Below are 241568 nucleotides of genomic sequence, written 5' to 3' on the forward strand. Positions count from 1 at the left end.
TATAGTGAGATTAAACAACCCTACAGAAATTGTCTGATATATATGTACTGTTTCATGTTGAGCAGCAGACTACTCTGATGATGTAATTATATTAATACCATATTGTATAAAATTGCACTATACCCAAAGCTTTCATATTTTAATGCATACTCACTCATTTGATTCTCATGATAACCCAATGGGGGGTGACAGATGTTGTTATTATTATCTCCATTTTAAGTTCAAGAAACTGAGACTTACCCAAGGTCGCTCATTAGTAAGTGGTAACTGGGAAGCAGAATCCATGTCTTCTGATTTCAAATTCTTTTCTTTTTTTCACTCGCTCACCCACTGTCTGCTGATTTCAAATTTCTTGCTCTTTCTACTATACAACCCGTCCTGAGTTTAATTTAAACTTTCTTTAAAACATCTATTCCTGTTGCCTTCAGAGTTTATAGTGCACATCTTTAGATAACACAGTACATGTCTTCTCAGACACTTACATTTTCTCTCATGTGTAATACTTGTCATATATCATGTACTAAGCTATGTACGCTATTTAAGAGCTTGTTACCCAGTTCTGGAATTCCCCACAATTGCCATCCAGCACAGTACCTTGCATACAGCAGGTAACACTGCAGTGGCTAAAAGCCTGCTTTTGGGTGTCTAACAGATTAGAGTTCAAATTTCGGTGTTACAGGGACAAGTTACCCATGCTCTCAAGTCTGATCTATTTACTGGGAGTAAGTATAATACCAGTGGGCTGCCGTGATGTAATATAATGCATAGAAAGCACCTGGTGCTTAGTTCTTTTTCTTTTTTTTTTTTTCCCCTTTTGTTAGAGACAGGGTCTCACTCTGTTGCCCAGGCTACAGTGCAGTGATGAAATCATAGCTCACTGCAACTTCGAATTCCCAAGCTCAAACGATTTTCCTGCCTCAGCCTCCAGAGTAGCTGGGACTACAGGCATATACCACCATGCCTGGTTAAGCTGGTGCATGGTCTATGCATAAATGCCATCATTATTATTAAGTAAATATTCCCAATAGAGGCAAATCTTTATCCTTTCAGGGTGGGCTTGACTTTGAAAAGTTCAAGATTTTAAGAGTCAAATCTGATTCATTTGTTTAGTGATTATTCTGATGGTGACTCTAATGACTTCTTTCAATAGTTCCAAAACTGGTCCTGAAAGAGATAAGAAGAACCTGGGTCCTGGGTGTCTCACCTCCCAAAACTACCCCCTTGGAGGATAAATCTCATTGAGATGAAACAACTACCCAAGCCCTATTTTGCTTTCATATTCTAAAACAAGGACAATTATTTTCAGACTGAGAAGAGTTGGGCCTATATAGTTAAAAGAGAACTGAAATCTGAAAATAGATTTAAAAAAAAAAACAGAATCAGTTTTCTTTAATAAATTCTAATCTCTTGGCCCAACTTTGGGGGGAAAAATCACAAAACTTCACCCATCAAATTCAGGAGCTGTACCAAATATCTTCAAGGCCTCTGACCTCAAACCATTACCTGGTTCTGTGGCATCCTAGGGACATTTTAGAAGTTATGTATAATAGAGAATGCCAAAAGGCAGTGAAAGTCTGGAGAATTGTTCAGTTTTTCACTTAACAAATATTTACTGATCTGCTACTATATTGGTTAGAAGACCAGGCCGGGGTGAAGATCACAAACCATGATCTTCATAGGTCAGTAATCACTTCTTTTTTGTTTTGTTTTTTTTTGCTTGTTTGTTTGTTTGTTTGTTTGAGACAGAGTCTCACTCTGTTGCCCAGGCTAGAGTGCTGTGGCATCAACCTAGCTCACAGCAACCTCCAACTCCTGGGCTCAAGCAATCCTCCTGCCTCAGCCTCCCGAGTAGCTGAGACTACAGGCATGCACCACTATGCCTGGCTAATTTTTTCTATATATATTTTTAGTTGTCCAGCTAATTTCTTTCTATTTTTAGTACAGATGGGGGTATCGCTCTTGCTTAGGTTGGTTTCGAACTCCTGACCTTGAACGATCCTCCTGCCTCAGCCTCCCAAGTAGCTGGGACTATAGGAATGCACCACCATGCCCAGATAATTGTTCCTATATATTTTTAGTTGGCCAATTAATTTCTTTCTATGTTTAGTAGAGATGGGGTCTCACTCTTGCTCAGGCTGGTTTCAAACTCCTGACCTTGAGCAATCTTGAGCTCAAACTCCTGAACTCAAACCATCCACCTGCCTCGGCCTCCCAGAGTGCTAGGATTACAGGTGTGAGCCACCACACCTGGCCGATCAGTAATAACCTCTGATGAGTTTAATATTTGCCATCAGAAACATTCTGAAATAGATTGTTTTACTTTTTATAATAAAATATTTTTATATTTTAAATTATGGGTACATGGTTGTTGTGTATCTTTGTAGGGTACATGTGATGTTTTGATATAGGCACACTATGTAAAGTAATCAAATCAAGGTAATTGGGGTATCCATCTCATTTCTTTTTTTTTGAGACAGAGTCACGCTTTGTTGCCCAGGCTACAGTGAGTGCCATGGCGTCAGCCTAGCTCACAGCAACCTCAAACTCCTAGGCTCAAGCAATCCTGCTGCCTCAGCCTCCCAAGTAGCTGGGACTACTTGGGAGGGCATGTGCCACCATGCCTGGCTAATTTTTTCTATATATATTAGTTGGCCAATTAATTTCTTTCTATTTATAGTAGAGACGGGGGTCTCACTCTTGCTCAGGCTGGTTTCGAACTCCTGACCTGGAGTAATCCGCCCGCCTCGGCCTCCCAGAGTGCTAGGATTACAGGCGTGAGCCACCACACCTGGCCCATCTCATTTCTTTATGTTTGGAACATTCCAATTTCATTCTTTTAGTTATTTAAAAATATACCCTAACTTATTGTTGGTTATAGCCACTTTGTTGTGTTATCAAATAGTGTTCACTGTAACTATGTTTTTATACCCATTAATCACCCCCACTTTATCCCACCGTCCCTGCTGCCTTTCCCAGCCTCTCGTAACCATCATTCTGTCTGACCACTGTCTCCATGAGGTCAATTGTTTTTAATATTTAGCTCCCACATAGAAATGAGAACATGCAATATTTGTCTTTCTGTGCTTGGCTTATTCACTCAACATACTGTTCTGTAGTTCCATCCATGTTGTTGCATATGGCAAGATTTCATTCTTTTGTGGCTACATAATATTCCATTATATATATGTGCCATAATTTCTTTATCCATTCATCCCTTGATTCCAAATCTTGGCTCTTGTGAATAGCACTGCAATAAACATGGGAGTGCAGATATCTTTTTGATATACTGACTTTCCCTCCTGTGGGTATCTATCCAGCAGTGGGATTGCTGGGTCATATGGTAGTTCTCTTTTTAGTTTTTTGAGGAATCTCCATACGGTTCTCTATAGTGGTTGCAATAATTTACATTCCCACTAACAGTGTAGAAGGGTTCCCCTTTCTCCACATCCTCACCAGCATTCATTATTGCCTGTCTGTTTGATAAAAGCCATTTTATCTGGGGTGAGATGATATCTCATTGTAGTTTGGATTTGCATTTCTTTGATGACTAATGATGTTGAGTACTTTTTTTATATACTTGTTAGCCACTTGTATATCTTCTTTTGAGAAATGTTTATTCAGATCCTTTGACCATTTTAATTGGATTATTTGGTTTTTTTTTTCTATTGAGTAGTTGGAGCTACTTATATAGTCTAGTTGTTATTAATTCCTTGCCAGGGTTGTCTCTTCACTTTGTTGTTGTTTCCTTTGCTGTGCAGAAACTTTTTAGCTTGATGTAATCCCATTTGTCCAATTTTGCTTGGGTTGCCTGTGCTTTGGGGGTATTACTTGAGAAATCATTGCCCAGACCAATGTCCTAAAGTATTTCCCCAATGTTTTCTTTTAGTAGTTTCCTGGGTTCAGGCCTTAGATTTTAAGTCTTTAATCCATTTTGATTTGAATTTTGTATATGGTAAGAGATAAGGTTCTAGTTCATTCTTCTTCATGTGAGTATGCAGTTTTCCCAGCACCATTTATTGAAGAGACTGTCCTTTCCCCAATGTATATTCTTGGCACTTTTGTCAAAGTTCACTGTAGATATGTGGATTTATCTGGGTTTTTTATTATGTTCTATTGGTCTATGTGCCTGTTTTTATGACAATACCATGCTGTTTTGGTATAGCTCTGTAGTATAATTTGAAGTCAAGTAATGTGATTACTCTAGTTTTGTTCTTTTTGCCTAGAATGGCTTTGGCTATTCTGGGTCTTTGTGGTTCCATATAAACTTTAGGGTTATTTTTTCTATTTCTGTGAAGAATGTCATTGGTATTTTGATGGGATTGCATTGAATCTGTAGATTGCTTTGGGTAGCATGGACATTTTAACAATATTCATTCTTCCAATCCATGAGCGTGAACTATCTTCCCATTTTTTTGTGTGTGTTTTCTTCAATTTCTTTCATCAGCGTTTTATAGTTTTCATCACAGAGATCTTTCACTTCTTCAGTTAAGTTTATTCCTAGGCATTTTATTTTATTTGTAGCTATTGTAAATGAGATAACTTTCTTGGTTTCTTTTTCAGATTTTTGACTATTGGCAAATAGAAATGCTGCTGATTTTTGTATGTTGATTTTGTATCCTGCAACTTTACTAAATTTATTTATCAGTTCTAATAGTTTTTTTTGTGGAAGTCTTTAGGTTTCTCTAGATATAAGATCATATCAGCTTCAAACAAGGATATTTGACTTCTTCCTTTCCAATTTGGATGCCCTTCATTTCTTTCTCTTGTCTGATTGCTCTAGCTAGAACTTCCAGTACTATGTTGAATAATAGTGGTGAAAGTGGACATCCTTGTCTTGTTCCAGGCTTTCAGTTTTCCCCATTCAGTATGTTACTTGCTGGCTTTTATAGTGTTGAAGTAAGTTCTTTCTATACCCGGTTTTTTGAGAGTTTTTTATCATGAAGGGATGTTGAGTTTTATTGAATGTTTTTTCAGCATTAATCAAAATGATCATATGGCTTTTGTCAATGTTTTGTTGATATGATGTATCACATTGATTAATTTGCATGTGTTGAACATTGTCATTGTGGAAACATCATAGAGTGCACTTACACAAACCTAGAGGGCATGCCTACTACACAGCTAGACTATATGGTATAGCCTATTGTTCCTAGGCTATGAACCTATACAGCATGTTACTGTACGGAATACTGTAGGCAATTATAACACAATGGTAAGTATTTGTGTATCTAAACATATCTAAACATAGAAAAGGTACAATAAAATTACATGATTATAATCTTATGGGACCACCATTGTGTATGTAGTATGTCTGTCCTTGACCAAAATATCATTATGCAGTGCATGATTGTATACTCAAAAGAATTGAAAACACAATCTTAAAGAGATATTTGCATGCCCATTTTCATTGCAACATTATTCATAATAGTCAAGATGTGAAGGTAACCTAAATCCATCAAGAGATCATTGGAAATTATGGAATATTATTTAGCCTTAAAGAATCATATGGAATAGTAAAATATAAAAATATTTTATAATGGAATGCTATTCAGTCTTTAAAAAGAAGGAAATCTTGCCATATGCTACAACACGGATGAACCTGAAGAACATTATGCTAAGTGAAATAAGCTAATCACCAAAAGACAAATACTGTATGATTCTGCTTATATGTAGTATCTAAAGTAAGCAAACTGATAGAAACAGAAAGTAGAATGATGGTTACCAGGGCTTAGGGGAATTGGGAAATAGGAAGTTATTAAATGGATATGGAGTTTTGTCATGCAAGATGAAAAAAGATCTAGAGATCTGTTGTACTGTTGCAGCAGTGTGTACAGCTCTTATTTGTTTGACCAGGGAAAAAACCGAGCAGCACACAAAGAGTCGGAGAACAGCCTTTATTCTTCTATAGCAGGCTCAGCACACCTAGTGTTACAGCTCTCTTCCCGTCTGACCCTTCGGCTCCTTCTGCTCCCCCTTACTTGTTCTCCTCCTGCTTTTATACCCTTGGTAGGGCTCGGAAAGCATCCAATCAACTACAAGCTTTAACATCCAATCAACATCAAGCTTTAACGTCCAATCAACAACAAGCTTTAACATCCAATGAAAAACAGTGGGATTCAAAAATTACCCAATCAGGATCACACAAGCAGCATGGTGGGAAACAGGCAAAATTCCTTATCGTTACAACAGTGTGCATATGGTTGACAATGTTGTACACTTTGAAATTATTAAGAAAGGCCAGGCACAGTGGTAGACACCTGTAGTCAAGCTATCCAGGAGGCTGAGGTGGGAAGATTGCTTGAACATAGGATTTGGAGGCCAGCGTGGGCAACATAGCATGACCTCATCTCTAAGAATAAATAAATAAAATAACATTATTGAGAGTAAGTTTATATTATGTGTTTTTTACCACAATAAAAAAATAATTGCATGTCAAGCCCAGCCTGGGCAACATAATGAGGACCTTGCCTCTAAAACTAAATAAATAAAATATTATTGAGGATAAATTTATGTTATGTGTTTTTTTTTTACCACAATAAAAAAAATTACTTGTAAATGCATAGGAAAGGCAGTGGTGATGATGAGACAGAAGCCCATGTTTGCTAGCATGTGGGTCAGCGTAGGTCAAGAAAGATGGAAAAGCAAAACACATGTTGATTTCAACAAGACTTTTGACCACCCAGATCTCATGATATTCTTAAGGACTAGATGAAGAAATGTTGATTGGATGTTAAAGGAATTATACAAGATAACATTTGACTGAAGCTTCCATTCACTCCCACTCAAGAGCTTCCTGTTTCTCTCTGAAACCTTTTTAAAATCTATTCTCCACTCAGTTTCTCCTGCCACTGCTCACGTTCAATGCCTCTCACCTGAGCCATTGCATTAAAATGGACTCTCAACAGACTACCAAAAAACCTTCCATTTTTTCATATTCCAACCCATTTTTATACTACCAGGTGACTTTTCCTGTGATCAGGTTTTTTTCTGATCATAAAACTTTCACTGCCTTCTCACTGCTTATAAGAATGTCCTCACTGCCTAGAAAATGCCAAAGCGTTCATTACAAACTCCTTAATTCTAATGGCCCTCTGATCTGGCCCATCATACCATTATAAATTTACAGTCAGTGTTTTCCTGTATGTATTCAACTCTCAGGCCAGAGTGAACGATCTGATGTTTGCCCAACAGCACTTGAATTGCCCTGACTCTGAGCCTTTGCAGGGGTTTTTCCCTAAGCTTAAATATTCTCCTTATCCTTCACACCCACGCTGTAACTGAGACCTTTCCGAATCTTAACTATATAATCAAGGACAGTGAGGTGTGATTTTTGTCTGAAATCCTACAGTGCTTTTGTGGCACGTAACCCGCACGTATTTTTTCATTAGCCAGTAAGCATCTTGTGAGTACAAATCATATCTGGTTCACCTTTGTGATCCTCACAGTGTAAAACGCTGCCTTGCAATTAAGAGGAACCAAGTAGATATTTGTTGACTGAAGGAATAATGAATTACTATACCAAAATAATGATTAAATAGATGGAGAGCAACAGGGAGAAAGGGAGACAGGGTCTTCCTGTGTCTACCCAGGGTGGGTGCAGTGACATGATCACAGCTCACCACAGCCTCCAACTCCTGGGCTCAAGTGATCCTCTGCCTCAGCCTCCCAAGTAGCTGGGACTACAGGCATGCACCACCACACCCGGCTAATTTTTTAAAAATTTCTTGTAGAGATAGGGCTCTCACTATGCTGCCCAGGCTGGTCTCAACTCCTGGCCTCAGGTGATCCTCCTGCCTCAGCCTCCTAAAGTGCTAGGATTACAGGTGTGAGCCACTGCACCCAGCCCCCTATTTTTTTTTTTTTTTCATAGTGCTCATAGGTCTATAGCAGACAAGATTTAATATCAACTTGAACTTTTCTTTCAGAGGTTCAACTGCGATGCATTTGAGAAATTGCAAGCAAAATACACACATGCATGAAACTACAGCAATGGCATGCCTGAGTACAACTTCTCAGTCTGAAAGTTAATCATTCCTTCCTCTTCAGCAGTGGTGTTCGCTTCCTGTTAAGAGCTCTATTTGCAGCTCTGTTTGATATAACTTAAGTGGAGGAAAGAAAAAAATTAGGAAATGGAAAATCTGAGGAGGCCAAAGAGAAGTGTAATTATCTCAGCAAGGTAACTGTGGGGCTTAGAAAGTCTCCTTCTGCCCACCCATCCTGCTACGGAGCTCCTGGCTACGGAAGAGGTGCACGTTCCTACCTGTGCTCTGTTTGGCGGATGGGGAAAGAAAGGAATGGTGGAGCAAGGAGGGAATGCCAGTGTGCTAAGGTATTGGCCCCAACACCTTCATGCTTCATTAGAGGCACTCCGGGGGTCTAAAGGGACTTCAGCACGCCATTTCTAGACACACCCATGCTAAGCTTTTATTTAGTACTTTCATAAATCTTTTATGACTGCCCTCAAATTGTACGCCATGCCTCAACACCTTTACGTAGCACCTAGCAAAGTGCTTTGCACACGGGGGGCAGGGGGTGTCCCCAGAATTTTGAGGGAAGGAATAAAGGCTTGTCATTTTGTCTTCTGACGAGTGGAGTGGTGCTGACAGTCTATGGTTGGGGGGTGGGGGTAGAGGTGATGTATCAGATAGCTCCCAACAGAAGCCTCTGGACAGTGTCCTCCCTGAACCCAACTCACCAGCATTGGTGCCAGCATTTCAAGCACCAATCTTCAAGGAACACCACGCTGTGTCTCCACTCCCTGCCGTGGGAAATGTTGATGACACACATGGAGAGAGATGTCTTGGCAACTTCTAGCCCATAACTTACTGAGGTTTCGTGAACCAATTATTTTCCTGATCAAGTCCTCGAAGAGTTCTACAAATTATTAAGCATTTACTGTCTCATTGAAAATGCATCTTACATCAATGGGAAATTTCAATCTTGTCACTGTATATTGGTTTGTTATTACTCCTGCACCTATCTGCCATGAAGATGGCACTAGTGGTATTTCGTAGTTGTTGTTTACTGCCTGCTGGGTGGCTGTATCTACACTCTTCTCCGTTTAGGAGCTCGTAAACCTGTAGATTCCTGACACTAAATACATATGCTTCCATCTAACAAACATGTACGTATATTTCTCTAGCTTGTAAATAGATGGCTTTCATTGGCCTTCATGTGAAGCAGATCTGGGGAGAATAGTTTTAATCATTAAATTAGAGACAGAATTTTTTAAAGCTTGTATAAGATTTCCAAAAATTTTTATATCACTGTAAAATGTTTTCTAGATCTCTTGGCTATACGAGTTAGAGACGTATATATGTAGCGACATATATAACTGCGCAAATAGATTATAATCCCATGGCTCTGGCTAGCATTTTTCAGAAAACTGATCCTAAATTTACATTTTTCATTAAAATAAAGACTGATGATTTAAATGGTTAACAATTGCCCTGTATTTATTAAACATACTGTCTACCAATAGGTACTCATTTTTAAAAATATTTATTTTATAACATAGAGCAACTTTCCTATGTAGCATTTTAGGTGATAACAGAAGGACTGTGAGCAAAGACTGAGTAGTTTGACATGTTTTCGTTCTCCAAGGTGAAAATATATGACTATATATTTTGGGGGTGGTAGGTACGACTTATTTATCACAGGTGCTGACAAAAATTAGACCTCCTTGATTATGTATGTTTTAAGAATTAGAGGATATTTTAATTTAAAAGCTCAGTTCTTAAAGTTTTCCTTTGGGTTTGATGTCAACTAAGTAATCATATTCCCACTTGTACCAATAAAATCCCAGTTATCACCAAATGGCCACTAACACAAAATGGTACTCTGGGTCCTTGCTTTCAGTTCAGGGCCCTTGTACCGGTGAAGAAGTGTTAATTTCTTCAAAGTCTTCACAGCAGCCCCTTCTCAACCTTTGAGAGTGGAGGAAATCTGAGTCTCATAGAGTTTTGTTTTATCACCTTAAATGTAGGAAAGGAGGGAGGAGCTGCCCTCTCTTCTTTCTCTTCTTCCACCTCTACTTGATGAATCTTACTTAGCTCAGGGGTGTCCTGACTAAAACCTCACTGTGTGTTTTCTAAGGATGCCCTGTTTTCTTTCTTTCTTTCTTTCTTTCTTTCTTTCTTTCTTTCTTTCTTTCTTTCTTTCTTTCTTTCTTTCTTTCTTTCTTTCTTTCTTTCTTTCTCCTTCCTTCCTTCCTTCCTTCCTTCCTTCCTTCCTTCCTTCCTTCCTTCCTTCCTTCCTTCCTTCCTTCCTTCCTTCTCTCTCTCTCTTTCCTTTCTTTCTTTCTTCTTTCTTTCTTTCTTTCTTTCTTTCTTTCTTTCTTTCTTTCTTTCTTTCTTTCTTTCTTTCTTTCTTTCTTTCTTTCTTTTCTTTCTTTCTTTTCTTTGACAGAATCTCCCTCTGTTGCCCAGGGGCTAGAGTGCCATGGTGTCAGCCTAGCTCACAGCAACCTCCAACTCCTGGGCTCAAGGGATTCTGCTGCCTCACCCTCCCGAGTAGCTGGGACTTACAGGCACGCGCCACCATGCCCGGCTAATTTTTATCTATATATTTTTAGTTGTCCAGCTAATTGATTTCTATTTTTAGTAGAGTCAGGGTCTCATTCTTGCTCAGGCTGGTCTTGAACTACTGATCTCAAACAATTTATCTTCTTGGCCTCCTGGAGTGCTAGGATTATAGGCGAGAGCCACCGTGCTGCCTGGAATGCCCTGTTTTCTAATAGGGTGGAGGGGAGTAGAGGAAGAACAGGGATGAGGAAAGGTGAGTGAGACCTTCCCTGGCCACTGCTAGATAGCATTCCATTCCCCTTCACGCTCATGACTGATGTTCCATCTTCCTTCCCTAGCACAGCATTAGTGCATGTATTTGTTTGTGATCTACTTATTTCCTATCTCTCCCACTAGTGGACTTTATCTGGTTTGTAGAAAACACAAGATTTTCTGGTCCAGAGTAGAAGTTCAATATCTGTTAAATGAATGAATGAATGAATGCATTTTGTAGAAATAATCATTTCATTTGTTGCTAGCTTAATATTAATGTCGAAAAAATATTCCTGAAATGTTAGTTGTTTGAAATAGGATTTTTTTTTCTGATTTAAAATTCTAATTATGTAAATATAAAGCACTCTTTTTGAGGGATTTCTTTCAGGTGGCCGTCTTAATCAGTATTTGGTTTAATTTGGCAAACACACACTGTCCATGAAAGCACTCTGCTGGCTGCTGAGAAAATCTAGATGAAATGACATGGCCCTGACCTTCCTAAAGCTCACATCATAACTGTGGAGACAGACATATAAACACATGCTGATAAGGCTCTGTGATACGTGCTGTAACCGTGGTGTGCACAGTGCCAGGGGGACTTGGTTGGGTAGGAATGTGTTTAGGTGGAGGAGAAGATAAGTTAACACAGGATACAATTTTAAATATCAATGTAAATGTTATTGAGGTAACACATGTATATACAGTAAAAAGTTATGATGCAAACAAGAAGTTCTGCACACCCCTCCCCTCCTTGGCCAGAGGCCTCCATCTCCCTACTCTAGTCTGGGCTGGTTACTCTATTAACCTATGCCTGGTGTTCTGGGACTTTCCTTTCCAGGTCTCTGGATTTGAAGCCATGTTTCCTGGATTCCACATCTTCTTCTTGCTTTCTGATTTCTTTATTTCACTAAAGTATATCCTGGATTAGATTTCTAAGAAAAGGTGCCTGAGATGTATTATTTGAATATCTGAAAATGATTTTGTTCCACTCTCATGCTTGATGGATAATATAGCAAGAAATAGAATTCTCAATTGAAAATCATCACCCTTCAAAATTGTAAAGGCATCCACTGGCTTCTGGCATCAATTTGCATTAAGGAGTCAAATATACCGTTCTGACTGCTAATTCTTTAGGCATGTGTGGCTTATTTTTTCTCTCTGGATGTTTTTAGGATTATCAGTGTTCTAGAATTTCACCATCATGTGCCTTGGCATGAGTTATTTTTCATTCATTTTTCTAAAAAGCAGTAGGCCCTTTCTGAGTTATAAATTTTTTGAGAGTAACAGTTTTATTGACTTATCAGTACCTCCCATAATTCCTTACAAGATTGTGTGCTCGTTACCTTAGAAAAACTGGAGAGACAATTTTTAGTATTTTGAATAGTTATTTTCAGTTGTTTGCCTAACTTATTCCAACTTTAAATCTTTATAATATGAAAGAAATGTCAAAAACAATGTTCTTTTCTATAAAATAAAACAAATACCATATATTAATACCTTCCACTTATATAATATTTATAGCTTGTTAAGTTTTTCCACAAACTTGATCTTACATAATATCTTATCAGCCATTTTGTCTTTTTTTTCCCCCAGGGGTAGGGTCTCACTATGTTGTCCAGGCTGGAATGAAGTGGTATGATCGCAGCTCATTATAGCTTCAAAATTCTGGACTCAAGCGATCCTCCTGCCTCCTGCTGGGACTACAGGTATACACCTCCATGCCCAGCTAATTTTTAAATTTATTGTGGGGACAAGGTTTTGCTATGTTGCCCAGGCTGGTCTGGATCTCCTGGCGTCAAGTAATCATCCCATCTGGGCCTCCCAAAGTGCTAGGATAACAGGAATGAGTCACTGTGCCCAGCAATCTCATAATATTTTTAAAAATATAAATCATAAAAACTCATAAGCCAATAAAAATTCACTTGACTTTTTTTTCTATTTCTGAAAAAAAATGGTAGGTTGTATATGTGATTTTGTTATATCAGGGATTAGTTTAGCATTTTCTTTGCTCTAGATCAGGGGTTCTCAAACTTTTTAAACAGGGGGCCAGTTCACTGTCCCTCAGACCATTGGAGGGCCGGACTATAGTGTAAAAAAAACTATGAACAAATCCCTATGCACACTGCACATATCTTATTTTGAAGTAAAAAAACAAACGGGCAAAAACACTCGCATGTAGCCCGAGAGCCGTAGTTTGAGGACGCCTGCTCTAGATAAATGAAAAGAACAAGGGAACAAAAAAAGGGATGTTTGGAGAAGAATGTAAAAGGTGACATGGGTAATTTGGAGGTGAAAATGGAAAATCTAAAGAGAGAAAGAAAAAAAAAACCCAAAACACAAATAACTAGTAATCTATGAGAGGAAGCAGGCCAATGTCTTAGAAGACACAGAAATTAAAACAAAATGTTGTGCTTTATGCATCGAAGCAAAAATGAAGTCTAACTTCATGGATCTGTAAGGGTCCAACTTGTCTGAGAGAAGTCAGCAATGAATGCTCTGCTTTTTTTTTTTTTTTTTTTTTGAGACAGAGTCTTACTCCGTTACTCTGTTGCCCGGGCTAGAGTGCCTTGGCATCAGCCTAGTTCACAGCAACCTCAAATTCCTGGGCTCAAGTGACCCTACTGCCTCAGCCTCCCGAGTAGCTGGGACTACAGGCATGCACCACCATGCCCAGCTAATTTTTCTATATCTTTGTAGTTGGCCAATTAATTTCTTTCTATTTTTAGTAGAGACCGGGTCTCGCTCTTGCTTGGGCTTGTTTCGAACTCCTGACCTTGAGCAATCCACCTGCCTTGGCTTCCCAGAGAGCTAGGATTACAAGCATGAGCCACCACGCCCGGCCAAATGCTCTGCTTTTGATGCCTGAACATGGGGAGGGGTTCTGTGATAATTTTTTTCTTCCGTTTTTGGTTTCAACAACAAATAAATCTTTTGGGTTCCCATTCAGTCTGAGAATAGTAATATATCTCTTGCGTTGGTCTTAGGTTTAAGATTAGCTTCCACGGTTTCTAAGTTATGTGAATGCTCCCAAGAGTAAAACAAAAATTCAAATTTGTATTAAATCCATGTCTCATTCACTGTTGCTTTTGCTTCATTTTTTTTCAGTCCAACAAAAGTTCAAGTCTTAAGCTACACTGGCAAAAAAATGTGAAAGAATAGTGCTTATTTTAAGTACTAAGCTTGATTTGCAACTAAGTGTATATAGTACATAAAGACCTCTTTCCAAATTTCCATTTTTATAGTCACTGCAGTTATTATGAGCTAATCTCAAATCTGACCACTTGGGTTCAAACCTTATTTCCAAGTTTTATAATCTTGAGCAAGTCACTTAATCACCTGAATTTCTTTTTCCCACCTATAATATGTGGTCAATAAGAGTACCTATATCATAGAGTTGTTATAATAAATTAAATAACAGGTACAAACAGCTTGGCAGGGTACCTGGCACATAGTGAATACTCAACAAATGTGAAGCACATTACATCTGCCTACATAATGTGCAGTTGAGTTCCATGTTCAATTAAGCATTTAATATTCTGTAAAAGCTCAGATTTGGTTTTCAGTGAATATAATGGGGATTCTTGGCTTAAAAAAGGTCAGAAAAATATCTAATGCATCCTTTCCCCTGTGTGAACTATCAGAATCAATGCACAAGTATTCAATTCCATGTCTATAATAACCAAGCAACTTTAAATCAACCTGTACTACCAAATAGGATTATAAACCTACTCGTAAAGTATACTCATATATACCTTTTCCAGATAGTTATGCTGTATATAATGGTCACCTTAGATTACAATAATTTACTAATTTGACTCTAAAATAATTCTTTAGATATTTTTGAAGCCACTGTGCTTGATATAAGGTGCTAAGCAATTTATGAAGTGAATTTATCAAGTTTTGTTTCTGCATGCTGTTTTGTTAGGCCTATGTATTACTTATGATACATAATGATAATTTCTGTAAAATTCCATGGATTCATGCAATAGAAATTTATTTCATGCTTGTGCTGTGTCCAGTGTAAATATTTGTGATCGGTGAATGAAGATCCACGTGGTCATTCAGGGACCCAGAGACTAGAGGAGCGTGCAGGAGGTTTTCATGGGCCAGTTCTGGAAGTACAGTACTTCATTTCAGCCTACCTTCTATGGACCAGAACACAATCATATGACCAAATCTTTCTGCCTAGGAGCTGGGAAGTGTACTCTAAATGGGCTCTGCCATACCCAGCTCAGAAAGAAAGCCAACAAACATTTAGAAGCTGTCAGAGAGTGTGAAGTCAACAAACCTTTATAATCTGGTCAGAGAAAAAGTTTTTGTATCAATGGCAAAGTGACACAGAAAGAATGGTTTTCAGGAGTGGTATGCACCAGCTGAGTGACATAGCTAAGTTCCTTACCCTTTCTGAACCTGAGCTGTCCTGCTCAGTGAAATAGGGATTGTAATAGTATCTATCTCTTAGGGGTATAAGGATTAACATGCATGTAAAGTCCCTGGAACAAAATAAATACTTAGATGTTAGCCATCATGATTATTTTTATTACAGTAGTCCTCCATTACCTGAGGAGAATAGATCCAAAGTCCCTAGTGGATGCTTGGAATAATGGATAGCACTGAACCCCATATATACTATGTTTTAAAATATTTTTCAGGCCGGGGCATGGTGGCTCACGCCTGTAATCCTAGCACTCTGGGAGGCCGAGGCTGGAGGATCGCTCAAGGTCAGGAGTTCGAAACCAGCCTGAGCAAGAGGGAGACTCCATCTCTACTAAAAATAGGAAGAAATTAATCAGCCAACTAAAAATATATAGAAAAAAATGAGACAGGCATGGTGGCGCATGCCTGTAGTCCCAGTTTCTCGAGGGGCTGGGCAGGAGGATTGCTTGAACCCAGGAGTTTGAGGTTGCTGTGAGCTAGGCTGATGCCATGGCACTCCAGCCTGGGCAACAGAGTGAGACTTTGTCTCAAAAAAATTTTTTTTTTGTTTTCAGTTCAAACCTATTCCTGAATTGGTGTAATTATCCCTTACTTGCAGTACGTGGCTTGGTGTCACTCGTTTCAGAAGATCTCTTGCCAAAGTCCTCATGTAGGCTCACTGGTTTCTGGAGCAACACATTGCCATCAATCAGAACTTTCAGTTCGTGTTTGCCACCCACTAATGTAAAGCCTTTTCCATCTTTACTAAGCACTCACTGTGGCTGTGACTCTTGCAATTTGAGGTGTGACAGCAAAATGAGCATGAATTTCTTTCTCCTTCTTCACGATTTCACAGAAGATGTGTTCTTACCATAGATCTTAGCAACCTCAGCATACAATTTTTTTTTCTTTACTAAGTCAAGAACTTTTACCTTTTCAATTGTAAAGGAAGCACTTGACTGCTTCTCTTTGGCATATCCAAATTGCCTGCCATCTGGCACTTTACATTCATTATTAAGTAAAATAAGGGTTACTTGAACACAAGCACAATTAATCTGATAACTGAGTTGGCAACTAAGTGGCTAACAACAGGCAGGTAACATTTATAGCAGTGGATAAGCTGGACAAAGGGATGATTCACTTGGTGAGGAGGGGGGTAGGGGGGAGGTTGGATGGAGCAGAGTGGCCCAAGATTTCATTACAATACTCAGTCCAGTGCGTGATTTAAAACTTATAAATCATTTCTGGAATTTTCCATATGATATTTTCAGACTAAGGTTGACCCTGGGTTACTGAAACTGTATACAGTGAAACCATAGATAAGGGAGAGCTACTGTATTAAGATATTTTTAAGTCCTAGGAAAAAATTGCTAAAACACACTTTTCTTTTACAGCATTTGTTCCGTTTGTAACCATTTTCCTAGTGCCCATCCATGCTCTTTCCCTCCTGCTTAGCTGAATAACAATTGCCTCATGCTAATGGGTTTTATTTACTTTTTGATTTAGCAACAGGATGATCCAAGAGAACAAGGCAAAAGTGGCAATGTCTTTAATGACCTAGCTAAAGAAGTCATGCACCATTACTACTGCCATCTTCTATTTGTCATATAGATCAACCCTGATATGCTTAGTGGGTACTACACAAAGATGTGGACACAAGGAAGAAGGAATCATTGGGAGATCATCTCAGAAGCTGGCTAGGCATAGTCTGCCTCCTGGTCCCCAATGTTTCATGTCTGTCCCACAAGCAAAATATATTTACCCCATCCCAAGGCTTCCAAAGAAGACTTCTTTTTTAGCTGAAAGGTTCTCTGATGCACTACCTTGAATCTTTATGAAATCTTAAAGATTCTCCAGTGAGCTTCATCTTTGTGTACTGCATGTTCTCCTGTGAATGTCTTGGACTTTATCTTTTCCCAGAAGCTATTTCTTAATTTTAGCTTATCTGTCATCTGAAGAGGCTGGGAATTTTCAAACCCAATAATTCTTTTGTTTGACAGTCCTTTTTTTTTGCTTATCTCTGTCCTTCTCCTATAAGTAGCAAGGAGAAACTAGGTGACACCTTCACCACTACACCTGGAAATCTTCTTAGCCAGTTCATCATTTAGTTTAGTTCATTGTCCCGGCCCGCGGGACCTACTGTTACTCGCAGGGGTCAAGGGGGACCTTGCCTGAAAGAGATGGGCGAGAGAAAGGAACGAGACCAAGCAAATGGTTGTCAAGGTCTGCTTTACTTAGATTCTTAGTAGGTTTTATAAGCATACAGAAACAAGGAAGTAGAAACAAAAAAATAGAGTGGGGCGACGATGAGGCTTGGGTCTGGGTTAATCAGCCCCAATCAGCGTCTTATTGGTATCCTGTTTTTGACTGCTTACTCAACTCCAATCTGGCAGGTGGTCGGGAACAATTGCAGTCAGCACTCCCTGGAGCATTCCGTGGTCAGCACGTCATGGAATGCATTCTTCTCGGAGCTATAGCTGGAATTTTCCAGGGCGAAGTCTGTGCGTAGGACGAGTCATAGGGGAGTTGAGGGTCTTTGAGGGTCCTTGCCTCTAACAGTTCATTAGATACATTTATTTAGTTTTTAATTTTTAATTATTATGGGTACATAATAGTTGTATCTCTTCATCGGGTACATGTGATGTTTTGATACAGGCATACAATGTGTATTAATCAAATCAGGGTAATTGGAGTATCCATCATCTCAAACATTTTTCATTTCTTTGTGTTAGGAACATTCCAATTCCACTCTTTATTTTAAAGGATACCATAACCTATTGTTGACTATAGTCACTTTGCTGCACTATCAAATATTGTTCATTCTACATTAGATATATTTATTACTTTCCTGTTACCACAGGCAACAGTGTTGCTTTAAATTTCAGCCACTACATAACAAAGATCACTTTTCCTCCAATTTCCAATAAAATGTGCCTAATTTTCCTTTAAGATCTCACTGGCAGCTTCCTCAAAATCCACCAGGTTTCAACTGCCAGTCTCTTCAGATTCCTTCAGGCTTTTACTAATACTCTCCTTAAAGTTCTTCTGGTTTCTTCTTCCCGTCTGGTTCCAAATTTCTCTTAAATTTTAAGTTTTTATTTTGTCAGCAGCCCACTTCCAGGCATGACAACCTGTATTGGTTACCCACTGATGCAGGACAAACTGCCCCCTCATTCGTGTCTTAAAATAACAATAAATGTTTTTTATCCTTACAGTTTCTGTGGGTGTATTAGTTTTCTATTGCTGCTGTAACAAATTTACGTAAACATAGTGGCTTAAACAACACAGATTTATCATCTTACAGCTCAGTAGTTCAGAAGACTGACATGGGTCTCAGCAGGCTCAAATGAAGGTGTCAGCAGGGCTGCATTCCTTTCTGGAGGCTCTGGGGAGAATCTATTTTTCTGCATGTTCCAGCTTTGAGAGGCCACCCACATACTTTGTGTCATGCGCCCCTTCTCCATCTTCAAAGCCAGCAATGGCCAGTCGAGTTCCCACATCACTTTCCTCCGACTTTCTTCTGCTTCCCTTTTGTGATTAAATCGGGCCCACCTGGATGACCCAGGCTACTCTCCCTACTTGAAGGTCAGTTGATTAGCAACCTTAATTTCACCTATTACCTCGATTCCCCCTTGCCATGTAGCGTGACGCGTTCACAGGTCCTGTGGATTACACATGAACATCTCGGGGGAGGGGGTGCCATTCTACCTGTTACAGCGGGTTAGAAATCCAAGAGCACCTTTGACTCAGGGTTTCTCATGAGGCTGCAGTCTAGCTGTCAGGTGGGCCTCCAGTCATCTTGAAGGCCTGTCTGGGCCTGAAGGATGCACTTCCCAGGTGACTCATCCCAGGTGACTCATCAAGCCAATGCTGGTTGTTGGTGGCAGGCATCAGTTCCTCCCCATCTGGGGCTCTGTCTTTTGCTGCTTGCAAGACATGGTTATTGGCTTCCCCCAGCACAAGTGATCCAAGAAAGCAAAGCAGAAGCAGCAATAGCTTTTCTAAACTAACTTCCAAAATTACATACCAACACTTCTGCTGTAGTCTATAGGTCACAAAGACTAACTCTGATACAATGCAGGAGGGATCTGTACAGGGTGTGAATGCCAGGAGATGAGGCTAATTGGGGCCATGTTGGAGGCAGGCCACCACACTGCCACACTCTTCATATGAGATCTTTTCCAGCCACTTCCCTGCCCCCACCACTCCTGGGTGCTTCCTCTCCGCCCTCTACTGACTCACACTACCCTTCATTTCACTTATTTGTTTACAAGTCAGTTTCCCTTTCCCTCCTTCTGAGCTCATTGGGGTTAGGGGTTATGCTTTATTTAGTTCTGAATTCCTAACATCCAGCACAGTGTGGCTGAATTGAATTGAATTAAGTTCTGACAACCAGAACTTGGAAGCAAACCCCACTCTTATGCCTTGCTGAATGTGGATGGGACTTTATTTGAAGACTAACCAGAGAGAGTCTTGATCTGGTAAATCCCTTGAGAAATAAAATATCTTCACAGTAAATGTAAGGAACTTGAGGGCTAAGGACTACGTATGATACTTCTTTTTTTTTTGAAATAGAGTCTCACTTTGTTGCCCAGGCTAGAGTGAGTGCCATGGCGTCAGCTTCGCTCACAGCAACCTCAAACTCCTGGGCTCAAGCAATCCTACTGCCTCAGCCTCCCGAGTAGCTGGGACTACAAGCATGCGCCACCATGCCCAGCTATTTTTCTTATATATATTAGTTGGCCAATTAATTTCTTTCTATTTACAGTAGAGCCTCACTCTTGCTCAGGCTGGTTTCGAACTCCTGACCTCGAGCAATCTGCCCGCCTCGGCCTCCCAGAGTGCTAGGATTACAGGCGTGAGCCGGCACATCCAGCCCGTATGATACTTCTTTTGATTACATTCCTGCTTTGAATAGAATTGAAACTTGATAACCCTGCTGAGAGCCTGTACTCTTTTCAATTGTGTGTTTTCATGTAGAGACTCCTTACTCTAAAGAAATCGTTCTTTTTTTTTTTTTTTTTTGAGACAGAGTCTCACTTTGTTGCCCAGGCTAGAGTGAGTGCCGTGGCGTCAGCCTAGCTCACAGCAACCTCAAACTCCTGGGCTCGAGCGATCCTTCTGCCTCAGCCTCCCGAGTAGCTGGGACTACAGGCATGCGCCACCATGCCCGGCTAATTTTTTACATATATATCAGTTGGCCAATTAATTTGTTTCTATTTATAGTAGAGACGGGGTCTCGCTCTTGCTCAGGCTGGTTTCCAACTCCTGACCTTGAGCAATCCGCCCGCCTCGGCCTCCCAGAGAGCTAGGATTACAGGCGTGAGCCACAGCGCCCGGCCAAGAAATCGTTCTTGATCTTTCAACATTTGACCATGTGATGACCATTAATAAGTGAGGATGACTGTTGGCCTTATTTAGGCCCCCTACTCTTTCTAAGTACCTTTCCATACACTAGAGAGACTGTTGACAATTCCTCCAGAGATAGAATTTACATGGACCCCTGAAATCTAAGTCTCCAGCTATCCTGTGGTCTCTCCTTGGATAGCAGCAGGAAAGATTCCAGGATCGTTCAATAGGTATGCTCTGTGAGTGACCAAATGAAATGTACTCAGTTTCCCAAACTGAGCATTAACTTACACTCTCTAGAGAAGTTTGTGTACGTGAAAATTATTGTGGCATCTTGTGTTAGTGAAAATGGTTTCAAATTAGCTTGAATGTCTTAATAAAAAAGCAAAGAGACTGGGGTAATATGTGAATTGAAAGGAAAGAATCTGCCAATTTCTGGCCAAAAGGTGGCCCCTTTAAAAGACATATTTGTTAGTTGTGAGTGACAGAGGTTACAGAGCCAGCCAGGACCATTTCTAAAGTGTTAAGTTGACCTTAGGTAACAAGGTCATGAGGTCAGCAAGGGTCAGGATTGGTGGAGGAGAACTCTTTGCCTTTTGTGGAGAGCTTTAAAAGGGCTTCGACTTTCCGTCCCTCCCTCTCTTCTCTCTGGTTCCACCCTGCCTGGCTGTTTTCTAAAAGCCATCATGACTTGAAAACTGACTCATGGGCTGACCCCTCCACTCTCAGGGCACACAGACAACCAGATGCTGTGGTTTAAACCCATTTCCACTTAGCAGGGTGGCAGGAGCCAGTAAGCCTGGAGCTGGGAAATCTTCTTATCCCTCTTGCAATCTGTAAGAATTGTTCAATGAAGACATGGCCTTCATTTTTTTGTGGTTTTTTTTGTTTGTTTGTTTTGTTTTCTTAGGGACAAATCTCACTATGTTGCCCCAGCTGGAGTGCAGTGACCTGACCATAGTGCACTGCAGCCTCTGACTCCTGGGCTCAAGCGATCCTCCAACCTCAGCCTCCTGAGTAGCTGGGATTACAGATGTGCACCATTCATGCCTGGTTTTGCCTTCAATTCTTTTTTTTTTTTTTTTTTTTTTTGAGACAGAGTCTCGCTTTGTTGCCCAGGCTAGAGTGAGTGCCGTGGCATCAGCCTCGCTCACAGCAACCTCAAACTCCTGGGCTCAAGCGATCCTTCTGCCTCAGCCTCCCAAGTAGCTGGGACTACAGGCATGTGCCACCATGCCCGGCTCATTTTTTCTATATATATATTAGTTGGCCAATTAATTTCTTTCTATTTATAGTAGAGACAGGGTCTCGCTCTTGCTCAGGTTGGTTTCGAACTCCTGAGATCAAAGGATCCGCCCGCCTCAGCCTCTGCCTTCAATTCTTAATGTGATTTCCCTTTGGCTTCTCCGTGTTTATGAATGTTTGAATCAGTGTCTTTGATGACCTTGAGCAAGTCATTCAAACTTTCTGGAACTGATTTTTTTCTCACCATCAAAATGGGAAAGTCATGCTGTATTATAGATTCTTGCTTCTTGTTAGTTTGGATAGCTAAATGTCTATTATTTCTTTGTTCTTGATTAGTAAAAATTAAATATCTATCTCTAGGAATGAAAATGAAGATGCTAGATTACTCTTGTTCTTGCAAACTATTCTCTGTATATAGTTACTGGCATTGTAGAAGGTGAAATAAGACATTTGAGGCACTACCCAAAATACTAACCCTTTGCTTTGAGCCCCAAACTACTTATGAAATTTATTACAGTTACTACTTCTAAGCACGCGCACATGGGACCCGCTCAGCATATGGCTGTATTTGGTTTCTCTGCCATGTGACTTGTATATTACTTATGTAAGCTTCACCACTTTATAATAGTACTTTGGACAATGATTTTTTTTTTTTATTAAAAAGACTTAGTCTTTCCCCCTTCTGAACATTTAAAGCACATTTGGACTGACGTCTTTTAAACAATTTAGTGATTTGCTCACATATATCTTAATTGACTCAGGGACATTTCCTCCTCATTAACCTCTCCCCATCAGTTTGAAAAGGAAATCAGCAATACCTCACCATGAATCCTTTTTACATCTGTGTTTCCTCTCTTCCTCGCTTTGGGGAACGGCGCTGGAACCTGCATCTGACGTTGGAATATCTTCCCGGCTTCCAGACACAGTGATATCAGCTCCCCGAAACCACGGTTGCCCACAGCTTCAGGGCCCCCACAGGAGGCTGCTCTGATGGCTGGGAAGTCCGGGGCCTCCTCCCTGCCCATCCCCGGCCACTCTGTGGCATTTGCCTAGCGAGGACTCGGGCAGGCATGAGGGCAGTTCTGGCTGCCAGATGCTCATCTAGTTCCTTCCGCCTCCATTTTAGGAGAAAATAACCGGGGAAAGAAGAGGAAATGATTGTGTTAATGATCATGGCCCCACAAAAATCTAGCATATATGCTGGAAGAGCAGAGTGTGGGAAGGGATGACCCTGAGCCCCTGATTGAGAAATTTGGATTTCTTTCCATCAGATTCAATTCAACAGATGTTTGTATGAGTAAACTTCTGTCATGTGAGCAATGGAGATGCGTAGCACACACGAAAGGTATGAGATGCAGATCCACAATCTAGTTGGAGAGGAAGAAAAATACAGATAGAACTTAAACGCAACCATATAAAAGACATAGAAACAGTGCTCTGTGGGAATGGAGAAGAGGAAATGAGTTATTATGATGGGAAGACTCTTAGAAGGATTCGTGTAGGAGGCAGCATTTTAGCCCAGTCTTGAAGAATGGGCATGATTTAACCAACAGATTATGCAGGAGCTGGGGGCAGAGGTCAAATAGGATATTCCCAGGAAAGGGAAGAGAAAACAGCTTGAATAAAATCCTAGAGGAGGCCGGGCGCTGTGGCTCACGCCTGTAATCCTAGCTCTTGGGAGGCCGAGGCGGGCGGATTGCTCGAGGTCAGGAGTTCAAAACCAGCCTGAGCGAGACCCCGTCTCTACTATAAATAGAAAGAAATTAATTGGCCAACTGATATATATATATAAAAAAAAAAATTAGCCGGGCATGGTGGCGCATGCCTGTAGTCCCAGCTACCCGGGAGGCTGAGGCAGAAGGATCACTCGAGCCCAGGAGTTTGAGGTTGCTGTGAGCTAGGCTGACGCCACGGCACTCACTCTAGCCTGGGCAACAAAGTGAGACTCTGTCTCAAAAAAAAAAAAAAAAAAAAAAAAAAATCCTAGAGGAGGCAGCAAATGGTGAGAGACAGGTAGGAGTCAGTAAGTAGGCTCTTGAACAATTAAATTTTAGCTTAAAAACCACATTGAGGAAGAGAAATGTGAAATTACAATAGCTGCATGGAACACGGGGAAAAAACCAGGAAGACAAGATCACTTTGGAGGCTTAGTTTAAAATTATTTTTGTTAAGCAAACAGCAAAAAAAAAAAAAAGCACTTCGGATGATATAGAATATCTTGGATACACTGTTAGGATAGGGCAGAGGTTGAAAAATGGAATAATGATACTCCCATATGGGATGAAATTCTTATATTTAAGATTACTATAAGGATATGGAAGACAATTTAGGAAAAAACTTAATACCAGCTCCCTAAATGGTAGTTGCTATTATGATGATGATTAAATTGTTTTTGATGTTTTATTGCTACTGTCATAGGTCTGGAGAACGGAGGTGCCATTGCATAAAGAGTGAGACTGGGATCTGGGACACTTTAGTCCCCTGTGGACTCTTCCCTCCAGCCTTGTGTTCTGAGCCCGGCCAACTTCTTTGACAGCCAGAGAAACCACTTCTGTTTCCCTAGCAATTTCCTACTCATTTCTCCAAGCCCAGACCAAATGCCACCCGCTAAAGGCTTTTCCCTCCCATCAATCAGAATGCACGTGGGTTTCCTGTGTGCACGCAAAACATGTGCCTTTGCCTGGACTGTGCACATATTTTTGTGTCTCTGTCTCTCCCACTGGATTCTTTTGGGTGCCTTGCACTTAGTGGATGCGCAGGAAGCATTTAATGAGATAAATGTGGCAACTAGCGACTCGAAAGTTTACTGCACTTAAATTTTTTTTTGTAAGTATCAGGGCTAGCCACAAACCTTGGATGTGTAAAAAAAAAAAAAATTAAATTTACTTTTCTGTAAGTCCTATTTATCTCTTTCAGGGCGATGGAAAATTAAATTAATAGTAGTTAAGGGTATCTTCTGCTATCTCTTACGGCTGCATATAAGTTCCAAAGGGCTCCCATAGAGCCATCTTGTACTGTCTTCACTCTACACAGAGCAGGGCTGGCTTGTCCCTTGTTCCTTGAACCTTCTCTGTGCCTCTAAGGCTCAAGGGAACTCACTCTACTGCCTCAGTGCTGTGCGGACCCAGCTGCTCAGAAGCTCACCTAGACGTACCCACTTGGGGCTGTGTTGCTTCTGGGGTCTACAAGAGGACTGGGGCCCGAGTGCCCTCTGCCCTCAACTTCCCCAAACCCATCAACAGTTTCTGTTGTCATTCCCCCCCTCGCCCCCCATGCCCCCTACCCCACCCCCACCTTGCCCCCAGGCCAAGTCAAAAGAGGCAGACAGGGCACAGGCTGTCCCTTCCCAGGGAGCTACCTGCTGATGATTTTTATCATGGACTCCCTCCCCAGTCTGGACTTGCCTCCTCCTTCCAAAGCAGACAGCCTTCATCTTGGCCCAAGAGCGGGAAAACTTGCTCTGATGCTCACATCGAGTTTTTTTCCTGTGTCCCTGGGTCCCTCCAAGGTCTGGACATTTAAATGTCAAAAGCCCTTTTCCCACTTATTAAGGCATTGAATGTCCTCTAGTTGCCCAACTAAGGGAAGAGTGGAGGGATAGTGGGAAGGACTGAGGTGGGAGAATCTTTAATATTTCAATCACACACGCATCTGGTGATGCAGGGTTTGTGGTAGAGAAAAGAAAACTGGAAGCATAGAGATTTGGGAATCAAAAACATATAGTGGAGATAGCAAAAGCTGAAAGTGAATCCATTTTCTCCATGCACATCAATGGGGATAAAGAAATCAATCAAGTAATTTTTGGAATTAAGCACTGTGCTAATTACCCCTGGGGGACAGACAGGAAGCTTGCAATTTAGTTATAAGAACCTTGTGCAATCTGGCCTCAGGCTCCCTCAGCAGCCTCTTTTCTCACCCTGCCTTCCTGACCACAGTCTTCTCAGCTCTGCCTGGGCCAGGCTGCTCCCCCAGGCTGGAATGCCTATGAGGCTCTCTCCCTTCTCCCCTACCACGCCAGCCAGCAAACTCATCCTTAAAGAAGATCAAATGTCTTTTCCCCGAAAGGTTTCCTGATGCCTGCAGCGGTATTGTAGCTGTCTCTCTGCTGGCATTATACCAGCAACCACTGACCTGTGAAAAATCTGAGGGCAGGGACTGAATCTATCCCCAGCACCTAGTGTCAGCTTGGTGCATGGTAGATTCTCAGTAAATATTTGTTGACTGAGTGAGGGAATAATCTATACATTTGAAGCAATAAGTGACAAAACAACAATGATATCTGAGCAGTCAGCACTAGTAATAGTAATAATAAACATTTGTAGTATGTTCGAGATACTGTTGTCGTACTTTATCTTCATTGTCTTATTTAATCCTGGCCACAACTCTATGAAATAACCACAATTTTTATTTCAATTTACAGTTAAAGATGCTGAGGGCTAAAGAGGTCAAGTTACCTGCTTAGAGTTACTGGCCTATGTAACCATTAATTACTAACGTGTTACTTTATTTTTTTTTTCTTTTTTAAATTTCAAAATATTAAGGGGGTACAAAAGTTTTTGTTGCATGGATGCACTTTATAATGCTGAAGTCAGGGCTTTTGGTGTGCACACCACCAGGGCAGTGTTCATTGTATCCAACAGGTAAATTTTTATTGCTCCCACCTTCTCCTCTTCTTAGTTTTCAATGTCCTTTACGTCTTTTTTTGCCCATTTGCACCCATTGCTTAGTTCCCACTTATTAATGAGAACATATGGTGTTTGTTTTACCATTCCTTCACTTAGGATAATGCTCTCCAGTTTCATCCAAATTGCTGTGAATGACATTATTTCACTCCTTTTTATGGCTGAGTAGTACTCCATAGTGTGTGTGTGTGTGTGTGTGTGTGTGTGTGTGTGTGTGTGTGTGTATACACACACCACCTTTTCTTTATCTAATCATATATTGATGAGCACTTAGGTTACTTCCATATCTTTGCAATTGTGAATTGTGCTGCAATAAATATTCAAGAGCAGGTGTCTTTTTGATAAAATTATTTCTTTTCCTTTGAGTAGATACCCAGTATTGGGATTTCTGGATCAAATGGTAGGTCTACTTATAGCTCTTTGAGGACTCTCCATACTGTTTTCCATAGAGGTTGTACTAATATGTAGTCCCACCGACAATATAAAAGCACAACTTTTCTCTGTATCCACACCAGCATCTGTTGTTTTTTGACTTTTTAATTATAATGATACTGACAGGGGTAAGATGGTATCTCATTGTGGTTTTAATTTGCATTTTCCTGATAATTAGTGACATTGAACATTTTTCATACGTCTGTTGGTCATTTGTTTTCTTTTGAAAAAATTCTGTTCATGTCTTTAGCCCACTTTTTAATGGGATTGTTTGTTTTTTTTCTTGGTGTTTTGTTTGAGTCCTTTGCAGATTCTGGAAATTAGTCATTTGTTAGATGTATGATTTGCAAATATTTTATCCCATTCTGTAGGTTGCCTGTTTACTCTGTTAATTATTTCCTTTGCTGTACAGATGCTTTTTAATTTAATCAAGTCCCTTTTATTTATTTTTGTTGCTCTTTTATTTACCTTTGGAGTCTTAGTCAAAAATTCTTTGCCCAGACCTATGTCTTGAAGAGTCATTCTTACATTTTCTTCTAGAATTTTTATGATTTCATGCCTTACATTTAAGTCTTTAATCCATCTTGAGTTAATTTTTGTGTATGGCAAGAGATATGGGTCCTGTTTCATTCTTCTGCATGTGGTTATGCAGTTTTCCCAAAACCATTTATTGGATAGGGTGTCCTTTCCCCCGTTTTTGTCTACTTTGTTGAAGATCAGTTGGTTGTAGCTATGTGGTTTTACTTCTGGGTTCTCTATTCTCTTCCATTAATCTATGTCTCTATTTTTTTTTTTTTTTGAGACAGAGTCTCGCTTTGTTGCCCAGGCTAGAGTGAGTGCCGTGGCGTCAGCCTAGCTCACAGCAACCTCAAACTCCTGGGCTCAAGCAATCCTGCTGCCTCAGCCTCCCGAGTAGCTGGGACTACAGGCATGCGCCACCACGCCCGGCTAATTTTATATATATATATTAGTTGGCCAATTAATTTCTTTCTATTTATAGTAGAGACGGGGTCTTGCTCTTGCTCAGGCTGGTTTCGAACTCCTGACCTCGAGCAATCTGCCCGCCTCGGCCTCCCAGAGTGCTAGGATTACAGGCTTGAGCCACCGCGCCCGGCCTATGTCTCTATTTTTATACCAATAAAATGCTGTTTGGGTTTCTATAGCCTTGTAGTATAATTTGAAGTCAGGTAATGTGATGCCTCCAGATTTCTTCCTTTTGCTGAAGGTTGCTTTGGCTGTTTGGGCTCTTTTTTTCTTCCAAATGAAGCTTAGGATTATTTTTTCTAGATCTGTGAAATAAGATGTTAATATTTTGATGGGAATTGTATTGAATCTGTAAATTGCTTTGGGTATAATGGACATTTTAATGATGTTGATTCTATCAATCCATGAGCATGGGATGTTTTTCCATTTGTTTGTGTCATCTATTATTTCTTTCATCGATGTTTTATAGTGCTCCTTGTAGATATCTTTCACTTCCCTGGTTAAATATATTCCTAAGTGTTTTATTTTCTTTGTAGCCATTATGAATGGTATTGAGTCCTTGATTTGGCTCTCAGCTTGACTGTTATTAGTATATAGAAAAGCTACCAATTTTTGGAGATTGATTCTGTAACCTGAGACTTTGCTGAATTTGTTTATCAATTCTAGGAGCCTTTTGGTGGATTTTTTAGGGTTTTCTAGATACAGGATCATGTCATCATCAAACAGGGATAGTTTGATCTCCTCTTTCCTGATTTGAATGCCCTTTATTTCTTTCTCTTGCCTGACTGCCCTAGCTAAGACATCCAGCAATATGTTGACTAGAAGTGGTGACAGTGGGCCCCCTTGTCTTGTTCCAGTTCTTAGGGGGAATGCTTTCAACTTCTGCCCATCTAGTATGATATTGGCTATGGGTTTGTGGTATATGGCTTCTATAATTTTGAAGTATGTTCTTTCTATGCTTAGTTTGTTGAGAGTTTTCATCATGGAAGTGTGCTGGATTTTATCAAATGCTTTTTCTGCATCTATTGAGATAATCATATGGTCTTTGTTTTTGCTTCTGTCTATGTGGTAAATCGCCTTTATTGATTTGCCTTATGTTGACCCATTCTTGCATCTCTGGTATGAAACCCACTTGAGCATGGTGAATTATCCTTTTGATGTGCTGCTGAATTTGGCTTGCTAGTATCTTGTTGAGGATTTTTACATCAATGTCCATAAGGGATATTTGTCTGTAGTTTTCCTTTTTTATGTGGTGTTCTTTCCTGGCTTTGGTATCAAAATGCTACTAGCTTTGTAGAATGAGTTAGGGAGGATTCTCTCCTTCTCAATGTTAAGGAATAATTTCTGTAGGATAGATGCTAGGTTTTTTTTGTAGGTCTGGTAAAATTTGGCTGTGAATCTGAATTTTTTTGTTGTTGTTGGGAATTTTTTATTACTTCTCAATCTCACTCCTAATTATTGGTCTGTTCGGGATTTCTATTTTTTCCTGATTCAGGCTTGGGAGATTGTGCATTTCCAGGAATTGATCCATTTCTTCTAGGTTTTTAGTTTGTGTGCACAGAGATTTTTGTAGCACTCATGGATGATATTTTGTATTTCTGTGGTACTAGTTATAATGTCTCCTTTTTCATTTCTGATCAAGGTTATTTGAGTCCTTTCTCATGTATTTCTGTTAATCCTGCTTGTAGTCTATTGATTTTGTTTATCTTTTCAAAGAACCAACTTTTTTTTTTTATTTTGGCATATTATGGGGGTACAGATTTTAAGGTTTGAATAAATGCCCATTTCCCCCCCCAAAGAACCAACTTTTTGTTTCATTGATCCTTTGCATGATTTTTTGGTTTCCATTTCATTTAGTTCTGCTCTGATCTTTGTTATTTCTTTTCTTCTGCTGGCTTTGGGTTTGGTTTTTACTTCTTTTTCTAGTTTCTTAATATGTGACATCAGATTGATAATATATGATTTTTCTGTCTTTTTGATGTAAGCATTTAAGGCTATGAATTTACCCCTTAGTACTGCCTTTGCCGTATACCATAGATTTTGAAAGCTCGTCATCCTTGTCATTCAGTTGGAAGAATCTCTTGATTTCCATCTTAATTTCATAATTGACCCTTTTACTTTAATTTAGTAACAATCAAAGAATAATTGCTTAGCTTTGGACAGGTTTGTTAATTTCTCTAGACTCTAGTTTCCTTGTACTTGAAGTGAGTGGATTGGATCCTGTCATTTATAAGATCATTTTTACGCCGGGCGTGGTGGCTCACGCCTGTAATCCTAGCTCTCTGGGAGGCTGAGGCGGGCGGATTACTCGAGGTCAGGAGTTCAAAACCAGCCTGAGCAAGAGCAAGACCCCGTCTCTACTATAAATAGAAAGAAATTAATTGGCCAGCTGATATATATATAAAAAATTAGCCGAGCATGGTGGCACATGCCTGTAGTCCCAGCTACTCGGGAGGCTGAGGCAGTAGGATCGCTTGAGCCCAGGAGTTTGAGGTTGCTGTGAGCTAGGCTGACGCCACGGCACTCACTCTAGCCTGGGCAACAAAGTGAGACTCTGTCTCAAAAAAAAAATAAATAAATAAAAAGATCATTTTTAGTTCAGAAAATCTCTTACTCAATAGTCAGGGATGTGACTAAAATGTAATGTATGCAAAGAGTAGACAGCAGTGACCAGAGCAGAGCTTGAAGGGTGGAGAAAGATGTGTTCTGAAAGCAGGAGCTGAAGTAAAAGGCTCATATCCTTTCAGAGAATCAGCCTGTGCCCCTCCCTTCTACAGAGAGGGACTTCTCTCCTTTCCTCCTTCTACATGGCTTCTGCATGATTCCTTTGAATGGTACTACAGTGTTTCCCCGGAAATAAGATCTACCCATAAAATAAGTCCTAGCAGGATTTCTAAGCATTTGCGCAATAGAAGCCCCACCCGGAAAATAAGCCCTAGTGATGGGCGTGGCTACGCAGCGCATCTGCACAACCCATGCATTTCCTCTCCGAGCTGTAAAGAAGACGAGCAGCCCTTCTCATCTGCCCATCGTGACAGCTACTATCCCAGAGGTGGCCGCAAAGGTGCGGGCAGCCCCGCCAACAAGGTGGGCTCCCCCTGTCAGGTACTAGCCACACTATGCGTGCTACAAGCTGAGGCTCTGAGGGGAAAGTCTCCTCAGTGAGGTGAGGAGCAGGACGTTCCGCTTTAGGGATTGTGTGGCCCCAGGGGGAAGAAGGAAAGCTGTGGCTGCCATTTTACTCAGCACTGTGGGCCTCTCTCACCCCCCCCCCACAAACACCAGGGGACAGGGGAAAAGCTTCAGCAAGCAGTCTCCTACTGAGCCCAGAGAGATCATTTCTGCTCCTCTGTGCAGATTGGACCCAGTGCTCACTGGATCTCTGATAAATAAGCTAGCCCTGCTCATTTAATGAGAGCTCTATTGCTCAACACGAGAGATTGGGGCCAATGGTTCTAAAGGGAATAGAGTCACAAGAAATTCAGGATGGAATTCGGGGTTTGGAGAGTTATGATGATGTTCCAGAAGAAGACGACTTAACTATATTTGAATAAATGTAGATTGTTGTACCGTACTTAAAAAAATAACACATCCCCTGAAAATAAGCCCTAGGGTGTCTTTGTGAGGAAAAATAAATATAAGACCCTGTCTTATTTTTGGGGAAACACGGTATATAGTTTCTTTTTTTTAAGGCTGTGCTGCTTGATGCTCCCTGTGGAATGATCCGGAGAGGCATGTGGCACAGTAGGGCCTGCCCAGGGTGCATCCCCTGAGATGGCCTCGGGCTCACAACTTCCTGGGCACAGCCCAGGTCGACTGGTCACAGGGGCTCAGAGAAGCAGTGGGTATTAGGGTGGAGAGAGAACCCTCTGAGATGGCAAAGGGCAGCAGATCATCAGAGCTAAGCAGGATGTGGGGCAAAGAAGTGGATAATTGGAGGTGCTGACTCCATCTCTGTGTCCTTTTGTCCCCCTTGTGTCCATACATCCAGTCGATGAATACATATCATCCACTCTAACCCTCTGAGAACTTGTGCCTCTCTCCCCTCTTTTCTACCACCTCCATCTATTTGGGTTTTAAGCACTCCTTTGGTTTGCTGCAGTAACCTCCCCAACAGTCCCTCATCTTTCCAGTTCATCTTCCACCAAGCTGTCAGATTTATTTCAGTCACAGCTCTGATTCCACAACTCCAGGGCCACCAGCCTTCAATGGCTTCGCATTCTTTATCCTTCATGTTCTGGTCCCCAGCTCTTTGTATTCTCATTTCCTACAGGGAAAGCAAATGACCAGCTTCTCTTCCAGCATGCCCTTGCCCTCTTGCTCCACACCTGGGCTCATGCTCTTTCTCCTAGCTGCTCAAACGTCATGGCTTTTATGAGGTTTTCCCAACTATCTATAGACTTAATTTCTCTCAGCACTTCCTGGTGCATCTGTTATAGCAGAAGATCACAGTAAAACTTGTATTTAGAGTTATTTTTGTAAATACGCTTCCATCAGGTTGTGAGCCCCAGGAAAGTAGGAATCCTATGTTTTCATATTTCTCACAGAGGCCAGTATGCAACCTTTCATTTAATGGGCACTCGATAGTTTATTGGACATGTGAAAGGATATATAAATGAATAGGCCATATCATTAGGGAGGAGAAACATAAGCCAACACTGTCTAGATTGTACCAAGAAAGAGAATATACAAGGTCTATTTTGTTGAAAGCTGGACATCATATACTGGGGTAAAAGGAACACTCTACTGGTTCCTGGGGAGTATTCTGCTTCTGGGCTTGCACTCTGATAAGCATGTTTCTCTTGTCCATCTCTTCAATTTGAGGGGCAGTGGTTTGCCCTGTGGCCTCAGTTCTCCAACGGATCTAAGAAGAGTTATTGTTTTTCAGTTTGTTCAGCATTTTTCTTCTTGTGTGGATGGGAGTAATGTCTTCCAAGCCAGACCAGAAAGCAGAAATCTCTCAAGAGTCTATTTTGGAATGAGACCACCATCAAATGACTCACATTTAGGAAGGAAGGGGCCCAAGGCAGTTCTGGACTCTTGTGCAGTGGAAATCGATCGCTCTCTGGAGTCCTGTCATTGATGTGATTTAGCACGGACAAGGCCCAAGCTCCTCATCCCTCCCCTCTATACCTCACATTCTTGGCAGGGACCTGAGGGGGATTATCCACCCCTGGATTGATCATCTATAGCCAAGGTCACAGGACCACAAAGTGTGGATGGGCGTGGCCTCTGGGGCCCACCCCTATGGGTTGGAGTCACTCCAAGAAGGAGGAGTCTTTATAAGGTGTGCAGAATCACAAGAAGCATCTACCTCACTGTCAGAGGTTCCTGTTTGAAAAGTTTGTCAGCAGAAGAGAGAACAGAGCAGGGGAAAGAATAAAGTAACTTCTAGAAGAGGCAAATGTTGAGTAAGAAGGAGAGCTATTACTATCCAATCCCAAAATGATGGAGAATGAAAACAAGTCTGTTACAAAAAAAAAGTTACTGTTGTCCTGGAACAGTGTTTTGAAGACTGGTGAGGGGGTGGCTGGAGGGGGCAAAATCATATACAATGCAGAAATTAATCTTAACCTCACTGCTGATTTGGATCATATATTTGAAGAATTAGCTGCTAATGGAAAAAGAAAGTAGGGTGGCACTTGGAAGGAGGTCATAGATTCCATGGATTGGTTGTTCTCTGTTCATGTTGGTAGAAACTTGAGGGTGTGGTTGAAGTTGAGTTAGGAGGATGGAGGGTGGGGGGAGGGGGTCAAGTAAGCAGGGTGGGGGATGGGTGGAGGGCTGGGAGATAGAGGGGGTCATAGTGAAGGGACTGGGGACAAGTGGAGGGTCATGCCCTCGGGGGCTTCTGGCATAGCTCTGGCAGCCAAGGTAGCTTCTGAAAACAGACCCAGCCTCTAGAAGGATGTAAAGAAGAGATCCCAGCCAGAGCCTGGGTGGTGAGGTTATTATATGTTCAAGCATAGGAAGGACATCACTCTTCTTTGAGGCCGCAGGGAAGATAAAGAGTTTGGCTGCAAAGAAAGGCAAGAGATATGGAGCCCAAATGGTGGGGTGGGGCTTATCACATACTAGCAGCTGACACTGTAATTTGTTACTTTATTTCTTTCAAGATGGGTATTGTTCTTGCATTAGTTTGCTGTAACAAAGTGGCACAAATTAGGAGGCTTAAACAAGAGAAGTGTATTGTCTCACAGTTCTGGAGGCTAGAAGTTCAAATTAAGGTGCCTGCAGAGTTGGTTCTTACTGAGGGCTCCAGAGATTATCTGCTCATGCCTCTCTCCTTGCTTCTGTTTGCTGATAATCTTTGGCATTCTTTGGCTTGTAGATGTCATCTTCACCTGGTGTTCTTACTGTGTCTTTGCATGGCCTTCTGATAAGGACAATAGTCGTATTGGATCAGGGGCCCACTCTACTCTAGTATGAACTAATCTTAACTAATTACATCTGCAATTACCCTATTTCCAAATAAGGTCATGTTCTGAGTTAATAAGGTTAGGACTTCAATATATTTTGTTTTGGGTGGACACAATTCAACCAACAACAAAATGCTCTCATTTTACAGATAAGCAGATTGAGGCTTAGAGAGGTTAAATAAATTGCCCAAGGTCCTCCAGCTAATGAGGGTCAGGGCTAGGATGACCAATGTCTTTGAACCAATGTCTCTCTAACTCCAGGACTCTTATCATCTGCGTGAACTGAGGGTTAGTGAAGAGCAAGTGGAAGGTTTGAGAGAGAGAAGGTTAGCAGCAATGTGGGCATTGACCTTGAGAATTAGCAGGAAGGCTACCTGGCAACCCGGGTTCCACTGAGCTTGTGTAAGGTCTGCTTGATTGGATGCCAATTAATATATTTTAGTAATAACTCAATATTTTTGCACCTTAGGATGGAAATGGCAGTATTGGGATTTCAGGAGTCTTTCTCCAAATCTCGGGGGAAAGGTGATGAGTACTGTTTTTAGAACAGAAACTCAAAAAATAAAGATAACGGCGATAGCAATAACTGATCTTTCCACAGTACTTTATAGTTTCTATAGGATGTCCACTCTCATTATATTACTCGGGAGTTCCATCAACCCTGGGCAGTACCCACTGTCATCTTTAATTTGCAGACAGGAAAGTAAGGCTTAGAAAAGTAAGTGACTCACTCACCCAGGCCCATCCAGCTGGTGTGGAGAGGCCAGGGTTCTAATCCTGTTCTCTTTCTGCTGAATCTTGTTAGGTGTCTTCTTTGCAGAGGTGACAGCTGAAGCAGTCAGGACTGGGGGCCATCACCAAGACAAAGAGCACAGCATAGAGGAAGGAGAAAAGAGGGGCAAGCCTGGTCCTCAGAGGCTGTGGGTTGGGAAGTCGTGGTGCAGACAATGAAAGGAACAAGTGGATCCACCCAGGGCAGAATCACAGAAGCGAGGGAGAAAGAGCCAGGGCTAAACAGCAGCCGATGCTCGGGGAAGGGCCAGGAGAAGGAAGGGGCAGAAAATGGCACTGGGTTTGGGAAGGAGTAGCTCACTGGTGACCTCTCAAAGGTTTCAGGAGAACAGTGGGAGGAAACTGGAGTGCAGGGGGTGGGGTTGAGGAAATGGGTTGATGAGTGGCTCCATTTTTCATTCAGAAAGTTTGGCAGGGAAAAGGAAGAGAGAACAAGATCGTAGCTGGAGGGCACAGCAGGACCCAGCAAAGGTTTTTCCAAGGGGGAGGAGGGGAACCTGTGCATGTCTGGAATACATCTGATTTCAAGGCCAGCCTCTGCTTCCAGATGTGCGGTCACCAGTGAGGAGTACAATAACGTCTCCATCTGTCAGCCAAGCTATGGTCCTTCTCTCACATAGACTTCCGTGTTTACCAGCATATGTTATTAATTTTGTTTGCATTGTTGTAGACAGTATATGGCTCAACACTTGTCAAAGAATCCCTGTGCTAGACACAGATCTATATTACCACGCGGCAACATTTATTGCATAGTGACTAAGAGCTCAGTTTTTGCAGTCAGAAAGTCACTGCGGTGGCGTGAACACTGGCTCTAACGGCCAACCCAGACCTGGGCCAATTAGCATCCCTTAACCTCAGTTTCCTCATCTGGCAATCAGGGATCGTACCTATCAGAGTCTTGTCAGTGGGATTAAAATGAGCTCAACAATGTAGAGCATGTAACTCAAAGCCTGGAACGTACTAAACACTCGATACACGGCAACTATTAGTAGTTGTGGCTTCGGGTCAAGCAGTCAAAGCAATGCTACCACTGCCTTGTCCTTAAAATGAAGGTGGGGCGTTGTTTTTACTTTTCTTTCTTTTTTTTTTTTTTTGAGACAGAGTCTCACTTTGTTGTCCAGGCTAGAGTGAGTGCCGTGGCGTCAGCCTAGCTCACAGCAACCTCAAACTCCTGGGCTTGAGTGATCCTTCTGCCTCAGCCCCCCGAGTAGCTGGGACTACAGGCATGCGCCACCATGCCCGGCTAATTTTTTTATATATATATCAGTTGGCCAATTAATTTCTTTCTATTTATAGTAGAGACGGGGTCTCGCTCTTGCTCAGGCTGGTTTTGAACTCCTGACCTCGAGCAATCCGCCCGCCTCGGCCTCCCAAGAGCTAGGATTACAGGCATGAGCCACAGAGCCCGGCCTTGTTTTTACTTTTCGTACCGCCATACTGTACAGCAATCACTGTCTCCTTTTACCAGGATTTTCTTGAGATCAGAGACTAAGGGTGCTGAACTGGCGACACCTCACACCAGAGCAGACCCCTCCCCCACTCATTCCTCCACTATCAGGTCAGTCTGTGTGTGGGAAAAGGAGATCTAAGTTCTTTTCAAACAGATCTGGGATGGGGCGAGCGGAGGGGAGGAAGTACACCAAATGAAACTCTTTGATCTAAAAAAAAAAAAAAAGCCCCCCCCCAACACACACACACACACACACACACACACACACACACACACACATTTGGTTTCTCTCTATCCAGTCTGTATCTGTGAACCTTCCTTTCTCAGGCCTCAGAGACAAAGATAAGAACATTGCTGAGAGTTTCAACTTTTACAGGTATTAAAAATTACAAAATCAGACCGAACCCATCCCAGGTCCTTCTTAGCCTATAAAATCATTAATAAGGTAGGGACTTGGAAATGTTACTGAATTATAGGAAAATTTTAACAGTTAGAAAAGCTATCCCTTGGAGGGAATAGATAAGGAGGGTGGGAGTGGGGGGAAGGGCAGAGCTGCTGAGTAGCTGGAGGCCAGGCTGCCCCAGAAACCCAGGCAAATATCAACAAAAATCCATGCCCACTGTGATTTTCTTTCAAGTTTTCTCAGCTCTTCACAAATACCACTTCCCCTTTGATCAAAGTTTCTTCTGAAGACCTAGGGGGAAAGATGGAGCAGGCATCCTGCTGCTCTTGCCCCATTTTATCTCATTGCAGCCCACTGCTGATTAGGAGAAGGCCACTTGGCCGAGAAGCCCACACAGCTCTGCCCCTGGAATGTGCTCGCTACAGTACTCTCTGCTGTCACAGCAAGAGTGATTGCCTCTCTGGAGTGTGAAGATAAACAGATTTCTCTGTCTGCAAAGCTTGTTCCCAGCACCACCTACCCAGCCCTGCTCTGCAAAGACCCTTCTGGCCATCCTCTGCTTTAAAAACAACCCCCAAATATGACAGCTCTGCCTCAGACACCTCCTACGGTACCATGTCATTGTCATCCCAGGATCCCTGGGCAGGGCTGTGTTTAGCACGGCTCAGGCTTCTAGGAGGAGGCGATGCCAACACAAACTGCTTCAAAAATAGGAAATAGCAAAACAAGTAGCAAAAGAGGCAACAGAGGGGTATTAACACAGTGTTTCTTTGATGTTATAATTGCCACAGTTGTTCAGATTTCTTTCTGGGGACCTACATGGATTTTGTCCAAATCTCTCTGGGAACTCCTCTCTCGGTTGTCCTGTTACCCTGCGCTGGCCACCTAGGGTTTGTTTTTTTTTTTTTTTTTGCTGTTTTTTTGTTTGTTTGTTTTTGAGATAGTCTCGCTCTGTGGCCCGGGCTAGAGTGCAGAGTGGCATCATCATAGCTCACTGCAGCCTCAAACTCCTGGGCTCAAGCGATCCTCCTGCCTCAGCCTCCAGAGTAGCTGGGACTACAGGTGCATGCCATGGGGACCCAGTTCTTCATGGTGGCCACCTCTTCCTCCCCTCCACCAGGAGAGGAGCGTCTCTGAAGCACCAGAGAGCAGCTTCTTCGTTTATTTGCTGCCTGTGACCCAGTGGCAGGTGGGAGTGGGAATTGAAGTGGAGAGTGATTACCTGGAAGGGACTGAAATTGTCATGCAACTGTACTGTTATAGCAGTTCAGTGAAAATCCGACTTGTATTCCCATCCCTGAATGACTGTGGAAGGTGAGGATGGGGTGGGAGCAATTCGATTATGAAAAGCCACTGGCCTGCTCTCCAAATTCTTCCTTTTCATAGCAAAAGCAATCTGCTTTGTTGTTAGTGCAGTGACAGTTTCCTACGGGAATGATCTGCAAGCCTGGATTTAGCTCTTCAGAATGAAGAGCTAAATTGAAGGCAGAAGAAACTCTGTCCGCTAATGGATTCGTGCATGCAAATCTCACATCTGGTGGAAGAGCTGAAGCACAGAAGAGCACAGCCCCCGGGCCAGGTAGGAATTTTAAACCGATAACCTTTTCAGAATAGTCAATTGGGTCAATAATCCCCCAGCAGCAGGTAACAAAAGGCTGCTTGATGAGTTGGGGACAGGGCTCCCTGCCAGAGGCCCCTAATGGCCAGAAGTACATTCCCTGGTGTCTTCATGCTTTTGTCCTAGAAAAACCTCTCCAGGCTCTGTGGGTTCCCTTCTGGCGCCAGCTCCCCAGGGCAGGTGAGGGGAGGGAGGGAGGGAGTCAGAGAGAGGAAGGGCTTCCTCCTTCCAGGGCAGCAGGAAGACCCTTCTGCAGGGAGGAGGAGCAGGGGAAGGTGCTATGTCTGTCCCAAGTCAGACTTGGGAGCCGGGTCCCTCAGCAGTGGGCAAACTGATGACCCTAAAGAAGACAGAGAGGTTTTAGTACCCCCTCTTCAGCTCACTAGCACAGGCAGGATAGTGGGCTTTGGGGGCTTGAGAGCCCTTTTCCTTGGGCCCCCTAAGAAAAAGGCTGTTTTCTGTCTGATCTCAGGCAAGAGAGGAGTGGGAGGGCCCCCCAACCCTAGGCAAAGTTGGAGGTGTGAAAGTTCAGCTCTGGCACCCATTGTTGTGTCTCCTCCTCTTCCCACCAGCACTTTGACACCCAGCACCCCTGCCGGAATTCATATTCCTTCCTCTGGTCTAGGCTTGAATTTGCCTCCTTTTCTGAGGCACCTACATGAAGTCACTCCCCTCCCTCTCCCATTTTCTTTTCTGATCCCTTGACTCCATGGACTGCAGATTTGTGGTTTTTGTTTGTGTCTCCCTCCAGACTTTAGGGCCCTTGGGGTCAGGATGATGTCTATCTGGCTGGCTCCATTGGTACATAGCAGCATCTATCTCTCTCTCTCTCTGGGAATGCTGAATTATGGAGAACTGAATAAATGGATCACTCCCATGACATCTCTCCAAAGCATCCTCCATTGTTCCAAAATGCATTTATCCTCTTCAGTTTGCATGCGACAGTAGACACCTACAAAGTGTCTAGCATTCTCGTGGAGGACAAAGAGGATAAAGGCCAACACACATCATGCTCACATGTGTCAGGCACTATGCCAAGCACTTTATGTTTACATTTACTCATCTTGACCTCACAGCTCTGTGAAGTAGCATGATTTTTTTTTTTAATCCCCATTTCATAGATAAGGAAACTGGGTTTATGTGGCTTGCCTGAGATCACACAGCTAGTAAGAAGCGGCAAAACCCACACCCATACCACAGCCCGATTATCTGGCTAATCATTCTATAGCAGCAAATGGGGGTGTGCTCTATAAAGGACGTGTTCAGAGGCTGTAGAAGGATTCCAGTGGATGCACTGCAAGCCCATCCAGGAAATTTTAGGTAAAACTAAATATATCCGTTTGCTGGAAGGACTGGTTCCACTTTGGTAGGCTGTTGCCAGTCTGAATGGCAAATAGCTTGAGTGGCACCCTTCAAAAATCTCCTTTGCTCAAACTTTAATATTGCAAGACAACGTTTATGATAACTCACATTAGGGTGTAAATGGCAAATAGCTGAATTAACCCTTCCAACTTTTGGAAAGGAGCTTGTGGATGCTGAATGACCTCTGAAGAATGTCAGCAGGTTGTGGGATCTCTTGTTGGGATCACAGACAGATGCCTGGGGCTGCAGGGATGACATCTGGAGACTCAGTTATAAGGAGAACCAGACGGTAGGAGTGGCAGAGGGTTCCTCCTCCAGGATCCTCCGGTGATCTTGTAGTCTGTCGCAAAAAGGACCCAGCCCCCAAATCCCCCTTTCAAATGGGATTTCCTAACAAGGTCTGGCATTTTATACTTTCTGGAAAGTATTTACCTTTATTCTTCTGTGAGATCCTCACCAATGACCCTGTGACTGAAAAATATACGAAAGACAAGAGCATGTTTTCCTTTGAGAAAGTTGTACCAACAAATGGGTGGCCCCAGATGTAATCACGCACCACCCTTGGGATGCTGGTGGGAGTGGATGTCGCATGCTGGGCAGCAGAGGGAAGGAAGGCTAGATGGGTAGGTGGGCTATTTTATGGAGGGTCTTAACAGTTCGAGAAGTCTAAATCCTCTGTCGAACCTTAGGAAAACTTTGGAAGTTTTGAACTAAGGAATGTCCATTCATTCAGTTTATTCACTCAGTTTAACAAAAGGGTAGCTGCAGGTGTTCCCATGATGAATAATCCAGTTCCTGCCCGGTGTGATCGCTTACATTGGGAGAAGAGATAGGTGTACACGCAAATGACTACAACCCTGCTGGGTAAGTGTGATCACAGAGGAATGTCCAGAGAATTGCACAAGGACCAGGCGGAGGGCTCACTCTGGGCAGGGGGTGGGCTGGGCCCCCAGGAAGGCTTCCAGAGAAAGACACCTGACTTCGGTCTTGAGAGATGAGTAGCTGTTCACCGAGTGGAGATTGAATTACAAATGCAGGCATAGTTAAAGGCAGAAGGCTGGGAAGAGGCATTCCAGGCAGAAGGAAAAGCATTAGCCAAGGCCCAGCTGTGGGAAACAGCAAAGCACCATCAACAAATGTAAGTATGTTGAGGTTATGGTATGGGGTATTTTGGGGATAGAAGAGTGGAAGAAAGAGAAATGATGGTGATTTTAAGAACAAAAGCTAGAAAGGCTGTTGGGAGCCTGACAGTGGAGGGCCTTACCTGCCCGCAACAGGATTTGAACCTACTCCCAGCTTTGTTCTCATTGCTTTCCAAGGGCACACTAGCGGCCTGCAGGATGTAGTCCATGCCCCAGTTTGGAGGGGTCCTATGGCCTAAAAAACTTAACAATCCCTGTGTTAGACAAAGTTAGACAGGTTTTTCCCCCCACTTCTTGAATTTTTGAAGTCTTATAATTTTTTTTTTTTTTTTGGGTGACACTCTGTCACCCAGCTGGAGTGCAGTTATGCAATGATAGCTCACTACAGCCTCAAACTCCTGGACTCAGGCAGTCCTCCTGCCTCAGCCTCCTGAGTAGCCAGGATCACAGATGTGTACCACCATGTCCAGTTAATTACTTTTTATATTTTTTTGTAGATACAGAGTCTCTTTATGTTGCCCAGGCTGGTCTAGAACTCCTGGCCTCAAGCGATTCTTCTGCCCAGGCCTCTCAAAGTGCTGGGATTACAGGCATGACCCATGCACCTGGCTTCAGAGTCTAATACGTTCTGTTTTAGCATGGAACATGCTTTTTTATTTCATAGGGTAAGAGCATTTTTGTAAGATTCTACAAATCTGGAGTGGGGGTTCCCCAGAGAAACATAACAAACAGGAGTGTGTGTGTGTGTGTATGAGAGAGAGAGGGAGAAAAAGAGAGATTGAGATTTAAGGAGTTGATTTACATGATTATGGGGGCTGGCAAGTTTGACATTTGTAGGGCTGGCCAGCAGACTAGAAATTCTGGTAGGAGTTGATGTTGCTGTCTTGAGTCTGAAGACAGTCCAGGGCAGAATTCCTTCCTCTCTGAGGACTTCAGTCTTTTCTCTTATAGCCCCCAACTGATTGGATAAGGCCCACCCACATTATGGAGGGCAATCTTCTTTACTCCAAGTCTACCAGTCTAAATGTTAATCTCATCTAAAAAAAAAACCAAAAAAAACCTTCACAGCAACATCTAGCTTGGTGTTTGAGCAAGCAGCCATGTACCACAGCCTAGCCAACTTGACACACAGAATTGACCATGAGGGCTTGGGACACTGGTTGACAGAGCAGTGAACTAAATAGACAAGGTTCCTGCTCCTCTATGAAACTTATATTCTTATAGTTGAGTCCGTCATGTCCAGGATGAGTTGGGGGTGGGAGGGCAGGCAGAGGGGGAGCAGGGGAGTTGGGGTCTAGGATTCCAGAAAAGACGATCACATGAAAGGCACAAGGTAATAATAATTTTTCTAATAATCATTTTTTGTGATAATTTTTATCACAGGGGCTGATAAAAATTTTGGTTTGGAGGAGGACTCAATAATACTAAATATTTTAATTAAATAATAATTAAAATCATAGTGTTAGCAAGCAAATGGGCTTGCTGCCCCGTGTGTACAGAAGCCAGTACTACGTGGCACCCACTTTCGAGAAAAGAAAGGCTTTATTGCAAAACTGGCCGGCAAGGAAACAAGAGTGGGTTTAAATCTGTCTCCCCAGTGTGGGGTTTGCAGCAAGTTGTTGGGCTCAGAGAACAAGGGAAAGGATTAGGCTTGGCAGAGTCCGATTGGAGGGCTTCAAATTTGGCCATTTATAGTAAGGTATGTAGAGGGAGATTTCAGCCCTGGGTCTTCCAGGCAAACACATCCCACGCTTCGTTCAGGTTCCAGTCATGTCTTGGTCTTCTTGGTTCTGAGAAGAGAAATTGTTCTGGATTCTGGATGCTGTTAGGGGTCAAAGCCTTTTCTATCGCACATGCCCGGGCTTTGTGACTTGCAGTTTTGGGCTCTGTTATACCTACAAGTTAACTTGGACATTTTGTTATCAACAGACTGTCAACAGCCTGGTCTCGTGGTTACAGTAGGAGGGACGCCAGCTCTTCATTCGAGATCGAAGATAACTCAAGTCTTCAGAGGTGATATGACAAGTTCGAGATCTCATAACAGGTAGTGACATTCTTGATGGAAGGCATTTCTCCACTTGTTTGCATTGACATTCTGGGATGCCCTCCATCACAGGTCTGGGCCAAATTTTAACCAATGTTAATTTTTTAATATGTATCACCCAGGATGTTCTATTTCTAATCTGTTTGGGCTGCTATAATAAAATATCACAGACTAATTTATAAAAACCAGAAATTTATTTTCTCATAGTTCTGGAGGCTGGGAAGTCCAAGATCAAGGCCCCTGCAGGTTCAGTGTCTGGTGAGGGCCTGTTCCCTGCTTCCAAACAAAATCTTGTTGCTGTCACCTCACATGGCAGAAGAGATGAAAGTGAATGAATCCACTTCCTCAAGCCCTTTGATAAGGGCAATAATCCCATTCAGGGACTCATGCAGTGGCTCACGCCTGTAATCCTAGCACTCTGGGAGGCCGAGGCAGGAGGATCACTTGAGCTCAGGAGTTTGAGACCAGCCTGAGCAAGAGTGAAATCCCGTCTCTACTAAATAGAAAAATTAGCTGGGCATGGTGGCACCCACCTGTAGTTCCAGCTACTTGGGAGGCTGAGGCAGGAGGATCCCTTGAACCCAGGAGCTTGAGGTTGCAGTGAACTATGATGATGATGCCATTGCACTCTACCCAGGGTGACTCTGTCTCAAAAAACAAAACCGAAAACAAAAAAAAAATAAGAATTTCCCATTCAGGAAGGCTCTTCCCTCGTGACTTAATCACCTCCTAAAGCCCCTACCTCTTAATACTATCACTTTGGCCATTAAGTTCCAACACATGGATTTTGGAGGACACATTCAGACCAAAGCAGACCTAATTTGGCTGCAACAGAGCATAGCCTATTGTGAAAAACAGACCAAGATTTGGGCTGAATGGGTCAAGTGATGGAGTGTAGAACGAAGCACTGTTAACTGGCAAATGACAGGATAAAAGGCCAGATCACCGAGTTGTTGGAACCTGTGAGACTTTTGCCTCAGACAAACCTGGAGTGGACCGTACCACATCGGATTACAAAGGAGTATAGCCATCCCAGCTTGTTTCCCTGATCGCCCAGCCCCACTGCGGGAGGCAGAGGGAGTGGAGTCTGTGGGAAGAGCCGCCGGGAGCGCACCAGCCTGGTGAATCCCACCCTCCGTGGGCGGTGAGTGTTTCAAATCAGCCAAGAGCAGTCCAGGAAGGGCCAGGTGTGCTGGGCATCCTTGTCGCCTTCTGAGCCCAGCTGTGCAATCACGTTGCTAGGACAGACTTTAACTTCATAACTTCAATTAGCGTTTGTTTTAGAAATATTCTTGGTGGTCAAGCAGCACCATGACATACATTTATTTATTTAGAGACAGAGTCTCGCTGTGTTGCCCAGGCTAGAGTGAGTGCCGTGGTGTCAGCCTAGCTCACAGCAACCTCTAACTCCTGGGCTCAAGCGATCGCCTGCCTCAGCCTCCCGAGTAGCTGGGACTACAGGCACGCGCCACCATGCCCGGCTCATTTTTTCTATATATATATCAGTTGGCCAATTAATTTCTTTCTATTTCTAGTAGAGACGGGGTCTCGCTCTCGCTCGGGCTGGTTTCGAACTCCTGACCTCAAGCAATCCGCCCTCCTTGGCCTCCCAGAGTGCTAGGATTATAGGCGTGAGCCACCGCGCCCGGCCCTTTTAGACATTTGGAAACTACTAGAAAGTGGACTGACCTCATCTTACTCCGGGACGGCAGCTGCCAGATCAGAGACCACTTGTTCACGGGCCGCCGGCCAGCCAGACACTGCGGGGCGTCTCTCACCCTCCTCCCGAAGCCTGGCATGGGCCCCAGCTGCTACAGTGGCTGTTGGGTGCAAGTCCAGGCCAAGTCGAGCCTGGAGCTCCAGTTTATTTAGAAAGGAGTCCTGATGTCCCCTTCAGTCTGGAGCCAAAGGGGATCTGGTGGTCTTCCTGGTCACTGTCGCAGGCCATGCCCACCTTCCTGTGCTGGACCACCTTCCTCCTCCCCCTTCATAAGGGCTCCTCTTCCCCAGGCTCACACAGGCCTGATCAGGCCGGGAGGCAATAAAATCACACGACAGCTTGTGATTGGGCAGCCACGGCGGGCACAGAGAAAAGTTCCCTGACTATAAAGAAGGGTGCAGTGACCGCAAGAGGAGCAGAGAAGGCAAATAAACTGGGCCTGGTTAAGTGAGAACTCGGCCTCATCAGATGCTTGGAATGACCGCGATGACTGTCTCTGGGAGGATCACTGTGTGCCAAGCACCATACTTCGAGGTTGGCACATGTCTCATTCTTCATGTTCCACCCGGGCAATCACTGTGACTGTTTTGTTCACTGCTGTGTCCCTAACAAACAGAAGCAGTTTCTTTTGCACATGGTTGGTGCTTAATAAATAGTTGCATAATCCGTGAGAGGTAGGCATTATGATTTTCACAGTTCTAGAATTTCGATTTGGGGTGACCCGCCAAAGCCACAGAGAGAGAAAGAGAGAGAGAGAGAGAGAGAGAGAGAGAGAGAGAGAGAGAGAGAGAGAGAGAGAGAGAGAGAGAAGAGAAGAGAAGAGAAGAGAAGAGAAGAGAAGAGGAGAGTCAGGACTCAAGCCCTTGCTGACCTGGAACTCTCACTCTTAATCACTACCGTATTGGGATCCTCTGGGCTTTAAAGAGGGCAGTGCCCACTGCCTGCAGTTTATAGGCTGGAATTAATGCTAGGATGTACCTGCCTGGTACTCCGGCAAGTTAAATAGCATCATCAAGAGGTCAGCATAATGCCTATCCCTTTCTTGAAACCACCCTCATCCCTGCAACCTCAGGAATGTTCCTCTTAGCCCCTTTCAGTCTTATAACACACAGCTGCCACATATTTACTACCTAATAAATATTATTTGAATAAGTGCTTTTCCTTTATGTGTTGCTCATGGTATTTCTTGAAATCTTTTCTTGAATTTTTGAATTGCTGCTTTATTTCTTGTATTTTTGAGTTGCCATTTGACTTCTTTGCATGTGTATGTGGACGCTCCCATTAGACTATAAGTTAGGTCTCTGCTCTCAGGGTCACTGTCTATTTTATCTTCCTGGTGTTCTCAGGGCAGGGCTGGCACATGGCAGAGCTTTATTGTGTCTGACATGAGTGAAAAAGCCTGTTCTAAAACTCTCCATGGGCAGGGACTTCACTGCTACCCAAAGTCTTCTTTTCTTTTCCACTGTTAGTTCTTCCAATTGGTCTCTTTGTACAGCCCTGTGCCAGAGGCTGACCTAGCAGGGCAGGCTGGGGAAAAGCCTGCTTCCTGCCCTCAGAGGGTGTACACATGGGAGGTGATATGGACGTGATTATATTAATAAATAACCATCACTCAAAATAGGAAGAAACAGTTGCATTAGAGAAGCGCAGGCAAGGCCTGGCAGAGCACGTCCGTCCGAGGAAGGGGAGATTGTTTCCAGCTGTTGGGATCAGGGAAGGTGCCTCCTGGGATGTTCACTGTCTTATGCCACTCACCCCCATCAAAGAGGGGTGACCCCGAAAGACTTCAAAGGATACAGCTAACCAAGTAGATAACTAAGCAACTGGAGAACCGAGCCTTGTCTATGTTCCCAGGAGTACGTCTGCACTTACTTTATACTGCAAAGTGGAATCCTGTTTTAAAGAATTGCATCGACCACATAGAGTTCTCAGAGAAGAGGATGAAGACAAGCTCCAGCTTTGGTGATCAAGTCAGAGGTCATTTTGAAACAAGAAGTTTTGGAAGAGTGGTAAGAGCAGAAGCTGGACTACAAGGATTTAAGTTGGGGCAGAACAATGCGGAAATGGAGATACTCATTTATTCCTCAAATGGACATGTGAGTGCCAACTACATCTTGCCAGGCTAGACATTGGGGTGCAGAAATACACAGAACAGACGTGGTCCTCACTCTTTGGAACTGGCAGCCTGTGAGACCTCTTTCAAGAAGATGGGAGGTGCTGTGAGGAGAACAGGGAGGGGAGCTCCACAAATAGGTTGAGTGAGGGTTTTTTTTTTTAATTTCATTATTATTTTTTTATATACAAGAAAGACCAGAGCACGTTTTCTGGCTGAGGGAGGGAGTTAGAGATGGAGCATTTGGAAATGCCAGGGCAGCAGGAGATATGAGTAGAAGAAGGCTTAAATCATGCCAGCATTGATTGTACTTGGCACATTTTGCAAATGAGCCCGTTCTGTCCTTACAGTAACCCTATAAGGCAGTTGTTATTAGAGATGAGGAAACTGGGGTGCAAGGTCACATGGCGAGTAGGCGGAAGCAGAGACGTGAAGCCAGGTCCCACTGCAAACGACACGCTCTTGAGAAGTCCACTGCACCGGGGGACCGCGGCCAAGAAAATAATCAACTTGGGTGTAAAACTCACTCCAGCTGGTCTATGTCGCAGTGTTTTGCAGTCTTCTGGGCCAATGTTTACCTGAACTTTTCACAAAGTTTTGAGCAGCATAGCATGTGTGAGGGGACTTAGCTTCCCCCACTTCAGGCTGCTCTGAGTCTGTCTGTAATAAAGTTCTGGCGCAGATCCAACCCTGGTGCCATGCTGCCTGCCCCTTCCTCACCTCAGGCTCCACATCGAATCACCCTTGCGTGCTTTTCTTGCTTCCTTTGCAAATCCCCAGCACCTCTAGGTGGGGGCAGTCACTCTCTCCCACCTACCTCAGTTCAGGTCCCACACCCCCAACTTAAACAGTGCCTAGCACATAGCGATTGTTGTAGAAAAGATGGGTGACATTTTGCATTGCTAAAGCGCTCAACCCACATGGAATATAAAAAAAGCACAGGCTTTGGATCGGGCAGATCCAGATTTCAATTCTTTTTCCTGACTTAGAAGCAGTACGACTCAGGATAAGTTACTCGTTCCCTCCAAACCTGTGTCCTAGGCCGGGCATGGTGGCTCACGCCTGTAATCCTAGCACTCTGGAAGGCAGAGGTGGGCAGATCATTTGAACTCAGGAGTTCAAGACCAGCCTGAGCGAGACCCATCTCTACTAAAAATAGAAATTAGCTGGACAACTAAAAATATATAGAAAAAATTAGCCGGGCATGGTGGCGTGTGCCTGTAGTCCCAAGTTACCTGGGAGGCTGAGGCAGGAGGATCGCTTGAGCCCAGGAGTTTGAGGTTACTGTGAGCTGGGTTGACACCACAGCACTCTAACCTGGGCTACAGAGCGAGACTCTGTCTCAAAAAAAAAAAAAAAAAAAAAAAAAAAAAACACAAAAAGGAAAAAAACAAAACAAAACCTGTGTCCTCATCCAAGAAATGGGATAAGAAAACCTACTTCATACGCTGTAGTGAGGATTAAATGAGATAATTGATGTCACGTGTTAAATGTCACCTTCATAGTATGTTTCCAATAAATGTTGGTTTCTTCTCCCCCTCAAATGCATTTTAATAAAGCACTACCCTCCTCAAGAGCCTGCAGGATTGGTCTGCTAATCCTCACTGGACTCTGGGGAAAGTAACAAAGAAGAACATGAGACCTAAAGCATCTTCCAGTTTCTCAGAAATCCAGCTGGGTTTGTTTCTCAAAACAGAAAAACATCTACCTTTCACATGCTGTCACAAAAGGCATTTTGCACACCAGAAGGGTGATTTTAAAGCAAGCAAGAAGAAGGAACTGCCTTTTGCAAGGACTGTGCATGGTACTGATACAATTGTTTTAAAAGCCACTGCAGAATGCCCTAACAGAGCTCATTGGTGGTGGTGTCAGTAGATGCCTGGCTGACTTTGGAGCTGGACTTAGTCACTGGACCAGGAGAAAGCCAAAACCTCCACAGGGGTGTCCTCTTTTCCACAAACAACACCAGATGAAACCCTGATACTGCTCTTGCCCACACGCCATCTGCTCCCATTCTGCAGATGAGGTGGGGGCAAGCGTAGGAGGGAATGTTCCGGGAGGGAGCGAACCCTGCCTGCCCTCCCCAGTGAGAAGGCAGGCCCCCAGTGAGTCTGCACAAATGACACTGCAGAACCTTCCTTCCGACAAAGCCCTGGTTCTGCTCCACCTCTTGAACCTTGAAAGAGTGAAAAGACTTGGGGTTTTTTAAATGTCAATTTCAAAGCCTATGCACAAAGCACTTGGTTGGTTAATAATGAAGAAAAATGATTTTACTTAACAAGATCTACACCGCCCTCAATGAGACTTGGCGGTGTGTGACGTGATTTCTCCAGGAATATGAAATGATCGGTTAGTTTGAAAAGAAGGGACCAGAGAGGAAACTCCATTCTGCCTGTTCTGCTTCCTGCACCCTAAACAAGGAATCGTCATGGCTTTTTCCAACAATAAAAACATCTTGTGTGGGGTCTGAGAGTATTTTTTCCTCTTCCAAATGGAGACATCTTAAACATTCTGCTGAGGCTGGTACCAGAGAAGAAAGTTTTGACAACCTAACATTCCAAAGGTCAAAATCAGTCCACAGGATAATTTGATTTAGCCTCTTAGTTTTTCAGCCTGACAACTAATAAATGTTCAGTGCTTACATGTGCAAAGGAGATAGGGCAAGCTAGAAGCAAAGACCAAATAATACATTTATATTTTCTACTTAAATCTTAAAATTATTTACCTCGTATGAGAGGAAAGGCAGAAAAATCCATTTGAATCTTAACTATTAATATTTCCGGCAAGACCCTCTTTTTCTCTCCCTCTCTGCCTCCCCTCCCTTCCTTTCCTTTCTTCCCTCCCTTTCTTTCTTCCTCTTCTGTTTCTTTGAGAAAAGTCAAAGGGTGGGGTAGAGTTAGGGAATTTTCATTTTAAATTCACTTTCCATATCCAGGACTGGCCTTGGGGTAAAATGAAGAATTTGGCCCTCTTGGCCTTGAGTCCTTTTCCTGCCCTGCTCACAGTAACCCGAGAAGACTTAGAAAACCACATTTTCTGGGCCTCTCCACCCTCGCTGCTGCCAGAGATCTGAGGCTGCAAAATTGTATCTGCGATCCTCTATGTGGCAATGAGGCAACTGCCAGCCCAGTGGCCATTTGTGCCTCCCGAGTGGCCTGCAAATGGTCGGCGGTGGGCGCAGGCTGGCAGCGCATGCACGCTCTTTGGTTATCTGCAGTTTTGCTTCTGAGCAAAGGGAAAGGCCACGTGGGGGAGTTGCACCCCAATTTCCCTCCTTGCCCCTTCCCTCAATACTCAGGAAGATGGTTTTCCTGTGCTGAGCGAGCAGAGGAGTGGAAAACCCAGTCACACTCGGGGAACCCTCAACACCGGGATTCTGAAAGTCGGTTTAGAGGCGGCTGCTGAGCAGGTGAGTCTGCAGGCTCCTTTTGGAAGCGGAGGGGGGCTGACAAGCGGCCGGCCCGGCTCCCCGCGGGGAACGCGAGCGAGCGGCGCCACCTGCCGGCAGGAGCGAGCAGCGGGCGGAGGCTGCGGGAACGGGGCGGCCATTTTGTCTGGGGCAAGGAAGCTTCAGAGCTGGGAGAAATCACAGGGCTTCTTCCAAGGTCAGCCTCTGCGTTTTTACAGGAGAGGGAAGAAAGGCCTGGAAAAGTGACGTGACAAAATTAGTGGCAGAGCTGCAACTGAGGGACTGAACGAACCAACATCTAGTGCGTCTTTAGTAAGGTCTGAGCTCTGTGCAAAGTGCAGTTACAGCCTCTCAGCCACTCTATGGGGCAGATGTGTCTTCTCCCATTTTCCAGGTAAGAAAAGTGAGGGCCAGACGGGCTCAAGGGATGGCTAATAAGCAACAGAGCTCTGGTACCTCTCTGCTAGTTCCAGACACACGGATGCCACAAGTAACAGATAACCAAACCCAGGCTCCAGTGAGTCTGGAAAAAGGGCTGCCATGTTGCCCTGGTCACCAGTCCTGAGAACATGAATGGAAACAGGCCCCAGTCTGTGGAGTGGGGGCTCCCAGGGGGCCCTGGAATGGAATCCCAGGAAGGCAAGTGGTTCCCGGGAAGTCAGTCTGCCAGCTTTCTTCTGCTTGCAGCTGAACACTTTCCTAACTGGTGCAAGTACCTGCTTCTGTACCTGGCTCTGTGCTGGTGGCTTTTCTAAGACCATCTCCAGTCACGGGGAAAATGCACCAGCTGTCCCCACCTCAGGGCTCCTATCTGTAAGATGAGGGATCTGGGCCCAATTACCTCTGTGGTCCTTTCAGGTCTCTGATGTAAGCCCTACTGGCATCACCACAGTTGTCCCGAGCGCCTACACTGGACTCTGTAACAGCATTTTTCTTCAATGACCTACAGCCACAACTGTACTTAATTTGCATTTTAATATTATTTTCCGTCCTGAAAATAGTTTTCATAATTGCTACAGCTTCTTTTTTTTTTTTTTTTCTGGAGGAGAGAGAGGAATTTGTAGAATCTGTTCCAGCTGAGTTAGAGAATCCTCAGTGTTCTAGATCATCTCTCTTTTCCTCCTTCTCCTCCCACTTGTCAGCCATTGCTCAGGCCACTTAGTGAAGGAACAAGTGCCCCAGACACCGCCTCTGTGTCTTCCCCTTGTGGTGGAGTAAAGATGCCTGGGCTGCCCTGCCAGGCTGCTCTGAGGTTGGACACTGTGAAGGGGCCATACACATCAGGATCAATTTTAAAATTATGATAGTGGCCGGGCTTGGTGGCTCACACCTGTAATCCTAGCATTCTGGGAGGCCAAGGTGGGAGGATCACTTAAGCTCAGGAGTTTGAGACCAGCCTGAGCAACAGCAAGACTCCCTGTCTCCTAAAATTAGAAAAATTAGCCAGGTGTCATGGCGTGTGCCTGTCGTGCCAGCTACTTGGGAGGCTGAGGCAGGAGGATTGCTTGAACCCAGGAGTCTAAGGTTGCAGTGAGCTATGATGACACCATGGCACTCTATCCCAGGCAACAGAGTGAGACTTTGTCTCAAAAAAAAAAAAAAAAAAGATAGCTACTCTTTTCTTTTATTTCAGCATATTATGGGGAAGATAGCTACTCTTTTTATGTAATGATAATTTTTAGGACCAAGATTATCATTATTAATTACAATTCAGAGCTAGGAGATACGGAACATTGTCTTTGCCTATTAAAATACATATTTCCACGTGGTTAGAACATACATTTGTGCAATTATTGCATTTGTCATGATGGAGAATACACAGAATTTACAGCATATAATTACTCTAGGACAAGAAGCATTTACTATCTTCCTAAAGGGGGAAAAGTACCCGTTTAAGTAAATGACAGTTGCCTGGATATGGCTATTCAAGACACCATTATTTCAGACTTTTACTTCTAAATCTCTGAAAAACAAAGGAAGGATTAGGGCTGAAGCTCTCATGCTAGCCACGCTTCAGGGCTTGAGGCTGCCGCTGTGTGTTCTTGGGGTCCCCTGTGGGTAACTGGGAGGCAGCAACTGCTCCAGTGGCCGCCACCGCAGGGGAATCACCATCAAAAGAAAGGAGAGACAAAAATATTTTAATTGCCTTGTAACCTCTCCTTAGCTGTGAAACAAGGTGGCCTTTACAGCTGCCCCCCAGAGAGACTAAACACTGGGCTGGGACTGTTTTGAATGGAAAGCTATAAAGAGCAAGCATCTAAAAAGAGGGCTACTCTGTAATCTCTGCTGCTGCTTAAGGAGCTCACCCAGCTCCGCAGGCTCACGGCTGCACGGAGAACAGCTCTCAGCAACTGCCTTTACCAGGAGCTGGATGGCAGCCTGGGCTGCTCTGTTTGGGGTGGAGGTCCCAGGTGTCCCAGGAAGGGGACCGGGGCTTGAGTCCAGGCCAGAGCCTTCCACTGTGCCAGGCTATGCAGGGAGGAAGGTGAGCAGACCAGTGGATCCCACCATCTCTAACCCTCTCTCGTTAACAAAACTTGGAAGCCAGATCTATTCCCTTGGAAAAATAAGATACTTAAGAATGTTTTTAAATTAGAAGTTCTCGCCTGACAAAATCGAGCAGCTCTGGAATTGTCCAAATTCTAGTGTTTAGGGACTGTCCAGTGGAGAGCTGCTTTTTTGCTCAATCACCTGCTGGCTGACAGTCCTTTGCCTTCACGGTGCTTAATACCTCGTTCTTAAGCATTAACAGGAATCCAGGGAGCATCAGACAGTTGGTTAAAATGAACAAAAAAGTCAAACGAATAGAAAAATTGACTTCAGAGGAAACAAAGGTAATTCAGGGGATATAAGAGAACTTAAAACAAAAGCTGCAATCTAAATAGTTTCTTCAGAAGGTATCATGTCCATAAAACAAGAACAGGATGCTATAAAAAAAAAAAGAAAGAAGTATTGGAAATTAAAGTGTGATCATTGAAATAGAAATTCAACAGAGATGTTAGAAGATAGAGACAAGGAAATCTCCTAGAAAGTACAATAAGAAGACAAAGACATGACAAAGAAGAGATATAGAAGACCAATCAAGGAAGTCCAGATTCAGTCTCCTGAGTTTCAGAAAGAAAAACATGAACATAGAGGAGAGAAAATTATGAAAGCAAGAATATAAGAAAAATTTCTAAAGCTGAATAACATTGCAATGGCAATGAATAACATTGTAATTAAAATAATCCACTGAGTGCCTAGCACAATGAAGAAAATAGAGGCTGACGCAGTAGCCCATGCCTGTAATCCTAGTACTCTGCCAGGCTGAGGTGGTAGGAGTGCTTGAGGACAGGAGTCCAAAACCAGCCTAAGCAACACAGCAAAACCTCTGTCTCTACAAAAAAATTTGAAAAATTAGCTCAGTGTGGTAGAGCACAGCTGTAGTCCCAGCTACTTAGGAGGCTGAGGCAGGAGGATCATTTCAGCCCAGGAGTTCAAGGTTGCAGTGAGCTATGAAGATGCCACTACACTCTAGTCTGGGTGACAGAGTAAGACTCTGTCTCAAAAAAAAAAAAAAAAAAAAAAAAAAAACCAACGGTGATATAGCACATCTTATATTTTCCTGGAGAGCTGGAACCCATACTACTAAGTGAAGTATCCCAAGAATGGAAAAACAAGCACCACATATACTCACCAGCAAACTGGTATTAACTGAGCAGCACCTAAGTGGACACATAAGTACTACAGTAATAGGGTATTGGGCAGGTGGGAGGGGGGAGGGGGGCGGGTATATACATACATAATGAGTGAGATGTGCACCATCTGGGGGATGGTCATGCTGGAGACTCAGACTTGCGGGGGGAGGGGGAAATGGGCATTTATTGAAACCTTAAAATCTGTACCCTCATAATATGCCGAAATAAAAAAAAAAGTTTCATACCTACACATAGCATGAAAGTTCACAATACTGAAAATGAAGATTTTAAATGCTTCAAGGAAGAATATGACAGGACATCTAAAAAGACAAGAATCAGAATGACAACAGCAGTGGTAAATACTACAAGCTAGTGAGACAAAAACCTCAAAATTCTGAAGGAAAAAGATTATCAACTAGAAATCTATACCCACCAAAACTATCATAGAACATGAGGTTAAAACCAAGATATTTTTAGGATTCAAACTATTTCATGCAAACTCTTTCTTTGTAATTTACTTTAAGATATGCTCTAGATATCGCTTCTTGGCCTTTTGGCTAAGATGAAGTGCAGTATCAAGTGCTCTAGAAAAGTAAGAAAGCAATTGAGGCAACAATAGGATCTAAGAAATATTGGATCCAATGTAGGAAAGTAGTCAAGGAATCTCAGAAAAAGGGTCTCCACAGAAAATGGAGACTTAACGGAATATTTAAGTTATGAAGAGTTTGGAAATAATTCGAAATATGATAAAGGCGATTGGTGAAATAAACATAAAAGCAAGCTAATGAGAAATTCCAGGAAAAACAGACAGTAGAACATAAAGTAGAACTTCACTTCCAGTGCATACACTATTTGAATCAGTAGTGAACAATATTTACCTGATCAAGATAATATAATTGTTGTTTACTGATTTTCAGCCATTGGACTTAACCAATGAGCAATACAAGGAAGACTAAGTTATGTTTTCAGAACAAAATGTAATGTAATGTAAAATGAATCTTCAAAATGCAAAAATCAAAGTTAGATGAACAGGGTTGGGGAAAGCAATGAGAAAAGAACAGCTGGAGTTAAAAATAGAGGTGCTGATAGGAAACCAATAAATATTATGTATAGTAGTTGGAAGAAGAGATAAAAGTATTGTTTTTAAGGTAATAAAAGTGTTCAACAGAGAAATTGAAAATTGGAATATAACAATATTGGAAACTTATGATGGTAAGAGAATGAGTTAAATCATCGACTATAGTGGGAATTAAAAAAATGTATAAAATTGACAAATCAAGGAATAGAGGCAGAAACATTATTTATAGACATGGACAAGGAAAATGACTAAAACTTTGGGGGTATAACTGGGGATGCAATAGTTGCATTCATAATTTCAAACTACATTATTTTTGGTATGTATTCGGTATTTCAGATTTAAACAAAAGTTGCAAAAAATAGTACAATGATTTCCCATATACCTTTCTTCCACATTTCCTTAATGTTGCCATTTTATATAACCAATGATCAAAACCAGGAAATTAACATCAATATACTATTATTAATTAAATTATAACTGTTAACTAAACTATAGACCCTGTCCAAATTTCACCAGTTTTTCCACTGCCTTTTTTCTGTTCTAGGATCCAATCCAGGAACCCATAATTCAAATCCTTAGCCCCTTCCAACCTGACCCCATCGCTGAATCCTTTCTGAGCTTCCATGACTTTGACACTTTTGAAGAACACTGCTCAGTTATTTTTTTTTTTTTTTTGCATCTGTTCCAAACAGAATGCTCAGTTATTTTGTAAACTGTATTTTAATTTGGGTTTGTCTGATATTTTCTCATTATTAGATTGAGATTATGCATGTTTTAGCAAGAAGACCACAAGTGCTGCTGTGCCCTTCTCAGTACTCATATCAGGGGGTACATGACATCAAAATGACTTCTTACTGGTGAAGTTACCCTGTATCGCTTGGCTAAGGGGGTATTTGCAGGGTATAGTATTTCTCTACTATAAAGTTACTTCCCTACCCCTTGGTAAATAATACCTTAGGGGAGCTGCACTGAGGATATACTAACGTCCTGTTTTCTCACTTTAGCATCCATCAGTGAGTCTTGCCTGCAACAGTTATTACTGTGGTGTTTGCCTAAGCATGATTTTCAAGCCCTCATTCCTCTCAATCGGAATTCTTTTGTAAGGAAGAGCAGCCCCTCCCCCCACTCCCACCATATTTATTTATTCAAGTATTTGTTTATATCAGTATGGACTAGTGGATATTTATCTTGTTCTATGGGTCATAATTCAACACTGTCGTTATTTATTTTCTTGCTCAATTTGTTCCAGCTTTCACTATCATGGGAAGCTCCTTCAGGTCGGCAACTGTGTCCTTTGATGTCCCTCAATCAGTTTGTAAGCACTTCCTTACTTCAGTGAAGTTATATCACTTATTTGCAATTCAGTTAGGCTAATTTTTTTTACTGTTTTATGACACTTTGGGTTCCTCCTACATCCTGGTTTATTTTTAATATTTATTTTTTTTTGGGGGGGGAAGTAACGTGAAATATCACCACAGTTCTGAGTCAGAGCTTTACAATAAGGGTGTATTCCGAGCAGAGTGGCTCCCTCCTCATCCCTCCTCCCCAAGACCTTCCTCCATCCCCACTGCTCCCTGCAGTTGGAAACTGCCCTTCCTAGGGTTGCTGTAACAATGTACCGCTAATGGGGTGGTTTAAAAGGACAGAAATATATTGTTATCATAGTTCTGGAGGCCAGAAGTCCAAAATCAAGGCGCCAGTAGGGCTATCCACCCTCTGAATGCTTCCTTGTTATCCCTGGCTTCTTCGTGGCAGTCTCTGGCATTCCCTGGCTTGCAGCTGCCTAACTCGTCTGTACCCAGTGCCTGGGTTGGTCCATCATGTTCTCCCATGTCTCTGTTCACGCAGCTGTCTTCTTGTAAGGACACCAGTCATATTGGATTAGGGGCCCCACCCTACTCTGGTATCACCTCATCTTAACTGATGACATTGGCATTGACCCCTTTTCCAAAGAAGGTCACATTTTGAGGTGCTGGGAGTTAGGCCTTCAATGTGTCTGTTTTGGAAAAACACATTTCAACCCATAACAGTAACCTATGTCTTTAGTTTCCGGTTTATCTTTCCTGTAGGCAATAGAGTAAGTCCTCACTTAGCATCGTAGATAGGCTCTTGGGAACTTCGACTTGAAGTGAAACAACCTGTAATGAAACCAATGTTATCGTATGCTAATTGATATAAATAAGAGTTAGGTTCCTGTGGCATTTTTCTGGTCACAAAACATCACCGAATTTCTAAATAAAGACCCCAGCCACTTCTAATATTAAACATTGAAATAAATGTGGGCTATCCATACATTTAAGAAAGATTAATGAAAACAAGATAATTACCCAATGTTTGGAGAATCAGTGCATGACCGCGGTTGTAGTGGTTGTGGGTAACATCAAGGAATAAACGTTTGCAAAGTGAAAACTGTCAGGAGCACCTCCTCCCACCATGCGGTTCGAAATCAGCCAGTCACGAATATGCTGGGCTTGCTGGGCACTTTTGTACCACATCATTGAGTGTGGTGCATGTGTACGATTATCGCCTACTTTACAATTTTTTATTTTACCATAATTTGCATTAATTTTCTAACCTGTTTATTCCAGTTGAGGGGCACAGGTGGCCGGGGCCTACCCTGGCATTTCAGGACACACCCACACACCCACGCTCACTCATCCTGGGACAACTGAGACACGTTGGTTCACCTAATGTGCACATCTTTGGGATGCAGGGGGGAAGCGGAGTCCCAGGAGGAAACCCGTGCAGACCTGAGGAGGATGGGCAAACTCTGCACAGGCAGTGGCCCCAGCCTGGAATTGACTTTTTTTCTCATTAACCTTATAATGAAACAACATTTAAAGAAATGATGTTATTCAAGGAACTGCTTTACATATATATATATATATATATATATATATATGCATATATATATATATATATATATATTTATTTCAGCATATTATGGGGGCACAAATGTTAAGGTTACGTATATTGCCCCTCCCTCCTCCCCCCTGGAGTCAGAGCTTCAGCGTGACCATCCCCCAGGCAGTGCACATCTCACTCATTATGTATGTACATACCCATCTCCTCCTCCCCCCTCCCACCTGCCCAACACCCGATAAATGTTATTCCTATACATATATATATTTCTTTTTTTTTTTTTTTTTTTGAGACAGTCTCACTTTGTTGCCCAGGCTAGAGTGAGTGCCGTGGCATCAGCCTAGCTCACAGCAACCTCAAACTCCTGGGCTCAAGCGATCCTCCTGCCTCAGCCTCTCAAGTAGCTGGGACTACAGGCATGCACCACCATGCCCAGCTGATTTTTTCTATATATATATTAGTTGGCCAATTAATTTCTTTCTATTTATAGTAGAGACGGGCTCTCGCTCTTGCTCAGGCTGGTTTCGAACTCCTGACCTCGAGCAATCTGCCCGCCTCGGCCTCCCAAAGTGCTAAGATTACAGGCGTGAGCCACCGCGCCTGGCCTGTCCCCTTTTCTAAACATCTTTATTAATGTTATGATGTACCATAAAACTCACTCCTTTCAAGTGTACAATTTAAGGGTTCTAATATATTCATAGAATTCTGCAACCATCAAACACAATCTAAGGTTAGAATATTTTCATTAGCCCAAAAGGAAACCTTATACCCACTCCGTTCTTCCCCATCCCTCAGCTCCACGCATCACTAACCTACTTTCTGTCTCTATGGATTTGCCTATTCCAGACATTTCATATAAACGGAGTCATACAATATGTGGTTTTTTTGTGACTGGCTTCTTTCGCTTAGCACAATGTTTTCAAGGTTCATCCATTCTGTAGAATGTATCAGTATTTCATTTCTACTGCCGAATAATATTCCATTGTGTGAATATGCCACATTTTGTTTCTCCATTCATTAGGCAACAGGCATTGGGTGTTTCCACTCTTTGGCTATTGTCAATAGCACATTTTAAAAATGTCCATTTTTGCCTTATGATTTGAGATGGCCGCCTTTAAAATCTACTAAATTTTCCTTATGTACTCAGGTCTATTTCTGGGTTTTCTATCCTATTTTAGTGGTCTATTTGTCTATTTATGTGGTACTATCACACTTTCAATTATAGAGGATTTATAGTGCAGTTTATTTTAATGTCTGATAGGGCTACTCATCTCTCGTAGCTTTTTTCCCTTCCATGTTTCCCTGGCTATTCTTGCATATCTGTATTTCCAGATTAACTTTAATACCAACTTGTTTAAAAAAGCTTCTTAGTATCACAATAGATTTTTTTAACTTAAATTGGGAAAAATGGCATCTTTATAATGTTGAGTCATCCTATGCAAGAATAGGAGGTGTCCTTCCATTTGTTCAAGAATGCTTTTGTGTCTTTCAGAAATGTCAAATTACATTTTAAAATGTGCTTGTTTTTCAACTCCTTTAGGGACTGTATTGGATTTTTAGGAATGTGATACCATATAAAATGAAGACAATACATGTTACATTCTTTGCAGAACAAAGACCGTATCTTAAATGCTAATCTGACCCACATAGTAAGTGATGTTTTAAAAGCCTGTAGTGTGATTGACCAATGCCTTTGATGAAATTTTTAACAATGTCAGTTGTAGGAGGATGCTTTGGGCAGCCAGGAAATGCCAAATCCTGCCAGAGATATAGGATTATTTTCTTTTTTTTTTACCTTCCTCTCAGTTTTCTGCAAGAATCCAGATCTTTCCCACCTAAACCATAAAATTTCTTGAGAAAGCTAAGAACCTTTTCTCTTCTTGAAGAGAGGGAAAGGGAGGCCGAGGCTGATGGAACCAATGAGTCAATGATCTGAGACAAAAACTCTCAGAATAGAGTGGAAGAGTATATAAGGGTTTGAAGCCAGGATAGAATGTCCTTGTAATAGAATCATCAAGCATTGGCTATACTGCAAAGAATCTGCACATACACACCCACCCCCAGACACACACTGAAGACAGAGATGACAGGAAAAAATTGATCAAGACACAACTGAGGCCGGGTGCGGTGGCTCACGCCTGTAATCCTAACACTCTGGGAGGCTGAGGAGGGCAGATTGCTCAAGGTCAGGAGTTGGAAACCAGCCTGAGCAAGAGCGAGACCCCCATCTCTACTATAAATAGAAAGAAATTAATTGGCCAACTAATATATATAGAAAAAAAATTAGCCAGGCATGGTGGCAAATCCCTGTAGTCCCAGCCACTCGGGAGGCTGAGGCAGGAGGATTGCTTGAGCCCAGGAGTTTGAGGTTGCTGTGAGCTAGGCTGACGCCATATCACTCACTCTAGCCTGGGCAACAAAGTGAGACTCTGTCTAAAAAAAAAAAAAAATTAAAAAAAAAAAAAGACACAACTGAGAGGAACAGAACAAAGACCCTGATACAGCCACCCTAGCTGGAGAATCTACCAAGCCCCCTAAGTGTGGTGTTGTAAGCCAAAAGCACTGTGATACATTAGACTTCTAATTAGTTGATATGTTTAACTATTTAGAAAATTTTATCCATTGCTGGTATTTAAGTTATTTTGAGAATGTTGTTTACTACAAGTCCTAGTTTAAGAACCTAACAGGGTAATATGAAAAAATGCAAGTGTGGTTAGGTCCTATTGCCAACTAGTCCCTGACTCTGGGGTGGACAGCCTGCGTTTAGTTTATCTACACCCGTCCAATCTGGGAGAGAGAAAGGGGCACTGACTATAATGAATGATACTCCAAACAGAGATGTTGCCTCCAAACCTCACCGGCAGGTCAGGCTTAGTGAGATGTAGGTGAGCTCATTAGTTTTAGACACAAATTCCAAAGTTGTATAAAGCCTGAGTCAGGAGACCACCCAAAAAGGCTGACTTCACTTCTAGACCAAGGTCTGCTCCTCATTTACTATGTGACCAAAGGCAAACCTTTGTGGCGTCTTGTTTTATCTCTCTGCGCTGTCGAATGAGAATGATGACGTGTACCCTACCTGTCTTACTGGCATCTAATAAAATGAGACAATAAATACAAAAGTATATTCGAGAGAATTAAAAGTGCTACCTAAGAGTGATTCAGTGAATTCTGTCATCCAGCACTGCTCCATGTCCTAATTAGGAAGAAAACGAACAATTAGATAGCTTTCAGACATACTTGTTATGGGTTCAAAAACTATCCACTCAGTGGCTGACTCACTCTTCCAACCACAGTTGCACGTATGTCAGATCATTTTAAAAGGGCTGGGAAACCTGTGTTCCACCAGCTGAAAAGACTTCCAAGCCCCCGTAACTTGGCAGACGGGCTTCGGAATGAGGCCTTCCCCACATGGTTGGCAGGGAAGGCTGAGGTTGAGTCAAAGGAAAAAAGTTATTGTGATTCTGGAAAAGACTGTACACTCAGGGAAGCAGCGTCTATTATATTTAACTAGGATCCAGTATAATTAAGGAAAACCTCACATTTATAGCTGTCCCTCTTGGTGTAAGCATATTTGTTCTCTGAGTCCATGCCCATGAATAGTAAGCATCTTTGGGGTAATTCAATACTTGGAAGTATTTAGTGTCATAGAGGAGATTTGTGAAATACTTCTACACTAGGCCCCAAGTGAAATCTCATGCAGATAAAATAATTCAAACAGCGACCTAGGCTGCCACAAAACGACCACTGCTCACACCAGAAACTGCCCCGGCTGTTTCTCATGGTCTGAGGCTGGCTCCCGGTGAACGGAGCCCAAGATAAAATGGCCAGGCTGGGAATATTGGTCCAACAGGCCCTTGGTCTCCCATTTCAGGGCCCTTTTCCAACCTAGGGGAAGTGCCCCTTTTCCTAACCTCCATTGATACCGGAGCAAGTCTTACCTTTTAGTGTGAATACATTTGGGGTCAGGCATCTTTTCCTTTGCATTATAATTTCAGTCTTAAGTATGGAAGTCAAAGGCCTTATTTGCTATTAAGTTCGGTCATCAGTGAACAGGGAGGGGCACACCCAGTTGCTCTTGAATCTCACCAGTCCTGCTAGGGAGGCCAGCCCCAAGACGGAACCACGTTTAGTCATTCAGAGCAACGTAGGACCACTTACTGATTTGGAGGTGCAGCCCAGAGAGGAGGGGTTCCTGCCTCCCTCCAGGCTTTGCTGCCTCACCTGCTGTCCCTTCCTGGAGCTGCCAGAGTCTTGTTCCAGGCAGTTGCTTGAGACCACTCAGCCTCTGGTCCTGTCCCTGCCGAGCAGCCTGCACCCCTTTCTCCTTTGTGCCCTTTTAGGCCTCCCTCACTCATCTCCAATCTCTATCTCCTCTTCCCCGGGGGTCTCAGGGCCCATTCTCATTGTGCTCCTCCTGCCACCTGGCCGCTTTCGGTTTCCCTCCCACCCACCCCAACTTCCTTCCGGGGGTAACGGGGCTGTTTCCCGGCAGTGAAGTGACCCACAGGCGCAGGGGCTGGGGCTCGCAGAGCTCTCAGCCTTCAAACACCCGGATGCTAAAGTGAAGCGTGGTGAGAGGCCCCCTTGCAGCAGTGCCAGGCACGGGCGGGGACTCAGATGGGAGCGAGCCTGGCACAGGGGAAACTGGGAATGGGAGCCCAGGTCATCAACGGGCGTCAGGCTACCAGTGTGCACACGTGTGTGCAGGTGTGGGTGGCAGGTTAGTCGGCCTCGAGTGGGACAGGGCACCACTGTTGGTAATAATTGCAGATCTTGGTTTACCTAACAAAAAGGGAAGAAAAATCTGGTTTTGGCCACAAAAGCGCTATCAATTACATTCTTTCTAGTTCCCCCACCACCACTTACCACTTAGTCTATTAAATATAAAATGCAGTTAAATTTACTCAGAAGTGATGTTTGATAATTCGATCAGCTTTTGTACTTTGCTGCACTGTATGATGCGGTCCCCTCGTGGTGGGCTCACGATTACCTGCTAACCTGCAAATCTCTACCCACCTTTGGATCCACGGCTGCCTGCCCTCCGACGTCTCCTTGTGCAAACTCCACAGTCCTTTTCTGTTTCAGGGGTGGCACCAGCACTCCCCAGCCGCCCAGTCAGAGACTCAGGTGTCAGCCTGGGCTCCCACCTGTGCCCGCCCGCTCCAACAGCAAGGGCAGGTTCGGCCTCCCCGCCTCTCTCCCTGCCAACTTCTCAGCCCTGGCTTCAGACGCTATCCCCTGTCCCCCTGTGTCACTGGCATGCCTGCTCCCAGTCCTGCTGCCCCTCCATGGGCAGAACCAGCTTCCTACAGCGCGCATCGTATCACCCCATCCTTCGTCTTGTAACTTTCCAGTGGTTCCCCCCTTGTTGACGGGACACAGATCAGATTTCTTTCACCATCAAAACCCTACTATTGCTCCAACCCAGTGTAATCTCCGCTATTTCATTCATTGGGAAGAACGCATAACGATCTGTGATGAGTCCTTTGTTTTGTTTCATGCTAACTTTCTTTTTCACGGGCCACACGCACTGCTGAAAATTAGAGGGCTGGTTCCAGTTCAAAGTCTGCAGCCGGGCCGAGCTCCATCTGTAGTCTATTAGCCCTCCTGATCGCATTTTGTTATTTTCCTTGCACCAGAAAAAACAAACAGATGCCTCTCCCACAATCCCTGCCTTCCCCTCCGTGTCAGAGGTTGGCTCCCAGGTGACCCCCTGTGACCCGACGGCGCTCCTTCCTTGGCGGTGGCTTTACCCTACCAGTTGTCCTGTCTCATCACCACCCCCGGTTTCTGGCTGTTGCTTTTTCTTCTTCTTTTTTTTTTCTCCCCGAGACACTTGGGCTCAAGCTACGCTCCTGCCTCAGGCCTCCTGAGTAGCTGGGATGACAGGGACATGCCACTGTGCCCAGCTACTAGCTGCTGCTTTCTGATAAACCACCCCAGTCTCTGCCGGCCTCCCTCCTCCTGGTGATGCTCTAGGTCCTAGTCCTAGCACTTCTCACTGGATGCTTCCGGCTGTCCCCACTCGTTTGCTTCTGCCCACAGTTTGCACGACCTTCAGTATGGGACATGTTGGCACCATTGTCGGGGACCACCTCAGCACAAGGGAGTGGCTGTCAGCAAAACTCCCGCTCTATCTCCAGCAACTACAGTGGCACTCCGGGTGACTTGGGGGCTTGACCTACCTCCCCATAAGCTGCATCAGCCTCTCACCCCAGCCGCTCCCAGTAAACGCAACCTAGGTGAAAATAGTGCGCTCATGGTGCAAACCCAGGAAACACAACCCACGTGAGAACAACGTGCTCACGGTGCAAACATGGCGCCTCTTGCAACCACACCACCGTCCTTGGGCGTCCAGGCATACATTTTGGAATTGCCAAAAAGCGACTCTGTGGATTAGCAGGTTGCTTAGTTTTCAACATTTGGCTCCCTTGGAGGAACTTCTTCCCAGTCTCTAGCCTTGCTGGGGGGGGGGGGGGGGAGTAAAATCATTTGGCACATGGCCAGGTGAAGCGCTTCTAGCTGCTGCTCACTTCCCTTAACGTCGCGCTGAAGCTGGACCGCAGGCCCGTTGGTTCCTGGGCTGTCGGATATGGCAGTCCCAGTCACACGTGGCCATTTGAAATGTGGCCCGTATGCATTACGATGTGTTGTCAGCATAAGATACATACTGGATTTTGAACACTTAGTGCCCAAAGTGGTAAAGATCTCATTGATAATTTTCCAATGATTATATGTTGAAATAATATTGTGGATATATGGGGTTAAATAAAATAGATTATAATTATGTAATTTCTTGATTTCTTTTCATTTTTAAAAATGTGGCTACATTGAAAATTGAAAATGACATGTCTCCTGCTTCCTGCGTCTGTTGGACAGTGCTGGACCAGGCCTGACTCAGGCCGGGGCCTCGGACACACCTAAACGCACCTCCTGCAGGTTTGCATTCCGCACGCAGAGTATTTCTCCCTTCCCCTGCCCTGGCAACGTCTAAATTAGCAATTGGAGGTCTTGCCGATGAATGTCCCAAATTCCTTTTCACATTGTCCCCAGATGGAGATGGGGCGAGTAAGTGAAGCGAGCCCCTGGGCGAACCCACAGATACCCCAGAGTCCTCGTGGTGACAAAGTTAATACAGCTTTCTCTTTTTTCTCTTCTCACACTTCTTTTGAAGGACCAGACAGGGAAGAAAAACATTACTGAATTCCTCACAGCTGAAAACCACAGCCCATCAACGTCGATTCATAAGCACTGCACCATTATAACAAACAGCAATACTAAAAAAGCAAACCCAGCTGGCTGCTGTCTGTACCCTCAAGAGCTTTGCTGTCCCTTTGAAGGGCTAAACGTAAGATACTTCACTGTCATCAAGTCTGCAGGAATATTTATACTATGCTTGGACTAACGCCCAGTGACTGGGGATTAACAGAGTCATTAATCTGGATCATGTTTTCAAGTCTAGCATCAATGAAAATCCTGTTTGTTTAAACTGAGATTATCCTTAGTTCATTGTGCTCATTGCCTCTTATTAGTTCGAGAGAATATGCTTGAATCTCACACTTACAAAATGTACTTGTTAAAGAAAAACAACTCTTGGGAAGGCACGGGGTCAGCCTCGACGGTAATGGATTATTTTTCATAAGAGAACTTAAATCAGGTCCCAAATAATGAATTGAGTGTTGCTCATGAACCCGCAGCTATGGCTTTAATCTCGGGTTAACTTCATAAGGAGAAAAAGTCTGCTCCAGAGTCGTGTGACTACACAGGGACTTGCAGTCACTCCAGGGCATTTCGAACCCTCTGCCCTTCTTTCTGGAGACTTAGAGCAGCCTCAACACGCCTATGATCTGCAGCTGTGAACTGCTTTCTCCCTTCATAGCTCTGTTTTGGTTGCCCCCCCCCCCCATAATCCTGATTATGGTTTTTACTGGAAAGAAAACCAACCTTCCAAACAAATAAAAGCAGCAGCTATGGCTTTTTCTTTCTCCTTATGTAACAAGAAAGCTGACAAGCATGAGTTGAATCTAATTTCAGGCCAATTCAACCTTGATGCTATTGAGCAAAATGCAAACCAATGGCTCACCTGAGAGTAATGACTCGGGAATTTACGGCTGCTGACATTGGATTCTGCCAGCTGATGTTAGCATTACTTTATCTGGTTTCTCGTGAGCAAAGAATGGCAAAGCGAAGCGCACATCATAAAATCAGATATAGTTAAGTGTTTTTTCAGGCTGAATCTCCACCATCTTACGTTTCTGTCCTTCACCTTGCGTAGAGGCAGAATGTTCTAGGAAAGATCTCTCGTCCCCCAATCCTGCAATTTGTGAATGTGATAAAAATCTCACTCCCATGACTGCGTTATGCCTGTGGCACAATCGACCTTCAAAAAGGGAGAGTATCCAGGTGGGCCTCATCTGTTCAAGAAAGCCTTGACAAGCAGAGAATTTTCTCCACCTGGTGGCAGAAGGGGACATGAGAGAGAAGGTCTGGAGCATGAGAAGCCTTTTTGGCGGGACGATGGAGAGTGCCAAATGCTGAGGAATGGGGGTGATGTCTAGAAGGCGGGTGCCCCCAGTTGCCATTTGGCAAGAAGACAAGGACTTCAGACCCACACCTACTAGGAACTGGATTCCGCCAACAGCCTTTAGGATCTTGGGAGGCGCTAAGAGCACAGACATCTTGATTTAGGCCATGTGAGACCCCGAGCAGAGAACCCAGCTGAGCCCAAATGGACCCTGACCTACAGAAGCCTGAGGTCGTAAGTGGGTATTGTTTTTAGCTGCTAAGCTTGTGGCACTCTGTTGTGTAGCAAAAGAAAACTAACACACCTGGGTCATTTGCTTGTTGGATTCCATCGCTTTTCTTTTTCGTTGTGGTTCGTAAATCCGCTGAGTTTACAAGCTGTGTGGCCTCAGGTGTATTACTAGTCCTTGAGCCTATAAAACCTGCCTCGGTGAGTTTTTATGAAGATTAAATGGGATCCACATAAAGTGTTTACTGCAGAACCCAACACCCAGCAGGGTCTCAATCAAGCCCCTCTGCACAGGAATATTTATATGGTCCCCAAAGTCTGCTGAAATATAGAGCTTCCTGTGCATCACTGCATGGTTCCGGGCACGTTGTAGGTGCCCCGTACCTGTGCGCTGAATGGATTCGACACACAAACAGTATTTATCAGATCAAGGTCACATTCATTAAAGATTTGTGTTGGGAAATGAACGCATGAAGATGTATACAAAGTAGCCTTTGTCCTCAAACTGCCCAGAAATGTGTAGGATAGAATTATGTAAACAAAGAATTGCAATGCAATGTCACCCGTGCTCGTATATACTGAGGCCAATGCTGAGGCCACAGTGCCTTTCCACTGCGTCCAAAAAAAAAGGAGTGATTTATCAAGTAGAAATGAGGGGTGAAGCTGTGCAGGTAGAGCAGGTGCAGAGGAGTTTGTGGTGATTAGGGGCTGGAGGGGGCCTGAGTGAGATACGAAGGAAGGAGCAACTGAGACAGATTGCATTCCATGCTAATGGGTTTGGGCTTCATGCTCTGGGGAGCTCCCAGAGGTTTTTGGTTTTTTTTGCAGTAGAGACCTAGTCAAATCTGTATACTATTTTTTTTTTTTTTTTTTGAGCCTTTGTTGCCCAGGCTACAGTGAGTGCCATGGCATTAGCCTAGCTCACAGCAACCTCAAACTCCTGGGCTCAAGCGATACTACTGCCTCAGCCTCCCAATTAGCTGAGACTACAGGCACGTGCCACCATGCCCGGCTAATTTTTTTTTCTATATATATATTAGTTGGCCAATTAATTTCTTTCTATTTATAGTAGAGACAGGGTCTCGCTCTTGCTCAGGCTGGTTTCGAACTCCTGACTTTGAGCAATCTGCCCACCTCAGCCTCCCAGAGTGCTAGGATTACAGGCGTGAGCCACCGCGCCCGGTCTCTGTATACTATTAATAAAAAGGAAAAAGCAGTTGTGCTGAAGGGACTGCATAGGATGGATTGCAGGGGAAGAGGCTCGCAGAACAGAAGCAGGCGGCTAGTACAGGGATAGTCTTTAACTTTCTAGGAAAATGCACAGGAATCCACTGAGGTCCTTTCTTCACAGAGAGATCCTGAGAGTCTAACACCTTAGTTTAATATCACTTACAAATGTCTGCCCTGGTGAACAGCAAGGCAGGAACGTCCTGTACAGGTGAGGCACGGTGTGGGCTGGCTACTGCCAGAGCAGGTTAGGATGGGAAAGGTGGACGCTGAGGGCAGTGGCCTGAGCTCCAACGAGTAATAGCTATGGTCTACACTGTGGCAGAAACACCGGGCTGGAACAGCAGCTTCCTGGGCTGGCTTGAGAGGCACAGAGTGGATTCTCTTCTAACTGGGCAACTTCTCAGTGCCCAAGGAGGAGGAAAAGATAAAATACTTAGTTCTGAATTAATACTCAGAACTCCCCAGAAACAATTAACACTCAGATGGTTGGCACTGAATAGTGGTTGGCTACAAGGCTGGCCTCTTTCATGAGCAGAAGTGTGTCTGAAACCCTTTGTAACTTTGTTGTCTTCTGGATATTTCACTAACAACTAGACTTTTATAACATGAACTCTGTGTAAAGTGGAGATTGATTATCTGTGGTTAAGAGTTTATAAGACGTAAGTTCAAGATTGTCTTGAGAGCTGGGCGTGCTGGCTCATGCCGGTAATCCCAGCACTTTGGGAGGCTGAGGCTGAAGGACTGCTTGAGGCTAGGAGTTCAAGACCAGCCTGGGCAACACAGACCCTGTCTCTACTAAAAGCCAAAAGAAATAAAGATTGTCTTGAGAATTTCATGTGTTGCTGCAAAGGAATAGGTAAGAAGTTATCACCCGGCACACTGGTCTGGAAACATTTCTGTTTAAAAATGAACCACAGTTTTGCTTTTTAAATTAGAATAGAACTTTATTTGTGGAATTAAGGTTTTAAAAAAATCATTTTATACTTTATGCAATAAATTTCGATACATCAATCTTGATATATATTTACCATATCAGAAGATCTTAAAAAATAATGTCAAATAGTTTATAATCAGAAGAATTATGTTTAACTTGATATTTATAAGGAATAACTTCAACATTATAAATAGAAAACTAAAAAACAAATACCATTTAAATTTGACTTATGATGAAGTGCATCTGTAATACAATTGTCTGTTAAAATTTTTTAATTAGAAAAAATATAGGCTTAAATTATGTGCTTATAATTTCCAGAAAAGTATGATGTCCTTGCTTTATGAAAATGTGCCTGCTGATTCTCCAGCAGAATACATTTGGGATACTTTTCTATTTAGGATGAGGGGCTGTGTTTCTTGATACAGGTTTCTTCTGTTCTGGCAGCCCACACCTGGGAGACCAAGGGGATGAAGGTCTGTGGCTGGGGCTGGCGGGAGTGAGTCTGGTTTCACTGACACCATGGTTTATCTGAGTCACAGGATCATTCAACTGAGTATCAGTCAGATGAAATGAAAGCTTCATGTTTTCTCAAGCTCCCACGTCTGCCATGATATTTCACAGAAGTGATGTTTAAACAATCATGTGGTAAAACCTTGTTTTAACAAAAACAGTTTTCACATTCAATTCTACATAATGAGGACATTTCCAAAATGCAATGGCCCATATTAACATCACTTTGCTTATGTGGAGAAAATGAATTCTGATGGTAAGATCCATATATAGAAAAGCAGATGTGTGTGTGTGTGTATATATATATATATATATCTTTATTTAACATCAGGATAAATTCCTACTTCCTTGTCTATGAGAAGTCACTTTATTCTTAAATAGATTCTTCTTTGGGAGTAGAGTCAGTTTGTACACCTGATTTGACAAAATGTGATGGCTGGCACTAAGCCTCTTCTGATTGTATAATGCTTTTCCAAGCACTTTCCAATTTCTGATACGACAATGAGGGTGGGCAGGATTATTCTCATTTGACACATGAAGAAACATGAGTCCAAAGAGGCTAGGTGAGTTGCTTCAGTTCACACAGGTGGTAAGTGATAGAACCAGGACTACACCTGGTGCTCACGGCTGAATGCTGGTTGACACTGGTGAAGACAAAATGCAGCGTGCCTTGATCTGGGCATTGCTTTCCCTAAACTGAGCTGATGATGTGGTGTTTAAGAAAGTGGTTTTGCTACTCTCACATTTGAGATGTCTACCAGGTGCTGACAGGTACTCATTCATGTTATGCCCCAACAAACTCAAACCAAGAACCAGAGTACTTTTTACAATTCTCATAGAGTGTGTGTATGTATATGTATATATATATATACACACACATACATATATATATGTATGTATGTATTTAAGAAGATTCATAATATATATTTACAATTATTTCTAAATACCAAGATACCATATTGAGAAACAGGTTTACTTTTTTTTTTTTTTTTTCTGGGACAGAGTCTCGCTTTGTTGCCCAGGCTAGGGTGAGTGATATGGCGTCAGCCTAGCTCACAGCAACCTCAAACTCCTGGGCTCAAGCAATCCTTCTGCCTCAGCCTCCCGAGTAGCTGGGACTACAGGCATGCGCCACCATGCCCGGCTAATTTTTTTTTCTATATATATATTAGTTGGCCAATTAATTTCTTTCTATTTATAGTAGAGACGGGGTCTCGCTCTTGCTCAGGCTGGTTTCGAACTCCTGACCTTGAGCAATCCGCCTGCCTCGGCCTCCCAGAGTGCTAGGATTACAGGCGTGAGCCACCGCGCCCGGCCTGGTTTACTTTTTTGTAAGAGCATTTGCTATATAATCATTCCAACATAGGTATGAAACATATAGTCTTGGCAAACTTTATCTTTGCAGGTATACTGCACCGTAGAACGTTTTCGTTTTTGCCTTATTCTGCTTACCCCTACTTTTGATTGTTTACAAATTCATTTATACATTTGTAAGTTTCTTAAGGATAAGGACTGAGCTAGAGTTCTTTGAAGCTGACAACTCTTACGCCAGGGCCTAGCACAGTGCTATGCATTATAGCAGGCATTCAATAAATGTTTGTTGAATGCATGCAACCATGGTCTTTATACACTTCAATTTGGTTAAAGTAGGATTATACCTGTAGCATTTTGCCTAAAGAGTTTTGGATTTGTAATAAAACATTTTCATGGTAAACAGTATTTTTTAAAAGCATAAGAAATATGGCAATTCAATACAAACTATGCATTATAACTACTCTTTGGTTATTTTAAACAAATTATTTGGTTTTTCTTTTACTAAAGTAATACTAAAAATATAAAAATGCAACTACAGAAATTAGCTTAAACTGTAAACATAATAAACCCTGTAAACATATTTACTACATAATTGTACAAGTATAAAGAATGACTAGTAAAGGCAAGTACTATACATTTAACTCAGTTCTTCAAGGCATATTTAAAAATACTGCTTTGTGGAGCTTTCGTTGAATGTTTGAAGAGAAAGGCTATCATACTTTTCACCCATTGCAAATATGAATTTGCTTCACACGTCTTATGAACCACATGTTTGGTAAAACTGCATATTAGCAAAAGGCAAATACTTTTAAAGTGAAAAAGAAAACAATCTTTTTGCAAGTGAGTCAGTTAACTAAAAATATAGGTAACACACTTTCCAAGGTTCATCTAAAAATCTGGGCAGTAAGGTGCATTAGGCAGGTCTACAAAATAATAAATAGCTGCAAGTAGCACTAAATATATTGTAGGTTACTCAACATCGAAGTATCTTTTCCCCCAAATTTCAGTTTTCCTTCTCAAAAAGCATCAAACTTTTCACACATGACATTTATCACACACATTTCACAGTTATAACTTCAGTAGTTTAAGAAAGAACCACCTGGCAAATACTATACAAGAGGTAAATGTCAAGGATAAAACTCACTATTTCAGGCACACAGGACTTGCATCCTATAGCGTGAACTCCAAAGATATAACGAAACAACTGTGTAAATGCCACACTGGTGACGTGATTTTAAAAAAGTGATTGAGATCACGGTCAAATTGTCATACTATCTCTCTTCCAATGCTTTCATACGATGTCCTCCGATATCTGGGAAGAATCAGTGGCCAAGGTTTAGCAGTTCCGTGGAAAATTTTAAGCCAAGATTTTGCTTATGAAACTGCGGCAGTAGAAACACCATAGATTGTTACTTGCGGTTTAATCAACTCCATCAAAACCCTGAGTGTTTTCAATTGCCATCTGAAGCCTGTCCCATAATTCTTCAAATGACTCATAGGGTGGCAAGTCCAAGCGATTAAAGCTGAAGGAACAGAGAGGAACTGGTTATGAAAGACACTGACAAAGTATCGCTCCAGCGAACACAGCAGTGCTGCTACTCATACGTTCCAACTACACAGAAAGACGTGTTCTCACCAGGGGTGGAAGGAAGACATGGGATTAGCCTCTAGGCATGGACTCTCTCCCATGACTCCCTGGTGAAGTTCTCCTGCCCTCCCTTCCATCTCCAAATGTCTGGGTTGCTCTGCCACCTCAGCCTCCCAAATGGAAAGTTCTAGTCCCTCTTGGGATAGAAGTTCTCCTGCCCTCCCTTCCATCTCCAAATGTCTGGGTTGCTCTGCCACCTCAGCCTCCCAAATGGAAAGTTCTAGTCTCTCTTGAGATAGAGGCAACATATAGTCAACAGTTTAGATGGGCCTCTCTGATCTTCAGCTATCTGGACTTCAAGTCCAGACTGACTTGGTTAAAGAAACACCTGTCCCTGGGTTAGTGTCACTGACTCCTTCTCCACAGCTGCCACTGGCACAGCACAGCAGGGGCTCGACTTGCTATAGCTAGACTAACAGAGGAACTTTGCTTCCTGAGGACTGTTCAGTTAAGGTCTAAGCAACTGCTTACCAGGTATGAGCTCTTGGCAGCTTTTCAGGGGTACCCCACTGTTCAACCGTAAATGACTGTGGTCCGTTTGAGCCTATAAGGAAAAAGAGTTTCTTTGGTTTCATTTACTTTATACAGGAGTCTGTAGGCATTTCAAAACCCACTTTTTCTGGTGTAGAACTTACATATACAGGGAACTAATCTGTTTTTTTTTTTTTAACTTAATGAAGACTGTCCTATGATTGATGGCTTCATTGTTCAGCTGGGAAATGAGGATTCCTCGTCAGGTCATTTGTGACCACCGTATCACTCTGCCTTGCTGTTTCCTGGCCCTGTCTGTACACAGTTTCATTTGTATGTACAATTTCCTTCATGGGTATGCAGAAAAAATGAGCATTTTCTCTCTTTCTGCAAAACATGGAGCACTTCATGAATTTGCGTGTCATCCATGTGCAGTGGTCATGCTAATCTCTGTACCGTTCCAATTTTAGTATATGTGCTGCCAAAGTGAGCACTTTCTTTCCTTTTTGAGTACTACCGTAGATGGCTTTAATTTTTTCTGACTGTACAAATGATCTCACTGTAAAAACTTAATGCAATAGAGTAAAATACAATGAAGGATATATATAAAAAAAAATCACCTCAAACCCTACCATTAACCCTGGGTATATGTCCTGTCATGAATCTTTTTGTGCACGTGCATAAATACAGAGAGAATTTTGTGTGCATGTGATCATGTTACACAGTCAACAATTTTTCTTTTATTACAGACATTTTTAGAAATTGTCTCGTTCCTCAGAGTTTTTGCTTAGTTCTTCCTTCTCCAACCCTCAACATCCCCCACCACCAGGTAATCAGTTTTGACAACCCAATCTGTAACTTTCTATACTTTTCTTCACGTCTTATAATCATATGCAAGTGTGTGTGTGTATTTGCCAGAAATAAAGCCTAACTTTTCACATATCACCTGTCACAATTATTTTCAGTTAAAATTTTAGTTCTTTTGTCATTGTTTTCCATAACATGGAATCATATATATTTCTGTCTCTTGATTCTCTTGCCTAAATAATCCATTGTGAAAACTCAAATAACATAAGTTTAACATACTTTTTATTGGCTATACAATATTACATTGTAATATTAACATTTTGTGGCAACTTCTGTAAATACATAAGAATTTGAATGTACATTCTAACACAAACAACTTTGGCTCTGTGTGCAGGAAATTCCAAAATTCCAAATAGTGCTTGAAATCAGCAGATGGCTATAGACCTGAGTTGCATAAAAGAGGGAAGAGGAGCTAGAAATGGCATTTGCTTATCCTATCTAGTTTTTTTTTCTACTACTGGCTAAAGTAAAGAGAAGAGAAGAAAGGAGTCAGGTGAAACCACTAAAAGGACAAAGCCTAAGAAGTCCAATTAGGCAAGGAATGAGCAAGCTGGTTAGTAGTAAAGCTAACCACTGTGAGACGTGGCAGCTGTTTGACCGGTTCTGCAAACACACGCACACATGAAGCTGAACAAGGAGACCAGGTTTGTCAAAGAGAGAGGGGGTTGGCAATCCCATCACATGGTAACTGCTTCTAATTGCATGAAAAATTCGGCTTAGCGATTTCCTAGGCAGCAGCAATTCCTGACTTCCGGTTCCCAGAACAATTCTTATTTGTTGTTCTAACTAGGGCTCTAACTTCAGCTACACCTTTTCTAAAAGATGTATTCCTGCTATTTTTAAAAGTAAATATCATTCTAATAAATAGAATATGAATCAGTGAGAAAAGCTGCTATTATCTACATCAAAAACAGCACTTTTTAATAAAATATACCTGTAATGTGTCAATCAATGGAAAAATTTGATAGGGTGTACAGAATTTCACTTTATAGAAAACTGCATTAATATTAACTATTCTGAAAAAAAGATATATGCAGTCATATTCCTAGTCCTGAGAAATCAATGAGAAATAGCAGCATAATGAGTTTCTCTACCCTTTAACTCCCACCACAAAAGAAAAAAAAATATTTCATGATCAAAGAAGTTTTGAAAAAAAAGGTGTTTTTTTTTTTTAAATTTTACAGTAAAGGTTCTGAACAAGTCTTGAAGAAATCTATTTAACTTTGTTTGCTCCAGCATTTCCCCAAAGGTATTCTACTATGACAATCTTTGCTTTTTGTTGCATACTTACTAACCTTCTGTGGAACTTTAAATGCTTCCCTTGACTATCACACTAGAGGTAATGGTTTTTCTGTAATGGAACCATAGTGGGAATAGAATTTAAAGTTCAAAAACAGAAAATAACTAAGCCCTTTGATGTTTCCAGTTTTCTCTTTCATTATCTGATTAGAAGGTGTTAGTATATTTTGGCCTACACTTCAGTGTGTCTGATTGTATCATTTAAAAAGCTTAATTCTTTTTAAAATAAGCTAAATGTTCATATAAATGATAGAAGCTTAGGCTGGGTGCAGTGGCTCACACCTGTAATCCTAGTGCTCTGAGAGGCAGAAGTGGGAGGATCACTTGGGGTCAAGAGTTCGAGACCAGCCTGAGCAAGAGTGAGACCCCATCTCTACCAAAAATAGAAAAATTAGCCAGGTACAGTGGCGTGTGCCTAAGTCTGTGCCCAGGAGCCTGAGGTAGGAGGGTCACTTGAGCCCAGGAGTTTAAGGTTGCTGTGAGCTATGGTGATGCCACTGTACTCTAGCTGGGGCGACAGAGTGAGACTAGCTTACTCCATTTCTTTAATGATCTATGGAAAATCCTTACCATATAGTTCAGCAAATCCATTCATAGGTACACGGGATGTGCCCGTGACAAACTGAAGTAATCTTATTCTTTTTTCTGAATCCATCATTAAAACAGCCTGAATAAGATAAAAACATCATTTAGGGAATACCACTGGAGAAAAAGGTAAAACAATTACCCTGAAAAATATGTTACCAGAATTTAGTTAGAGCATTAATAAGTACTTATTAAATTTACATTTATTAAATGTTTCTTTTATTTAAATTTACATTTCTGGGTGGTTTATAAAGTTCCTGAACACTTTATTTATAAGGCTACATGACAATTCTTTAGAATGGGATTATAACCTAATGAAGTAACAAAATTTCTCATGTGCTGCATGGCTTTTTAAAAATTGTATTTATTGTTAGTATTGAATGAGACGCATATTTACCTATGAGAAAACTTCAAGGAGCCATGCAGGAGTCCCTAAGAGTACACTGCAGGTTACTGCAATTCTCTTAGAGTGCCTACACTTCAGTAGAAAACTAGGTGCCTATCTCAGCCTGTCATTACCATTTACTATAGAACACTTTGCTTACCTATTTATAAATATTATAGAGGTTGGGACCATACCCAGAAGGGGTGTATATATATGTATATTATAAAATCAAAGATAATTTTTGCTGGACTCTATTTTTCTGTATTATGTATATCTAATCCACGGGCACAGTTAATCGAGAACGGACTTAAATATGATCGAATCTACCAAAAAGTAAGTTATGAAAGTGTAAGTTCTAAGTCACCTTCCAAAACCACTGTATGACTTGATGATTGACACTGTAGCCGTTTTTATACTTTGTGTGTTCTCTCCAGTCGTTCACATCCACATCTCCCAATCCACACATAAGAAGCTGCAGCGTAAGAAACGTCAAACTGTGAGCAAGAAAAAATACCAGGTACAAAATTCCTCTTGTAACATGCAGACAATATTTCTTACCTCTAGTTCATTTTCATCAAAAATTTTGATGAGATCCTGTGGTATCAGCTCAAAAAATCCCTAGAAGAAAACAATGTATTTAAACACCTGGTTAGCAGGGTCAGCGGACGTTCCCGTACTTCAGCTCCTGAGTGCAGCCGGAGAATCCCCACAGCCACGTGAATTCCTACCACCCTACAATCATGGGCTGTTAACTGAGATCTCAATACGGGCAAGAAAATGTTTGTGTCCACAGTGTGTTCTCACTTATTTTCCTCAAAGTGGCTGCTTCAAAACTTCCTCATAGTTTTCAAGCCCTTCTTCAGGGTAGTTAAGTTCCATTTGAGAGATAAAATAGGCAATTATGTGGGATGGAACTCCCTCAAGCTCCCTCCTCCTCTTCCTGACCAGCCCTCCCGCAATGCTTCACCTGCTTCCTCAGGAGCGCCTCTCACTAGACTTCTCTCTCTCTACTGGCTCACTCTTTACGCATTTAAGTGTGTTCAAGCCATATCTACCTTAAAAATAAGACAAAAAAGCAAATGCCTCTCTTCCTTTTCTCTTCATAGACAGTGTTGTACACTCCCTGATCCACCTGCTCATCTCCTATCTTATCCCCCAGCCCACTGCTTCCCTGAAACTATTCTGGAAAAGGTCAAAGACAGCTTTGCAGCTATATCTAATAAACACAATCTCTTATTTTATTTGACTTCTTTGCAGTATGATATTGTTGAAAACATCTTTGTTCTTGAAACTGTCTACTCTTCATACCTGTATCTGCCTTTAATTTCCTGTGAAGTCTCCCTTTTACCATCCATTCAACTCTCCATTCATATAAAATCATCCATTCAAAACAAAATTTGAGATGCTGGTGGTCCCAAGTCTCCACGTGTGGGGCAATCCACTGCCACTGCTCTTTCCTGTTTTCCATCTTAAGTCTGCAGCTTCCCTCCATGTGGGCAGATGATGCCCAAATCCATAACTGCCACCCCAGATCTCTGTCCTTTAAGGCTCCCTCCCTGAACACCATTCAGATGCACACACAACTCTCTTCCCACCACCACCTCATTGGGATCCCATCATACATGTTGTTTTGTGACTTGCTTTCTTCCCTTATCAAATATTTATTGGAGATATTTACATGTCAAAATATATAGCTGTCCTCACCATTTCCCACTAGGATCACTGTGGCACTTTCCCAGCTCTGCTGGGCACTCTCTGCTGTTACTTTTGCCCTCCTCTAACCCACTCTACAAACCACTTCCAGAACGATCTAAAACATAAATTGAATCTTGCCATTTTATTGTTCCAGAGCCTTTTAAAATTTTTTACTTCTTTGAGAGATGGAGCTTTGCTCTTTTACCCAGGCTGGAGTGTAATTCCTGGGCTCAAGCGATCCTCCTGCCTCAGCCTCCTGAGCTGCTGGGACTACAGGCACGAGCCACCTTGCCCAGCTATGTTTAATGGCATTTAATGCCACCTGCCTTCCCTGCACTGGACTCATGAAAAAACTCCCAACTCCACTGCTTAACAAACAAGCCCTTTAAAATCTGGTCTGCTCAGCTCTTCAGGCTTATTTTTCCCCTCTTACGTCCTCTTATCCAGCACACTGAACCACTCGCCTCTTCTCTTATGTGTACATAGCCTATCTTATGGCCAGACTTCACACACGCTGTTCCCTCTGCTTAGAATTGCATTGCCCCTTGCTCTAGGGTTGGCTAATTCCTCCAGACCTTCCTCGTCCCTTCCCCTGCCTATTCCAAACCTCTCTTCTGTGCTCACCTATGTATTTCACTTTTAAAATCCTATGTTCCTGGACAGCAGGACCTATGTCTTTTTTGCCTAGCACAGCCACCAGACACACAGTGCTTGATATTGAATAAATAAAAGCATGTGATACATACTTAAGTTAGCTTAAGAAATGAAAGCTCTGATAATAGCCTGTATGTCCACCAATTGGGGAGGCTTAAATAACTTATGAATTTATATTATGAATAACATACAGCAACAAAGATAGCTATATATTTTGACATGTAAATATCTCCAATAAATATTTGATAAGGGAAGAAAGCAAGTCACAAAACAACATGTATGATGGGATCCCAATAAACAAGGTATTACACTATCCCTACAGCACTCTCGTGCCTTTGCTCTCCCTGAGATTACTTATGGTGAGGGAGTGGGATTGGTAAAAGTGTGGGGGATGGAGGGCTGAATGAATTTTAACAGTGAGCATCTAAAATATTCATCTTGTTAACATAAAATATAATTTAGAATGGTTTTATGTAGCAAGCCGTATACTCGTTTGTCTCAGATGTGATGAGGCCCTATATTTGCAACTTACGGATGGATGTACCCTGAAATTAGAGAAGAGCAAACAAGAGAAAATGAATACCTCTTTAAAAGCAGCCATTTGCTTCTGGATCCGGTTTACAAATCGCCATTGTATTACAAGACTAAAAAGAAACAAAACATTTCATTCTTTTTCACATGAACCGAGAAAAAATTTTAAGACATGTTTATTCCAGTTAGAAACAAAACATAATGACTAGCTAAACCCAAGGCAAAAGCTGAATGTGAGTGTGCTACACTGCATTGTTATGGAAAAGAACATTGAGATTCTGGCCAAGGGGAAAGAGAAAGAAGGTAGGAAGAGTCTTTGTGGAATAAAATACAACATTATTTCCAGTAAAATATTAACTAATAAGATACTTACTAAATATATTCCTTTTTGTTCTTGTTGGTGACAACTATTTCTGATCCACCATTTTTCAACTCATGTTGATGTGTCTAAAATTAAACACAATCCCTTGATATGTTATTTTAGTGGGAAAAATGTTAAAAGTATACATACGGTTATACCAAAAACCTGGTGTTTTAAATTAAATACAGTCAAAAGGTAAAAGCTAAGAAAACTTAAAATATTAGTTTTATTAAAATAAATATGGAATGAGTCAAATGTCAAAGAAAGTATACATTCTTGCTGAGAAATAGCTTTTGATGCTGGAAATTAAGGAGCACAGAAATGTGTTGAATATATGCATTAACATCTAATCTTAAGTTACAACATTTGTTTTACAACTTATATACCATTTAAATTGATCAAATTTCACAAACCTGTCCAAAAAGTTCTTCATCTATGACAAACCTGAGGTCCAATTCTGTTGGATCATTTTCAAGAATCCATCTTAGGGAATTGTAATATTCACTATCCTAGATAGAAAAATTGCATATTTAAAATTTGTATATACAAGAAAGACACCTGAACTTGCAAAAAAAAAGGTATTCTGAGGGTCTGAATAATTGGGTGAAAAATGAAAAGGTCAGCTGGACATCCTTTCTGGACACACATGCATGTATTACAAAAAGAGATGTGAGGTAAGTGCAAGAATAAAAATGCATCAATCAATACAGTGTTGCCTGCTTAAAGGTCCAGAAATCTATCCCTATGTGAGAGCAGAGGACGGATAGGTTTTATAACCCAGTTAGAGGGTTACATAAAGCAGTATTCAGATAAATCCTAACTTCCATGGATATCCAGGAACATTCTGGCACCTTTCTTATATGCCTATGAGACTGTGGGTGAAATGTTTAAGTAGCTCTGAGGAGGTAGTTGTTTATGCCTGGCCCAAGTTAAAGAAAAATTTCTGGTTAAATATAGCAACTCAATTAACTAACTAAAATAACTGCAATCTTATGATTTATTAAAACATCATACTGTTTGCACTTATAATGTACAACAAGAATAAAAAATGTACTTGGTACTAAGGAGAAGTCTTGGAATCCATGTGTACACATATTGTATGAGGCTACTCAGCAGCACTGGCAGCAAACAAAAAGGCTATAGTCAGGGATTTCATCCTTGGGCTTCTGTTTCTTTGTAGGGGCCTAACCACAAGCTCTTGCCTTTGGACTGCCGTTTAAAAATATACACCATCACATATGATCGTAATTCAAATACTGATGCAAAAGATACATTAACTGTCGTATGGCATTGTTGAAGTATTTAGCGGGAAGTTTACTGATATGTGCAACTTACTTTGAATGCAAGAAAAGACTAAGATGGATTGAGGGATAGGTGATAATGTGAATATAGAAAAAAAAGCCAATTATGGGTGGTGGATATGCAAACATCTACTATGAAATTCTTTCAACTTTATTATATATTAGAAAATTTTCATAATGTTGGGGGGAAAACTTCATTTGTATTTTGAAACATAATTTATTAATTTCTATATCATTAAAAGTTCATTCCTCAAAATGTTCAAGTTGCTCATTAAATTATATTTCCTTTATATTAAGTATAAGTGAAAAAGACATACCACTGATTCCATATCATGAAGTGTTATTGGCTTTTGTAGCATCATCTTGTAAAATGGGCGGATGAAAAAACCTTGCAAAAATTCAAATATATTTAAAATGATTACCAAGTGAAAGAAAACACATAATTACATTTAAAAAAAGTTTTATAGTTAATACGAACCATCCAACAGTTTGCCATGATAAACTGCCATTCCAGCTACCCGACCAATAAACTTGAAGTAAGAGAGGTGATCTTCATTACACAGTCCAGAGTTTGGATTTATCTGCAGGGTATAATTATCCCTGTGAAGACAACCACATTGAAATGTTCCTCTTGAAAAGTTTTAATATAGTAAATAATTATAAATTTTCTCCCTCTTTTTAGAGTTGTTTATCTCTCTGAAAACCACATTTAACCATTAGAGTTAATGATTTTAAAAATAGCAATTTCTATCAAAAGATGGAAGTTATCCAAATGGCCATCAATGGATGAATGAATAAACAAAATGTAATATATACAAATAATGTAATATTATTCAGCCTTAAAAAGGAAGGAGATTCTGACACATTCTACAGCATGGATGAACCCTGAAAACACCATGTGTCAAGGTAAAATCAGCTAGTCACAAAAGGACAAATATTGAATGATTCCACTTACATCAGGTACCTAGAGTAGTCAAATTCCTAGAGACAGACTGTGGAATGGTGTCGCCAGGGAGTGGGGAGTTAGTGTTTACTGGGCACAGAGTTTCATTTTGGGAGGATGACAAAGTCCTAGAGATGGATGATGGTGACGGTGGCACAAAGTGTGAATGTACTTAATGCCACTAAACTGAATACTGAAAATGGTTAAGATGGTTAATTTTATGTCATGTATAAAGTCATTTCTCAAACATCAGTTATAATCTCCTTTTTCTGGCATAACATACAATGCTTATTTTTAAAGCAGTGATTTTTCTTCCTTTTTCTGTATACAGTCATCGTAAAGGTACTTACGTAGCAGAATATTCGAACAACCCATAATAAGGGTTAAACATTTCCTTCGAGATCAGGAAGAACCATTCTCTGGCGACTCCTCCATAATCTAATCCCTTTTCACCATCGAACTCAATCCACAGTCGAGCCTTTAGGAAGTCGGCTTTCTTGACGCCCATGATTCTCCGGTAAGAGTCCTCGAGAACAGTGGCACGGCGAAGTTTCATTTCAAGTTTGTTTGGAATGTCATTCTGAAAACCCAGAGAAGAACTGGTTTGAATCAAATTCAACAGAATGACAAGTTTATGTCTCATAAAAGCTATATACCACTCACTGCACGCCTGCCTGTGGAGTCCCTTTTTCTTTAAGGAATATGCTCACACAACTAGGTATATTGTCTTAATTTTCCTCTATGATATGAAAGAGTTCATGCATTTTCTCTCATCACTTAATAATACACATTTCTGGTTTTCAGATCTGAAGAAGCTATTGATAGTGATGCTAATGCCCACATGGAGGCATGCCATTAAAAGCCCTTTCTGTATTAAGTTCCAATGAACACCATTCTGTGATCCAGTCTAGCCACTGCCTGCCACATGTTGTTTGCCTGACCGCTCAGGGTTCTCCCTACTTCCCCCATTCCTCCTTGGAGTCTGTCCTGCTTCACTCACTAAAGATGCTAACATTCACAGACTGTGCCAGGCACCGTTCCCCTGGAATGGTGAGTTAACTCATTTAACTCCATAACAACACTGTATGAAAGCTACTATTATTGTCTTTTTACAGACGAAGAAACGAAGAAGGCAGAAGTTAAGAAAGCCTTTGCTCCCGAGTCTCTGCTTTTAATTAGTGAGCTGCATTGCCCCACTAATCTTGTGTACGTTCTTCGTGTATGCGGCAGATATAGATAACTATGCCTTAGGCAGATCTTACTGTGAATTTTTACAAAAATATATCTCAGTATTTTATTCCTGAGTGTTTATGTGCAATTTTCAAGTGGAAACCAGTACGAGAAAACAACGCTGTATCACTTCAAAAAAAAAGAAAAGGAGGTTATTAGTTCTAAGAAAAAAACAAAATCAATTTCACTCTCAATATATTTAGGGAAAATGGAAAGCTCTATAGAAACATAATAATGTAAGCAGCTTATATAAGCAATGTAAGCAAAATATAAGCAGTTTCCTCTGCTGCTTATGCCATTAAAAAACGGTAAGCTTAGAGAAAAGCAGTTTTAGACTGGAGACGAGGCAGCCAGTGCAGGTAAGCATTTATCAGACACCGACTCTGGGCCAGGCCCCCTGCTGGGTAGGCATTACCCAGGGATGGGGGAAAGTAGGGAATTAAAACATGGAATAAGGTGTGGTTGCTTCCTCAAAGAATTTATAATCTGGTGTGTATGTGAGAAACTGAGACTTAAAAGAGCAGGATGATTGCTAATATCATGGTTTCCCCCAAAATAAGACAGGGTCTTATATTTATTTTTCCTCACGAAGACACCCTAGGGCTTATTTTCAGGGGATGTGTTATTTTTTTTTTAAGTACAGTACAACAATCTACATTTATTCAAATATAGTTAATTCATCTTCTTCTGGAACATCATCATAACTCTCCAAACCCCGAATTGCATCCTGAATTTCTTTCGACTGTGTTTCCTTTAGAACCATTGGCCCCAATCTCTCATGTCGAGCAATCAAGCTCTCCTGGGGCAGACGAGAAGGGCTGCTCGTCTTCTTTTTCACTCCATGACGAAATGCACGGGCTGTGCAGATAGCTGCGTAGCCACGCCCATCACTAGGGCTATTTTCCGGGTGGGGCTTCTATTGTGCAAATGCTTAGAAATTCTGCTAGGGCTTATTTTATGGGTAGGTCTTATTTTCGGGGAAACATGGTAATAGAGATACAAACAATGTTTTATTAGGGCATAAAAGATTGAGCTGGTAACTGTGAAGAGGCCATTGAGGAAACTTGGAGAGGAAGGGCGGGAAGGACTGAGGAACAGCCGGTTTGAGGGGCCTGGGAGATTTAACAGCTAGAGGGTATTAGAGGGAGGAGAAGAAGGGAAAGAAAAGCAGGGATTACAGTGAAAGAAGAAGGTGGGAAAGTAGTCTGGGGCCAGAGAAGGGACAAGTGGTGAATGGCTGACTGGGAAGAGAGTTTCTGAGCAGGGGAGCCACATGATCAGATTGGTGGGTTTTTAGAAGCTGATGGGATAGGGGGTAGAAGGTGGTTTTAAGGAGGAGGGACAAGAGGCACACTGGTCAGTGAAAGACCCCTGAAATAGGGGTAGAGAGGACATATGAGAGAAGACAAACGTAGCTGTGAAGGAGCAATGGTAATAGAAGAAGAGAAGGCTACGGGAGAAGGCTTAGAGTCTGAACTGAGTAGCAGACAAGAGCATGGATTCTGGAATCAGGCCTGTGTGCAAGTCCTAGACTCCACCTGTCACTAAGTGTGAGACTTTGGGCAAGTTACATGCGTTTGTTTTCTAAGGCTGAATTTCCTATCTATAAAACAGGGATAATAACATCTATCCTCATGGAGTAGTTTCAAGACTTAATGCGAGAATCCATTTTAAGTGCTTACACAGGGCCAGGCACGGTGGCTGACACCTGTAATCCTGGGAGGCTGAGGTGGGAGGATTGCTTGAGCTCAGGAGTTCAAGACCAGCCTGAAGAAGAGCAAGACCCCATCTCTACTAAAAATAGAAAAATTAGCTGGGTGTTGTAGCATGTGCCTGTAGGCCCAGCTACTCAGGAGGCTCAGGCAAGAGGATTATTTGAGCCCAGGAGTTTGAGGTTTCTGTGAGCTATGATGACGCCATGGCACTCTACCCAGGGTGACAGAGTGAGGCTCTGGGGGAAAAAAAGTGCTTACACAGTATTTGGCACCACTGCACTTTAGCCTGGGTGACAGAGTGAGACCCTGTCTCTAAAAGAAAAAAAAAAATAGCTCAAGGCCTTCAAGCTTTGATTTTTATCTCTGTCTTGGTGCCCTGCTTTTTTTTTGCTATCATGTGTCTAGATATAGATTTTATTTTTGCAATCCTGCTTGAGACTTTTTGTTAATCTGAGGATTCAGATTCTCAGCCTCCTCTTCATGATCTTGATTCTCTCCTGGAATGACTAAGTGTCTCTTAACCTTTCTTTTATATGTTTATCCCTTTTATACACCTTTGTTGCATTCTGGGTAACTTCTGTACAAAGTTTCTCTCTTAATCATCAATATGATACGTCATGTTTGTGAAGAGCATGGACTCTGGAACTAGACCACTTGGCTTTTCCACTGAATAACCATGGGACTCGATCATATTACCTACTCTATCTGTGCCTCAGTTTCCTCATCTGTAAACTGTGATAACAGTCCCTTCTGTACAAAGTTATTGCAGAGATTAAATGAATAACACATGCAAACTGATAAGAATAATGCCTGGTATATAGTGAGAAATCGATAAATATTATTGTTTTCATTACAGTTTTTGTGTTCTGTGGTCTGTTACCAAAAGCCTGTCTCCTATCTCCTGCTGCCTGGAAGACATTAACAATTAGATATTGTAATGTGTTTCAAGCACTCAGACTGGCAAATGGAGAAGCTAGTGCTTCTATTCCACCAACATATTTTCTTTAAGAATGAAAAACTCTACCAGAACAAGAAATAAACAAAAGATTTAAAATCCCAAAGCTAGAAGTAGAAAACAAATTCCGGGTAATCTTAAATTCTTTAAAATGAATTTAAAAGGCTGCTAGTATTTAAGGACTTTATTAGGACATAAAATATTTACACTGAACTATCATATTTCATTTTTGTTAAAAATTTTGGATGAAAAATCTGTGGTAGCAGACACACCATTTTGAATCTTTGGAAAAGCAAGCTTCTGGCTTACAGTGTAGGAAAGTGTAACCCAATATAGCCACCTTGTGGCAGTATCCCTAAACTGCAGGGAAAGGGGGAAAGGATGAGCAAATTAGAAAGGCATTAAAAATGGTTGATACCAACAGAAATGAAATGGACAGATGATGAGTTTAGTTTCAAACATTGAAATTGCAGTGATGGAAAAAAGCGTAGTGAACATAACTGATAAGCGTAAGGACACAAGTAACAAGACCACTGTTCTGCTCACAGTTGTATTTTTTAATTATGCAGAGATATATCTAAAGCTGTAAAGAATGACTATCACTGGAAGACAAGTCAAAGTATTAATATTATAGTAAAGGAATCCAGAGAGTCCTCCAATATAATCCAAGACTAGGCCAGAAGATAATCTCCCAAGCTACTCTTGCTCAATTTCTATGAAGACCAAGCCCCCAACACCCCACAAGAAAACGGCAGGTAAGAACTCGTTAAAGCAACCTTTTAATACTATTTTTCTATATTATGAAATATTTTGAAAAACAAAGACATAAAATAATGATGGTCTCTAATGAGATATAACAGCTCAAAAAAAATAAGTATCCTTTCTCTATGAGAAACTATTCATTCAAAGTAGTTACAAATATAGAATTTTCTATTACTTTTTCAAATGCATTTACCATTACTTTCAGCCTATATAATGATCATTCCTAAGTACGTATTATAAATATCACTAACCTGCTTCTTCAACTTTCTTCGGAAGAACTCATACTTTCTCTTGTAATCCCTGGAGTAGGGCACTGCCTTTAGTTGAAAATTTTGGAAAAATAAAGATGGTTTAGGTTGCCTTTTGCCTGGAACAATTTTAAAAGTTCCCCTTGGGGTATTTTATGAACATAAGTTAAGGGTATTAAAAGAGAATATTTGGACAGAGAAGTTTAATTACAAGAAAAACAAATACAAAACCTTAAAATGTTTAATTTCTTGGTTTAAGATAAAATTGTATTCAGCAATTTCTATGGCTGTAATTTTCATCATGCAGTGTTCTTAAAATGCAATATGCCAGAAATAGGAAATTTCTTCCAAGTAAAGAAATATTAGAAACAAAAATTTCCATTTCTAACAAGACTTTCAAAGTGATTTCTCCATTGAAGGAACAATTTGAACAGTGTACTTTTTCCTTGAACTCTGAGGAAAGTTGCCTTTTTTATCCATTATTTTAAAAGACTACACACATCAAGCTACTGAAGAGTAATCTAAAAGAAACCTCTACAATTTTCCTTATTTTTGTGAATTAGAAACAACTGAAATCTGAATAAAAATGGGAAAAGTAGCTATATATTATAAAAGAGGATAATAATTCGGTCATTAATCAGACTCAAGAGTAGTATAATCGTCATACATGGTAATGTTTATACTTAAATGCAGCGTGTCTTATATACTGGGCATTTATTAACACAACGATTTCTACCCAAAAGTTTAGGACATGACCCTGGATTTGAAAGGGCGCTGCTGCTTCCTCATCCTGATCCACCCTGGGCTCCTCTCTGACCTGCTGAGGACTGTCAACATTCTCTTTCAGACAATGGCAAGTACCAGCTGAGCTCAGCAGCTCACTTCCTTAGCACTTTGAGTGTCTGAATTCACTAGTTTTTCAATGCTATTATGTAGGGCAAGGATAATTAATGACTTTATAGAATCTTTTCAAATAACCGGACTGGAGTAGAGGTGGTGGGGAGAGGAGAGAACGGCAAATGTGCTCTCTCTCCTCTCAGTGCCTGAAGGGTTATGCCCTTGACCATTTGCTCCTGAAGGGACAGGTGAGAGGGGACCAGGTGAAGGGTCCCCTGAAGGGACAGGTGAGAGGACAATCCCATCCCAGCACACTGACACACAGAGACTTACTGGTCCAGTTATTGCCACATTCTGCAACCGAGGATCTTCCCACTGTGTTCTTTTTATATCTGAAGGGAAGAAGAAAAAAAAAATGTTCTTATGCACAAAATTCAGTATTGCAGAATTAAAAATTCAGTATTACAAAAAACGGTGTAATGAAAAATCACACTGCACATACTGTGATTTATGTAGAAGATTCTTCCATCTGTGTGAGTTCTCTCTTCCCATCCTGGCTATAATTAAGAATGTATATCAATTATTTTAGGACAGGATTTTTGATATATGGATAGAAAAACAGCATGGTTATAGGGCTAATTTGTGTATTTCATTTGTAGTAGAAGGCATCAACACTTTTTATAATAACATTAATTATAGTTGTTAAAGAACTATATCCCAAAATACAAAATGTTTGCGATAGCCCAGTTAGATTGGGAGTAGTTCTGTAAACTTACAGGTAAAGGCCCCAGATCAGTGGAAGAATCAAGTGATGTCTTTCCTCTCAGATGAGCTGGAATTTTCAATCTTGGATCTTCCTTTTTTGGTAGAATAAATAAAAAGACAAGGCACACACAATAAAGTTTAAAGTAATGAAAGTCAATCTGTTACCATGTTTTCTAATACCCATGGATATTTAAAATATTCTCTTGTAAAAGTCCATTTACGCTTTATTTCTTTAATCTGTGACATAATTTCTCCTTCTGAAATCTATCACTCTCAGGCTATAATATTAAAAGGAATAATAATCAGTTCTCAGAGAGGATTCACTACTAACTGATCATCCTTTTCACAGAAACCATTCAGGGTATTTTGCCCCACTCTTTAGGAATTGTGTTACTACATGGGGCTTTTCTCTACATATAAACTGGTGAAAGAATGGAACATTAAATTGGACTACAGGTTATTTCTAAGCCCCCGAACATGCTTTTTGGTACCTATATGTTCAAGTGTTGATTTTTTTTTTTTTATATTTTACTTTTTGGGAGGCAGGGTTTTGCTTTGTTGACCGGGCATGAAGGCAGTGACATGATGATCATAGCTCACAGCAACCTCAAACTCCTGGGCTCAAGCAATCCTTTTGCCTCAGCCTCCCAAGTAGCTGGGACTACAGGCACACACCATCACGCCTTGCTAATTTTTCTATTTTTTGTAGAGTTGGGGTCTTGCTGTGTTGCTCAGGGTGGTGTCAAACTCCTGGCCTCAAGCCACCCTCCCACCTTGGCCTCCCAAAGTGCTAGTATTACAGTTATGAACCTTGCCAAGTGTTGATTTATTAACACTTTTGAAAGATAGGAAGGTACGCCCCCAAAGCTTATTAAACGCAATTCAGATAGTTAAAAAAGAGAACAAAACTCAATTTATTTGGTTTCATTTATATATATTATTATTTTAATATTTCATTAAATAATTTATTAAATAATTTTAGTTTCATTTATACTATATTAGTCTTTTTAATAGTTAATTAAAATCTATCTGCTGCTAATTTTGACTAATTTTTCTATTAGTGGTAAACCAACCATTAAACAACTTTATGCCTTATCTTAAAATAAAAATACTTGTTCTTCCTAGTCTTATAAGAGTTTTTTGATATTAAATGAGATATGGATTCAAAAGCACTTTGGAACTATGAAGCCTCATACAAAGGTAAAGGATTATTACTCCATAACTTCCTGTGCATTTATGGCTGGTGAGCTAAAAGCTGGAAGTAGGAAGTAAACATGAGTATCTCCAGAACAATCCAAAGCTATACATACATATATTTTTTGAGGCAGAGTCTTGCTCTACTGCCCTGGCTGGAGTGCAGTGGTGTCATCATAGCTCACTGCAACCTCAAACTCCTGGGCTCAAGCAATCTTCCTGCCTTAGCCTCCTGAGTAGCTGGGACTATAGGTGTACAGCACCATACCTAGATAATTTTTATTTATTTATTTTTTTTAGAGATGAAGTGTTTCTATTGCCCAGGCTGGTCTCAAGCCCCTGGGTTCAAGCAATCCTTCCACTTTGGCCTCCCAGAGTGCTAGGATTACAGGTATGAGCTACCATACCTGGTCCCTAAACAATATTAAAAAGAGACATAAGCATATTCTGAGTTTAAATAATATTAAGAATTCAACATATCTTTTAATGAATACCAGGAAACATAGGTTATACTAAAGATTACAAAGAACTACACAGAAGAGATTATTATTGTTGTTATAATTTAAACTGAAGAGTTACCCAGGTAGTGGTTTTGCTGTTGTGGTCAATAAAGAAAGGCCTCCCATTTGGTGCATGCCGGACTTCCCAGCCTTTAGGAAGGAATCCTTGCTCAATTTCAGATGGCTGGGTCACCTGCTGTGCAGAATCACTCGTGGGGACCTGTGGTTGAGGGCCTGCAGAAGAACTCTTGCTTGATGGCAGCTGACCGGTCTCCACTGTGGCCTAGCACATTAATTAAATCGTGTTGTACTATTATATAGAGAACACACAAATAGCTGCAGTTAAAAAGGTAACTTAACCTGCAAGTAGAATACACTCTTATAAATAGGCCCTAAACATATGAGGCTCATTTTCAAATGTAGTTATGACATTCATTTTTCCCTAACATTTTAAATAACTTTTTCCCAATTGAGTGTTTTGTCAAACTTTATTTCTACAATAATTTATAATTTCTCAGCTAGTTCTCAAGCGGTCAGATGGTGGCTAACGTTCTGTTGTGGATGCATCTGAACGAGGATGCTGGATCCACAGGCTTGAGCTCTTACTGCAAGGGGGGCCACAGTGCCTGCAGGAGGAGGTTGTCTTTGCTCCCCTAAAACTCATAAAGTGGGGAATTCCTCATACACAGAAGTAGATTCAAATGCTGGGTAGACAAAATGAATGGCAAATATCTGCTATAGAAATGGATAATTGAAATGCAATATATTCACATGATGGAATATTAGTAGTTCAAAGAAACACGCTACATCTATACCAACATGGGTAGGGCTTTAAAACAATGTTGAGCAAAAAACAAATTTGGATTTACAGGGCATAACATCTACGCAAAATTTGAAACACATGGCCACAAACAATATTTTACACTGTTTAGCTCTATATAAAATAGGCTAGAAAATACATAGCAAACTCAAGCCAGGGATTCCCTCTGGGGAATGGGACCAAGAGCTTGGCTAAAAGGAATTTAGCTTAATCTGTGAGACTCTTTATTTTTAAAAATAAAATGAATATGGTAACTTGTCAACAGTGGTAAATTCTGGGGGTGAAGAATGCATATATTTGCTATATTATTCTCTGTACTTTTCAGTGTTAAAAAATTTCTCAACAAGAGAAATGGCGATAAGATAAATATTTTGCCAGACACAAGGAAGTATTATGAAAGATACTCACTGTTGCCAAAGATGAAGTGTCATCATCATACATTTACAGATCATCATACATCATACAGATATCAATCACCAAGATTATTTTTTAGTAAAATAATGATCTTAACCATTCAAATTATAAAACCACACAAAGACTAGATCATTTACTTTGTCCTTTTATTCCCACTTGGACTTATTTTACATAATAACAAGTGGTAATTCGTATATACCAGAGATCCACAGAAAATAGGGGACACTCAGCATCAATGTCAGAAAATAATTAGAAGATGCTATAAGTATCCAGTGTATACTACACAGTGATGTAACAGTTCACATAGGAATGTGACCATTTAAATCCCGTAAGAAAATAAGTTAATAGAGAAGATTGCAGGGTACCTGCACAGTGGGTTTTGTCCAAGTAGTAGTTCTGGAATTGTGATCCACATAATATGATCTTCCTCTTTCATCTTGTTTTTCTTCCCAACCTGGTGGTAATCCAGATGAAGTAGGCAAAAGCTAAAGTGAAAAATAACGGGAGATTTAATTATTAATTAGAAAAAAATCCTTTAAAAGGAATCTCACACCTCTTCTTCACAACTAGCTCTCTTTAAAATGAACCACATTTTGTTTTATTTTATTTTGAACATTTTAAATACTATTTTAAAGTATACAAAATAAAGTACATAGTATTTCACTTGGGAAAAAACAGCAAAACAGACAATAATGATAAGAGAGATAACATCACTAATAAAACATGTTAACAATAACAACTGCACACACTGAGTGCTCTAATATAGATCATGTCATTTAACCCCCAAATTTTAATGAGATAATTGCTAATACTGGCCCATTTTATAGAAGAATAAAATGCAGCTTGAAAAGTTGAAGTAATTTATTATGATACATTGTCTGTAAGAAACAGAGCTGAGATTTGAACCCAGGTAATTTAACTATAGAAATCACAGTCATGTGCCGAGTTAAAAGTTACCCCTACTGTATATCTCTAAGGGCTAGGAGATGCTGTTTATCATTGTCTATTAAAAATGAACAAAGAGAGGTCTGGTTATTTTCAGGCTTACTTAAAATAGTCCTAAGTCTGGTCCTCCTTTTGTCATTTTGAATTTTGAACTTGTGAGTATCTATGAATCATAGTGGATATATCTATATTACGGAATACCATGAACTAGTGAGACAGGCAACAACATGGATATATCCAAAAAACATCATGCTGGCCAGGCGCGGTGGCTCATGCCTGTAATCCTAGTACTCTGGGAGGCCAAGGCAGGCGGATTGCTCGAGGTCAGGTGTTTGAAACCAGCCTGAGCAAGAGTGAGACCCCGTCTCTATTATAAATAGAAAGAAATTAATTGGCCAACTAATACATATAGAAAAAATTAGCCGGGCATGGTGGCGCATGCCTGTAGTCCCAGCTACTCGGGAGGCTGAGGCAGTAGGATTGCTTGAGTCCAGGAGTTTGAGGTTGCTGTGAGGTAGGCTGACACAGCACTCACTCTAGCCTGGGCAACAAAGCGAGACTCTGTCTCAAAAAAAAAACAACAAAAAACACCATGCTAAGTAAAAAAGGCCAGACACATAAGATGTCATACTTGTGATTCCCTTTGTATGAAGTTTTTAGAAAAGCTAAAACTGTAGCAACAGGGAGCAGAAGAGTGTTCATTTGGGGCTGAGAGCAGGCATAGGGATTGAGGGAAATTTTTGGTGTGGCAGAGTATTCTTAAACTTGATTGTGGTGATGTTTGCACAATGTTTACATTTACAAAAACTCTTTAATTGTACATTCAAAAATGGCTGGGTTTTATGGTAAATTATACTTCTGTAAATTATACTTCAAGAAAGCTCAGAAAAAGCCCTAATCAATATACTGAGAAAAAGATGCACAGAAACAAGTTTTTCTGGTACATAGAACAAATTCAACATTTTCACTGGATGGAGGACATTCTAAGGTGCAGTAGGAAAAATGCCAAGGAACTCTGCCTGAGCAGGTTCTGGTCTAATGGAAGAGGTCAGAGAGGTGACCACAAGGGAGAGCAAGGCTGGTGAAGGCCACCTCTCAATGGCATTTACCCTCTTGTTGATGGTCAGTACTGACCAAGCCAATGGAGCGCACATGTGGGTGTCCCTCTTTCCTCAGCACATGACCTGTGTCCCTCTCTGAGTCTGTGCCATCTTTTTAAACAAATGAACTACTTTTGGGCTGAGGATCTTGGCACCTCTGCACTCCTATGCTGGAACTTCTATAAAAGCAAAAACACACTCTACTTTTCAAAACTGCTATACAGACTGTCATTCAAAATTACAAATGGTTGGTGGAAAGAGTGAGGAGGCCATTCCAAGTAGGGAAATAGAATGTGCACAGGCTCAGAAGCAGGAGAGAATTAGGACATGGGGTCAGCCTCCTAGGAAGAAAAAGCACAGACGGGGATGAAGACAGCAGGAGGCTTCTGTGGGTGGATAAGGAGAAAGGTAAGCTGAAGAAGCTGGGAGCCCAGGAATTTTAATTTGGTTTAAGAAACAAGTGGGGGCTATGTAAAGGAGAGGCAAACTCAGAGTAGTGAAACTTGAGTTAGGAAGAGGCTGGAGGCTGGGAAACCACAAGGGAGTCAACGGTGTAGGCATGAAGTTCTTAAAGTCCAACCTGCAGCTCGGAAACCACTGAGCAGGAAGCACAAGGCCCCAGCAGAATGGTGAACATGAGAGTGGAGGAAAGGGGGGGGGGAATGACACACTCTAACCTGGCCGCCAGGCCTGCCAACCCCAGTGCACACCTCCCTGAGTGACCAAACCCTGACTGATGCTTCACGTGTACAGGGCAGACTGGGCTGTTAGACGCCATGGATGTACAAAGGCTGGATGCCACACGCCATGTGCAGAACAGAGACAGCTGGACACGACAATTCCAAATTGCATGGGGCACACAGCAGACGACCTGCAGCCAGCACGGGGCTTCAACCAACAAGCCCAGATACCACCCACAGCCACCAGCACTCAGAGGCTTTGCTTTCTTAATATGAGAGTGACAGTTCCTTGAGGTTTGTCTTTAAAGATCTGTCTCAGGGTTCCCTCCCCAACCGCACTGCCAGGAGCCTAGATTCTGTGCTGTGTTGGTTTCCTGCAACTGGTTCCCAGTCAAAAATTCACATTCAGTCTTCTAAGAAAACAAAAAAGGTGCTGAGTTTTATAGTTTTATCAAAGACTGAGGGGAGAGGATGAAACTCACCACAGGAAGTGTAGGCTGTTCCTCAAAAGAATAGGCTTGCAAGCTGCCTCTTCTGCTGGAATGGTTCTTGTAATAAAACACAACAGAAGGATGATACCTTTAGATCTTTGACTCATCTCTGAGCGGTAGACAGGTAGTGAGGGTGACTGGGCGGGAGAGGAGGGGGCCAGCTAGGACATCACTGTGGGGACTGCAAGTGACAGCCCTCGCCACTCTCAGTGCCACGTGCAGATGCCTTCCCACTGCTCCCCCAGAGCTGGACTGCCTCCTGGACCCTTTGTCTTGAATGCGTAACAGATACCCCCTCAACGTGTCCAGATCTGGATTTGGTTTTTCCCCACCCACACCCGCTCAATCCCGTTCCCGCTCTGGTCTTCCTCCTGTCAGTGGGCAGCACCCATCCTATTCAGTCTATTTCTTTACTAATTTTCAACTATATCCCCTCTCTACTGTAGTTCAAGTTTGTTTTTTCCCCTTTAATTTCAAGCTTTTATTATTTGCCACCTTGATTATTACGGCAGCAACATCGTTACAGGTTTTCCTGCTTCGAGTCTCATTTCCTTAAGCCCATTCTTCTAGCCTGTGCGCCACAGCCAGAGAGCATCCTACACGCAGATCTGGTCCCGCCTGTTTCGAGCCGAAGCCCATCACAGCACAGAACATGATGCTTCTTGAGCTCCACTACCTTCCCCTCTCCCTGACCTCTTCATCTGCTTCCCAGCTCACAACCTACCTGCTGGGCATTCCAGATTACTTGTTTCCTGAAAATCCCAGATCCTTTCTTCCCTGTACCTTTATATACATGCTGGTGTTGCTATCTGAACTATCTTAGTTTTGTTATTTAATGATGTCAAGTTCATAATGCACGTATACATTAACCCAGAATATCCACTGTAGTGCAGTTTATAGTAACAAAGAGCTGTAAACAATCTAAGTCTATCAACAGGAGACTGGTGAAATACCTTAAGGGTTACTTGTACCATGAAATATGCCAGAGTTTGATGATTGCTCTTGTCAGTTTTAAAGAGTACATCCACAATATTTTACTAAGATGATCCAATGTCCAACATAGGGCAAGTGAAAAATGCAAATTATCATCTGTTTAAGATGATCTCAGGTTAAAAAATTATATACAAATACATGTGTATGCATACATGTTTATGAATACATAAAAAATGTTTAAGACAATATATCTATTAATAGTGACTGATGGAGCATATGTTAGAGGTAAGATGGAAGATTTATCTTATGCACCGCAATACTATCTCAATGTTTCACCATAACCATACAATGCTTTGAAAATAATCAATTATTTGTTTTGAATAGGTAATACTCACACATGGTATAAAACTCAAAAAGATATATGCCCTGTTCACCTTGTTCCTCTCCTGAGAGGGAAGCAATGTTGCCAATTTTCTGTTTAGTTTTCAAGATATATCATACATATATTTATTCTGTTGTTTAAATAATTTAGATAAATGGTAGCACAGCGAAGACATTGTTCTGTACCTGGATGGTTTTTTTTTTGTACTAATATCTCTTAGGGGTTGTTCCATACAGCATAAACACTCAAAGCCACCTCATTCTTTTCACTGGCTGCATAGTATTACATTGTATGGGTGCCATGTACTACTTTTACAATTATAAAAAAATATCAGGAGGAAAGGGAATGAAATCCTATGTGATTTATCACCAGCAAATCAAAATAGCTTATCCTTTCAGTCTTTGACTGACCTTTTCCACTGTCATGAGAAACAATGGAATGAATGGAAGACAGGACAGAAGAAAGAAAGGAGGCCAGACAGGTGGATCTGTTCCTCCATATTCATACAGCTATTCACATACAGCTATCTATGGTGAAGCTTCTTGGAGAAGGTGCTAGAACAGAAGTTAGCAATCTTTTCCTACTGAGGTCTAGACAGTAAATACCTGTGATGGGCCATATGGTGGCTGTTATTAATATAACTAACTTGGGTGATATGGTATGAAAGCAGCCAGAGGCAATACTTAAATAGGTGTGGCTGTATTCCAGTGATACTTTATTTACTGTAATACGCAGCTGCCGATGTGGCCCACAGGTAATAGGACCCCTGCACTAGTATATAAATGCCAAGGAGGTAAGGGATTTTTGTCTTTTTTATTTACTGATATATCCCCAGTAACTAGCATATAGTGCCTTGCCTATGATCAGCTCTCAATATTTACTAACTGAATGAAAAGCAGGGGAACCCCGACTGGAAATGATCAATAGCATCCTCAGACAACCATCCTTGTCTTCTACTGGATCTCCCTCGATGATACAGATTAGACAGGTAGCCATGAATGTCTCGCTGTGGCAGCGTATGCTGGAATACTTGCTTCTGAGCCCTACAGACAAGAATTTTTATAGTAGTTGCTGAAGTGAGAATGTCATTTATCTCCTTGTTAATCAAAGCACAGCAGCTCTTATTCACAAGTGTGTGTTGCCGACATCTGTGATATAATATTAAAACTTAATTATAGCTGAGAAAGAGAAAAGCAGCCCCTGACACCCAGGAAGTGGCCTGGCACTCCTAGATAGGATCAAGACCATTCTATAACCGTGTCTGAATAAAGACAAAATGTAAACGTTGCCAAAGCTACAAAATACCAAGTATTTCCCCAACTGGCAAATGTTGAGTGACCGCTCTTCTTTGACAGTCATAGCTTTAGCCTCACTATAGATAAGATTTGAGATACACAATCACAAAGTTACCCCTGCTTCCTGGCGGCATCTAACACAAACCCTTACTAAAACCTTACTCAAAATCACCTAACATGAGCCCAACCCTTTAAGTCTTTTCTAACACCCTGCTACTGAGACACCTGTGGTGTGTGTTCCTTGCTGAACCAAGTAATAAACCCAACTTGTTCAACTGCAGTGTTCTTGGTGGTTTCTGGCTGGAGGGTGCTGACATAAATGGACATTTGGACTCCTGACTCTGGTCCATACCATTAGTCAAGATATTGAAAAATGACCATGCTGTAAAGTCTCAAGGTCCCCAGCATATTGTTACATGCCATTTAAGACAAAATTTTATGCAAAAGTTAGCTGTTGAATGGCATAATATGTACAACATAAAATCCTGAAGCCGTAACAAAATCTAAGGGCATCTTACTAAGCTGGATACTGGCTGGCTGGTGGCTGAGTTTCCACCCACGGTGAGCCTGGCGTACAATTCTTCTGCAAGGTGAGGCTGAGGATCCAAGGTACTTGACGGTGGAGGCAATGGGAAGGCCTGATTGCTGCACATGGTGGCTTCGTCTTCTCTTATGATTTCCCAGTTCTAAAATGAACAGAATAAGCCATACATACTATAATTTATTGCCATAACATGTGTCTGTCAATGAGAACTAGGAAACTATCCATACCTCGGGAGACTCCCGGTTGTCAACACTGTCTGTTTCCTCGGATATTTGCCGCCTAGTGGTAAATGCGCGTTGTGCTTGCAGTTGAATGTTACCATTCTCGGCATCTGTTAAGTTGTCCCTGTATTGGAAGTATAAAAAGCCATCACCCTTGTCTTAAGATAGTGAAAATGATAGTCAAAGACTCTGTTATCATTTTAAAAACTACCTATATTAGATAAGAATTTATTGTTTTTGGCCAAAGGCTATTGCAATATATATAGATTAAGTGGTGGGCACATTGGTACCTTCAGAGTCCCTCATGGATTTAAAAAGTTTTTCGGGAAAATGTGTAATGAGTCTGACTTTGATATTTTAGTTCATCGTTGTGTCTAGGATACTGTCTGACACATACGGTCACTGAAAAATATTTGTTGAATGAATGAATATCAGAGAGGTTCATAAATCATTTCATTATATTATTATTTTACCACATTACAAGAGTAAAATCTAAAGTAGCTCTAGAGTTACAAACACATCTTTGTGAATCAGACAATACATATTCTAGAAATGTTTTTAAGCCAGGAATAGAGCTCCCTATGCATGAATGCAGAGGGCAGAATGAGAGAGAGTGTAAGGATTCTATAATTAAAAGCTCAATAGATTAGGGATTAAATATTATTTGTTTTTGATCATATCCAGTCATGGGCCTGGTCTGAAAAAGGATAACAGAAAAGGACTGAGTTTAGAAAAGCTACAATAAATCAGATTGAACACCCTTACCCCAGTCATTTATAAGTTATATTACTATAGTTATTTGCAGTTAATATAACCAGACTATCAAATCACGAATATTATTTAGATATACAAAATTATTGTTAATTTATTTAATGTCATATGAGCCCAAAATAGTCAGAAGACCAAAGCTTACTGTACTGTAGCTGAAAAAAACATAATTTTGACAGATGGTTCTAAGAGAATGCCTCAGTTTTTTTCTCCCTGAATATTTGATTTTGGCTACCTGAAAATGACATTAGCCATAGGGAAAGTAATGTGATTCTGCTGAAGTCAGGCTTGCCATAATACTGAGGTATGCAATGGGGCAATTTTGCAGAATTTTATAGTGCCTTCAATTCTGGAATCTGTATGTCATTCTACAAAGACTGATGCTTCTGTGCCATGAAGAAACTGGATTGCTGAGTTTTTGGAAGGATTCAAGAACAGAAAATATCTATCAAAGTGCTTGGCATATATCAGACACAAAATATCAAAGCCAAAAATTAGGAGGCTAATGGACAGATAAAAAAATTTTAAGTATGTATTAAACGACAGAAGACTAAAGAAAGATTTCATAAGACTATACGGAAGGAAAAATGGAGGGCAATTTAGTAATAAATATGAATAATGGGAGAATTTACAAATGCATATACTATCTTATGTTGGTAAAAGAAAAAACATCACTGAGGAGACATAAGTTAGAATATGTCAAAGGTCATTCTGTCCTTGATCTGTGCATGTTGGAAGTTATACCTACATTGACCAGATTGTCAAATCGGTGTTTAACATGAGACCTTTACTGTTGATTCTTTTATAGTTTACAAATAATTTGTATTTAAAAAATAAGGTGCTATAGAAATTAACATTTTATTATATTTTAACAACAAACTACAAAAAGTCTCCGAGATTTTCTAAATCAGTCTAAAGAGAAAAATGTACCATTTGTGGCTACATAATAATTAAAAATTTATTAAAATTAAGAGACAATTAAAAGAGTAGCATCTGTGATTCAAATAATTTTGAGTATTATTAAATCATTAAAAAAAAAAAGAAACAGCTGAGGTAGTATTTTTTAAGCCCCAGGCCATAAAGTCTGGGTATTCTTCCAGTTTATGGACCCCTATACTGTTATGAATCCATTTGAGACATGACTTCAAAATGGAAATTAGTAGTCAAAAACATATCTAGATTACAAATGTGAAAGCCATCATCACATACTGAGGGGTTGGTCTTTTCCACTGTGTTCTTCTAGATTCATGGTTTACATAGTAGGTCCTTCCAAGGATATCCTGCCTCTCTTCCCATCCTGGAGGTAGAGGAGAAGGTTCTTGTTGCTGCTGCAAATGGCAAGCAGCATCTGGTTGGTCCAAAACAACCCAGCCAGGCTGAAAAACAGGATGTTAACAAGTTTGTTCTTGATTTTTTTTTTAACCTTATCAATTATATGCTAAAACAAATTTTAAAGGAGATTTATTATATCCAGGTCCAGAAATTATGCATTGATAGGATTAGCACATCGTCAACTTTTCAGAAAATATGAATATTTTATGACAAAGAAGATTGTTTTGCAAAATATCTATTTAAATTTTGTTTGAAATTGTCTTTACATTTTCAAAAAAGTTTTAAAATAAATCTATTTTAAATTTTGACACACAAAAAGCAAGTATGTGAGGCGATGGATTTAATTAGGTTGATTGAATCATTTCGCATTGTAAACATGTATCAAAACATCACTCTGTACCCTATAAACATATACAATTAATATTTGTCAATTAAAAATAAAATATAAAAAACATATAGAAAAAAAGACAAAAAATCTTTTACATAAACAACAATGCAAAGTTGGAAAGCACTGAGAAATTGGGAAGCCTAGTTTAAAGTGCTAGTGTAATCTTAGGCTATTCTCTAAATTATTAGCAACTGAATGAAGAACAAGGATGGTCTCATTGGCCATTGTCTTTTTCACAGAGAAAGCACCTTGCTTATGGTGGAAATCAGTAACTATCCGAGACATGAAAAAAAAAAATATCACTAGATAAAGGTCACATACCTAGAGGCATGACATGGAAGGGCAAATGATTTAGAAATAATTGCTATAGTGAACTCTCTAGTGATTGAAAATTCATTATAATTCTCTTGTTTGATTTTTCTCTTTCTGTTCTGGATCAAGGCAATGCATTTTGCTAAAGTCATAAAATAGCCAAAGAAAGATTTTAAAAAAATGCATTGGAAGTTTGGTTTCTCTGAGACTAGAAAGGGGCAAAGTAAACACAAAGCCTTAGCTAGATTAATTAAAGTAAGGAATTAACTGAAAAGGGTAGCAAGAGTTAATGCTATTATACAAGAAACCTCTTCACAGAAAAGTAGTAGGTGAAAGATTCTTCTAAATACTGATATGGTTAGGAAAGTATCAGAAACTGAAATAAACTAGTGAAGGAACTGTACAATGCTTGTAAAGGGACATAAAAGAAGACCTAAATGAATGAAAAAACATAATATTATCTTGGCTAGGAAGACTTAATCTCACAAAGGTGTCAGTTCTTCCCTAATTAGTCTATAAATTTGCCAAGATTCCAATCAAACTACTTTATGAATTTTTAAAAATAAGGATACAAGCCCATTCTCTACTTCAAATAGAAACACAAACATGGAAGAATAACCAACCCAATTCTAAAAAAGAACAAAGAATGAGGATTAGCCCTACCAGGTAAAACATTATAAACTATAATAATTACTGTGTGGCACTGGTGCACACATAGGGAGACAGCTCAATAGATCATAAAGCCCAGAAAGAGACTCAATTTATAGGAATTGAGTATATGATAAAGACGTTTCAAATCTGTGGGAAAATAGGCAGATTACTTATAAAATGGGTATCTATTTTGGAAAAATTTATATTCCTACCTCATACCTTATACCAGGATAAGTTACAGATGGAGTAATATTTACTTTTTTTTTTTTTGAGACAGAGTCTCACTCTGTTGCCCAAGCTAGAGTGTCGTGACATTAGCCTAGCTCACAGCAACCTCAAACTCCTGGGCTCAAGCGATCCTCCTGCCTCAGCCTCCCAAGTAGCTGGGCCTACAGGCATGCACCACCTTGCCTGGCTAATTTTTTGTATATATTTTTAGTTGACCAATTAATTTCTTTCTATTTTTAGTAAAGACAGGGTCTTGCTCTTGCTCAGGCTGGTTTCCAACTCCTGACCTTGAGTGATCCACCCACCTCAGCCTCCCAGAGTGCTAGGATTACAGGTGTGAGCCACCGCGCCCTGGCCCAGGTGGAGTAATATTTAAATGTTAAGAAGTAAAACCAGCAAGTATGAGAACAAACATCGGGAACTTTTAAAAACGTATTTTAAGGGTGGGATTCTGTTAATTACAATGCCATACCCAGAAGGCACAGAAGAGAAGATCCATCAATTTGACTACAAAACCCCCCAAGTTGTACATGGCCAAAACTCCTAAATAAAATAAAATAGACAAATGACGGATTGGGAAACATTTTTGGTACTGTGATAATAGACAAAATATAATTTCTTTAATGTACACAGAGTTCCTGTTCTAAGGCCTTGGAGATCAGCAGTGACTGACCACTGTGTGCCAGGCAGGTGACGGCCTAGAAGATGGAAAGTATTTCTCTATGCTGGAAGGCTGGGCCTGAAAATGAGGGGTCAGGGGAAAGAGCTGGGAAGGAAAGGAATGTTTTTCGGTATCGGGGAGAAAAACGATAGGGGTTTCTGCAGCAAGGTTGGTCTGTTCTGACTAGCTCTGGTGGGAGAGCTGTAGGCTGAGGCAGAACAGAAGATGAAAGGCTGGGGAAGAAGACAGAAAGAATTATTTTGGGAAGAGAGATGTGGATGGGAAGTAAAATTGACTCATTTTCTTTCTTCTTGTTTCTTTTTACCTAACCTATGACATCTCTTTAAATTTTGTTTTTTCTTTTTATTGGCCAAATTCCATTCATTCTCTCCTTTCTCTCTATCCTTCTTGCTTTGTTTCTCCATCTATGTTTATCTTCCTTCTCTCTTTCCTTTCCCTTAAATGATCATTATATAGGATCCAGCTATCTAAAATTAGTCTTGCACATATTGAGTCAGATTTTATTTCTCTGTTCTCAATTTCAAAAGCATGTGAATTGAATTTCTTTTGATAAAAGAATAAAATATTAACTTGAGATTTTTTTGGTTGAATATGATCGATCACTGATTACTTTCCTATGAGAGCAATAAAATTTATTAATACAAAAGTGTTCTCACTACTGCTGTAAAGAATTATAAAAATATCCAGAACTAGGAAAATGGTACCAAAGGAGTATTTCTTTAAAAGTTTGTTGAAGATTTCTCTCTTAAAGATCTGCTTCTTGTATTTATGTTACCCAAGTAAATTCAAGGAAAGAAAGAAAAATTACTTTAATTAAGGGCCTTTTTTTCTAGAAAACCTGTTTCAAGTTTGTAAGGATAAAGTTGTACAATCAAACACTGTTTAGAAAGACTGAGTTTTTATTTTTTGGATAGAATGCCTCCCTATTAAACACAGATGAGCTACTTTTCTTTACAAAATAATTTTCTAAGTATCAATGAACCTCACTTAATTACTAACCTCAAAGCTAATGTGCAATTGTCCACAATTATGCCTGAAAGAGGGTTAGAAAGAAAGCATTCAAAGATAAAACAAACATTTTATATGTTAATTTTGTAAAATACATACAACTAACCCTAAAGTTACAAAAGGTACAAAAATCAAATGTTACGTAATTATCTACTATAGCCATACTTGATTTAGGAATAAAAACTGCCTAAGAGTGAGCTTATTTTCAAAATTACAATTGTTTTCCTTAAATAGTAGGATTTTATACATTCAGTCATAAACTAGATGTTAAAGGCAAGACTTCTCTGGTCATTAGCTACACAGAAGATAAATAAGCAGACATTCATGTGTTTAAATTCCTAGGGCCTTTCATAAATAAACTCCTACACGTTTACATCGTCTGAAATTATAAGGTGCATTTTGAGGGAGTTCAAACATTGAGATGTGAGACCACAAAATGAAGTGAAGCAGTTCTCACCACACAAACCAAACTGTGAATGAGATCCTATGATATGTGCATGTAGGAAAAACTTGGAGTAGGTTGCTAAATAATTAAATGCTGTTAAATTTTTTTAAGCTACTAAATAATTCTCTTTCTTTCCAGCAAACATCCTTCATTTCAAACAGAATTCCATTATGCAAGATATCCTAGAGCACCAAAAAGCCAGGTAGAGAAACTTCTAACAAATAAATATCTTTGATACTTTAAAAATGATTATTATATGAAAAGTCAGAGAAAAACAAATGAGAAAAAAGTTAATCAAATAAGTGAATATAGAATTAAGAGAGGATAACAAGTTCTTTGATCGCCTAAGACAACTTATACTTGTGATTTGAAGGGAAAAAGTTCTATTACTATAGATTCCCCTACAAAGGAAAATCTCATTAGTGCATTTAAAAATTTTCCAGATTCATCCAAGGTCTGTTCCTTAAAAAAAAAAAAAAAAATTACAGAAAGCTTTGTTGCAAATTCACTGCTTGTTCAGGAGCTTTCTTTCTCAAAGCATGTGAGCATGTGAAGGAGATACTAGCCCTTGGGAAGGTCCCTCAGCTCCACTGTTCTTATGCAGACCTAAGCAGGTCCTCAAAGAGTCGAATGTGTTAAGGAAGGCACACACAAGCACAAAACAAAGAACCTTCCAAAGCAATTTGGTACCATACGTAATTGTTACTGACTAAATGATAAAACTTTTTGATGATGTACCTTCAAAGAAGCAGGTATTTCTTGCCTCTTTTTCAAATTATAATTTTTCCTGCTGAAAAAAACCCCAGGAGCATCTGCTGCAATTATGTCACTCTGGAAATGAAGAACCTGAGGTTCAGAAAAGTTCAGCAACTCATACAGGGTCTGACTGGTAGCAGAGCTTGCAGCTAGAATTCCAGTCCCCAAAAACATATCATGCTCATGGATCAGTAGAATCAACATTGTTAAAATGTCATGTCCATACAACCAAAGGGATTTACAGATTCAATGTAATCCCCATCAAAACACTAACATCATATTTCATAGATCTAGGAAAAATAATTCTACACTTTGTTTAGAATCAGAAAAGAGCCTGAATAGCCAAAGCAAGCTTAAGCAAAAAGAAAAAATCTAGAGGCATCACATTATCAGACTTCAAACTATACTACAAGGCTCTGGAAACCAAAACAGCATAGTACTGGCACAAAAATAGAGGGATAGACCAAGGGAACAGAACAGAGAACCCATATACAAAGTTGTCCAAATACAGCCAACTGATCTTTGACAAAGCAGACAACAATATACACTGGGGAAAAGAAGCCTTATTTAATAAATGGTGCTGGGAAAGTTGGATAGCCATATGTAGAAGATTGAAACAGAATCTGTATCTCTTACCACTCACAAAAATTAATTCAAAATGGATAAAAGACTTAAATGTAAGGTATGAAACCATAAGAATTCTAGAAGAAAATGTAGGAAAAACTCTGCTAGATATTGACCTAGGCAAAGAAATTACAAAAAAGACGCCAATGGCAATCGCAGCAACAACAAAAATAAATAAATGGGACTTGATTAAATCAAAAAGCTTCTATACAGCTAAGGAAATAATCAACAGAGCAAATAGACTACCTACAGAATGGGAGCAAATATTCTCAAGGTATACATCCAATAAAGGGCTCATAACAAGAATTTACAAAGAACTCAAGCAAATCAACAAGGAAAAAAACAACCCCATTAAAAAGCATGCAAAAGACATGAACAGAAGCTTTTCAAAAGAAGATAGACAAATGGCCAATAAACATGAAAGAATGCTCAATGTTACTAATCATCAGGGAAATGTAAATTAAAACCACAATGAGATATCATCTTACTCCAGTAGAATGGCTTTTATTAATACTAAAAAGTCCAAAAACAATAGATGCTGATGTGGATGCAGAGAGAAAGGAACACGTATACATTGTTGGTGGGACTGCAAATTAGTACCACTTCTATGGAAAATAGCATGGAGATGTCTCAAAGAACTATTAATAAAAGGAGACCTACCATTCAATCCAGCAATACTACTTCTAGGTATTTACCCAAAGGAAAAGAAGTCAGTTTATCAAAAAGACACCTATACTGGAATGTTTATTGCAGCACAATTCACAATTGCAAAGATGTGGAATCAACCCAAGTGCCCACCAATTCATGAGTGGATGGATTTAAAAAATGTGGCATACACACATATACACACTGTGGAGTACTACTCAGCCATGAAGAAGGATAACTTAATGTTTTGTGCAACAATCTGGATGGAACTGGAGACCATTATCCTAAGTGAAGTATCTAAAGAATGGAAAAACAAGCACCACATGTACTTGCTATTAAATTGGAACTAACCGATGAGCACACAAGTGCATAGAGGAAAGTAAAACTCAGTGAAAATCAAGTGGGGGAGGGAGTGGGAGGAAGAGGGGATGGGCAAAAAACTACATAATGGGTACAATGAACACTATCTTGGTGATGGGCACACTTATAGCCCTGACTCAAGCATTACAAAAGTGATCCATGTAACCAAAAATATTTGTACCCCTGTAGTATTTTGAAATAAAACAAAATAAAAACTAAAAAAAAATCCCACAAATCCCTATGCAATTCAATTCCAAATACATACTCTCTACCTCCTCTTCACTCATCCCAGACACTATGTAGCTCTACTCGAACACTTGACCTGGACTATTCTGTCAGCCATAAAAATTGTTAAATTCTACTCACCCCAAATAAATATGGCTTTTTATTAGATCACTTGAATTCTCCCCCTTTCTTTTTCTCATTCCCCTCCTTTTCTATGACCCCCCCACAATAATAGGAAAAGTAACAGGAATTCCATTTTATGCAAGAGTTCCTAATTAGTGAAGTCTTCTCAAAATGTCCATACATTTAACTTCCAAATACTAAATTGAGTTCTTACTTTAATGGAGAATATGACATAGTTTAGAAAACTTTGAAAAACTAGAAACAGTTAATGGCCTAGTTACAATAAGTGTTTTCATTTATAAACATTGTATTCTCTACTCCCTAACCTTTAAGAAGGCCATCAATAATGGCCATCCATTCTACAGAACTATCCTTAAAGAAATTGTTAATGAATGCTTAGGTGCAATAAATGTCGAGGTAAATAATTTTTATTGCACACATTAACTTCACTGAATAAAGTTATCTTTCTTCAGAGTATAGTAAAATAAGACATTAGATTTTTTTTTTGAGTGTAACCAAGTATTTATAACATCTCTCACCTCTAATTCCTCAGCCTGTTCTGCATTCTCTTCTTCTGAGCCACTGGTTTTAGGTAAATAAGTCATTTTTAATCTCAGATAACCTTTAACTCTTGACTTGTGACTGTAGAAAAGAAAAAAATTATTCATAAAACTTTAACACTAGAAAGAAAACATTCATTTAATAAGAGTTATTGAACACTCACTGGCTATAAGGGGATCTATTAGGGAAGATTCAAAGACAAGCTCCATCTAGTAAGGAAGAAACATAGGAAAAGGTATAGGTGGTGGAGAAAAAGACACAAATAACTGTTATGCTATACACAAGATGCTAAGAAAATTTAAGTGAATGATCAGAGAGAACTTTAAGAAGTTGGCATTTGAGCTGCGGCTAGAAGATTGGGGAGCATTTTGATCTGTGGCAGTGGAGGGAAAGGCATGAGTGGAGAAAGGAGCAAAAACAAGGAAACAGATGGTAAATCTGGGGTGTCATTAAGGAAACAGCAGTAGCTGAGTTTGGCTGGATTATAGGATACATAAAGGGGAGTGTAGGAAGCAGCAATTGTCTAGATGATGAGTTCATGCAAAATAAGAGAATTTTAGACTTTGTTTTGCACATGTTGGGAAGCCACTGAGAGTTTTTGGGATAGGAAAGGCTTCCTCACAGATGTGCTTTAGGGATACCAATCTGACCACACTGTATCAGGTGACGGAAAAGTAGACAGCAAGGCCTGGTAACTGTCTGAAACTGCTACCTTCCTTTGACAGCTGTTTGAATCTGTCACACATTAATTTATCTAATCTATTTTCATATTGTATCTCCTCATTAAATAATGAGCTGTCTAAGCTAAAGGTTGCTGCTCACTGTAGCAATATCTTAAATCTTCTTAAAAACCTGTCCTTCGAAAGCTTCTAATTTAAGGCTTAATTCTATCTATTGCCTCCACCAATTCTAGCATCCTAAAATTTACTTCAAAAATCCTTGCTTGTCCTAGCTATCTATATAGATTTTGGGGGTTTTTTGGGTGATATTTACAGATATCAGATATGTAACAATTACCCTTTGTCCTTCTAGACAAGGGTCCTAATCCTTTTATCCTGTCTTCTAGAGATGACCTGCTCTCCACCCACATGCCTCCCTTAATTTTTTTAGATGTTCTCTATTTAGTTCTTCATGAATTTGGAAAATTCTGTGTACCCTTTCCTGAGTGGTCAGTAAAATCCCCAATACTTATTTCCAGAGCTACTAATGTGGCTTCTGTCTTCATATTTATAAGCGGGTGTGAACACTGACTTGTTGCTATAAAAGATGGATGTAGAAAATATGCTCAGATAATATCTTGTTGAAAAGTTTCTCTACAATTATATGTTTCATGTCTTTCCAACTAGAAAGTAAGTCTGAGGGTTTTGACTTAATGGAGCTCAAACAAATCTAGGAATGTAGTACATTTTCTATCTGCATGAAGTTTTTTCTGTACTTGCAATAACATACAATGCAGACAGAAGAAATAAATTGTATTTTTTAAAGATAAAGACACTAGAAAGCATTTGACAAACTGAAAAGCAGGCTACTAGAGCAACCAAATAAGAAAAAAATATTTATTTAGTGATTCTTAGTAGGGAATGTCACCATCAGTTTAAAATTAAAGAAGAAAAGAGATTTGTGTTTCAGATTGCTATAGAAATTAAATATGTGACTTCTTTTATAAAGAATAAACATTAAGTTTTAAAAAGTGACCACTTTTTAGTTTTACTATTTATAGTACAAAGAGTAATATTTTTTAAAGAGTAATGATTTTTTAAAATCATTTTTAGATAAAAAATTTTACTAAGTTCCAATAGTACATTTTTCAAATGCATTTTGTAGTTTAAGAAACAAGACAAATACTGTTTTCACAGATGTCCTTTCTCTGCTTTACTTTGACCTTTTTGACAGTATATCCACACACGTTTTGACTGGATTTTATTTGATGATGTGGTATAGAAGATCAAAAGGAGTTTTATTTACAGCTTACGTTTTAAAATTCTGATAAAAATCAAGTAATTTAGTTTAGGAAAATGAAATTTTAAGTATGCTATTTGGGTTTTAAATTCCAGTCTTCTCTCATGTTATTTTCTCTAAATATGTGAGTCTTCTGAAATACTTTTTCCTATTAGAGTATGTAAAATGTACATAAATTTTCTGAAATTGAATTTGTGCATGTCTAATTCAGGTATTAGCTTTAGATAAATTGATGCTTTTGATTTTTTAAAGTACAGTATGACAAAATTATATAAGCTTCAAGATATAAAATAAAGACAAATTTAAGCCTGTAGTCTGATAAATATTAGGAGCACAAATCTATTCAAAAGGGGTGTGATCACTTTTCTGTATTTTCAGAATTTTTCACAATGTGCACATAGCACTTCTTAATCAGAAATAACAATAAAGCTCTTAAAAATATATAATATTTAGAAGTAGCTTATTTACAAAGGTTTAAACTTGAATTTCCAAAGAGGCAACTGTAAGGTATAGTAAAGACATAAAAAACTTAATATGCTATTATTTTCTATGTACTGACCTTCTTGGGTGAAGAACAAAATCCTTAAATGTATATGGTCTCTCCATTCTTGGATTTTCTGTCTAGAATAAAACAAGTGGGTTTTCAAGATATAACACCAAAAACATGCATTTTTCAAGAATATTCATGAACTATACTAAGGCATAATGGAGGTTAGAAATAAGAAAAAAGTAGCTCTAGTTTATTAAAGGTTACAATTAGTAACTTGACACTGCTTTCACTTTGTGGCACTACAGGAATTACAGCCAGCATCCCAACTCAGTCTAAAACTAGCTGAGCAGGTAGGTTGTGGAGCCAAAAGGAGGGTAGAAGAGAAGAAGCAGAAACACAGTATAGTTAGTATGTTGGCACCCCAAAAGAACATGGAATATGTACATGCCAGCAGGTTGGTCTGGTTAGAGCATAGAGACAATTCTAGGAGAACAAACAATTGCTTGCCTGTCTTTTCCTTCTCCCCTGATCCACCCACGCTGCCTGGGGTTCTCAGCTGGCCCTCTGCTCTCCTCTCTCTTATCTGGACAGCCCATCATGGTCAGAGATTCTGCTGTTACCCAGACAGTGATAACCCTCAATCATTCTAGTCCCTTTTTCCTACATAATTCATTTTTATGTCTCTGTCACCTGTCCACTTTAAGCCTTCATTTTTCTTATTTTCTACTGAAATTCAGTATGTTCAAAAATAAATTTCTTGTATTTCAAAACAAAATGTTTTTCCTCCTCACTTTCCCACATGAGATGCCACCTTTATCTTCTAAGTTCAACTTGTATTATCTTTACTTTTTGTTTACTTTTTTCAACCTCCATGTCAGACACTTGATCCAATAATGTTTTATTCTGAAGTGTTTCCTGAATCTGTTTTTCTCCATTGCTATACACATAGTCCAGATTCTCAGTGTTTTACATTTATATTGTTGTAAATAAACTATCTACGTTTCCTTCTGTGACCTTAGGCTCTCTCCACCCTGGTTATTCAGCAGAAGATTTCCCAACTGATCTTCCTTGCACAATGCGTTCATAATGCCAACAATTTCAGTGGCTTTCTATTGCTCACTGAGGTTCATGTAAGGAAATTTTAAAGAGCAAATTGAAATGGAAAACTGAGAAGAGTTTTTAGAAAATGATATGCTTGAGAAATGAAACCGGTATATATTTACTAAATTGAATATTTATATTAACTATATTATGTATATATAAGTATTTCTTAAATTAAAAAGAATAAACACAAAAAGCAAAATCATGGACACCTATACCAACCGGTAATGGATAAAGTGGGACATCCACTTGACCGAGGAAATCATCTCTTGTCTATAAAAGAAAAAAGAAAATTAGTAATATGCTCAATTTCTTTAGAAGATTTTGATGAGAAAGTGCCATCATTCACAAAAAATATAAGTTTTTTTGTTTAAACCTATGCAGCATCAGTAGAAAAATCAATGGAAAATAGAAAAGTAATGTGGTACAATTTCTGGTAATGGCAGATTAGTATATATCAGATTAATCCTTCAGATAATAATTATATACTCAGACAAAATATAAAAACAACTATTTTGAAAGAACAATTGAGTGACCAAAAACAAGCAGAAACTGGATGGAAGTCAATCCTTGAAAATAGAAATTGCTCTAAGTAGGATTCAGTATATATCTTTTCCCCTGGCACTAATCCATAGTCCATCTGGTGTGGAACACTTAGAACTTAAACAGAAATCTACAATATCACTAGCTTGAGGATTCAGAAGACCTGGTTTGGGGATCATAGCCTTTCTGGCCAGTGAGGAGAAAAATCCCAGAAAGGAAGAAGCCATAAGGGTCCCTCCAAATCTATACAGAAATTCTACCCATATCCCTAATTTAACAGTCAATTGCACAAGTGAAAGGCAACCGCTGGAAGGCTGAAAGGATTAAGCACGGCATTCAGTTGGTGTTCACCAAGGGGAGATAGAATTTGGAGTTCAGCTAAGTTAACTTATTAGAAAAAAAATCAATACTCTTCAGGGAAAGATAACAAAATTTATTGTTTCTGATATGTACTATGTACATTATCCAATATACAATGGAAAATTATTAGACATGCAAATAAATAGGAAAATATGACCCAGTATCAAGAGAAAAAGTAATTAATAGAAACCAACTATGAGATGACCCAGATCTTGAAATAAGCAGAGAAATTAAAACAGCTATTATAAAGATATTCAAGGACTTAAAAATTAGGTCATCATGAATGAACAGATGGAGAATCTCAGCAGTGAAATGGAAACTATAAAAATGAATCAAATGTATGTTTTAGAACTAAAGAATGCAATATATGAAATAAAAATTGGTGGATGGGTTTAATGTGTGGCTTGAAGATGACTGGAGAAAAGTTTCATTAACTTGAAATACATCAACAAAATTTGTCATATATGAAAAATAAAGAAGACTTGTTGGAAAAATTTTGAGCAGTCTCATATCTGTATAAATGGAGTCCCAGAAAGAGGGGGGTGATGGGGTAGAAAAATAAAAACAGCCAACATTTTTCCACATTTGGAAAAACACAAGCTTAGACTAAGTCAGTGAATTGAAGCAGGATAAATATAAAGAAAATATGGGTAGGCACATTATTATTAAATGCTGAAAACAAAAGATAAAAGGAAAATCAGGAAAGCAGCAGATAAAACACATTACACACAAAGAAACAGATTATGGGTGACTTCTCATCAAAAACAATAGACGCCAGAAGACAACTGAATAATATCTATTAAGTGCTGAAAGAAAAAAATTACCTAAAATTCTGTATCTAGCAAAAATATCCATCAAAAAGGAAAGGAAAATAAAGAGAATTTTGGATAAGTGAAGTTAAGATAATTTGTTATCAGCAGACAAATTGCTGGCATTACAAGATATGCTAGAGGAAGTTATTCAATAGGCTGATGATAAGTGGTACCAGATGGAAATTCAGAGAAATGAAGAGCACCAAAAATAGCAAATAGGTGGGTAATTTTTTTTTTTTTTTTACAAAGTACCATCTCAATCACTTAAATAACAAATTGTTATTTACAGAAAAAATTATATCCCTACATTACGGTTTAAAAACATATGTAGATGTAATACAAATGGCGACATCACACTAAAGACAAGTGGAGTAAATGAATCCATATTGTTGTAAGACTCTTACATTTTACATGAAGTGGTGTGACTGACATATGTTAATCATTACAATATTAGAGCTAAAAAGCCCAGGGAAGAATTAAAATGAAGTATCACAAAATATTCAACTAATCCAAAATAAGGCAGAAAAAGAGAAACAGAGACACAAAAAACATAGGACAAACAGAAATAAACAGCACATTTTAAGAACCCAACCAGATAAATTATGACAAACTAAATATTTCAGTTAAAGATGGAGATTGTCAAACTGAATAAAAATGCAAGACCTAACTATACGTTGCCTACAAAAGACACCTATCATTATTATTTTAAAATGTTTATTAAATCTTTTTTCATTTTCTCACTTTTCACTTAAAATGATTTCATATTTATAAAAAATTACAAAAATCATGAATTCTCATATACTTCTCACCCTGGTACTCCAAATGTTAATATGTCACATGTCCATAGTATAATGATCAAAACCAGAAATACTATTAAGTAGTATACAGACCTTACTCACATTTTACCAACTGTCCCACTAATTTTAGTCCAGGGTCCAATTCAGAATCACACCTTGCATTTAATTGTCCTGTCTCTTTAGTTTCTTTTAATCTAGAAAGTACCTTAGTCTTTCTTTGTTTTTCATAATCTTTACATTTCTGAAGAGTACTGGCTAGTTATTGAACATCCCTCAATTTGGGTGTGTCTAATATTTGTTCATGGTTGAATTTAGAATATGCATTTTTTTTTTTGCAAGAATATCACAAAAATGATGGTGGGACTGGGCAAGATGGCACATTCCTATAGTTCCAGCTGCTCAGGAGGCTGAGGCAGGAGTATTGTTTGAGCCCAGGAGAATGAGCTGCAGTGAGCTGTGATCATGCCTTTGTACTCCGGCCTGAGTGAAAGAGTGAGACCCCATCTCTAAAAAGAAAAAAAAAGTGATGCTTGTGCCCTCAGTGCATCAAAGCAGGAGGTACATGATGCCAATTTGTCCCATTACTGATATTAACTATGACCATCTGCTTAAGGTGCTGTTTACCAGGTTTCTCTTCTTAATATCTTCCTCCTTGTAATTAATAGTATTTGGTGGGAAAATACTTCAAGGCTGTGTAAATACCCCATTTCTTATCATACTTTTGCCCATAAACTTTAGCATTCATTGATTCTTGCCTGCAACAATTATTACTGTGGTGCTTGCCAAATGGTGACTTTCTATTTCTGCCATTTCCATCATTCCTTTTATATTAATTAATTGCAGTTCTGCTGAAATAAAGAACTTTCCCCTTCCCCCCATTTACATAGTCAAATACTTATTTATATTAGCACAGATACATTGAAATTTATTTTATCTTACGAGATATAATCCATTCCTGTCATTTACTTTGTTATTTAAATTGTCCCAGGTCTAGTCATTGGGAGTCACTTCTAGTTATTCCTCGTATATTTTTGATATGTCTTATTTTTTGAGCCCTTCTTTACTTTCTGGTACCACAAGATGTTCCAAGTTCAGCTTATATTTTCCTTATCCCTGCCCTACAATCAGTCATTTCTCCAAAGAACCCCGATAAATTTTACTGGAGAATGGTATTTAGATACCAAGATCTGACTTCAAGGTGCTCATTGCCTCTGGGCTCAAGAGATGAACTTTAAATACAAATACACAGATAAATTGAAATTAAACATATGAAAGACGATACATCAAGTATATGGCAAGTATAAGAAACCAGGAGTGGCTATAATAATATCAGACAAATTAGACTCCATGATAAGGAGTACAGCCCCAAATAAAAAGGGACATTTCATTATAATAAAGGGGTCATTTCATAAAGAATTCCTATAAATCAATAATATGAATCAATAACAAAGAGAAAAACTATGCAATTAAAATGGGTATGAAGCTTGAACAGATATTTCAAACAAGAAGATAAATGAATGGTCAATAGTACATGAAAAGATTCTAACCACTATTAATCATCAGGGAAATGCAAATTAAAACCATAATGCAATACCACTTCAAACCCTCAAGAATAGCTAAAATCAAAAAGTCTGACAATAACTAATATTGGTCAGAATGTGGAGCAATCAGACTTTTCTTACTCTATTACCAATAAATTGTATTCCTTGCTATTTTCCCAAGAAAAATAAAAAATAAATATCCACTAAAATATTCGTTCAAGAATGTTTATCGAATTTCATTCACAATAGCCCAAACTGGAAACAACTCAAATGTCATTTAGCAGTATATACATTTAATAGAATTACTCAGCAATGAAAAGAAATGGACTGATACACAAAACAACAGAGATGAATCTCAAAGAAAAGTTTAATGAATAAAAGAAGACACAAAAGGGTACATGCTATCTGATTTCATTGAAATGAATTAGAGAAGAAATGAAACAGAGACTGGAAGAGCAGATGACAGCAGAGAGAGAAATGAGGAAGTAAGTGAAAGTCCTAATACTAAACAGTAAGTACTCTCCTCATTCCAATGCCTTTTTCACTTGGCTCCTAGAATCCTGGCAGACAAATATACTCTTCCTGGGAAAGAAGATTCCTGCATGGAACAACGAAGCAACCCAATGGAAAAAATCCTAGAGATATTGAAACCTGGAAGTCTTCCAATAAAATGACTAATTCTCTCTGCTCACCCCAAGTGAAGTCCACTAGTTAATAGCTGCCCATGAACAAAAATCTTCCAATCAATATTGGAATATTATACATTATGGACAGTCAAGGACTACTTCTTGGCCGGGGGCAGTGGCTCACGCCTGTAATCCTAGCACTCTGGGAGGCCGAGGCAGGCGGATCGCTCAAGGTCAGCAGTTGGAAACCAGCCTGAGCAAGAGTGAGACCCCGTCTCTACTGTAAATAGAAAGAAATTAATTGGCCAACTGATATATATACAAAAAATTAGCTGGGCATGGTGGCGCATGCCTGTAGTCCCAGCTACTCGGGAGGCTGAGGCAGTAGTATCGCTTGAGCCCAGGAGTTTGAGGTTGCTGTGAGCTAGGCTGATGCCATGGCACTCACTCTAGCCTGGGCAACAAAGCGAGACTCTGTCTCAAAAAACAAAGGCCTACTTCTTAAAATCTCTTAACTTATAAATCTTTTCTATAGCGTCAGTCTTCACTGGAGAGGCAGTGCTGGTTACTGAAGGAAAGAACATATCCTATCCCATCTCTCTAAGAAATCATCTGTTTTTATTGCTCCATGTTCATTGTTCATTGGTTGTCTTTGTGAACAAAAGTATAGAATGAAAATCCCACATAGTGAGAATTTCCTTGTCTCAAGTACCTGTGGCATATAAAAACACAATTCAAATATTTCTTGCAACACGTTGTCTTCCTTCTTTAAAGCAAATGATCTCAAAGGAGTTTCTTCTATATAAAATGAAATGATCCCAAATAACTATATTTTCAATATTTGAAGAATGAACAAAGTTTCCAAACTAAAAATCAATATGCATGGTCTGAGAAGGAGACAGAGAATATGAAACCGGGAACTATTCTGGCAAGCCTGGGACATATGGTTGCTACAAATATAGGACAATTAGAGGTTCTTTTTCCATTTACAAAGGAAAAGGAATAGTTTTCAACTCATTCCTATGAAAGCGAGTCAGTCTGTGATGTTCATTAATATTTCCCTAGCCAACCAATATTGTTCCAAATTCTGAATATCAAGCATTTCTTTGCAAGAGTTATTTCCTATATTTGAAGTGCAATGTGGCCTACTTCATAATAAAACAAATTTGCATTTGGTAAAATATAAGTAATTTAAGAATGCCTGAAAATCTGAAAAAGAATTTAGAACACCAGGTGATTTTAAACAGGACCATCTGTACTGGGCACAGTTTTAGTCGGTAAATAATACTTTTTAAAATATTTTAATGACATTAATTTCAGTTTCTTAAAACAATTTTTAGAACATGAAAAAAGTCAAATTGCTGCTTTTGTAATAATTTCAATTAGAATGACAGATTAATTTTAGGAGGACAAACTCTTATTAACTTTGATAAGGATGAATAGTGGCTGAATGTTTTGCTTTAAGAGAATCCAATGCAACAAAAAATCAGAATTTAAAAAACAGTTAAAGTGTCACAGCTTTGCAGAATACTCTGCTTTTCAAAAGAGTTTACATTAAGTCTGAGTTGCAAATAATTTCCCAAGGTAAATCTATTGTATAAAAAAATTATTAAAGGAAGAATCACTTCTTCACGACCAGAACTCAACAATATAGCCAAATTACATTTTCTGATGTAATACCAAACTTTTTGTTTTAATCATACTTTTTAATCTGTAAAAATGAATTTTATACATGAACATTAAACATAATATAGTTAGTTTATGGTTTTTCAGTTTTCTGACTTAGCTATCATCACCTTCTAACCAAGATGATTTCTTAAAAGTAATTCTAAAACATTAGTAACACACGCACGGGGTACAAAATTAAAAAGGAAACCAAAGGGTTCCTAGCCTCCAGTGATCTAATTCTACCCTCTGTCCTTGCAAAAGGCAATAGCTGTTATTCTTTTTGTGTCTAAGTATCCCTTCAATGTTTTGACATTTTGTTATGCATCGATATTGTCTCTAATACTTTGTCCAAATATCAAGTACATACAGAGATGCTTTACCTTTTTAATGGTTGTTTGGCATATGCCATTATATGGAATAACAAAATTTATGTAGCTAGTTTCCTATTGACAGATATTTAGATTGTTTCTAATCTTTTGCCATTACAATCCCTCAATCAATAAACTGGTATTTATCATTTTGCATATATAGCCAAGATAATTTTTATTTTGTGTAATAATAAAGACTAAAGTAAACTAATCTGAAATAGAAACATATCTCAATGATGGATTAGCTGCTACAGAAGGAAATATTTTTCTGAGTGAGCCAAAAAGCATATATAAGTTTAAGCTACCTTTTTTCAAAGATAAGAGCAAAGATTCAAGATCAAGAGACTTGCATTTGTATTAACATTTCAATTATTGCTAATAACTATTGCCTTCACAGAGCTGTATTCAAATCCTTTATGTGCAAATGTCATGATTTCTCTGTATATATCATCTAATTCTCAAAAAAATTGGAACAGACAGTAAGAAATTTAATAAACATATAGCCATTATTAATCATATTACTTAAATTAAGCTAAGTGATCAAGAGATATTTCAGAGATCCTAAAAGACCAGAGTTAAAAATTCTGAAGCTGAAACACTAAAACTGAAATTATCTAAGAACCTCTTTGTTTAAGGTTTTAAACTTTCATTCTTTAAGAGGTTAAATGGTTTCTTGATTTGGACACATAAAAAGTAGATATTTTTTGAGGGCCAGGTGCAGTGGCTCATGCCTATAATCCTAGCACTCTGGAGGCTGAGGCAAGAGGATTGCTTGAGGCCAGGAGTTTGAAACCACCCTGAACAAGAGCGAACTGCCCCCTCCAATATCTACTAAAAATAAAAAAATTAGCTAAGTGCTGTGGCACATGCCTGTAGACCCAGTTACTCAGGAAGTTGAGGCAAGAGGATTGCTTGAGCCCAGAAGTTTGATGACACCACTGCACTCTATCTGGGGTGACAGAGTGAGACAGAGTCTGTTGCCTGGGCTAGAGTGCCATGGAATCAGCCTAGCTCATAGCAACCTCAAACTCCTGAGCTCAAGGGATCCTCCTACCTCAGCCTCCCAGGTAGCTGGGACTAAAGGCACGTGACACCATGCTTTTTTTCTATACACCATAATTTTTTCTATATTTAGTTGTTTGGCTAATTTTCTTTCTATTTATAGTAGAGACGGGGTCTCGCTCTTGCTCAGGCTGGTCTCAAACTCCTGAGCTCAAGCAATCCACCTGCCTCCGTCTCCCAGAGTTCTAGGATTATAGGCGTGAGCCCCCACGCCCAACCAAAAGTAGATATTTTGACAGAATAGTCACACATGTAAATCTCTAAGAAAAACAAGCAGAACTCATATAAATGGATCATTTATAGTATTTTTAAATAAAGTAACCATATATTTTCTGTTTGCAGATTTTATAAAAACCATTATTTTAAATGAACAGCCTGGCCAAGTATCCCAGCACTTTGGGAGACTTCCCAAGGTGGGAAGATTGCTTGAGCCCAGGAGTTCGAGACCAGCCTGGGCAACATAGTGAGATTATTGTCTTTAAAAACAAAACAAAAAACCAGTTGGCTAGCCATGATGGCATGCATACCTAGCTACTCAGGAGGCTGAGGTGGGAGGATTGCTTGAGCCTAGGAGTTGGAGGTTGCAGTGAGCTATGAACATACCATTGTACTCCACTCCAGTCTGGACAACAGAGCAAAACTCTGTCTTTAAATGAATTAATGTACATCCTTCCTCTCAAAATCCAATCCATACTACATAGAGTCATACTACATACTAGATATAGATAGAAAAAAAGGATTATATTAAAGCCGTTATAAATTTAACTTAACTGTTTTCTAAGGGAAGCCAATCTTATTAAATCAAATTGCATTTGTATAGCTTCTGCTTTCCTACTTATTGACTTGCTTATACTATGACCCGCTTATTTTAAACATTTTTCTAGAAGTTCAAGATTTATTGATTTATTGATTCAATCTTTTTAGTACGCCAAGGGTGAAATGGCATTAGATAAACAGTTTAATATGATGTGTGCTATAAAATCATAGTGCTGTATAAACTGGGTATCTTTGCATAAAGTGACATTCAATGTCCCAAGCTCGTGATTTGCTCGGCCCAGCCTATCTGGTAGAACTGACTGTAAGACACAAACTGTACAGTCAGCCCCCTGTATCCATGTGTTTTGCATCTGTGGATTCAACCAATCGGGGATTGAAAATATTTGGGAAAAAAAACAATGAAAAATAATACAAAAAATACAGTACAAAAACTATTTATGTAGTATATAGGTTATGTGCAAATATTATGCCATTTTATTTAAAGGACTTGAGCATTACCAATTTTGATAGCTGCAGGAGTTCTAGAACCAGTCCCCTGCTCCCCAGCAGTACCAAGAGGTGACTATATTTTGTTCTTTGACAATAGCTTCATACTACTTGAAAATTCTACAGCCCTTAGTAAACGTCACATCTTTAAAGAGATTTTTACTTAATAGACTGGGGTGGGGTGGGAGTCAGGAGAGACTACTCTCTAAATCAGTTTCAGTTTATCTTCCTCTGAATTTCAGTTTCTTTGGAGTTCTCCACTTTTTAATTATCACAGACTTGTGAAAACAGATGATATTTACCTTGACAAGTTTATCTTTACATGCTTTAAATTTTCATTTGTAATTTGCTGTGAGGATTAAAAATATATAAACTGTTTTTTAATGTGTTACAGAAAAGAAGGAATCTGAGTGGAGGAGGGATAACAGGGATGAGAGGTTGTGTTGTATCGAATATGAAAAGGACTTTGTAATTATTTTCAAAGTTAAAATTTAATATATCCAACACTTTCAGAAGCAATTTTATATTGTAAGTTCCTAAACTAGATGACTATAAAAAGTGAGAAAAAGGTTTTGCATTTATTTGAACTTTCCTTCCACCTCTAAAAAGGGGAGGGGCTCATCTCATTGTTTCAAATTGACATTTCTAAACAAAGGAAAATGACAGGAGGAGTAAATGTGTAAAGTTATAATTTAACAAGGAAATGCCCACAGCTAGGTAACTGATAAAATGGATAAAGCTTTTCCTTTCAGAAAGAAAAGTATTCAACTCTTGACTGAAAATAGTCACAGAGATTCACACTTCTGAGCTCTAATAAATTATATTAATGCTTTCTTTCTAGAAATGTCTGCCAAACTGCTAAGGAAAGGAAAAGGTAAACTTTTGAAGAGATGGAAGCTAATATTCTCTAGAGAATTATCCCTGCAGTTTAAATGAGAAACTAAATTCGTAGATGGCTGTCATTGTTGGAAAAGATATAGTGACTTCAATTCTAAGAAACCAAAGAGTGTAGCTGTGTAAAATCTCAGATATTTAATTTAAGAAAAAGCAACTGTGAAAAGATGAACTTTAAAATGGGTAAATGGAAGACCATCACTTGAAGTAGATAAAGGGAAGCTATAGTAGCTGAGAAAGGCAGCCTGGAAGCTTCTGTTTCCAACCTAATCTAGAATTGCAAGATTCAGATTGAACTTGAGTGTGTGTCAGAATCACCCGGTAGGCTTTCTAAAGACAGATCACTGGGCCAGAATTTCTGATTCGTTAGATCTGGGATGGGTGCTGAGAATCTGCAGTTCTTCCAAGTTCTTACAATTCTTGGAGAATCGAACTCTATTCAACTCCAGGAAGAGTAAACTATGATTGTTCACAGCGGATGATAAATGAGCAGGCCATCTAAATGTGGTCATATAATTGGTATACGCTTGGTTAAACCAAAGTCACAGGTTTATTTCCTGTAGGACTTTAAGAAGTTATATTTGCTGGTGTGCACTGTGATATTCCAAGATATACAAGCTTACCTGTGGCATCATACAAACGTGTTTGCCAATGGGATAGGTTTTATATGAGGTATCTTGTAGACTGGTAAGGAACACATTTCAAAAATACTGGTCCAGAGGAAAAGCCACACATTTCTTAGCCTGGGATTCTAGGCCCTGTGTGTTTGTTTTCCCAATCCACCTTGCAGCCTTATCTGTTAATATAAACCTCCCTAATAGCTGGAAAAAAAAAATCCTATATTTTGCCCTCTCAAACTCACTCTACACCCACTTCCTGGAAAGTTTCTTTCTCATCTCTGCCTGTATAAATCCTATCTGCTTAAGAGGCCCTTCTCAATGCCATTTTTAATAAAAATTTTCCTGATGAGACAAAATTGCTAATTTCCTACTCTGTAATTCTCCCTCACTTTGTATCTATTTTAACACGTGTATTATAGTTCTCTTCCACTCCAACTACATGGCAAATTCCTTAAGGTCAATAAATGTTAGTGACAGGCTTCCCTAGCCAGGCTCTGTGCTTAGGATATTTCTGATATCATGGAGCCTACAGTCTTGCATGGGTGACAAACATGCACATATAACTAAGTCATGTATAAAAATTGTACAGGAAACGTACAAAATTCCATGGAAGTATACAGGACAGGGATGAAGGAAAACTTTTATTCTTTGTTATATTCCAATGTGTCTTATCTTTATAGATATGTAATACTGAGAGGTACATTCCAAATTAGTTTTTGAAATTAGTTTTGAAATGGCATGACTTAATGGTGCTGTATCATCTCTGTCTCAATTAATCCCTCCTTTGTAAAAACTAGCTATTTAGACCTGAGGAAGTACTCTATGATGTGGAGGGAATTTACCAGGAAGAAAATAGTAATGGTTCTAGCATTATGAAAAAAAATCAGGAATTGTGACATGAAATGCTCCAATATCAGAAGTAGATGATATCAGATTTCCCTTGACTTTTCCATCACTAGACCTTTTAAGTCCCATTTGCCCATTTGCAAAGGGTTCAACAGAATTGGAGCAATAATCGTAAGGGTTAAGTGACCTGCTCAAATCCCTGCAATCTGACTGCCTTCTTCAACTTGGTTGTTTGTTTGTTTGTTTGTTTGTTTGTTTATAGCGGGGACTGCAGGCATGCACCACCATGCTTGGCTAATTTTTTCTATATATTTTTAGTTAGCCAATTAATTTGTTTTTATTTATAGTAGAGACAGGGTCTCGCTCTTGCTCAGGCTGGTCTCGAACTCCAGACCTTGAGTGATCCACCCGCCTCAGCCTCCCAGAGTGCTAGGATTACAGGCGTGAGCCACCATGCCCAGCCTTCAACCTGGTCTTGACTTTGACTTTAGCTTTCTGCCACCAGTTTGATAACTGGTAATGTTTGGGCTCCACACTGGATTACTGATTCCCTGCCCATGTTTCTCACAGCTCTGACTATGTCTTACATTCCCAGATCATTTCTTGGCCTTCCTGCTGCAGGGACTGACTATGTGTTCTTCAAGTTGTGGGAAGTTGTCTTCCTTATGGAGTGGCCCCAGCTTTCCCCTACATACTTGTCCCCGGCTGTCCCCAGCTGTTCCTGACCTCTCCTGCCCTCTAGTGGCCACAAGCCACACTCCCACCCTTGCCATATGGAATCCACCACTTGAAATCTGTACAGAGTTGGTAAAATTTGACAAATTAGAGTATTTTACATGAATCTCTATTGTTCAAGTTCCACGATATTAAAATACTAATCTTCTACTGATACTACCCCCAAATTAGAAATACATCCATGAGAGGTGAAATCCACAACTCAAGAGGATTTAGATTCAGATAAAACTACCCCATTTAATAGTTTAAATATAAGAATGTTTAAACAATGTTAAAAAGGAAGGTTAAAAAGAATTACTAAATTTTTACACATGATGAGAAGGCCAGCAACATACTGTACATATAGGAAGTCATTATTTAGCTCATCATTATTAGGTTGTTACATTTATTGCTCCAGTTTCCAGTTATAATCGTCTTTAAAGGTTACTGAATCTGAAATTTGTAAACTACTGAACTTCACACTAAATTTTTTTTGTGTATTAAACAGCACTAGCATTGGTGGGTGTAGAGAACACTGTCAATAATTCAGGATTTATCAAAGCTGAAGCTATTCAACTCTTTGATCCTTCTTTAATAATTTCAAACCATCTTATCTATATGTTCTTTGTCTTCCTTGCCTAGATTGCCCCATCAAAACACTGGGATAATGTCTTCTGTTCTTTGTATTTCACAACAAAAGACATTTTAAAAGCAAAATCTGTTTATTGTATTTTCAATAGCACTTCCCTAATCATCAACAAATAATATTAAGCACAAATCATGCACAGTAATCTATGAAAACAAAGATTTATTCCGAGTGCAATGAAAACAAGTGTGTATAAAGATTGTAGATTAGGCCAAAGAATATTTCTAAACAAATAAAATAATTATCAAATAATTCCCAAAGTAGCTTTTCTCTCTCTCTCTTTTTTGTAAACCGTGGTATGAGGTAAACCTTTTTTTGTAAACCTCTCTTTTTTTGTAAATCTACTTTAGGTAGTGGCAGAAAAAAACGTTTTCTCTAAAAATTTTTACTTTTTGAAATGAATAACCTTTTCTCAGTTTTTTTTAAAAGTCAGAATTAGAAACTGATTATTCTTATAATTTGATTACCTGGTTTTCTGATCAAATGTAAGTTTAGATGATCCATAAACAGCTTTTAAGATTTCCCCCTGGTTGAAAACTCATGTAATTTTTACTGAAGAATATAATGTATCAATGAAAACAGGGGGGGTGGGGAAGAAGGGAAGTTGGTTACTGTTGTTTAAGAAAATAAGAACTCAATGGATCCCTTTGAAACCAACATTTTTCTTGCTTAAACATTAAGGCAGGTACCAGTGGAGAAAAATAAGGCTACTGGGATGTGGCTCCACTCCTTCAGCCACAAGTATCAAATACTGCAGCTTTAGGCGCCTTCCTCCATACACTGGAGCATTGTCAAAGTTGCAGGAGTATCAGAGCCTTGTGGCTGCAAACCTAATGTTCTAGAGGAATCCTGCCCGACAGAACTTTCTGCAATAATGGAAATGTTCTGTATCTGTGGTGTCCCCTGCAGGTGCCACTAATCAACACGTAGCTATTGAGCACTTGAAATGTGTGTAGTGCAAAGCAGGTTCTGAATACTAAGTCAGACGTAACTTAATTTAAATCTCAATGGCCACCACATGTGGCTACGGCTACTATATTGGACAGTGGTGTTTTAGGACATTTTTAAGTAAAACAGTGCTTTCTGGCTTTAAGGTTTTATTCTTAGTTCTTGCCATCCCTGGGATCCAGACACGCCCCCAGGGCTGACTGATTCCCCACCACACTGTATTCAGAATCACAGCTTCACTTTTTTCTTTTTTTTAAACTAGGTTGGCTCATCCTACCTAAGGAAAGGTTGAGATAAGCTTTTTTAAGGATGCTTTGGGGAAAGAACCCATCCTAAGGAAAGCAGGGAGGACCACACGCCAGTGGGACGCAGCAGTACCCAAAAGTGACAATGATCTCGTATTGCATGTGCCTGGAAATGCAGCTTGGCAGGACTGGATTTGTCAAGAGTGTGTGGGAGCCGTCCTTCAGGAACCCAGAAATACTGAAGAGTATGTTACAGCTGCTTGGGATCTTATGTGAACAGAAGGGCTAACTCAGTCAAATTTGGGTTAAAATTGTTATTTTGTTTCCACTAGTCCCTGCAGGCTGCTGAAGCTTGGGAAACTGAAATTATATGTAGTGAGTAAACAGATTCGATTGGCTTGTTTCAGAATTATGGTATCAGCATAATATATTTCAGCGGTCTTACCACCTGTCTGATAATATTTACAAATAATACTCCAGAGTAATATCCAAATTAACTTTAGAAAGCTAAAAAAAAAAAAAAAAAAATCCTAAGAGCCAAATGCATAATTACTTTCAGTAAAGGGAAGGAGAGCTATAAGAAAGCTTTTTAAAAACTCCACCAGACTGACAATACTGGGTTGCTTAAATGAATCAGACAAAATTGAGTTTTTATGTATGTCCCAAAGAGAGTAACTATATAAATATAAAACCATAATGGCTTAATTTACTTTGCTTTTACTTTATCAACAACGGCCAACTAAACATTTCAATATAAAGATAAATGGGCACACTAGGATATGTTTCATTTTGTAAATGTAATCTTTTGTTTAAAATGTAAAAAAAAAAACCCAGAGATAATAGCTAGAAGATGATTTGATTCCTAAAGATCAAGAATAAAAACCAAGCTATAATTGTGGCTTTTACAAAATAAGGTGTTTATTTTAATGTCTTCATATATAATAATCTCATTTAAATGAAAACAATGTCATTAGTGAAAACTGTGGTATCTTAACTATTGGGATATCTGGAATTCTTTATAGACTGAAGAAAAAAAAATCTACCATTTTATGGCTACAAGCTGATTCTATCAATAACATAAGATCACCTCCATGAGTAAGTATTTTCAATGAGGGATAAAAACCAAAAGAGCTTTAGAACTACCAACAGTTGCAGATTCTATGTGGGGCTTGTGGACCACATATAGGACCTTTCAAGCTGCTAATTATCTCCTCCTGTAAATTGCTGTATAATTCTTATTTATTTTGTCCTCTTTTAGTACAACTTGTCTTGATATAGTTCTGTCCCCATGAATATGTATATGTAATCAAAATTTGTGAGTATAAGTAGAGAGAATTGTGACTTTAAGACTTAATAAGGCTTTAGAAAACCTGTATTCCTTTGAAAATATAATAAAATAGGAAACTTTACAGAGTTGTTTTATGAACTGGAAATTTTAAATCTGTTTGGGAAATAGTTGGTGCTCAATAAAAAGCAGCTATCATTAACTACCTTATATTGTGGGAATATCTGAGGGCACACTGTGAACTATAAAGTGCCACAATATGTAACATAATAATTGTTTTAAACATGTACAAACAGAATCATATCTGCAATTAAGAATCCAAATTAATAGTTCAGTAATAGGAAACAGATGAAAAGAACACATTATTAAAAAGTCATGCAAAAATATGCAGACTACAAACCTGGGGAAGCACTTCTTCCTAAGACTCTAACGCAAAGATCATGGTATAGTAATTAAGACCTGGAGAAGCTGTAAGAGGAATTCATACAACTATTTAAACACAGAGTACATTTTCAACTCTGCCCAGGAATGAGGTAGGTAGTATCTCAGATGTTTGAATCCTAAATGCAGTGTGATGATTAAGGCAGAGATAAGGTGTAGGTTAGGTGACAAATTCCAAGTCTGAATTTGAACCTCTTAGTTTTAGTTCTAAAGGAAAGCCTCGATTATATTGGAAACCAATATATTATCAAAAGTTACTGATTAAAAAAGCAGCAAATCCCAAGGCAAGTAATTGACATGCTCAGTCTCAAAGTGATGTAAACATCATAAAATAGATGAAGAATTCCATAGACACAGGTCAAAGGAGGATGTGCCCATCTTGAGCTTTGTCAATAAGAAAATGACCTAGATGACTTAGAGACAGATACAACCAAAATAGCTTAGAATTACTGTCAATTTTGGTAAGTGTTATAGTTGCATAGTGGTTTTATATATGTAAAAAGTACCTATCCATCACAGATGCATTCTGAAATGTTTATGAGTAAAATATGATGCATAAGGTTTTGTTTTTGAAGTTTCCAGAAAAAAAGAAGAAAGTAGATGGATGAAATGATTCACAAAATGTTGATATTTTTGTAAATTGAGTGAGGCACACATGAGGTTCATTGCATTCTTTCTATTTTTGTCTGCATTTGAAATTTTTCATAATAAAAGGTTAATATTTGAAAAAGAAGCAGAGGTAGTTTATAATATTTATTGAAGAAAAAGAACATGCGGATGAAATCCAAAGTGTTACAGGAGGTAAAAGACACACTATGTGTTATTTAATCAATAAAAGTCATCAGAAAGAATAAAGTAATTATAAGTCTTATGGAGTCACAAATTATAAGAAAACGAATCAATTGAAAGAGAAACTGGTTCTCTAGTAACATGTTAAATAATAACTTCTAAATTTAGTTTTCACTTAACAATGGGAATAAAAAAGAACATGATCTAGATTCTATGTTCTTCAGAATATAAAAATTATTCATCAGATTGTAGTCAGACTGTAATTCCAAATGGAATTTTTCCTTTAGACAACTTTTTTTTTTCCTTTCTGATGCTTTTATGACCAAAAATAACCTTCCCCAAGCAGCTTTATCTTATATGATAATACTACAGGACACAGGTCTTTGGCTAGTTGTATAATAGAAAGGTGTTGTAGAATACAAATAGAGCTGAGTTTTTGGTCCAAATATGACATTCAATAGATTTAAGATCTTGAGCAAGCCATTTTAACTTTTCTGAGCTATGTTTCTCATATGGAGATAATCGCTATCTCAGAGTTTTTTAAAATATGGTATATAAAATATGTTAACTACTTTAAACTTTCATAAACATAAAGAGTTTATATTAAGATTTTCTCTAAGTTAAAAATCATAGTTGAGGTTTCAAATCCCAGTGTCAGTGAACATCCAATATTAAACTCTATCAGTAGGCCACTATGGTCTCTTCCTCCTTATTCTAGTCCCAAACACATTTTTAATAAGTCGATTTTCTTCCTCTGAGTGACAGACATGTTTATTTACACTTAAATGTATTACCAAGAATGTAAAAAGTTGAGAAATATGTTAAAGAAACAACATTTTCTAATATACTGAATGTTTATAATTTAGTCTTTCTGGGAGTACATATGTTTCTAGAATATATACAAGGTAGGCCAGACAATAGGCATGAACATCAGGCATCTCATTTATTGTAAATTAATTATCATCAGCAGCACCTTAAGAATTCTTTAAGTAAACGTCAGTTTTAAGACATGGTTTTTAACCTGAATGAACTCAGTTGCAGAACCTATAGAAAAGGAATCACCTTCACTCCTAGTTTATCACTAACCACAGGTGTAAAACATAACGACTGGAAGTTTCTCTTCTGGAGAAACAAACTGACCTCAGAGAAATGACACTGACAGCTAGAGGTCTCCCAGCAGTGAAGCCCACCAGCTAAAAAGCCCCACGTAATTACAGAACCTCCAGGCAAGTTCACAGTGACTCATTCTCAAATATGACCAACAGATACCTGGAAGAAAAATGTCTGTTAATAAAAAGAAATAAATAACAACAAAACAGCAAAGGGACCAATGAGAACCAGAGACAATGTAGGACCCAGAACAAAACTTAAAGAACCGAAACAAAGCCTGAAGTAAAATATCCTCAGAGAAGTAAGAGATTGTATTTATAAAACAAAGCAGGATGTTAGGAATAGGGGATCATCAGAAAACAAGAAATTTATAAATTAAAAATTACCAAAATTTTAAAATTAAAGAGAAGGAGAAACTCGGAAGAAATCTTCCAGGATGTAAAATAAGAAGGCAAAGAAAACAGAAGACAGGAGAGAAAGTTGTAAAGATCAATTCTGGAAGCGCGAACTTTGGCTAATAAGAATTCTAGGAAGAGAGAACACAGAGAAAAAGAAAGAAAATCTTCAAAGAAATGACAATTGACTTTTAAAATGGGCACATATGTTACCTTGATGAAAATTAAAATTAATTAAAAATCACACAGGCAATCACATATCTCATTGTTTACGCATCTACCTGCCTGGAGTATGGATATTACTATATATTACAGTATTGTTCTCTGGTTGTTTTCAATGGATTATGCTGTCTTTTCACTTCAATTATAAACTCTTCAAATCCAGGAAGACTATTTGCCACTTATGGCAGGCACATATTCTATTTCTGATAAATACTTGTTAAACTCATTTGCTTTGAAGACGACTTGAGTTTCCATTAAGCTCTGTGACTCCTTAAGAAGGTTCAGTCTCTCAGCCTTGGTACAAAAGTAAAGGTCATTCTTAGCTGAAACAGTCACTTAAAAACTCCAGTAACTACTTTGAGAATCCCAGCTTTTATATCAAATCTAGAGGGAAGTCATTTTAATAGTAGACAATGATAAATGTAAAGCTAGTCAAATAGCCTTTGTTTAAAGACCCTTAAAAGCCTTTGCTCATTCAACCTTCTTTTCAGAAAACTTGATCTGAGCTTCTGTCCAGACACACAGTTCTATGATACCAGTTAGTGGAATATGTAGGCTATGAATCAGACGCCACTGTGGAAACTAATCCTTGAGTCACGATCATAATATTCCATTGGCATCCACCCCAGGGACAAGGTATTCATTTAAGAGTGCCACCCTTCCACGCAAAGGATGAAGCATCGAGCAGCTTCCACTCATCGTCACAGTCATCACCAAAATATCCTAGTTTGGATATCTGTTTGTGGAAGGCTGTCTGGTCACCTTCACCTATCAGGGTCCTGTAGTCATTTCTACCCTATTCCCAAGGGTCCCTGGCTTTATCCATTCATTTAATATTTACTGAGTGACTATTTTGAGCTAGGCCCTGTTCTATGTACTGAGGATATAAGAAGTGAACAAGACAAAAAGTCCCTGATATAGGGAATTATATTCTAGTAAATTAGAGCCCAGAAAAGATTGTCCATTCGCTCAATCCATTCTCTAAAATACTTCTGTATTCAATTCTAGAACATGTACATTTGCCTGCCTCTGTGCCTATTTTCTATTATATGTTCCCAATCTTTAACTTTTTTCTGTTGCATGTGCAGCTGGTATCTGAAGTATTAAGATATGTTTCTAATCAATTATTCATTATAATGGCATTTCAGGGATTCACGGGACATTTCAACTATGAACTCTATTACTATTCTCATGAAAGAATGGTTTTAATTCTAAATTCTCAACGTGTATTTGGGGAATTAGCAGCATTGGTTAGATCTGGTAGCTTGTTAGAAATACAGAAATCTCAGGCCCCACCTCGGACCTACTGAACCCAAACCTACATTTTAAGATGATCTCCATGTTATTTACATGTACATGAAAATCTGAAAATCACTGGTCTGACATCTTAATAAGCCATTCTCCTATTATGATAGTTAATAAAGCATTAGAAGGCATCCTACAAACAAAAATTTAAGAGAAAAAGAAAAAACGGAAGTAATCCTGAATAATATTAATACGAAATATATTAATATGACTATCAGTAATATTATTTTAGCTATATCATAAAGTGTAATCCTCTCAGATTGCCCCCCTTTTGTAGGGGGGCAAAAGATTAAAAATCTGTTAAGAATGCTTTTGTACTTAATGAACTATACTGAAAGGCATTGTCCGTTATGCTATCAATATCCTTGATGTAAATTTCTTTTTACTCAGTAATATATTTTTCTATTAAGGCCAATCAAAATACCCCAAAGTATTATGGTTTTATAATACCAGTTAGTCAAGAGAAGCCCTAATTGCTCCCCCACCCCCAGATATTCTAGAGCCTAACTAGAAATGTCATGGATCCGCTTGTTAAAGGTGCTCTTTGCTGTGACTCGTCCATGAATGGAGCTACAAGGTATACAGACATGCTAGCTGCTTGCCCTTCCAGGCTCTCAGATCTGCTGCTCTTGTTATAATATATCCCAATAGTTTGGTTAAATCTTAGCAAAGGCAAAAATTGCTTTTCAAAAACTGCGCCCAGGTTGAGAGCCTCCCCTAAAACATCTCACTAAACTGGGACAGATCTGCTCAGCCCTTGTTTTGTAATTTTTTCCTTATATTTCTAAGTATTTGTCTTCATCTGACCATAGTCTCCCCAACTTCACACAAGGGCAAACAAAGAATACTGAACCAGGCACTTGAGCAATAATTCAGATATTTCCTGGATATGCTGACAAGACCATTGGTTCCCTTTCCCGGCACTCATTTGCTGTTTCTGCTGACTACCTTCCCGACCTAGATCTGTTGCCTGGCTGTGCCCATAGACTCTGCCAAGCCCCCTCTGCCCAAAACAGGTCCCTGGTCCTGGCTTCTCCTGGTCTGTCTTGCTCCCCTGTCGTCCGTAACGAAAAGGGAGACCCAGAAGGCGGGGGCTTACAACAGCGAGCACAAGGTGGGCTCCACATCCTGGAAAAAGCCAGTGACAGAGGCAGTTACTTATTTGCCACGTAGTTTGTAAAAATAGGCCTTAAAATACCAAGTTGTTTTCTACACGGAAGTTCTATTTTGTTTTGTCTCGGTTTTGGTCATAGCAGGGGATTGAGAACCTTAGAATAATGCTATCCAAAATGAGTTATGCTAGTGGTAAGTAGTTTCAAATTCTCACTTCTAGTTTTCTGTTTCCCTCATTTCATATTACTGAATCTCCATTTCAGTTTTCACTGTTCACACTCACTTATTCTATAGTTCCAACCTACTCTATAGCTACAACCTTTTTTTGTTTTTGTGTTTGGAAAAGAGACTGTACTCTCCTTGTAGAGAGGGAGTTTGTCATATACACCACATACATCTTATATACCAGGTTATACTGTGTCTTCTCCATAGCAATCATTAGTAAACCTTACCTAAGCCATCTCATACTTTATGACATTTAGCGAGCAACCTACATTGACTCTTTCTGTTTCATTCTTTCTTCAACCTGCCTTTCGACCCACCTCCTCCTGGGCCTCCTCTTCCTGAAGGACCTCCTAATTGCCACATCCGGTGAATACTCAAATTCTCTGTGGCACTGCATGCTTTCCTCCTTCCCCGCCCTCTACTCCACTATGCCATGCTCTCCTGCCCTCTCTAGTGGCCCTTCCTTAGTCTCCTCTTTCTCTCTTCTTCCATCACCTCACCAAAGTTGGTGGTCCCCAGAATTCCAATTTATCCATCTCACTGTATGTTCTCTAGATGTCATCCTTACCTGAGGCTTTGACTATACCCCCGATCTGCACTTCCAGCCTCACTTCTCTCCTGCACCCTGGTCCTGTCTCTCCAACCACCCTACTTGCCGGCACAGCGTCTCAGGCACACAAACTTAACAACATGTGATTCCTTCTTCACCTTCCCAATCTAGCCCCTTCTCCTGAATTCCCTTAGTTAATGATACCACCGTTCACTCAGTTATCCAAGTTAAGAAAACCTTGATTCATTTATAATCCATGGTATCATGAAAATGTATATTTTAAAAACACAAAAATGAGCAATTTACACTTCCAAATAATGACTTCCATTGCCTAACTACTGTCTCTTAGCAGGACATACACTACTCTGTCTTTAGCATGAGGTACCAGGTCTAATGGGATTCCAACCTACTTCCAACAGATCAGCTCCTCCCACTTCCCTAGGCTGCTCTATGCTTTAGTGGCACTCCACTACATAGAGGGTGAGATTCTTTCACATCTCTAGCCTTGCATGTGCCGCTGCTCCTGGCCAAAGCAGTGATTCTCAACAGGGGGCAATTTTATCCCTTAGGGGACATTTGGCAATGTCTGGAGACTTTTTTTTGATTGTCATAGTGGGGGAGAGGGGTGTTACTTGCATCTAGCGGCTAGAGGCCCAGGATACTGCTAAACATCCTATAGCCTCCCTCTATCTACAAAGAGGAATCCTGCCCCAAATGTTAACAGTGCTGAGACTGAGAATCCCTGCCCCGGAATAGCCTTCTTAAAATTTCTCTGCCTGGTGAACTCCAATTCACCCATCAAGATACAGCTCAAATGTCGCCTCCACTGTGAAGTCTTCCTCTACCAACCAAGTCCTCTCCTCCAGAAAAATGCTGTCACATTTTTCTCACTTTCTCATACACACTTCTGTTTGAGCACATCACACAATAGACTGAAGGTTTTTGTTGTTGTTGTTTACCAGTGTGTCCTCATTATTAGAGCTCCTATTACTAGGAACTCCCCTGAATAGAGACTGTATTTCGCTCATCTTTTATTCCCAATGCTTAGGACGGTGTCTGGCACTCAAATGTGTGCTGGATAAATGAATTAAAGATGACACATCTACAGAGAATACAAAGTATGTCCAAGGAAACAATTCAGCTCTCTGAACCTCTCTGAAATTAATGATTCCTCAGTTCTAAGCAATATATACATAAACAAGTATACATTTTTTACCAAATTTCTAAAAGTGGTCATTGTTACATTAGTTCAGAGTTGATATTTATGAGTCATATTGGTTGTTATAGGAAAGATTAGGTGCTATTAAAAATAAATTTAACCAAATGTCTTTAAATATTCTGCTAAATTTAATAAAATAAGGACAGGGAACATAATGGAACACTAAAATAAGTATATATTTTAAGAATTTAATTTAGGAAATACTAAATAAAGATTGAAATATATAATCTTGAGATTAGTGTTAAAGGCTTCAAAATAATTGAGACATAAATGTTTTAAAGTTCTATTACACTAGGCTTAAGCAATTTACCTACCCAGGATTAAGTAACAGCTAATAAACAAAAACCTTTATAACAAAAAGAAAAACATAAAAACATTTCTAATAAAAATGTGTATATGAGTGAAGAATAGAAGACATGTACAAACTTGGGCAAAATGATAAGGTGCATTAAATAATAGGGTAATTAAATCTGAGCATTCTAATGACAAAGGAGATTCAGGAAACAACAAATAGAGAAAAATAATAAAATTAACTACTATACAGATTTTAGAAATTGGAATAATAGTAATTATTACAACTGTATAAGTATCTTAGTTCCTTAGCCTATTTCTGACAAAATATTAAAATGTTAAAACTTCAAATATTTATTTTCAGATTGAAACTCATTATATAGCCTTTACAAAAGTAATATTGTATTTCAAAAGGCATATATATAATAACCATATGCCAGCTATTGTTATGTTCTTTGCTATGCCTGAAATATCATGCAGACTACAAAATCCCATCTTCATTTTAAGTTGTAAACACAGAACAGAGCATGTGTCCCAGATTCAGGTAAAAGCTCGCACCAGATTTTAAAAATTAGTCATTAATGAGCAGCTCATTGTAGAGAGCTAGAAACTTAATTTTATATGCCAGTGACTGGTAGCTAAACACATAAGAATCTGTAGACCTCTCAGTGCTTTAGAAATCAGGGTCTCTGACCAAAGCAGTGATTTAATTTCACGGCTGCTTGGTACAGATAGCTGACATTACTAAATGCTACTCTAATATCAACTTGTTAAATGTGAATCCAGACTCAGCATATCAGAATACTAACCCAGACTAACTGGAGTCATGGGAAATATTTTTGGAGCTGTTTATTTATAAATGAGTTACAATATACCACTATAATTAGATTAATATATAATTATTGATAAACACAGGATTATTTCTAAAACCCATTGTTGTTGCAACTGATATGTTTAGAAAAAGCAACATTACAATCTTCCTCATAAACAAGACCTTAATTTACTACTTATCAATTAGATCAATTTAGATATGCTATAAATTGAATTTAACTGTCACTATATCATTTATAATACTTTCATAAAGAGAAGTTGTCTGATTAACATTAGAAGGGGGGACAATTTAAAGGTCTTTAGCAAACTGCACATTTTTGAACTATTTTATAATCCAATAATCTACCAAAAAATAGAATCTTCCCAAAAACAGACATTTGATTGTGACACACAAAAAATTTAAGTTAGCTTACCTAAGTATAAATAAAACAAATAAAAATGTATATTTTTAGTAATGCAAAAGGCATTTAATTCACATTTCATTAAAAATACATTTAAAATACTCTTTTGAACAGCATCAATAACAATAAACTATAATATTACCACAAAATCAACTATTTTAAGGATATTTCTAAGAATATTTCTAGGTTAATTATTCCTTTCATGTTAATTATTTCATTAAGTGTAACATAAATTTACAAGGAACATTAATGCAATTAGCAAACTATTAATGTTTCTTTAAAGTATCTCTTTCTTTTTTCTGGGGAGAAAACAGTTAACTGGATTATAATCTGAAAAATTTCCGAAGTGGAATTAAATATTCTGAAACATAGATCAAAATTCGAAATTGGATCTTTTTTTCATCCTCAGTAAACTAGTTGTTTATATTAATATCTGGGCATTGCTAACAATGATTATATTTACCAGATTTCAAGAGAAAGAAAATAAACTAGCAATTACTTAAGACTTTATTTACCTAAAGCTACTTGTCCAGAAGTTAAAAAAAACTTTAATATGGATATTGGATGTTATAAAAACACAGATAAACAGATAGGTTTTTTTCTCCAAAACTATTATGTACAGTCATCTAGACTGGTTTAGTTAGCAAATTTTTTAAATTTCCTGGAATCTGGCAAGATGTTCCAAATACAGAAATTTACAAAATCTAATTCAGTCAAAACACTTTAAATACCTTGGAAAGGTCAAATTATATTTTAAAAAAAAACCTCTTGGCTAAGAGTCATTACAGTTAAATTACTAATAAAACAAAACTGTCAAAAAAAACCCCAAATCAGGTAAATAGAAAATTAAGGGAGATGCCTAGGAATTTAAGCCAAATTCAAAAATATAAAACTTAGAATTCAATATTATTGAAAGAGTGAATGACATTTTAGAAGGCAGTATTAACCAGTGGCTAAAGAAAAATAGGGTGGAAACAAAATTCCTGTGGTTAAGCGTATATACAAATGCAAATGACATTTAGCTTTCCTCTGCTTTAAACATGCAGCATAATAGTTTTTATCAATGATCTTATAAATACATGTATTTCAGAGATATATTTCCTCTATATTCCTTTATAAAAAGATCTTCACATTTTGACATGGGTTTTTTTGTTTAATATTTTAAAAAACATTCTATATTTTACTTCATTTCATGATTAAGGAGGTAAGGAAACTAAATAATCGTTTTTGAAAATAGGAACAAAATATTGAGTTACATACTAACATACTATGCCATTTGAGGGAAAAATACGCCAAGATAAAATGTTGTGAAATAGTTTGTTATTTAAGCTTGTTTTTAAACCATAGGAAGTTTTTATGGCTTAAATCACTTAGTAAATGTTTGTGTTTTTTTTTTAAAAAAGAATACATATTTTGTACATTGGTAAAATAACAAATAGAGTAAAAAACCATAGGGGGTTCTCCAGACTTACAAAGTTCATGACTACAAAATACTTGTTAGTTAAGGACCAGGAAAGTATATAAAACTGCTTAGTTATAATAAATTTTAATCAAATATTATATTAAGCTATTCTAGTATAAATTAACATTTACTAAGACCAAAGGAAACTTACCTTACAAGAATTAGATAGTTCATTTGTGAAATTTCTGTTGCTGTCTCTTGATAAATTATCAACTTTACCTTCATTTCCAGATGCAAACTTTATGAGTAGTTGAGATGGTCCCCCCTTAGAACAATTGTGCTTAAGGCTGGATAAACAGGAAATATTTGGATAAGTTCCTCCCAATGAAATACTTCTTTGTAAAACAGCATGGTTTTTGTTTTTCTGTGAATTTGGTCTTTCCAACTCTCCGTTGATATTTATTTGATAATCTACGTTGTGGGAGGATGGTAAACATGCAGATGTCCTACGCATGAGCTTAATATACTCTGAATCAGAATTAAGCTTAATTTCTGACATCTCTGGTTTACAGTCACCATTTGCTGTTTCACAATCTAATGCAGTTGCTTTCTGTTGGGTGAAATGCACTGAAACACAAGAATATCCTTCAGACGACTTTTCACAGACAGTCTGTTTTGGACTAGTATTTGAAATAACAATTTTCTTTTGTAATGAGCCCTTCACATGAAGTGGCCGTATGTCTCTGACTTCTCCAGCAGCACAAACTGTTTTAGATAACCGAAGTCCATTGACAGCTGTGGAAAGAAATCCCTTAGCACTAGGACCATCTTCATTATGTGCAATTTCACTAGGAGAAATAACAAACTGGTGTGAAGTTTGATAAGATCCTTTGCTTAGAAGAGTACCTGTACTTGTTGGAGAAGTTGGTGGGGTATTTGAAGGGCTCCTAGGAAAAATGACTAAGGATGAGCAACGTTTCAGTGGAATTTTTGCATTCCTGCTCACTGGCAATTTCATAATCTCTAATCCATGCTCCAAGTCATCCTGGACAAAGGGAACTGTACTTGGATTTCTTGAAAAAATTTCACATGGAGTAGTATTCCTGTTTGGCACACTTCTATTGGAGGTGCTGTCAGAAGATAAATTTCCACCTAAAAAAGCATCATCACTTGGTAGAAAAGTATAGCCACTACTGTCACTGATAACACTGTTAGTGTATGAACCTCCACTTGTGATACTTGCACATGACCCATAATCACTACCATTGCTGCTGTAAGATCCATTATCACTGGTTGAAAAGTTACTAAGGCTACCACTACAAATGGTAGAACTGCTTAAAAGGTTACCATCATTCACAGCATTCAGTTCATTATCAACCACAGCATTGCTGTAAATGCCACCCTTCAAGATACCAGTAAATGAAGCATCATCACCATCAGCTAAGACATTGCTAGACTGAAGACATCCACTGTACCTTGTTGGCTGTAGCGAAATCTGTAGACAGCTGCTCTTTTTATTAACATTTTCAGATGACGGAACAGATGATCTTTCCTGAGACTTAACGTTTTCCTTTATTAACGGAGCTAGTGCAGTCTGTCTGGGAGTCAGCTTCATTTGAACAACGTTAGATGTTGAAATCCGTGTTGGTCTTTTGAAGCACATGTGAACATGGCTATCCAAATCATCTCCGGAGGTTTCTGACAAAGGATAAGTATTGCTTCTTCTGGCTGCAAAGTGCAATCGTAAGCTTTGTGCCATTTGTTCTCATTTCCAAACATGTTAAGGGCTGAAAGTCATAACAAAGATCTCTGTCCGTAGACAAGCTAGAAGCAGCTGCACTGCATCGAAAGAAAAAATCATTTATGGTGCCTAAAAAAGTTATTAAGCAGTAGCCTTTATCCTCAGTAAAACATTAGATATCGGATATCATAGAAAGAAAAGGACGACCCATTCCTGAGACTGATGTTTCCAAAATGTCTTGAATCGCTTGTAGTCAAAAAGCCTTCACTTACAAAGCACTTGATTTCCAGCGACCTTTAAGCTGAGCTCAGCTGCAGCACACTGACTCAAACACAGCCAACCTTGTTTCAATTATACCTTCTCCAATTTGCATGAATGAGTAACACAAGAACAACAATCTTCTAGCATTTCAAGTTGAAACAGTATTTTTTCACTCCAGCTCTACTAAATGAACATTTAACTATGTAATCACAGTGCCTATACTTTCTCCAGCAGAGTTTGACCACTAATATTTTTACCCATAGGTATAGAATTACAGGAAGTTGGTAGGAACGAAACACCATGTATTTGAGTATCAAATCGAAGACTGAATTTCCTAATAGTAGCCATACTAGGAATCTGGTCAAGTTAGTGAACGTAGAAAGGAATATGGACTGTTAAATTATTTTAATGAGTAAATTCAAACAGTTGTATAAATTTGGAAATACCAGAACTTCGGGGTGAATTAAAACTTTAGCACTAAATCAAATAGATAAATATCTTAGCTTCCAAAGTACAGTTATAAAAAGTGAAAGCTTAAGGACAGAACTACAAAATTAGCTTGGTAATACTATTGCAAAAATTGAGCGTAGGTCTGAGAAAAAAAAAAAAAAAGTTTAAGAGAAGCTGTCACCAAGCATTTTCTCCAGTAATTTTAAGGCCTTTTCCAGCCAAGTAGTAGAGTCTTTAAATGATGCCATTTATATTTTGACTATTAAAACTCTGCCAAGAAATAGCCTAAGCAAACATTCCATTAAAAACATATGCAGATTAGACCCAAAAAAACCCCCCTACACCCCAATATAGTTGAACACACGGGATATTTTATTCCACTGTCTCTGCAATTCATTCACTTAAGAAAGTGTTGTGGTAAGTAAAGAAGTCTAAAAGGGATTTAACACATCAAATAAACATATCTCAATGCCAATTCTGTTCTGAAAAACTCTAAGAGCTCTTTGCTGGCCCCTACTGGTGCTTTGAAACAATCCATTTAGCTGTTCGATATCTATAAAGAAATACAAACCATGCTGCACATTTCTTTATATAAACAAAGTACATACTTGTTTACATTCTTTAGTACCAGCACTGCCCTAGAGGTAGGATTACTTAACTAGTGCTGATAAAGCTCCCACAGTAGAGGAACAGTAGACTGTTTGTCCTTTTAGAGGTTGTGATTTTGTATATATATTTTTTTCTACTTTGTATTTATTTAACCTTTACTTTATTTTCAGTTTACTAGGCAATAAAACTTTAATATTTTAATTTCTCTCCCAAATGTCATAGACCAAGGTTGGTATTCTGTTTGAAAGAAACAAATTTATTTTTAAATAATACTCCAGGGTATATTTAAACCCCTTACCTGAATTTTATAGCTGGAACTCCAGTAATAAACATATACTGGCTCATTCATAGGTAAGTAAAAGGTAAAATAGTTCAGTTGTTTACACCACATGGTACTACACCCAAGTTGTATTTTTCTAAGTAAGATTTTTTTCCTAAGTAAAAGCAAATATGTAAAACATATACTCATACTTTGTTTAAAAAATAAAACTGCTTAAGATAGATGTTTTCAATCACAATTTTTTAAAAACAGTACTTTTAATCAATTAAGACAACAAAATAGCAATATGGGAATTTGTTAAATTATATTTGACAATAACAATGAGATAGTACTCTTTTATTAATAGCATATGTATAAACTTGGTAATATAATTATTATGTAATTTTGGTTTTATATAACTTATCTCTTTGATGATTTTACAGACTTCAGTAAATATTCCCTTACCATCCTTTTTCTTTGAAGAAGGAAGAGTCCTAATCATTTTACTTTGCTTTCAAATGACTTCAGCTTTCCTTCTTAGATTCAGTGTGGGTCTAACAACTCAAAGAATAGATCACTTCTAATAGGGTAAGATCTAACTGTTCATGCCCATGGCCTACATCTTCAAGTTAATAAGAAAAGCTTCTCTGATATCAGTTGTTAGACCCACACTGAATCTAAGTTCACCTCCAGGTATTTGGCTAGATAAATGTTTTCTCTCTGGTAACCTTCACTATGAGCATCAGTTTCATGTCCCTTAACTAGATTTTAAGCTTCCATAGTGTGAGAACCATAACTAAACATTTCTTCTGATCACCCTGAGCTCATCCTGGGCACAAAGTGAGCACCAGAAAACACCCAGATCACCAGATAGAAGATTGGATGGATCGATGATGTCACCACTGTCACTTTGACTGCCTAATGTTTTCCTTCAGGGTTTTTTTTTTTTTTGAAGTTGATCCAGCTACTACTTAAGCACTACAGCTAGACAAGAAGAAATAATGCTCAAAAAATTTACAGAGAGAGTTTCAGCTAAGGAAAAATAAAGTAAGAGAATCATATGCACTGCCTAGCACTACAGCCTTAGTTTAAATTGTAGAGAGGCTGAATTGGATTGCTGACTCAGGCCTGAGACTGCATAGGATCTGCACTACTATTACAACAGTTGCATGCGAATCAAGGAACCTTACGTAAAATGTAGACCCTCAGCTCGGCAAAAGGACAGCATCGACCCTGACCTCAAGTAAAGAGCTCCCCCCCTCATCTGGGGGGAATCCACGCAGGTCCTATAGAATTTTATATTCTGGAATAAAACAGATAATGTCTTAGGACTGAAGCTCAGGAACCCACATTCTGAGCTGCTGGTTATTGATTATCTCCACAGAAAATAATGTGATTACCTATATGGTAAGGATGGGCTCTGGGTAATCGTAATCATTGACCAGAGCTTTGAAGGCCAAAGTCCACCGTGTTGGTTAACTGTATGTGAAAACTTGACTAGATTATGGTACCCAGTTGTTTGGTCAAACACCAGTATAGATAATGCTGTGAAGATTTTTAGATGTGATTAACATCTAAATCAGTAGACTCTGAGTAAAGCAGATTACCTTCCACAATGTGGGTGGGCCTCATCCAATCGGTTGAAGGCCTTAACAGCAAACATTGAGGTTTCCCAAGAAGAAGCAATTCTGCCCCAAGACTGCAAAGTAGAAACTCTGCCTGAGTTTCCAGCTTCCTGGCCTGCCCTCAAGATTTTGGACTGAAGTCTGCAACATTAACCCTTACTTGCCTGCCAACTTCTCCCACAGATTTCAGATGTACCAGTCTCCACAATCATGTAAACCAGTTCCTTAAAAATCAGTCTCTCTTTCTCCATACATATATATATATATATATATCCTGAGAAGCACAAGTTCTCCACTCAGAATATACATGGCTCTTAAAACTTTGGTTGCTGAATGTGTGCAGGTGTATCTCTTAATCTGGTGACACAGAAGTCCTAACTTTTGCATTGGTGGCTAGAACTTTTTTAAAGGCACATCATTTTGAAATGCTCTATCACTATGACTACCACCACCACTATCACCATCACCAAACTACTGTATTTTATAACCCTCAAGTCTTAAAATGGGCTGGGATAAAAAGGAATATGTCTTACTCTTTCTCAAAAAGCAAGTATCACTTGTACTGAAACAGTTTTCAGATGACTAGAAATAGTTTCTGCTTAAAAGTATACTTGTGCTCTCTGCCCTACATTTCCAAAGAGAATTTACTAGGAAAATGCTACATTTAGTTGAGAATGCCATAGGAGAACAAAGATAGAGTGATATTTACAGTGGCATAGGGTCACTTGTTGCTATACAATAAGGTCTGTTACCTACCCCACCAATGGCTACAGTTTCTGTTAACATCTCAAGTCATCCACATGCTTCAATTACCTGCTAAGACTAGCAACAAATCAGAGGAACAGAATGACACACACCACCCTGTTCTAATTATCTCCGGCTCCTTTTTGCTGGTAAAGTGAGCTTCTTGAGAAAAGCTACATGTCCAATGCACAGCAGAGCATGTAACACAGTAGATACACTAAATGGTATATCTTAGATAACACAAAAAACTATGGTATCAAGAGCTATAAATGCTTGAGTCCATTAATGTTAAACAGCACTTTATATTTGTATCATGATGAAGAATCTTCTGAGTGCTCTGATTGCCACTGTCTCATTTCATCATCACAATATACTTATGGAGTTAGGCAGGGAAAATACTGTCATCCTCATTTTTTAAACATGAGAAAATATTTTCAGAAGGATTAAATGATTTGTCTAGGGTTACAAGCTAATGCACCAAATCAGAGGCAGGAAGGACTATAACAGAATTTCTGACTCCCTAGTGTGAGAACCTATAATATCTAATGTATTCTTTGTTTTTGCCTTTAGTTAAAAGTTTCAAAATTTTATTTGTTATATTTATCAATCTAGAAATATCCAATTGTTAATATGAGAGGCAATGCATTTTCTTCCAACTTATCATTGCAGTCTGTCCATTACTGCATACACAGTAAATACTCAAGGAATGTTAATGCACTGATCAGTGTTTGACAGTCAATATCAATTTTGGCAATTAGAAAGAGTCACACCACGCTTCCAGGTCGCCGCTGGCTGCCGGTGCGTCTAGAAGCCATGACCACCTTGTTCCCCTCACTCTTCCCCCATGTGACTGAGACACTGCACTTTAATCTGGGTCGACCCTGTGTGGAGGAGACAGAGCTGCAGCAGCAGGAACAGCAGCATCAGGCCTGGCTCCAAAGCATCGCAGAGAAAGACAACAACCTGGTTTCCCAGTGGCAAGCCAGCTTCAGAGCACTATGATGATGAAGAAGAGGATGATGATGAAGATGATGAGGATAGTGAAGAAGACTCAGAGGATGATGAAGACATGCAGGACATGGACGAGATGAATGACTACAATGAGTCACCTGATGATGGAGAGGTCAATGAGGTGGACGTGGAAGGCAACGAACAGGATCAGGACCAGTGGATGACCTAGGCAGACAAAGCAGGGTGGCCACAGGGAGATTCCAGGCCAACCCAACCTACCCCACACTCCCCCCACCCCTGCCCCACAGAACCAGCTGATGGCGCCAGGGCCTGAAAGTGCCCTTGGGTACTTCCTCAGCTGCTGCCATGGTCTCCTTGGCACCTCCCAGGCCATCAGTTTGTTCTTGAATCACCAAGGCCTGAGCCCACTCCACCTTTTTGGCCAATGCCTCACCCCTTGGTTGCCAGGTCTGATCGCTTTCTAACTCTTTAATAAAGACACAGGAGTGATTTTTCTTCAAAATAAAAGAAAGAAAAAGAAAGAAAGAGTAACATCATACTAATGCTATTGGCAAAAGACAGCTACGTGGGTTTTGGAGAGCCAAGATGGCTGACCAGAGACACCAACTGCCAGATGGTGTCTCAGAAAGAAGGAAAAGTTTTAAAAGAAAAAGAAAAAATAAACAAACAATCACAGATTGGGTGTAATTCTGAAGGAAAAGTACCAGAAACTACAAGAGATTCCACGGGAAGAAGTTGCGGAACAGAACAAGGAGGAGCAAGATGTTGGCAGAGGATAACCCCCAAGAGGCTTCGAGTCCAGCAAAAAGGGTAGGTAGGTGGAGCTGTTTGTTTCTCCCTCACTCCCTCCCATCTCTGGCAGTCAGCAGGTTCCTGAGATGCTAAAGGGCCTTTCTACCCTATGAGCCTCAAAGCTGCTGCAACCAGTGAACTGGGAGCTTCCTGAGGACAAAGCATCACGTTGCCAGCCATCCTGGGGCACTTCCCATACCACAGACCCAAGCCGAGACATCAGGCACCATATTCCTTCTCCACCCACTATGTGCCTTTGTCCTCCTCCGGGGGCTTCAACCCCTCAGTTTTTGCCTTGTTCATTTCCACACAGACATTTCCCAACTCTGCCCCAGACTGTGGGAGCCATAGGGAGCCAGTGGGTCCCCGGGGATCTGCATGATCCCAGAGCCTGGACATTCCAGGTGGGCTGCCTTGCAGAGAGAGAGAGAGAGACAGAGAGACAGAGATGACCACAGTGCTAGCTTTTCTCCATATGGACTCTTTTCCTCCCCATGTCTTCCAAGAGAGATGATTTAGCTAGGGCTCTCAGAAGGTGCTACTTCCTCCCTGTGGGTGCATATACCACACCATGGGTTTCACAGAGAGAGGGGCTCAAATCTTTCCCCCTAAAGATCTGCAGAGGACAAAGGGGTGCTCAGACAGTGAACTCCCTGCTCACCAGCCCTCCCCAGTGCTGCCTGCCAGCTGCTTCTTTAGAGCAGGGCACACCCTGAAGTGGAGGGACAACAAACCTGCTTGAGCACCTCATAGGCAATTCGGGACCAGCATGCTTCTCCCTGGTATGGTAAGGGATTGATCTCCAGGGATCCGGGGACAGGCCTGCAGGCCAATCCCATACCCTCAGGACTTGATCATGTTGCTTGGGGGCATAGGAGGGAAACTTGTGACTAATCTCAGGAGACAAGGGAGCCCGCGTAGATAGAACTAAAAAGAGTGTGTCCCTGCCATAGTGCACTTGTGAAGCACCCCTCTCCCCACAGGAAGGCTGTGCTCTCAGCCCAGAAAGGGAACCTGGATAGGGAGGCTCCCAGCCTGCAGTGCCACCAGGGGGAGCACAGCTAGCCTAAGCCTCTTCCTGCTGGCAGAGGGTGGTGGGAGACTGTGGAGCAGGGGAGTGGGGAAAAGAGCAAAACAAGCTCCTGACAGCCAGATTGTGAATCTCAGATGGCCCTGCCTCCTCAAGCAGACTTTCAGGCTGGGGGGGGGGCACTTAAGCCCCTCCCTGGCAGTTTTCCCCAGAAGTTAGGAGCAAACTTTTGACTCCTGTTGAAATAGCTACCTTATCAGATTTTGTGGACCTGAAGGCAGGCTCACCCAACCCAGCCTAGCCCAGCCTCACGTCCCCACCTGCGTCTGCTGTGGCAGAGAATAAGGACTCACATAGAAGTTCTAGGGACCCACCCACAATATGGGACATTCAAGTGCTTCTTCTGAGAGGCTAGAGCTGGTCACAGGTCCCAGAAACAACACTGCAGCTTCTTCCTTCTGGCAAGCACCATCTACTGACAAGGAGGTCAATTGCACAGCCCTTTACACCATTTACTGACTCAATCATATAGGGTGTGGTTAATTCCTACTCACAAGCACCACATACTGTCTCAGAGAGTAAACTGGGCATGCCAATACAATGCACACTGTTAAGAAGACCACATGGTTAGGGAAAGAGAAAGGACTTCAAAGACCTTCAGCCTCCCTCATCAAAGAGAGACAGGGTCTCTGCCCACACACATAGCTCACCACTGCTACAGCCTACAAACAACTAGCAACTGAGAAAACCACCACATTAAGGATATCTATAACCCAGGCATCCATCCAGAACCTAGATCACCATCAAAGCACCAAAAGCAAAGCGAGAGGATCCTACCCAACATATGCTACAGACACTCCTTTACAAATATGTTTGTGTGTGGGGAGCCCCATCTAAATTAAAGAAAATCCAAAAATAAGAAGTGGCACCTGCCCCAGATGAGAAGGAATAAGTGAAAGAACTCCAGAAGTATGAAAAATCAGAGTAAAAGAACACCTCAAAAGGGCAAACCAGCTCTCTAGCAAGGGATACCAACCAAAATGAAAATACTGAAATGACAAAGAATTCCAAATAGGAATTGTAAGGAAGCTTAATAAAATCCATGAGAAAATGGAAAACCAACTCAAAAAACCAGAAAAACAATTCAGGAAATGAATGAAAAATTCACTAAAGAGATTGACATATTAAACAACAACAACAACAACAAATAGAACATGTGGAAATGAAAATTTCATTTAACCACTTTGGTATGAGCATCGACTATAGTCGACAGCCACAGATGAAGGCACACGTTGACTTTAGCCGATAGCCATGATATGAAGACGCACTGCCAAGCATCGACTTTAGCCAACAGTCGTGATTTGACTTTTCTAATTTTTCATTTATCAAAATAAAATTGTAAACATTTAAAAATAACATAATAAAAACATATATGTATATGTTATCTATTCTGATTTACATTACAAGTAAAGCTGCCTGTAAAGTAAAACAAGCTTTTAGTGCTTTAAAGCTTTCCTCATCACACAAGAGGAAAACGGATTCGTCATCAATGCACGGCACAAACTATCGTGCAGACTATGAGTGCCGGCTATGGGCAAGGTTTCGCAGCCGGTGAAGAGGTTAAGGAAATACAAAACACAGTGGAAAGTTTTAAGAATAGACTAGACCAGGCAGAAGAAAGAATCTCAGAGCTTGAAGACAACTCTTTTTAATTAAATAAGTCAGCCAAATAGAAAGAACAGAGAATTAAGAGGAATGAACAAAGCTTATAAAAAATATGGGATTATGTAAAATGGCCAAATATAAGAATCACATGCATCCCTATGGGTGAAGAAGAAAACACACAAGGGCTGGAAAACCTATTTGAGGAAATAATTGAGGAAAACTTCCCTGGACTTGCTAGAAACTTAGACATCCAGGTACAAGCTCAATGAACACTTTGGAGAGTCATTGAAGAGAGGTAATCATCAAGACACATAGTCATCAGATTAATCAAAGTCAACATGAAGAAGGAACTCCTGTGAGCCATTAGGAGAAAACATCAAGTAACTCACAAAAGAAATCCCATCAGGCTAACTGCAGACTTCTTAACTGAGGCTTCACAACCCAGAAGGGATCAGACTCCATCTTTAGTCTTCTTAAACAGAACAACTGCCAGCCTAGGACTTTGTATCCTGCAAAACTAAGTTTCATATATGAAGGAAAAATAAATACTTTTCCAGACAAGCAAACACTGAGGGACTTTGTCAACACCAGACCGGCCCTGCAAGAAATAACTCAGAACTACATTATATTAATACATGGATCAGCACAATAAATGCCCACCAGTGTAAAACAACCCAAAAGCTAAAGTTCAGAGCTCACATAAAAGAAAAGCACAAGACGTGAAAGAAATAGGGTACTACCCAATACGATGAACAGAACAGCATCACAGATATCAATTCTATCAATCAATGTAAATGGTTTGAATGTCCCACTCAACAGACACAGGCTGGCTGAATGGATGAAAAAATATAACCTAAGTATCTACTGTCCCCAGGAAACACATCTAACCTATAAGGACTCACACAGACTTAAGGTAAAGGGATAGAAAAAAATATTCCATGCAAATGGAAAACAAAAGAAAGCAGGTGTAGCCATCCTCATATCATATAAAGTTAACTTTAAATCAATAATAGTAAAGAACAACAAAGAGGTCATTATATAATGGTAAAGGGAGCAATTCAACAAAAAGACATAACAATTCTAAATATTTATGCACCTCACACAGGAGAGCCCAAATTAATGAAGCAAACTGTACTCGATTTAAACAAAGAGATAAACATTAGCATTGTAATTGCTGGGGACTTTGATACCACACTGACAGAATTGGACAGATCATCCACGCAGAAAATAAATAAGAAACATTAGACTTAAACAAGACTCTAGAACAAATGGGCCTAAAAGACATTTACTGAACATTTTACTGAAAAACTACTGAATATATATTCTTTCCATCAGCACATGGAAATTCTCCAAGATTGATCAAATCTTAGGTCACAAAACATGTATAAAGAAATTTAAGAAAACAGAAATCATACCATGTATCTTCTCAGGCCCCAGTGGAATAAAACTAGACAACAACTCCAAGAGAAACACTCACTTGTACAATGAGTCATGGAAATGAAACAATGTGCTGCTGAACTATTATTGGGTCAATAATGAAAGTAAGATGGAAATCAAAAAATTCCTCAAACTGAAAGACAAAGGGTACACAAGATATCAAAATCTATGGCATTCAGCAAAAGCAGTCCTAAGGGGAAAATTCATAGCCTTAAATGCCTATATCAAAAAGATAGAAAGATCACAAATCAACAATCTAATAACATGTCTCAAGGAAGTAGAAAAGGAAGAGCAAACCAAACCCCAAATCAGCACAAAACAAGAAATAACTAAGGTCAGAGCAAAACTAAATGAAATTTAAAACGAAACAAAACATCAAGTGCATAGGATCAATGAAACAAAAAGTTGGTTCTTTTGAAAAGGTAAACAAAATTGATAGGCCTCTCACTAGATTAACCAGGAATAGAAGAGAAAGGACCCAAATAAGCTCAATCAGAAATGAAAAAGGAGATTCACAACTGATACTACAGAAATAGAAAATATCTGTGAATACTATGAAAATCTCTATGTACATAAACTTGAAAACGTAGAGAAAAAGGACAGATTCCTGGAAACACACAACCTCATAAGACTCAATCAGTAAGAAATTGAACTCCTGAACAGAACAACAATGAGCAATGAGATTGAAGCAGTAATAAAAAAGCTTCCAAGAAAAAAAAAAAAAAAAAGCCCCAGACCAGAAGGATTCACAGCCAAATTGTGCCAGACCTACAAAGAGCTGGTACTCATACTGCAGAAATTATTTCATAACACTGAGAAGGAGGGAATCCTCCCCAACTCATTCTATGAAGCCAGTATCAGCTTGCTACCAAAGTCAGGAAAGGATACAACAAAAAAAGAAAATTACAGACAAATATCCCTTATGAATATAGATGCAAAAATCCTCAACAAAACAGTAGCACACTGAATGCAACAGCACATAAAAAAAAATAAAGAAAAAGAAAAAAAAAGAAAATCCACCATGACCAAGTAGGCTTCATCCCAGGGATGCAAGGATGGTTCAACATAAGGCAAATCAATAAATGTGATTCACCACATAAACAGAAGCAAAAACAAAGACCATACAATCATCTCAATAGATGTAAAAAAAATAATATGACAAAATTCAGCACCCTTTCATGATGACAATTCTCAAAAAACAAGGCATAGAAGGAACATATTTCAAAATTATTAAAGCTATATATGACAAACCCACGGCCAACATCATACTGAATGGGGAAAAGTTGAAAGCATTCTCACTAAGAACTGGAACAAGACAAGGGGGCCCACTGTCACCACTTCTATTCAACATAGTGCTGGAAATCCTAGACAGAGTAATCAGGGCAAGAGAAAGAAATAAAGAGTATCCCTATAGGGAAACAGAAGGTCAAACTATCACTTTTTGGTGATAATATGATCTTGTATCTAGAAAATCCCACAGATTCACCCAGAGACTCCGGAATTGATAAATAAATTCAGCAAAGTCTCAGGATACAAAAGAAATGTACACAAATCAGTAGCATTCCTATACACCAATAACAGTCGAGCTGAAAATCAAATAAAAGACTCAATACCATTCATAATAGCTATAAAGAAAATATAACACCTAGGAATATACTTAACCAAGGAGGTTAGAGACCTCTACAAAGAGGACTATGAAATACTGAGGAAAGAAATCGCAGATGACACAAACAAATGGAAGACCATATCATGCTTGTGGACTGGTAGAATCAACATTGTTAAAAAGTCCATACTACCCAAAGTGATTTATAGATTTCATGCAATCACCATAAAAATATCAATGGCATATTTCATAGATCTAGAAAAAATAATTCTATGCTTCATTTGGAATCAGAAAAGACCCACATAGCCAAAGAAATCTTAAGCAAAAAGAAAAAATCTGGAGGCATCACATTATCAGACTTTAAATTATAGTATAATACAAGGTATCGTAACCAAAACAGCATGGTATTGGCACAAAAATACAGACATAGACCAATGGAATAGAACAGAGAACCCAGATATAAAAACATCCACATACAGCCAACTAATCTTTGACAAAGCAGACAACAATACACACTGGGAAAAGGAAGCCCTATTCAATAAATGGTGCTGGGAGAACTGGATAGCCACATGCAAAATAATGAAACAGGATCCATATCTCTCACCACTCACAAAAATTAATTCAAGATGGATGAAAGACTTAAATGTAAGGCATGAAACCATAAGAATTCTAGAAGAAAATGTTGGAAAAACTCTTCTGGATATTAGCCTAGGCAAAGAATTTATGAAGAAGATCCCAAGCGCAATCACATCAACAACAAAAATAAATAAATGGGACTTGATTAAATTAAAAAGCTTCTGCACAGCCAAGGAAACAATCAACAGAGCAAATAGACAACCTATAGAATGAGAAAAAATATTTGTAAGCTATATATCTGATAAGGGGCTAATAACCATAATCTACAAAGAACTCAAGCAAGTCAGCAAGAAAAAACAACCCATGAAAAAATGAGCAAAACACATAAAAAGAAGCTTTTCAAAAGAAGAAACGAAGATAGACAAGTGACCAAAAAACACATGAAAAATTATCAACATCATTAATTATCAGGGAAATGCAAATTAAAATCACAATGAGATACCACTTTACCCCAATAAGAATGGCTTAAAAAAAAAAAAAAGAATGGCTTTTATTAAAAAGTCTAAAAACAACAGATCCTGGTGTGGATGTAGAGAGAAAGGAACACTTACACACTGTTGGTGGAAATGCAAATTAGTACAGTCTCCATGGAAAACAGTATGGAGATTCCTCAAAGAACTAAAAGTAGATCTACCATTTGATCCAGCAATCCTACAACTAGATAATTTACCCAAATTAAAGGAAGTCATTTTATCAAAAAGATACCTGCACTTGAATTTTTATTGCAGCACAATTCACAATTGCAAAGATGTGGGATCAACCCAAGTACCCATGAATTCATGAGTGGATTAACAAAAGTTGTTATATGTATACTATGGAATACTACTCAGTCATGATGAAGGATGAATCAATGCCATTTGCCACAATTTGGATGGAACTGGAGACCATTTTCCTAAGTGAAGTATCCAAAGAATGGAAAAACAAACACCACATGTACTTGCTATTAAATTGGAACTAACCAATGAGCACACATGTGCACAGAGGGAAGTAAAACTCAGTGGAAATCAAGCAGGGGGGACGCGGGGGGAGGAGATGGGTGAAAACCTACCTAATGGGTATAATGAGCACTCTCTGGATGATGGGAACACTTATAACCCTGAGTCAAGCATAACAAAAGCAATCCATGTAACCAAAAACATTTGTACCCCCAAAAAGTTTTGAAATAATAATAAGACAACTAAATATGGTGAAAGCACAAACACAAGCTATCCCTCCTTGTGGACTACATTCAAACAACTCAAATAAAATAGTTCACCAACAGTACATCCAATTATCAGGCAGAATTCACATCAGCATCAGTAAAAACAGGAAAAATAACATAATATTAATAACACCATGATCTAGCAATTCAATTCCAAAACACGTAGATACACTCGGATATAAACATAAGGAGACACAATAAGAAAGTCCAAGGCCGGGCGCTGTGGCTCACGCCTGTAATCCTAGCTCTTGGGAGGCCGAGGCGGGCGGATTGCTCAAGGTCAGGAGTTCAAAACCAGCCTGAGCAAGAGTGAGACCCCGTCTCTACTATAAAAAAATAGAAAGAAATTAATTGGCCAACTGATATATATATAAAAAATTAGCCGGGCATGGTGGCGCATGCCTGTAGTCCCAGCTACCCGGGAGGCTGAGGCAGAAGGATCACTCAAGCCCAGGAGTTTGAGGTTGCTGTGAGCTAGGCTGACGCCACGGCACTCACTCTAGCCTGGGCAACAAAGTGAGACTCTGTCTCAAAAAAAAAAAAAAAAAAAAAAAAGAAAGTCCATTGACTCGTAATAGCAAAAACTAGAAACAACACTCGTATCTATTAAAAGGGATAAATATATAAATTATGGTTTTATGACATTTGCAGATGTCATAAAAAACTATGCATCCATGAAAATGTGTCATTACGGATCAGTCTCACAAATAGAACACTGAGCCAAAAAGCATGTCAGAGGAATGCATTCAGAGGGATACTATTTTTATAAATTCAAAAATAGGCAAAAGAAAAAGTTTTTTAAGGGATACATATACATGGTAAAGTTATTTTTAAAAGCAAAGAAATCATAAACACAAAATTGAGGACAATGGCTGCTATGTCTTATGGGAGAAGAAAGATGATGTTATAGGGGAGAGGTTTAGCGAGGGTTTCAAGGATTCCGGTAATGTTCAGTTCTTAAGCTGAGTAATATGTACACATATTTGTCTTATTTAAAATATTTGTATGATATAGACTTTGTTTATATATTTCATGATTTAAAAATAAAACACACACACACACAAAAAAAAAACCCCCCAAATATTGAATTTCATCTAGTCCTATCTAGAAGTTTGAAAACACATCTGTAGAGACAGAGGTAAAAAAAGGAAAACATCTCCTACTGTATATAAAAAGCAAAACCACAAACAGAAATCAAAAAGCTCTGCAACTGACCATATCAGATAACCCAATCATCAACATCTGTCACTCAGCCTTAAAAAATCGGATTGCCAGTCAGTGGCAAAGAGTTTCCTTTGGCAGCAAAAAAGTACCTTTGCTTATTTTTATGTTAATTAGAGATATCACTGGCAATGTCTTCAGTTACTAGTATAATTAGCATTTCTTCAGGGAACAATATGTATGTAGTCTAACACTGAAAACAGATTTCTTTAAAAACTCTAGTTTCTTTGTTAACTAGGAAATGAATAAAACTGCTCTCTTTTGGTGCTTGTCTTTAGTAACTGATACGCTTTGGACACAACACTGTTCTCATACTTACCCATTTAAATCCTACAGGTTTAAAATATAAATGTAAGATGCTAGGAAGGAGGTTTTAAACTGGATCCCAAAGAGACAAAATTAGAACAGTACAGGACTTCAAATTAGTCTTTATGAAATCAGAAATCAGAACTATCATTTTATAAAAAATAATACCAAATTTAACTTTGCTTTTTACCCTCTATAAGAGTTGGCAATCCTTTAGAGGACTTTACTTGCTCACTCATTATCAATGAAAAGAGGACAGATTTCCTGTGTAAAAGAGTGGGGATAAGAGAGTGGATGGGATGCCCATTGGACACAGGTAACCCCAAGAAAAGCCATCGCAGTGAGGAGGCACAACCCAAGATAGTTCAGATGAAGTCCCTGTGCCTTGGCCTGCTAACCAGGGTTCACGGGATGAGTGGGAGGGAAGGAAGACAAAGGGGTCGCCTCTTACCCTGCCTTGACCTGTCACAACAGGCCTTGAGTAAGACCTTACAATCTGCTGACAACCAGGAGAGGTGCTTCGGAGAATGGAATGGTGGAGACTAGCACAAGAAGGAGCAGATAAATTGTGTCTACCTCACCATTCTGCCCAGAGTCTCCATAACCACCCTGAATCATCTCTCAAATCACGGATTCCCTACCCACTTCCCCGGCTGCTCTACTGAAAAATATACCCTTGCTTCATGAATATGAAAACATGAGCACAATTTAACTTACCAATCGATTTTCATCAAACACTTCAAAAAGGAGCCGGTGCTGCTGAGGATGGACCTAAGTAAGAAAAACACAAGTGAACATCAATCCACAGATACTGAAAAATAAATGCTTGAAAATGTTGCCATTTGTTACTTCTTATTATTTGTGATGTATTTTAAATTATGTGAAATACTTAATACAAGAGCAAACCAGTCCTGTGTCACTCATTTTCTTTCTTTCTTTGAGACAGGGTTTTACTCTGTCCTGCAGGCTGCAGTGCAGTGGCATGATCACAGCTCACCGCAACTCAGAACTCCAGGGTTCAAGTGATCCTTCTGCCTCAGCCTTTGGAGTAGCTACGACTAAAGGCAGGCGCCACCATGCTTGGCTAATTTTTAAATTTTTTGTAGAGGCAGGGCCTCAGTATGTTGCCCAGGCTGGCTCAAGTGATCCCTCTGCCCTGGTCCCTCAAAGTGCTGGGATTTCACGTGTGAGCCACCTTGCTCAGCCTCATGCATTTTCTAATAGTTTTACCATGACAAAAAACTGAATTTGGTTGTTTATTTTTCAGATTTTTTTCTGAAACAGAATGAAAGGAAGCAAAATAAAATTTCAAAAGCTTGTTTAGGGAGAAGAGGCAAGGGCAATATACATAACCTTAACTTTTGTACCCCCATATATGCTGGGAAAAAAAGATTATTTAAATGTTTCCAACACTTAAAAACATAGACTAGATTTTAATGTCTTATGATCAGTTATATTTAATCACTTTTTATTTATCAAATGACCCATAAGAGATGTTGATTTTATGGAAACTAGTGTTCTGAGTTCTTTTAGTATTGATTCAATAAAACCATTTTTTGCTTGTACCGTATAAAGTACATAAGCAGTCAAAAGTATACTGAGTTTTCACTGTTTAGATTCTGTAGCATGTGAGTAAAAATTACACACAATATTTCATTTTTCAAAGCCAATGCTTTCATTGTATGGAAATGTTTCAACATTAAGTTAAAAATCTACTTAATATCAAATACAAAGAAAATCTTTAATACTTTTTCTTTGTGTCAGAGGTTAAGGTGATGTACAGAAAAACCTCATATTTATGTTGATTTTTTCCCCTACAATACATATATTACATTGAACACTGTGATATGTGGAACTTTGGTGTACATGTCCAGAATATCAATAGTCTTCAGAAAAAAAGTCCTATAAAAGTGACAAAGATATTTAGACACCTGACCCAATGCCCACTCTTCCTTCCTTCTGAGAATAATCCTAATTTTACATACAGCCCGTGCCCAAGCTCACCACCCTGCACAATTCTTGGGGAAACCATTAATTTTTTTTTAAATGGAAGTATAACATATATACTATGTTATAAATTTGGTAAAGTATAATACTTTATGGAAGTATAATATATATGTATTATGTATTTGGTAAAGTATAAAGTATACTAACTGTAACTATATATTTTGATAACATTTTACATATGTACACTGTGTCATATCACCCAGATCAAGATATTAAATACTCCATTCTACTCTGCATATTGTTTTCTGTGAATGGCGCCCTCTGAAATTGTTCAACCTGGAGACCCTGAATATTTGTATCTAAAAACCCATCCTTTGCACCTCAGGGGTAACTAACGAGGCCAACCTATCGCCAGTCATTCATTGGCATTTCTGGCAGAGCTCTTCAAAGGTGGCTGACTCAGCTGGGAGAGATGTCCCTTTTGCCCACTGCATTTCTTGCTCCTGCCTGGAATTTGGTTAGGGTAGCTGGAGCTCCTACTGCCACGCTGTAACCATGGAGCAACTGAGGATAGAAGCCCCAGTCAAAAGCTAGACATGATAGGGATAGAAAAACAGTGTAAGACAATAATCTTTTCAAAGAAGATGTAGAAGAACTTTTGAGGAGAAGCAGAAACTGAGCTGAGACTTGAAAGATGGGAGGAATTTAAGAAAGCGTAAAAAACATTCACAGCAAGGAGGTCAGATGAGGAAAGTAGGCGTGGCGGCAGAATGAGCATGCTCTGGGGAGATCAAACTGACAGAATATTTTTGTATTAGAGACTGCAAGAAAAATGTGGTTAGTTGGGGTAGAGCCAGGGTGGGGGCATTAAAATCCAGAAAAGAAGTTAACACTTGGTTGGTAGGGGGGGAAAAAAAAGCAGTTTTAAAAGGAGAAATGACATGACTTAAGTCACATATAATAATATTTCATCAGTGGTATACAAAATGAATGGGACTAGAGAGTGACCCTGGAGTCTACAGGGCTCGGGTTCCAGTAACTCAGGCATGGAGTGACTAGAGCTTATCCCAGGATGTCCCAGTGAGAGTAAGGAGGGAGACAGGGCCATAAAAAGACATTTTTGAAGGAAAAACTCAAAAGTATGAGTGTCTATCAAAGTACCTAGCAGACATTATAGATGTTCAATGAAGTACTGCTAAGAAAATAAATAATCTGCTGTTCTGGTTCAGGCTGCAATTAATAGCTTCCTAACAGGATTCTCCATCTCAGCTATTTTATCTTTTTAATCCATCTTTCTTCCTGCACCTGGAGTGACTTAGCTGAAAGAAAGTTTAGGCCATCTTTACAGCCACTGTTTCCAATGGTCAAAATGATAAAATCCAAAAGCCTGAGCAAGGAATGATCCTTCATGATCTGAGTCTAGTTTGCCTTTCTGGCCTTGTCTTCTACAACGTCCCCCTGCCCAGCAAACACACACACACCCCATGCTATAATCACGCTAAGAAACTCACTACTCGCAGCTCACTGCACTCTCTGATCTGTACCGTGCATATGTGCTAAGGTCTCTCCACATGCAACACTTTGTCCACTGAACGTGTCCACATTCTACCAGCCTCTGTTCAAATGGCAACCCCCACAAAGCCTTATCTCCGCCCCTCCATTCCTACTCCTCCGTTTTCAAAGCTGTTGATCACAACTTACCATGTTTTGCTTTTCATTAAAGGTCACTGGGCACATGTGATAACTCCCTACTGAATTATAAACACCACAAAAGACTTATTCACATTTTTTTTTATATCATAAGCCCGCAATAAATGTAAAAATGTAATTAAAATGGATAGTAAGAATACTAATTCTAAAGAGTGACCTGAACAAAAACAGTTATCCTCTCTCTCCCATAGATATGATTTAAACATACGAAAGAAGTTTGCAGAAAATATAAGACCAGCAAAGATAATATGAGAGGGGCATCAGCAGGGGAGCAATTTCAACAGTTCTTAGTAGACAGATGAAACAGGGATGTAAATAATGAATCAGGGAAGAGGAAGCTGAAAAGCATCCAAAGACCACCTGGTGTTGAGGCAAAAGTAGCAACTGTCCCAGGGACAGAATGTTTCGTATACCATTCTAACCTCTGGATGGTACATGCAGGTGTGTACACATGCATACTCACACACACATCATTCTTAGAGATTTCCTCTTTGTGTCTGATTTCAGGTAGAGATTTAACAAAAATGTAAGCTTTAAATATATAAAATATAGATAGTAACTAAAAATATACCATGTAACTTTTGAATGTTGGTGCAATTTGTGTACAGAAATAGATAATTTTTCTATTTTATCACTGTTAAACATTAATGTGTCTAAATTACCAAAGATCACAGACATACAAACAAGAATACTTGTCCCCAAAGGAAAAACAGATAATTTACGAAACAAAAGAAAATCATTTTATTGACCTGTGCTACTATCACCAAAAAAATAAAAAATAAAAAAAAAAAATAAAAAGAAAATCATTTTAAAAACTGTAGGTAGTATCTTCAGAAATATTTAAGAAAGTCTTGCATCCATAAAACAAAAACAGGATACTAAAAGAAGGGGAACAGTTGGAGAACAAAGTAGAGGTCTTGGAACTAAAATTAGCTGTCCAATTAAAACAGAAGTGGCTTAAGATAAATTTGTGGAAAATCTCCCAAAATGTAGAACAAGAGGCTAAGTTGAAGGAAAATATGAGACAAAATTAAAAAGAGGATTTTCTGAACAGATTCAGTAAAAGAATTAACTCCTCATACCCCAAAACAGAGGTTGGGCAATCTATGTCTTATGAGCCAAATCTAGCCAGTCACTTACATATTTTTTATGGCTCATAAGATAGAATTTTTTTTCTTACATTTTTTAAATGGTTACATTTCAAATAGTTGTATAAGTACCTATAAAACAGCTTTGAATTTGCCTCCTGGCCCACAACACCTAAAATATTTACTACCTGGCCCTTTCAGAAAAAGTTGGCTCTCCCCTGTCCTAAGACATTCACTATATGTTATCTATTAATTTCTCTCTTATGTGTCTAGAATGGTGCTGGCTAAGACCATTCTTGGAAGATGTGAAAAAAATAGTCACTCAAATCATTATCTGTTCTGTGGTTCCTATGAGGAATTCTTAATATCACTCAGTGATATTAAGTGATATCACCCTGCGTCCAACTAGCTGGAATCCCTAAATGATAATACTAACAGAGGGAAGAAAATTATTTAAAAAATTATTTACAGAAAATTTTCAGAGCTGAAGGGAAACAGTAGTCTTTTGTCTGAAGTGCTTACAAAAGCCCAACACAACGAATTTTTAAAACTGTACACACAAGTTTTCATATCACTGTGAAATTTTGAAACACTAGAATAAAAATAATTATTAATTTTTTCAGAGAGAGGGAAAGAGAATAAAGGAAAAGGAATCATATTTTTCAAGAGCAACACAATACTAAAACATGATAAAGCAAGGCCTTTAAGTTTCTGAGGAAAAATTACATTAAACCTAGAATCCTATGAATGGCCAAAAATAAATTCATCTATCATAGTTGGAAATTACTTGATACATGCATGTATGAGCTACTCAACAATATAGGAATAATGACCCAAATAGCAAACAGAAACAATTAAAAAGTGGTTCCCTCTGAGAAGGAGGAAAAGGAGGGAAGACAGTGCACCAGAGTTTGTTGCTTTTCATTATAAGCCCTTTTATACTGTCTCATTTTTAAACAACATACAAATTCTTTGATGAGTTTTTTTATTTATTAAAAATAGTTATAAAGCTATGGTCACAAAAAATGGAGCCTACAGGATCATATTTTATGGAAAGGTGAAAGCAGAAGAAATAAAAATAACAGTGATAGGTTTTTTGAAAAAAGGATAAGAATGTGAGTCTATAAATGCATAAAACAATACAGAAAAAAACTTGCCAGAAGAGTACCAAATTTTCTAAAAAGAACAAATGTTAATAAGAACAACAAAGGTTGATCAGTGTATTATTCTGTGTTCACAAAGAACCTGAAGCAATGTTCCTGGAAATTTTGCTAGTGGTTGTAGGAAAAAACAACATAAGTATATCTTGGAAACATATATCTTTCCAAGTATATATAACATATATATATAACATATATATAATATATACATAGTATATAACATATATTTCCAAGTATTATATTGGAAACAGCTTTCTTGAGATATAATGCACATAACATATATTTGACCACTGTAAAGTATGCAATTCAACAGTTTGTAGTGTATTCATAGAATGTGGAATAATCACCACAATTTTAGAACGTTTTCGCCACCCCAAAAAGAAACCTTGTGCCTCTGGCAGACACTGTTCATTTCCTGTCAACCTCTCCAGGCAACCACTAATCCACTTTTTGTCTCCATAGATTTGCCTATTCTGAACATATCATATAAATGGAATAAAATATAAATCATAAAATATACAGTCTTTTGTCACTGGCTTCTTTCACTTAGCATGATGTTTTCAAGGTCCACTCAGTTTTAGCTTGTATCAATACTTCATTCCTTTTTATTGATGAGTAATGTTTCATTTTATGTATATGCCATATTTTGTTCATCCATTCATCAGCTGATAGACATTTGGATTATTTCTACTTTTTGACTATTATGAATAATGCTGCTTTGAACATCTGAGTAAAAATTTTTTTTTTTTTTTTTTTGAGACAGAGTCTCGCTTTGTCGTCCAGGCTAGAGTGAGTGCCGTGGCGTCAGCCTAGCTCACAGCAACCTCAAACTCCTGGGCTCGAGCGATCCTTCTGCCTCAGCCTCCCGAGTAGCTGGGCTACAGGCATGCGCCACCATGCCCGGCTAATTTTTTATATACATATCAGTTGGCCAATTAATTTCTTTCTATTTATAGTAGAGACGGGGTCTCGCTCTTGCTCAGGCTGGTTTTGAACTCCTGACCTTGAGCAATCCGCCCGCCTCGGCCTCCCAGAGAGCTAGGATTACAGGCGTGAGCCACCGCGCCCGGCCTGAGTAAAAATTTTGTATGAACTTATAAGAACATTTTAAAATAAAAACTGTGTAAAAATTAAATAAATTAGATAAGTACTTTTATAAGAAGAAAGCATTATATAAAGTATTCTGGCATTTTAATTTACACATTTTAGGTCTTTCTGCTTTGTTTCTCTGTATTAGTCATTTCTAATCAAAAAATACAAATGATAGATATATGGCCATGGAGAGGAAATCCCAAAATGTACAAAAGGATATACAAGGAATTATAAATCTCTGTCTTATCCTTGTCCTATCCCCCAGAGCAAATACTGTAGTTTCTTAGGTCTTTTCAGAAATATTTTCTGCAAATGCCAGCACATAAAAGAACATTCTGAAAAATTTCTGTTTTTATACAAATAGCATCCTATACACAGTGTCTGTCCCTTTGTTCATTCATTTAATATATTCTGAAACTAATGCTCTATCAATTCATACAGATCTGCCTATTTTTAAACAGCTGATTAGGATTTCAATGTATAGATATATAATTTACTTAGTGCTCTACTGATGGATCCCCCCTTCTTCCTAGCTAATAAAATCTGATTTTATTCAAATATTGGATGGCAACATATTTCAGGGATAGATGGCCACTCCTCATCCCCAGGGGCTGAATCTTGACTCCTCAAAGCCTCCCAGTAATTCCATTCTCACCAGTCACTGGGTTGGAAATACGCACATGGCACAATTTTGGCCCAAGAGGTGAAAGTCAAAATCTCCTGGGGCGGGTGGGGGGAGTCTTTTGGGAAACAGTTCTTTGCTTTTTAAAACAGACTGAAGGGGAAAAGCTCCCCCTTTTCTGCCTCTGGACATCCTCATGTGAGGAATTGCTGTAAGTGTCTCGTGACCATGGAGAAAAAGCCAAGAGAATCCTAGAGAAGCTGGGTCACACATGACTTCCCTCAGCTGCTGCAGTAACCAACCTTCCTCTATGCTTCTTGTGATTAAAGATAACCCATGTGCTTACTGTGTAAGCCAGTTTTAGTTGTTACTTCAAGTCTATTACTTGATGCTGAAACTGTCCTAAATGATATACTTTCTCACGGGGGGTCCCCTTCACTTAATGCCTTAGACTAAGCAACACCCACCCTCCCCAGCCCCCACTCTATTCACGCCCCAGTACCCTATGTTTTCCCTTTCCTAATGCTACCACTGGTAGTTATTTTGAGTTATTCATTCATATTGGTCCACAACAGATAGTAAGCCTCATTTGAGGATAGAGACTATGGCCATCTCATTAATAAGCACTCGCAAAGTGCCTGACAAACAAGCATACCACACCAAATTTGTGTGTGCGTGCATGTGTGTGTGCGCGTAGGTAGTAGAGTATAAATATATGGATAAAAATAGATGGTAAAAAATCCCAGAAGATCACACAATCAATGGTAGTTTTATGGAGATGAAACCGTGGCTGATTTTCATTTCTCTTTATAAAAAATATCTATCATGTACAAATTATATTACTTCTATAGCATAATACAAACATATACATGCACACGTTATGTAAATCTAACATAATGCATATGAGTGTTAAAAGCATAAGCAGAGCACCAGGGGAATGTAGAAAATGGAGTGGGCTTTTTCAGATGTTCGTGCAATATTCTCGTGCACAGAGTACATAGTATGTGCATTGCACCTAAAGTGTTGCCCGTTTTCCCTCCTGTTACCTGTCTGCCTGGTCTCATGTGAACAAGTTTAAGTGTAGATTTTATTATAATTTGCTAATGAGCACTAACTTCAATTTGGAGTTTCCCTTGTTTGTTAACTTACCAATAACAGCTCTCCACAAAAACTTTCTTTGAATGTCATGTTTTCTCAAAGATATAAAAGCTCCCTTCAACTTCTGACCACAGTTTCCATTTGGCTGAATGCCCAACAACCCAGTTTTTATGTAATACTTTATCTCAACAGACATTTTTATGGTGAATACATTTAGTTAAAAACATTTTGGGTCATGTATAAATGATGTTATAAATGACAAAGAGAAAAACAGTAGACCATACATAATAATGTCCTTTATATAGAAGATATTAAATCATCATGTGTTTTTAGTTCTTTTTCTAGCTATGATGAATTAGCATTGATCCACATGAATTTATCTAGGTATCCTTATAATAAATTAGAGAAATTCCTGATTGAAACAAATGTGCAGCCTATGATCCCCAAACAAAGTAATGCTAGCTAGAACATTTGGTAGTAGTAAAGTTATAGCAAAAAAAAAAAAAAAAAAGAGTAAAAAGCAGTAGGGTCCTAAGTCTGGTTTATCAATTATAAATTGCCTTCTTTCAAGATATAAATGAATGGAAAGACATCCTGTGTTCATGGATTCAAAGAACATAATATTGTTAAAATGTCCAAACTACCACCCAAAGCAATCTACAAATTCAATGCTATACCAATCCTAGCCGCTGGACCACCATGGAGTTTCAATGCTATCCCTATCAAAATCCCGATGGCATTTTTTACAGAAATATAAAAAACAATTCCAAAATATGGAACTTTACAAAAGACCCTGAATCATGAGAGAAAGAAGAATAAAGCTGGAGGTCTCACAGCTTCCTGCTTTCAAAATATATTACAAAGCTACAGCAATTAAAACAGTATGATACAGGCACAAAAACACAGATCAATGGAATAGAGAGCCCTCAAATAAACCCACAATATACAGTCAACCTATCTTTAATAAGGGTGCCAAGCAACTACAATGGGGAAAGGACAGTCTCTTCAACAAATGACTTGGGAAAACTGGATATTCATATGTGAAAGAATGAAGAATGTGAAGAATTTACCTTAAACCACACACGAAAATCAACTCAAAATGGACTAAAGACATAAACATAACACCTGAAACTATAGAACTCCTAGAAGAAAACAAGAACTTTCTTAACTTTGGTCTTGACAGTGATTTCTTGGGTACGACACCAAAAGCACAGGCAACAAAAGCAAAAATAGACGAGTAAGACTGTATTAAACTAAAAAGCTGTATAGCAAAGGAAAGAATCAACAGAGTGAAAAGGAAACCTATATAATAGGAAAAATTTTACAAATCATATCTGATAAGGAGTTAATTTCCATAATACAGAAGGAATTCCCACAACTCCATAGTAAAAAAAAAACTAACCCAATTTTGAAAATGGGCTAAGGACTTGAATAGACATTTCTCCAAAGAAGATATATAAATGGCCAACACATACATGAAAATGTGCTAAAAATCACTAATCATTAGGGGAATGCAAATGTGCAGCTGCTATAGAAAATACTATGAAGATTCCTCAAAAAATTAAAAAATAGAACTACCAGATGATCCACCAATTCTACTTCTGGGTATACATTCAAAGGAAATGAAATCATTATAACTAAAGAGATACCTGCACTGCCATGTTCACTGCAGCATTATTCACAGTAGTTAAGAGATGGAAACAACCTAAATGTCCACCAAAGAATGAATAAAGAAAATATGGCATATATATACAATGGAATATTATTCAACCTTTAAAAAATCAGGAAATCTTGCCATTTGCACCATGAATGAAACTTGAGGACATTATGCTTAGGTGAAATAAGCCAGTCCCAGAAAAACAAACACTGCATGAGCCCACTTACATGAAGTATCTAAAATAGTCAAACTAATAAAGCAGAGTAGAATGATGGCTACCAGAGGCAGGGGAAGGGGAGGAGAGGGGAAAGGGGCAGTTATTCAACAGGTATACAGTTTCAATTATGCAAGATAAGTAAGTTCTAGAGATCTGCTGTGCAACACAGTGTCTACAGCTAACAATATTGTATGGTACACTGAAAAATTTAAGAGAGTAGCTCTCACATTAAGTGTTCTTACAAAAAAGAAAGGGGTGGGGAGTAGGAGAAAGCTTTTCCCTTTGATTCAAAGGAATATACTTTATTCCCTTGATTGTGGAGATGGTTTCACAGATGTATGTGTATGTTTAAATTTATCAAATTGTGTACAATAAATATGTGCATTTTTGTATATCAGCTATGTCTCAATAAAGCAGTTAAATTTTTTTTAATAGCCTTCTTTCTTATTTTTGTGGTAACATCTCTAATTCAATAGTACCAACTTTCAAGCATTCTAATAGGAAAAGAAGATCAACAAAACTAATAGGATGATTTTAAATTATAAACAATTTTTAATTTTATACATTTTAAGTCCTCTAACAAATACCCATATTTTGTGTTTCTACTCCTATTGGTTTTGGTATAGTCTCACTTTTAAAGAATTTTGTCCATTTTAGCTAAATTGTTAAAATTATTGGCATGAAGTTGTTCATAATATTACCTTCTTATTTTTCAAGGTCTTTATGATGTTCCTTTCTCTCATTCCTGATATTGGTCATTAGGGTTCTCTCTCTTAGTCTCTGTCTCTTGTATAGGCTGGCTGTGACATATGAATTTTATTACAGAACTATCTTTGGTTTCAATTATTTTATACTTTTTGTCCATTTCCTAGTTCATGGATTTCTACTTTTATTTCCTTTCTTTTACTTTTTTTTTAAAGCTTAAGGTGGAAGATTAGATAATTTATTTTTAAATCTCTTTCCATTTATATATAAGTGTTCAAAGGTACAAATGTCTAAGCACTGAATTAGCTTCCTCCCACATTTTGGTATGTTGTGATCTAACTATCAATCAGTTAAAATGTTTTCTATTATAATTTATCTATAATTTCTTTTTTGATCCATGACTTATTTAAAAACATGCTGCTTAATTTCTAAATATTTTTTTATTTTTCTAGATATATGTGCTTTTGAATTCTAGTTTAAATCAACTGTGATCAGTGAGCATATCCTGTTAAATTTCAAGCCTTTTAAATGTATTCAGACTTGTTTTATAGCCAAATATATGGTCTATCTTGGTGAATGTTTCATGGGCATATAAAAAGAAAATCAGTAAGCACATGCTTTGAATGACATTATCAATCAACTTCACCTGTTTGGCACACATAGAACACTACATCCAATAGCCATGGCTACTCTACATATGCCAAACAGGTGAAGTTGACTGATAGTGTCTTCAAAGCATCTATGTACTTACTGATGTTCTCTAGTTGTTCTTTATTGAGAGAAGAATGATAAAATCTTCAGTTATTGTGGATTTATTTCTCTATTTAGTTTGTCACTTTTTGCTTCATAATTTTAAAGATTTATTATTAGCAGCATACACATTTAGGATTATATGTCTTCTTGGTAAATCAGCCCTTTTATGATCATGAAATGTCCTCTATCTATACTAATACTCTGTCCTGAAGTCTACTTTGGCTAATGTTAATTCAACCATTAACAATTTTGCTTCTAGTGTTTACGTGGTTTATCTTTTTCTGTCCTTTTACTTTTAACCTGTCAGGGTCTTTAAATTCAAAATGTGTCTCCTGTAGACAGTATCTAGTTGAATCTTGCTTTTTAATTTTATTTATTATTTTTGGGCAATTACTGACATGCTTGGCTTTCTGACTATCACATTTCTATTTTTTTGTTTTTATTCTTCTTCCTGCCTTTTGTCTTATTAAAAATTATTAATCAACTATTTCTTGGTATTCCATTTTATTTCCTTTATTGGATTTTTACATATAATTTTTTATTTTAATTTCTTAGTGGCTGCACTAAAAAGATTACAATATACTTCCTTAAATTATCACAATGTTACAGGCCAGAGACTTGAGCCACTCAGATTTCTTTACGATCTCTTTCAACAGAAGCTGCTGTGAAGAGCACAGTTCACTGACAGCCCCCAGCTGAAAATGCACATTTGAATCCACCTGCTATGTTCTCCTAGCTTGCTCAGGGCCAAAGCCTGAGCACAATAGAGGTTCTAGAACCAAGCCAATCTTGCCCAACACCGGACTTCTCTAACAGACAACCTTTGCTGGGAGACTTCCCATTACCCTAAAGGAGACTTTCTCAGAACTGTGCTTTGGCATGAGGCTCTTCCTACCCAATCTTTCACCACATCCTTGCATAAGTGTTAGACCTGCACTATGACGAGAGGGCTCTCTCCACCTGAGCCTCCTCTATCTTCAACCTCACAGGTGCTTCCCCAGTAAACCTCTTCCATATCTAATACCATCTTGTCGTCCGTTTCTTAAGAGTTCCCAAACCAACACAGATGGGATGGGTAGTGGGGTATGTGGACTAACCCACACCATGTGGCTGGTAAGGAGTGTGCCTTGCTGAGTAGAGGGGGGGACGGAAACATATAGTCCCTGGCACAAGGGGGTGGCCCAATTCCTAAAGATTTCTTTAGTGGTGTCCTTAAGCCATGTCCTAGTAGAAGGAAATACGCTTGTCAGGGTGATGTTTAAGGTACTTGAAAGATATGGAAAGAACGGTGGGCCTGGCCCGGTGGCTCACACCCGGAATCCTAGCACTCTGGGAGGCCGAGGCAGGAGAATCACTCAAGGTCAGGAGTTCGAGACCAGCCTGAGCAAGAGCGAGACCCTGTCTCTACTAAAAACAGAAAGAAATTAATTGGCCAACTAAAAATATATAGAAAAAATTAGCTGGGCATGGTGGCGCATGCCTGTAGTCCCAGCTACTCAGGAGGCTGAGGCAGAAGGATTGCTTGAGCCCAGGAATTTGAGGTTGCTGTGAGCTAGGCTGACACCATGGCACTCGAGCCCAGGCAACAGAGTGAGACTGTCTCAAAAAAAAAAAGAACGGTGCCTACAAGGACAGTGAAGTTGGCTAGTTATTACTACATTGTATCTGTGTCTCATTGAGAGATACTGAGAAAACAAGGGAGGTTAAGAAACGGCTAAAGGTTTAATAATGGAGACAGAGGGCCTCTTGGTAGCTTGTAAGAAAGCCTTTATCTCCTGAAGTGGAAAAGAACATGACTAAGGAGCAGACTCAGAGTGGACAGTTAGAGCTGCAGAGCTCCAGAGACATTTAAGTGCTCAGCCCCAGCCCCAGCAGTTGTGTTCTGTTAAGCTTGGGGCCCTGACAGGTGAGACTTGGGATCCTGACACTTTGGGATAGGAGAATCTGGGTGGATGTTCCCAGGGATTTTGGCTCTGCAGGTCACTAAACTCTCGCAGCTTACAGAGTAACCCATGCCTGTAGAAGAGCTAGCAAGTCCCCACACAGGAAGGCACTCAGAGGCTTCTCCCCTCAAGGAAAAGGGTTTCCCGGCTCAGGAGTTCCCCCACTTCTCTCCTGGCTGCCCAAATAAGAACTTGCATTATATCCCAGCATAACCCAGCTGGGCCTGATAAAGGATGAAAGAGATGACATTTTGATGAAGCTCCAGGAATCAGCTAGCATGTACTAGCAGGAGCCAGAGGAATCCCCATGGCATTAGAATGCAAAGGGCTAGAAACATAAGACACTAGCTGCGAGTGTGGGCCCTAGAAGCTTGGAAAAAATGATGATCCATTCTGAACCAAGAGGATGCCTGAGTAGCCATGGCAGATGGTAAGAAAAGGAATAAAAAGGCGTAGGGAAGTGGGCCTGCTGAAATCAATATGTTACAAGAGGCCAAAAGACCCACCAGAGGCTCATGTTCCATGGGCGGGCCCAAAGCACACACCATTAACTACAGTCCTGAGAAGTGTGTTTGTGGGAGGGGCAGCAACGTCACCAAGAAGTTTGGTGGTGGCTCTATTCTGCACGCCAGGACTGATGTGGTCACAGAGCTGGGCTCATTAATAGCCATGAATGGGGATTGTCCACCCCCACCTCCAGTAGTAGAGGCACCCAACTGCCAGGAACAAGAGTTGCAATGACTACAATCATTGCAATGACCAACCACCAGCTCAGATGGGAAATGAAGCAGACTTGACCTGCAGAGAAGAGCAAAGGGGGCAGGTGACCAAAGAAGATGCTGCTAAACATCTACAATCATAGGGTGGCAAAAAGGGAGAAGCAGAAAGCTAAGGACAGTTGCTGCACTGAAATAAAAAATCATGAAGCCTTGTTCCCTAAACTTTTGAGATTTTGAGAGCCAAAGGCCACTGTCTGAACAAGTGACACAGTCCCTAGGGAGGACTCTGAATCATACCAGGAGATGTGTATTGTAATGATTCTCCCCTACCTTCTCCAAAGGAATCTAAGGCTATTTGTTTGGGTGACTGTATATTAGGGAAATTGAATACTCAGACTTCCTGAGGAATGTTGGAACAGGATCTGTGTTGATACCCAGAAACCCAATGCACCATCATGGCTCCTCTATTAGAGCAAAGACATTCAGAACCAGATAATAAATGGAATCCTGGCTAAAGTCCAATTGATAATGAGTTTACTGGTTCTGTGGATCTACCCAGTGATCATTTCCCTGGTTCTTTTTTTTTTTAACTTATTTTTTAAAAATACATATATTTAACTGACATATAATAATTGCACAAATTTATGGGGTATAAATGTGTAGTGATTAAATCAGAGTAATTAGCATATCCATCACCTCAAACATTTATCATTTCTTTCTGTTGAGAACATTCAAAATCTTCTCTTCTAGCTATTTGAAAATATATAACAGATCACTGTTAACCACAGTCACCCTACATGCTATAGAACAGGGGTCCCCAACCCATAGTGAGATGCAAAATTATTTCATTATATATAAATGTAATAATAATAGAAATAAAGTACACAATAAACACAATGTGCCTGAATCATCCTGAAATCATCCTCCTGACCCCATCCCAGTCTGTGAAAAAATTGTCTTCCATGAAAACAGTCCCTGGTGCCAAAAAGTTTGGGGACCACTGCTATAGAACACTAGAATTTAGACCTCCTATGTAGCTATAATTTTGTATCCATTAACCAACCTCCTCCATCATCCCCTTCCCCCTTCCCTTCCTGGCCTCTAGTAACTACGATTCTACTCTCTATTTCTATGAGATCAACTTTTGTAGCTGCTACATATGTGTGAGAACATGTGGTATTTGTCTTTCTGTTCCTGGCTCATTTCACTTAAAAGAATATCCTCCAGGCTCATCCATGTTGCTGCAAATGACAGAATTTTATTCTTTTTTTTTTTTTTTTTTTTTTTTTTACAGATTAATAATATTCCATTATGTATATATAGCATGTTTTCTTTATCCATTCATCTGTTGATGAACACTTAGGTTGATTCTATATCTCAGCCATTGTGAAGTGCTGTAATAAACATGGGGTGCAGATATCTCTGATATACTGATTTCCTTTCCTTTGGATGTATACCCCAGAAGTGAGATTGCTAGATACGATAGCCGTCTGTACTGTTCTCCATAATGGCTTTGCTAATTTATATCCCCACCAATAATGTATAAGAGTTCCCTTTTTTGGACAACCTTACCACCACATGTTTGTTTTTTTTTTTTGTCTTTTTGATAACAGCCATTATAACTAAGGTGAGATGATATTTCATTGTGGTTTTGATTTGCATTTCCCTGCGGATTAATGATGTTGAGCTTTTTTTTTTTTTTTTTTTTTTGAGACAGAGTCTCAACTCTGTTGTCCGGGCTAGAGTGCCATGGCGTCAACCTCAAACTCCTGGGCTCAAGCAACCCTACTGCCTCAGCCTCCCCAGTAGCTGGAACTACTGGTATGCACCACCATGCCCGGCTAACTTTTTCCTACATATTTTTAGTTGTCCAGCTAATTTCTATTTTTAGTAGAGACGGGGGGTGTGGGAGGTCTCTTGCTCAGGCTAGTCTCCAACTCCTAACCTTGGGAGATCCTCCTGCCTCGGCCTCCCAGAGTGCTAGGATTCCAGGCGTGAGCCACCGTGCCCGGCCGACATTGAACGTTTTTAAATGTATCTGTTGGCCACTTATATATCTCTTGTTTTGAGAAGTATCTATTCAGATAATTGGCCTGTTTTTAAATCAGTTTTTTTGGTTTTTTTTTTGCTGTTGAGTTTCTTATATATTCTGTATATTAACTCGTCAGATGAACAGTTTGCAAATATTTTCTCCCATTCTGTAGGTTGTCTTTTAACTGTGATGATTGTTTCCTTAGCTGTACAGAAGCTCTACAGTTTGATATAATCCCATTTGTCTATTTTTGCTTTTATTGCCCGTGCTTTTGAGGTTTTATCCCTAAAACCTTTTCTCCAGATCTATGTCCTGAGACATTTCCTCTATGATTTCTTGTAGTAGTTTTAGAGTTTTGAATATTACATTTAAGACTTTAATCCATTTTGAGTTGATTTTTGTTTTTTTGTTTGTTTTTTTTTTGAGACAGAGTCTCACTTTGTTGCCCAGGCTAGAGTGAGTGCCGTGGTGTCAGCCTGGCTCACAGCAACCTCAATCTCCTGGGCTCAGTGATCCTACTGCCTCAGCCTCCCGAGTAGCTGGGACTACAGGCATGCGCCACCATGCCCGGCTAATTTTTTGTATATATATTTTTAGTTGGTCAGTTGATTTCTTTCTATTTTTGGTAGAGATGGGGTCTCGCTCAGGCTGGTTTCGAACTCCTGACCTTGAGCGATCCGCCCGCCTCGGCCTCCCAAAGTGCTAGGATTACAGGCGTGAGCCACCATGCCCGGCCTTGATTTTTGTATATGGTAGGAGATAGGGTTCTAGTTCATTCTTCTGCATACGGATACCCAGTTTCTCCAGTATCATTTATTAAAGAAACTGTTCTTTCCACAGTAAGTGTTCTTGGCACCTTTGTCAAAAATCAGTTGGCTATAGATACATGTATTTATTTCTGGGTTCTCTATTCTGTTGCATTGGTCTATGAGTCTGTTTTTAATGCCAATATAATGCTGTTTTGGTTACTATGGCTTTGCAGTACATTTTGAAATCTGGTAGTGAGATGCATCCAGCTTTGGTTTTTTGTTTTTGTTGTTTTGTTTTTGCTCAAGATTGCTTTGGCTATGTGAGGTCTTTTGTGGTTTCATATAAATTTTAGAATTGTTTTTTCTATTTCTGTAAAGAATGTCATTGGTATTTTGAAAGACATTACATTGAAATTATAGCTTGCTTTGGGTAGTATGATCATTTTAACAATATAGTTTTTCCAGTCCATGAACATGCGATGTTTTTCCATTTTTGTGTGTCCTGTTCACTTTCTCTCATCAGCATTTTGTAGTTTTCTTGTAGAAGTCTTTCACTTCCTTGGTTAAGTTTATTCCTAAATATTTTAATTGTTTGTAGCTACTATAAATGGGATTGCTTTCTTTATTTCTTTTTCAGCTAGTTTTTTGTTGGTGTATAGAGATGCTGATTTTTGTATGCTGATTTTGTATCCTGCAACTTTAATGAATTCACCAGTTCTAAGAGGTTTTTAGCAGACTCCTTAGGTTTTCTTATGTGTAAGACCATGTTATCTGCAAACAGACAATTTGACTTCTTCCTTTCCAAGTTGGATGCCTTTTCTTTCTTTCTTTTGCTTAATTGCTTGGGCTAGAACTCCCAGTACTGTGTTGAATAAGAGTGGGATAGTAGGCATCTTCATCTTATTTTCTTGGAGGAAAAGCTTTCAGCTTTTTACTGTTCAGTATGTTATCTGTGAGTTTGTCATACATGGACTCGCTTGTGTTATGGTACATTCCTTCTATACCTAATTTGTTGAGAGTTTTTATCATGAAGGGATGCTGAATTTTATTAAGTATTTTTTCTGCATCTATTGAGATGACCATACTGGTTTTGTCCTTCATTCTGTTGATGTATCACGTTTATTGATTACTTATGTTTCACCATCTTTGCATCCCCGTGACAAATCCCACTTGATCATGGTGTATAATCCTTTTGATGTGCCATTGGATTTGGTTTGCTAGTATTTTGTTGAGGATTTTTGCATCTATGTTCATCAGGGATATTGGCCTATAGTTGTCTTTTTTTTGTGGTGTCCTTATCTATGGTGATAATAGGGACTTGTAGGGGTCTTCTACTTACCCTTTCCCCACAAGAAAAGTCCCTCCTCACTCCAAGCCAATCCTGGCAAGGGAGACAAGGTGGCAGAAGACAAGGTTGCTTCTGCCATGTTCTTACTGTACTCCACTGTTCTCATAGCCTAACTCCCTTCTATGTGCTGCCATCTTGGGCTTCCCTGTTCCATAGGGACTTTGCCACATTCTTACTGTTTTCCAATGTTCTCCCTCAGGCACTCCAGTCAAATTTTAGTTGTTTATTCATTGCCTTGGTCCTTTTCTGTGAGGGGTACCAGCACCAGGTGCCACTATTCAGTCATCTTGCTTACATCACTTAGGCAAATTTCTCTCTGGTCCTTAAGTATATACAGGCATATCTCATTTTATTATGTTTCATTTTATTGTACTTTGAAGATACTGCATTGTTTACAAATTGAAGGTCTGTGGCAACCCTACTATCAGGAAGTCTATTGGTGCCATTTTTCCAATAGTGTGGGCTCACTTCCTGTCTCTATGCCAGATGATCGTTTGCATTTTTTAGCAATAAAGTATTTTTTAATTGAGATATATAAATTGTAGTTTTAGACCTAATGCTATTGCACATCTAGTAGACTATAGTATAAACATAACTTTTATATGTACTGGGAAACCAAAAATGTGTGAATCACTTTATTGCAATATTTGATTTATTGTGGTGATGTAGAACTAAACCCATAATATCTCCAAGATATGCATATTATTGGGATTGACATAACTGGCAATTGGATCTGCACCCTGCCACCATGTCTATGGCCTCAGGGATAAAATTTATCATAGTGAGAAGGCCAAGTGAGAAGGCTAAACTGTCCTTGTTTCTGGTCAAGATAGTAAATCAAAAACAATACTGAGGCCGGGTGCAGTGGCTCATGCCTGTAATCCTAGCACTTTGGGAGGCCGAGGCAGGTGGATTGCTCAAGGTCAGGAGTTCAAAACCAGCCTGAGCGAGATCTTGTCTCTACTAAAAATAGAAAGAAACCAACTGACCAACAAAAATTATATATATACAAAAAATTAGCCGGGCATGGTGGCGCATGCCTGTAGTTCCAGCTACTTGAGAGGCTGAGGTAGTAGCATCGCTTGAGCCCAGGAGATTGAGGTTGCTGTGAGCTAGGCTGACGCCACAGCACTCACTCTAGCCTGAGCAACAAAGTGAGACTCTGTCTCAAAAAAAAAAAAAAAAACCAATACTGATTAGATACGACACCAGAAGCATAAGCAACAAAATAAAAAATAGATAAATTGAACATCATCAAAATTTAAAGCTTTTGTGCTTCAAAGGATACTATCAATAAAGTAAAAAGCCCAGAGAATGGGAGAAAAATTCTGCAAATAGTGTACCTTATATGAGCCTTGTACCTAGAGTATATAAAGAACTATGATAACTCAATAATAAAAAGACAAATAACACAATTACAAAATGGGGAAAGACTGTGAATAGCTATTTCTTCAAAGAAGATACAAAACTGTCCAATAAGCACATGAAAAAATGTTCAACATCTTTAGCCATCAGGGAAATGCAAATCAAAATCACAATGAGATACCATTTCACATTTATAGAAAGGATATAATAAAAAAAGACAGATAAGTGTTGGCAAGGATATGGAGAAATCCAAACCCTTATACATGGCTGCTGAGAATGCATAATGGTACAGCCACTTTGAAAAATATTTTGCCAGGTCCTCAAATGGTTAAACATAGGAGGTGCCATGTGATCCAGCAATTCTGATACTAGATATATACCCAAGAAAATGAAAATATATGCTCACACAAAAACTTATACACAAACATGCACCATTGTTCATAGTAGACAAACAGTAGAAATGACCTACATGTCCAACAACTGATGCATGGGTAAGTAAAATGTGGTAATCCATACATATTGCCAAATATATTTGGCGATAAAAAGAAATGAAGTACAGGTTGAGCAACCCAAAACCAAAAATCCAAAATGCTCCAAAATCCAAAACGTTTTGAACACTGACAAGATGCTCAAAGAAAATGGTCATTGGAGAAATTTGAATTTTGAATTTTTGAATTATGTATTCTGTAACCCCCCAGAGAGTGTGCTGGCTGAGGTTATGCAGACAGGAAAGACAAACACATACCTAGAAGAGGTATCTGTCTAGGTGAAGACAAATTACTGGCCCTTTCAGAACAGAAGGGGCTTAATACAGTGAACTCAGAACAAAGTGGCTATGGTCATAAAGGTTAATAATCTGCAATTTTATTTTCTTATAAAGCCTCTTGTCTGGTTTTGATATCAGGGTAATGCTGGCCTCATGAATAAAATGGGATATGTTCCCTCCTCTTCTACTTTCAGTAAGAAATTGTGTAAAACTGGAATCATTTATTCCTTAAATGTATGATAGAATTCAATAGAAGAACTATTACATCTGGGCCTGAAGTTTTCTTTGTTTAAAAGTTCTAGGCCGGGCGCTGTGGCTCACGCCTGTAATCCTAGCTCTTGGGAGGCCGAGGCGGGCGGATTGCTCAAGGTCAGGAGTTCAAAACCAGCCTGAGCAAGAGCGAGACCCCGTCTCTACTATAAATAGAAAGAAATTAATTGGCCAAACTGATATATATATAAAAAATTAGCCGGGCATGGTGGCGCATGCCTGTAGTCCCAGCTACTCGGGAGGCTGAGGCAGGAGGATCGCTTGAGCCCAGGAGTTTGAGGTTGCTGTGAGCTAGGCTGACGCCACGGCACTCACTCTAGCCTGGACAACAAAGTGAGACTCTGTCTCAAAAAAAAAAAATAAATAAATAAAAAGTTCTAAACTTCAGATTCAATTTCTTTTTTTTTTTTTTTTTTTTTTTTTTTTTTTTTTTTTTTTTTTGAGACAGAGTCTCGCTTTGTTGTCCAGGCTAGAGTGAGTGCCGTGGCGTCAGCCTAGCTCACAGCAACCTCAAACTCCTGGGCTCAAGCGATCCTCCTGCCTCAGCCTCCCGAGTAGCTGGGACTACAGGCATGTGCCACCATGCCCGGCTAATTTTTTTTTTTTTTTATATATATATATCAGTTGGCCAATTAATTTCTTTCTATTTATAGTAGAGACGGGGTCTCGCTCTTGCTCAGGCTGGTTTTGAACTCCTGACCTTGAGCAATCCGCCCGCCTCGGCCTCCCAAGAGCTAGGATTACAGGCGTGAGCCACAGCGCCCGGCCTGGATTCAATTTCTTAAGAGATATAAGACTATTCAGGTAATCTATTTCTTCTTAAGTGAGTTGTTATAGTATTTATCTTTTAAAAATTGGTCTATTTCATCTAAGTCATTCACTTTATGGGCATAAAGTTGTTCATGGTATTCCTCAATATCCATTTCATGTCTGTAGGTTCTGCAATAATGCTACTTTCTAGTTTATTAATGTGGAAGCTTAATGGTTCAAGACTTTTTTTTCCCAAAAATCATGGCTTGTTGAGACTTTTCTTCTTTTTTTTTTTTTTTTTTTTTTTTTTTTTGAGACAGAGTCTCACTCTGTTCCCCAGGCTAGAGTGAGTGCCGTGGCGTCAGCCTAGCTCACAGCAACCTCAAATTCCTGGGCTCAAGCAATCCTTCTGCCTCAGCCTCCGGAGTAGCTGGGACTACAGGCATGCGCCACCATGCCCGGCTGATTTTTTCTATATATATTAGTTGGCCAATTAATTTCTTTCTATTTATAGTAGAGACGGGGTCTCGCTCTTGCTCAGGCTGGTTTCGAACTCCTGACCTTGAGCAATCTGCCCGCCTTGGCCTCCCAGAGAGCTAGGATTACAGGCGTGAGCCACCGCGCCCGGCCAAGACTTTTCTTCTTAATATAAGCATTTCATGCTATCTATTTCCAAGCATTGTGTTAGCTGTAACCTATATATTTTGATGTTGTATTTTTATTTCATTCTCTTAAAATATTTTCTAATTTCCTTTGAGTATTTTTATTTGACCCATGGGTTACTTGGTAGTATTTAACTTCCAAATATTTGGATCTCCCAGATACCTTTTTGTCATTGATTCCTACTTTAATTCTATGATAGTCTGAGACCATTTGCATAACTTCTATTCTTTAAAAATTGCTGATGTTTGGGTTTTGGCCCAGATTACTTACTAAATATTCCATGTGCACTTGAAAAGACTATATATTCTATTGTTGTTGGGATGGAGAGGTTGTAGATGTCAATGAGGTAAAATTGATTTGATAGTATTGTTCAGGATCTGCTATATGCTTGCTACATCTTTTTGTCTACACGTCTTACCAATTACTGAGAGACAGAGAAGAATATTGAAATCTCCAAGTATAATAAGGTATTTTCCTATTTCTCCTTTCGGTTGTATCATTTGTTGCTTTGGACTTTTTGAAGCTTTTTTGTTAAGTGCATACACAGTTGGAATTGTCATGGCTTCTTCATGAATTGACTCTTTTTATCATTATGTAATGGCCCTCTTTAACCCTAGTAATTTCCTTATTCTGTAGCCTACTTTGTCTGACATTAATATAGGTACTTCAGTTTCTTTTGATTAATTTTTATATATTTTTTGCATCTTTTTAACACGAATCTATCAATTTCATTATATCTAAGTAGGTTTCTTCTTTTTCCCAGCTTTTTTGAGGTATAATTGACAAGGAAAATTTGTATATATTCAAGGTGTACATGTGATGACTTGATATATGTATATTTGTGAAATAACTGTAATCAAATTAACATATGTGTCACAACATTTGTACTATGTGTGTGTGTATATGTGTGTGTCTGTAGTGAGGACATTTAAAATCTGTTCTCTTAGTAAATTTAAAGTATACAATATAGTCTTTTTTTTTTTTTTTTTTGAGACAGAGTCTCACTTTGTTGCCCAGGCTAGAGTGAGTGCCGTGGCATCAGCTTAGCTCACAGCAACCTCAAACTCCTGGGCTCAAGCAATCCTGCTGCCTCAGCCTCCCCGAGTAGCTGGGACTACAGGCATGCGCCACCATGCTCGGCTGATTTTTTCTATATATATTAGTTGGCCAATTAATTTCTTTCTATTTATAGTAGACGCGGGGTCTCGCTCTTGCTCAGGTTGGTTTTGAACTCCTGAGCTCAAACGATTCGCCCGCCTTGGCCTCCCAGAGACCTAGGATTACAGGCGTGAGCCACCGCGCCCGGCTACAATATAGTATTTTTAACTATAGTCACCAGGCTATACATTAGATCCCCAGAATTTATTCATGTTACAACTGAAAGTTTGTACCCTTTGGCCAACATCTCTCCATTTTCCCCATCCCCTCAGCTTTGGAGTTGTTTACAGAATCAGGTTAAGTCCAATACCCTATTAGTGCATCATGGCTAAAATTGGAAATATGAAATGTTTCCTTTAAAACTCAGAAAAACAGCAATAGCTGAATACCTTTTTAATGATAAATAATAAAAAGCTATCCATGTTTAATGGAGACAGGCTAGATGCATTCCCATTAAAATTGGGAACAAGACAAATATACATCTATCATTATTATGACTAAACATTATTTGACATGGGCAAGTCAATGATATCGGAAAAAAGAGTAAGTGCAGAAAAAACGTTGATACCTTGAAAATACATAGATCTCTGAGAAAAATGCAATAAAATAAGTAATACAATAATAAAAGTAAAAATAAATATAAGTTGAACCTGGGAACTTTAAAACTCTCTCCAAAGCAATATTTGTGCCAAAGAAACAATCAAAACCAGACATTATCAAATCTGGAATTTATTCTGCTGAAAGAGTAAAAACAGATATTTAGCTTCATCAGTTTTCTCCATATGACTATCCAATTGACTCAATACCATCTCCTCAAGAATCCAAAATTTCCAAACTGATTTAAAATGCTATTTCTATGTCATAGGAGACAGAGTAGGGAAAAATCTTTCTCTAAGCAAAAAAGAAAACCCAGAAGCAACCCAATTGGTACCGTTGGCTGGATTTTCAGCAACAGCTTCTTTGACTTTTGCTTCAGCAATTTCTTCCCATCTAATTCACTTTATTAAAATGGCACAAAACAAAGAAACAAAAAACCTTTGCACGTGGAATAAGAAAGAGTGGCTTCCTTTTTCCCGACTGAAACCAAATGTGGTGCCACAGAAGCCTCCAGAGAGGCTGGTGTTTGGGGAATGGCTGGCTACATAAGACACTACTAAGAGCACGAGTAAGATTAGATCAGATTAACCTGGCAACACTGGTGACCTCAACAGAGCAGTTTCATTTGATCAATGGGAGGGTGAGTTAGATTAGAAGGGGGTTAATGAGTGTATTGGAGAAGTAGAAATGATGAGGGGAGATAGTTCTTTCAGACATGTTACTTATTCAGGTGAAGAAAGAAATGAGCCAACAGCTAAAGGGGAACAGGGGGTCAAGAAAAACTGTTAAGGAGGATACAAGTGGGAATAATCCAACTGAAAGGGGGAAATCACTGACAGGCCTCTCTACCACTGCTGGTAGGGCGTTGATCCTGGCAACAGTAAGGACTCTGATAAACAGGCATGAGGAGACAGCGTCAGTTTGAGGGCATCCTGAGGAGCCAGAAATATGGCTGACTGAGTTTGCTGTTTGCAGGTGGGGTGAGGTGGAAAGGCAGAAATGTGAATGAAGGGTGCGTAGAAGAAATGTATTCACTTATTGACAGGTCCTCATCAGCTCTTGCCTGGTCAGGCTACTTAATAAGTAAATCATTGGGGAGACACAAACATCACATCATCGTTATGGGAAAACACCACAGTCTGCTGCATTGGAACAAGACTACCATACAGTCTCCAAATCAGTTTTATTGGAATAAGATAATTCCACTTTTACAATAGTCTTTTACCTCTCCATTACATTTATGGTTTTCATAGTAAGATAAAAATTTCCAGGACCATGTCATTCCCACTTTTAATTCTTTTAAAATTTTTAAAACTCTAGGCAAATTCTAAGATACATTTTAAAATATTATAAGTGAGAATGTGTAATTCTAATTTGAGAAAAAATTTTTTTCTACGTTAATAAAATAAAATGCATACTTACTCTGAATAATATTTCTTCATTCCACTTTGGATTCAAAGTCTAAAAAATAATAAACATAGTATAACTATTTTCTTTATATTTTATCATATAAAAATTTTAAAAGTACATTTAAAAATTTTTCAAATACTGTTAAGTCTAACCTTTTTAACGGTTTTCGTTTGCACGCTTGTAAGAACTCCATTCATTGGGTCATATAACGTCACTCTCACATAAGGATCACTGTTAAAATTTTTAAAAAAGAGAAAGTTTTAACTGTTGCTTACTCCAAGCTCAGATTACCTAAAACTATAAAATTCACAGAGTTTTCCTTGTTAACAATTTCTACAATTATTTCCTATGCTTAAACATCAGGGTTCCTTAGGCAGGGTAAGCAATTACAGTAATTTTTGTATCTTGTTAAAAATCTAAAGTATCCTGTTAGTGAAATCGAGAAAAAAATGAGAAAGAAACCATTTTAATCACAGGTCTAATGGTTTATAACCTTTTTAGATTTTTAAAATTTTGTTTGATTTTTATTACATTCTTTTGTCTTTTTTAGTCAGATTGGTTAACTCAATGATTTTAAGACTGGTTTTGCAAGACCTCAGGTTGCTCTAAGTTATCTCATGGGTGTAGTGTAAACTCTTATAAATAAAGGCAAACTGCTTTCACCTAAAAATAATTATGTCTTATATAACTACTTCTACAAGGAGACATGGAGAAGGAAAGTCTTGTGACACAGGCTTGCAAAGCACAACTTTGGCAACTTTACTTATCCATGGTCAAATCTCTCCCATTTCCCTTGGGTATCCCCAGTACTCACCATTCTCCACCACCAACTCCCTGCAACCCCAGTTTCCTCATACCACCTCACCTCTTACTTAACTGAGCAAAATCAAAGCCATCAGACAGTTCCCAAGATACTGATATTTATCAGAACCCATCTTTACCCTTAACCTAGTGATTCAGGAGTCTTCCTCCTGTTTGAGGCCAATCCCCCTGTCCAGTCCCCCCCCCCACCTCCTCTGGAATCTTGCATCATCTGTTTTCACTGCTCTCATTTAGACCTCCAGTTTTTCCTTTGACCTAGGGTTGTCCTAGGCTTATACATATGTTTTTTTTAACTCCTCCTCCCCTGGACTCTCCCTCTTCCTCCAGCAAAGCAAATGTTCTCCCTTATCAGTCAAACTTATTAGGAGACTAATCTGTAATAATGACCACAACAATAACACATTTAGCAATTACCCTGTGCCAGACACTGTTCTAAGCAGCTTACATACATTAATTCTTTGAATTCCTATAACCACCTGTTAAGTGTGTACTATTATTTTCTGTATTTTTCACATAGCTAGTAAGCAAAGAGTCAGGACTGAAACCCCAGTACCTGGCTCCAGAGACCATATTCTTAACCACGACAGCATACCACCTGCCTTTCTTCTTTAATTCACTCTTGACAACCCTACAGCATGGTTTCTATCTCTTCCCTTTAGACCCATTCTTCTGAAAATGCTCTTGAAAAGTCACCCATCTTGCTAGAGCGATCAATACTTTCCAGATACTTATTTTTTGGCTCTTTTATATTTGATACTACTGACCATGTTCTCTTTGAAACACTCATCTCATTCAGCTTTTAGGACACAATTCTTCCAGTTCTCTTCATACCACTCAAACTGCTCCCTCTCAGTCTCTTATATATGCTCCTCTTCTACTATCTGCCAGTCAAATACTGATATTCCCTAAAGTAATGACCTGGCCCCCTGTTCTCTCTCTGTTTTCCCATTCCAATCTTGATCTCATGATTTTTACAACTATATACTAACAAATATAAATATAAAATATAAATGTAAATATATATCCCTGATTCTCACCATTCAGCTAGACTGTTCCACCTGTCCGAGAGTTTTGCCTATTTTTAGTTGGCTTTTTAAAATTATGTTATTCAGTTATAAGAGGATTTTGTATACTGAGGATTAATAGTTTTGTCAGATAAGTGTGTTTGTTTCTTATTGTAGTAAGAACATTAACATTAGATCTACCCTCATATTTTTAAGTGTACATATGTTATTGTTAACTTTAAATACAATATATAGCAGATCTCTGGAGCTTATTCATCTTGCTTGACTAAGCTTTATGCCCATTAATTAGAAACTCCCATTCCCACCCTACCCCCATGGAAACCACCACTCTACTCTTTGATTTTATGAATTTGACTATTTAAAATACTTTACGTAAGTGGAATCATGCAGTATTTTTCTTTCTGTGACTGGCTTATTTCAGTTAGCATAATATCCTAAAGCTTCATCCATGTTGTTACATATGGCAGAATGTCCTTCCTTTTTGTGGCTAAATAGTTGTCCACTGTACATACATACCATATTTTCTTTATAATTCCTCTGTTGATGATGTTTCCAGATAGATGCTTGAAAATATTTTCCTCCAACCTGTGACCTGCCTTTTCCTTAACTATGTTTCTCAAAGAACAAAAGTTTTAAATTCTGATGAAGTCCATTTAAACATTTTTCTTTCCTTTAGGGTTCATGCTTTTTGGGTACTAGTCAAGAAATCTTTCTGTAACCTGGTAGAGCAAAGATTTTCTCTTATGTGTTCTTCCAGAATTTTTAACATCTTAGTGCTTACTAATTTTCTGTATGATGTGTGGCAAGGGACAAGGTTCATTTTATTCCATACAGACCAGCTGTTCCACGATCATGTACTGAAAAGACTATCATTTCCCCCTGAATTATCTTAGCATTTTTGTTAAACAGGAACTGACCATATATATGTGTATATATTCACACAAACATATTTCAGCCTTTCTATTTCTTTAAACTATATATCTACTCTCATGCCAATGCCACTCTGTCTTGATTACTATAGCTGTATAGCAAGTCTTGAAATTCAGTATAATTAAGTCCTCCAATCTCATTCTTTTTCAAAATTGTTTTGGCTAGTCTATGTCCCTTGGTTTTCCACATAAATATTGGAACCAGCTTATCAATTTCTCCAAAAAACATGCTGAGATTTTGATTGGGACTGTGACAAATCTAATCAATTTGGAGGGGAATACCACTGTCACAATATTGAGTCTTCCAATCCACGAACATGGTATAGTTATCCATTGATTTAGATATTGTTCAATTTCCTTCAGCAATGTTTTATAGTTTTCAGTATACATTTCTTGAAATTATTTAACTGATGTTAATATGTGGAGTTTTTATCTTGTGGCTTGCTAAATTCACTTATTAGTTCCAGAAGCTTTTTTGTAGATTCCTTAGGACTTTCTGTATACACAATCATATTATCTGTAAATAAAGACAGTTTTACTTCTTTTTTTTTTTTTGTATTACTTTTATTTCTTTTTTCCCTTGCCATACTACATGGCTAAAACATCCAGTACAATGTTGAATAGAACACAGGGGCAGACAACTTTGCCTTATTCCTGAGCTTAAGTAGAAAGCACTCAGACTATTACCATTAAATGTGTTAACTATTGATTTTTCTCTTAGATATTCTTAATCAGGTTGGGGACATTCCCATCCGTTCCTAATTTGCTGAGAATTCATATCATGAATGAGTATTGAATTTGATCAGATGCTTTTTCTGCTTTCATTAAAATTATTGTATCTTTTAAAAATTCCATTAATATAGGGAATTACACTGATTAATTTTCAGATGTTAAACCAATCTGGCATTTTATTTTGCTGAGAGTATTTATCATGAATAGATGTTAGATTCTGTCAAATATACATTCTACACTAATTGTGTATATTTTCCCCCACACACGTTTTTCTTCTTTACTATATCAATATGATGAGTTACATTGATTAATTTTTATAACATTGAACAAACTCTGCATCCCTAGGAAAAAATCTTACCTGGTAATATATTGTTACATGTTGTTCAATTTTACTGGTTAAAAATTTGGCAAGGACTTGCATCTCTGATTATGAAGGATGTGGATCTTTGTGATGTCTTCGCCTAATAAAATGAATTGAGAAGTGTCCTCTAGTTTCTGAAACTATATAGAATTTGTATTATTTTTTCCTTAATGTTTGATAGATGTATCCAGTGAAGCTATGTGGACCTGGAGTTTTCTTTGTTGGAAGGCTTTTAACAACAAATCCACTTCCTTTAATTAGTAAAGGGAAATTCAAATCTATTTCTTCTGTGGTTAGTTTTAGTAATTTGTATCTTTTAAGAACTTTGGCCAGGCGTGATGGCTCAAACCTGTAATCCCAGCACTATGGGAGGCTAAGGCAGGAGGATTGCTTGAGGTCAGGAGTTCAAGACCAGCCTGGACAAGAGCAAGATCCCATCTCTACTAAATGTAGAAAAAAATTAGCTGGGTGTAGTGGCAGGCTCCTATAGGCCCAGCTACTCAGGAGGCTGAGGCAAGAGGATCACTTAAGCCCAGATGTTTAAAGTTGCTGTAAGCTATGATGACACCTCTGTACTCTACCTGGGGTGACAGAGTGAGACTCTGTCTCAAAAAAAAAAAAAAAAAAAAAACCCAAAAAATCCACAACTTTGTCTACTTCATCCAAATTGTATGCAATTCTTTACTGATATGCAGTTGTACAAAATGTTCCCTTTTTGTCTTTTTCATTTCCATAGGATCTACAGTAATGCCCCAGCATTCACACCTATTGTGGATAATCTGTGCCTTCTATCTTTAACTCTTACCAGTCTAGCTGTCAATCTCTTCAAATAACAAACTTTTGATTCCAGTGATATTTTTCCCCATCATTATCCATTTTGCCCTTCATGGGTTTCTGTCTCTTTATTATTATTCCTTGTACTTACTTTGAAATTAATTTGCTCTTCATTTTCTAATTTGTTAAGGTCAGAATTCAAACCATTCATTTATATCTTGCTTCTTTTCTCAGTCAAGCATTGTAAAGACATAAATTTCCCTCTAAACATTACTTTTAGCTATATCCCATAAACTGTGATATTGCTGTATTTTCATTTTTATTCAGTTCTAAATGTTTTCTAATTTGTCTTGTGATTTCTTCTTTGACCTATAGTCTACATAGAACTGTGCCATTCAGTTTCCAAATGTTTGTAGTTTTTCTAGATTCTAATGTTACTGGTTTCTAATTTAATTCTATGGTTACCAGAAAACATCCTCTGTATGATTTCAATCTTTTCAAGTTTTCTGAAACTTGTCCTATGGCTCCACACATGGTCTATGTTGGTAAATGTATGATGTCCACTTGGAACAAATCTGATTTATTGTTTTATGGCCCAGCAGACAGACTCTAGGGTAGCTCCTATTATCCCCACCTCCTAATGTTCATGCTCTTTATGTTCCACTTCTCCCAAATATAGGAAGGACCTGTGTATTCTAATCAACAGATTACTGAAAAGGTGAAAAAAAATGTATGGATTATGTTACATAAGATTGTAACCCATCTTGCTAGGAGTCTCTCTCCTTTGCTAGATTTGAAGAAGCTGTCACCTTGTGAGCTGTCATATGAAGAAGGCCACATTGCAATGAGCTAAGAGTGGCCTCAGGCAGCCAGCCAGCAAGAACCTGAAGCCCTCAGACAGGCAGCCTGCAAGGAACTGAATGCTGCCAACACCCACATCAGCTTGGAAGTGGATCCTTCCCCAAACAAGCCTCAGCTGAGAGTGCAGCACTGGCCAATACCTTAACTGCAGCTGAAGTGAATTCCTATAATTTTATGTTGCTGCAGCAGCATCCATTCTGAATGTAAGCTGGACTTTCTCATACCAGAAGCAAGGCTCTGTCACCCTTGACACAGTTTCCAGGTCTCCTCCTCCCAGTTCCTTAATGGGATCAATCCAGATATCTTCCTTATACAACTGGCTCCTGGTGACTACCTCCCTATGGAACAGACAGATACAGCCTATTTGACTCCCCCCACTGCCCCCACACCCCCAAGGACTGCTCACATATGCCACAATAATTCTCTCTCAGTCACAGCATAACTCCAAGGAAATCACACCTGCTTGCTCTAAACCCACCCATCAGAACTCCGTGAGGGAAAACTGCTTAGGAATGCCCTGGACTCCAACAAAGGCCTCAGCCCATGGGTCCCTTGTTCACACACACACACTTTTCTCTCTCTCCTGTTCCAAACCAGCTAGCTGAGGGTCCTAGATGGCTACCCCCCCCCCAATCCTGTTGGCCCTGGGAGGCATGCTGCCCTCTTCTCTTTTGCATCTGCAAGTAGTGATAAACTGCTTCTGTTATTTCACATGTTTCGTTGAGTTGCCTCCTCTGTGTCTCACCTGACTGATACGCCCAAGCCTAACTTCTTTCCTGGTCAGGACTCTCCTAGAGAGTGGCTATCTGCTAACCTGCTAGGAATAAACTGCACATAGGTTGGACAAGAGCCACAAGGCCATCTGTCAAGATACAAAATTTTCCTGCCAAGATGAACACCTGGCCATGGGTCAGACACTTAGGCATTAGGCCATCCTCACGATAAAGAGGTACCACAAAAGGCACACTGTAAGCATCTACAACCAACTACCTAGAGTCCTGCCAGAGCAGGGGTAGAGTTTATAGCCATCATCCAGAGAGAGAGACCTCAAGACCAAATCAGAAAAAAAAATACAACAGCACCTTTGCAAAACTCTGAAGCAGAGGACCCAGCTAAATAACGCAGGGACTTCTGAACCACAGAAACTGTGAGATCAGAGATGTGTGTTCTTTTAAGCAACTAAATTTGTGGTGATACTGTCATGCAGCAATAGATACTTGGTCTATGCTGGTACATGTACCACGTACACTTGAAAAGAATGTGTATTGTGCAGCTAGAAATAAGGGTTCTTTAGGCCAACATTGTTCATAACATTACTCGAAATTTATGTTTTTGTTGATTTTTTTAACTAGTTGTTTTATCAATTGCTGAAAGAGAAGTGTTAATGTGTCCAACTATGATTGTAGAATTTCTTTTAGTTCTCCCTTTAATTTTTTTTTTTTTTTAGTGTTAAGCTTTGGAAATTTCTGTCAAATTTTGATTCATATATTTCCAAGTTCTATTGGCAGGCACATACACATTTATGATTATAATATATTCCTGATATTATTCTTTTTTATTATTATTATATTTTTATTTTAGCTCATGTCCAAAGGTAAATATTATTCTTTATCATGAAATGTCTGAAAATATTTTTTGCACTGAAATCTGTATTATCAGATATGAATATATCCACTTCAGTCTGTTTGCATGGTATATCTTTTTGTATTCATTTTCTTTCAACTTAGCTATATCTTTATAGTTTAAGCACATCTCTTATAGACAGTATGTAGTTGGGTCTTACTTTTTAATTTATCCTAACAACTTCTTCCTCATAAAACTTTAGTGTATTATTTTTTAATGTAATTATGGATATGACTGGTTTTAGGTCTACCAATTTAATATTTGTTTTCCATTCTCCTCCCTGCTCCTTTTCTTTTTTTGATCATTTATTCTTCCTTTTCTGGCTTTTTAATTTATTTTTTTAAGAATTTCATTTTAAAATTTCTATTCATTTTTTATCTATAATTCTTTGCATTATTTTCAGTGGTTTATGTAGATATTACAATATACACCCTTAATTTTTTATTCTACTTACACTTAATATTGTACCATTCTACCAAATAGGTCCATAGTCCACACCCACCCTGTCTTTATTGCAACTTTATGCAATAGTTGTATGTATTCCATTAACATATAATACAAATACTACAAAACAATGTTGTAAGTTGTGATTTCAACAGGCATATGTTTTATTTTAAAAAGATATGCTGAAAAAAGCAAGAAGACTTTTGCATATCCCCAGATATTTACCACTTTTGATGCTCTTTATTCCTTTCTGAGGATGTGAATTTCCATCTGGTACCAATTTTCTTCAGCTAGAAAAACTTCTGTTAACATTTCTTACAGTGCAGGTCTGCCAACAATTCTCACAGTTTTCTTTTTTCTGAAAATGTCATTATTTTGTCATCATCCTTGAAGAATATTTTCACTGAATATAGAATTCTGGATTGATAATTGTTGTTCTATTGTTCCATTTTCTCTCGGCCTACACAGTTTCTGTTAAGAAGTTAGTCCTTAATTGAATTGTAGTTCCCCTACATGTAATATTTCCTTATTTTTTCTTTCTTTTGTCAGGATAATTTTCTTTATACTTGCCTTTCAACAGTTTAACTATTATGTACCTCAGTGTGTTCATAGTATTTATCCTGCTTGGTATTTCTTTTTGACACAGTCTAACTCTGTCGGTAAAGTGTAGTGATGTCATCATAGCTCATAGCAACCTCAAACTCCTGGGCTAAAGCAATTCTCCTGCCTCAGTCTCATGAGTAGCTGAGACTACAGGCATGTGCCAGCAGGCCTGGCTAACTTTTCTATTTTTGGTAGAGATGGGGTCTCGCTCTTGCTCAGGCTGGTCTCAGACTCCTGAGCTCAAGCAATCCCCCTGCCTCAGCCTCCCAGAGTGCTAGGATTACAGGTGTGAGACATGGCATCTGGCCTCGCTTAGTATTTCTTGATACTATAAATTTATGTCTTTAATAAAATTTGAAAAAAACTTGGCCATTATTTCTTTAAAAAATGTTTTGCTTCATTCCTTCCCCTTTCCTCTCCTTATGGGAATCTAATCATATGTATGTTAGACTGTTTGATATTATCTAACAAATCCTGAGGCTCTGTTCATTTTTTCCCCCAATCTTTGTCTCTCCCATCTTCCAATGCAGTAATAACGTCTAATGATTTATCTTTAGATTCAGTTAATTTTTCCTCTTCATCTCCATTTGGCTGTTAAATCTATCCAAGAATTTTAATTTCAAATATTGTATTTTTCAGTTCAAGAATTTACATTTTTTATGGTTTCTATTTCATTCCTGAGATTTCCTATCTTTTGTTTTATTATGAGTTTATTTTCTTTCCTCTATTAAAAATGTGTTATATTTTCCTGGTCCTTTCCAGAGCAGGTAATTTTGTATCATATCCAGAACATTATAAATACTAAGTTTTGGAGACCCTGGAATCTTCTATTTTCCTCTGATGAGTTTTTGTTTATTTGCTTGTTTTATCATTCCTATAGTTTGAATGTTCATCCTTTCCACACTTCATGTTGCAATTTGATTCCCAATGTGGCAATACTGGGAAATGGGGCCTGTGTGGGTCATGGGGTCAGATCCCTCATGAATAGATTAATGCTCTCCCTCGGGATGAGTCAGTTCTCATTCTATTGGTTCCCACAAAAGCTAGTTGCTAAAAAAAAAAAAAGCTGGCACCAAACCCCCCTTGCATGCTCTCTCACCATGTGATCTCTTTGCACACTCTGACTCCCCTTCCCCTTTCTACCAAGAGCTGAAGCAGCCTAAGACCCTCACCAGATGCACGTGCCCAATCTTGAACTTTCCAGACACCAGAATCATGAGCCAAATAAGTCCCTTCTTTATAACCTACCCAGTCTCAGGTATTCTGTTACATAGCAACACTTAAATGGCCCAAGATAATCATGCAATTAATTGTTTGCACAAGAAGCACAAACCCTGTTTCTTGGGCAGTGACTCTGATCTCTATTCAGATCTTTTGTCTTTAACTCAGTTGCTGAGCTCACCAGCTCTGTCCTTTCCAAAATCCTCACCATTGCCTTGTTTCCTTCAGATTCAATCTACTGGTTTCCCAGGCCATGAAGACTATAAATTTTCCAGGTCCTGATTCCACCTTCCCTCAGACTAATTCATAAAATCGGGAACTTATTCAGTACAACTCCCTTCCTCCAAACACAGGAGGGTCTGCCTGCTCTGTTCCCTCTCTACTGCCTTCAGATTGCTGCTTTTTGCATTATGTCCAGATTTTATGGTTGTTATCTGCTAAAGAATTAGTCTGTTAGAATTTTACCAATTTCCAGAAGCAGAACTGAATAATGTATCTTATAAATACCAGTCCAATTTATACCTTGGCCTAATTTCACAAATTTAGTAATTCAGATAACTAAGAGATTTAGTAAACCACACTTGGAAATATTATTATTCCACTTTGCACAACAATTTAATAATAATATTAATTTTTCATTTAACCAAAGTTTAGAAAAAACTATTTAATAAATGCAAAGTTGTAAAATTACAACCCAATATGATATACTTACCTTGCTCCCAAGATATCCTTCTTGGCAAGGCCAATTCCAGCTATAACTTTCACCCTCACAATCCGTGAATTTTCCTAAAATCAAAAATTTGTATTTTATTTTCATGTACTTGTAACTTAACTAAGATACAAGCCTCTAAAAATATATATATCAAATAAAGTAATTGGGGTGTTTAAATTAATTGGAGAAAGCTTCTTCAAGAATTTGATTAAAAGCTACATAGGAGAAAATGAAAACTAAATTATTATTTATAAATGACCTGATTATCTATAAAGATAAGGAAAAAACTAGAGTCAAATTATGACTTTGAATAAAAGTTTATCATTGCTTCCAAGAAAATCTAAAGCCAAAGTATTGGAACTAATATAAATTTATCCTTATTGCCATGTATATAACACAAAATCAAGAGTTCATGATTATTTGTTATAACTACTTAGAAAAGGTAATCATTTTTAAAATCTCATTCAACAGACCATAGATATTATAATGCACTGATATTATATTAAATATTTTGAATATCACAATGGTATTAAGATTTTATATAAGAATATCTTAGATTTAAGAGATACATATTGAAGTATTTAGGGATAAAGTGTCAAAAAGTCTGCAACTTACTTTTAAATGGCTTAGCAAATAATAAGTTGAACATGAAGGTATATGTGTGTATATGGCAACAAAGGGAATAAGCAAAATGTTACCAATAAGTGGATCTAGTTTATGGGTATATAGTGTTCATGATACTACTCTTTTAAATGTCCTGTAGATTTGAAGTTATTCAAACTAAAAAGGTGGGTAAGAAAATATTATAAAACAGAATGCATATTATTAAAAATTCACAAATAAGGCCGGGCGCGGTGGCTCACGCCTGTAATCCTAGCTCTCTGGGAGGCCGAGGCGGGCGGATAGTTTGAGTTCAGGAGTTCGAAACCAACCTGAGCAAGAGCGAGACCCCGTCTCTACTATAAATAGAAAGAAATTAATTGGCCAACTAACATATATATACAAAAAAAAAAAAAAAATTAGCCGGGCATGGTGGCACATGCCTATAGTCCCAGCTACTCGGGAGGCTGAGGCAGAAGGATCGCTTGAGCCCAGGAGTTTGAGGTTGCTGTGAGCTAGGCTGACGCCACGGCACTCACTCTAGCCTGGGCAACAAAGTGAGACTCTCTCTCTCCAAAAAAAAAAAATTCACAAATAAACAAAACTATTAGACAAAATTAATAAGAAATGTAGAAAAACTTTATGTGTAAAATTATAAAATACTGAAAAACATAAAGAAAACATAAATAAATGGAGAAATTCACTGTGTTTATGGATAGAAATATTTAATATCATTGTGTTTTCTCCAAAGTAATCTATAAATTCAATACAATTCCAACTCCCCCTTGAATTTTTTCACAGATCTTTACAAATGATTCTAAAATTCATAGAGTAAAAATGAGTAAAGCAAACAATAACATTTGACCACTCTCTTACATTACCTACAGAAGCAAATGCCAGATAAAGTCTAAAAGCGAAACAGAAAACTTTTAAAAATTCATAAGAAATTTTATAATAATTCTATGACATTTGCGTAGGAAATGATTAAAAATACAAAAGCTAATGGGAAAAACTGTTAAATTTCACAACATTAAAATTATATGCCTTTTGTATAAGAAAGGATACCATGTCCAAAATGAAAAAACAAGGGGATATGCAGGATAGAAGTATCTAAAATATATATCACTGAAACCAATTATGCAGAATATGTGATGAACTCCTGAAAATCAATAACTAAAATATAATTAACCTAATATAAGAAATCATACAGAATGGATAATAAATACATGAAAAGATATTCAATTGTACCAGTAATCTGGAAGAACTTTAATACACTGTGAAAATGTAAACTGATGAATCATTTTAAAGAGAAGTTTGGCACACCTACTAAAGTTCTTAATAACCTAGGAACTCTACTTTTAGATGTATACCTAGGTAAATTTGCACCTATGTACACAAGGACATAAGTACACCAGTATTCACAGGAGCATTTTTTTTTTTTTGAGTCTCGCTTTGTTGCCCAGGCTAGAGTGAGTGCCGTGGCATCAGCCTAGCTCACAGCAACCTCAAACTCCTGGGCTCAAGCGATCCTCCTACCTCAGCCTCCCCGAGTAGCTGGGACTACAGGCATGCGCCGCCATGCCCGGCTAATTTTTTTTCTATATATATTAGTTGGCCAACTAATTTCTTTCTATTTATAGTAGAGACAGGGTCTCACTCTTGCTCAGGCTAGTTTCGAACTCCTGACCTCGAGCAATCCGCCCGCCTCGGCCTCCCAGAGTGCTAGGATTACAGGCCACGGGAGCATTTTTTAAGATTAACAAATATGAAATATTGTAATATAGCAGACAGCAAATTAACTGGTTCTCTTCTAAAATTACTCCATTGGTAAGTAGCAGCTTGTATTTCCTTCTGAGGAGAAGTCTGAGTGGGAGAAAATATACATGTCATAGATTATTTATTCCAACACTCATCAATTTCTAAAGACTTACAACCACCCTTGTTCCTAGAGGTCTCACTAAATAACTTATAGTCATGGCCACATAACAACATTAAGGTTAATCACAGATCATATAAAAGACAATGGTAAGGCTGGGTATGATGGCTCACACCTGTAATCCCAACCCTTTGGGAGGCCAAGGTGGGAGGATCACTTGAGCTCAAGAGTTTGAGATTAGCCTGGACAACACAAGGAGACTTCATCTCTACAAAAAAAATTATTTTTAATTATCCAGGTGTACATGGTGGCACAAGCCTGTAGCCCTAGCTACTCAGGAGGCTGAGGCAGGAGGACTGCTTAAGCCCAGGAGCTCAAGGCTGCACTGACCTATGATTAAACCACTGTACTCCAGCCTGGGCAACACAGCAAGACCCTGTCTCTTAACAACAACAAAAAAAAAAAACCAACACAAAGAAGGGTCTCATAAGATTATAATACCATATTTTTACTGTACCTTTTCTATGTTTAGATACATTTAGATGCACAAATACTTACCATTATGTTACAATTGCCTATAGTATTCAGTACCGTAATATGCTACATATTTTGTAGCCTAGGAGCAATAGGCCACACCATATAGCCTAGATGTGTAGTAGGCTATATTATCTATGTCTGTGTAAGTGTACTCTATGATATTTGCACAATGACAAAATTGCCTGATGACATATTTCTCAGAATGTATCCCTATTGTTAAGTGACACATGATTGTGAATGGAATATTCTATTAGCTCCAAAGCCCAGATAGTAGATTAAGATAATACAAAAAACCTTGATTTGAGATGCTAGGTAAAATATAAGTATCCTCCATCATCATAAAAAATTAAATAAGCATAGCTGATATTGCAAGAAAGAAGGGAAATCCTCAAGTATCAGAAATATAGAATTAAAAAACAGAGAGGAAAACATTTAAGTTGGAATTTCAGTTTTCTTAGGGACTGATTCCCAAAAATCAGAAGATACTTACAGATTACTCTTTTTCCTGCCAGGTCAATGAATAAATAGGCCAACTGAAGTATTCCATTAGCCCTCACAGCCAAATTTTCACTATACCAGTTAGCTGGGAAGTGGCCATACCACATTATATAGGTACAAATCTCCATGACCAAATTCTGAAGATTATAATCTTTTCTGTAATGACTTCATTAATAAGTACAAATTTTTCAAGTGATAAAGTGTAATGGAAATAGACAATAGCAAATAATGTTACTTGATCATCTTATCTTTTCTAAGCTCAGACAGCAGTTATAATTAACATATGATCTTAATTAAGGACAGAGATTATCAGATCCTTCTAAAAAAGTGAATCCATATTTATAGAGCTCTTGATATTAAAAACCATCCATGTTAGCCTTGACTGAAACATCCCCAGTCTTCTGGAGAAAGATGTACGAAGTATTAATTAAAAACAATTCCAGGGGATTATAAATTACATGGCAGTCACAGATACATTTAACTTTCAAACTTTCTCCTTGCATTTCCCACCACAAAAATCAGAACTAGTTATTTTAAATGCCGTGGTTAACTGGTAAGAAGTTACACTGACTTAAAGATTCTTTCATAAAATTAAATAAGAATGCCATTATTTTCATATTTGCATTTATTTTAACTTCAGTTTATAATTTTATGCTAGAGAATTGTCAAAATTAGTCTTTTCAATTGCATTCGTGTGCCGAGATCACAATCTCTCACATCATTTTGAAAACGAAGGAGGGCAGCATGAATGCTGCAATTAGAGTCAAAACTCTTCAATAATTTTAGAATTAGGATATTAAGAGTACTATTAACAAAAACCTGGATAGTGCTCAAATGAGTAAAAAGGAAAAAATAAACATCCCTTCCTTAATCAAAACAGAGGCAGGAATATCATCCTCAGATCAGAGTTCTTCATTAAAGCTTTAATCTTCCCCCTTCCATTCATAAGAGTTTTATTGGGGTTTCGAAAGTAAAGTGGAAAGTTGCAAATTGCAGGCAAAGAGATGTGGCTTTTCTTAATGACAAGGAGAAACAAATTGGTAATGTGAGGCAACGGCAATGTGTTATCTATGCAGTCAGCTCCGGTAATTCAAGCCAGCTTTCTAGGGCTGAGGTTTTCTCCACAATTCATGAAGATGTCTGCTAACTGCTACTTAATTTCCTGTCAATCCCAAACAACAAGGAACAGGAAACTCAAGAGCTTTAGGTCTTTCCATCTCTCACAGGTCTTGGCAGAACTTATGTTTTCTTACTCTCTTCATCCTTTTCCCATTTCTCTGTTCCACTTCCACCCTCAGAAGTCTGCTTTAAAAGAAGGAAGTCTGCTTTAAAAGAACAAACCCGTATTTAATTATATCTGAGTTTTTATAATATATAAACTGGGTTCCTTCACTCTTTCACTGTTAATGTCCTATCTCACCTGAGCAGAATCTTTTGAAGCCATTAAAAAATGTAATTATTGGCCAGGCACGGTGGTTCACGCCTATAATCCTACCACTCTGGGAGGCCGAGGTGGGAGGATTGTTTGAGGTCAGGAGTTCAAAACCAGCATGAGCAAGAGAGAGACCCGGTCTCTACTATAAATAGAAAGAAATTAATTGGCTAACTAAAAATGTATAGAGAAAAAATTAGCCGGGCACAGTGGCACATGCCTGTAGTCCCAGCTACTTGGGAGGCTGAGGTAGCAGGACTGCTTGAGCCCAGGAGTTTGAGGTTGCTGTGAGCTAGGCTGACATCACAGCACTCACTCTAGCCTAAAGCGAGACTCTGTCTCAAAAAAAATTATTAATGTTTTGAATTGTCTCTTTCAAAAAGAAATTTCTTAGGCAACCCTAACCCTAATCATAACTCTGATGTTAACCCTAACCCTATACACTTGCCATTCTCTGAGAGCTAAAGCAGTGTGTAGAGTTTCCTGTCAAACGCACCTAAGAATAATGATATTAGAACACTCAGAATGCTGAATATGTATTTCATGATAACTGTAAACATATGTACAGATGGATACAGATTAGAAGGAAATATGCAACAATGAAAATAGTTATTAAAGTAATGAGATCATGAAAGTGTTTACTTTTTAAACATTTTCTAAATTTTACATTATATTTTTTCATTAAAAAGTTCTGTCCTTTTTACAAAGCCCAAATGCCATTGTTCCTAAAAAGCCTTCATAGTTGAAATTAATCTTCTCATCGGCAGAGGCTCATTTACATAGCATTTATCACATACTATCTTGTATCTGAGGCAATAAAATTTATGCCTTTCTCCACTATTAAAACTATGGGACTTTGAAGCACAAGAAACTTATCTTTTCATTATCTTTGTATCCTCTGCAGAACCCATCAAAATACTTAGCACACAGAGGGGCTGAAGAATTCTCAATTAACAACAAACCTTTCTGAAGTAGCTAAAAATAGGAATCAGGCACCTTCTTTTTTTTTTTTTTTTTTTTTTTTTTTTCTTTGAACAGTGCAATCCTGCTCTAAAGGCACCTTCTTAAAAGCAAAGAAAAGTTTGCCCAGTAAGCCTCCCAGGTCCCTCCCCCAACTTGGGCCCAAGAACACTGGCTCTGAGACCTATACCTACCCCCGCAAAAAGCAGCTGGAAGACACTTCTCTGAAGAAACTGAGTGATCCAAGGGAAGAAAAATGCTTTACATACTGATAGGTGAGAATCCCACAATTCAATTGGTAGGTTCAGAACATCCTATAGTAAGATTCTCCGGTCAACAGTATCTAACCACTCATATTACGAATGTATGCCACAAAATAAGGGAATAAACTAGGAAAGAGGAAGACAAGAGATTAAGGAAACAGTGGATTCAACACCAAAGAGATCAGGTAAATTCTCACAATGACAGTAAGTGGAAGCTCACAGCTGATGGCATTGTAACAAGTGTGGAGAGCAAGCTGTCCAGATGCAATGCAACACAGGAAGAGGCAGTCTCCAAAGAGAGGAAAAGGAAATGGACAGCATTCATTTTACATCACACATACACACACACACCTTTTACTGCACTGGATGGTCTGGAAACTCTGTCCAACAGTTTGTGATTAAATTTGTGATGGGGTACAGAAAACTAAAGCAAACAAAAAATGTACAATAAAATACTCATTTGGTAGCACTAAGTGCTGGTGAGGATATAGAGCAAAAGGAACTCTCATTCGTTGCTGGTGGGAGTGCAAAATTGGTATAGCCACTGTGGAAGACAGTTTTTTACAAAACTAAACATACTCTACATACTCTTACCATATAATCCAGCAATTGCACTCCGTATTACCTAAATAAGTTGAAACTTATGTCTGCACAAAAACCTGCATATAGACACTTACAGCAGCTTTATATATGATTGCCAGAATTTGAAAGCAACCAAGATGTCCTTCAGTAGGTGAATGTATAAACCCTGATATATCCAAAAACTAGAATATTATTCAGTGCTAAAAAGAAATGAACAGCGGGGCACAGGGCCTCTCTCCTGTAATCCTAGCACTTTGGGAGGCCAAAGTGGAAGGGACGCTTTAGGCCAGGAGTTCTAGACCAGTCTGGGCAACATAGCGAGACCCCATCTGTACAAAAGGTTTGTTTTTTTAAAAAAAATTAGCAGGCCGGGCGCGGTGGCTCACGCCTGTAATCCTAGCTCTCTGGGAGGTCGAGGCGGGCGGATTGCTCAAGGTCAGGAGTTCAAAACCAGCCTGAGCAAGAGCGAGACCCCGTCTCTACTATAAATAGAAAGAAATTAATTGGCCAACTGATATGTATATAAAAAAATTAGCCGGGCATGGTGGCGCATGCCTGTAGTCCCAGCTACTTGGGAGGCTGAGGCAGAAGGATCGCTCGAGCCCAGGAGTTTGAGGTTGCTGTGAGCGAGGCTGACGCCACGGCACTCACTCTAGCCTGGACAACAAAGCGAGACTCTGTCTCAAAAAAATAAAAAATAAAAAAAATTAGCCAGGTGTGGTAGTGGACACCTGTAGTCTCAACAACTCAGGAGGCTGAGGTTACAGGATTGCCTGAGTCCAGGAGTTTGAGGTTACAATGAGCTATGATTGACCCACTGCACTCCACCCTGGGCCACAGAGCTATCAAGTTGTGAAAAGATACGGAGGAAACTTAAATGTTTATCACTAAGTGAAAGAAACCAATCTGTAAAGGCTACATATGCATCATACTGTATGATTCCAACTATAGGACATTCTGGAGAAGGAAAAACTATGGAAGCAGTAAAATAGCAGTTTCCAGAGGTTGGGGGGAGAGAGAAATGAATAAGCAGAACACACAGGATTTCTAGGGCAGTGAAACTGTTATGTACACTATAATGGTGGATACACGTCCTTATATATTTGTCAAAACCCATAGAATGTACAAAACCAAAAGTGAACCCTAGTGTAAACTGTGGATGTCAGGCGATAATGATAAGTCAGTGTAGGTAGGTCCATTGACGTAACAATTGTACCACTCTGGTGCAGGATGTTGATAGTGGGGGATGCTGTTCACTCTTGGGGATAGGGAGTATAAGGGAACTTTCTGTACTTTCCACTCCATTTTTCTGTGAAACTAAAACTGCTCTCTGAAGTCTATTTAGCAAAAAAAATTAATAAATAAATACGGCATGATGACTCAGCTGTGAATAATACTCTGTTTACGTAGTGCAATAACGTAAACGCTGAATATTTAACAAAAGAATTTGCTAGGGTGGGAGGAAGGAATGCACAGTTTTTGTTTTTTGGGGTTTTTTGTTTGTTTGTTTGTTTTTTTGAGCAACACATGGTGCCCGTATTTTCCAAATGAAAAATTGGAACCTATGGATTGACAACAGTTTTCTTCCTCTGGCAAATTTATTTGAAATATTTCACAAAAATATAAATCCTAGGTCACCCTTCCTGGGAAATAAAATAAATCAGAGTGTCCCAGTAAAGCTGGAGTCCATGATTGCCATATATTCACTACACACAATCAAAATTCCTCAGGAGTTTTTGACAGTAATAACTACAATAAAGAAAAATACTCAGAATGCTTAGATTTAGGAGAAAGCAACCATTCTCAAAGTTGATTCCCTGGGCCAGTAGTATGAACATATAGAAGGGAATTTGTTTCATGTGCAAATTCTCAGGCTCTGCACCTACTGAATTTGAATTACACACACTGGAGTAGTTTTCTGTTTCAGCAAACTCTCCAGGTGATTCTGATAGACACTAAAGTTGAGAGCCACAGGTATGGAGCATGGGGATAGGAAAGGAAAGTGCTGCAGTTAATGCACAGGAGGACTCCTCATTTCTAATATTAAACTTTATTCAAGCAGTACTAATTCCAAGAAAGACTGGTTTATTATAACTTTACATATTAACACTACATTCATTCATTCAGAGACGGAGTGTGGCTCTGATGTCCAGGCTGGGCTCAAGCAATCCTCCCACCTCACACTTCAGCCTCTGGAGTAGTGAGGACTACAGGCAAATGCCACCACACCTGGCTATTTAAAAAAAATTTTGGAGAGACAGGGTCTGGCTATGTTGCCCAGACTGGTATCCAACCCCCTGTACTCAAGTAATGCTCCCGCCTTGGCCTCCCAAAGTGCTGGATTATAGGCATGAACATTATCACATTTAAAAGCAGTGTTAGGCCAGGTGTGGTGTCACACACCTGTAGTCCCAGCTACTCCAGAGGCTGAGGCAAGAGGATTGCTTGAGCCCAGGAGTTTCAGGTTGCAGTGACCTATGATGATGCCACCGCACTCTAACCGGGCACAGGGTGAGACACTGTCTTAAAAAAAAAAAAAAAATCACCTCCTTTTGCTGTAATAGAAATGCTACTTTACTTTTAGTCAACAGCAGAGGGTTGCCTATTCTTAGACTGGCCTGTGAGTTTTAGAAATGACATAGCTGCAATTGTTTTTCTTCTTTAAAAAAAAAGAGGGGAGGGAGTTTCCCAATCCCTCTTTTACTTTTGTGATGGACCAGAAAATACATGGCAAATGATAGTGGTGAGATGGCAGTGTCTACCAGAAAACAAATGATTTTTATCTTTCCCACCTGACAGTGGACTCATCAAAGGCTGAGACTATCTTTTTTCTCTCAGCATCCCGGGTACCTAGCACAATGCATGATACAGAGCAGCGGCTAATGAATGCCTGCTGAATGAATAACCCAATTACAATGGAAGAAATGGAAGATGCTTCATAATCATGTTTCTTATATTCCTATCTCACTCTTTTCCTCAATGGATAAACAGGGAGACAGAAGGAAATCTGAGCCATGGAGCTGACAGCCAGACCCCCATAGTACGAATAGGACAGGCCCCATGCCATGAAACTTTCCAGAAGTACAAATCCTTCAGCAAGTTCAGGAAGCCCTCATTTCAAAGGGTGGAGTTTCTGGCCTGTAGCCCCTGTTGCTTAATGACCACCCACTAATGGCCACAATTACTTTTATTTTAGCTGGACAGAGGGGTTGACAATTGAAAACAGATAAATTAATAAAGCAGATAATTAAAAACACAGATTCTATACCAACAGGGAGAAAACAGATGGTGAGTATCTTTGGCAGTATTATATTTTGTCTACGATCAATTGGCTCTGCTAGAAGGGGGTGAGATGAGAAATGTGGGATAGCAGGGCCTATCTCTGAGTAACAACTACATCAGGGAAAGAAAGTCCAAGGCCAGCTTGAAGTTATCTGCACTGGGCAGTGTATGTAGCAAGCAGGGAGATTTGACTGATGAGAAAAAAGCTATCACAGGTGCAAAGCTGCATAATCTTCTGATCTCTTCTGCTGCAGAATAATGGGGCATTAGCTAGAGTATTATATTCAGCTATAACATATTAACATGTTGTTTCTGAGGGACTACCTGAGCTGAAACCATTTGTCCATCATCACTTTGCTTTTCTTCTGGCAGCAGTACCTAAGAAATTAAATCCTAACTGCATCACATTAGCATTCTCAAAATACCCTGATAACTTGCCTGCATTAACAAATCGCCCACTGTTTATAAACAAAGAACTTCCAAGAAAAGTGTCAAAGACATTTGAAGACACCAAGTTATCAAGAGCAGAAACCACTGCAACACTTTTAGAAGATACCCAAGCAAGCAATACAAATTAGGCTGACTGATTTCCAGTTAATGGGTTCAATCTTGATAACAGGTACACGTGACAGCTAAGTCAGCCAACAAGAACGCAAAAATCTGCTTTTTTCCCAATCTGAACCAGTCAATGTTAGACTATACAGCCTCTTCATCTCCTACTCATTCCCATTTTTGAGATAATCACTAAGTACACAGGGAAGCCACATCTCATTGAAAACGGAACAACCTTTCCAAATGGCCTTATGGTATTTTTTTAATAAGCATCAGGCATAACCAGCATTAAGTGATTTAGCTGAGAAGAGACAGCCTTGCCTTCTTCAAACTCCAGAACTTAATTTAGTTTTCTTTCAATCCCAGAACGGCTGTGGGAAGTTCTTTAAAGTATTTATACTTTTTTTTTTTGGCTTTAGTTTTTTAACATCAAGGAGGACCGGTGAAACAAAGCATGAACTTCCCACAGCTGACACTTGTTGCTAAACAGGAGGAGGGAAATCTACCTTCCTGCCTTCTCCATCTCTGTCCCTAGTTAGGGGATTAAAAAGGGGTTCAGATTAAAAAGGAGGAAACCCAAACAGCTGATGACAATTCACTGGGAAGTCCCAAGATCAAAGTTCGCCGTAAAGTCGGCCTGGCCCCCTGCCAGAGGAGGCTAATCGGCCGCGGGATGCTCAGCTCCGGGGAGACGCGCTGCCACCCCCCGCGCCCCCGGCGCCCTCGGCTGGGGGCGGCAGGAAGGGCCCGGCGGGGCGGGGCGCGCCCCCCGGCACACACACACCCCGCTAGCTCGCCGCCCGGCCCGGGTCCCCAACACTTCCTGAGGGAAACTGACTAGGAAGGCGGCTGCGCCCCGGAGGGGAGCCGGGTGCGGAGTCCAAAGGTTTGCGCCCCACAGGCCGCCCCCACGGCGCCCCCCGCGCCCGCCCGCGCAGAGGGAGGAGGGGCTGACAGCGGAGCGCTGGCCGTGACCGCGGGCGCCGCCGCCGCCGACGCCCCCTCGGGTCCGGCCGACCGACAGCCCCGCGAGAAGCCCGCCCCACACAGCCCCGCGGCCCCCGCACCTCATCGTCCAGGAGCCCGAACACCTCCACCGCGCAGGCTGCCATTTCCGAACGCTTCCCGCACGCCGGACGCGCTCGCCCCCGCCCAGGGCTGGGAACTGAGGAGAGGAGGGGGAGACGGGGAGGAGGCGGGGAAGAGTCGGAGGAAGAGGAGGCGGCGCTCCCCGGGCCGCGGCAGCGCCTCCCCCGGCGAGCGGGCGCCAGCGGCGGGAAAGGGCCGGCGGCGCGCGCGCTCCCCGGGCTGGGCGGCGGCGCGCGTGACGCGGGCGCGCCTCGTGCCCCGGCTGTGGGTCGCTGGGGGCTGCCAGACCTGTGGTGGGGGCGGTCGGGGAGAGCCCCAGGGCATTACGCCCAGCAGGCTGGGGCGGCCCGGGAAACGCCAGCCCTTCCCCAGGGAAGCCAAGCGGCGCTTTTCCTCAGCAACAAGTCTCGCTGCGATCCGACGCAGAACTCGGCCTCGCGCCGGACGCCAGGGAATAGGCGTGTGTAATCCCAGCCTGAATCCCAAACTAAAAGTGTTCGCGCTTTCTTGCTGGTTAAGGCTGCGATTCCAATAGAAGCTGCACCATGGGGTGGCCGGGGAAAGCTCCGCCTGGGGAGGCCTGAAGGGATCTCATCAGTCTTAGACTCAGGAGCTGAAATTCTCTCATGTGATTTGTAAACACTGTGCCAGTTCATAAACTATTACCTGTCCTATGGTCTGTCCATCTTCCATCTGTAAAACCCATGTCCAACCTCCAGGCTTAAGCTTCCAAACCTGCTTAGCTAAACGTTGACCAGCAGAACCACGGGAAGGGAGTGAAGAAGGGGCGAAAATAAGATGAACTAGGACCTCTTGTACCATGGCATAATCATGCTTTCTTATACACATGTCTGATAGATTTTATAGTTCCATAATTACAGAAAGACCTCCATCAAATACAGCCCTCATAAAAAAGACTGGAGAAAATGATAAGCACCCAAGCCAGAATTCATAGCTTGTTGTTTTTCTGCAGTTGCAAAAATTTGCAAAACTCTACAATCTCAAATTCTCCTCAAGAAATTCAGAAGTGAAGATAATTCTGAATGGCACTGATTTGACTCATGACTTCTTATTCTTTCTGTCTGGATCCCAAATCATGAAGAAATAAGGAGGCAACTAAAGATACAAGATGAACTAGAATAATAATTATATTGCAGCAAAAAGCTAGGAGGGGCCCTGTGCAACTGGCACCTGGAATTAAAAGGAAGTTCAAGTACAGAAGGTGATATCAGCTGGTGGTTCAATAACCAACCATCATCTAGAAAGCTGTTTAGAGTGGAAAACCCTCTTCTTTACAAATCACTCAACTGCATAGTATTTCATGAAGGTCTTTTGACCACCTAGGCTGCCTTCAGTTAAGTTCATATTGATTTGATGTATGTATATAATCTTGAAAGTGGTATGTGTTAGGAGTGTGATACTGTGTGTAACAATTTTTTTTTTAAGCCAAGAACTATTTGGTAGTTACTTCATCACATTTGTTGCAACTCATTGTATTGCAGAGTTAAAACACCTCGGCTTTCAACCGTTATCTCCTCTTTTGAAATAAACTATCTTACATTGGCTGGCTGGTGCAAGCAAGCATGGATATCCTACATACTCCATTAATGCACATGCATTAAAAAGAAAAGGAAGTCTGGATGAAAAAATATCACGTGGTTAATAATGGTTATTTTAAAATTCAATATTTCCAAGTCTCCCATAATTGGTTATAACAGTGGATTAGTGGAGAAATATAATACACTGTTTTGCCTAGAATGAATCCAATCCATCTATTCAATTTTGTTTTTATTCAAGTGCAAAATCCTTAAAAAAAAAAAAACCATGATAATTGCAGAGACAGCCAATGTGGATCCACACAGGTAAACATGGTCTGGTGAAATTTAAAGAAGACTTGGCATCAGTCTCAGTTGAAGGCATTTATACTTAGGATAAACAAATCACAGAAAACTCGTTGTTTCATGAGTTTTAAAACACCATTTAGCTGAGTTTCAAAGCCAACAGTATGAGTGATCAAGGTATAGCAGGTCAGTAGTTCAGTACTATTTTCAGTACTGTTATAGTACTGTATATATATAGTACTATTATGTATAGTACTATATATATATAATAGTTCAGTACTATTTTAGACTATTTCATATTGCCTTAGGTTTCCATTAGCAAAATGCCAAGGACTCAGTTTCTCATTCCTTTTGCACTCGTCTTTCTTGCCTGTCTTCCCATGAGGAAGGTTTGTCCATCTGTGCTTTTTAACCAAACACTTCCACACACACTATCCTGCCTACATGAAGCAGAGCTCCTGAGAAAATCACGAGCGACAGCACAGATGACTGACAGTACTCTGTGTCCTTCTAGCATCACCGAAGGACCCATGGAGAAGCATTCTAGTGGAAATGTAGATGAAAAGAAACCATGAAATGTGAGGGTAAGGGTGCCTTGCTTTGCCCAAAATTGAAATGTTGCTATCTTGGTTTCTCTCTTTTTCCATTGACTTCAAATATGAAACATGACAATGCACATCATAGATATTAACTACTGTTTTCTGGATGATGGAAAAAGAGACCCTTAGCAACTGATCTCTGATCCCAAAGGACATTTGCATATGGTAGTACTAGGTTGTAAACTGTATCCCAATGGTGCTTTTCCTTAGAAGCAATGTTTTCTCCTTGGATGAAGTGTTTTGTACTTGCCACCTAAGTGGACATCAGAGATACATCCTCTAGGAGAAGCTCATGTCCTTTCCAGTGGTGTGCCCTGCTCTTCTTTTGGAGACCTTTGACTTGACTGCAGTGTCTCATCTAGTTTTCACTACTCATGGAGAGAAACATGTGCAAACAATCCACAATACAATGTAATCCACATAATATTTTCTTTCTGTATGGCAGTGGTGCAAGTGGGCTCAGTAGCATATGAAGACAGTAAGTATTCTGGAATTACTTGCCGAAGAAAAAAATCTAAACGCTAAGAAAGGTGTGGTATCCTTGCTGGCTTCAATTTGAAGAGCTACCCTGATGGCAGGTTTCTCATGGGAATAAGGACCGTGGAAGTACATTTTTAAAAAACTAATTATTTAGGAAAAACCTATGGCCAAGTTTCTAAATCTTGTATAAGTGATTATGCTTTCTATAGGTTGGTAGGAATTGTGCTGGAGGAATGGTGGTGTCGTGTGTGATTCTAACAATGTGATGAGAATGTGTGTCTGTGTGAGTGTATGTGTGGCTGTGTGTCTTCTCAGGAGATAGTTCCTATTTACATCGTGTGCATAGCAATTTCCTCTGAGCCTCACGCTTCTAGGGATCTTCCCAAGTCAAAGCCCAGACAATTCTTGCAACCCCCGGGGACATCATCATTGTATCCCTTATTCTTGAATCTATTCTCCCTTCAAATCTCCCTCTACATGAGCCTCCAAACTGATTAAAGAGCAAGAAATAAATGAAAATCAGTAAACCTGGTTTAGACCTTCTAGTAGTCTATGTACCTGACTCTCTTTGTCTCTGTCTATACTATTCCTTGTGATGCAGAAGTTGAAGTTGTTTTCAGTTTTTTAAAAATGACCCATTGAGATAAAAATTTGATGTTGAGTGACTAATCTAACAATATGAAAGGTACTTTAATATTGGAAATTAATGTTCTAAAGAAAACAAAAAAAAAGTCTTGTTTTGAAGTTCTTTAATTCTCTAACTCAGTATCTGCTGGCTGCTGCCATTTTCTCTAACACTAAATGTTTGAGATCTTTAAGGTTCATTTTTTCTTCCTTTTCTCCCACTGTAAACTCCCTGGACCTCATCCATTGCCATTCCCTTTACCATGGTGTCAGCTACAATTTTTGTAGAGCCTGTCTCAGACTGAGAGCTCAGAAATGTTACTGTTTAATTTTCTGTAATTGAACTTAGTTTCTACCTCAAAGCTTAGTTTCTGCCTGTCTTCCCAGTAGTGGAAAATATAGTCCTGATCAATCCATTATTCTCCCCAAACCCTCTTTTGCTAAGGTGCATTCTAAGCTCTAGTAGGCTGTTACAGTGCTGCATCATCTTGGCAATGGAGGTTCTCATCACTCCATCCTTGTGTTAGTAGATGTATCTTTGTTCCCACTGTTCTCTATGTGAGCATCTTTAACAAGTAGGATTACATTCAGCCCTTAGTGATAGTCACCTAAACTTTAATAGTATTGAAAAATTCATGTTATGTTTCCCTCTCATATAATAATCTTGAAGTAGACAGGCCAGGTTAAATACGGCTCCACAAAAACATCAGACATTCAGGCACTTTACGGCTTGCTGCTCTGCTATTTGTAGGTGTGTCCCTTATCCTTATAATCCAGAGACTGGCTCAAGGTCCAACCATAGCCTGGGTGCGGTGGCTCATGCCTGTAATCTTAGCTCTCTGGGAGGCTGAGGCGGGTGGATCGCTCAAGGTCAGGAGTTCGAGACCAGCCTGAGTAAGAGCGAGACCCCATCTCTACTGAAAATAGAAAGAAATTAATTGGCCAACTAAAAATATATAGAAAAAAAAATTAGCCAGGCATGGTGGTGCATGCCTGTAGTCCCAGCTACTCAGAAGGCTGAGGCAGGAGGATTGCTTGAGGCCAGGAGTTTCAGGTTGCTGTGAGGTAGGCTGAAGCCACAGCACTCTAGCCTGGGCAACAGAGTGAGACTATATCTCAAAAAAAAAAAAAAAAAATTTCCAACCATACATCCATATTGCAGGCAACAAGGCAGAGGAAGGAATAAAGAAGAGAGTTCAGTCACATGCTCATCTTTTAAGAAAGGCTTACAGAGCCTTCTACTTAAACTCATAGAACAGAGCTGAGTCACGTGGCTGTATCTAAATATAGGGTAGACTGGCCAATACACTTTTTCTCTGGGAAGACTTTTTTGGAGTTCTATTACTAGGGTAGAAAGGAACAGATAGAGCAGTCTCTGCCCTAACATCTTTGCCCTCTGACATCCGTGGAGAAATGAGCACCCTACCCCGCATTCTGTTTCTGATCTTCAGGCCGTGGAATCTTAGGCTCAATGATAAAGCCCCTTCAAGTCTTCTGACCTTTCTCATCTGCTACTGGCCCTTGTACATCATTCTGTGGCTACAAGATTTGGGGTCTATCTCCAGCCTGCTCTGAATACTGAAGCTCTGCATCATTTCTACAGTACTGCTGCCATTCAACTCTGGTCTGAGGAGGGGAAGGTGAGTATTTCTGCGAAGCTTGCCATGTACCAAGGACACAGGTCACTTCTGCTCTTGGATTCCACGAATGGGGGTTCTGCTTTTCTCCACCCTTGAAGAAAAATCCTAAGGGCTGGAAGGGAGTTCTTGGGGCCTCTTCTCAGTGATAGTCACTGTGTCCAGTACTGTCCAATAAAACATTCTACAACAAAGGCTATCTGCTCTGCCAATATCATAGCCATTAACTCACATGACTATTTGGTACTTGAAATGTGGCTAGTGCAACTGAGGAATAATTTTTTTAATTAATTTAAATTTAAATAGTCATATGTGGCTAGTGGCAAGAAAATAAAGTAGGATTGCATTATAACCCAAAGTATAAAATAAATATACACAAGTTCATACTAATATAAATAAATGGTTAAGTAAATAAACAGGGAAAGAGAGACATATCTGTCAGAATTCCAAATAAATTATTATAGCTATTATAGATACCCTGTGTAATGGTTAATTTTATGTGTCCATCTAGGATACCCAGATAGCTGCTAAAACATTATTTCCAGGTATATCTGTGAGGATGTTTCTAGAAGAGATTAGCATTTGAATTGGTAGACTGAATAAAGTAGATCTGCTCTCACCAATGCTGGTGGGCACCATCCAACCCATTGAGGGCTTGAATGGAACAAAAAGACAGAGAAAGGGAGAATTTTCTCTGTGTTCTTGAGCTGGAACATCCATGTTCTCCTTCTTGCCTTCAGACATCAGTGCCCCTGGTTCTTGGGCCTTTAGACTCTGGGACTTATAACAGTGGGGCCCCTGGGTTCCCAGGTCTTCACACTCCAACTGAATTATACCTCCTGCCTTCCTGGTTCTCCAACTTGCACAAAGTAGATCATGGGACTTCTCAGCCTCCATAACTGCGTGAGGTAATTGCTATTAAATCTCTCTATCTGTATCACAGAAATAAAGATAGGGATAGATTCATGGATATAGATAAGATTATCTATCTATATCTACATCATATCTATATATCCTATTGGTTCTGTTTCTCAGGAGAACCCTGACTAATACACTCTGCTGTCACAGAGAGAGAACATAAATCTCCACTGCTCCTCCAAGGTGGGTTAAGCATAATAAGCTCCTTCCAGTGAGTACAGTATGGAAAGGGGTGAGGGGAATGGTAAATTTACAGTGGAGAAACCTGAAAAATACTACCTCAGCCACATGACCAGGTGATCAAGGTCAACATCAACAGTGAAAAGTCAGGTTGATAGTATATCACTTTGATATGTTAGGATAAGAAGGACATTTTACCTCTGTGGTCTTCCTCCCCAAAAGTTATAACCTCAGTCTAATGAGAAAAAGATCACACAAATCCCAATAAATAGACATTATACAAAATGCCTGATTAGCATCCCTTAAAACTGTCAAGGTCCATCAAAAACAAGGAAACTCTGAGAAACCTTCACAGCCAAGGGGACATGATGAGTAAGTACAATACAGTGTCCTGGCTGGGATTCTGGCACAGAAAATGGGCATTAGGTAAAAAAAAATTTAAAAAAAACACAAACAACCCTAAGAAAATCTAAATAAAATATGGATTTCAACTAATAATGCATCAATATTTGTCCATTAATTATAACAAAGGACTATACTAATGTAAGATGTTAATCATGGGAAACTGGATGTGGAGTATATACGAACTCTCTGTACTATCTTTATAATTTTCCTGTAAATCTAAACTGTTCTTATAAAACATAAAGTTTATTAAATAGATGGATAGATGGATCTTAATGTCTTTTGAAAGTTTTATAATTTTCTCCACTATGGTTTGGCACAGATTTTGCTACATTTATTCCAAAATACATTATATTTTTTCCTTGGTATTATAAACATGATGTTGATTTTTTTTTAAAAAAATTACGTTTCCCAACAGTTTAGTTCTGGTGTGCAGGAATACAACTGAGTTTTGTATATTTATTTCAGTATTAAACAAACTTAATGAAATTCATTATGCCTGAAATAATTCTTTTCACTTTTAATGTGAACATTCATTAACATCCTGAATGATAATTTTGTTTCTTCATCTCTAATATTCTTAGCTTGCATTTCTTTTTCTTATATATTATCCTTAGTACTTAAATAGGCATGGTGGCAAAAGGCACAATGATCACGTTCCTGGGATTTTTAAATAGAACATTTTTTATTGGTACATGTTAGACTTACATGTTTTAGAGGTACATGTGATAGTTTGATACATTCATATAAGTGAATCAAGATAATTGTAATATCCATTACCTTAAATATTTATCTTTTCTTTATGTTAGGAACAATCAAATTATTCTCTTCTAGCTATTTTGAAATATATAATTGATTAACGTTGACTATAGTCACACTACTGATCTATCAAACATCAGGTCATGTTTCTTCTATCAAACTGTATATTTGTACCCATTAATCAACCTCTCTTCATCCCCTCCTTCCTCTTCCCATCCCTGGCCTCTGGTAACCACCAATATATGCTGTATCTTCATGAGATCCACTTTTCTACCACCCACATATGAGTGAGAACATGTAATATTTGTCTTTCTGTGCTTGGCTTATTTCATTTAACATAATGACCTCCAGTTCCATACATGTTTTCACAAGTGACAGAATTTCATTCTTTTTTGGGGGTGAATAATATTCCATTGTGTATATGTACCACATTTTCTTTATCCATTCATCCATTGATAGAACTTAGGTTGATTCCATATTTTGACCATTGCGAATAGTGCTGCAATAAACATGGGAGTGTAGCTATCTCTTCAATATATTGATTTTCTTTCTTTTAGATATATGTCCAGTAGTGGAATTGCTGGATTCCACAGTAGTTCTATCTGGGGATTAATAACCAGAATATATAAGGAGCTCAAACAACTCAATAGCAAAAAGAAAACAAAAATCCAAGTAATATGATTAAAAATGGGCAAAAGATATGAATAGATATTTCTCAAAAGAAGACATACAGATAGCCAAAATGTATATGGTCGTTCAACATCATTAGTCATCAGACAAACACAAATCAAAACTACAAGCAGATATCGTCTCTCCCCAGTTAAAATGGCTTTTTATCAAAGACAGGCAATAATGAATGCTGGTGAGGATGTGAAGAAAGGGGAACCCTCATACACTGTTGGTGGGAATGCAAATTAACACAGCCATGGTACACTATGGAAAACAGTATGGAGGTTCCTCTAAAATCTTAAAAATAAAAAGTCATGTTTCTTACTTTAAAGAAAATGATATTTGTTGTAGTGTTTTTTGTTTGATTTGGTTTGGTTTGGTTTATTTTTATTTCTGGGCTTTTTTTCCTTATCTTTTTTTGGTTAAGTTCTCTTCTATTCCTAGTTCCCTAAGATTATCGAGCATAAATGGACGTTATATTTTATTTAATAATGTTTTCTATATCACTTGAGATGCTCTTTTTTTCTTTTAATCTTTTAGTGTGGTAAATTTTGGTAAACTATGGCATGATGGTTAGATTTATGTGTCAGTTTGACTGGGTTAAGGGATGCCCAGATAGCCAGTAAGACACTATTTCTGTGTGTGCCTGTGAAGATGTTTCAGGAGGAGATTAGCATTTGAATGTAAGCTCGGAAAGAGGACCTGCCAGCCAATCCACTGAGGACCCAAATAGAACAAAAAGGTAGAGGAAGGGAGAATTTGCTCTCTTCTTGAGCTGGGACATCCATCTATCGCTGCCCTCAGACACTGGAGCTCCTGGTTCTTGGCTCTTCACACGTAGATGAGGACTTACACCATTGGTTCTCAGGCCTTTGGGTTTGGATTGGAATTATGCCACCAGTTTTCCTGGGCCTCCAGCTGCAGATCATGGGGCCTCTTAGCTTCCATACTCAGGTGAGCCAATCCTTCTTAATAAACTTTTATTTATCTGTATATATCCTATTGGTTCTTTTTGGAGAACCCTAATATGCATGGCAATTAATTATGATGAATTTTACATATAAGGATATAGTCATTTCAGATTTTAACTTAATCAAATAAGTTTCTTTTTTCCTCATTCTTTCATGAGTGTGTTCCAATAATTAACTAGGAGGTGACTAGACTCAGATGGCTCCACCGCCTTGGGTTCCTAGGTAAACAAACTGAAGCCCACTGTGAGCAGTAAAATGAAATTTAAGCTTAACCAATCAGAAACCACCAACTAACCCCTACATGGGGACTTTTCCACCAGATCGTACCCAGGTAAGGCAAATGCCTAGCTGTAGCCAGCCAAGTAATTCTTTCCTTCCACATTTGGCCTGTAAAAGCTTATTAGCCATGCTGCTGGGCCAGAGCCCTCTGAACCTCTTCTGGCCCTGAGTGCTGCCTGATTCCTGAGTTATTCTTGGCTCAAATAAACTATTTACAATTTTAATGTGCCTAAGTTTATCCTTTAAAAGTTTGAATCTATGTACTAGGAGCTTGTGTGTGGTCATGCTAGTGGAGGAAGGTGTCTGGTTTTCTGTTGTTGTTGTTGTTTTACCATTGCCTGTCTCTGTCACAGTACATAGCTGTTGTCTGTTTACTTATCATTCTCTGGTTGTTGGCCTGTCTCTAAGAGCTCCACTGGTTCCCTGGCCCTCTCTCAGTGATTTTCCATCCTCTTTTAGGATTTTGGAAACTTCCAGATGCTATCCCTTACTACTTGGGAGACAAAAACCTTGTGGGTTGGACTCCAGCACACTCTGTCAAATCATATCGTCCTTTCTACTGCAGCTACTGCCACGAGGCTATGCCAGCAGAGGGAGGGCTGCCTGGGGTTTATTATCTCACAGGGCTCCTAACATTGTCCACGCTCTCTCTTAGATCTCCACAATTATGAGGGAATTCTATAATCATCCCCTATCATACTCAGCAATGAAGGTGTAGGCAGGAAGTGGGGTCCTTCCCCAGAGACACTCACTATATCTTGCTTTCATCTCTCCCTCTTCGGGTTAGGAAAACTGGCTCCTTCATCATCATTTGTTCTACCCAAATACGTCGCCTATGGCATCAACTTTGGCTCTGGCTACTCAAAATCCAGGCTTTTGAGACGCAAATAACCTTTTCTCTCACTTATTTTTTTCTACCAGGAGATTCAAAGCTCTATTTTGAAACTTATAAATGAGGCATTGACTCATCTTTTTCTCTTTTTATTTCTGTAGTAACAGCCCTACCCTGAGGGCAATAATACAGAAAGCCAAGCAACTGCTGGGATGGGGGAAGGGGAAGGGCGGCAGGATATTCCCAGGAATACAAGTATCAGCAATGAAATTTCACAATCATAATCTTGCCAGCGCTTCCACACCCTTAGCCCTTTCCTAAGCTTCAGACATGTATTTCCCACTAGCTTTTCTGCCTGAATATCGTAAAGAAACTTCAAACTTGGCCGGGCGCTGTGGCTCACGCCTGTAATCCTAGCTCTTGGGAGGCCGAGGCGGGCGGATTGCTCAAGGTCAGGAGTTCGAAACCAGCCTGAGCAAGAGCGAGACCCCGTCTCTACTATAAATAGAAAGAAATTAATTGGCCAACTGATATATATATAAAAAATTAGCCGGGCATGGTGGCACATGCCTGTAGTCCCAGCTACCCGGGAGGCTGAGGCAGAAGGATCGCTTGAGCCCAGGAGTCTGAGGTTGCTGTGAGCTAGGCTGACGCCACGGCACTCACACTAGCCTGGGCAACAAAGCGAGACTCTGTCTCAAAAAAAAAAAAAAGAAACTTCAAACTTAATAGATCCCAAAGTGAACTCACTATCATCCTATATTCTCTGTCTCTGGAAATAGCCTTATTACCTACCCAGTTTCAAAGGCTAGAAACTTCTGAGCACCTTCAAATTAATACTCTTTGCTCCCACCGACTTCTTCCCTCCACCAATTTGTTGTAGAACAGAAAGTCTTTTCCCTTTCCCTGAGAAATTTTCTCTCATCTTATTGGTACCTATGACTAATGTCAGTGCACCCATTATTCTCTTGTTATTGGCCCAGACTGGTGGCCCTTTGTCTTTTTTTGTCTCACCCTGTGTCTCCTGAGACAAACGTTTGCATGCAGGTGGTTTCGTTGGAGACATGCTCCCAGTCAGTGGTGTGCTGGACCCCACTCGTCCTGGCTCCCAAAACCCAACTGTGCCCATCTCCATCCTGCAGATTTGGTGAAGTCACGTTGGTAGCTTGAAATTGACTACAGTGTATTTACACCCTAGAAATAGGCAAACGCTCTAAGCAAGCCAACGTCATTTTTTTTTCCTGGAGAGCCAGTTATTAAACATTTACCAGCTACTTCTGGCCCTAGGAAACGTGAGTGGGGCGCTAAGGAAAATAAAACAGGGAAGGGAGTAAAACCAATGCAGTAGTTTCTGAGTTACTGAGTTTGATCTGTATTATTGAGTTGACTTGGGGCTCAGTCTCACTAAGGACCCCTGAAGAGCCATGTAGAATGGACCTTAGAACTGTCCTTTCAAGAAAGGAGTACTTATCAACTAGTGTCCATTCCCCACTGGGCAGGGGTTGCCTCCCAGGGTATTAACGCTATCACATTTCCAGATTTGCTTGTGTGTAGAATGGCTGAGTAGGCTCCTACAGGCATGTCCAACAGCAGTGTCAGTGAGGCCCAGGGGCAGGAAGTGAGATATACGCTGAACAACTGAAATGAGCTGCCATTTTATTACATCTCTACACAGCTGGCTGCTGCCCCCAGGTCTGGAGCAAAGGTTAGTTGAGAGGACATGAGGCAGAGTGAAAGAGAAGGCTGATACACTGTCAGGTCTGCCCCGCACTTAGTCCATTCTGTCACAGAGCCTTCGAGCTGATGGCCAGCTTTTACCTCTCCAAAAGACTTAATAGACCAGGATAACATAGGATAAGTTGCAGTGTCTATTGTGGTAACTGGTCTCAGGGCCATAATGGTAGGCATCATCTCCCTCCTATACCACCCACTTTAAATTTCCCCACCCTTGGCCAGCACGTCAGCAAATCTGGGATATTGCCTTCAGGTGAGTCAGATTTTTATCTTCAAGAGGTATGAACTGTCAGTTGTGTCAAGCTTATTGGGCCATGATTGCTGTAATTGCCCACTTACAGTTATCTCTGGACATGCAAGTACTAAGATCTGCCCCAGTGAATTCCCTGAGTTCCACACATACTCTTTCTTGTCTTTCTTGTGTAGCTCAACGGTAGCTGCTCTGCCTGCCAGTATGGTAATTCATCTGTTTTCGCATTGGTCCGCTAGCATGAGAAGCTCAAAGTGACCAAGAGGTACTTTGTCATAACTTCTAGTACAGCGGGAACATTGCTGTGTCTCTTGTAACAAGTGTCCCTTCCACCCCACCCTAGGAACTAGGATTTCTAATCCAGCAAAAATGGACTAAACTTCTAAGCAGGTATTTTTGACATCAAAACACTATACCTGTCTAGTGTACAGGGAGAGTATAAAAACAACTTGGCAGCTCTTATTGGGAATACTTATAGAATCACAGCATTTTAGAGCAGGAAGGCGTTCCTCATTCTCTGTCTTAGCTCATGCTGAAGGAAATAAAAGTTTTTATTGAAGGGTAAATTTTAAAAAATGCAATCACTGCAAATGTGATTTCTTTTCTCTATGTTCCTTATTGAACATTTTTGATCAATCTCGTGTATAGAAATGTTTTCCCTTCTCACTACTGCACTTGACTAGTCTTTAAAGAAATCCTTTTCCCTATTATGTGAAAAATTATAGGAAACAGTGTGAAGTCTATTACAACCCAATTAATATCAATAGGGGACTAGCTTAAATAAATTGTGATATATTGTTATTCTATATTTCCATAAAGCTGCCAAAATGTATAAATTAGATGAGCATGCAACAGCATATCACAAGCCAAAGTGTTAAAGGGAAAAAAGTAAGTTATAGAACTATATACTGTTTACTGTATAAGTGAACTTGCATATCAAATTTATAACAATGGGTATTTCTGGCACAGGGGCAGGGTCCTGAGATGTGGGGAATTAAAGTCAAAAGGGACTTTAGCCTTATCTATAATGTATTAATTTTTAAAAGAAGAATATGTCAATCTACTTTTTATATTATAAAGAATTAGTTAAAATATGATTAAATGAAATAATGGATACAAAAATACTGTTACTTGTTACATTAATATAAGGTTTTAATAAACACATAGAATATTAGGTGATATTTGGTACAATTTAAATAAAATTTAACCAAAATTACTCCTGATTCTTATTTGATAATGATATTGAAAGGAAACAGTTTTAGAATTACTAAGAACCAGGGGACTTTTTAGGATACTTTAAAATTTCTTTTCAAATGAGGTAACAAAATGCTAGCTCATGATGGCTACAGGCCACGGCCACTTAAAAAGAAGCAAGTTGGTATGCTACTTAAAAAAAAAAAAAAAAAAAAAAAAAAAAAAAAAAAAGTCCAGGTGAGGTATGCTACTTAAAAAAAAAAAAAAAAAAAAAAAAAAAAAGAAGCAAGCACTAGAGATCAGTATATTTAAGTGAAAACTATTATAAAGTATGCATCACTTACACTTGACTGCTCAATGGATCTTCCTCTGGGAAAATTCCACTCTTCCCATTTCATATAATTCTGAAAGAATGCCAATCAAACTCCCAAGCCCCAGGCCACAGTGTTGATACTGTGGTTCAAAGTAAGCCAATCAAACTCTCTCCTGGAAATTTAAATTTTAGGTGTGAACTCTAATAAAAGACTCAATAAGAAAATGACAGACAACCCAATAAAATGACAGGCAAAATACTTAAACAGGCAGTTGGCAAAGGAGAATATCTACTTGTTCAATGAACACATGAGAAGAATGTGCTCAATATTATTAGTCATCAGGGAAATGCACACAATGAGATGATACTAATCACATAGCAGAAGGGATAAAAGAATTTTTTAATGACAACACCATGTGTTAACAAGGATCTGGAGTAACTGAAACTAATTCTCTCCTGGTGGGCATGTAAATTGGCACAGCCTCTTTGGAAAACTAGTTGGCAATCATTTACTAAATCCGAATACATGTTTACCTTATCACCCAGCAATTGCCTCTCAGAGAATGGAAACATGTGTGAACCAAAAGACATGTGCAAGAGTTTATTTCTAGCTTTGTTTATAGTATCTCCAAATTGGAAACAACCCAAATGTACATCAAGGGTGTGGTATTCATAGAGTGGAATACTATGCAATAATCAGAAAAAGCTACTGTTATTTGCAACAATAAGGATACATCTCATGGGCATACATGATACATGCTGATACAACTCAGCAAAAGAAGCCAGACATTAAAGCATACTGTATGATTCCATTTAAATAAAGCTCAAAAATAGGTGTAACATATTATGATAGAATAGTGGATGCTTTGGGGGTGATGAGCAGTAGGAGGCATGAAGACTTCTAGCACACTGATAATGTTCCATATCTTGATCTGGGTACAAGTTACATGTGTGTGTTCACTTGGGAAAAATTCATTGAGCTGTATATTTAAGATCCGTGCAGTTTTTAAGTGTTATGCTTCAATTTAAAATGTTTATAAAGTAAAATTTCTAGCAGAGACACATGGAGACAAAAGGCTAAGTTAGTGCTAAGTTATCCCAAGCCTGGATGAGACTGTCCGTGAGTTCCCACTTCTGTTTTTGTTTTTGTTTTTTGAGACAGAGTCTCACTTTGTTGCCCAGGCTAGAGTGAGTGCCGTGGCGTCAGCCTAGCTCACAGCAACCTCAAACTCCTGGACTCAAGCAATCCTCCTGCCTCAGCCTCCTGAGTAGCTGGGACTACAGGCATGCACCACCATGTCCAGCTAATTTTATATATATATAGTTGGTCAAGTAATATATATATTATATATTATATTATATATATTATATATATTATATATTATATATATTATATAATATATAATATATATAATAATATATATAATATATAATAATATATATATATTAGTTGGTCAAGTAATTTCTTTCTATTTATAGTAGAGACGGGTCTCACTCTTGCTCAGGCTGGTTTCGAACTCCTGACCTCGAGCAATCCACCCGCCTAGGCCTCCCAGAGTGCTAGGATTACAGGCGTGAGCCACCATGCCCCTCCGAGTTCCCACTTCTGAGGTCTCCAGGCCAATAGAGCTGTTCTAATTTCTCTCCTTCTCAAGAACTGGTTGTTAATTCCTTTTATTTTTGATTCTTTGGATCCTTACAATAAAAATCTCCCCCTAACAAAGTAAGAATTGGTTTCTTACTGAGACTCACTTGTGTTGCAGGAAAAATATTGGTATTATTCTTGAGGTATGTAGTAATTTTTTTAAGAAAAAAGACAAATACCTAATTTGTAAAGTGGCAGAAAAAAATTATTTCTCTTATCAATGATAGAAGCCTAACTGGGTACTTTGGAATGTTTCACTACAAGCAAGGAATTTATATAACTAGTATCTGTACCATAAGGGAATACCATCTAAGTTAATAGCAATAAATCCAGACCTAAGATCAGAATTAAAAGAATAATATCCACATGGGCAAGAGCTGCCAAGGCTATGGGTCTCTTGCCAGTTATTACACTAGAGCATGCTGACCTAAAGGTGATTAACTGATCTTAGTATTCCTTGGTGCAACCAAGAAGGCTGGAATGTTTAGACAAGAATGTTTAAAATTGCTCACTTATGAGGAGAAAGAGGGTGCTTTCTGTTATAAGAAAGTCCCTTTTGTTCTGCGGAATACCTTGATAGGTTTGGATATGCAAAGTGAGCCTAGAGCTAAATTTGGGATTAAAGAGTTGGATTGTTTTGCATTTTAGACAAAGAAGAAATTGGAGTTCCTGGTATGCTCAGTGAGGGGTGGGTGGAGAAAAAAAAGGAAAGGGATGACATGAAGCCAGGGATCACCGGAGAGAAATGGGCAGAAATGGGTAACCTACCTACCTACCTACGCCTTTAAAAATAAGGGTGTTTAATGTTAAAATTGTTTGCATTGTTAAAATGTAACCCACTTATCTGTCCTCAAGAATATTCAACCAAGTTTATTAAATACAAAAACATCTCTTTTGTGGCCGGGCACGGTGGCTCACGCCTGTAATCCTAGCACTCTGAGAGGCCAAGGCAGATGGATTGCTCGAGGTCAGGAGTTCAAAACCAGCCTGAGCAAGAGCGAGACCCCATCTCTACCATAAATAGAAGGAAATTAATTGGCCAACTAATATATATAGAAAAAATTAGCCAAACATGGTGGCACATGCCTGTAGTCCCAGCTACTCGGGAGGCTGAGGCAGAAGGATCACTTGAGCCCAGGAGTTTGAGGTTGCTGTGAGCTAGGCTGATGCCACAGCACTCACTCTAGCCTGGGCAACACAGCGAGACTCTGTCTCAAAAAAAACACAAAACATCTCTTTTGTGTATGTATGGATCTTGACTAGAGGGGTATGTTTCACATAAAAGTTGGTATGAAGTTCAACGGACAGCATAAGTTCAATGTACGCTAGAGAGTGAGATGACCCACAGACTGAACTGGAGCCGGCAGCGAACATATGACTGTAAGTACATCTAGAGTTCAAAGAAACCTAAGGGATTGCTTTGACTTTCTACAGAGCCTGGAATAATGGGTTCAAGGCACTCCCAACATAATCTCATGGGCAAGGATAACTCCATTGCACATGCTGTACACAAGACTTTACTAAAGACTGGGAAAAAACAAAAGGGAAATAAACGCCCCCATGTGACACCAAACTAAATAGTCTAGCTATGACTTGCTCACCAGAGCTCCCAATCCTCTGTCCACTTGCTTCACCTAAGACCTATCCTTTAGGGGAGTACACCTGGACACGATTGTTTCTGTTAAGAGGCTTTCTACCCCAATTAACCGAAAACCAACTCCAACCCTTGAACACTGAAGTTGGCTCACATAACCAGGAGTCTAGATATATTCAAGCATATGATCAAGGTTCTTGCCTGATTTTTTTTGTAGTTTTCGAGAATCAATATGTAACAGATGTAAAGGTCTGAAAAAGGGCAATGAAAGGTTTCATGAGTTGTTTCTTTAAAACTCCTCCTTTTTTGGGAATTAAAATTTGCATTCCTTCCGGAGGCCAGTGATCGAAGGGGCAGAAAAGTGTTCTTTGATGTTTGTTTTCTATTATCTTCCAACCACAGGAGATGGCTCAATAGAATTGTTTGGACAAGGGTCACAAGGTCATTGTCACCAGAGATAAGGTTGTGATAACCCAAGACTAAAACCAATGATTACAGTTAAGCAGTAATGCCCAATGCTGTGACATGTGACACCAGTCATGTAGACATGAACCCAACCTCTGAAAAGCTGCCCTTTAAAAAACCCTGGTTTTCTGCTTAAAGGCAGGATGGTGGTCTTTGAGACTCCAGTCTGCTGCTCTCCTCATTTGCCAGCAAACTAATAACTAATAACTTCCCTTTCCTTTTTCCTCAAACCACTTGTCTTAATTCTTTGTTCTCATTGATTTGGCCTTGGAGACAAGTACCAAACTTTCGGTAACACATTGTCCTCCATCTGTAGGTTTCGTCCTCAGGCTAGCTTCCCTCAAGGACACAAAATGGCTGCCAGCAACACATGAGGCAATGGGCTTCTTTGGTTACATTCAATATGGATGAGTGAGATTGACTTTCCATCTCTATCATTCAAGTACAGGGAAGAACTTTCCCCAAAGCTTTTAATAACTCAAATTTCACTGGCCAATATTGGGGTGTATTCCCATTCCTAAATCATTTGCTGGCCAGGGATGGGATCACATGATCGATTTACCTTAACCAGTCCTCACTTTTCCAGCTGAGGATGGAATTAGCTTTTCCTTAATCCCAAAGGGTGGGTAGGATGAGGACAGATACCAGAGCAAATCTGGAAATCTATGAGAAGGAATATTTGGGAAATGGATTATAGGTAGGTACCAAGAATATCCACTATATATATATTTTCTACCTTCCTTAAATTCTTATACAATTCTTCCCCTTGCTTTTTGTGATCCCACTGCACCGGCCTTCTTTCAGATCTTCAAACATGCTTTGCTTCTTCCCACCCACGATCTTTGCTCAGGTTATTCCCTTAGCCTCAAATTCTCCTCTCCCACTCCCTTTCCTGGTTACATACTACTCATCTGTGGACTTCTCACTTAAAAGTGATTCCTTTGGTAAAGTCTTCCCTCAGCCCCATACTACCTCATGTGCTGCTTCTTCCGGCTTGAACTAACTTAAGCAAAAGGAGAACACAGCCAACTCTCATTATGTTCTATAAAGTTGTCAGAAACACTGAATCAGTGAATACTGAGCCATTGTTCCTGGGGGAAATACAAACTTTCGTTCCAGGAAGCCTCTGGTCGCAACATTTTCATCAACTGATAACTCCATAACCTTGTTTTGTATGTGTTTTTGGCTTAAAGACACTTTTATTTGATATATATTGTTGATTCCTTACCATTGAACTCATGGCCAACAGCACTCTTTAACTCATGGCCAAACAAAGCTTGTCTCTAACCCATGTGTTTTCTCCACAGGGCACGTGACAGCCTCCTTGCACTAGACAGGAACACTAGACAGCACTTCAGCACTAAGCCTGAGGGCCATTTTAAACAGTAAAATCAACAAAAAGCACACAAACGTGGAAAACCTGTCACTAAATAGCCTACAAGAAGGACACTTGTTTACAGTAGGAGAGCTGAAGCGAGAAAGCAGAGGCCTTGTTCAACCTTAGGTGGAAACACGCAAATCAGGACACTCAAATTTTTTTGCAGCTCTGCACGTGTCAATGAATAAGTGTGAAAGTGCTGTTGGGGCTCAGAAAACAACACCCCAAAGTGTGGCTGCTCCAAAGTATGGCTTGCTGAGTGCTTTGTACCAAAGGGGAACCAAGGTCTCACAGACCTGCGCTCCTGTCTCCCCAAGAGCAGGGAGGGGCTCTCTGTGAATTTCCCTTATCTGCCTAAAAGTATAACAGATCCTCCAAAAGGGACTTATTGGTCCCCTCGCTGGAACCTCACCAACCAAGGAAGATTAACCATATCACAGGAGGAGAGACTAAAGGTGGGTACCTTGTCCCGATAGACTTTGTCAAAGGCTACCACCTGGCCTTCTGAGGGATGCTACCTGAGGGATTTTCTCTGCATAACAAGGCAAATTTTTTTTTGGAGACAGGGTCTTTCCCTATCGTCCAGGCTGGAGTGCATGATCATAGCTCACTGCAGCCTCAAATTCCTGGGCTCAAGTGATCCTCCTGACTCAGCCTCCTGAGGAGCTGGGACTACAGGTGTGTGCCACCACACTGGGCTATAAGACAATTTTTGTTCACTATGGATTTCCTCCCTCACCCTCCCATAATCTGTCATTACCTCCCCGGAGAAGCCCCAAGTCCCTATTTCTTTCTTTCTTTCTTTTTTTTTTTTGTTTTGAGACAGAGTCTCGCTTTTGTTGCCCAGACTAAAGTGAGTGCCGTGGCGTCAGCCTAGCTCACAGCAACCTCAAACTCCTGGGCTCAAGCGATCCTCCTGCCTCAGCATCCCAAGTAGCTGGGACTACAGGCATGCACCACCATGCCCGGCTAATTTTTTTTTTTTCTGTATATATTAGTTGGCCAATTAATTTCTTTCTATTTATAGTAGAGACGGGATCTCGCTCTTGCTCAGGCTGGTTTGGAACTCCAGACCTGGAGCAATCCACCTGCCTTGGCCTCCCAGAGTGCTAGGATTACAGGCGTGAGCCACTGCGCCCAGCCCTCTATTTCTTTCTGTAGGTCAGGAAACTGTAAAACTTCAATCATCTGGCCCTTCCTTGAGTCTTATATTTTGTGAGGCTCCTATGTGTATGCATGTAATGTCTTTTCTCCTGTTAATCTGTCTACTGTCAGTTACTCCAGAGATTCGAATTATTGAACCTTCAGAGAGTAGAGGTAAAGTTTAAAACTCGCCCACAATTTAATGAGTATTGATTTTGGGGTTATAAATAAATATTAGTAGATAGGCAAATTGGCAAGTACAAAATCCATGAATAACGAGATCAGCTGTATTCTGCTTTATAACTGGGAAAACCCGACAAGGTGAATCAGATTCCAGGCATGACTGGATCTAAGAGTTCCAGGTCTGTCTCTCCTTTTCCATTCCTCTCTTGCCTCTTCAGGGCTTTGTTCTTGAAATGGCTCTCTCCTCTCAGCAGCACGACAGCTGCTACTAGTCCCAAGACTATGTAATTCTTAAGTTTACCCACAAACCCAAAGGAAAAAGAAACCCTTTATCTCCCAACTCTATGTATTTGATCTAAGAGTCAATGGCTTGAGCCCAGGAGTTTGAGGCTGCAGTGAGCTATTATGATGCCACTGTCCTCCAGCCTGGGCAACAGGGCGACACTTGTCTCTTTAAAAACAACAACAACAACAACAAATTATAGTAACTAAAAGAGTAGTTAAGTAAAAAGTGAATTACCTTTTGCTCTTTCCTTCTGATCCTTATATTATTTTTTCTTGTCTTACTACATTGGCTGGGTCCTTCATGACAAGTCTGAATAGAAACAATGATGGTAGGCATTTGGAAACATTATTTCTAATATTTTGCCATGAAATATGGTGTGTGCTGTGCATTTTTTATAGCTTTGTTTTATAAAGGTAAGCAAGCTTCCTTGCATCCCACGTTTGGCTAACAAGGATTTTTTTAAAAACTTTACCTAACTTGCCTTTTCTTTTTTTCTTTTTTTGAGACAGGGTCTCACTCTGTCGCAAGGGCTGGAGTGCAGTGACATCATCATAGCTCACTGCAGCCTCAAATTCCTGGGCTCAAGCAATCCTCCCACCTCAGCCACTGGAGTGCCTAGGACTACAGATGTGCAAGACCATGCCTGGCTAATTTTTTTTTTTAAGAGACTGGGTCTTGCTATGTTGCCTAGGCTAACCTCAAACTTTTGAGCTCAAGTGATCCTCCTGCCTTGGCCTCCCAAAGTGTGGGAATTACAGGCATGAGCCACCGTGCCAGGCAATAAATCATATTTTTATTCCTTTCATAGTTGCCCTTAAAATGTTAACATGTATGGAATTATGGACTTAAAATATAAAATTAAACATATTTCTACTCTCCTCCCACCTCACATGTTCTGGTTGCTGGTAATTTTTTTTAAATTCCAGAACATTACAGGGGTACAAATGTTTTGGTTACATAAAGTGCTTTTGTACCGTTTGAATCAAAGTTATAAGCATGCCCTCTTTGTAGATAGTTATTGTGACTCACATCCAGGATATGTCCTAGAAAAATTATGGAGTAGACACATTTCTTGATTCTTCCTCTTCTTTCAGCATTCTTGTAGCCTTTCTTCACCTGGGTAGAGTTTTTTTTTTTTTTTTTTTTTTTTTTTTTTGAGACAGAGTCTCGCTTTGTTGCCCAGGCTAGAGTGAGTGCCGTGGCATCAGCCTAGCTCACAGCAACCTCAAACTCCTGGGCTCGAGTGATCCTTCTGCCTCAGCCTCCCGGGCAGCTGGGACTACAGGCATGCGCCACCATGCCCGGCTAATTTTTTATATATATATCAGTTGGCCAATTAATTTCTTTCTATTTATAGTAGAGACGGGGTCTCGCTCTTGCTCAGGCTGGTTTTGAACTCCTGACCTTGAGCAATCCGCCCGCCTCGGCCTCCCAAGAGCTAGGATTACAGGCGTGAGCCACAGCGCCCGGCCTACCTGGGTAGAGTTTTATCTGAATCTGCATAATCTGGTTTTAATGCCTTTATACTCTTTGCTGTCAATGCCTACTATCTATCAATCATACTGTCACGAAAGACTCTTATTAACTTAGTCACAATAACCAGTATGACTTAGTGTGTCACATCACCCAGAAGAAATTACATTTAAATATAAAATAAATGAAGATATCAATATATTACAAATGGAGAAATTTAAATAGAATTGTTATTTACTTGTTCAGGTGGCTCCCTTGCCACTACTAAAAATATGTGATATGCGTTGCTATCTTCTTCTCCTCATCACTTTTGTTCCATCAATAAGAAATAGCAACAGCTGATGGAATCTTTTCTCATTATTTTTCCCCTTCACTGTTTCTTACTTCTCACTGCCTTTATCAGTAATATTCTTTCTGACTTTTGACAGCATTCAAAATATTCTTTTATTATCTCTACATTAGTAATACAGTATGAAACCAATGTATCTTGTTTTTTCGGTTTGTTAACGTTGCTACGAATTATGTCAAACCTGTAAATATTTTTTTAAATTCCAAATAGTTGAGCAGCATCAGATGCTTCATTTTCGTGGACTACATTTAAATATCTAATGTTGTGATTTTCAAAACATTGCTTCAATATTTTTAGAGAACAATGACAAAAATGTTTAAAACCAACTATGTATATGAACCATTAAAATTTAGTATTATTTCACTGATGCTTTTTCACATAGTAACACAATCCATCTAATGATAATTTAAAAAGTACTCTAGAAGTAATAATTTAGAATAGTGCATCTGGCATTTCTCAGATGTTTTTATCCTAGTTTTGTTTCCATGTTTTCTGCATTATGAATCAGTTGCTTTGTGGGCTTAACATTTTGTTCTGTATTGAATGGTTTCCCTTCAACATATTCTTGAAAGGGAGATTGCCAGAATAAAAGAGGTCTGAATGATTACATGACTTTTGCGGTCATGTAAATCACTTTGATGCCTAATTCCAGGAGGCACAGTCCACATGGGATGTCGCGTGCAAGGTGCTCCCTGGAGTCACTCAACAGGACATCTTGCTCAGGTTCCACAGTGCTGGTGTGGTCACACCATTTATTGTTAACAATGCCTATTTTCCCATAAAGCTTCAAAACATTCCAATTTTATCATTTACTTTTGCTAAATCATAAAGTGCAAAGAAGTAGACAATCCTTTAATTTGCATTATTTAATTACTAAAAATCTGAATATTTTCTTGGTTTAATTTTCACGTTTCCCTTTGTAAAGAGCTGTTAGTTAAGATCCTTGAAATGAGTTAATTATGTAGAATGCTTAGGCTAGAACCTAGCGAATAGTAAGTTCTTAATAAATATTACTTGTTCTCCTTCTTATTATTGTTAAAATATTTTGTTGTTGGTACTATCATGCCTCATCACTTGAAGAGGCTAGACTTGGCGTATGGATTTTTACAAATTTCTTTATTTTTTTAAATTAGCAAACAATCGGTTCTTGTTATTCGTGGTAGTTACGTTCTATAAAGTCACCCTCTATCAGTTTTCTAAGTCTGCCATAACAAAGTAGCACAGACTGGGTGGCTCAAGTAAAAGAAATTTATTTTCTCTTAGTGCTGGAGGCTAGAAGTCTGAGGTTGCTAGGTTGGGACAAGGAAGAAGGGAAACAGATGTTTTGTCTAGGGGTTTTCTATTGAGAAATAGATGGCACTAGGATGTCTACAATGGAGGGGGGAGGGAACAAATTGACCAGAGAGGGCTTCCAAGAAAGAACAGATGACATGTCAAAGGGGCTTCCAAGGACTTGAATAGATGTTTGGTCTATGATAGGGGGTCTCCAAGGACCTGACCAACCAGAAAGAGGTTGAAAGCCCATAAAGTGCAGGTGTGACCAAAGCCACAAAAGGGTGTCCTTAGAGCATGTGTACAAGTAATGTGACAGTATCCTCACATGATCTACCCTCATTAACATAGTAAAAAAATCACACCCAGTGCCATGACAGTTTACCGTTACCATGGCAACCTCCGGAAATTGCCTTGGGTGGTTAAAAATGGGGAGGGTTCCCAGCTCCATCAATTCTTCACCCCTTTCTAAGAAAAACCATGAATATTCCACTCCCCACTTAACATAAAAATTAGGGAATCAGCATAAAAGGGACAATCTTGTTAAACTCAGGGTCTCTTCTACTCACAGGGGTGGGCCCATTCCTTCTCCAGAATGTTCTGTGCTTTAATAGACTTTGGCACTTTGCTTGCTTGCATCTGCTTGGTCTGCTCATTTGTTCCATCAACTCGGGGTACCAGTAACTGTTCTGTGGTACTGGAAACCAAGAACCAGGGAACACAGACCTGACACCTGTTCCCCACACCTGACAAGGTTAAGGGATGGCAGGACTGGTTTCTTCTGAGACCTCTCTCCTTGGCTTGTAGATGGTCGTCTTATCCTTGTGTCTTCACATTGTCTTCCTTCTGTGAGTGTCTGTGTCCTAATCTCCTCTCCTTATAAGAACCCCAGTTATGTTGCATTAGGGCCCACCCTTAATGACCTCATTTTAACTTAATTACCCTTTTAATTACCCTATCTCCAAATACAGTCACATTCTGAGGCACTGGGGATTAGGATCTGAACATATGAATTTTAGGGTGGACACAATTCAGCCCGTGACCTGCCCCCAACACTGAATTGGCAAATGCTGCACTATTGCTCATGGAGGAAACCTAAGTTTCCAGGGAGCTTCTGGTGACAACGTTTTTGTTAACTGGTCAATACATAACCTTGTTGTATGTGTGTTTCTGTTTAAAGACACCTATTTAATATTTATTGTTGACTCATTCACACTGAACTCACAGTGAATGGCACAATGACTCAACAGCTGCGGGAAGCTTATCAAACACATGTATTTTCTCCCTCAGACACACCAAGGCCTTCTTGCAGTTAGGAAAACAAAATAGCGCTTCAGCACTATGCTTGGGGGCCATTTTAAACAGTGAAATCACCAACAAGAAACACAAAAATATGAAGATGTGGCACTAAATGGACCTCAGAAAGGAAGCTTGTTTGCAGTATGAGAACGAAAGCCAGGCAGGGCATGGACCTCAGATGGGAACAGCCCCAGTGAGCCATTCTGCACATGCATGTGTCTGCAAATGACAGCAAAAACATTGCTAGCATTGATTTGTTGGTTATAAATAAATTCCAGTCAGTAGGCAAATTCTCAAACTTGGAATTTGTAAGTAATGAGGCTCAAGTATGTGCTTTTTTTTTTTTTCGTTTTGGAGTGAAAAATATTTTTCTGAGCCTGAAATAAAAAATAGAAAACAGAAAGATTGGAGTTATCCTATATGCTCCTGTGGCCTTCTCTACATATTTGCATCTGTGACTCTTATTCTGCTTTTGTCCTGTGGGTGAGTGGCCTTTGCTCCCAGCCAAGGGCAGCCCCTTCCTTCAGGGATCCAGATTCCATTCCTCACCTGCTCTAGAATCTGTTTCTGTCCTGCATTATTAGAATTTCCTTCTCAACTGGACTTTTCCCCATCAGCATACAAAACATCATTAACGTCTCCCACCTTAAAAAACAACCGCACAACAAACCTGAACCTTACTTCAGTCTCCTGAATTCTCACTTCCCCTTTACAATAAAACTTAAAAAAAAAAAAAAAAAGCTATCTAAACTTGTCTCCAAATGTTTTCCTCTCATCTTTTTTTCCTAAATCCCTTTTTTTTTTAGCCTAAAACTATGGTGTTCAATAAATCCCTTTTTAAACTAGTTGTAAATTTATTTCAAATGGTAAATATTCTATGGAACAAAAAATTTTTAAGTGGAATTTTAATAAATTTTCTAAAAATATGTAGGGGAATAGTGAAATAAAGTTAATAAAAAAACATTTATCATTATTGAAGCTGCATCTATTCTTTTTATTTTTATATTTGAAATTTTCCATAATACAATGTTCTAGAAGTATGCATTGAAGTCTTTCTAACAGTCATGCCCTATTCACCTCATCTCCCCTGTCCTCGACTTGTAATCACTTTTCTTATTTTCTAATGTATCCTTTCAGTGCAGCTATAAGTAAAAATGAGTGTATATTCTTTTCCTTTCTTTTTGATGCAGGAGGTGGCACACCACAGACACGCTTCTGGAATTTGCTTTGACCACGTTGCAGTGCACGTTAATACGCTTTGTGTGAGGGACATGTGTGGTACAAAGGGTCGTGCAAAACATTGCTTTTCATGTTGTAAGACAAAATAGCAAATGTAAGAAACTATGTTTGTGTTTGCCAGTTTCTGCTTGCCAGTGTAATTTCACAAGCCCCTCGCTCTGTAATGATGCAAAGCTGTCCAGAAGAATGCTTTGAAGACACAACAGGAGAGAGACAGGGCCCCCATGTCTCCTGCCTGAGTCACTCTATTCCTTAAAAGATAGCTGACCCCAGTCCTCCTCTTTTCCTACACATAGATAACGTCTGACAGGGTGAGTGATTATACCTCTGTAATCTATAACCAGACGTACTCTCACAGCCCAAACCTTGATGTGATTCTGCTTTAACGTCACTTCCGGGCAAGTTTGACGTAACTTCTGTGCACATACCCGTATATAAGCTATAAACTAAAACACTGTCTGGAGCAGTCTGACAAACTCCTTCTGAAAGACTCCTCCCTGGCTGTAGTCCTCCATCTATAGCCCTCTGTAAGATTTCTGAATAAAACTAACTTTAATTCTTTAAAAGATTGTGGGTTTTTTTTTTGGGGGGGGGGTTGTTGTTTTTTTCTTAATGGACAATGTTTAGTTATCTTTTATTTGAAGGAGCTCAGGAAATTTCACCCCAAAATATGACTCCTTGGTATAAAGAGTATTTTGAATTACAGGCCCTTCAAGATCAAAAACAGCATTGGAGGGGGCTTTCCCTCTATCTGCATAAACCACACTGGTGGATCAAAAGATCAAAGCGGGCAGGGCAATTGACTTCCCTTCCTCTCCCTGTTATCTCAATGTATCTGCAGGAAAGAGGGTCAAGAATGCAACCAGACCTGGCCCAAATCATTTAAATTTAATACCTGTCCCTCAGCTTAATTTAATTTGCAAAGAGAATCATTTACAAGTCCATCTGTTTTCCCACACATTCATCCTCCCTGGCACCATTTGTCACTCCTAAATAGAATTACCTGTACTCCTCATTTCCCCTCCCTTCCAAAACGACAGGTATAAAAACATCTGAACTTCACTGGGATATTGAGTAATCACTCTCTGATTCTCCCCATGGGGATGGTCAATAAACCTTTCTCTTATTAATCTGCCTCAATTGTGAGTTGATCTTTCAGTGAACTTTCGAGAAAGGGTAAGTTTCCCCTCACCCCTACCAGTCCAGAATCTATCTTGCATGACTATCCAGGACTTTCCTTCTTCCTCTGGCCTCCTTTTCCTCCTCCCTCAGTGACCCTGTGTGTGTTTTGGTTTTTTTGGTTTTTTATTCTCTCATATTTCTCCAAAGACCTAGGCTTTGTCCTAGAGGGCTGGAGTCCTGAAGTCCTTCTTATTCCTGGAGCAGCAGTGGCTGCTGGGGGAGAGCTTTTGCATCTCAGGAAGAGGTTTCATTCCTTTGGGTCCTGCGGAGTGAAGCTCCTTTGCAGGCACTGACCACTTCTCATAGCAATTTTTGGTGCAAAGTCCCAACAAGAATTTCTTTCCATTTGAGGGACAGTGGGTGTGGGGAGAGGGTGAAAAGGAAATGAGAATATAAAGAACAGAGTTAGGAGGAAAGAAAGTCCAATACAGCCACTCATTTACAATTTTTTGCTGTTTGGATCTTTTTTTACATTCTCTCTATCAATAACCTCTATTTCTCCCACCCAAGTACTAACCAGGCCCGACCCTGCTTAACTTCCAAGATCGGATGAGATCGGGCACATTCAGGGTAATAAGGCTGTAGACCCATTAGGCTCTATTTCTGTTTAGAGAAAATTAAAAAAATATATGTAATTGTTTTATAATTTAAAAGGCTATTTTTCCACCAGAACTAGTGTCTGGAATTACTTTTTATTTTTCTGTAAATCGTTAGCTATTTTCTATAGAGGTTTTATCAGTATTTTAATTGTACTATATTAGATCTCTGACTAAACTTGGAAGGATATTATGTTCCTCACTATGTTAATTGTTTTCAACCGGGAAAGGGACACATTGCTTCTTCTTCTTAACTCTGCCTTTACTGTAATGTTGCTTTATTAGATCTGGTTGGGACCTTGTTAGGCTAATTTTATAAATGCCCTTACTTAGCACCTTAGCATGGCTAACATATGCTGGATGGATCAAAAGACACTTGATAATAAGCTAAGGGAAAACACCAGAAGGACATACTGATGGAAAGTTTTGAAAGCATCAAAACAGTTTGAATAGTGATGCTAATAATCCTAATTAGCTTTATGGATTTAAAAATTCCCACATCCTCAGGTGACACCTTTCTGTCAAAAGAGGGGCCTGTCACAGGCTCCCTTAGGACCCCCTGTCTCGTGGTCAGGTATTTTAGTGCACTGTTTAACCTATTCCCTTTGGCTGAACACCATCTCTCTTCTAGGCTAAATTATCTTGTGGTTCTAACCTTCCTGGGTTAGGGTTGCCAGATAAAATACAGGACAGTTAAATTTGAATTTGAGATAAACAGTAAATATTTTGTTTTAGTATAAATATTCCCAAATGCTACACATTTGAAGTCTATCCAAAGTTCAAATTTAACTGGAGACATATCTCTATCTATCTATCTTTCTACCTAAAATTTTTCCTAAATCTGCCAACCCTACCTTAGGTATTACCATTCAGTTTTTATTTTCTGGTCTAGTTCACAATTAATGTGGTGCTGGTTAGGGAAGATGAACATTTCGAGACTGGTCAAGTAATACAAATTTCATTTTTGAAGCATTCAGTGGCTTTTAGTCCACAGCTCCCAGGATCTGATAGAACTGGTCAGAGGCACAGTCCTCGTCATTGACATGAGTCAATGGCACCAACCATTCAGTGATTGAACTGATCACTCCTGATTGGCTATATAAGAATCCTGATTCCCAGTAGTATACCTGCCTAGGAATCCGTTCCTTCCCTATTTCTTCTTGATTCTCGCAGCATCTATTCCTCACCTGTGACTTCCTGATTTGTTTGCCATCTCAGATACTGAAAGACTCAAGCTTGCTCACCGTGTGTTCCCAACCAGCTTGTCTGACTTCTCAGAGGCCAACTCCAGCCTGTCCATGGCTTCCTGCCATCCTTCCCCGCTGCAGGGTACTCTCACACCCCTTCCAGTCACAGCCTTGTTCTCATGTTGCCCCATGTGATCTTAAAAAATGCTGCTCCTCACCAGAAATTTGTGACAGAGAGAGAGAGATAAGAAGCCCCTGACACTTAGAGCTGCCCTGGTACCCACAGCTATGCTTTGATATCTTCCTGTTGAACATAAACCATTTCACAGAGTGACAACATCAGACAAGGCTGGCCTATGACCAGGATGGATCCAGACAGCAATGGGACCACTCCATAACCATGTCTGAACACAGACAAAATTTGAACATCACCCTAACCACAAAAATGAGCAACCAAACATGTGCCTCCCCTAGCTAATAGGAGCGACGGCTGCTGTTTCACCAATGATAGCTTTAGCTTTATTCATCTTCCCTCCTTCTAGACAAGAGTCATTAAGATACCCAATCCTACGGCTAGGCGAAGTGGCTCATTCCTGTAATCCTAGCACTCTGGGAGGCTGAGGCAGGCGGATCGCTCAAGGTCAGGAGTTCGAGACCAGCCTGAGCAAGAGCAAGACCCCCATCTCTACTAAAACCAGAAAAAAATTAATTGGCCAACTGAAAATATGTGTAGAAAAAATTAGTCGGGCATGGTGGCACGTGCCTGTAGTCCCAGCTACTCGGGAGGCTGAGGCAGGAGGATTGCTTGAGCCCAGGAGTTTGAGTTTGCTATGAGCTAGGCTGATGCCAAGGCACTCTAGCCTGGGCAATCGGTGAGACTCTGTCTCAAAAAAAAAAAAAAAAAAAAAAAGATACCCAATCCTAGAATTACCCCTATTTGTTGACAGTCTCCAATCCAGAGCAAAGCCCATCCTTGAGCGCTCCCTAAAATTACCTTAACAAGAACCCAAATTCTGGCTCATTCCTGTAATCCTAGCACTCTGGGGGGCCGAGGTGGGCGGATTGCCCCAGGTCAGGAGTTCGAAACCAGCCTGAGCAAGAGCGAGACCCTGTCTCTACCATAAGTAGAAAGAAATTAATTAGCCAACTAATACATACAGAAAAAATTAGCTGGGCATGGTGGTGCATGCCTGTAGTCCCAGCTACTCGGGAGGCTGAGGCAGAAGGAATGCTTGGGCTCAGGAGTGTTTGAGGTTGCTGTGAGCTAGGCTGATGCCACGGCACTCACTCTAGCCTGGGCAACAAAGCGAGACTCTGTTTCAAAAACAAAACAAAAAAAGAACCCAAATTCTAGAGTAGGTCTTTCCAAACATCCCACTGTTACTGAAGTACACACCATGTGTGGTCTCCCCTGTTCACAGGGGAGCAATAAATCCAACTGTGGAACTGCAGGGGTGTCCCTGGGGATCTTTGGCTGGGTGGCATTGACAGCTCTGAGCAACCCATGGTTCAGCGTCAATAGTCTTCAAGGCCATGGCCAGGACTGAACAAAAGTGGCAGGCATTTTGTCAAGATGCAGGCTGTGCTGTATTCCCCACAGGTACCCTTATCTCTGGCTCCTGCCGCACCAGCAAAGGCTTTGAGGCAAGCTGCAGTGTGTGCCCACCTACCAGAGGTCAGCATGGAAGATTCCATCACCATCCCTCTCGCCCAGGACCACCTGGCTATTGGGCGCTACCCCCGCTCTCCACACTGTGGTTTCATTATGATTGCGTGGGGCAAATAAATCTAGAAGAACTAAGCCTTCTGTGGGCATTAACCATCTCATTTCAGTGGTTTTATATCTCTGTCCTTATACCCCAGAACAGCAATCTTTTCCTTGGAGGAAGCACCTACTTCTCTGTCAGTGATCAAAGAAGAGCAAGAAGAATATTATTAGGCTCAGCATGTAATCAACTCAACACGGGTACAGGAGCATCTATATTCTTAAAGTTCAGAAGGGAAGGGTCCTGCGTAGCTAAAAAGCTGAAATGAGCGGCTTCAAACACCCTCCAAAGTCTAGAACTTTCACCACACAGATATGATAGTCTTTAAAAAAAAAAGTCATTTCATACCTTAGGTTTAAGAAAAGAAAAAAATAAAAAAATAAAAAAATAAATAAAAAAAAAAGTCAGGATATCATCAGACCTGTCTGAGAATCAGCTGTAACTAACAAATCCATGGAGTGAAGTCCTCTCTCTGGCCCCAAACATATACCCACCCCAAATTGTCAGCTATACCTAACAGTATTGGCTGAATTCCATTTTTTAAAAAAATTACTGTCTCGTACCTCCCCATCTGACATCATGAGCTCCCAGCCTCTGTTAGGGATGTGTTTTCTTGACTTCTCCTCTGGACTCCAACACCAGCCTGCCTGGGAACAGCTTCCAGCCCATCTGTCCCCGGCAGCAGGCTCCAGTTGCCCGGATCTAGAGAACCCACTCTCCCACCCATGGCTTTGTCCTCATGGCTCTCACCACTGTCCCCACTGACCTGGTTTGCCTCCCTTCCTGGAAGAAGCCGCACAGCAGTCACCCAGAGGGGAGGACTCCCCATTTCTCCCCCTTCTCTGTGCACGGCCCTCTGATGGGTTTTCATCTTTCCTGCCCAGCCTAGGTTTCCCCCTCTCTCTGCCACTGTCTTGCTCACCTCACTATTGTTTTATCTGAGTTCTCCAGTGTTAGTGACATGCAGTTTCCACAGCTTTTTGGAAAGGAAATCAATCAAACCACTGCATTACTCAAAATTAAACTAGATGATCTCTAAGGTCCCAGTCAACTCTGCAGTTACGTGATTCTTTGGAGCTACAGATCTCCCCAGCTTTTACCTGCTCAATAAACAGCCCAGTTAGAATCTCCACTTCAGCCAGCACTGTACTGACTTACTTTACAGTTGACTTGGAAGATAGTGTAACTGGCTCTCTGAACAAATGTCAATGCCCCTTATATGTTTTTTAATAATCCTCTCCCCTAGCTAACTGCTTGACCTTTTGAGTTGTTTCCCAGAAATGGCAGATTTTCTGCGAGACAAAGGAGCTGAGATTCTGAAGTCTCCTGGGCAGACTTCCTGACGCCAAGATTGACCATCCCCCACTGCCTGTCCCGGCGCATTTAGTCCCTCCTTATAAAAGCCATGATCTCTGTTAGTCGAAGAGACTGATGTGAGGCAGCTTCTCCTGTTCTCCTGACAAGACACAGAGATGTCTGTCATAGTAAAAAATTCCTTTCTTCCTTTGCAATCCTCATTATCTCGATAATTGGTTCTTTGTGGTACAAGCAACTGGACCTAGGCCAAAACCCCCTTGCAGTTCCAACAACAACAGAATATTGGCTTGTAAGCAAGTTTCTCAACTTCACTAATAATCAAAGAAATTCAAATGAAAGTAACAACAGAGGATTATTTTCAATCTATCAAACTGACAAAGATTAAAAATATCAATAAATCCCCAGGTAGGCAAAGTTGGTTGTATGGTGCCTTGGAACGATCTTTCTGGAAAATAATCTAACACATGTTAATATTTTAAATATGGGCCAGGGACAGTGGCTCACACCTGTCATCCCAGCACTTTGGCAGGTCAAGGTGAAGGATCACTTGAAGCCAGGAGTTCAAGACCAGCCTGGGCAACATAGCGAGACTCTAGCTCTACAAAAAAAAAATTTAGCCAGTTGTAGTGGCACACACCTGTAGTTCCAGCTATTAAGGAGGCAGAGGTGGGAAGATTATTACAGCAATTTGAGGTGTTTATATCTTTCTAGCTTAAGAGGGAAGATGTCAATGAGAGACTGCAAGTGAAAAAATTAGGCTACTTAATTTGTAGACTATGAATACGTTGGGTTGCAGTCTGAAATGTTGGTTCTTGGTGTGATCATGGCCAAAATATGACCAGACACACCAAAGTATGGCAAGCATAAAAGTGAGGTTTATTGAGGAAAGAAAGATAGGATTATAGAGCCAAGAGCAAAATATAGGTTTACAGAGCTAGATACGAAGGCCATAGATGAGGACCAGACTGATTGTCATAGCAAAAAGAGAGAGAGCTTGGTTATGGTCTGGGTCTTGTTTTATAGTGTTCTGATAGGGACCTCTCCATGGCTCAGATGTCACCATGAAACCACTTTGATTGGACAGTTGGGAGTTTATGACCTGAGTCTTACTGAGCATGGGAATCTCCCATGAGTCTCTCTGAAAGCTTATTTGGGGGTTGAACTGAAACAGTTCACCACTTTTGTCCCTAGGAGACCTGGAATCCCTTGCTATGTACCTAATAGTTACATTTATTAACAAATCATATGCATTAAAATCTAAAAGCTTACACACAAAGTTATTTCTGAGGAGTGGAATACACATTTTTCGTGTGTTTTCAACCACAGCTATGTATTTCTCTTATAATAAAACTTAATTTTGAAAGAAAAAAAATGCAGGACCGGGCAAAAATAACTGGCCTATGGATGGCTTCTGAATGCAAAGAGGGACTTCCATCCCAAACCCAGCTTTATTTCCACAACTGACAACAGCAAAGTGAGCCAGAGTAGGAGGGGAACTTTGGCTACTTGTCTGAGCCTTGAGCCAGAGCTGAAGTCTGCATACAATCTGAACAAAAGCTTTGAAAATGATTACCACCCAGCTTCAATGGAAGGTAGTTCTACCTCCTTTAATAGGACATGGCAACCATTGGAGCAGTGGTCCGCTGGCCCTCGCCAATGCCAGCACAAACTGGTTGCTGCCAAGATGAAGCCCAAAGTCAAACGCTTGTAGATCTTTTTCCTCATTTCAATGCTAAGAATCCTGTCCAAGGGTGGAGATTTAACATGCTAACAAGACATGCGATGTATGAAGAAGAGGCATGATCGCAGGGGGGGTAGCTGTCCACAAAACTCTGCCTCTACACGTGCTAAGATTTCAACGCTGGCATTAAACTTTCTCTCTCTCTCCCCTTTATGAGTTCCCCAGCCCTTGTTTGGAGACCCAATCTGGTTGCTTCTTAACTAGTACCGTCTCCCTTTTATTTGAACAAAAGCCCCAGTAAAGCCTTGCCCATATAAATTTCTTTTTCAGTCCCGTGCCAATTTCTTTTGACTTGGGGACCTAGAACTGTAAGGTTGGCAACAAATGTATCTACTTAGAGAAAATATCATCATCTAAGCTTAAGTCAAAAAGACTGGCTTGGCTAAATAACTCATTATGGCACGTTTTGCCATGAATTTATGTTTTGGAGAAAGAGATAATGAAATGGAACATATAAATTCATAAAGTGTATCATCTTCTATTTTAGAAATCATATGTTCAGGCCAGCATTTCTAAATTTATACACTGATAAAGTGTTTGTATACTTGAGGTTGGAGGGTTAAACTTTACAGAACATATCTCATGTGAACTGGCAGTGGGATTTACTGAAATCATGATTCAGAGTTTTACCACATGGTAGATTTCATTAAAAAATACTACAACACAATAACACTATATATATCTATATATCTTTTAATTATCACTGATTTTAAGTCCAATCTTTCTCTCTCCCTCCTTCCCTTCATTTCTTCTCCCCACTTTTCTTTTTAACTCAACCAATTGGCACAGGAATAGTTTACCAAAGAGTTGATTTCCATATAGTGTAAACTATACTATTTATCCATTTAAAAAATTACAATTTAAACTCCCAAATTGCCTGGCTAGCTCAGTCAGTAGAATAGTGGTCCCAAACTTTTTTGGCACCAGGGAAGATAATTTTTCCATGGACAGATGTCGGAAGTAGGGAAATGATTTTGAGATGATTCAAGTGCATTAATTTTATTGTGCATTTTATTTCTATTATTAGTACATTGTAATACATAATGAAATAATCATACAACTCACAAAGGTTGGGGACCCCTGAAGTAGAGCATGAGACTCTTAAACTCCCAAGTGATATCACTTTTCTTTGCTATTTCTTTCTATCACATGGGATCTTCAGAATGGTAAAGAGATTGAGGCCCTATTCACAATTTGCTGCAGCTGTCAGGAATGATTAGCCATCTTCCATCTCCCCAGGAAGGGCGTGAAACAAAACCACCAGGCAAGTTAGGCTGGTGGTTCCCCCATTCAGATGCTATAGTTCATCCCAGCTCAGAAGAGGAAAACAACATGGTTTTGTACTAGATTATGGGATGAAAGATGGGATAAATTTTCTGGCTTCTCTGAGGTCAGCCTTCTAGCAAGACTGATTTTGTCTTGAATGTTTCCAGGACAATTAAGCACCTATACTCAAGACATAAAATTCTAAACACAAAAGTCACAAACTATACGGGATTTCTGAAGCAGTCATTCTTCATGCCCATCTGTGTCTTTCTTTTCCTCTACCGGCAAGGATAATTTGGAGTTAAATGTAGAGCTAATGCTTAGGAAATTAATCCCACATGATTTTCGGGTTAAAGGTGAGAAAAAAAGGAGAAAGGGCAGTTCCTGTACCTTGATGAAACACTTTATTCCATCTGCAAAGTAGCTGTAGCTCATCTGTGTGACTCATGTTGGAACGGCAGACTAATATAGTAAGAGCATCACGTGCAGGCAAAGTGTTAGCCCACAGGCCAGTTATCTTACTCAGCTGATGCAATCCTGGAATTTCCTGAATTGAAATACAATTTAGAGCCAGAAGGGAGAGGCCCTGGGCTGTTTGATTAGGGCATCAGCTTTAGCTAATTCAAAGAGCACCACTTCCACCCCCCTCACCACCTCCAGCCCCTCACCACGCCCCCCCCCCTTGCTTTGTTTTTAAGCATCTATTTCCTTCTTTCCTTAGGTGTGAGGTAATAATAATAATTGTTAACAGTTACATTGTGCCAGACACTCATCTAAGAGTTTTACTCTTTTAATCTTCACAACAAGGAGGTAGGAAGCCCATTGTTCAGATAAAGCAACTGAAATGCAAAAATCTCTTGTAATTGCTCTAAGTCACACAGGAGAAAATGTAAGTCTCTTCTCTGTGAGACTTACACCTGAGGATCTTCACCTTTAGTGGTCAGATTGTGTCTAAGTCCTCCAGAGAGCCCCCCTCTTGGAAAGATCATGCCCACCGTGAGCTGTAACACGGATGTCGCTACTTCAGTACACTCAATGCTCTCGTCATCTATTTTTAACCTCCAAATCGCAGCTTTCTTTGAATTACATTTAGAGTTTTGTTTTTTTACTATTGTTTCAGATTGATTTTAGTATTTTAAGATTGTGTGTATTGTTTTACCAGAAAAGGGTCACCACTAAAGATTCCTCCACTCCTGCTTTTTAAGATTTAAAGAATGGAATAAGATCTAAAAATGGGATAAGATTTAAAGATTTTATTTATTTAGTGTATTAAGATTATTTTTGTAGTGTCCAAGAATTCTGTATCCCAGAGCAGAATGTCAGAGTAACAAGCTCACACCAACGTAAGCAACAAATGGAGGTTTGTTTAAGCCAGCTCGAGCTAGGGTCCAGGTCCCAGAGCACCAGCTCAGTGGTCTCTTCAGACAAGGACCTTTGGCAAGGTTTTAGCAGAGGTTTTATACTTCTGGTTGTTGAGTAACTCATGTTTTTGGTTACAACTGATACCTGGGACCTACCTGGACCCCACACACCCCACACAAGCTGTTCAGGCGCTGATCACGCTGGCCGTGTATTGATTTATTGATTGGTTGGCTAGGTCCCAGGGACTTTGCACTACCTTATCAGGTAGTGCCTTACCAGTTTCCTCCCTGGGGCCTTGTTTGTTTTTTTTTGTTGTTGTTGTTGTTTTTACTTTGTAGAAGCCTGTCATGTCTTTAGTCAGGCTAAGTGGCAAGCAAGCAAGCGAATTACAAAAGCTAAGGTACAGAAGCCAAGATAGCGGTTAGCTTGTATCCCACATTCCTCCCTTCTTTCTGTCCCTACGAGCACTCTTGCTCCTAAGTTGCATCTAACATAACACTCATCTCCAGGCAGTCTCTATTTAGCCTCTGGTGTTGTTGTCTCAACACCATCAGCTGTACGGTATTGGCTCGCTCTTAGACAAAAGCAATTAATCTATTTAGAATGCAAGGTCCAAATGTTAAAATGAGTATAAGCACAACTAGGGGTCCTAGTAGAGTGGAGTGCAGAGTAGTCAGCCAAGGGGAGCTATTAAACCATGACTCAAACCATCTTTTGTTCTGCTCTCTCTCTCGTTTTTGCTTTGTCAATCCCTCTCTAACTTTAACCATGGATTTTTTTGACTACTCTTGTATGGTCTGCATGAAAACAACATTTCCCCCCCCCCCAGGGCTGCACACAGCCCTCTAAGGTCTAGTTCTCTCTGGTTTTGTAGTACTACTTTGGATAGTGAAGTCAAGGACTTTTTAGATGCGAGCCACTTTTAGTTTGATTTGTATTATGGAGCAGAAATATGGCCTTTGATAGAGGCATATTTTTTTAAGACAGCCCTGACATCTACCTTTTATCTTTTTTTTTTTTTTTCTGTAAATCTTACACGTATCAGGTTACAGTCTCTGGCATATCTGCTTTTAGTGCAAGGTTGGACATAGGACATTTTAATGAAAAAAAGGTTGTACCTGCCATTTTTACTCTCTGTCATTTGTGGTCACACACTTTCAGGCTGCACAGTAGAGGGACTCGATTTTTTTTTTTTACATGTGCGTCTCATTTTTTTTTTTAAACCCTGGACATGCATAAAACCCATATGGGCTCATGGAAACCCTCTGGTCCCATGCAGCCAGGCTAGCCAAATGACCAAGATATCATTTGGCTATTACATGCGAGGTAGAGGTTTGCTCATCTCTCACGGGCCTTATTTATTTTAGGTTAAAACATAAGTCTGGCCACCATGTGTTTAGTGGCTCTGTCCCTGAGATACAATTATAAACCTCATGGGTTTTTAAGTTAGTTATTTTTTATGTGAGTTTATATGGCAGATGTGGGTTTTTATTATTAATTATAACTGCAAAACTTTGGTCCAGGAGCAGAATATCTATAATGCACTTGTGTATGAAACATAGAACAATACCAAACCCCATCTTTGCAGCTTAGTCTAAGTCTTTGGGGTAACTAGTCCCAATCCGAGTCCTAGAAGGGCGATCAGCAGTTTTACTAGAATCTGAGTCAATAGTCCCATATACTCCGCAGCTGTCACGTGGGTCAGCCTGGTCTTTAGTGGATTTTTGGGGTCTGCTGTCGCCCTCTACTCGTTCCGCTGTTGCTTTTGCTTGTCCTCACCAGCCAGTCTCACGTGGGAGTGGTGGATCCAGGTTGCTACCCCATTAACCTTAAGAGCAGTGGGGGTAACAAGAATAATTTGAAAAGGTCCCTTTTACCTGGGCTTGAGGGTCTTGCTGTTATGCCTTTTTACCCATACCCAATCCCCTGATTGGTAGTGGTGGTAGGGAGACTTGTCGTTTGCTTTTCCCGTTTGGTGAAGGGCTCGGAGTGCCGGCCATACCTGGCTGTGGACCCGTTGCAGAGCCTGCACAGCCTGCAATACCTCTCGAGGGTGTTCAGGCAGGGTCTCTGAGCTTATCTTTGGGATGACAGGAGACGGGGTGCCATACGCAATCTCAAAAGGGGTTAAGCCTAAGTGGGAGTGATCCGGGCTCTTAACAGGGTGAAGGGAAGGAGGGTCACTCAGTTTCTAGGACCAATTTAGTTAAAGTCTCCTTTAAGGTTTTGTTTATTCTTTTTACCTGCCCAGAGCTCTGGGGATTATAAGCACAATGCAGTTTCCAATCTGTCCCCAGTGCCTGAGCTAACCCTTGACTAACTAAACTAGTGAAGGCTGGCCTGTTATCTGACCCTATGGCTTTTGGCAGCCTGTATCTGGGAACTATTTATTTTAATATCTTTTTGGCCACTATTAAAGCAGTTTTCCCCTTGGTAGGGAAGGCTTTTACCCACCCTGAAAAGGTATCTACCATGACTAACAAATATTTGTACCCATATTTTCCTGGTTTTACTTCTGTGAAGTCAATTTTTCAGAACATCCCTGGTTGCCTGCTCCTTTCCCTGGTACCTGCATGGGTCCCACTGACCCTCCCTGGCTGCATGGCCTGGCAGGCACAACTCCTGATGATGTTTTCTGCCACCTGTCCTTGCGATTTAAATCTGAGTTGGGCAGTATCTCATAGCTGCAGCATCTTTGTTTTTTTTTTTTTTTTTTTTTTTTTTGCTGAGGTGCGTTGTCTGATGCAGGTGTTTTAGCAGGTGTCTGCCCAGGGCCTCGGGAACCACTAGGCGGTGTTTCTTATCTTGTAACTGACCACTCTTATCTTGTGTCGCCTGCAGCTTTTTTTTCAGCCCATTTTATGTCCATGTCTGAATAGTCTGGCTGAGTGGGCAGTTCCCCCATCTCCAGAGGTGGCAGGCTCGAGTGCAGAATATCTGTCTGTGCCGTCCCTTTTGCAGCCCTTTTTGCCCCGGCATCCGCAGCCCGATTACCTTGAGCCTCTAAGGAATCTTCCTTTTGCTGACCTGGCTTGTGAACCACGGCTACTCCCTTTGGTAGTAAAATGGCTTCCAGCAACTGAAGGATTTCAGGCTTATGCTTGATGTCCTTGCCCTCTGCTGTAATGAAACTTTTTTTTTTTTCTAAAGGTGTAGCGGCTCTCAGTGTACACTGTCATCCTCTTTCCGTGGGCCCGGCGGAGGGCTTTTGTCAATGCAATTAGTTCTGCCTTTTGAGCCAATGTCCCCTGCGGAAGACACATTGCCCAGATAAGCTTGCCCTGTTTATCTACTATGGCCACCCCTGCGTACCTGTGACCGTCCTGGACGAAACTGCTCCCTTCCACGAACCAGATTAGGTCGCTGTTCGTAAGGGGGCGATCTTGTAGGTCTCTCCGGGCCATCTGAGTCTCAGCAAGGATTTAAAGGCAGCTGTGCTCGGACGTTGTGGGCTCAGGGTCTGGCAGGAGCGTGGTGGGGTGTAGGACTGCAAGAGTCCGGAACTCAACGCGAGGATCGTCTAACAGGAGACCCTCGTGGTGAATCAGCCTTGGGTTTGTAATCCACCGTCCTGGAGGCTGCTTTAAGATCCCTTTTATGGCATGAGGGGTGGTAATTTGCAAATGCTGACCTAGGGTGAGCTTGTCGGCGTCTTTGACCAGTAAGGCAGTGGCTACGATGATTTGCAGGCATGCCGGCCATCCTGCTGCTACCAGGTCTAGCTTTTTGGACAGATATGCCACTGGTTGCCTCCAAGGTCCCAGGATCTGGGTGAGCACTCTCTTGGCTATCCCCTTATTTATCTTCTACTGGCCCCACCACCATAACCTTTTCAGGGGACTCCGGTCTACGTCCCCCCTTCTTTTTGGGGCAGTCTCGACCCCAGTGTCCATGCTCCTTGCAGTTGGCTCACTGATCCCTGCCTAGCCTCTCTCTCCAGGGTTGCTCTCGGCCTCTAGCCCCTAGCTGTCCTCCCCCCCCATAGCTACCAGCAAGATCTTGGCCATCTCTTTGTTTGCTTTACAGGCCTCTCTTGCCTGGAATTTTTTTGTCCTCTAACCTTATCCTTTTTAGCCTCTCCTCAGGCATCTCTTGGTTATTGTAGACTCTTTTTGCCACTTTTAGCAGGTCCTGTAGGGTTTTTTTTTTTTACTTATCCTGTCTATCGTTTGCACTTTACGCCTGATATCTGGGGCTGCCTGGTTGACAAAAGCCATCATAGCAGCTGCCTTGCTTTCCTCTACAGAGGGATCTATAGGTATGTATTGTCGAAAGGCCTCCATAATTTTCTCTAAGTAGCCTGCCGGACTCTCTTTGGGCCCCTGCTGAACATCCCCTACCTTGGCCAAATTGGTTGGCTTTCACGCCGCTGCTCGGAGACCGGCCATCAGAGTCTGGCGGTAGACCCGGAGACGCTCCCTACTTTCAGCCTCGTTGTAATCCCAAGAAGGTGGCTCTAAGCGAAAGGTCTGGTCAATGACTCGGGGGTTGATGGTGGTCCTCCTGTCCTCTCCCGGAACCAGCTTCTGTGCCTCTCCTTGGATTCTCTCTCTTCAGTTGTGATGAGGACCTTAAGCAACTGTTGACAGTCGTCCCATGTGGGCTGGTGCGTGTAAAGGACAGAATCTAAAAGGTTAATCAGGGCCCTCGGGGTTTTTGGGAAAATTGGCATTCTGGGACTTCCAGTTGTAGAGGTCACTAGTGGAGAAGGGCCAATACTGGCATGCCTGCCCCCCATCCACCCCAGGAGGTCCTTGCAGAGGGAGTGGCTTTACGGGTTCTGGATCTGGGGTCTGGCCAGTCCAGTGCCTGGTCCCGTAGGCTGGTCCCTCTGCCGGCGGTCCTGTGCTCTCCTGAGCTGCAGGAGCAGCAGGGGCTGCCCCAGGGTTATATGGTGGGGGCTTATTCCATTCTAAACCTGTAAGGTCTGGATACAAATTGGAGTCAGGCAGAACCCGTGGTGAGCCCATGGAGGGTTTCTGCCCACCTTTATTCTTCTCCTTAGCATTTCTAGCGACAAAAATCTTTGCTTTTTCTTTGGAGGCGGGCAGGATCGTTTTTAGCCAGGGTGGCGGATCCTGGACCCAGTCCTGCCACACTATCATGTAAGGAATTTGGTCCAGATGGCCGTGATGGCCCAAAACTACCTCCTTCACCTCAATGAGGGAGGCATGGAAAGATCCTTCCTGCGGCCATCCAAGCCCAAAGGCGGGCCACTCTGCCTCACACAGAGTGACAAATTTTCCTTTCTTGACCTCTAAGGAGAGGTCGTGTGCTCTGGCCCTCACATCCTTAAAATGGCTCGCTAGGATAGACAGAGG

At 39.6% G+C, this 241568-nt stretch overlaps 2 protein-coding genes, 1 non-coding gene and 1 pseudogene across 4 annotated transcripts in view; 1 reads left to right on the forward strand and 3 right to left on the reverse strand.

The window, feature by feature from the left end:
- Nucleotides 1-70829: 70829 nt before the first annotated feature.
- NEDD4 (NEDD4 E3 ubiquitin protein ligase) lies at nt 70830-199956 on the reverse strand. 2 transcript variants are annotated; one of them, XM_012783074.3, is made up of 29 exons: nt 199801-199956; nt 188152-188225; nt 178197-178275; nt 178057-178095; nt 152943-152996; nt 110364-110414; nt 109110-109171; nt 106570-106672; nt 99461-99627; nt 97490-97607; nt 97237-97404; nt 94100-94165; nt 91258-91377; nt 89738-89941; nt 87976-88056; nt 87702-87756; nt 87533-87591; nt 86366-86431; nt 81803-82032; nt 80988-81109; nt 80827-80897; nt 79622-79717; nt 79221-79294; nt 78900-78960; nt 76526-76585; nt 76332-76439; nt 75568-75664; nt 72832-72904; nt 70830-72235 (listed from the first exon to the last, which is right to left on the reverse strand). In XM_012783074.3, exons 1-29 carry the CDS (start codon nt 199843-199845, stop codon nt 72133-72135), a joined length of 2706 nt encoding a protein of 901 aa, XP_012638528.2. In that variant the 5' UTR covers nt 199846-199956; the 3' UTR covers nt 70830-72132. The 2 variants fall into 2 exon arrangements, with proteins under 2 accessions (XP_012638528.2, XP_012638526.2); XM_012783072.3 differs by lacking the exons at nt 152943-152996; nt 178057-178095; nt 178197-178275; nt 188152-188225; nt 199801-199956 and adding an exon at nt 135885-142170.
- On the reverse strand, nt 73222-73325 carry LOC142871656 (U6 spliceosomal RNA). The gene has a single exon (XR_012919887.1). It is a non-coding gene; the product is annotated as a U6 spliceosomal RNA (small nuclear RNA).
- Nucleotides 142136-142553, forward strand: LOC105881414 (anaphase-promoting complex subunit 15 pseudogene; annotated as a pseudogene).
- A 37113-nt stretch (nt 199957-237069) lies between the features above and the next one.
- The window catches only part of LOC105879054 (uncharacterized), a 5225-nt gene continuing 726 nt past the window's right edge, over nt 237070-241568 (reverse strand). The window contains exons 1-2 of the mRNA XM_076004394.1: nt 240588-241568; nt 237070-238075 (exon numbers count right to left, since the gene is read on the reverse strand). The exon at nt 240588-241568 is cut by the window's right edge and continues 726 nt beyond it. Coding sequence (XP_075860509.1) covers nt 240882-241568 — 687 coding nt within the window. The 3' untranslated portion in view covers nt 237070-238075; nt 240588-240881. The remainder of the gene's footprint in view (nt 238076-240587) is intronic.

Source organism: Microcebus murinus, chromosome 6 (assembly GCF_040939455.1).
Source record: "Microcebus murinus isolate Inina chromosome 6, M.murinus_Inina_mat1.0, whole genome shotgun sequence".
Taxonomy (NCBI): domain Eukaryota; kingdom Metazoa; phylum Chordata; class Mammalia; order Primates; family Cheirogaleidae; genus Microcebus; species Microcebus murinus.

Excerpts from the sequence above, each read along its gene's own strand:
- NEDD4 (XM_012783072.3), bottom strand. The coding sequence starts at position 137,432 with ATGGCACAAAGCTTACGATTGCACTTTGCAGCCAGAAGAAGCAATACT. Across the intron at positions 79,718-80,826 it reads TTCATGATATGGAATCAGTG|GATAGTGAATATTACAATTC; the intron begins GTATGTCTTTTT and ends TTTTCTATCTAG. Across the intron at positions 72,905-75,567 it reads TGGATTTGCTGAACTATATG|GCTCAAACGGACCACAGTCA; the intron begins GTAAGGATTTTC and ends TTTTCCTTATAG.